General features: G+C 40.7%; 5 protein-coding genes across 8 annotated transcripts; 3 read left to right on the top strand and 2 right to left on the bottom strand.

The window, feature by feature from the left end:
• The first annotated feature begins 302 nt into the window (after positions 1 to 302).
• On the top strand, positions 303 to 166,305 carry LOC140269880 (AT-rich interactive domain-containing protein 1B-like). Of its 4 annotated transcripts, none has more exons than XM_072364891.1 (22): positions 303 to 1,814; positions 22,489 to 22,692; positions 41,184 to 41,339; positions 57,366 to 57,470; positions 114,521 to 114,821; positions 128,714 to 128,794; positions 132,096 to 132,275; positions 139,956 to 140,277; positions 141,180 to 141,326; positions 146,939 to 147,063; positions 148,363 to 148,466; positions 151,704 to 151,886; positions 152,415 to 152,630; positions 152,989 to 153,208; positions 156,988 to 157,129; positions 159,018 to 159,187; positions 159,962 to 160,094; positions 160,224 to 160,343; positions 160,474 to 160,549; positions 161,747 to 162,482; positions 162,756 to 162,886; positions 163,152 to 166,305. In XM_072364891.1, the coding sequence occupies exons 1-22, from the start codon at positions 591 to 593 to the stop codon at positions 164,961 to 164,963; spliced, it is 6,888 nt and encodes a 2,295-aa protein (XP_072220992.1). In that variant the 5' UTR covers positions 303 to 590; the 3' UTR covers positions 164,964 to 166,305. The 4 variants fall into 4 exon arrangements, with proteins under 4 accessions (XP_072220992.1, XP_072220991.1, XP_072220990.1 ...); XM_072364890.1 differs by having other exon boundaries at positions 41,181 to 41,339; positions 161,750 to 162,482; XM_072364889.1 differs by having other exon boundaries at positions 41,181 to 41,339.
• Positions 166,306 to 171,821: 5,516 nt separating this feature from the next.
• LOC140270747 (palmitoyltransferase ZDHHC14-like) lies at positions 171,822 to 220,137 on the top strand. The gene is made up of 10 exons (XM_072365945.1): positions 171,822 to 172,409; positions 172,989 to 173,277; positions 188,826 to 188,986; positions 201,940 to 202,092; positions 206,683 to 206,820; positions 209,868 to 209,916; positions 211,742 to 211,844; positions 212,226 to 212,335; positions 214,111 to 214,216; positions 218,093 to 220,137. The coding sequence occupies exons 2-10, from the start codon at positions 173,042 to 173,044 to the stop codon at positions 218,561 to 218,563; spliced, it is 1,527 nt and encodes a 508-aa protein (XP_072222046.1). The 5' UTR covers positions 171,822 to 172,409; positions 172,989 to 173,041; the 3' UTR covers positions 218,564 to 220,137.
• On the bottom strand, positions 219,835 to 224,857 carry lgals8b (galectin 8b). The gene is made up of 8 exons (XM_072365944.1): positions 224,775 to 224,857; positions 224,481 to 224,569; positions 222,541 to 222,751; positions 222,323 to 222,442; positions 222,218 to 222,244; positions 221,763 to 221,851; positions 221,033 to 221,198; positions 219,835 to 220,930 (listed from the first exon to the last, which is right to left on the bottom strand). The coding sequence occupies exons 1-8, from the start codon at positions 224,838 to 224,840 to the stop codon at positions 220,781 to 220,783; spliced, it is 918 nt and encodes a 305-aa protein (XP_072222045.1). The 5' UTR covers positions 224,841 to 224,857; the 3' UTR covers positions 219,835 to 220,780.
• Positions 224,858 to 230,486: 5,629 nt separating this feature from the next.
• Positions 230,487 to 231,333, top strand: LOC140270326 (interferon alpha-inducible protein 27-like protein 2A). Its single transcript, XM_072365460.1, has 4 exons — positions 230,487 to 230,559; positions 230,699 to 230,728; positions 230,841 to 231,002; positions 231,097 to 231,333. The coding sequence occupies exons 1-4, from the start codon at positions 230,550 to 230,552 to the stop codon at positions 231,177 to 231,179; spliced, it is 285 nt and encodes a 94-aa protein (XP_072221561.1). The 5' UTR covers positions 230,487 to 230,549; the 3' UTR covers positions 231,180 to 231,333.
• A 737-nt stretch (positions 231,334 to 232,070) lies between these two features.
• LOC140270620 (cytosolic 5'-nucleotidase 1A-like) lies at positions 232,071 to 234,930 on the bottom strand. Its single transcript, XM_072365818.1, has 6 exons — positions 234,703 to 234,930; positions 233,610 to 233,684; positions 233,278 to 233,398; positions 232,935 to 233,060; positions 232,623 to 232,804; positions 232,071 to 232,488 (listed from the first exon to the last, which is right to left on the bottom strand). The coding sequence occupies exons 1-6, from the start codon at positions 234,772 to 234,774 to the stop codon at positions 232,174 to 232,176; spliced, it is 891 nt and encodes a 296-aa protein (XP_072221919.1). The 5' UTR covers positions 234,775 to 234,930; the 3' UTR covers positions 232,071 to 232,173.
• Positions 234,931 to 243,793: the final 8,863 nt, after the last annotated feature.

The raw sequence follows: 243,793 nt of genomic DNA, 5'->3' as shown, positions 1-243,793 counted from the left end.
ATGTAAATAAGGGTTAAAATGGCATGTTTTTTCGAGACTGTGTGAGGTGCTATTAAAAGAGATCTAAACGTATTAATGTCAAAAGGGGTATTGCAACTCATATGTAACTATAATATGATATCACACTGTCTTTATTTATTGTAAATATAACACGCAAAGCAATCTAATTAGAGAGATAAAGATGCATGAGTGTGTAATGGCTCACTACTCCAGTCCGGATTTTACATGTGAGACGCGCTGGAGCCCTGGAGGTGGATAAGCTGGTAGAGCCCGCTCTCTCTCATGCCATGCTGGGCCACAAGGGCTCCGGGAGACGCTGCTACATATTACTGAGAAACGGGATGGAGGAGAGGCGGAGGGGGGAAGAAAAAAGTTTCGTTTAAACCTGGCAGAGAAACTTTCAACATGAAGCCTCACTAACGCACCATTTCACCACTACAGCAACACCAGCGCTAGGAAAAAAGATAGCTTTCTCATTGAATATATTTTTCACCACCCTGCTTGTGTTTTTCTTCCTCTCCTGTGTTATTTTCTGTAGGCAAGGCTGGTCGGGGCTTGCTGTCACTGCGCGCTGAGATGTTGGAGTGACCATGGCTGCGCAAGTGGCATCAGCTCCGACCAGAACTAATAATAAGAATAAGAAATTATCAGGCGGTTTGGGACCGGAGCTCAATTCGGGGAAATCCGGAGGAGGAGGGACCGTGCAGCGAACTGGACCGATGCTGGGTGCCGGCGATGGGACTCTGAATAATGTAGACCATCAGCGCCGAAACGAGCTCAGCATGGTCCATTCAACTTCCACGAGTCACAACGCCGCGGACGGCCACGACAAGGCTGGGAATAACCTCACGTCTGCGTCGGTGTCGAATTCAAACACTTCGTCGATGGAAACGGGTTTGATCGCCAACCACAAGCTGAAATGTGTGGGGAGCGGAGATCCCCCACAGTCTCATCCGCCGCAGCAGCCGCTGCCGCAATTCGGCCAGTTTGCGCCACATCAGCAGCGACAGATTCAAAGTAACAACACCGTTAACAACAACGGTCAGGTTCCCCGTGGGGACAGAAGTATGGAACACCAACACCACGGTGGCAAAGAGAACCTGTTGGGGGGGCAGGAGGAGTCACAGCAGCAACACATGCCAGGTAAAGGTGAGGGAGACCTCACCTGTAAACCCTCGGAGAGGATGATGGGTAGGTTTGAACACTCGAACTTGGGGCCACCAAGTAACAACTCCGAGTTTAACAACAACTATTATACTTCAAGGCCTTGTTATGATCAACATGGCGGACAGCAGCAACAAAGCAGTGGGATGGGGATAACGCACTCCTCGGCACATAACAGCATGGAGAACTCACACGAAGCAGGTTACCACAACAGTCAGTACAGCCAGTACTCAGCGTACCGGGCGGGCTACGGCGGCGGGGCCTACGGGATGATGGGCCCCTCTGGATGCCGGCAACCAGGGAACATGATGATGGGCAGCAACTCCTCAGCAAGCCATGGGAAGTCTCCCATGGGAGTTGCCTCGGGTGGCTTTCAGAGGTACCCGGGACAAAGTCAGCAGCAGCACCCCTCAGGGGCCACCCCGACCCTCAATCAGCTGCTGACATCCCCAAGCCCAATGATGCGGGGTTATGGAGGTGCCTATCAAGACTACAGCGGTCCCACGGCTCAGCAGCAAGCCAGCATGGGCCTGGGGAAAGACATGGGGCCCCAGTATGCAGCCAGCTCGGCCCACTGGGGAGGGCAGCAGAGAAACCATCCACTTTCAATGAACCCAGTCAACGGAGGGCAAGGCCTCGGCAGGACCCAGGTGAGTTTTGAAAACTTAAGTCAGGCGCTCAGGTGCGCAGTGGTGAACGTGATTTGATCAGCGCTGCAGTAAAATGTACCAGATGTCGCGCGTGTGGACCATAGATAGAGTGGCATGAGACGTAGTGTTGGCTGGAGTGTTGATGTTGAATATATGAAAGTTACATTTTTTAAAAATGGACTTGAATGTAGAATAAACGCCACTTCAGGTTGTGATTTATGACTGTCAGAGCTGCAGGCTCAATAGAGTCATGCAAGAGGAAAAGAAGGTAAACATGTATTTGTTTAAAAAGAGCTGTCTTTATTAGAACAAATGATAAGCATACATATTAAAGTGATTGATTATTTATTTAACCAAATGTACACGGCTCATGTTTCAGCAGTGTATTTGTTGCTTCATCCGTAGTTTTATCCGGCAGAAAAAGAACTCTTGGGTAGATTTACCTCTCTGCCGACGTGGTGTCGACACGTTGCGAAACGCCCTGTTATGAGGACATACTGTGTTTGCGCTGTACGTGGAACAAAGTGGAATATTCTTAAAGAAAAGGTCCATAAGTATTTGTAATAAACGCAGACGAACTGTGATTTTGAATATTTAGTTTGAGGCTGTTTTGAACTGTCAGTCGGGCACTGCGGCTGTTGAAAACTCGCCAGTCCGTCTCCGTGCGCTCCGTGTCTCGGTGCGCTTCGCTGCGCCTCGTTTATTCCCGTGCAGCTCTGTTCAGAATTTGAATAGTGGAGGTAAACTGGCTAAAAGCTCCGCGTGCTCCTGGCTCTAAGTTGACACCCAGTCTGCCATCTGATTGGCTCTCTGTGGCCCGCTGGGCAGACTGCATTCAGGAAAAAAAGGAATATTTTTGCAGGGATCTTTGGCCACGGCGCTGTAGTGATGCTGCATTCAGGAGTTATGGGAATAATCAGACTTACAGGCTGTCCAACGAAAAAAATAGACATTTTATGAAGGTTATCCTGTTCTTGATATTTTTTTTACACTGAACTGATATACAAAAGGCTGCAATGTCAAACTTATAAAAAGAAAATAGATAACTTCATGTGTTTAAGTGAAAAGCTAAATTAAATACACAATATTTCATGCATTGCTTGCATTTGTTTTTTTTAACCCATTTAAATTTTACATTAGATGTTTATGCAATATAATCAGTTTCCATTTAGAAATTAAAGTAAAGACTCGCTGTTTCAGATGTACTCCTACTCCCAATCACAGTTTTACACAGTTTTATCTCTGAAGGTTACTTTTGCAAATGGGGTTGAATGCCTTCACCATAGTTGAGGAAAGGATAGAAGTGAAACTACTTATTCAGGTATTCCTCTTGCTGTTTGGGGTACTGCCTTCAAGGATCCTTAGATGGCCCCCAAACTCTGTGCTGCAACATTTCTGATGTCAACAGCATGTAGACCAGCAGCTTGGGAGGGAGGAGCTGCCCGTTCAGAACTCTGGAGCAAACCATCACTGTGTTTCTCCAGAAGAGCCATTATTTTGCTGTTGTTTTTGTTGCACAAAATTATGCGCACTGCTGGATGGCACATCTGGACGACTGGAGGGCAAGGAGGTTGAGCGTGGCTTGTACTGTCTGCCTCTCGCTAAACAAAAGGAGTTCATTAGCCTACATTGTTTCAATCAAAGGCAATTTGTGTTGGATGCTGAGGAAATTAGGTGAATGTTTTAGCGTGGGAGGGTTTTGCTGTTGAATTGATTGTATCAAATTATGCTAAGATGGTCACTGAAAATATACAGTAATCTAAGTCCTTAGCACAATAATTATTAGTGTCTGTGTTATGATTTGTTGTTGAGTATTTAAATGCATCAAAAACTATTACTGTTGTCACTGAATCAAAGCATAGTTGTGTGAACTATTTTCATGCTTTTCATAGTCTGTTTTTTTAGGACTGATCATTTTAACAAACCAGTCCTGTACAACAATTAGTGCTATACTTCTATATCTTTTTCACACCTTTTCTCTTAAGGGGTAGATGCATGTGCTACTTTATTTTTTTCTTGACTCAAAATTTCAACAGCAGTATATTCACACTACAAAAGCCATATGTTTAATTCATATTTAGAGATACAGTGCTGCTCTCCTGTGTACTGACGGGTTGCGTGAAAAAGCCGAGCGGTGTAGTGCATAATACTGTCTCCAAATTGGCCCCGTGGTATGTCTGCGCTTCACTTTAGAATGCATTTGGTCAAAGCATCCCTCTGTCACCTGTTGGCACAGTTCCCCCTCTTTCAAATTCAATTTCCTTCCCCACTGCCTCTCGTCAGGAGCAAGCTGTGAGCGAAACAAGCGTACCTCATTTACACTGCTGTCCCCTTCACCACACTCACTTTTCCAGCCATTCACCACAATGAAGACACAAGCCTACTGCTGTGCATGTGTATTTTGTATGTGCATACCTCAGAGATGCCTGAGACATTTAAAAGCATGTGTAGAACCTGAATTTCCATGAAAAATGACCTTGTACTAATTTATAAAATCATGGTAAAAACTGAGCTATGTTCAGTGTCCAGTTTATGGCCTGCTGCCTAAATGATTGTCTTACATCTGAGCTGTTTCCCTCTCCTCATCATTCACCTATAGCTATGGTATACCAGTATATGTATAATATTAATAACTTACTTCAGCTTACATCATAAAATTAAACCTTTCATGTCTCATACGATACGTAACAAGTATCTGTCTGTTTTAAACTAATCAGAGCACACACAAAACAGTAAAAGTAATTAGTAGATAATAATGAGGGCTTAGTGAGTGAGAAATAGTGTTGCTCAGATGATTACAACAGCAACTCTTTTAAAATCTGACCCTAAGAAATGAAAACGAATGGATGTCTACAGTTTCCACTAATTTATCACTATTATGATCAATGTTTTGCTGTTGTTTTTACAGGTTTGAAATCAAAGCTCAGTCGCTCTACATATCAAAGACTATACCCAATCCCATCCTTGGTAATGTGCTTACCTTGAAATGATCCCTGCTTGCACTGCTCTACCGTACATACTGTTTACATTTCTCTCTTATGAATTATTAGTGTGATATGAACAAAGACTTTATAATGGGAGCAATGCATCAATGTCACTTTGTATTATGCGGCTATCTCAGGGAGCCTCGTGCATAGTGATGGGCCTGACTGTGGCTGCTGCAATTTAATTTATAGAGCATGTTCTGCATCAGACGGACGGCCTATGGGGTCCGGTCGGGAAATGGGCCCGAAGATCCGTGCATGCCTCACTTTATTTTTAGACATGCCATCAGATTTTCTGTTTGTGTGTGTCTCGTCTTGATTGTCTGTGCCAGAACGAACAGGCTGAAGCCCTTTAGTCAGCACTAAGCAGTCCAGCCCCGCCCTTCTCACAATGTTCCCCCCTCTCCCTTCCTTCTGCTCTCTGCCCCCTTCCGTCAGTCGTTTGTTCATGTTGTTTTGTTTACATCTCTGTCTTGGCCAGCCAGCGCCGATTAGCAACACCGGAGTGAAATTTTAATTTGCTCTGTTGTGTCCGATAAGAGCCTACGCAACATTTTTCATCTCCCACCGATGAAACAGGGAGTCTGTTTAGGTAATTGGCAGACCAGGGATAACCCAGGGATAACCCTGGTCTGCATGCACCTTCCACATATCACCAATTAATTCTGATTTTGAAAAACTATAGGAATTAGAAAACTCAAAATAACTGTCCAGTTGCATCACTGGATGTGAACGTGTATTATTAGCTGGCTCGTAAAATAATTGTTATTTTTATTTTTCCCTCTGCATTCATAACATCCGCTTAAGTCAAAGGTTGGTGTGTAAATGCCCTGAAGAGAGAATTTAATTACTCTGAGAGGGCGTTAATTTAGTGTCAGCTGTTTCTCAGTTGTCTTATCTGAACTGACGGTGTCAGGGGAGAGCAGAAAAATAGAAACCAAAGCAGTTTTGAGGAATAAAGTTCATTGTTCACATGAGAGAATTTGACTTTTTCACTTTGGTGAAACAGTCCAAGGTTTTTTGGATTTGATTTGATTGCTCAACCTTACTGTGGACCTAGAATTTATTACAAGTCTGGTTGCAGTCGGACACAGCTTTAGATTAATTGGCTTCACCTCGTCTGTGAACATTATAGATATGAAACCATTAAAGGCATGGGAAACTTTTGGAGTAGAAATGGTTGTTAGCTTTTTCAAATTAGCCAACTTAAATACAAAGGCCTTTAGGATTTGAATAGTGTTGAAATGTTTTTTTTCTCCATACATCATAATTTAGGACTTGGTGTCTGCCTTCCTTTGTGAGCAGAGAGAGACAGTAGGAAGACCAGGGTTGTGGAAATGTAGGCGATATTTGAAGTGAGTCACATGGAGGGCTGCTGACTTCTGAGGAATGGGCCTGGCCGACTTTACAGAGACAGAAAGAGAGAGATAGAGAATCAGTAAGTGAACTCTGGCAAATGTCAGCACAGTTAAAATCCTCTCCCTCTGGATCTCACCCCACTTTATCCTTGTGAACCAAGTGAGGAAAAAGAAGTATTTATGAGTTGTTGGCTTCAAACACTCACACAAATATATTTTTTCCCCCTATCTTAGTGTTTGTGTGTGTGAGTGGCGGGCATTGTGCCAGGGAGCGGTGCCCCTAACTTCTCGCAACCTCACCACCGCCCCCATCCCAACCTTCACAAATGCTAATTAGCCACGTGGAGCCCCTAAATAGAAGAAACCCCCTCTCTTCTCCATCTGTCCCAGAGGAGGGGGTGTGACTTACCTACTTTCTTTTTTTCTTCCTCTCAGATATATGGTAGATAACCGTATACTCACTAAACAGATGGTCCCCTATGCTGATTGCTTTCACTTTTGAAGCCGTTTCTTTTTTCTTCTTTGTGTTTTTTCTGTAAATACACTCTTTTATCTGCCTCTCTATCCCTGACTCTTAGTAGCTAGCTAGGTCTCTCAAGGGACCAGCTGTCAGTTCAGAGGTATTTAGACAGCAAGCACATCCTGTCCAATATTCAAACACAAAACTGAACAGATCTGTAGGCTATTGCTGAAACATTGCCCTACCTACATACCTACCTACACTTACTTTTTTTCCTCTCTGGCCAAAAGAAGACGCAATGGTGACACTAACCATAAATTCCTTCTGAAATGAGCAATTGATTATCAGTCCACCAGCTTTAAGATCCAAGTCTTCTTGTCTTTTCTCTGTATAATAGAACTAATGAACAAACAGTTCAGCTCAGCCTCATTTTTATACAGTTTTCCTTATAGCTTTTAGCTTGAATTTTGTCTTATTCCTAAAATACTATCAAACAATGAGGACCTTTTAAGTAAACTTAAAGCAGATTGCAGTTTGAGTATCTTTAAGATCCAAATTTCAGGTGTTTAGTTAATCCAACCCCATGTTTTATGTACGATTCAGAAAACATTCAGTGATTTCTGCTTTTAGTGTGATGCAAAACACTGAAGCCTATAATTGTGTGTGTTTAGCTTCATGTTTAAGTTCCATGCCGTCACCATCCTCTTATAAGCCTGTGAGAAAATCATCATCATCATTGCCATCATCTGTCACTTTACACATCAAAGCCTCTGCACTCCTCAGTGTTTCCGCCAGACTGTAGGCTCTACGCTCCAGTCACACATCTTGCTGTTTGGTTTAAGTTGATCCTAATCACTGCTGGCATGGTGGGACCATTTTGCTCAGCCAGGAAAAAAAAGCACCCACAAACCAAACACAACCGGCACGGTGCTGTGTCGTTTGTGAAGCACAGAGAGACAAAAATAGAAAAGATGGTACATGAACAATGCAACGAGTCTCTGTTAATCAGTTTTATCTGGATCTTTGGGTTCTCTCTTGTTCTCCCTGAGCCCCATATTCCTTTTTTGTCACGTCCACACTTGCATACATACATACATACATCCTTTAATAACATTAATAAAATGCATTACACTGGCCTTTATCCTGTCATTGGTAATCACAAGTAAATGCATAACCTAATTCTAATCCTAAAATCCAACATTAAACCTCAAACATTATTCAGAATTGTGGGGTCTAGCCTTTCTCTCCCTACAAAGCTGTTGGATTCACCTACGACCACTTGTCATGATATTTTTAGGAGAAATCTGGTCTGAAATATTCTTCAGCGAATGTGAAATAATCTTAAAACTTCCAACTACTTTCAGTCTAATTTAAGCTGTTAGTTATCAAGCATGTTTTCTTTTAAAAGTTCAAATCTGAGTTATTGACAGCAGTCTGTGTTGCTCAACAATTCCATTTACAAAACTGACCTCCAGTTCTCGAGGAATAGACAACCTGTGTAGACTTTTTTAACCTTCTACTTTTGTTATATCTCTCTGCAAATTTCTATGTTGTTTACATCTGCTTCCCCCTGTGATTATGATAAATTGTTCACTGCTACCTGACTGTTGCCTCTGGCTCAGCAGTCCGGAGAATATCTTTTAGTGTGTAATGCAGGATTATTTTCTGTTCTTGCAGTGTGTGCATGATTGAGATTAGTGAGAAGATCATGTGTGAAGCTTGTCATGCCACCAGATTTCAAAATCGGCTGGGATTTTATTGCTCCTGTTGCCTGACCCCAGGATTATATGTGCGCATCAGTCTTCTCTGCTGACTAGTGAACCATGTATTTTCTGTGGCCACAACATCTTCTTGTCATCCCTCACTTTTCCCACCAAACCCATTCCAAGTCCATTACAGCTAAGAGTATGTGTGTGTGGGAATATACTGGTAATTTATAGACACTGGTCACAAAAGGACACTTGTGGTCACTCCTGGCAGGATGCTACTTCATTTAGATCAATTTTATCTTAACAATTTAGGAGGCAACTGCTCACCACATCCTTTCCTGTGCAGAGACATATGCACATTGGACACACACATGCATATTTCACACTTCTCACTGGAGATACTGTATGTGGGATGAGAAATTGTGTTAGAAATTTGGTTTGGTGCAGTGGGTGTGGAATAGAGAACTTAGTCTTGGTATTTCTCCCTTATTTCTTATACCTCTGTGATATGGCCAGACTTGTGTTCAACATTCCAGCCACTCCTTTTGACAGAAACCGGATGAACTGGATTAGACATCGACAACACAAGTGAACTTCTGCAGTTGGAATGTCGTATTTCTTTAGGATGTTAATTCCTCCAAAGGATATCAATACGAATCGCAGGAGCAGATGTTTGCTGTGCACAGTTAATCTCCCTGTGCAACAGTGCTGGTGTGATTCTGTGCATGCACGCGTGTGCACCCCCCCTGCTCAATGAACATCCATAGTTACTGTTGGCTAAACATGCAAAGGTTACTGTAATGTCAGACACATGCCAGAGGGGAGTGTGGAATACCACATTAACATAATCCATCGAAGACTGTCCCATTTGCAAAGCATTGCTGTGCCGGGCCGATCATCGCAGCTCTGCAGGAGCACATGCTCATGCTTCCGCGACACTGCATGAGACTTAATGGGGGAACCACAACACAATGGAAGTTCTCTGATGGAAAGACCCAAAACAATTTCTAGTTGTCGGGCAGAGACCTGAATCTTGTATTGCTGACACACTATACAGATGTAAGATAATGTTTGATTGTTGTCAGATCTGACCTGCTGGCTGCCTGTGTGCATATGTCAACAGTCTGTGTTTTTCTGATGAGAAGTGAAGTCTTCATCCATATTCTCTGCAGTGTCAGTTAAAAAGTTTAAGCTTTCCTGAGCAATAGTTTCAAAGTATCCATAATTGTGAAGTTATTTACGTCAATCTTTCAAGCAGAAACTCACTTTCTTGTGGGATCTCCTCAGACATGAATACAAATCGGCTACTGATCTAATATTTAAAGCTGTAGGTGTTAATTATATGCTTTATGGTGGTTTAGGCTGCTCACACGTTGCCCTCTCTCCCACTGAGGCTGGAATCTGTGCCGACAGTCGGGGTGATTGTTTTGATAATTACATGTGCACAAGCCAGAAAGGAGGCTCTCAGTGTCTTTTGAAAAATGTCTTTTTATATTTAAAGCTCCGTTCGACTGCACTGCACTGATTCAGCATTGTTTTTAAGGATCTATTGTTTTCACTTGCATAATTCGTATTTTAATTAGTCTGTCTTTGGAAATTCCCTGCATGTGTTGTGGTTTTCATTGGGCGCTGCAGACTCCCACAGCTCAGAGGCATTTCTCAACTTCTTTTTTTACACATGGGCCACATTTTAAAGAGCCAAGTCATGTGTGGAAACTTCTGCAAATTCATTTTTTTCTCCTGTGTATTTTAAAGCGAACAACAGCCCCTCGTCTGTGCCCTGTTGTTCTGTCTCTTCTCTTTTTTCCCCTCAGCTGTTTCCAAGTCTCTGTCTTTTGGATGCTAGTTGTGGGTGACCTTGTCTGGTGACTACACTGCCTACTCATTAAGAAGTAAAGATAAATGGTTCCATTATAGCAGGGGGGAAAACGAGCTGGGCCAATTAGTGGTAATTAACAGTGGAGAAGGTGAAGCACTCTGGAGGGCACCCTGACCTGGACTCTGAAGGGGGCAGAGGGGAGCAGGGCGCATGAGTACGACGGAGATTTGGCTATAAAGTTGTGGAATTGTGCGTATTCGTACATGAACCTTTTTAGATTGGAGATGGTTTAATGTTTTAATGTGTATATATACAGTATTTAATGTAATGAGAGCAGGTTTACTGTGTGTATGTGAGTTTTAAGTGTAGTATTGGAGTTTGCGAGATGTTTGAGGTGTGTGTGTGTGTGTGTGTGTTCCACCTTTATTATAAGGCAAAACCATACATGTGCAGCTATACAAACTTTCCCACATTTGAACAATTCGAGGCGACAAGGTCAGTGGCCTGCTATACCTCTCTTTGACTTTTGACCCCTGATGTGATGTCACTTTCTCTCCTGCCGCCCTTTGGTGTGGCCAGGGACCTTGTTAGGTCTTAGAATAAAAAGCCCCCGAAATGCCAAGCCAATATACTGTGAGCGCTAATGAACATCGTGTGATCATTTTTGTTTTTAATTGGGTTTTTTTTTTGTGCTGATCTCTGCTGTTTTTCAGCATCTCACGACAAGGAGAAATTCAAGGTTGTTTGGTAAAAGACTTTCTGTGTGTGCTCTTCCTCTGCCTCCTTTTCCTCTTGTACTTGATTTACTCAACCCACCTACTTCCCGTTTTTCATTGGTTCTTGGTTGTCACAGGAGTGTAATCCTTTGGGTGTCACCAGTTGGGAGACTTACATGTGAGCTTGGTGGTGTTGGCAGGGTGTTTAAAAAGTAAACAGCCCTGTGTTCTTCTTGTCCCCAGCATGGACTTTCTGGTAAGTTAGTAAATCAGGATTCAGTATACCTGGAAACATGGTTGAATTTTTTTATTCTAACAGACATGTCAGAATTGGCAGTTACTGAAAGAGACGGAGGGAGAGAGCATTTGTAAAGGCTGAAGATTTTTTAAGGTATTTTGCCGAGTGCTGCCAAAGTGCTGCTTTCAGAGCCCTTGAAATTGCAATGCCTGGTAAATGGATGGTTTGAGGTGTATACAATGTATTAGAAGTCAATTGTGCATGGGAGGGCCTATTTTCCATATCACTAGTCGAACAAGTGTGTTTTTCTGTGTGTGTGTATCACAAAGGTAGAGATGCAGCAGCTACACACACACAGAATGTTCAGACTTTTCAAGTCACTGCTCTATCTATATTCCCCTGTTGCTTCAGCATCTCGAGGCTCTGTCAAGTGCAGGGTTGTCTGTATGCTTATGTTGGGGAGGGGTAGGGTGTTACACTGTGGGGGCGACGTATACAACAAAAGTTATTACCCATAATGGCCTTGTTCCCCACATCCCAGATATTCATTCCCTTTCCCTCCTCTGACATTTATTTTATGACTGCTTACATATCAAATATTTAAATAAACAGAATCGGGGCTTGGGCTGAGTTTTGCCCGGGGGTGACGGGTGGGAGTTGTGGCGGAGGGAGGAAAGGGATGGATGATGACATTCATTTCCGAAACGAGGAAGGAAAAAGAAAAAACACAGTGGGTTGGGATTGCTAGTGGGAGGAAAAGCAGCAGCAGCAGTGGAGACGAAGTGGGAGAAAAAATGCTTCGCTTGGCTCCAATCAAAGCGGATAGAGGAGGGCGACTTTTCTTTTTTTCTCTTCTTTTTTTGCTTACGCCTGGTGGCAGCATTGACAGGCCATTGTGCATGCGCACGTGTATGGGTGCATGAGTATTTATGCACGTGAGCACACTATTGTGGGGCTCATCTGTCAACGTTTCCTAGGGATGCAGGAGGATGTGGGAGAAGGCCCCTGTGGCTCATAAAAAGCAGTCCGCTGCACTGAAGCAATATCAGTTGCATGACAAGCGGCAAGGAGATCCGAGCACAATACAGAGTAACAAAGTGGGGGAAAGAAGAGAACATGAAAAGAAACAAAGTGTAACAGAACAAAGAGAGGGGACGGAAAAATAAAGGACAAAGACAGAGAGAGGAGGAGGTAGATTTATCTTCTCTTTCCTCAGCAGAGGAAAATATAGAGAGGGTGAGCAAAGACTAAAGGGGAGAGATTGAAGGGGATAAGGATAGGAAGTGAAAGGTATATAATGTGTGTGTGTATATATATATGTATGTTGAGAGACAGAGTGGCCAGTCTTAACGCTAGCTGGCGTCGGTGGGAGGCCCATTACTGTCAGGCTAATCTTGAAATAATTAATTGCGAAGTCGACGCTTTTTAAAGAGTATTGTAATTGAATCCTAAATTAGGCTTGGGAAAGGGGACGCGTCCTGCTTTGCTGCAAGTCTGTTCCCATTCTCCAGTCATATACACACACCCACACACACATCAGTGGGTCGAATGCGCAGGCATTCAGAAGGAAAAAAAGACAACAGGCGAAGGAAATGCTAATGAAATGCATATTTGGGGAGAAAGGGGTCATCTATAATTTAGTCGTGCTCTTTGAATGTGAATGATGTGTGTGCAAGTGCTGTGATTTATTTTTGTTGTGCAGAGGGATAATTCTGTCAGAGTAGGCTTTTATTCTTGTAAACAAATGTGTGGAAAAGAGCCGAATAAAAGTGGAGTAATAAAGTAAACAGAATGGTATGAATACATTTAGCTGGTGGCATGAATAATTTGTATACGGGACAGAGGGGTTTGATGAAAGAGAGATGACAGATATGAAAGCCGTTATATTGCCTGATGAAATTTTAGAGTTTCCTTCCAATTCACAGTTTTCTGGCACTTGTTTTCATTTTTATGCCTTTTTATACGCTCATGGATTAGAGTATGTGTTTATCTCTTCCTGTCACACACCCACAGAAGTAGGTAGAACACAGCCTTCGCAGACACATGCACACACCCAACATGCACCTTCTAACCCCTCATGACTGAGGCTCTACTTAAAACGAGCTGCTCAATGTGCTTTCACTTACACACGCTGCTGCCCACATTGCTCCTCATGCATGACCCCTGCTAAACTATAGGCTATAGAACTTTCTGGATCAAAGCTTTTGGAAAAGGGTCTGCCCTCCATAAATGTCGGCCCTGCTCCATAACTCTAGCTGGAACCCAGGAAGAAAGATGGCACAGGGTGCAGGGTCAGGGAGGTAGTTTAGCAAGTTAGTGATGGAAACTGAGCAGTCAACAGATGGGTTTTTAAAAAGTCAATGTACCCGGGTAACCTGCTGGAAAGTTTAAGCTTCAGTTAATTGTCATGATTGTCATGTTGTACATATAGATTACTTTTATGAGCAAAATTGTCCAAAAATGTCTTTAGATATTTGATTTTTTTCTATAATAGCCTCACAACTAGATAGAAATACTGAATTAAGCCTTGGAAGGATTGCAGCAAGTCAAATAATAACAGTCAGGAACCGGCCTAACCACTCTGCCAACATGTTGGTCCTTGCCGTTCACCCCGATGCACTTGGCAGTGCACTTAAGGCTCAGCTTTCTTATCACCTGCATTAAAAATGCTTTTTTAGAAATGAAATACAATGAAATTCTTTAGCTCTGGTGCAAGAATCTGGCTGCATCTGTATGACAAATCAAACATTCCTCATGCTGTTTTCCAAATGTTTGAAACCTATTCAACTCCTATTTGGCCCAGATCTGACAGCTATAAACTTGGCTCAGAACATCCCATTTTCTCCTGGCTGGCTGAGATGAATAACAGCAGAGAGGACAATATTGTGGTCTAGCTGAGCACGGCTGACTCTTCTGTCTCTGTGATCCCTCTATCAATAAGGAACACAGGCTTGTCAGAAGGCCTGCCAACTGTCTGGCTGTCCACGCCGCCTGCTCTCTGCACAACATCTGGACACAGATGGTACACACTGATCTCACACACACACACAGTACATGTTTTTCTGATTCTGGCAAACACTCACAGACATGCTGTGCATTTACAGTTGGTTAAAATACTGATTTCTCATGGTCTTAATCCACACACAAACATGCTTAGCTCACATTTGTTAGTGCTGTTATAGAGCAGGTAAACAGCCAGTGTCTTTCACAAATATAAACACATTGTTACATCTGAGTGCTGGCTGCATTACACAGATTTCACCATGTGTCCAACGCCTCTCCTGGGAAATACACACATTCCTTTACTGTGTCTGGCCTTTAATAAAAACCTGACCCTAAAAAGTCTGAGGTTCTATGTGTGAGACAATGATCAGGATAGTCACACTGGCCTGCTCTGATAACAATTCAGTATGTGATTATATTGTTTGAATGGCAAAATGTATTCAAAATTTAAACTGTGCTGGTTTTTTTTTATGCATTAGAAAATATGCGGTTGATAGAAACCCTTATAAATGATACCAGCATGTGCAGGAGATGTTCCTTGTTTTTTCAATATGATCATGCTGAAATATAATTAAGTCTATTTAACTGCAAATATCACTCAATTTTCTCAATCATATGTTATTCATATGGTCTGGCGCAGCCAGTCCACTATAAACATAGCTGCCCTGGGGCTTAGCAATAATGGAAGTAAATGGTGGAGTTCAGTGTGAGTCAGAGGTGTGTATGTGCAGCCAGACCATGCATCAGGGCTCCCACAAGCCTAGAGCCCCTCATTGATCGACCCAGCACCCCCACCTCATGTTCCCAGCCAACTTTGGTGATTGATTCCTAGTCATGGCTGAGGAGATGGGAGGCCTGGTCTGGGCTGACAGAGCCTGAGGCCTCCCAGAGGGTAACCTGGAGGGGCGATGGGGGGAGAGAAGCCTATTTACAGGGCCCCTAACCCAAGTCCAGAGGACCATTTCTGGAGAAGGCTTCACAGCAGGGTGGAGTGATAGAGACACACATTCATTACAGAAGAAAATTAAGGCCACATCTGCTGCTGTCTTGACTGCTATATAGAGCTGTGGGAAATAACAAGATGGTGGTGGGGGTGCTGGAGTGTGTCTATGAGAGTGTGTACAAGGTCAGAAGGTGAAGAGATATTGTGTGTTGCTGCTATCTTGGCATGCTATTACACATTTGTCATGGCCACGCACTCGCACATAATCACGCTGTTCTTGAAAGCAGGATTCAGTTTTCCAACTAAACTTACTATGTTTGAATCTGCTGTGTTCCTGTCCGCACTCAACATCGCCACTGCTGCGCTTCAACAGGCCTCTCCCCATTTCCGTTCATGGCAGTTGAGCCAAGGGGAAAAATTCATATGAAAATCAATTTTTTAAAAATTAACTTTGTAAATTTCCCGCTGAGCTATGAGGCGTGGGGGCCTTGTGTGTCGTTCCGAGTCCGATAATTAAATCAATTAGGTTCAAATTGTTTCGGGTGACTTTTAATGAGTATCTGATATCTGCCCGAGGAAGGAAGGTCAGGGGAACTGTTTGTTACTGGTGTTTTTGTTTTTAAGTGATGGATCACCTACAGGAGAAATATGGATGGTTCCACCCAGAGGGACTGGGCAGTACTCCAAAGCACACAGGCTGAATGTAAATCCTTGTTTTAGTAGGGGACCTCTTTAACTGCACCACAGGAGTGACCTAATTTGACAACTTCCTTTTCTTAGATAATGTAGAATTGCTGTTTGATAATATGAAAACTAAACATGTTTTCACTAGGGCCAAACAAATTCAAGGAGGAAATATGGAAAAGTGTTTAATAAGGGGGAGGGGGACTTATTGTGGTCTCACTTTAGATGCTTCCATATTCATAATTTACTCAGATCCCTTTTTTTCAATGGCTAGCCTCCCAGCCTGAGGACCTCGTTAAGCTTTGCCTTACAGGAAGACTAATGGATGGAGGAGAGAGCCCCCTCAGGACCCTTTAGCATAATTTCTGCTGGTCTGCTCGCTTAGTATTCGCTTATGTATTTTCACCCTACTCTGAGCACAATAGCATGAGAAACCATTGCTAATTCATAAACACACTTGGCAATAGATAGAACCTTGTTTAAAATGAGCTAAGCAGCAGAAAAGCAGTTTATCTCACAAACCAATACATTAGCAAAGGTGCTTGAAAAGGAAGAAATCTAGCCTGCATATTTAATGCCAGCATTTCCGCTTGGCACCGGTAGACGTGGGATGTAAAAGGGCAGCATATTTACTCTAAAAGCCTGGGCTCTCTCTTTAGGGCAAACAGAGTTATTGTTATTTTGCTTCCTCCTTCCCTGTTTTTCTCTTTCATTTGGTTGTATAACAGCATCCCTCTATGGGGTTCTGTGGGCTAGGAAAGTTTGAGAGGAGCACATTCCTCTCAGTTCACCGAAGCCCTTGGATGACATGAGCTTTTTCAGCGGCACTTGAACGCTATGACTGAGTGACAAAAAAAAAAACCTTCACATCAGTTGCAGATTATATGAAAATAGGCCAGAAGTTTATGTTCTAACTTGGACCTGTGCATGTTTGTCTGTTTTCATCCCCGAGTGCCTTCTTGTTATGCAGTGGAAATCTGAATGAATTCCATCTGGGAAAACTGCATTCAAGCAGGAGATTTGACTGCCAAATCTGCCGTGTGCAATCTTTCATAAATGCTTCCTTGACTGTTTGCATATGATTGCATTTTATTTGTTTTCATTCTTTAATGGCATGTCGCTTGCATGTCAGCCACATCTTGTTTTATCATTGGGATTTTCTCAATTTTTTTTCCTCCCCGACGCCTCTTTAGCAAAGGAAAAGGGTTCTGGTGACCCTGTGACCCCAATCTCACTTGAGACAGATGAAGCAGCTTCTCGCTGTCTCTTCTCTTCTCTTCCCTCCCCTTCCTTTCCTCTCCTCTCATCTCCTCTATCCCCTCCTCCCTTCTCTTAATGACGTCTTGGTGCTGGCCGTGACGAACCGAACACTCGGCAACTTTTCCTGATGCGTATGGGGGGAGGGGTGGAGGGGTATCTGAGCATATGTTTGTGTGTGGGTGTAAATATTGGTGTCAAACATAGAGGGCACGATCACCAGCTCCTACTACGATGCAGGAGAGCGAGCAATTATGTGCGTGGCGCCAAACACAAAAGCATGCTGGTCCACTGCATAACAACACCTTCTTATCTGGCTTCTCTTTGTCTGCCTTTCTTTCTCAACATACATGGTGTATGTAAACGTTTCTCCCACCTCCTCTAAAGCTGTCATTCCCTGCACCTCTCTACTCAGATAATGTCATGGTTCCCATTGCTACCCAGCCTTCATGCCTAGCTGCCTGCACCATCCAGGCAATATTGGGCTGAGGAAACGCAATTTGGCTCTTCCAAGCTCCCCGCGGACCAGCACCACTTTTCACACTGTCACTCGTTATGAGTCTTTTCACTAACAAGGCGTGCATGCTGAGATGTAGAATCAGATTGCATTTCAAGACATAACTCAAATGCCAACATGCACACAACTCACCTACCTCTCTACACCCTTGCATGATAAGTTGTGTTTTTAGGGTGATATAGATTTATAGGGAGGCTAAGTGTTGTGTTTTGTTGTCAGTCTTTAGCATTTAGTTGCTTGAATCCTGGCAGTGAAATGAAGTGATGCACTGATACTAATGAGTGATCTATTCCTCAAGGAGGCCAGGCAGGGAGGAGTTAACAGCGCCCTGCTCCTCTCCTCTCCGCTTGATGACATCAGTATTGTCTCTGCATCCATGAAATTAATTTTTCTAATCTTAGTCAGCAGGAGCGGGGGAATTTGCACACATTAATATGGAACTTGATCTATACTCGCCCACTACTGCAGTCTCTCTTCTCCTCTTTTTTCCCTCCCCCTCTCCTCTTCTCCCATCTTTTTTTCCGTTTTTGTCTGTGAGAGACAGTAGGCCCAAATGCACAGAGTTCCAAACCTGAAAGCTGGAGCTTTGTTCTGGAGGCCGAGGCATCGCCAGGCCCCTGCAGTACCAAAAGAAATGGAGAGTACTCTGCTGTATGGTGCGAATAAATAACATAAAAGACGAGGCTGATTGTCCCAGCAGACCAGCCGGCTCTGGCTGCAGCATGTTGAATCTCCAGAGGCACACACAACACAGAGGATAAAGAGGATCTGTTGACAATAATTATCCGTATTTGTTTCTCCTCACAAATAGACACAGGCTAAAATGGTTTCATTACACAGGAATTGAAGCTGGCACTCTGCAGAGGTCCATTTAAGAAAAAGAGAAGATAATCAATACTAAAAAGGCATCTTGAGGCCAATTTTCAAACATGATAATGTTTGATGTGTCTTTTAAAAGCTTGGCATTAATTTGCACCATGTGATTGCCAAATGGGTCTTTATGGCTGAAAATCTGAATCCACTGGAAGGGTTTGCATGTGTGCACTTTTTTTTTTTTTTTTTTTGACACGTCCTTAGGAGTATCCGTGCACACAAAGCTGTAGAGTGCAGATACTCACTGCATCCAACTGGCTATATAAAAAGCTTTTTCTATCCAACAGGAAAGAAATTGTTGCTCCAGACAGCATTAAAGCACCTGGTGATATATAGGATCAAAATAGTTCCCTGAATTGGTCTTTTGGGATTCAACCAATTTCTGAACTAGGTGTTTCTCAATAAAGCAGCTTGTAGCCTGTAAAGAACATATGAAGGAACATCTTTTATTGCATTGTTGTTTGTATAGACTCTAACATGATCCTCAAGTCAGAAAAACAGAGGACTTTAGTGGAAACATTACAGCCCTGAAGGCTGGAATCTGTAGCTCGCTGTACTGGTACAGCTAAGTGGTTAAACCTGTCTCTCTTACTTTTGCCTCTGTGTGTGGATTGTTAACATTTGAAATTTAGGACTTATGCAGGCAGGTGATGGTATGGTCATCTAGTGTCCAGGACAAGACAAGAGTCGCCACACCTGCTGGTTACCGTGTTTGTAGGTGTTCTGCTGCAGCACATGTATTCACCATGGCAGATAATTTAGCAGATTAAAATAAATAAAAAAAATAAAAGCTCTTCATTCAAAATGGAATTGGAATAATAACCATTTACCAATATCGTTTTATGTTTCTTTGATCCCAGTGTGTGTCTCATAATCCACATATCCGGGGCTTTTGTGTCGAGCGTTTTGTCTTTTTCTGATTAACAACTTAGCACATTAAAGCGAGAGGGAGTGAAATCATTTTCACAACATAAAAAATTCTGTCGATTGAGCTCAGAGAAGCAATTTAGTGGGTTTCACCCCACAGTAATTTCACCCATGTTCTGTTTTAATGGCTTTGTTTTGAAAAAAAAAAAAAATCAAGAGTCAGAACTCTGGAGAGGAGTTCATAAATTGAATTTTAAATTTAGGAGTTGATTTACTATTGTCCCCCATGCATCTCTTGGATTGAATGGCATGCCCAGATGAACAAAAATGAAAAACACATTTGAAGAAAATAAAGAAACAATTTCTGTTGATTCCCTCTAGTTTTTTTTAATCTGCTGTCCCACCCGGGACAAACACAAGTCACTCCGTGTTATATTCATCTTTTTTTTTTCCTAAATGTAGACATATCTCTGTGTTAAGGAAAAATAAAAGTTTTTCCTGTTAAGCAAAGGAATCGGCGGACATATCTCTAGAAAAAAAGACGCAGTGGGCTGACATCTCATTTTCTTGACAGGTGTTGATAATGCCATGTGTTGAAGATGCACCAATGTATCAGATATAATCTGATTGTGGGTGATATATTGACGAATTCCCTTTATGTGTGTGAGAAAAACCAGAGAGAGATGGTAGGAATAAGGTGAAATCAGTAAGAGACTTTAGGATAATCTGCTGCTAACATGTGCTTGCATGTGTGTGCATACATGTGTGTTTAATCCACTTTTCTGCTCCCAAAACTCCGAAGTTGTTTTCTGTGTTCAGTACCTTCGTAAGTGCAGCATTTAATGTTTTTTTTTTTTGCAAGCATGTGTGTATGCTTGACAGCTGCGGGAGTGAATTTACTTATGTTGCTCTCAGCGTTTTTTGGCAAGCGGAGGACCTCTTCAGATGAATTGGTGAACTGGATGTAGTTTGGAAAGAGCAAGGGGGTAATGTGTTTGTCCCATATCATGAGTGGCACAGTGCACTGGAAACTCAATATTGTAGCCGTTTTTTTTTTTATTTTACATCCAATTTCGCTTAGCACAGGTGTCCAGTTTGAGCAGGTCATGTGCTGCCCTTCACTCATCAGAAAAACACCATTATCGCTACATTAGAAACACATGATCAGCATTCATTTGAGCACATCAAGAGTATGCAAAACAAATTTCTCCTTTGATTTTCAGTTGGTGTAACTAATTTCCAATGCACTTAATGACTAATTCTATTTTAGTTGCGTTCTGAATTAAATTAATATGTTGTTCCTGTTCAGTCATGCTTTTCACTGTCTTATGAATACGAAGCAAAGACAAATACTGTGATGAGGTTTTCTCAACAGAAAAGATGCGCTGTGGTAAAAAAATTTGCTTCATCCATCACTATTTCATAAAAACACATTTTTCTGTAAGAAAAAATATAAATGACTTTTACTGACTGTAAATCATAAAAACATTATCCTCTAATGTGCTTTTCCTAAATGCTTACAATAATTTTGTCAGATAATAGTCAGTTTTCTCTTGTGGTCATGTAATTTCTTTTAGTTCTGTTCTGCTGATGACCTTAGTATCTGCAAACTTTTGAATAATTTACCTATTTGTAGTTTCATATGAGAAACAAAATGAAGTAATAAGCAGTAAGTGGCAGTTTGTGATTAGAATACTACCATGTATTAGCAGATGCACAATTAAATGTCAAAAAGGCATTTAAAATCCTTGTGTAGCAAATCTTTGACAGGATGAAACACCTGCCACACTCTCCACACTGTTGAATAACTTTAGACACTCAAGAGCAATCATCTCTCATTCACTAGCTATCTTACCCCTCATTTCTCTCCATCCGTATACTCTTTTTTTCTCTTTTCTCTCATTCTCTCACTGCTCTGTACTCTGTAAAATAGTCCAAACTACCCCAAGCACATGCCTTAATAGGCAAAACCTTTTGAAAGCTGGAGTGCCTTCGCTGTCCACACGTAACTTGCTGAATAAAGTGCTCCCTTCCCCTGACATGTCTTCTCGATATTAGCCTGGCAATATGAGGCAGCAGCAGCAATTTCTCCTCCACGCTAGACGAGGTGATATTGAGTTGGGGAGAAGAGAGGAAACTGAGGAGGGTGGTGGCGGAGGAGGAAGAGGGGGGCGGTTAGTTGGAAGATGAGAGAGGAGAAGTGAAAGTGTGTGTAAGAAGCAGCAGGAACAAAATGTCGTAAATCACTCATGATCCTACATGGCAGAGACAAAAAGGAGAAAGCATGAGAGGAGAGGGAGAAGAATGTCACTTTATCTGCCCAGCAGGGAGACAAACTATGGGTGACGGATTAGCATTAGCCTGATGCACTGTACTGGAATTTTCCAATGACTCACTGAGACCCCAAACAACCCCTGAAATGGTTCTGAAACACTTACTGTACAACGGAATAAATTGTTCTTGACACATTCCCTTTCTTCTATTTCGTGTTTTTTTTTTTTTCGTGTGTGTGTGTGTCTCTGTGCGTGTTTGTTCATATAAGATATCAGGTGTTTTGTTTGCGATCAGATGCTTGGTTGCCTTGAATTCCATCCTTGAATTCAAACTTGCAGTCTTGAAAGACATTGTCTTAAGTGTAATGTAAAGTCTGGATCAAACCAACCTTTTTTGATTGATATGGGAATAAATTTGAATGTTGTATCTAGTTCCACACTTTCTGCCAGTTTGCTATAAGCTCAGCAGCAACTGAAATAGGAGCGACATACAGTAATTATTGGCACAGTTGAGCTGTGGTTGTGGGAACAAGGCCAAGGGATTTTTATTGCCATTGCTTCACATCACGTTAAACAACATTTACGATACTTTTAAAAACCTTTTCAGACATTAAAACAAAGATATGAGCTTTGGTTTTTAATTAAATCATTTTTTATGGCACTCCTCCAACAAAGTTTGCTCCCAGTTGCGATCCAATAAACATTTTTGCTTACTTAATTCCATTTGTTGTTCATTTATTATCTGTAAACATTAATTTAAAGCTTCCATTTGTTGTGTAATTATAAAATAAATCAGTGGTGGTTCTGGTTTGGAGTAAGTGGAATTTAGTTTAGAGTTCCCACTTGGCAGAAGGTAGATAAAATCATTCAAATGCCTCTTAGCCAATCACTGTGATTGAATAATGCACTGTGATGAATGAATGAAATGAAAAATACTTGTAACAGATTGTTAATCTCGTTTCTATCTCTACAGGTGCCTACCATGGACTTCATGGCTATGAAGCGCTCACAGCTGTATGGCATGGCGAACAATCCCTACTCCACCCCCCAACAGCCAGGGGGCGGACCTTACCCCCCCAGCCAGCCATACACATCGCCTCCTCCACATCGATATCCAATGAGCATGCAGGGGAGGAGCCAAATGGGCATGGGTGGGATACAGTATCCTCAACAGCAGGTATGTCAGCAACCTAAGAGGCTTCAACTGTGAACGTGTGTGAGTGTCTCAGTGTGTGTTGTGAACCAGCCAAGAGCCCCCTCTCCAGAGCCATTCCCTATAACATTGCTAATATTAAAAGGGATGTAACAGTGGGACATTCACTTCACATTGTGAACGTTCTTCATTTTTTTTTTCCCTGAAGGCTTGGCATGTTCAATTTGAGATGCAGCCTAAAATACCAGGCAGCACATCTCACACCGTGGCATGTGGTGGTGTCAGTCCTGTTCATCACTCAGTTTCCGTTGTATTCCCTTTGGCACTAGATGAGTTAGATGCTGTGCATGTGTTAAGAGGTTCTTTCTTTACTCTTATTTACTTGATCATGCATTTCTATATACTTCTTCACATATGAATGTGAGTGTACGCATACTTTTTTATTTACTTATGAGTGTGTATGAAATGCTCTGTATTATTAAAAACAACAAAAACATGGAAGAGCTCTGTCAGCCTACGTCATATCACTTTGAAGCACAATAGTTCTGTGTTAGAGACAATAGTGCTTCTGTTTGCTTTATTAAATCTTATGTAAATCTCATTTGGGCTGGAAGGGTTTGCATGTGTGTGCTAGCACTGATGGCGATAAGAAGATAAAGTATGATTGATTGTGTGCATGATGTGTGTTTCTCATTGCTGAAAGATATGGAACTTATTGTCTGTGTATGTGTATGTGTTTGTGTGTGGATGACAATTAGCTTCATAAGTGTCGTTTGTGGTTAAACTGCAGTGTGAAAGGGAGTGCGGAGTATAGAACTCCCTGCTGTCATAGCTTGCTATATTTAGTCAGCCTGGTCTGTTGGTCTGAACTTGGACACCCCTCACAGGGCAACTGAGTTCCCCACAACAAGAAGAAAAGGAAAGGGAGAGAAACACATATGGACTGACCACAGATATGGATTGTTTTCTCTAAGATTGTATAAAACCGCACATATTTAGTAGCTGAAAAAAAATTTCACCAATGTGCTTTACATCATTATGTTTTTTTTTTTCAAAAAGCGGGTTTATGGAGAAAAAAAAATACAATTGGTTATACTGAGATGTCATTGTTTTCATTATGTGTTAAGTGAAACTTTCATGGTAAGCAGTTCTTTGTGGCTCAAGATCAGTTTTGTTAAAGGTGGTTTAGTGTTATCATGGTAGGTGAGTATACTGTTGTCCAAACACAGAGACGTAATTTCAGACCGTATTTCATTGCTGCAGGTCTGAAAACCTTCTGAAGCATTTTGTGATGACAACACACTCCCAAAATGATCATTACTGAGCTCAACGAGGGGTTTTGCATTATAAAATACACACAATGGGGAGCAAGCGGGGGTGTATATGTGAGGACATGCTGTGACTAAAAAGTAATACATGCACAGATGCACACATGCACAGAAAAATACATCCCTGGTACTATTTTGTGATGAAATCCTCTGGCGTATTACATAGGGGAGGCTGTGGTTAGGGTAGCAATCACTGCCTAGCGTTATGGAATGTAATTAGTTCAAATAGAATTAGTTGTTCACTCTGGCTATAGCCATGGGAACTGCACTTCTAAAGTTTCTAATTATCTAACTCTGGCTTTAAAAGCAGCACCACCACATTGCCTATCTGCAGCCAGTGAAATCTAGCTCACAGTAATGAGTTCGGAGGAGGAGGTTTAATTCCACACTCTCAGATGAGAGTAATGAGCCTCACCTACAGAAAAGCGGTCAGGGGTCTGATCGGGGAGGAGTGGAGAGGGCTCGGAAATGAAGGCTCCAAACGTGAACTGCAAAATGTACAGTGTATAAATCAATTGAAATTGTCAGTTAATTACATATCAAAAGAGGCATCAAATGCAGTTACTATGATCATGATTGCTGTTGTATCTTAAGGAAGAGCAATCAGCTACCTCCAGCATCTTTCTTCAGTCTAGATGTTGTGGATCTTCTCCAGGATCAGCTGCAAAGATCAGCATTGACTGCAGCTGCACCAGCAAGGGGGGTTGTGCATGATGTAAGGCACAGCACATACAATCCCCCATGATGCATCACACTTCAGGGCTGAGACCTCGGCTTGTCACAGGCAGGCATGCTGGGATGTTGCCAGGCAACATGACGTCAACAAAGGCATGCGTGTACTTCACATCTAAGTCTGCGATTTCCCTGGGACTGAACGACTGTATGTGTTTGTGTTCGTGTGTAGTGGTTTTTTCAGTGGAACAAAAGGTCTTCTTTGACTGCCTTTCATAACTATGATTAAATCCTGCTAAAAGTAAGCCTCACTCTTTTTTAAATAAGCTCTCCACAGTAATATTTCATCCACTGGAGTTATTGAATGTGTGTAGGGGCTCACCCCTGTCCTTTAGATAATACTCACATGGAGCGCTTCTGCAACTCAACTAGTAGAGAGTGCACCGTATGAACAGAGGTTGAGTCCTCGCCATATTAGGGTCGGGTTTGATTCTAACCTCAGGCCACTTACTTTGATACCCTAAACACCCCTTTCTGTTGCATTTGTGTCTTACTTATTTCCATAATGTCACATAATGTCCTCAATGTTCCTGTCTGCTAAAGATATTAGATTTATTTGAAATAAACACATTCTATGAAGTCTAAAAGTTATAAATGTAAAGTATACAAATCACACATACACACATATATGAATATGTGTATTTATGAATTAGTCTGTCCAAGGTCTTCTTTGTCTTGTTTTGTGTTTCATGAAGCGCTAAATCTTTTCAAATACTGAAAGACCTGGACTGCAGTTCAACCGCTACAGGACCTGAAATTTTTTTACTTTGAAGCCATGCTATATTAATAGATTCTGTATGTAGTTTAGCATTGAAATGTGCAAGGCCGCCCTGTGATGGACTAGCGACCTTTCCAGGGTATACCCTGCCTCTTGCACAATGACAGCTGGGCTACGCTCTAGCTCCCCATTGACCCTGACTTGGATTAAGGGTATAGAAAATGGATGGGTGGATTTGCAAGGCCTTCCCATAAAAAAAACTGTTGCCTGGATGAGAGCATACTTTGTTGTTCTAAACTCTATATGGAACATTTAGCATTGATGGTGCCTTTCTGTAAGTGTTGCTGAGTCCATGCAGTGATTTTCATGACAGAACCATTGATGTTATGTAGTATTGATGTGCTGTTGTCTGCACAGTTCTTCAATGTTTTTTTGCTGTTTGCTGAACCTCTTAATTCTGAGAGACCCTGCCTCGCTAAGGTGCTCTTTTTTTACCCATTCATGTTACTGACCTGTGGCCAGTTAGCCTAATTAGCTACATTGTGTTCCTCCAGCTGTTTCTTTTTTTGCTAATTCTTTTCTGTCCTTTGTTGCTTTCATTGCTTTCGTTGCTTTCCAACTTTTTTGAGACATTTTGCTGTCATCAAATGAGCTAATATTTTTCAGAAGATAGTGAAACATTTCATGTTTTCCATGTTCTGTTGTGAATGTTTTATTGATTTATGACGTGCAGATTATTGCACTTTTTTGTGTTTCATTGGTCATTATTGTTCATTTTACAAAGTGTCCCAATTTTTTGGGAGTTGGGGTTGTTCAAACAAAAAGGTACTGTTGGCATCAGGGTATTTGGGTTATAAAGATTAATCAGGTAGTTTTATTGTCTTCAAAAAATACCAGTTATACAGGGTATTGGCAGAAATATCTGAGATGTAACATACCCCCACCCAAAAAAAAACAAAAACACACATATACAAACAGAGTTATGTGCCGAAAACATAAAAGAGAAATGTTTTAATTAATCATTATTCTTCAGAGTAGGAAGACTATTAGAAGTGGTTGGCAGTGACTTTCTTCTACGTACTGTTTAGACACATATTTATAAAAGCCTATGCTGGAGAGATGAGAATCCATACAAACACAGCGACTGAATTATCATTTTAATCTGGCTTTTCACAGTGAAAAGGTTATTACTGTTTATGTAAACAAATTCTGTGTGTAGAACCCAGACACCAACACTGGCCAAGTTATTGCATCTTTGTGTTTTCTTTTTTTTTCTATTAAGACCCTATAGCCTATAAATGTTAGTATGTTGATTGTACATACAGTCAGACACGTTCTTAAAATTGCATTTCACTACCAACTAAATACTCCACTCACAGCATCTGCTCCTAATCCAGATATAGGTAACAGGTACAGAGATCAGTTTCACTGCTGATGCCTCAGACAGAAAAAACACAGCTTCTCCTACCCTTTTAGCCTCCAGCAAATAAGCCTAGAACTTGCATTAGGTGTTGTTGGTATGACATTGCGTGTGCATGCATGTTGAGAGGCAGGTTGAGTGTGTCAGAGAGGGTTAGAGACGGTGTGTGCATGTGAAACACTCCTAAGGGCTTTGTGTGTGTAGAATGATGGGAGCCAGAACAAATATATCAGCTGAAGAAAGAAGTACAGGAAGAGGAGAAAGTTGAAGGAGGAGGTGGGCATCTTGGGGATGACAGGCCACACGAGAAAAGCAGCTGTTTGGGAAGTGGAATCAAGTTGAAAATAACAAAAAAATAAATAAATAAATCCCAAAGAAAAACAGTTCAGCCAATTCTGAGCGTAATTTCCTGTGATGTCAAAGTTGGCAGACAGAGGAAAAGGAATTTGAAGGAAACATTAGCGTTTGATGTGAAAAGACGGGAGGGTTGATGGAGTGGGAGAAAGAGCAAGAGAAGAAAGATGTCCAGGGAAATAGTTGAGAGAGAAAGAGAAGAAAAGAGTGTGTATGTGTGAGTATGTGTGTGTGTATAGGAAGGTGAATGTGTCAACGAGTCAGGCAGAAACCATTACCAGCGTTGGATGTTTGTTCCTTACACGCTGGGCCAACTTAATAGAAGTGAAGCATTTAAAGTCAAGTGGAAATGTGGCTGACCCGCCTCTTGTTCAGTACACACAAAAACCACAACACAGCTTTACAAAACCTCTGTCCTTCATGGCTTTGTGTCGCTTTAATTAAGCCCCTTTTGTTTTTTCTTTAAGATGATTTCTCAGACATTCTCTTTATTCAATAGTAAACAGGAAAAAGAAGCATGAGAATGATGCATCTGTATCGTTTAAAATGCATGTCTGTATTCCTTTCAGCTGGGCGACAGCTGTGTACATTCCCAAACACTAAGCTTTCAAAGATGGCTCCTCTGTTTTTACTCAACATATGAAGCTGAAACCATGAACCTATGTGAAGCAGCTGCCAATTTGCTTTTAATTTCTTTTCAAAAATACTTGTAACCACTCGATGAAGTAGCTTTGGTTTATTTCAAAAGGCTCAGCCGCAGCAGTAATTAGATGGAAGAGTAATAAAAAAAATGAAAAACACAGGCCTGTTACAAACAAAGATTTTGGAAGTAATCAATTTGTGTGGCGAATGCTTTCATATTCTGTTTTGGCATTGATGATGACAAACATTTAGAAATCGAGAAATAGCTGATGATGGGATCTGTAACTAGCATTTTTTAAAGCAGACGTGGTAAAAGGTCAGTCATGTTAACTTAAACATGCACAGACAGCTGCAGCAACAATGGTGAAGCAAGTATTCTGAATTTTCCTCCACAGGTGCTTAATTAGATTGATAGAGATCTGGGCCAATCTGAACTAAGGGCATAACTACTGTTAGAATTGTTCATGGATTACAGCACTCCAGTCATGTACCATGTTATCTTCTAATAGTGTGCTGTATTCCTAATTCTTCCCCAATATACTAACAATAGAAGTCTTGTATGGATAGAGGAAGGAACAGAATGAGTCAACCTTTCCAACCTCAAGTCTATATCTATTACTTTAGTTCCATCGCCTTATCATTCTGTTTCATTATACAAATCTGCTTTTAAAAGGTAAAGGTACATGGTCCACATGTTGACACAGTTTTCAAGCCACTATCACAATCTGTCAGGCGCATTGGGCCTTTTGAATGGCAGACATTAGTAGAAAAAGCATGTTTTTTCTAACAACATTAACAGTGAATCTGTTCTCTTCCAGTTCTGTTCAGCTTCCCAAAGAGCTATTACAGTGTAACATCTGGCCACTGTGAACAACGTCAGCACTCTGAAACTGATGTAGCAAAATCAATTTTATATGTGATCGCGTCATAGACATTCAAAAATAATAAATTAGAGACAACCCCACAGTAAAGTTGTATTGTTTTCATATAGTGGAAATATTTTTGGTTTTTCCTTTACTTTGATTTTTACTGAATGAGAAACACTATATGATATACTTTACATTAGCACAAAGTATTTCTTTCATGTTTCCATTAAGACAAAAATCTGTAAAAGTCTTTGTCTGGCCACAATTTGTGGGCTATCACATTTAAGGAGTTAGATGGACAATTTATAACATCAATCGAGGCTGGGGTGGTGGTAAAGGGTGGGGGGAGTCCCCGACAGTGTGGAGAGTGAGGACCACTTGGAAGCACTTAGGGGCCCGGGTGCTGGGGGTTGTCTCTGGGGTTAATGCAGCCAGCACTGCTGGCTCTGACGGATGACTGGGAAGCCCCAATAAATCAGCTCTTCTGCCAGGAAAGATGGAGGGAGAGGAGGGATGGGGACTACAAAGGGGACCACTCCAGTCTCATCACGCCCCTCCCTTTTTGAAAGCCTCTTGAAATGACACAGGCTTGCTGTTCAGAATATACATCTTGTCATGCTGATGCACATGATGCACTTTCTTTCCTGTGCCCCCTCCACAACTCCAGACCTGCACTTCATGCCAATCCATGAGACGTAGTGCATTTTTATCTCACAATTAAAAAAAGACATTTGGACATGAGGGGGGATAAAGGGTGGGGAGCAAAAATAGTTGGGAGAACAGAACTGAAAGAAAGGAGGACAACGATATGGCAAGGCTAATTAATTAAGGGTTCCTCTTCGGTTGTAGAACAGATGAAGTTTCAGGATCAATTAATTAGCAAGCTAGCCTACGCACGTCAATGGCTCTAATAGCCTGCTCTCATTTGTAACTTTTATTACCCCACTGCTGTGTAGTGGCTCTCAGCCAATCAAATGTTGTTTGGAGGCTATGGTATGTGGCTATTAACTAGAAAGGGGAAAGAAAACCTCTCCCCAATGACAGACAGATTGAAGTGATGCTATCAATCAGTGTAAAATGTGTAAAGACTATATCTACAATATAACATGAAAAAGGCAAAACACTCAAAAGGATATTTATTAGTAAAGTGCTTGTTCATTCAGGAAATGCAAAGCATCTACATAATTTATAACGCATATGATCTGACCTGCTGGATTATTCTTGATACTAGTTACATTAGAAACCAAGCTGTCATGTATTTCTTCCTCTTGCATTAGTCGTAAGAGGTGAAACTTCCATCTCTCCTGCTTTGAAAGGTGAAGTATTGTTGAAATTTAATATAATTTTGTGTTCAGTTCAGGCAAGCGGTGTAAAACGTCACAAACGGAATGTTTTGAAAGATCTAGACTTGCCGCTTTGTGTGTGCAGTGCTCTATATGTGCTTATTCGTAAGATAAAAGAGTCGATAGATAAAAGCGAAGTGAAACGGAGGGAGAGAGGAAGAGGTTGAAAAGAAAGGAATGCTTTGCGTCCTTTCCGAGTTACAAAGGGATTAGTTACTGCTCTAATTGGCTCACCGAGAATCCATCTCAGTTTTCATTTAGATTAGGGATAGATTTTTACACAGGTCAAGTCTGCTCCGGCGTCTCGGCTTCTTCATTTCTACTTTAGAACGGAGAAGCGAGGAGATGTGATGCTCCATCAACATTTTAAAAAGGATCAGAGAAGGGATAGATTGGCATGATCAAGCTGTTACTTTGATTGAACCATTGAGTATTGCTTGCATTCATCCAGGTGTTAGACTGGTGTGAGAAGTGAGGATGAAGATAGGGCTTCTTTGTACAGGCTATAGTGTGATTTTGAATTTCTCTGCAGGAAGACTAATGAATATCACTGTGAACCTGCTTGAAAATCAATGAAAGTCTACACACGTGCCAAAAGAGGCAAACATTTACTTATTTTGTGGGTGTTAATCTCCTGAGTCAAATTAATGTGTAATATGACTCTTAGGATTTTGTGCTGCAAAGTTGCTCCACATGATGTAAATGAAAATTAAACAAGCACATGCAACAACAAAACCCACTACGAAATGTTGTAATTTGACAAATTCCTCGAAAACAATTAATCATAACATGTCATATACAGTATGTTCAGTCTGATTTAAAGACCTTTATGATGGAAAATTGTAAAGATTTTGTTGAATGCTGCATTTGTGGTGGCAGGTTACTTTCAGTGTTTCACAATGAGCTTGTCATAACTCAGACGTGTATTGTCCAATTTTCCTTAAACTTTACACATTCAATAAGATATCGTGTCAATACTCACTGCACCACTGGTAGTAACAACAGTCATTTGATGTTCATGCAGTTAACGTAAATTAACACAAAAAATGTACACAAAAACAGAATGTACACAAAAATAGAATGCAGTGATTTGTGCATTTCATAATTAAATATATAGAAAATATATCAAATGTTGATAGTGTGACATCTCACTATATCATTAAAAATCTTAGCTCATCGTGATTTTGGGTCAGGGCCATGTTTACCTCTGTGTAGCATTCTATCTTCTTTTAACAGTCTGTAAACCATCAAGACTGGTTGCTGGTCCTTTACGGGGAGGATTGTTGTCCCATTATGGTCTGATATATGATTCTAGCTGCTCAACATGATTTACTTTTCAAGTCTTTTGTTGAGACATGTCACTGCCATCAAGACAAGGTAATATTGTTTATGAAATAGTAAAATGTCTCACTTTCAACATTTGATACACAAGAAGCTGTAGCACACGAGGTGATGTGAAACCACTTTGTCTGATAACTGATTAGACTCTAGGTCTAAAAAGAACTAGATCCCAGCAAGAAAATCCCAAGGCTTCAGCATTGATATTGCCAGCGACACAACCTTGCATATGACCACTTCATCATGGACTCATTTCTGCAAGTTCATACTGTTTAGAGCAAAGTACTCCTTTTTATGTCAGTGTCTGATCCTTCCTAAAGTGTCATGGACAGCATATGCCTACCTGCTTTTAACCCTTTTAACCCTGCTATCATCACATTGCCAACACCGGATTCATCTGCAGCTCACTGAATATGTGTCAGTGTAGTTTACCAAAGCGGCGCCTCTACTGACAGCATACAAGCGCGAGAGCCTCACAGAAGGGGATGTAAAATTCAAGTATAATCTCATTAACGCATGGTGACCACTGTTGGTGGAAAAGCACATTTCAGCTGGAAGCCTCTCTCCTCTCCCTCCCTCCGTCTCCCAGTTTAGATATAATTGACATGACTCCTACACAACTTGAAGCCTGTCATTGCAGCACGAGGGGAAAAAGAGCGGAGCTGCCTTGTGCAGAATTGATTGATCTGAAAGATGTTTTAGGGCTGTCTTATGCTCATTTGTGATGTTTACCTGTGTCAAGAGCGCTCTTTCTCTGGTAATGATGATTATTTTCCATCTGTCAAGACTGAATATAGTTTATGTTAGTTTCCCCTATAAATGCGTTGTGTATAGGTGGAGAAATTCTTTGTTAAGACATTTTAGTTGATCAGTGATCCATATATCAGTCTCTGATACACTCCGGAAAAACTGCCTATAACTCCCTCAATAAAAACAGCTGAACCTTTTTCACTTCACCGCCCCCCCTCGCCCTCCTTATTCAGATCCATTTTTGACCCTTTCACTGAATCACATTTGCCTTTTCTCTGTGCTTATTTCTCAATTTCCCCTCTCTCCTCTGTCTTGCTTGGCCTCAGATTGGGGTCAGGAGTTTAGTAGGGGAAAAACATTTGGAGCCTGTGGCACGGCGCCCAGAGCCTCTCGCAAAAAAATAGAAAAGAATAAAAAAAATAAATCGCTGTTCACACACACATATTATGGAGAGCATTAACCTGCCCTGCTCTGTCTCTTCAAATTTCTCCATTATGACTCTGCCTGGAACAACAGAGCCGGTCGCAGTCAGTCAGCAATAAAACGCCTGCAACAAGCAGCTCATTTTTTGTTTCATCAATTGATGCAGACAGAAACTGAGAATTAGAGAAAGAGGGAAAAATAAAGACAGACAGACAGGGGGCAGAGAGCATCATTTGGCAGTCTTCAGAAAGAGATCCAAGATGAAAATGTAAAAAAACCACATCTGTGTGTCAGTCGATTATTAGGCTATCTACTCGCTTTTATTCGGCATCAGTGTGATTTGATGTTATCAAGAGGTCAGTATGTCACAATCGCTGACTAGACAGGCTTGTGTTTCCATTTGGAAATAAATAAAAAAAACTTCAGTGTATTAAGTGCACTGTGCTTCATACATTTAAAAATGTCAGCAATTTCATGTGCAGCCAAGATTTTGTTTATGCAGGTTTGGCTTCACACTGTCGGTCCACATTCAGGCTGCTAGCATGTCATTATTCAGAGTCCTCCATATCACTCCTCCTGTCTCTCACTCCTCCAAGGGCAGCTCATTCCCAAGGTGTCAAGGGCCTCCCGATGTATGAGAAGGCGAGAGGAGAGGGAAAAAGAGAGATGAAAGAGAGGTGCAGAGAGACGGAGAGCGCCGTCACCTTGGGGGAAGAGATACGAGAGCGATGACGAGAACGATGATGCATCCCCTCTTCCTTATGTTTAATCATGAGTCTGTAGATCTTTCTCTCCAGTGCTTCACATGTTATTATGGAACTCACATTTGTCTAGAAATCACGAGTGCTCTGTTTTTTGCTGTGACGCTTTGATCTTATCATGATACAGAGCTGAAGAAACCACTTGTAAACTTTATGTTATGTTAATGACCTTCTCCAGCAGCAGCAGCAGCACACTTGTCATGTGACTGGTGGTCGGTAAAATGTCAGTGATCAAAGCAGTGTCCAGGAATCCAATCATTTAAAGATGTTTAAATGAAGAAAATTAATGGAAAATTCCCACAAAACCTGCAGGAAAACCTGTGATTAATACATTTGTCTACATAACCAAAGTAAAGTATTCCAGCAGATTAAGGATGACATCATGCCGCCACTTGAAATCTTCATGTAGCGAGAACAAGGGTGGATGTCGAACCTGTACGTCATGACATAAGCTGCTTCTCTTTACTGACAAAGGGAAATAAGAGTGAAAAATATTGTGAAACTACAACATTGGTGTGGAGCAAAATAGCTATTATTACAATTTCTGCTATAAGATTGGGTTCAGCAGGAAACAACAAGTGCCACAGAATGCAACAACCACTTAAAAGGGAAGAGAAATCTCCAATATGAGACACCATCTCTACATCAATTATTGACAAAAACAACCTTAAGATGACATAAACAAGACATCTAAAGATCTACAGAGTTCTTATAAAAATGGTCAAAATGATAATTGGGGAAAAAATCATTTCTTATAATCATAAACAGACCTCTTATAAAAATTCTGTTTTTCTGCAGACTCGAGTACTTCCAGTTCATTAATAAGACAGCTCAAATGCTTGGTCACCATATAATATAATATAAGAATTTGTCAGATTTAAACGGTTCACACTTATAGCACCTTTTTAACCTTGTCCAGAGTCGACAAAGCATAGTACTTTCTTGAGGAAAACATGGGGATCGAACTGCTGACCTCCCAGTTAAAAGGTGACCACTCTAACGGCTGAGCCAGAGCCATCCCAGACATATCCTCATAAATAGATTAGAATAGATTTGGTCATTAAAAGTAAAACTATGTAGTTCTATCCCTATATTCATCCACACACCTGCCCTGTTGTGGTTTACTTTGTCAACATCTATAAGATTTTTCAAAGGTTTTCTTCCTTTGCTGTGTTCCTGTTATTTTTAATTTTACAGGCAGAATCTTTAAAGAATGATAGGTGAGACAGGGAGAAGAGTGGAGGTCAACTGAAAATGTTACTGTTGGATTATTTAAATGCCTCAACCACTTGCGGCAAAGAAGCTTTTGAGTAAAAGATAAAAAAAGGTTAGCCAAGTGCCACAGTTGTCAGAGTTATATTGATAGCGGTACACTTTTTCATTCTCTTGACTGACACATCTGTCAACACTGCCATTCCTGTCCTACCTTTTCCATTCTATGGTCCCTCCCTGAAATGTCCTTTGATCATCTGTTGTTAAGTTAGTTTTCTGATTTACTGAGCTACTGGGGAATGTAAATCTGAAAAAAACACCTTGTTTCATTTGTAGTCTTTTTGCAAACGTGATCCTTTTAATGTAGTCAGCTTTTGCATATTCACTTTTAGTCCTCCAGCAATATCAGTTATCCCAAATGACCATGAGTCTTCTAAAAAAGAAAGAGCACGTGACTGTCAGAGGGTCATAACTAAGCCTACTCTTACATGTGCTCGATTAAGTAATTTTGAGCATTGCAGAATGGTTAGAGATATGCTGAGGTACATTTATTTGCTATCTGAAAAAGGAAAGATGTGCAACCTGTCACAAGTTCACAATTACTTCTTAACCTTAAAGGATAGGAATAAATCAAAGGAGTTAAACAAAACTGAAATATGTCAATATTGGTACCCAGTGGCTTAACCCTTTAATGTCCTACTCTACCATTTGGTGGAGCACATTTTTCAGTAACTATGCTGTATCCTCAACCACTCAGTTTGGGTATGTAATGTTAAAATTAAGTACATTACACCATGATACTTTTACCATAAAGCATCAATGAAACCATTTGTGAAAAAAAACCTGGAATCTGACTGTTATTTCCCCAAGGAGGCAAACAAATGCATAGAAACATTTTCCCTTTTCTCTTTTCTCAAGGTTAATGCGGTAAAATTGATTATGTGATGCTATAGAACATGTGAATTTATGGTAACATGACATCATTGTATAGATCAGAGGTGTTTCAAACCATGGGCAGCTGTGAAGTTTTTCTGCCCAGCCAAAGATGTTGATAGACCTGCGTCTTACATGTTGATTAAAAAATTAGCGTTTTCAATCAATCCACTTGATTTTTGTCTCTTCTGGTGGTAGGCATTATTGTCTCTCAGTGATTTATGCAGGGGGAAATTGATTAATTTCCTAGTAAAAAAATATTAAATTAATAAGAATAACATTCCCTGGCTTTTCAATGACTATGACAACTGACATCAATAACCTTCTTAAGTTTAAATGGAAGTGATAAAGTATGTTTGTTAAGTGTAGAGATATGTGATCAAATAGCTAAAACTCATCTACTCATTCTACAGCACATTGCATGTCAGTACTTAAGCATTATTATGTAGTTAGAGACATGGCTAAAATGTATTACTTCAAACTGCCAGTACTTTTGCTGTCCTGGTCCTCCAATGGTACTTGATCAATCATTTGCTGATTCTGAGGAGTGGCATACCATCTACCTGTCTGTCTCCACCTCATGATTCCTGCTTTGTTTCTTTATTTATACATATTTCTTTCTTGCGTGAGAGTAAAATCAAATTTTGCCCTCCTTGCTATTTTACACCATCCCTATCCCTCCTCTTAAGTACATCCTCCTCACTATGCCTTTCCTGTGCTCTTGTCTGTTTCCCCCTTTACTTTCCACATATCTCTCTGTCTGCATCATTGTCTTTATCTCTCTCTCTGTCTTTATCATGTGAAACATCACTTTATCTTTCCCTGTAAGTATCTCAGTGAGTAACACCCGTCCTCTATCTCCCTTCTGCCTATCTCTCCATCTCTGTCTCTCTAAACATCTTCCTTACTGCAGCATCATGTTGTTTTATGTTATTTGTCTTCTGTTTCAGTCTTTCTTAGTTCAGCATACTTCCTATTGCTCATAACTGTTTCCTTTTCTAAAGCTGCTACTATTTACTGGGACCAACTCACACACCAGCACGTGAATGCTGATGTGTGTGTCAGTCAGGCCTGTCAGTGTGTGCATGTGAGTGCGTTTAAGGGGTCGGGGTGGTGGCACTGCTTAGCGCTCCGGTTGGCTGAACCCATCTGTCACTCAAAACTGGGCACCCTCTGGTCCTGGTCATCAGCCAGGCGTATCGGTACTTTGACAGAATTATGAAGATTTCTGTCTATTGCTCATTGGCCCAATTGAATTACAAGCGGTGCCTTGTTCCGTGCAAGGTTTTTTAACGGCTGATTTAAGGCACTCACACATGTGCACACACCCACACATTCACCACCACCTTGAATGAAGCTATAGCATGGCTATTTATTTCCAGCATTTGCAGAACAGGAAGTTATTGCTTGCCTTTTCATACAACTCTTGTTTTGATAGATTTTTGATTGAGTTATTCTCAGTGTTTGTGTCGTTGTATCTTAATATACCACCAAGGCTTTTGTTTTCATCACACTGTTTCTGCAGTTTATGGTGAATTATTTGCTTCACAGGATGTCTATTCTGCGTCATTTCTCCCTACAGCACTTCACATCTGTTGTCATTTCATTACAGACATTTATTTGACACTGTGCGCCTGCCAAGACACTCTGGATAAATCATACTGTTATTTAGTCTGCCTCCACACACCTGACTGAAAGAAAAAGGCAGAAAATGGTCTTATTTTCTCCTTCCAGCAGTTACTTTTATTGATGTAACCAGCAGCACAGCAAGTCTGTTTATCACTAAGCATATTTTCAGTCAAAGAGCATCAGGTTTCATTGAGTTGGTGTGTACTCAGCAGGTACAGTACATTCATGCAGTCTGCCCCAGCGATCAAACAGAAGCTGCATTTGAATAACTCTTTCTTCTCTCCCAAAACCACTTTGACAAGTTGCTACTTGTTAGACCTCCAGTCTGCCCGCTGTCTCTGTGCTTATTTGACTGAATCACTGGCTGGTGTTATTTGTTTCTCATTTTACATTTGTCTAGCTCACTTAATTCCCCAGCTTGCATATTTGTCACTCACTCCTCTTGAATACAGTCAAAACAGATGCTGTGCAGATTCTCCAGTCTATCTTACAGTTTATTTACTGAAATGAGTTGTTCTAATTTGAAAAGCATCTAGATCTGAGAGCTCTGTATTTAAGATAACCACACTGACCATTCTGAACAAGGGCTCAGTGACATAATAGTATTATGGTTAATGGGTGACCAGTAAATAAAGTGGATGACCACTTTTTCCTCATGTATAATCCAGCGCTTGTTCCCCTTCAAACAGCTTCAGTGGTTTTGCTTTTGTCGTATAAGAGGATGATGGATTACGTATTCTGAAAATTTTAAGTAAATGCACTTGATTCACCGTCTTGTGTTCATCATCCCATGTGGATGAAAAGGGTGAAAAGGATTAACTTCTTCTAGTGTTTCCATTGGTTTTATCAGCTTCACATATATTCATTGCAGCGTATGAAGAGGAGGAATCCAAATATGATGAGAGCCAGACCAGTCAACATGGGAGATGGTTTAGAAAAACATTAACTATATCTTCTTGCGACTTGATAGTTTATAACTGACTGAATTTGAGCTATCACGATACAGATCTTCACAACACGGTTATTGTCACCAAAAAGCATTCATAAAATTATATTATCATGATATCAGTAGAAAACTTGAAAAATATGTTACTATTTAACTATATAACTTTACTACTATATACATTTTTTATAAAAACATTTTTTTACAGTTTTTTGGCTCTTTTTCTTTCAGTAATTGAATTTCACTATAGAAATAACAAAGATATTTTGATTTTAACGGCTGAGATCAAATAGTAATATTTGTCATAAATATAGTGATATCAACACAATATTATTATTTCACTCTGTCTATACCAGTATATTGTGACATCCTTAGACAAAATCAACCATTGTTCCTCATTGCTAGAAAATAAATCATTAACACATCACCAACTTGTTCAGCATTACAAACAGACCTTTTTCCACTTTGGACATTTTGACCTGTCACAGCAGGAGAAGGTGTTACAGTAGTGATTACATTAATATTGGCTTTGTTCCATTTAAGGGTACCAGCAAGGTATGCCACTGAGCCAACATGCACAATAAACCCCCCCAGGAACAGTAAATGTATGCAGCCACCATCACTGCTACTAATGACAACTGTGCTTTTCATGCTATGACATACTAAAATTAAATGTGGTAGAGGTCTGTGGTAATCGGTATTATATGCATCTGGTAGATTTGCACCTCAGTGGCCCCAAATTGAATGAGTTATTGAATTATGCAAACTCCAGGATACAATTAGCTTGGCGCACAATTTTACCCATCCAGTCTTTTTTTACTTCAAGAGTAAAGGAAGCCAACAGCTGTGACTTTGGTGCGTTCAAACTTTTTCATTCTAGCCTGTTTGCTATCTGCATCCCGGGTGTATTTTCTATATATAACATCTCAACAACTCAAACTGGGATTTCTAAGGTCAACAAAGTCTAGTTTATTATGTGTCAATTAGATTTTTTATGCTAAATAAAAAAAAATTGCAAATGCAAAGATTTTTTTGAACCTTTTTTGTGAGTGTGTGTGATTATTTTTTTTTCTGTGTCTCTGCCTGTGTCAATCTATTTATCTGTCTATATGTTAGAATTTTCCCATTTCATCTGTCTGCCTGTTCATGTATTTGTCTGAAGACCCAGACAAATACTTGACAAAACCCACCCACGGTTGTCAGGTCTCAATCTCCATGGCGACCTAATCCGCATCAATCCCAGAACAGTGGTGTTCCAGTTGAGACCCAGTGTGTTACACCAGACTGTCATCACTGATCTCTGGATTGTGTTGCTGCAGTTTTATTGGAGTGGCTTTGATTCACATCTTATGGTGTGTGTGTGTGTGTGTGTGTGTGTGCGTGCGTGTGTGTGTAAGAGAGAGAATTAGCATTAGATTGTCTTTCTTACTTCAGTAAATCCCTTCACAGAGACAACTTGCATTAATTTAAGTGTTTTATAAAATCAAATACTATGTTGGTAATGGTGTGTGTGTGTGTGTGTGTATAAGTTTGTGTGTGTGTGTGTGTGTGTGTGTGTGTGTGTGTATAAGTTTGGCTGGTAGTAATGAATCCAGTAGTGCTGTTGGCATGAGCAAGGCCATCCTATTAACCTCTCTGCCAGCTAGACTGATCTCACCCTGTCTGTCCGTCTCATCGGCCTAATGACACACTCTTTTACTCAAAGCACAACACACAGACTCACACACAAACCTGTCCTTTCTAATCAAATTTCCATTGAAGTAAAAAGTATTCAACTCTGTCCAATCATCTCTATTCAGAGTTAAAAAGATTCTGCCAGCTTAGAGAGAATGTTTCTTTTCTCTACACCCACTCAAAAGAAGGTACTCTTCAAAACTGTTTCAAACGTATTAATCTCCACTAGTACTCTGCAGCCAGATCAGATTTCACTGTATTCTACATCAGCCATGAGTTTCATCATGCCTTTTATGTGTGGGTGTTTTGTCTCATAACTGTCACAGTAAAGCTTCAGCTCTGGCTGTGCACTCTTAACTGACAAGGCTGTTGTGCGGTAGTTATGTCAAGTCAGAGGCCCTCATAACACTATCATTTGAGATATAAATCACACTGAGATTGAGCTTTTTACTTTGCCAAGAAAGATTTAAGGCGGTATGTTAAAGTTTAGGACTTTGGTCAAAAGCTGGAATTGGACTTGACAAATGCCTCAAATTACAGCCTGTATGTGCGTTTCATGAGTTTGTGGCAGCGCTTTCACTGAATAAAAAAGACATGACATTATGGGGGGCAGAGAAAAAAGAAGAAATGTATTGTCGTATTGCCTCACCAGCAGTCTTAAATGTTGTTTAATAATCTGTACTTTGCTTTTGTGTGAGTGTGTATGTGTGTAGCTGTTCCTGGGTGAATAAGGAAACCCCAGCATCCATAGGAAATCCTCACGGCAGTGAGGAGCACCTGGCGCTGTCTGTAGTCATAACAAATGACAAGCAGGGATTAAGACTACATTTGTATTTGTGCCAGCTTGTTACACGCACTCCCTCTTTGCATTCTCTCTTATTACCACTTTGTAATGCAGCATTGCCACTTGGCATGACTTGGTCCTCATGAGTTAGTTTTTATAAATGCACTGCCTTGGAATGCTTCGGCTCATCCATGTGTCCCTCATTAAAGTTACAGCCAGGAACTGGTCTGCAATAATATCCAGCACACCTCATCCCATCTGTGAGCTGACCTAGACACAGATAATGTAGAGAGGAGGTTGCATTTGGCAAGTAAAAGGATGTAAAGTTCAGTGTATTCTGCAATGTGAGTTCATTAGGCAGAGGACCGCTGGGGGACGGATGTTGACCTGCTCTGAGCTAAATTAAGAGCCTCTAGCTGAGGGACAATCTTACAAGTTGGAAAATGATTCTGGGATAATTTCTGAGTGAGATGCTTTTACTTTTATTCTCACACCAAGGTCAGTCATCTAGCAGTTTTTGCATTGTATCACCTGTCACATAATATCATACTTATTGAACCTGCCATGCTCTCTGCATTGCTTTTAATTGAAAGTGAAACTCTTACAACAATAACCTTAATACTGTACCTCCCAAGTAATCATTGTGGTATTGATTGTTTCAGCAGGTGGCGCCGTATGGCCAGCAGGCAATGGGGGGCTACAGTCAGCAGCAGCAGCAGGGGGGGCAGCAGGGAACTCCTCCGTACTTCAGCCCCCCTCAGCAGACCCCTCCAGGCCCAAACCAGAGTCCCTACCTGCAGCCGCGACCACCACCACAACAGGTATTGGCACACACAGACCAGACCAGGAGACAGTATATGCTGCTGTTTCCTGTGAGGGAAACTGGACAAAATGTTTACCATAAACTTAGTAAATGATATTGAATACACCAGTTGGATGTCTGTGTGTGACTATCCGGTATGCCAAGTCAATTGGCATTACTCCTTCACTTTATTCACAAGAGGTATTCATTTGGATTCTCAGTCTACATATGCACAAAAGCTTGCACGACTATTCCTGATATGACATTACTTCTATTCATTGTGGACAGCCTACCTCTAAATGTTGCTACATGTCAAAACATAAACTTAACCAAAACACATTTTACACCTGACCCTAACCAGGACCTCAGAAATCATGTTTTGCCTTATTAGGACCAGGCTTCGATGCCTATGTGGACCACTGATCCTGATAGGGTTAAAACAAGGTACCCAAAAAGACTATACACACACTTTAGAAACAATAAATGTGTCTGCAGTACATTGTCACAGATAGGCCAGTCATAGTCTACATACATATTGAAAATTTTCATTGCTAAAATTCTCTGAACAACAAAGGGTCTGTACTGCAGATATGGATCGAGACGCGTTCTGCCAAGTTTCAGCGAGCGGTTCTGTAAAAGATTTCCATGAGTGGGATTCAAGCAGTTTTTTTGTTTTTTTTCGTTGAGTGAAGGCTGCCCATATGTTTTCCATCCACTCGGCAGCCAGAGGGATCTATCTGCCTGCATAGAGTGACTCTGGCTCATAGCCCTGTGCTGGATCATTACTGAGCAAAACAAAACGGAACAAGAGACAGAACAGGACCAGAAGGGGGGATTGCAACAGAACTGAACAGGAAAGGATAGATCAGATAGAACATGGCGGAAAGCAAAAGCTGGGATGAATATAATCAGGACTGGTCAGATGAGAAGAGTAGGGGTTCCCGTAGGCCTGCATGCAAGATCAGTATCATGGCTAGTAAAAAAAAAAGTTTTTTTCAGTTGATCAGTATTGTATAAACAAATGTACTGCAGCGTAAGGCAGTGGAGTAACAATGTAACAATGTAAAACTGCTTGCAGTAAATCTATCCTGAACTTAAGTATAATTTTTGACTTACTGTAGCAATTGAAAGGAATTTAAAGTTGCGTGCAAGTTCACATTTCTTTTCCTTCTATACTCCAAAGCAATTACTGGAAATTACTATTTATATTTAATTGAAATTTGACGTATTGATATTTACGCAAGCTTATGTAAAGCGTTAATAGTAACTAAGCCTGCTTTTTTAATTACCATTGATGGCAGATTGATCAGAAATTTGTTGCATATTGAAATCAGTGGAAATTTGGACACATGAAATCATTTATATTCTGATATTAATGCAGAAAAAAATTCCGTTTCAAAAGGTGGTTTTGTGGGTAATTGTGGTGACACTTGTTTTGGGAACCCAGTATGAATGATTAAAGGCTGGAAGCATGTAGTGCACAACCTGGCTGCAGCTCAGAAATGCATGTCAACAGAGGGGATTAGATGGGCCCAGGTTCCATATAACTGCTGTCTAAATGTTGTACAAGTGGAAATCTGCTCTTGAAAAGTTATGTCTCTGTCCCTCCTTGCTGCTGCAGATTTCATTACAACAGTAAAGAGTTATCAACTGCGAGAGTGCCTACTGTAAATACACACCGCAGGAGAACCATGTTTAATTTACAATCTGTTAACACGTTGTTTTTATACAGAGCAGTGCTGACCATAGTCTACTGCATATTGCAAGGACTCACACTGCTGGTGTTAGAAGTGTGCTTCGCTTGCGTGAAATATCTTGGGTTAAACTCAATGATTAAAAAAAAAGTGTGGAGTCAATTCTTCATCCCGATTGGTATTGTGGTTGGCAAATAATACTGTAGCACATTACCACACACATTTTCCTGGAGACATCTCTAAGTCAAAAACAAAGTGCTGTTAGAGGTATTGGTGAATCACTCATTCCTTGCGCTGTGAAAAAAGCATGTATTTATCTCCTTTTTTTAGATTTGGAAGACTTTTAAGTTAATAGTGCATTATTTTACCACTGCAAAAAAAGCCAGAAAAACACGGAGAAACAAACCCATGGGTCCGTTAAACTATCTGATATTTTAAGATATCCAATTGAAAAAAGGACCTTACTTGTATTTTTGCTTTCAACATATAATCCTGATAAAGAGCAGTCAGCCTTTGATGGTTGACATATTTATATTTATACAGACAAATCTTAAGTCCAGGACTGGACAGAACCCTAACCCTAACGCAAAAGAAAACCACACCACAAATTAAGATATTCTAAGTGAGACGTGCTACTTTGCCTTTGTAAAGGTCCTTTTTTTTTCTTATATGTAAAGGCAGATCTATGCAGTATGGGTAGCATTTAAAATAATATTTCTAAATATCCTTAATTTAGAATCTGCAAAAGCTGACACTATTTGGCAAAGGTTGAGTCACGTTTGCCAGGGTAGCTCTTCTGTGATTTACGGAGATTTAGTTAAAGTAAACTTTTAGACAAACCTACATGTTTAGCACATTCAGACATATAGCCACTCAAAAACCTGCTGTGAGCACAAAATAAGGTTGTCAAAAAAAAAAAGGTGGTCAGTCTTAGCATAATAATTTCCATACTGTTTCAGCCAACGTGGCTTTTGTCTCTCTCTGAAAAAGCCCTTGCTCTTGTTTCCTCACTTTATCATGCTCACAGACACAGACTGTGCAGCCTACTGAGCAAACATTATTCACTCTAACAAGGAGAGGCTGAGATCCATGGCCACATTGACATTTTGTGACAGTAATGGTGTGTTGTCATCATCGCTGATGATGTGGCAGCAATTGACCCATGCTGACATTTATAAACCAGGTAGTCATTCCAAAGCACTCTGATTGGCCAAATACTTGTTTCACCTGAGCTGATAGGTTCCAGATTGGTTGCTATGCCAACCTCTGTGGTGACCGGGGAGCTAGTTTCCCACTGTTTCACTCTGTAATGCATGCACAGTTCTTTAAGGTAAAATGTTTCAATCAACCCGCTCAATTGTTAAAGCCACATAAAAGCTCCAACACCTTCAGCAGCCTCTGCGTCAATGTTGCGTCCTGCTGTTTTTACTTATAATCAAGAAATGTGTTCTAGCTATATGGCATTTTATACCTCACCAACACAGCAGGCAATATGCAGACTCCTCCTGGTTTTTATATGTCACATTGTAGACTCAATGAATCCACTCTCTTTCAATAGGTAATTATTTCCTGGCTCCTATACTTTCACATTTGCATTACATTTTTACAGTGAAGCTTATTGTGGGAAATGAGCTCTAACAGGAAATGAACGAGTCCAGCTAAAGGACCAACTGACCAACTAGCAGTCACATTCATATGAAACTTAAAAGACTTGAAATGATGAAATATATAATTACTATCAGTACAGAGTCTTTGAAACAGAGGTGGGGTACGTGTGCTTTTCATTCACCAATACCAGTTCTGTTTTGTGTGTAAAGTCCAAGTTCAGGCTCCCACATTCATTCAGAAGTAATTACTGAAAATACACATTATTGATCATTAAAAACCATGACATTTTACACATGACAAAAACAAGCCTGTGCGGTGGCATTAAGACAAAGTTAATTGTTCATTGATTGAGTGTGAGAAGAATTTAGTGACGGAAATAAGCACAAGAGAAAATATCAGAATGAATTTGGATAACAAAGAAACTCGTCCCCTGTCTTTGATTTTGGATCCAAGATGTAAACATGTTTTGAATTCGAACTTACACAGTGCAGCTGGCCAAGATTAGAAAAAGATTTTGGTATGCTTTGAGCCTCCATGCTGTATTACTTTCATTTTTCTGTTCTAAGCGAGTGTGTTCCTCTCTATCAGTTTTTGTATGTGTGTTCGCTTGTGTCTGTGTGTACAATAATCAGGCGAGTGTGCTGCAGCAATTCTGAGCTGTGAAAAGGTCAAACAGTGACCTTTGTCTGTGATTCTGGGCTAAAATGAGACATGATGTGAGCCACACAGAATGGATTACACACACACATATACACACAATTCCAAACGTAAGTCAGATTAGGATGTCGTTGTGGTTTTGCCCCCTGTTTTTTGACCCTGCATTACTCTGAGATATCCAAGCTGAAAAGTTCTTTATTTTGCTCTTCCGGCACTCTCAGCAGTTCCTTCTCCCCTACTCCACTCCCATTAACCCTAGCCAGAGGACATCCTCCTGTTGATGGAACCATTCCAGCTGCCTTTGACACAGAATTTGCTCTCCAACCGAACGCTATTAGCTGGTTTTGTAACAAATCGGAGTGAAAATGCCGCCTTTCTTCGAGACTATTGCACTGCTGTGACCTCATCTGATTGCGTGGAGCAAAGCAGGCTAAAAAGGAATTTCTTAGACATCAAGGCTCATGGAGAAAATAAAAATATATAAAGAATAACATCTGAGAAGAAGTTATTAAAAAATGTGGGTGGTTTGCTGGTGGGATTTAAATTCCTTGTGTTTGAGAGAACTAGATATTTTTGAACTGATGACTGAGAGACAGTCTGCCATGTTGTTACATTTGAATACCTGGCTGTTGATGATCATCGTAGTTAATAATATAATTAAAACTATATATCCTGTGAAAACAAAATAACACAACAGAGTTGCTCTTTTCTCACACCCTGTAAATATTTTGACCCTTTTGGTGTGATCCAAATCACTTAAAAGGAGAAAAAAATGTCCTCTCTGTCTTTAAATTGCCCCATCTCACTTGAGCAGATGAAGTGCATTATATTGTGTTCCTGTCTAATACATTCTACCTCATAAAAGTGGAAATGAGAGTGCTATAATTTAAAGAATTTGGAGATAATGTTTTATGGCATGTTTGCTTTACGGGGTGGTATACAGCGGAGTGTGATGGGATAGACGTTGGAAAGAGAAAGGAGGTGAAATGCAACATTGGCCAACTGCCAAACTTAAACTCATAATAATATGAGAACATGGTTCTGGCTTTGATCAGCTTTTCTGTGGATCACACACCATTTAATTTTCACTGGGAAACAGTGTGCTTAATTGATGTTTATAGAGTAATAACATTTAACAGGATATAGCTGTGCCTTGTTTTAGTATTAATTCGACTGTATGGTGGATATACCCTGAACTGTATTTGGGTGAGTGGTAGAGTTGTCAGAAATTGACTACTAGTCTTTAAAAAAGTAAGTCAATCCTTGTGAGATTCACTCCCCATACTAAACTACCTATACACTCTTCTGTGTGAAACTGATCCCAATTGCTCTATTGACTTTTACTATTTCCTCTTCCTGTCTGAGAGTAGGCTCAGGGGACTGGTGCTTTGGCATAGATGAACTCTCAGCTGATTGGAGGAGACACGCTCACTTTACAGGGACCTGCATGGATGGAAGCTTATTCACTGAGCTTAGGTGCTGCTCAGCGATGCTCTTAAACACAACATACACATTTCCAACCAGTGTCAGCTCACAAGGAAAAAAATGGCTGCTCAGACCAAGCTTTAAATAACATGTAAATAACAGTCAGTTTAGTCTTTTGCCACAACGCTTTGCGAAGGACACGTCTCCAAAATAGTAGCAGATAGTAGCAGTAGGAGATTCTGTATGCGGATATAAAATAATGATGCTATTAGTTTTTAGACACATGAATTGTCTCGTGTAACGGAAATAAGTTTGACAAAACACTTCCCATGCTACACATAACGACTGTCTGGGAGATTTCACTTGTATAGTGTAATCTTCCTCAGCTGATCTTTGCCCAGTTGTTAAGAAACTGTAGACATCTATAAATGTTCTTTTTTAGATGGTGTTACACCTTTTCATTGACATTGAATCAAAAGTTAAGATTGAAAACCAGCCTTGACATAATTGACTATTGTTAATTTTCTTATTTCACTCATGCAACTATTTATATACTTGAAAATGTGAAATTACTGTTATTATTTTTCAAGGTCAACCACTGGTAAACGCTCAGTAAAAACTATAGGATGGTCCATAAGTTGGGCTCCACAATGTTCATTACTTCCAGTGTTATTTCTTATTTCCTGTCTGTCACCTCTCAGCCCCCAACCGGCTGCAGCAGCAGGCCCTTTTCCTCACCCTCCGCCACCCCCGCTTTTAATCACACCAGGTTAATTAAAAGGCCATGGTGCCTTTCTGCGCCTGCCCTTCTGGCTTTATTACCCCCTCGTCGTATACTTGCTCTGCTGCCTCAGCCGTCGTGGCCGTCCCTCCTCACGCACACACTTTCAATCACACGGAAATGGAAGCTCACCTTGGTGATGGCGAGGAGGTTGAGGGGGACGAAGTGGAGGAAATGAGAGACAGGAAGGACAGTGTGTGTGTGAGGAGACAGTCAATAGGACTTGGTGAGAGTTGAGGCGCAGGTGGGTGTGTGGGTGGAGCACCCAAAGTTCAATGTCATTAATTGGTCAGCATTTGAATATTAAGTGAAGAAGTCTGTTAATTAACGGGATAATAAAAGTGCTGCTGGCTGGAAGGGGGTGAACAGGGGGTGGGAGGGGGGTGAGGGAGGAGAGGCTGTGGAAACCGAGGGCATATGGCGAGATAGTGAGGAGGAGGCAGAGGCTGGGTGCGAGGTGATAAGAGGGAGAGAGACGTTCGTGGGTAAAGGTCTGGCAGTGGTAATTTGCGGAGAGCCGCGTTAATTGTCATAACCTTTTAAATGGCAGAGTTTATCGGAGTCCTCTAAATGTCCCTGCGTATCGCCACGGCAACCCTGGTCCTGCTGCACTCTGATTGGCCACTGCAGACGAGCACTTAAGCTTGATGAGTTTTCAGGCAAAAACTAAATGATGAAATTGAAAAATGGAAAAAAAAAAAAATCATATATGAACTGTACACAGTATGCCTGCTAATTTTTTGTTTGTGTGTGTGTGTGATGGCGTGTCTGCATGTGTTTGAGACAATGTTTTTAATTTAGCGTGTTTTTTACCTTCACATTGACTGACACTCGCTAATTGCTCGGCCAGAATCCGCCACTGTTTTGTTTCTCCCTTTTTTCTCTTTTCTGATTTATGTTTGTTTCTGTACAGCCGAGCTGCAATTCAAATGCAAATGAACGAGAACGAGAGAGGTGTTTTTTGGAACGGTTAGGACAATCATAATGGCTCAGGAAAAAAGGGGGCTGGTAGTTAGCGACGCAGCACCCTAGGGGCCTCATTTAGCTGCCATTTGTTAGGAAATGCCGCTACATTTGTTCCTGGATACAGACTTCACAAACAGAAAGAGAATATACCCAAAAAATGTCACAGTCAAAGTCAAGCTCGCCAACACATTGCTGTCATTCCCTACATGCTTTAGCAAAAGTCATGTGGGTGTGCATCAGTTTGGGTGGATGTTTTCTTTAATGGTGTGCCAAAGCAATTGAAGTGAATGGACGGATGGGGGTGGTGGTGACAGGAACTTGCAAAGAGTGTGTGAAGAGAAGATGGTACAAAGACGGGCTCTTATTTGATTAGCCTGTGTTGACGAATAGAAATGAAAGGCTGGCAATGGCATCTGCAACTAACACTGGTAGCTCCATCTGACATCATCCCTAAGGGAAGGCCTGTACACATACTTATGTGTGTGTGGGCTTGTGCGTGTTCATGTCTGCAAATGTGTTTGTGTGTTTCTCTTTATAAGGGCAAGGATGAACGCTTACTTGTGGCTGTGTGTGCACACAAGTACTGTGTGTGTGTGTGTGTGTTCTGTGTCGGAGCTCTGGTCCTCTCTTGTAGTCTCTTTGTGCTAAAGGTCAGGTGGATTGCTGAGATAGAATCCAATCTGAAGGACACAGCTCTAGAACAGGCCCTGCTACAAATGGACCTATTAAGATAGGTTGGATACACACACATACGGACACGGCTCGCTGTTTTATAGACATGAACATGTAGGCGTCCTCACATACAAAGCTTCGTATGTCCATTCTTTACCAGTTGATAATAGGCTGAAGCCTGGAGTGAATGCCAGTCATGTACATTGAGTGTCAGTGGCTAATGTAGGGATTTCTTTTTAAATACATTCAGAACATGCAGTATTTGCAATAATCAGAATGTAACTGCGATGTTTTACGATTGTTCTGAAATGGATCAAAACATGCAAGTGTCAAGAAAACATGAAAGGCAGGAACATGAGAACCAAACACTTGTTTTCACATTTTTCAGAATATGGTGTCGTTCACTCTCACTTCTGATTGTTGCATCAATTATGATTCAGTCGACCTGATTGGTGTGTGCATGTGTGCTTATCTGCACGTCTGAACAAACGTGTGTGTGAACGCAGGGTGTTGAATATGGATGTCCTCCCCCATTCCCCCTCCCTGATGTGTAGAGGCTTTTTATATGTCAATTATTTTTTTTCTTTTAACAGCTTTTTCCTTTGTTAACAGCTCAGCCGAATGAAAGTAAAAAAATGATCTTTTAGTTGTAATTACTGGCACAAAGTGGGGCATTTGCACTAAAACGGCATGGTGGTAACAAACTACATCACTTTTTACACTGTGTTTTGTTCCAAAGATTTACTCGGCACATATAATTCTGTTGGGTTATGTGACAGTACTTTTCACACAGACAGCAGAAGCTTTCTGTCTTTGATGTAAACTGTCACAAGGTGGAGGCCAAATGCACTGGCGTTCCTGAGGTATGTTTAATTAGGTAGTGTGCGTGTGTGTGTTCCACAAGTACGAGCCTCCCTTCTAAAGACATGCAATTAAGCTTAATTTTTAATGAATATTAATGACATTAGCATAAGATTTTGTGGAGATGTGCATCTGCCAAGGTGCAGGGGAAAAAGGGGGGGGGCTAATTCATTTTGTAGTCATGAGAGGAGCAGTGGGGACAGGGAGGGATGAGGGGAGAGGGATGAAGGTGGTAATGATGAAGAGAATCAGGGTGGAGGAAGGGATGAAGAGAAGAGAAGGTAAGATGAGGGATGATAAAGAAGGTGATACAAGAAAAGGAAACTTAAGCAAAAGATGTATCAGTGGTGTGAAGAATGAAGAGAAACCGTGAATGCTGAAGGAGGGACAGGGCCAGAAATTTAGGTAAATACGAAATAGAATTAGTATACAAGCACATTAGTATTCTTTTCTATAATATGCTTAATTAGACCTAAAAGAAAAGACGTACAGCAAAGATAAGAAGTTGATGGGAGACTTATTTGACTCTTATGATACAAACATAAATCTAAATCAAGTAGGGCACTTACTGCAGTGCACGTTTGTGACAACAACTCTGACATCGGCACACAATTTAAAAAAGCCAGAGTGCCAAGAGCAGGAAATAGCTGTGCTCAAAGGATTAAAATCGAATCATTTTAGGAATGGAAAATATATAATAAATTCAGTTTAAGCAAGCCACCTCTGTTACACATTGTTAGAAAAAGAGAGATCAAGACTTACGCCAGTCAAAATCAGCTTAACATCTCTGAATTTTTTTTCTGCTTTCTTTCTCTTGTGTCAAGTAGCGGCATCAAATGTGAGCTTGCTGTCATGACAGTTTCGCTGCTTTTTTATTGCAAGACAGGCAATCAAACAAGCAAAGCGAAGCAATGCTTCACCTGGATCTCTGTTTGAATGAAGAGTCAGAAAGTGTGAAAGGCAACCAACCCAAAAGACCCAGTACAATATTCTTAAATGAGGCGTGAGCCACAAAAAAGAAAGTGTAAAATTGAATCTGTCATGATTACTATTTATGGTACCACTGCAGCCTAGACTGCTAATGGACAACAATTTAGCTCTAGCACTTTTCTGAGAAAGAAAATATCCCCGTTGGCATAAACACTGCAGAGCACATAGACAACAATTAAGTTAAAAGCTGGACGTTATGGTACGTTTGAAAGCACATACGCTGAAGTTTTATATGAAGAGCATCTGTCTGTGTAGGACAGCTACATGTTTCTGCTTTCTGAACATTGCACACTATGACAGACTCCCACTCCTGAGTGGCTGGGATTAAGGTGGTGCTGCAATATTGATTTACTTCTGCATAAAGCCTCTCTGGCTCTATATATTACACCACATTCAGCAGTCATCTATTCAATCAAATCTAATATTACACTGCCTCTCCACACAGCTGTCTAATAGCATTTAACTCACAGTTTGATTCCTGCATTCCCACATGTACTTCAAACGCTTGCCTTCAATATCCTTCATTCGCTTCTACTATGCCAAGATGAAGTCTTTTCAAAAGCACAGTGGATGAATGAGCATGTCTATGTGTGTGCGCATGTGTGTGAAGACAGGATTAGCTATGGCCTTGGGCTTAAGGTATGGAGTGGAGTGTATTTTAGAGGCCTCTAAATTAGCTGGGAAATGGGATTTTGAGACAATGGACTGGAAAAAAGTCAAATGAAAGGATGCACTTGCAGCTCTCTTTTATTTGCTTCTGATGTTCTTTGGTTCTCACTGTTTTTAGTTTTTTCATCAGTCATCTTTTTTTCTCCTATGCAAAGCTTCCCTACTTCTGTTTCTTCTGCTTTGCTTCTTTTGTATCTCATCTTCTCTCATCTCTCTTTGCAACCCCTCCCTCATCTGACCCCCTCTGTTCATATAACAGTTGACTGTTGTGATGTAATAACATGAGTGTAAACAGTAGTATGAAGCTAACTTTAACCCGCTTAAAGCCAAAGTCCCCAAGAGCACACACACACACACACACACACACACACACACTCAGACTTGTGTCTGTGTAAATATTGCACTTGTGTCGACAGTCTCTCCTGTTCTCAGTTCACTGTGTGTGCATTTTTGTTTGTGAGCTGAGACTGTGCACATGTGCATCCACCCAGCAGAAAGCCATCCACGTACCTTCTACTTCTCCCCATTCTACAGTCCCCAGGCCTTTACTTACCTGTGGAGGTGTATTTGTGTCTAAGCTAAGTTGTGGTTTTCTGCTTCAAATGAAACATTTCCAACTATGTATTATAAGTCTGACGTTTGTCATCCATTCAGCCTCCCACCGCTGGGATGATATTTGATCTTGTGATTGAACCTCATTTGAGCATCACTGGGATCCTTCTATGGCTTGTAGCTGAAGTTTTCATCTTTGGGCCATATATTATTGGAATAACGAGCTGTTGTGGCATGATTTTTTTCATGTTTGATTTTTATGAATGACTGTTTTCATTGTTGATCTTCGTGTTTATAATGATAAATGAAAAATGTGTCATTCCTGAAGTCTAACTGCGCTTTAGCTCTCTTTTACATAAGAGACCTTAAAACGAATAAGCTATGCACTGCACTGTAACAGCAACAATACAATCCAGTTACTCAAAGCACATAGGCATACTAGAAGAGAAATAGCACAAACATGTTGGCCTTTTCATAAACAGTTAATGAGTTAATCGTTGTATTCCTTCACCAGCTGTGTGAAAACAACTGGAGAAAACTGACTAAAATGCCATCTTTCCACATGTGGTACACTATCTCATAGAACTGACTGAGTGGAGACTTTTTGAATTATGTCATGTTGTTGCATCTTTCTCCTCTGCTGTCTTTTCTGCCACATGCAGTTTTTGTTTAGAGAGCCTTAAAAGGCAAACAGATAAGTTTTCTGTTTATGTTCTTGTATTAGTTTCCAATAAAGGGCTGTTATCCTTAAGAAGGGTTACGTGAGTTATTAAATCATTGGTAGTGTAATGGTGGCATAAAAATGGACAGAGACAACTAAATTGTTAATCACAACAATTTGTTTGACAGATAATTGTCTCCTGGGTACTCTTTGATAAGGCCAAACTTAACAGAAGAAAATCAGCTTCTCAATTTATTTTATTTGTACATATCTATTCAAAATGTACAGTTATTATCTGTGAACAATGGAATTATAATTAGATTAACTGAATGCAAAATGGTAATTACCAGATATACAAATTTCCCATAACAACATGTGTCTTTTTGAGAACATCACCATATCAACATGTCAGTGAATTTGTGTTACTTCTGTTTACTTTTGCCATATTCCGCTTAAATTTACAAACTGAAAACATCTACAAGTGTTTTATAATTACCTCATCATTTTCAAGCTCAACCCTTACAAATTTTTAGAGCACTTTGCAACATTTTTGCATGTTGTTTTGATCCATCTGTTAGTAAAACCATGTGTGAAATTGTGGAAACGGGACATGAAATTCCATTTTTCTCCTGGAAATTTAATGTTGATGCTATGCAATCATTTCTATCTTTCAGCTGAGACGAGTGAAAAAAAAATAGAAATGGCATTGATTCAGCGATAAATGCACTGTAATAATAGGCATTGGAACATGTCAAAAGCAAACTGTTAATCATTTGGAGCATATTTAAGGATCTCACGGAGAATAATGCTGCAGGGTTTTCATCATGCTAAAGCCAGGAATTTATGCAGGAAATGGTCATAGACTATACACTATAAAACACTGAAAGTTACTATGACACAGCCAGACGCCATTTAATTGTTTGTATTTTCATGTTCTGTGTAAAAGCAGAAACTAGAAAGGTCGACCCTCCCTCCGAAAAAGTTTTAGACTCTTTGATTGGTCAGCTCCACTTGCCTGAGCAAGCCCCTCCCACTCTTATACATAAGCTCTGCGGAAATAGAGGGTTTGCAGCTATGTCATTGGTATAGACACCCTTGGAGTGCTTGAATTGATGAGTGGTAAATCAACATGGCTGCTTCCCCTATACGTGGGATTGGCATAATTACAAGGGAATATCATCTTTAATTAAAGACTGCTGGCCTTAACCAGGAACTCTGCGAACTTCCAAAGAGTCTGTGGACCACAGACATCAACATCTGTTCAGATATTGGGTATCCTAAAGATTACATGTACCTCATTTCTAACTCGTGAATTTTCACGAAACAAAGCCAGAAAGCATATAAAAGTCTTGATGTCTGGTCGCACGTCAAAGAGGGATTTGTCACTGAAATGAAGGCGAAGTCCCAAATTGATTTTCCACTTGTAGGCAGACAGGTTCGTACAAGCATCTTTTATTATATTCAAATCTTTGTCATGAGAACTGTAAGCATAAAATAAATTATAGTGTAGCATCAACTGTCATAAATTAGCACAGCTTTTCCTGGTACCCCCTTGAATTAACATTTTGTAAAACATTTGATTTGTAAACCTGGGGATCAGGATTACAAAGGCAGGAGGAGAATGATTTAACTCTCCATCAAAATGTCAGTAATAAACTTGGTTTGAACTTAAGACTTTAAGTCACTTACTGCACAGATTTCACCTTTTGAATAGTCCAACACATGTTTTTTTAATATTTGACTGGGATAGTGTAGTGGTATGATTGCCACCTTTTAGGAGGGAGACCTGGGTTCAAATGATGAAAGTTACTGCATGAAAGTTACTCCCTCCAGTAGGGGTCTTTAGGCAAGAACCCCTTAAGTCTACCTGTAAGTTGCTTTGGATAAAAGTGTCTGCCAAATGCATAAACATAACACACTGTACACAAATTATTCACTGCAAATTCACATTTCCAGATCTGAATTCCAATTGTCTGTGTGAATGGCAGGAATACATTTGGCTCTTTTTTTTCTTAACGTTTTAGAACTTTGTTAAAAGAAAACTTGACTACTTTCTGAATGTCTTCATATCGTGTGTTACACAAACAGCTTTTCACCATTTTAGATGTGTTTTCTGTATTTAACAGCCAAAGAGTCCAATCATTGAGCCGGGTGTCTTATTCCCACTCAAAGTGAGTATCACCCGTGTACAGTCACCTGTCTCATGATATCATGTGTATTTTGGACAAAATGTATGTCTGTTCTTTAATGCAGGCTCAATCATCGATATTGTTTTTCAGGAAATAACAAGCTCTAAAATACCAAATAGAATATTTGAACAGACGTTGGTGTATAGGTGACATACAACAAGATGTATAAAACTCTTCAATATATAGTTTGGATTCAAGGGGACATTAACATCATTGCAATGATAGTTGGATGAATTACATTACTTTTATGTGTTGTATAGCTATTAAAGCAGATTGAAAAATGTGTGCATATTCTGAAGAAATGTACTAAGGAGTCTACAGAGGTACTGATCATTCCTGCATCATTCGTACTCTGGATTCACAAATGATTACACAGTTAATAATAGATCATTTTTCAGATGATACATCTCCTGCTGTGAAGGATTATCTCCTGCTATAAAATGATATCACCTAGCTGACAGGAATATTGCCCACCTACTACGGTGTAATCACACAAGGGATAAGAAATCAAACTGTGGGGAGAAATGGATTTTGAAAAGTAAAAACCTGAAGACACCCAGTGTTTGTGTGTGTCACATAAACGTGTGGTTTTGTGTGTATGCGTGTTGTGTCTGGTCGTGTGTGAAAGCACTTGCGTGTGATCTCTCGCCGCGACTCGCTGATCAGTTATCACTAATCCCTCCACTCAGAGCTCTTTAACAAGTTGCTATTGTGCTGCCGACGCTTAACATGATGGAGGAACGACCTTCGTGCTGAATGAAAAGAGGAGGCAGAGGGAAGGAGGGAGAGATACATAGGGAGGGAGAGGGAGAGGGCAACACCTCCGACAATGGAGAGAAAATTGGTTTACACTAGATAGGCTTGTGATTACAGAGGGAAAGAAAATGACTTAGATTGAACAATAGGACTGAGTGTGTGTTTTGATGTGGGTTTGTATGTGAGTGTCTATGTTTCGAGGATTAGTGGGTGGTTAGGCCGGGATTTGGTTGAAATGAATTGGTGGGTACATGTTTGGATGATTTTTAGTCTGCATGTACTGTAATAATGTGTGTCTGTGTTTTTTTTTCTTTTCTTTTTTTTTCCATGCAGCATGCGCCTTTGTGTGGTAACATGATCTAACTGAGAATCTAGAAGTCTATTACCACCCTGTAAACCTAAGACACACTCAACAGTTCAATCCATTCCCTAATTTTAACACAATAATGAGGATGTTGTTATCATAGTAGCCTGTATTGTGGAAGATGCTTAAACTAATGTTTATGAATTCAGCCCAAAGATCCTGTTTTTTATATAAACACGTTAATTTCCAAATAAGAATCCAAAATTGTATAAGAGAGCTTCAGTAAATGTGGTATTTTACAGCTCTGAAGCATAACATTTTTGTACTTCACCTGTCCATAGATGTTTTGAAGTTAATCCAAAAACTTTTTGCTATTCATCAGCCATCATACCCAGCAAGCATAGAATATTCAACCACTGCTAGCCTGTGGTTCTCCCAAAGTTAGATTGATGAGAGACATTACCTACCATTGAGAGAGCATTCGCATAAGGTTATGTAACAAAAAAACCTGGCCTAAACATTAGGGGAACTAAAAACTCTAATGTTCTCTTAGAGTTGCATTGCATTCTTTGCATGAAGTTCTTCACGTAACAACAAGCAAATATTCCTCGAATGTTGCACAGAAGTTGACAGGTTTAGAGATTGGACAAGCAGCCTGAGTGTGCACACTGTGATGGCAACATGAAAATGACCTAACTTTTTAGAGAACCTAACTGTAAAAGTGTCATAAGTTTTTCCAAATTACAATGGAAATGTTCATACAGTCATGTGGGAATGTTCTACAAATGTTGTCCAAAGGTTTCCACATAATAGATGTTAGGAGAACATTTGAAGAATCCCAGGTGAGCCAAAGCATGCAACTAGGAAGGATATTTATGTTGGAAAAAATCCTTGTAGGTGAAACTTAAGAAAACCAAAAAAACTAAAAACTGACCGAAAATCCGAAAACCAAAGTTGCTGAATCATTTAGGCTGGGACATGATTATATTTCACTGTCACTGCCTTTTAGTTTTCTAAGATATTGGCAATATAATGTATGTATACAAAGCAAGAAAGACACAGTGTTCCACTTTTGTGCATTTGCGTAAAAAAATGGCAGATAAACAAAATTGAATTTCTTTTTTTATTGTTTTGTTTTGAGTCTTCTTCCAGCAAACATACATCTGAACCCAAATCAAACTGCATATAAACAAAAATGACTGCAAGCATGCTTGTATCTCCCTCTCATATGTTTTTTTTTTCCTGTGACTATCTTGTTAGGAGACCCAGCAAGAGAGCTACAGCATCAGAGGTCCTGCTCCAGGGAATTCTGGGAAAACCAACAACGAGGATGGCGTCTCCCATGACCGCCCTTCCAGTTTGCCGGTGAGTCATCATCTAAGAAGCACAAAACATGATGAATGATTAATTTGTTCAGCCCAATGCATAATGGAAACATTCATTATCACAGACTGGCTAAAATGCTTTTTATGTGTCCAAGAGTAACTAAATCACAACAGATACACAAACAGATACAGTCTAAGACCACAGATACACAGTCTGTTCTTCCAACACTCTATGTAACATAGTTCCATCTGACTGTTCAGTGTTCAGCTTTAAGCCGTTTTGTCCAATCAGATTCCTCTGCTCACCCTGTGACCCTCTTCTTTGTCTGACATCTCATGGGATTTGACTGCTCATTCCAGAGCTTATGCCTGTGTTTTGACTGATTTCCATGCCGAAGGCAGAAAGGCCACATGTATCATCCCGTGGTCTAAGCACCATACATTCACTCACAGATACACCCACATGCATAGAGAAGCATATGTAGAAACACAGACTTTCCTTCTACACACATACAAACCCTCACGCGCAGCCTCTTGGAGTTTGGTTGAGCTGAAAATCGTTAAGCAGCTTGACTGGAGGAGTAATTGAGAAGAGATGGTGTGACCAGACTGATCTACAGTATGAAGGTTGCTCTAGCTTTTTTTTGGCTCAACTAATCACTTTTTGCTCCATCATTTCTCTCCTAACAGCTTCTCAGCACTTTCAAGAAAAGAATAAATAGACATTTACAAATGGTCGCAAATATTGGCAGTGCTTGAGGTGCGTTTAATTTACCAGATACTTTGGAACAGTCCCAAGAAAAGCTAAATTAAGTGTGCAAGCTCCATTTCAGCCATAATATTCTCCACATTCTGGTGCTTTTAAAGTCTGTGTGTTCTGCTTGAGACACACTGGTGGTTGACTTTTCTCTCTGTGAAGTCAATGTGGAATTATCTGTCATTTGTCATAGGATTCCTATTCCTCGTCTTTGTCATGCGCACACATGTTGGCAGTCACATGCCCTTTCCTGTCTTTTCCCTCATAACATCCTAATAGTATGGCATCTTTTTTATCTTGGCATTTCTCCTTTTTCTTTCATTTTGATTCTCCCAGACTCTTTACCCATTCTTCCCTCTCCCCCTTCTTTCTCTCTAAAGTAGCATCATGAAAGCTCTTTCCCCTCCTGATGCTATAATGAGAAATGGCCTTGATGTATCAGTGTGTGAATCCGTAGTGAGGGAACAAGACAAGGCAAAGAGCCACTGTAGTCGCGGGGGCCGATCTATTTGAACCAGCACCACTATCACCCCATGTTCCCTCACCACTTTAATCCTGGCGTTTTACCCCTTGGGTTCTCCGTGTGTTTTCACATCCCATCCAAAGCGTGGGGCTCGCTGAGATCCTAATCGGCTACAAGTTTTGATGAGAGAGACAGAGAGATGGATAGATAGAAGGGGATAGAGAGAAGAATAGAGAAATTGCGCGGCATTTGCCAGCCTTTTCCAGCAAGCTGTCACAGTAGAGATGTAACCGTTTTTTTTTTCCTCCCCCTCTCTCTTTCTCAAACTCTTGCTGGCGTTTGATGTCAGATCTAAAGCCGCTGTCATCTTTTTTTCACCCTCTCTCTCTCTGTCAGGAGCAGGGGAGAGCGGGTCGGCAAAGTGTCATGTTGTTGTTTGGGGATGAGTCTGCTGTGTGATGTGGCGGGATTTTTGAAGAGAGACCAAAGGCAGAAGTGCTTTAGTATCGTATCATAAATGCAAGTCACAGTGCCCCTTGCCATCTTTTAAAATGTAATGTGCTGGAGATACAGAATGCCTTGCATTCCATCATATTTTTTTAATCAATTTTAATTCATTTAGATTACATTAAGACAAAGTAAGCACTTTATCTCAGTACTGATGAGTGAATGGTGTTTTTCTTGAATAGATTTTTGTTCATGCAGTTTATTTTGTCATTGGCTTCCTTTCTTCACACCAGCAGTCTCTCTGGTGTGCCAGTTTAAACTAATATTTGATTCAACCCATATGCATCAAAATTCCATTTTAAAGTTAATAAATAGAACTGCATCAGTACATGGACTCCTTCAGCAAATAAAATGTACCATAAACCAGTTTATGGCCCAGACTGCATTTAGAAATCGATAAAATCAGTGATCAGTAAGTCAGTAAAATGATTTTGCTGTGGAGCCTACACAGACTCGAAGTGCCACCAGTGCTACTGATCTTAGTGGAATCTGTACATTTACACAGCACATTAACCGGCCCGCCTGGTGAATGCCCAGCTTAGATCCAACAATGAATGCGGCATATATGCCCACTGTCATTATTTATTAACGTGTCCATTGACCAGCTCTGAAACCGTTAATACACCATTAAATTCAACATCTTAAAATTATTTGGATTTTATCTGGAAAGAAGAGAAATTTGACCAATGTCTGAAATATCAATTAAGTACAGCAGTAGCTTGAATACTAATGATTCACTGATCTCATTTGAAAGTAGCTAACCAATGCCAAATTAATAGTAAGGGCTTGTTTATGATTAGGAATGAACAATGATATCAACTATAAACAAATATTAAGTAAGGACTGCAACAGACCTAATCAAATTACATTTAATTGAACTGAATTGTTCTGTTTAAAAATGTGCCGTACCTGAATCATATCGTATCTAGACACAATATGATAAGATCATATCGTATCATATTGTATTTAGATATATATAAAAAATCGTCTTATAAGGGAGACATTCACAACCTTAAACATAATTGGGACATTGTCAGTCTCTTCATATTGGCTCCTGTCTTGTTAAGTGTGTTTCTCCAGTTTCACACAATTGTCAAATCAGGCCCCTGATCAAGAGCAAAGATCAACCTTTGAGAGGATGAAAAAATTGATGAAGTCCTTCTTGACAAATGTTCAACCTTATTTTTCGCTCTGCTAACTGTAAACCTGTTGCAAGCACTTCTGGTTTGATTTCATGTGGAAATCATTACATACACAATTTTGTATTCCCAGTCAAAGGTCATAACTTTGGACAAAATCTTATTGGATCATTTTTCCCATGTAATACATCAGAAATTGCTGCCTAGATTGCACAGGGACTTGATGGAATCGTGCTTTTCTCGGTTGAGTGGTGCCATTTTGAAAATTACTCTGATTTCCCCAGGATGTGTGCAATTGCAGGTCAATAAAAGGTAACATGTTGCTTGCTGGCATTGTGTCAGAGCTGGACTGCATGATTGGCACCGGCTGCCACATCGTCTGCTGCCTTGTTATTTCCAGCTGCGTGTGGCTGTGATGTGGGGAAAAAAAGAAGAGTTATAGTTCAGTCTTTTTCTCCTCTCTACATCACTCACAGCCCTTTGCATCTTTAGTCTTAAGTTGCCACATCAACTTGGTTCCTACAATGCCACATGAGGTGAAGAGGCAGGGTTTTCAGTTCCACTGCCCCCACCCCATTTCCTCCTCCAACCCACCGCCAACCCTGTTCCAGTCACTACATGTTCACTGCTCTTCTGCGTTCCCCTGACAGCCTGCCAAGCTGCCGCACAGCCTCCCATCCTCTGGGACATGGGAGAGGATGGCCAGCCATGTGGAAAGACAGAGTGAGAGCTGGGGGTGGGGAAGGTAAAGTGAGGTGAGGAAGCAGCTAGAGCAGGGGAGAGAAAGGGCGTGAAGCACTGAAGTGAAACGTGGTTATCTTTTTGTCACTTGTTCAGGGTGAGGGATGTTGAATTCAGGCTATGGGGCTCTGGCAGTGGTGTGTTATTCACACTAGTATAAGTGCGCACACACACATACGTATACACACCCACACTGACAAAATCCTTCTTGTATGTCTTTCAATGCTCATTTGCCCCTCCTTGACTTATTTTTCTTCAGACAAAAGGAAAAATTCAGAAACATAATCTATGTCTCTTCCCTCACTCCTGTCCACCTTGCCCTCCTCTGTTTTTCCAAGTGTGAGGTCATGAATGATTGACAGAGCACAGCTGGAGAGGCCCGCACCCCTCCCTTCTCCCCCCACCGCAACCACACACACAGCTCTCTTTGCGCGCAAACACCCATTCAGCCCATGCTTTGATGCACGTTCTGTCCTCTGCATGCAAGCCGTTTTCACACACCACGTATGTGTGTGTGTGTGCTCTATCAGAGCATGTCAGTCAGGCTGCTACAGTATGTGCTCTCACTCTGGCTCTCCCCACTGCTGTGTTTTATTTTAGAGTCCCCAGGCAGGCAGACAGGGCCAGCAGGCAGCACAGAGTAATGTCATCCAGCAGGGTTAGATTCAGCCTCCACATTAGTGCTCACAGGGGGGAGGCGAGGAGAAAAGGAGGCACTGGGAGTCAGGAGAGCGAAGAAATACAAGGGAGATGAAGAGTAAAGCAAAAGAGTGATAGAGGAGGGGAGGAAAGAGCAAAAGCAGAATGAAAAATGCATCTCAGAACATGTACATCAGAATTTGGTCTTGATAAATTATAAGTGATTAAGATACTGTAGATACAAATTATTCAACATATTTTCTGGAAAACCAGTGAGAATTTGCTGTACGAATGCCCCACTTCAATATTTTTACATGTATTTATGTGTTGAATTCCTAAAATATACATTAGCACTATGTAGGGGGCATGTGGGGAGGCAGAGAGACGCAGAGACGAGCTGTTCTCTGGACCCTGCTGCCTATTCTTAGAACAGACACCAGCACTGAAGGCCAGAGCAGCTCCCTGCCATTGCTGCCATAGCAGCTCTGAGAATAGGACAGTTACTCTTAAGCCAATTTCACATTCTGAGGTATAAGGGATGGTCATGGCCACACTCATTTTAAATCTTTCATTCTGAAATGTGTAGGAGTGATTGATTTAGAGTCACTGTATGTTTTGGTAGAACTTACTCAAGGTGCTTCACAGGATTTCATAGTATTTCTTAAACATATTGAGTTTTTGTATCATAGAACTATATAAATATACTGCTACACAATCATTATCTGTGTTTTCAGCTCTGTCCAGTTTCACTGTGGAACCAGATATCATGACACAGCAAGTCAGAGGACTCTGACTTCATCTAAAATGCAGACAGGCTATTTTTCAGCTTGTATGCCAACCTGTTTTCATTTGCTCCTCATGAATCATTTAGTTTGCTCACACAGTTTTATGTACATACATAGTTTTTTGATCCTCTAGAGGCGGGAACATGTGTTTTTGCCAGGGCTTACCATTTGTTCCCCTACAGCTTGAAAACACAGATGTGCGAGAAGTGGAATTGATCTATGGGGAAATTTCTTTCATCTTTACACACCATCAAAATCAGTTTAACCCAGAGAATTCAACAGTGTTGGTGTCTGAAATAAAATCTGATTCAAAATAAAATTTAGTTCTCCCTCAGCAGTTGTTTCAAGTTACTTGTAGCTACTTTATTAATCAAATCAGTAAAGGCTCGAGAAGAGTAGCCACATTGGTAGTTGCTTTAAATACATGCCTTTGAGGAAGCCTGTCGTGCTACAAATCCTGTTTGAAATTATCTACAGTGAGCCTAAACAGCCTAAAGTTCAAATCTCCACATTGTCAAGCATTGCTCAAGTGTCCTTTAGCCAGTCACTGAATCTCTACCAGCCCTTCTCAGCAGCTGCACTCCTCCCTTGCAGAGGAGAGACACACCAAAAGAGTTTCTTTCTTCATGAGAATCAATTGCCGGGTTTTAGTTGTAGCTTATGGCAAAATTTGATGGCTGCACACTGTTTTACCCATCAGGGACTATGTTGACCAGTGTAGGCTGTTAGAGCAAACTGGTAACACAAGGCTGAGCAGCAGTGGTACAGAAAGAAGGGTGAGAAGCTCCGCAGCTGCAGAGGAGGCCATGTTAACACCCAACCACCCTTGACAGGCTGGCTGAAGTCCTGCACAGCAGAGCAAAAACCTTTGTGTATTTGTGCAAACACTGCATCCAAGTATTCCTCTTACACATGCACCTACCCCCATGCTTACACATGCGTACACTCCCAGTGTGTACTGTATGATTTGAGAGTGAGAAGGATATGGAGAGGGATGAACTTGGTTAAGAAAACACCCATCCGGCTCCACTGGCGCCTCTTCACCAAGCTTTCTTACATAGGAGGAGAGACACTGGGGGAGATGGGGAAGGAGGAGGAGGAAGGCAATCAAAGACTGACCCTACAAGGAGAGAATCGTTCCTCCCCTGCACCTTTTTTTCAGTCCTTTGCCCATCATTTCCCCTCCTCTGGTTCGTGTCTTTTGTCAAAGCTTATTTCTTCTAATGGATTGGGAAGACTAGCTCAGATTCAGAACAACAGAGGACAGAGAACACTGCTGCACACAAACAAACCACTGGTTTGTATTTTAGTGAAGAACAGGATTCTTTATAAACACAGTGCCTGTTAGAGGGTAGATGCAGTCAGTTAATACTGACATGAATCTGTTGAGTTCACAGCAGGAAAAGCATCATTTTATGTTTATTAGAGTTTTCGGGGGATGCAGAAGGGATATTAACACTTCCCTAACTGCCCTCCCTGTTCCACAGACAGTTTAGTGTGACAGCAGAAACTGCTATATTGGCAAGTTGAATGTATATGATAAGTGAACTTACTTACTTATTGAGTCTACCATCTTGTGCTTTTCTTGAATTGTGAAGATCTCGACTGGACAACTCCTGGGTTCAATTTGTGTTTGATTTTCTTTGAATAAAAACACCCTTTTATAAAGATCTCAGAACCCTTAATAGATCTCAAATGCTTACATGATGTATAGATTTCATTTTCTCGCACTGTTAAAGCCTGTTACACCCTTCTGGCACTAAGCCCTCCATTATAAATGGTGATTTTCTGTTGCCACATTAATATTTAAATTAACTGTTAAAATGGTTTCCAATGTTATTGAGCCAATCTGAACTGAAGATTGGAAACATCTATTTCATATTCATTACTAGTTTTCATGAGGAAACTTTTTCCTGTCAAATGACATTTCAGTATATGAATCTGCAAGAATTTCTCCTCCTCTGGATAATGTGGACTGAAATTAATATTTGAAGCTGAGTGATAGTTTTTTTTTCCTTACACAAAGCACCTTTTTCAGCTTATTTTCACTGTTTTGGCTTCAACATTGGAAATGGAAGATTTTCTGAAAGTAGGAAAGGACAAGTAAAAGACAAGATCTCCATCTTCTTTACCTCTGTATCTTCTCCCCTTTCTTAGCTTCCTCTGTCACCCCCCTCTTTCTTTTTTTACTCCTTCCTGGGCCTCACTCACCCACATTTCTGCATTTTATATTTAAGTCAGATCCTGGATGCCTGAATTCACAGTCAGGGAGGAGGAGAGTAACAGAACAGAAAGAGAAGGATAGCGGGAGGAAGGAGCCATCAGAGGAGGAATGATCTGTCATCACCATGGCTCCCTCTGGCTGTTGGGAGGCTGAAATTACATCTGACTTTGGAGTCGAGGGCAGCAGCATCACCAGTGTTGCTATAGTGACGGAAAGTGTGTGTATGTGTATGTAAACTCCTTGGGAGGTTTATTATGCATGATCCACACTGTGACTCGTCCTGATGGCATTACAGTAGTGTTATTAATCTACTCTCAAAAGATATGTGTACTTTAAACACATCCCCACACAGCCACGAACATGGCTGTGAGTTCATGTTAAGAAGTGTACACACACACACACACACACATGCAACCCATTTCACAGCTGGATTCAAACTTCATGTCGTGCCTTTTAAAGATTAAGATAAAGTTTTTTCCTCTTATTATCTTTGAGAAGGTTTAGCTGGTTGCACACTGTGCTCACAGGCAAAGGCACACACAAAAACGCATTGAGGCACACACATGGTCATGCAGAGTCGTTCAGATTGCAGATAACAGTGTTTGTGTTGTGTTAGCTGCTAAAGCTCTTGTGACTTCTGGAATATTTATGGCTTTTGTTTAGACAGAATCTGTTTGAGTCAAGAAAAAGCATTCTTTGATAGATGAATAGAGAGATGGAGAGATAGCTGGATAAGTAGATAGATAGATAGATAGATAGATAGATAAAATAATGTTCGATTAATGCAGAGCCAGGCTCTTGCTGAGGGCCCTGCGCCAATCTGCATTTCCCTACAGTCAGGCTGCTATACATTTTTCATGAACGCTGAGCGAGAATTAGCAACGGATTGCTGCTGCAAATTGCTTCTCCTTGGTCGGGGGCCTATGAAGAGAGATAGGAAGTGGTAGAGAGAAGGGCAAGATTTAAAAAGGATGGGAATGATGCAGAGAGTGAAATAAAGGGGGGGGGGGGGGTATTGTAGTATTTCAAAGTCATCTTGTCTCTATATGATATCGGCCTATTTCATTTATAAACAATGTTTAACTACTGCAGTTAGTAAATAAACAACTGAACAACATACTAAATGTGGTAATAAAAAAGGTTTATTTATTGAAAATATGTGGTTTTCTTTTAGTTATTTTTTCTCATCTTCTGTATTTCCTCTCCTTGCTCTGTGCACCATATAATTCTGACCCCAATCTTATCCTGTTCCCTCCACTACAATATAGCCCACTTCTATTTTCCATTGATGGCCTTGGCTGCTGTCCTAGACCCTTTGTAACTGGCTGGTACACTGGCTGATTTACAGACCCTTCCTCACTGCCTCTTTAAAGACTTTTTCCAATCCTAGTTTGGGTTCCATGCGACGTCATCTCAGTTAACTTTCTGCTTCTCTCTTTTTTTAGCATACGGATAACTTCCGTATGCTTTTTTTAGTATTACTGGTATACACTGCTTGCAGTCCACTGTAACAACATTAATACTTCACAAGTTACAGGATTGACCCAGACATGTGTGCAGCTGTATTGGTGATGAAAAGAAACGTGTTTTTGAACAGGAGGAGAAGATATATATATTTGTGTGAATGTGTGTATGTGTGTGTTTGGGGCCTATGATTGCTGCTGTAATCTGCTCTCTGCTGCCAGCCACAGTTATTACAGTTGTCGATATGGTGCTCAGGGCTTTACAGACACAAGCAACAAGGCTCCGTCTGGATGCCCGCCAGTGTGTGTATGTGTGTGGGGGTGTGTCTGTGATCTTTGTTACACCCTTGTGTGTGCCAATGTGTGTGTGCACAGTCTTTTGCTCCCCGTGTGTGTAATTGATCTCTCGGCTCATGTCAAGGCCAGTTCAACTGTGTGTTAATTGCTTATGTTACAAAGTGTTAGTCCCAGCAGTATGTGTTTGATATCTAAGGTGTGGCTGTTTACTGCTGCGTGGATTTGGGTTAGTGCGTGTGTGGGCCCGCCTTTGCTGGGACAAGTTTATTATGATAGTTGATTGAAAATGGGAAATAGAGACATATGAAGGAGACGAATAAGCTATGAAACAGCACGGTTAGAGAAGAAGACAGCTTGGATGTTTGAAAAGTGTAGGAGAACGTAAGAAAAAGAATGGGGGGGGGTGAAAAATGGAGGTGGGGAGAAGAGCCTTTGACTGTAAGAAAGAGGGAAACGAAGAGGCACTGAAGTGTAGAGGATTTTTGTCCTCATGGCATTCTGATGCCTGTTGTTCAGTACTACTTCTTCTGTTTACTGTTCTGCCAGCCCATTACTGTCAGGGCTTGGCAGTGGGTTACAGTGGGACTGAAACAATGCCTGTGTAGCATTTGCTTTTGTAACAGTCATACATGCATAAGCACACACAAAAAGACACCCCTGTGGGGGTCACTGATGGCCCTTTTTTTCAGTCTCACTGCTCTTTTGGAAAAGTACAACCATCTGTCAGAGTTGGCCAAACGATTAAACAAATCCTCTTTCTCTCTGCGAGTGTGTGACAGGATATCAGCAACCTGTGACCTTCAAGAGGCATGAAAATTCACTCTGCCAACAATGTGTGCTTGTATGTGTTTAGGCTTTTGTTTTGCTGAAATAAAACCTTCATCTAGATGAATGTACCACAGTGGAAATTAAGAAACAATATCCCTTCTGTTCAGAGAAAACATCTTCTTTTAATGGATTTTTTATGAGCTCTAATTCTTGCAAATGTATTTGCATGTTCTGAGTAAGTTTTGGATTTTATAATTGATTCTTATTAAATTTTAATTAGTATTTCGCTATGGACTGAGAACATTTAAAATGTTTCAATTATTATATTATGTATTGAGTCCCTGGAGTCCATTTCATCTCTAAAATCCTGGTAAAAAACAGTGTCCATCTTACACAAATAATCATGAAAAACTGATAATGAAGCCCATTAGTAGTTTTTATTAAAACAGATTTGTACAAATGTTAATCTTAATATTTGAGAAATTTAATGTAAGAATGAGTGCTGCGATTTCTCCCATATGGCCTCCTGTGTACAAGAAGTTAAATGTGTATATGTACCAAGACAATCTTAGCACAATAAATGCAGTAGCAAATGGTAACAAAGATTATTTATCCAAGCACTGCCTTTGGCTTTGGAGGTATTTGTCCTTTTACATGAGTTATAACATCATATCTTACGATCTTACTACAGTTTTAGATGTTTGAGTCCACTCTGGATGAGCAGAAACTGGTTGTGAACACAATATTTGCCAAACAGCATCATCCGGGGTTGACAACTGAAGCCTGGAAATGGCATTCACCCCCGATAGTTGTCAGTGGTAGAAAAAAATAATGCTCAAAGTTCACAACCTGGCACAGGTAAATAAAGGGGAAAAAAATACATTTTAGGTCTCTTTTTCCCTATAGGTGGATTTTTTTTAATAAAGCACCCATTCAAACTCTATGAAGGGTAGGAGTTATAAATGTCAAAAGTCATGACAGCTTATACATACAGACCAGTGGTCTGCTACTCAGTAGATGGATTTTGGTACAAAGTCATCAGAGAGGTGTAAGTGCAAGTAGGGGCAGAAAACAGTGCTGATCCTGGTTTGTTAAGCAGATCTAAGCTCTAACACAGTTCTGCCAAAAAGGTTGGATGAGAACTGTTCAGTATTTCAAGGGGAATGACAGTCCCTTGCCAAGAGCAGGAGAAGACTGTGGACCCAGGACAGTGAAGTCTCTACAGTGCCGATTTGATGTCTCAAAATGCAAAATTGGGATCCTATATCATAAGTCTATATCTTTTGTAACTACTCAGAGAACATAATTGTATGCATAGTCATATGCACACAGATTTTCATTTGTATGAACACTGGGCTCCTCAGTGACAAGTATATCAGATTGTGTAATAATTCATTTGAAAATATCTTACCAGTGGTTGTCAGGAACAGTGTCAGGATATAGCAGTTTCTCAGCATATGTGATAATGAATTTAGTGACATAATCTGTGCCATTTAAACTAACAGTGTAATCAGTGCCAGACACTCTCCCCCAATAAACTAACTCTCACTCACTGTTTTTTATAGTATGTTTACAGTAGCTTTAATTTCTGTTCAATATGGCAGGTTGTAAAGTAGCCATGTTGTAAACATTTTTACTTATTGAACCCAGTGAATCTAACATTATCATCATGCTGCTCATTTTGTCAAATAAGGAGAAACATGACCAACATCAAAATTCAGATACAAAATCATTCAGAAATATTTATAAACATACATTTTCCACAAGTTTATGTCAAAACTCTGAACTATAAAACGGAATCTTATAACTTTATTTCTTTATTCAGTCAACAAGAATGACCCAATCATAACAATATATGTTTATTAAAGAAGTTTATAACATTCTTGTACTTCCAACAGTAGTAATGCCCTGTGGATGCGCATGAATCCAGTAATATCTGTACTCAAGAAATTAATGTATAAGCATGCATCGTTTCGAAGGTTCTCAGTCAGGGCCACAAACCAAGATGGCAACTGCCAAATGACAAATGTGAGATTTCAGAATGGTACAAACAAACCAGTGATGTAACAGTGGCTATGTCTGTATTTTATATGCAGGTTATTATAGTTCTGATGACATAGGAAAACTGGTGTACGGACCACGACTGCAAGCAGGTGTGGGTCCCTTCACCTAAAAATGTAACTTAACAACTCTCTATACATGTAGTTCTGTTTTGGGAGAATGGTCAGGTAAATATCTGACTTTAATGAGGCTTCAGCAAGTTAACTTGCTGGTCATTCATTTTCTCTGGCTGCTGTGGTGGTGGGCTCGAAGTGTACAGTGTGCCTTTTCTGATCAAAAACAGATAAAAGATTTTATAAAGTTTTGTAGCGCTTCATAGCATCAATTATTCCTGAACACAAAGTGCAGCGTTCTCACACCCAAACAAATACACACATCCTAATACACTCACTCTGAGTAAGTTTGAAAGTCTTGTGATAGCTTTGCATAGCATTTGGGCTAATGGCTTGCCGTGTGCTTCCTCCCAGGTCGGTGCATCCATTAGCAATCATATTACTGCCACATAATGGCTTATTGGTTGGTGGGAAAAAATTACTAAGAAGCCAGGATGAGGGTAGAGGGAGCGAGAGAGACAAAAGATGAAGAGAGAGCGAAAGAGATGAAGAAAGCCATCTCTAGCAGGGTCCCTGAATTGAGTTACAGCTGTTATGATTTGTCGTCTCTCAAGTCTTTTCCCCTATCTTCTTTTTCATTTCTTGTTTCCACCCCCTTCTCTTTCACCCTCCGGGCTCTGGGAGGTTTTTATCTTTCTAATGAGCCGTTGATTTCTTTTTTTTCTCTTATCATTACCTCATTCGTTCTGGATGGAAGGCAGTATTTGTCATTCTGTCAAGCCAATGTTTGCATCTGTGTGTCCGTGTGCACGGACTGTGGCATAGCTAAGTGCTGTAAAGTGTTTATGCCGTGGTTTTGGTTGGCGTTGGCGGTGAAGTGCATACTAGGATCAGAGTAGCTTGGCACAGTTGTCCTGATCGCCATGTTGTACTCCCCGCCTTATCTATATGCAGCACGGTGGGCGAATTGCACTTGACTTGATTGCTTTAATTGGCTGGACAGAGTTGCAGCACACACACACACAAACATTCACAGTAATAGCTGCTGTTGTGTTATTTTGTCCAGCAAATGTGGGACTCTGCACTGTTCAGTTAAACTTTGCATGAGTCATTCTGCTCCTACACAGTCAATATGCATACTCTGTAAACACACACACACTGCCATATACATATACAAACAGACAGTTTGGAGTAGAGGGAAGTTTAAAGGTGATCTTCTGTTATGAGCAAAATTCATAAATATGTATAAGACAAAACAGTGTGTGTGTTTGTGTACGTGCTTGCACTCACACAAGTGAAGTACCTAGTGTGTGTGTCAGTTACTGTATGAACATATTTCAGTGGCTGCTTGGAGGTAACTCAGCAAGCAAGTGCTTGCTGGCTTGGCTTGGGTAGCACATATGTATTTGTACATGTGTGTGTGTATGTTAAAACTAAGTGGAAATCAAATTCACCTTGAAGTGTCCTTCTCTCTCCCATCGCCACCCCCGTATTTTTGCCTTCGTCTTTGCTTTGAACACACTGCAGCTCTCAGTTCAAAGAGAAATGCCTACTTGTGCATGTGTGTGTGAGGGAAGAAGTGTGCGTGCCTGGGTGCTGGTGTGTGTTAGGAAAGGCAGCAGGGTTTGAGATGGAAAGAGGGAAGAGGAGAGAAAGGCCCACTGCTGCACTCTCCTTCCCTCATCAAAGAGCAGCCAGGCTTAGAGGAGCGCTCGTCCTTCTCCCATCACCCCGCATCCCAATTAAAAACAACCTGGGACAGAGGAGAAGGAGAAGGGTGGGAGTGAATGAGACAAGGTCGCCGAAGGAAAGCAAGGAGTGACAGAAGGAGAGGTGAATCGACTCAGGAAGGAGTAATCATGGTGATGTCAGAGACAAAAAAGCAAAGAACAGGCTTCATTTAAGCCTCAGTAACCTTTCACCTTCTTGTTCCTGCTCCCACAGAGGTGGGAAACTTTCAAGTGATCAGTTTTCCACAGGGGCAGGGGGGGGGACACTCATTGTCTCCCACTTTGAGCTAAAGTGGATCAATTTGGGTCTAGTGTTATTTTAGAGGTCTTTGTGAAGTGTATGTGCCTGAATCATGTGCTCCCATGGTATGGTTGGTCTTTATTATTCATTTTTTCTCAAACAGAGCGATGAAGGAGTATATTTCTTCATGTGCTTACGCATGTTATAAATTCAAACTTATGGTTGCGCACGTACAGACACAAACACACACAAATCTGTGCCAAGAGTTTGAAGAACTTCAGACCTAAAGGTCACTCACCGGAAGCAAATGACAGTTTGAGAATAGCGTTCAATATGTTATATTCACCGCTGGCGTTTGCACAGAATAATCAAACTTGATGAATGTCTCAGATGCTCCATGTTCGTCTCTGAGTTTCTGACAAGACCTGTACAAAGATTAAGGGAGTGAAGAAGGAAAGAAAGAAATTAAATAAAGGAAAATCAAGGAGAACTAGACCAGTGAAATGGAATATTTTGAAATCTTGGGAGGTAAAGATAAAAAAAAAAGCTTTACGGCGGGCTTGATATTTGGACTGTACGAGAGAAAATATTCACATCATCACCAGGCCAGATGGAGAGTGTGTGTTCCCCCATCTCTCTCCTTCTTACTTACTCCTCCTGGGTCCACAGATGCTGGTTTAAGATGAGGAAACAGCAGGGAAGGAGACAATAAAGGTCAACCTTTCTTTTTCTTCCCTTCTTTTCCTTGTTTTTTCCATCTCTGCAATGATTTTCACTCAAACTCCTTGGCCCACTTAATTCTGCCGCTGTTATGTGGAGAATGTTGGAGCTTCACAAGAGAATAAAGAAATAGATAGTAGGAAAGTCCTCAGTCTTTACACTGAAAGGTGTTGAGCTTCTTTTATTGTCTTTGCTTGCAATCAGAATGATTGAAGTTGGGTTTGAAGAAATGCTCTAAAATATTTTACACACTCGCTTGTTTTAACAAAATGCACACAAAAATCCACCCAAAATAAGATACAACTTTATGTATGTTATAACAGTGAACTATAATATGGTCATGTTGGTCACAAAAAAGTGTGTAAACCGAGCACCTTGTGCCAGCTTTACCTCTAATCATCGATTTCTTTTGTACTTTGAATCTTCCGTTTTCATCTCCCATCTTTCCTTTTTAGATGTTTTTACAATTTCTCCTTATCCTTCCATTTTCTCATTTTTATCTTTTTTCTTCACCCTGTTCTTTCCTTTTGACCTCATCACCTCTTATTTCCTGCCCCCTCCCTCCCTCCCTCCCTCTCCTCCTCCTCTTCTTTCTGACTCAAGAGGCTATAGTCTCCAAAAGGTCAGTCCTGGCTGACATTTGCTGTGGAACCTCATTGATTTCTCCTCTGCACATTGTGATTGGCTAGCCAGAGCTGCTTCCGTTTCCCACCAATCCCCTTTAACCAGGAAGCAAGGCAGCCCGCTGACCCCGAGGTCAACCATCTCCAAATAGCTTTTTCTGGAGTGCTGCATTTGTCTTTGCTCTACATTTCTCTCCTCTCTGCCTCCCTGCAGGCCGCAGGAGGAGGAAAGAGACAGGGATGGGCAGAAAGATAATTCTTGAAATGAAAGTTTAAAAAGCTTGTGGTTTTCATCCAGTAGTTGGTTGACTCCCAACAAAACTCGATGAGGCATCTGAGGGTGCTCTGATTTCTTGTATTTGACTCGGAAGTTCATTCTATGAGAATAATATCATGCTACAGGGACTTTGTTCTCTGCTATTATTCTGTATCTCTTCATACAGCCCTGGCTGGTAAAAACCCTCCCTGAAATAAATGTCAGAAATTGTCTGAAAACATTTTGTTTCAGCTTGCGATCTAGCTGAGAAACCATTCTCTGCACTGTCACCTGTAACTATGAATTTGATACCAAATAAACTTAGTCTTTTAATTGGCTTTGGTGAAAAGTCATCGCATTTGATGTTCTTCTCTTTTCAGCCCTTTTTGACTTAGAGTTTGTTATAGAACAGCTTTCTAAAACTTAAAATGCTGATTGAGTATTGCTGATGTCCTTTTAGCAGAGCTGACCCTTCAATTCAAACGCAGCACCGAGTGATAATGTTTCTCAGCAGCTGAGCTAAATGAAAGAGAGATATGTGTTTGGGCTGTACAATAGATTAAGCTTCTACTCTAACAATATATATCAATATATTCAGTGGTCTGTGTTTGTCAGATTGCTCTGATCTACTACAAGAAAACTAGTTGCTTTAAAAGGACTTAAAAGGTTTGTGTGGTGGTGTATCTTCTCTTCTGACAAACAACAGAGACAGTGTCCTCAGGTGAAGCAGAGATCACATTTTTCTCAATTTGGTAAAATTGTTCAGTTAAATTCTCGTGTGTATAAGACTGCCTGTTCAATAAGTTAAAATCTGCAGAAAAGTGGTATTCTCAGCTGCTTCCGTCCACCACTGCCATGTTTTAAACAACCACGGTGTGGTGGGCAGACTGATATGTTGTTGTGAGAAGACTTTGACTCCACAAAGGCTATTACATTATACCACACTTCATACACTAGCCAATCTTGTGCAAATGGCAATTATCACACACTCCCCATGGCTCTTTCCGTCATTTACACTGAGATGTCGAACGAAGAGTGAGGAAAATTAACAGAAAACTGACCACTGCTCGAATGACTGAGTGCCATCATTTTAACAGATTGATCAATCCATTAATGTTAAATATCACAAGTCTGAAATTATCCAGATTGTAATATGTAGCCACCTTTTTCTGGGCCCTAACAGATGTATATCTGCATGAACATTTTCAAAATTTAAACAGTTAAATCTCCCTTATTTACCAATAACCTGAAACAGTAAAATCACTGACAGTGAATAACTATGTAGTTTTTTGGGAAGCCTTTATGTTCTTGTAAATGTTATTTTTGTTATCACCTGCCCTAAAAGCTAATTTATGTTCACTTTTTGTACGTAAATAGGTAGGCGTCACTGCCCACATACTACCATGCATGCTTTACGTTAGCATGGTTGTTAGGCAATCCATGCACCAGACGTTGGTTCAAAGGTCACATCCGAGTTCCTTCGCTGCCTTTGGACTCTCACCAAATTCACATCCAGTCTCTTCCCAACTGTTCTTCAGGAGTTCTCTGTCCCTATGCCCAGGGGAGGTAACATCATAGATGTGTTTGTAGCCTCTCTTCAAAAAGCCATGTCTGTTTTTGTCTTGTTCTTGTGTTCCTTTTGCTGGTCACACATGAGCTATACTGCATAACACCATGATTTGCAGGGGTACTGTTCTGTTTGCTGTGTTTATGTAAGCATCAGCAAGGTCTCTGAAAACGTACCAAAATACATACAAAATTAACACACAGGATGAACAGAAGGCTCCGTCCGTATGCGTCCACCTATTTAACACTGAGCATAAATGAGCCCTAACAATGCTGCAGACCATGAATGCCCAGCAGCAAAACTCTCTCCCAGCAGAACAAAGTGACCCCAACAGGTAACACAACAAAGAGCCTAGGCCTCCAAACTCAGCAGGTCCCAATCAGACTGAGCGATCCCGATCTGGACTAAAAGGACCTGCTACCAGTCACAACAGGAGACAAGATATCTAATGTCCATAGCCCAATGAGGGAGAGCTGTGTTGGACACACAAAAAGGAAAGTCCTCACTTGCACATTGTGTAGACAGTTGGTGTTAATGTTCAGGCTCATTGGTGTATGATAAACTAGTGTCAGCTGTGCAGGAAGTCACTGGGAGAAACAGGAACGGAAAATTATTTTTTAGCTGTATGATCCGATTTTTTTATTAAAACTGATGTGATTTTTATATAACACAAATGAGTATAGTAAACCTCGACTGCTGTTTGCCTCTGTATCTGGTGGTGTTTTCTTCCTCCTGCAGCTCCCGGCTCTGCTTCCTCCTGCAGAAAACGGTGTCCTCGTGAGACAGCAGTGGCGGCGCTGTTAGAAAATGTCCGAACGCAACGGTGTAAACAAAGAGGCAGACATTGCTCGGTCTTTCTCTGTGAAGTGATAATGTGTTCCCCACACTGTTTTTGTTCTCATGCTAATGAAGTGGACCGCATCGGTAATCACTTTCAAACCCTCAGCCAGGAAAACAGTAGAAACGGCAAAACAAATGCTCAAACAAAAGGATGGTGTGCTGTTGTTGGTGTGTTTCTGCTGTGAGTGTGTGCAGGAGTGGACGGAGAAATAGAAGTGGATGCGTGTTTGAAGTGGGCTTGTGTGTGTTTCAGTTGGTGCATTTTCTGTATTTTAGCAAACCCACTAGTGCACTACCAACCACAAGGCTGGATGGAGCTGCAGGGGAAGGTCAATGGTCACTGGATTCTGTTGTTCGAGAAACTCAAATACATTGGAAAAGAGTCACTTGTAGATTAGATTAAACACGAAAATATATGAGATGAAAACTGTCCACCTCCATATCACTTCCATGTCTGACATCTTGTTTCCCTGTAGGCATTTCATGTCAGCTTTAAATCATCTTTAGTGTGAGAAGTGGCATATCTATGACAATCACCCTCAAAGACTTACTCAAATTGATCTTTTCCTAAATGCTCTGAGTGGCAGACGACAGCTGCAGATACATTCTCACCTTGTTTTATTTGGAGAAGTAAACCTAAAAAGTCTAGTCATAGCTGCAGAGTTGCTCAGCATCTGCTGTTATGGGCTGAAAAATGACTTCAACCTTTCCTTAAAATAATGCAATGTTTTCTGGATATATTAAACTGTGGCTGTCTTGTCTCATGACTGCTGTGTTTCTTGATTACGCATTGATCACAGGAAAGTTGTAAAAACAACATGGCTTGCCCATTCACCCTATATAACTCGTCATTAAAACAAGGAATTGAAGCTGTTTCCTGTGCGTCATGTAAATGCTGAGCATTTTAGTTGTAGAATTTGAGACGAAATCTCTGTTTAGCACAATATCTCATGCACCTTGTGAATATAATGAAAGATCTAGCTGCTTAAACAGGATTTAGCTATGAGGCCCATCTTAGCAAATGAAGGAAGGAATCTCAACTTTCATTTCCTGCTTGGTTTCTCTCAATATATTAACGGCTCCGTAGCTCCCCCTCTTTAACTCATTGTTTCTTTTTTTAAAAACCCGGTCGTATTCTCCTCTGGGCTGACAGACTTCAGGCTGTAAAGCTGAAATGCAGCCTCTTGAGAGCCATTTGTTTACTGAAGACCTTGGAAATTAGCATGTTTTATCGGGCAAAGTACAGTTAAAAAAATACACATTGTTGTGAAAGATTTTGATGCTTTAACACTTTAATATGAACCCATTCCTATATGTTCCTTATGTGCACATGTTTTTCCGTTTAGGCTTTGATCCGTGTTGGTTTTTTATGGATGTGAATATATGTCTGTGCACTGGTGTTCATCTTCCTGTGTGTGTGTCAGCTCTCTTTGTGAAAGACATTAGACCGCAGTAACAAGCTATTGATTGGACTGGGCTGGAGGCTGCAGCTGATTTCTCATGGAAACGCTGAAACAGGCAACAATACCCACATGCAGACATAGAGCAGTGAAAACAACAAAAAAACAACCCAGTAATAACAGGATAAAAACAACACACCAAACATTCCAAGATTTTTTTTTGCTGTTTTGTGGACATCTTTCAAGTATTTTGGCACCTCTCAGAAAGCTCTCTGGAAAATCAAGTTGTGTGTTATTATGATGCTTCTAAATTTCTCTTTCTTCCTCTGTGTGTTCAGCCATGTTGGTTACCACTGATCTTTACTATGTACTCATCTAAAGCATCACATCCTTGTTGTAGAGGACACTTTAAAAGAACCCCCTGCCCTTTAGCGTCACAGAGACTGTATGAAAACCGAAGTAAAAACATTTGATCAGCTCTGGTTTAGTGATTAGTTGTGAAAGAGCACAACAACAGACATTTATTTGTTATGAAATGTCACCCTGGAAAGATTTTTTAAGACATGGGCTCTACATTTTTACCTGTGGGTGCAGAAATAGAGGACCTGTTTACAAGGAAGTCAGCGGAGGTTTGTGAAATATTTACCAAGTTTTTATTAACATTTCTCCCCCAAAATAAAATACATTCAATTTGGAGTGCCTACAGAGACAAACACACAGTCATGACTTTCACTTTCTCTCTGTGTGTACACTCACTCACACACACACCTGATTTTGCTGCTGGCATGATGTTGGCGTCCCAGAGGTAATTAGAAGGAGGCTGTTGCTGGCTGTGCTACAACAGCTCAAATACCTCGACTGACTACTACACCTGTCTGCAGGGATAAACTGTGTACATGCAGGTGTGTTTGTGTGTGTTTGCCTAAAGATGTACTGTACATGACTATGTGTGAATCCTTGCTGATGACAGTAGGTGCTCATGTCCTTATGATGTGCGAATGTGTGAACCTTTTCAGTGATGATATGCTGGTGTATATGCAGCTGTGTGCATGTGTCGTCACCTGCCAGCACACAGTTGTTTTGACATCACTCTGATCTCAGAGATAAGCCTTAACAACAGGAGCATATATGATCATCTTCTCTCTGTAGCTCTGTCTCACACACACTGGCGTAGATGAAAGGCTAGATGTCTGGATTACAGAGAAGCTAACATGACAAGGCTGTTATCTGCTATGCTCTTTATGAATATCACTAGATGGTCTTTAGGATAGATAGCGCAGGCTTTGATGATAGTTGTGTTACTGGAATGACATTTTGGCAGTTGTGTACACTCAAACACTTCACAACATAATGCACCAGGCTCAAATACACACACATACACACATGCACAGTCACAAATGTAGGGATTTTCGTGCAAGCTGTCGTCTTCTCGTCTCTCACACATTTTTTGGAGAGCATGCTGCTACATCTCTTGCTCTTTTTCTTCGTCTGGCGCACAAACTCTTGCAGCTCATTGTTGTCTTGTGAGGCACGTTAAACCTACAAAGGGTAGTTGCTTCGACCTCTGCCTGCTATATTAAGCCTCATTGTCGATCTACTGAAAAAGTAAAAACATACCAACTGGAGGCTAAAATTAGCTCTTTAATTGGGATGATTTTTAGAGGGAAGTAATAAAGGGATTCAGAGGAAGCAATGAAAGAGGAAGAGAAAGCCTTTCCCCCCCTCACATACTGCATTTCATTTCAAATTGAGCTTTCTTCTCTCTGTTTATTTCTGATGGCTTTGTGCCACTGGACACATAGTAATAGGATTTTTACTACGTGTAAATTAACTTGGCCCACCTGGAGGGCCGATTCTGCTCTTTGACCACTCGCTGTTCAATTATATGTTTCTTTATTTTGATTTATTATTAAACACAGCCCAACCCAGAGCTTCCCTTCATGGGTAAATACAATTTTCTAAAAAGGCTTCTCTACTTCGCTTGGAGAAAAAAATGAAGAAAATACAAATTGTATTTACTTTTTATTTATCGCTGTTTTATTCTTGATTTTTTAAAAAGTCACATTTAAAAGCATAACGTTTTAGTAGCTCTGCACAGACTTAAGACAAGCTGTGCGGCCACATGCTGCTCTTTTTCTGACCCTGAAAAATGCTTTGCTTCTCAGTTTGCCATTCATGCTAGGTAGAGTGGAGCAAAGAGGGTAGAGGTGCAGATTGGAGTTTCATGCAAATGAGGTCATGAGAGGCAGCATGTGTGTAATTTGGTGAAAACAGTATGTTTTGCAATGCACTGAAAAGTGATGTCTGAGGATTAGGTTCATTTAAGTGCAATATCGCTTGCCTCATAATAAACTATGACTGAAAAGCTGCCGCACTTATTTCATCTGATGGCAAATACCACATCAGGCCTTCAGTGTAATTATGGTGAGGTTGCTAATACAGAAAACTGTACTGAGAATTAAATCCTACACTATTCTTACTTGTCATCTGTGTCATCCACAATCACTTTTTACATACAGTGTGTGCAAGGTCCAAAATTAACACCCAATAACTAAATTCAGTTACACTTTGGCTTTGGCAGATCAGCCAGGCTGGTGGTAAACATGAAACTATAGCACAATTAGAGTAAATTAGAATAAGTTGAATATTATTTGGTACTTTCTGCTCCACAGGGTTGTTTGAGCAGACACTGTGTTTTTAGAACAAGAAATATATTAAAATGCACAGATTGTGATTGTTATCCAAATAGTTGTAAATGTATCTATTTGTATGTATCTATTTAATGCAGTTCTAAATAATAGTTTGTATACTAAGAACTGAAAGTAATTACTTATAATGAAATTCTTCTCAGTTTACTTGCAATTGTCCAATGAGTGAAAAACTATATTTTCGAGTCAGAGTATGTAACTATGAAGGCATCAAAATGGATAAAACCATGCTTATGATGCACTGTGGTTGCTTTATGTTCAAGCAAGTTGCTGCTAAATAGCCACAGAAGCTCTTGTGTCTGTACATGGGATCAACTAATTAGTTATGATGAAAATGGATGCACACTTTTTATTCTTATTGTAATTATAAGATATGTTGTAATATCTAATTATAGTATATTTTATATCCAGACACACTTATAATATAGCTCATGGCTTGTTTTTTTTTTTTAAACCGGCTAAGTCAGGTTTGTGTCCCAGCGGTTTGCATGTGATGAGTGTGTCAGACTGTCTGATTCAGCATCCCTGTTTTAATCATATTATTTGTTTTTGTGCTTGGATATCTGTGTACATACACGAGGCCAAATCCATGAGGCTTTATGTTTGTATATGTGCTTGAAAAAAACATGAAAGCTGAGTTCCCTCCTTCAAAATGGGAGATCAACAACTTCTCCCAGATCAATTTGGAGAAGCAGAAAGCTAGAAAGAGAGGGATAGAGGGAGAGCAGCCACAGAGAGAAAACAAGAAAGAGGATGAAAAGGAGAGGAAAACTGCCAGGCTGTTTGCTCCCACCTGTCTTGACTTGAAAGAAGAAAGGGGGAGAAGACAAAGACGCCTGGGAAGACTTGAAAAGGGGAACAAAAAGTAGAGAAAGAGAGGAAGAGGGGGAGAGGAAAAGGAAGACAGCAGATATGTGAGTAGCCCCAAAAGGCACGTTGGTGTTTGAAGCTGAAGCGCTGGAACAGCATGGACTTCATAGAGAATCAGTCCCCGGGTAAACGACTGGAGTGGAAGGAGACGTTTGATACTGGGAGTGCTGGAAGGGAAGGATCGCTCATTAGATGCATCCGCCAGCACAGACACGCCAAACCACAGCTGCACTGCCTGTTATATCTAAGGGATTAGGATATATAAACAAGATAGAAATTTTTTTTTTTTAAATCCATTGGATAAGTAGATGGATAAATTCAGCTAATGCCTTGTCTTGTGTTTTGATACATTAAACTTTATTTTATAGTCCTTTTTAGGAATTATTCTTTTTAGCAGAGTAGTTAGAGCAGGCTTTGATATCTGCATGCAAATTTATGTTATGCATATAGATTTATATCTAAACTAATGCTTGTCTTTTTCTTAATACCACCCTTCTGTCTTTATGTTGTACAACTCCATATTTAGAGGATATGCTTAACAGTTGCATTGCTCTGCACCAAAAGAGCAAAAGTCTATCATAGCTTTCTTAGTTATGCTGTCCTCCACACATTCTTGTCAACACGCTACATGTACAATGACTCCAACCGTTTATTTAGGATGTCAAAATGAAGGCATTCCGAGTCCTGCCCGATGAGCATGAGGTGTGGAAGTGTATAAGGCAGGAACAATGACTGTTTGCACTATCCAAAGGCCATTGAGAGGTGTTACCAACAGCAATGACTGTAAAGCAAGACTGATGACTGGTTCAATACTGACAGGAAAAAGGTGGCTGGGAAGATAAATGCACACATGTTAGTGTTATAACAGTTTTCTTGTGTAAAGTCAATTGGAAATGGTGTCAGCAGGCAGGCCTCTATATTTTGAATATATGTATCTATATATCTATATCTATATATCTATATAGATATTTCAGTGTTTAATATGTATCTATATATCTATATAGATATATAGATACATATATATTCTGTTTTGTAATTCTATTTCTTCTGCGAAGCATACATTTGTTTGAGTTTCAGTTTTATCTTGACTGCCAAGTGTGTGTTTGCACCCTCCCCTCATAGCCTGCCACCTTTGCCTGCACATGCACTGACTTGCACAGTTCGTACTTCATATGTTGCTTGTCGTGCTCGTGTGTGCGTGTGTGTGTGTGTGCGCGCGCGCGTGTGCGTGTGCGTGTGTGTGTGTGTGTGTGTGCGCGCGTGTGTGTGTGTGTTTGACACTGACGTAGTGCGGGTGTGTAAGCATCCATTTGTTCTTCATCTCAGTATAAGCTCCTTGGGAAATGATCCATGAATCTAAAGACAAAAAGATTTGTCACTGTCAAAGTAGAGGCAGCACAGGCTCAGACATACACATATTTACTGTAATCAGCTTTATGAGAAGAAATGATGGTGATACAGAGTTTGCAGTATGCCGTGTTTATCCTTCTTAATGATGTTTGACCTCTACTTTTCAGTGGAAGATTTACATCTAGCTTCCAACATGCAGTCTTTCTTTCTCTTTCATCCCTTTGCTTCCTTGTTTGTCCCTCTCTGTCTATTTTAATTAAAGAACAAAGAATGAACCAAAATGTATCAGGTAATGTTCCAGCTGTCTTTACTGTTAGCTTTAATTCTGCATGGCTCAATGCTGGTGTGTATTTGTATTTTTCTTCTGTCTGAATCTGTGTGCTCATTCCGAAGTGAACACCATGCAAGTAATTCTGCTTACATTAACCTCAGCAAAACAGTTAACCTGTTAATGTGTAAAAATGTGTTTAGATGTGACAGTGGTCAGCTGAAAGTGTGTTTGCTTTTGCGTAAGAGAGGGCATTATGGAGGTTAATTTGTATATGAAGGCTTTTGTGTTAAGTGCTTCTATCTTGATGTGTGCGACTCAAGCCGACTATGCATTTTGGTTTAGCTGTGTAAACAGGCAGCTCCTCCGTCAGTCGTGCTCTGGCTGCATAATGAAAGACGCCGATCCACTGAGTTCCCTGCTGTGTTCAGACAGAGAGGCCAACACACTGCAGTGATACACAGCCCTAATTCCTTCACTCTGTCTCTCTCTGTTTTTGTCCTTTCTTCATTATCACATTTCTTTTCTTCTTCGTCTATTCCCATTTGTTTTTACCTCTCCGTCTTTGAATCCCAGCAATTTTTCACTCTTATCCCCTACTGATGCTCTAAATTGAATAATTGAAACTTCTCTTTAGTCTGATAATCTGCTTGAGTTGCCATTTCGTTTACAATCCATTATTCGGTTTGACATAGCTGATAATATACTAGATTTGAATGCTCAAAGAGGGCAAAATGATAGTGTTTATGCCCTTTTCTGTTTGGGAAAGTGTTTGGTTACCCTAACCAGTCAATCTGTTGCATCGCAAAAGCAGTGACTTTTTGCTTTCCAATTATTCAGGTGATGATTTGATGTATCTAAAGATGCATTTCAGTGTTTTGCATCTTCAAATCTCTGAGTAACCACACATAACTACTTTGTCATTCTACAAGTCCTCCAACTGAAATGGTCATTTTAAGTTCTTTGCTCATACCCCCAATGTAGTTCTTAATGGTGTCCTGTAAAATGCTGGTATTACAAGTGTTAGAAGTGAAAAATTACTCGTAAGCGTTTCCACATCAGAGGTCATGTAATTTTCAAGTCTTTCATTTAAGAATCCACAAAATCCTCATAAGGAGGAAGCAGGTGGGGGTGGATGGAGTTACTAAGCGCTGTGCTTTAAACAATTGGCCATTGTGTGATGTGAAAACTTATGTTCCATCAATAACATGACAAGATTTTACTAAAACACCTTTGTCACTTCCTGGTTGGGTTTAGGTATTAATATTACTTGGTAAGGGTAAGAAAACCATAATGGTTTCAGTCTAAAAATACATGTCTTGCAAAAAACAGCAGTATTTTGGTAATACAACTAATAAGAGGAACAATGAGCCTTTTTTGCTCAAATCTAACCAGAAGTCTGCAACTTTCCAACTATCCAGACTAATAAGCTATGAATGAATAAAGTGCTGTCAGTTTTGTCCTACAATTCTGTGAGGGATAGATTTATGAACTTAAGATCTATACTTGTATGGTTGTAAGGAATTGAACAAAGTTGTGGAAGACCTTGGAGGCAGCTGGAGCTTAAGAGGAACAGCCACTTCCAATGACATGGAGGACTCTGTATATTGTGACAAGCTGTAATTGCTATTTAAATACGCATATAAAATGCTTAATTCAAGCCTTGGCCTTTGTAGAAATATGTTGTATCACAGTAGCTGAGGCACACATGCATGTGCACCTATGGCAACTCTGAAACAACAGTGAACCCCCATATGGCAATTCCCAGTTCAATTCCTGGTAACATCACACTTTGACTCAGCCTAGTGTGCTGTGTCAGGACCTTTGTGAGTCAGAGAGCGATGCGCTACGTGCCCTTTATGTTGTTTTCAACAAGCATAGTTAATTTTGTGAAAGGGAACATTTTAAGGGTTCTTATATACAAAACAAATGTGAAGAACCATCAACAACTAGAGGTGCCCGGCTGGGTCTCCTTGCATGGCCAATGTCTCAACAAGCAAAATAGCATATGAACACACCAGAAAGACAACTTCCAACTGCTGTCCGGGATGTGCAGTCTACACCTGCACAAGAAGACTTGGCATTGCAGAGGAGGCGTTAGAAAAAATGTCATACACTGAAAGAAAAAAATGTAAACATCGTATGCTCTGTGTTTTTTAGTAATGTCAAACAGAGCAGATTTCTCTTGAGTCAAAAGAGAGGGACACGCACATTCACAAACACTCCAGAAATGCCTTACGGTCAGTTGCTGGCTTGGTCAATAAGGGCTCTAAGCCAAACCATGATCATTTCCTAACCATAACTAAGTATGTTTGTTACTGAAAACTATTCAGTCACTGAGTTATTATCCAAAATGAAAAAGTAATGGTCCCACATTGAACTTTCAGAGGACCAGAGCTGTTGAAAAAACCAGTTTGCTTGAGTCAGACGAGGAAACCACCACTGCTTCGTCCATCTGACATGGATTTTGTTGGTCATTTACTGGCAGCATAAATTATTGCTGCATCAAATGCATCATGACACCAACAACATAAAAAAAACATGTACATTTCTTATCCTGAGAGAGAGAATGGGTTTGTTGATTTTAAGTTTATCACCACTTATCTGACAAGATTCTAGGAAAAAAAAAGTGTCAAATAGTGGGTCGTCATTGCACAAATATACATGCTTATGTATCTCCCACATGGGAGATGTGGACAGCTGTTTGGAGGCCTGTATGTATAATGTATTGTATAATTATCTGCATTTTTACTTTGCTTTTTAAAACATCTGTCTCTTTTGTCTCTGCGCATCTCTTTGACCTGCCCTGCCACTCTTTTTTTTTGTCTTTCCTATCTCAACATCTCTTTCATTTCTGTTCTAATCTCTGTCAGTTTGTCTATCACCTTCTCTCTTTTACTTGGGATCTGATTGATCTCACTGTACAGCAACTTTAATTCATTACACTCAAGCCTTTTTTTCTCTCCATTTAACACTCATTATCTCTCTTCTTTCTCTGCCACATTGTGTCACTCACTCTCCAGAAGACAAGAGAAAAGCAGGTTGGAGGAAAATGAGAGGCAGGAGAAGAGAATCTGGCTGTAATAACTTTGTCCTTGCACTTAAAGAAGGCAAAATATTTAAATTACAGGGCAGTGAAGGAGGGAAACAGGCAGCTGGGTGGAAGAAATGACAAGATTGAAGAGAAAAAGAAAGAAGGAGAATAGCAATTGGGAGAATTATCAGATATATCTTTGGGGGAAAGCATTTTCCAAGACAAGAAAGAGGACCAGTTAAAAAAAAGTATCCATTTTCAAACGCAGAAGTGATTGTGGAGTTTTTACCTTCCGAAAAAAGAAAAGGAAAGAAATTAACTAATGCACAGGCAATGTTTTGTGTGTTAGAAAAGCTCCAAAAAGAGAGAGACTATGCTTTCATCTCTTTCTTTTTTTAGTGTGTCTGTGATCTCAACTCTGGAGGATTTCGTTTCAGCGCTTTTGAAATCATGTCCCTGTTCCCCTTTCTGCTTTGCTTCCTTCCTGTCGCTGTGTGTGCGTGCATGCATGTTACACGCCTGGCTAACGGAGGCAGCAACACAGATGTGCTGATAGTAATCCAGAGGCTAGCAGCGAAGCTCAGAGGGGCACACACACACACACACATACGCTCGGTGTGACAGAAGGGACACATTCCCCCTGGGAGACTGAAAAAGGACATGTTACTGAATCCCTCTGAGACACAACAAAGGAGCATACACTCATACAAACCCACAAAAACTGAATTTAGAGGAAAGTGTCAAAATGTATCTGTACAGAGTATCTCAAGAGGATGTGTAGAGGAGGTAGAAGAATTGACTGTTACATTCACTGTTGCCTTTGACCTCACTTGCGTTCAACCTCATTGACCTCCTGCTCTTCTTTTTCTTTTTTCCTGACGCAATCATGATGAAAATCACCCGAGTCCTTATCCATTTTAAATCCCCCCTTCTCCAATTCTAATTCACTTAGAGGGATAGATTGTTTATCATCCCATCAGAAGCTACAAAACCTCCTCCCCCTTCTATTCTTTACCTTTCTCTCCATCCCTCCCTCCCACCCTCCCTCCCTCGCTGCTCTCCATTTTCCTTTTTAATTTCTCACGAAGGCTTCTCGCCATCGTTCTGGGTAATTAAAATGAGAGCAGGGAGATTGAAAATAGAAGGAAGGGAGGTGTGGAGGGAGATGAGGGAAGAAACGGGGAGTTTGAGAGGCTTTGTGTCGGGGATAACAGGGGAAAAAAAGGCATGTATATGTCCGTACGTGCTGAGCTGAGGTAATGGTGGATGGGTTCTATCGCACTGTTGGCCTAAATTAGTGATCGTCATCAAAGCAGCCAGTCAATATGCCAGAGAATTTTCCCTCTCTCCTGCCCTTCCTCATGTTTATGCACTCATTATACAGTTTAAGTTCTTTGTATGTATTTGTTTATCATTCAATATATCCCTCCATTTCTCCATTTTCTTGGTAATAACACTAATTCTCTCCCCCTCTTTTTTTCGCTACATCATGTGCAAACACAGTCATTATAAGACTGTGAAATCTACTGTGAATCTCAAAAGCACTAATGATCCAACAACCACTTAAATAGAACACATTTCTCTATCTCTCACACTCTCTTACAGACACACACACACACACACGTCACCAGTGTTGGAAAACATTCCTGAGAATATATATAATTAAATACCCAAATGCCTGTTGTAATGCAGGCATGTAAAATTAATGAATTGCATGTTTTTACATGGGAATAATTATATGCAAATGCTATGGAATATACGAGTAATTATAGATATATCATAGTGCTGATCGCATTATAATTACGGCCTTCCTTTATGACTTTGTCGCCGTTGGTTGTGTCGCACCTTCATCACGTAGGTGAGTGATTTTCTTTATTTAGTTTATTGCTGCTTTTACATCCCTACAAGTCTATTAGGTTGATTAAAGCTCTCCAGAGAGTCAGTTTAGCACCTTTTATCATTTTAAACCTCACAGTTAGTACTGTGCAAAAGTCTCAAGCCACCTCTCATTTCTTTATCTGTTGCCAGGAAAACAGGACGTCGGTGCTGAAATTTATTGAAACGTGCATATCTGTTAAACTGTGTCTTTTTTGTAGATACAACTAAAGAGATTAGAACAATTTATGTGTCTTCAGCAGGCTTCTAGTAACAAAGTGACTGAAAATCACATTTAAAATTGGTTTGTAGCTAAGTTGTCTGTTATGTGTAGATACAACACTGGTTTATCCTTTTTTTTATGATCGAATGATTCATAGGTCAATGTTAAGTGATGAAACAAACAAATATCTTTCTCTGTAAATAGTCAGATACAAGGGCTGGCCTGAAGATGAGTAAAAAAAAAGCTGCTGATGTTAAACTAAAAAATGTACTAGCTTTAGAAAGCATGGAGAACTGTTGCTCAAGATTACATGATGAAAGAAATGAGGGGTGGCTTGAGACTTTTGCACAGTGTTGCATATTTGAAACATTATTAAGAAGGTTACGAATGTAATGCCCTCACTTTTCACTTTCTTGATCTCAGCTGGACAAACAGCATACCGGAGGAATTCTTCTACAGGTCACATACTATTCCTCATACACAAACAGAAAGACACAATTGAGTGGTCCACTTGAAGAAAAGAGTGACAACTAAAATAAACAAACCACAGGAGTATAGTGTTTCTTCAGTGTGAGTGAAAAGGGATGAGGTAACGATGGGGTCAGAAGAAAAATGAGAATTGAAGAAAGGGATAAAGAGAGTGATCCAGACAAGAGCCGGCTGTGTGGGTGAGGGTTCCTGTGGTTGCCACAGAGGAATGTGCTTTTTCACATGTTCTTCCTCCTTCTCTGCTTGTCCCTCTAAGGGGCCCGTAACAGGCCTTATCTGAGAGCTGCGCTTGGCTACTCATCTTTGACACACTGAATATTCGCCACGTGCTGCTACACACACACACACACACCAAGAGTTACTCAAGGGTGTGCGTCTCCACATCATTCACACCAAATGCCTAAATGCTTCCATCTCTGTGCTCTTCAAAGGCGTATGGTTGGATGGCACAGTGATTCGTCACCACAAAGGCATTGTGAGAATGTAAGAGTGGCTGCGAGGGACATTTGCGGGGGCTGCATTAGAGATAGGGCCATCAGGTGCCATTGTGGATTAAGAATGTGTTGGATTTTGGCCTCTTGAGGATGAGTGAGATGTGAGTGCACTTGTCTGTCAGAGAGACAGTTGATGTGACCTGATTTGATAAATTCTGATGACGCATTGAGCTGCACAGGAGTGCCATCAAAGCTACACTGTTATGTTGTGTATTCTATATATCATATTGCAAATAGGATGATGCTCATAGGGTATATGTGTTCATATGTTCAGCAGCAACACTGGATTACCTGTCATCCAAACCAAGCCCTTTGGCTACATTGGAGGAAGCTCCACTTATGTTTCAAACTGTTGTTTGTCATTTTAGTAACTCTGGAAAATTGAAGAAATTTTGTGTAACAATTTCAAGACAATGAAAAAATGGGGAACTATGCTTTGTTTCGACTCTTTCTTTTTGTTTATTTTTGTTGTAGCTGCACCTGAGCTGTGAAAGAGGCACTGTTAATAAAAATCAAGTTGAACATTTTCTTTTAGATATTGTTGAAGAATTATGGATCAACATATATATATATATATATATATATATATATATATATATATATATATATATATATATATATTTGAACATTCTGAGAATTATTTCAAAAGTGAAGTATGGGAAAAACATGTCTGTTTTGAGTACTGTTGCATCACTGACCTTGCCTTTTGGGCCATTCCCCATAGAGAGATCTTGCCCTAAACCCTTTCCCTCTCTCAAAATCAATGAGCTAATGGAGAATGCAGGACCAGCTGTAGCTGTGTGTAGATATGTGTGTGTATGTTTGGTAGGTATTAGTGTCTCAAAGCAAAGGCGAGCTATACTGGGTATTGCCCTGTAGTGAAAAGGGGGATTTAGGAAGTCTTAATAGCAGAATTTCTCAATTTCTCCCAAGTCTTTTTTCACTCTTTGAACTGTGAAAGAGCAAATAGCTAGCCTTAGCCTTAGCCCTTTACTACAGTGGAAGTCATCTAACAGGCCTCACACACATTCACAGAATAACACACATAACTGTTTTTTTTTTTGCTTTACAGTCAGCATGCTCCTGTGGTGGTGTGAAGAATTTATGATTTGGTGCTCCTCAGTGGGGTCTCTTCCTTTCATTGACAACACACACACACACACACACATTTGCTGACACCTTCTGAGGATTTACTGCGCTGTGTTAGATATTTGCTTTGTCCAACATAGGGATAATAATGCACAAGCTCTGGGAATATCTCTCTCCCATTTCTGGAATTGGCTCTATTGCTCTTTTTCACGAGAGCTGACACGTTATTTTGTCCTTCCTCCTTTCCTGTCACTCTCCGGCTGCCTCCTTGCTTCATCTCCCTCAGGCTAGTGGAGAAGTTTGGTGCCCTTTTCCTCCGTCTGGGGTCCTGGTTTAGGACAGAGAATCAGTCACAGTTACACATATTAGATTAGAGGAGAGTGGGAACCAAATTGTCCTCTCCTCCTCTACCTCATATCCTCCCCAGCCTCCTCTTCTCGTCTTCCCCTCCTCTGCTCCTTCCTCCTATTCCCAGAGGAGGTTAAGTGTCATTGTCCCCTGTTTTTATTTTATTATTTTCCTCCTTTGCCTGCATTACTCCATTTGCCTTTGTCCTTCGTCTTATCGGCATATTGCGTTTGCAAGGATGAAGACATTCAGAGAGGAAAAGCTTTTCACACATTCTGAATTCCTCTAAGGATGTATTCATAATCACAAACTAGCCCAACTTTTTAAAATTTATTTCCTTGCCTGCTTTCCTTTGTATGCCCAGTGTAACAGAATGTTAACTGCCTGACTTAATTAAAAAATTAGATGGTTTTGCTAGCTTTGTTTTCTGATATTGTTTTTATGTTTGGTTCAAATTTAGTTTCCAGATAGTACTAAAATGCCTACGTTTGCTTCTTTTTGTGTGTGCTACAGACTGATCTAAGTATTTATGGAGTTTTACTTCATCCATCCTGTCCTTCTGCCATTATTCTTCCATTTGCTAATGATCCCATCTCACCTGGGAAATGAGAAGCTTGACTTTTACCTTTAGATGGCTGTAACTGACACAAGGGCAGTGAGCAAGGATATTAACTTGGATAGATGTGCTTTTCCTTTGATTTACTGCCTGCTTTTTTTATATATATCTGGCTCACTTTTGTGTTGTACATCTATCATATTCACAGCACTTCCCTTGAAATTTTGTTTAGATTGAAGCCATATTTTAACCTAATAAACTATAAATATTAGAGATGAGAAAAGAGAGGGGAAAGTGTGTCCTCCAGATGATTCAGTGCTCCTTGTTCTCCACAAAGAAAGCTAATCCTTTCATTAACCCATCATAGGGATAAGAAGGGGGATCCCCTGCCCACCAAACCCACCCAGGTGAAGAACACCTGTTTCTTCCCTTTAATTTTCTGCAGGGCAAATTCAAACAGATTCTTCATTTTAGTAGAATAGAGCAGAACTGATACTGACTTGAATGTCCAACCATGTATTTGTCACACACATGCTAGTCACCGCCTACGAGTTTGTTTGTTTTTTTTAACCTCAGCTTAATGTCATTGCCCAGATTTAATATGAATCATGACAAAGAGACAACGAAAAAACCCTTCTACAGTGTGAATGCGTTCATTCAACTGGCAAGCAGGAGTGACATCAGAGAAACCTTTACAAAGGTGTAAATGAAATCCAGGAGGGCCAGGAGCGTTTGTAAGGCTCGTGACAAGCTATTCTTCAGATTCTCTGAGACATTGCTCTTGTTTTATTAAGAATTATATATCTGATTTTAATCTCAAACGCTTGAATCACTGCAATCCAGAAATGTTAAGATAAAAATAATGCATAACTGGTATGAGTTATTATCACAGTTTACCTTTCAGTTCAGGCTTGGTTTTAGACAGCATTATTTATGGTTTCAGTGACTTGTTCTACTATGGCAACCTATAGAATACAGTTATGTTATTAATCAATAGCTGATCCTCTTCAGCAGCTGAGTGAGGATCTTCATGGATGTCGCTGTCCAGTTGAGCGTTCTTGTTAAACTTCTCTGTTTAATCTGTGTTGATTATCATATCTATGAGTCTGACTGAACCACATCCATTTGCTTCGGAATTTTGTCTAGTTTTTATCGACCGATTCCTCACAGCAGTTTCTGAAGCTCGTCTTTTCTTTCTCTCCTTTATAAATTAAATTAAAGTTGCCCACAAATTAAATGATACATCTATCCTTATTTGGCACTTTTTGCTGGGACATTGATTATGCTAATAACTTGCACATGCAAATGTTCATTAACAGATATAGCTCATCAGATTGAAACAAGGGGTACGGATGAATAGTAATAGAAGAGCTCAAACAAAAGCGCCATAAAGATAAAGAAGGATGATGGGAGAAATTTGTATGGACTTAGGAAAAGATAACCGCACTGCATTGAGAATGGAACCACACTTACACAAAGCTGTGATGTTGGTCTGCAGCACTGAAACTACAGACGTTTAGCAAATATTCTCCTAAAAGGGCTTTAGATACTTTGTCTAATGCAATCTTATCACACAGAGACAATATCATATGTATCATATTAGTATGATATTAACATGATATCGAATGTTGATTTTAAATATAAATTTAACAGTTCAAAGGTAAAGTTTCTATTTATTTACAGGAATTCCAGTTTATATCACTGTATCAAAATAATTTTTTTCATAAAGGAGGCTCCAGAGTTTCCTATGCCAAAGTAAATTAAATGAATGAATCTGCTCATTGTTCTATTAAGATGTCTGGTATCTAATATGGCACTGCCGCCTTGTCATGATTCATGGCTGGAGCAGAGGCTGGGAAAGGACCCAGATGTAGGACTTACAGGACTTATTGGTCAAACTAACTAAAGGCACTGCCAAGACTGGGAAAGCATGGTACTAATTATCAACACTTAACAAGAAAACAAAACTCCAAGCAATGACGAGGATCTGGCGATGAACAAAGGAAACCAAGGAGTATTTATGCTGTGGGAGAAAAAGACTAACAAAAGGCAGGTGGTGGTGATTAGCTAAATGAATCCAGGTGTAAAATGAAAACTGTAAGTAAGCTTTACAGAAAACACAAGGGTCAGCCTCTCCAGAATGAATCAGGGAAGTAAGAAGAACTACAAAATGAACTACACCAGAACGAAAGAGAAATCACAACAGCAAAAAACAGAACCAAAAACACAGACCACAAACCTACTGTTTCTGAATTTGAATTCCCAATTGTTCAGTCCCTGTGTGGGGGAAGATAAAGCTGTCACTTTATGAGAACATTAGATGTGTAATCTACAGCTTGTGTGTTTCTGTTTCTCTGTTGTGTCTCGCTAAGATTCCGATTTTCCACAGCTGTCATGTAACCTAACGCAGTAGCGGCCAGAAATATATCAAGACAGAATTTTTGCTGTTTTTCCATCCAGGTAGTGTTTTTTTTCTCTCTACCTTGTGTAGTTCTAATTTGTTAAGATGAGGGCATAGATGTATCGTCTGAGGGCTGTCCTGAGGCAATGTGGGCTTTGGCTTGAGGATTTCTTTACACAGAGTTTTCTTCTTGCTGTTTCAAAGCTTTGTAGCGATAGGATTAGCAGGCGATTTGTGCTGAAAATGGACTTTGGTACTTCTTGTCTTTTGGATGTGAATTAGATGTGAATGTTGGCCTATTCCCAGTCTTTTTGTGTTATGATAATGCTCATATGGTTGTCAGTGTGTTGGACATTTTGATTCTTTTTTTTTATCCTATTTGTTTAATTTTGTGAGTGCATCAGACCATTTTTTGTTTGTTTGCAATTGGCTCAGTAAAACTCATGAGTCTGTTATGCCTTGGAACAGTTTTTTAAATGAATTACAAATTTCCATTTTCAAGGTGCTCATGTTTCATACTTAGAGCACATGTTTGATACTATTTACTCACGATCTAATCAGAGACAGGTTTTTTTTTTCTAAAGGAAACAACCAGGCCTTGAGCCATGGCAGGGGTCTCAAGAGAAACAAACACCATAAGAGGGATATGGCACCCCTTCCCACTACATACTGCGCTTCATTGATCACAACAAGATAGAGAAAAAGAGGGAGAAATAAGAGAGAGCAATATGAGTGGCCTAATTATGGGGTCTGATCGTTTACATCAAAGATAATGAAAGTCTTGGACAGTCTCCCAAATCTCTCTTGTGTATTTGCAACCATCTCTCCCCACTCCTTGCTTTTTCTCCCCTTTTCTTTTTAATTGCATCGAGTAAATTCCCTGAACCTCACTCTACTACCATCGTGCCAGCAGTGAAATGCCAATACTTGATTTTTTTTAGGAAAGAACTGAAAACAAAGTCATATTTCAGCATTTAGCCTTGCTATGAAAAGTGAACTTCTCAAATGCCCTTCCCTGGCCTAATGGGCCTAGAAATCATTCAGGCATGAACATTATGCTAATACTCGCTAAGCTCGCTCGCTCTGCCTCCTTTTGTGAGTGTCTGTCATTCTATTTAGCCTGATAAACAAGTCTGATTTTCAATTATCTCCATTCAGATGAGGCCTGCGGCATATTTTCTTTGAGAGGTCCGATTTGTGTGTACTTGTGTGTGCGTATTTCTAACTGACAGGAGAGTATCTCAGCTCTATCTGTCTCTTTCCAATTCATTCAGTTGTGCTGCTTGTGTCTGTGTAGGTGTCTACTAATATGTCTGAGGAGTTTTTTTGTATGCATACAAACCACCTGTGAGGATGCATCCTGGGCTTTACTTGCTATTTTTAAGGAGATGCTGTAAAGCTATTAGTGGTGCCTACTTTTTACCGCCCACTTATACCCATGGGGTTTCTCTCTTTGACACACTCACATGTATTAGGAGGACTACAAACCAACCAATAAACTGGTTATTGATCATGTGTCATTACTGTGAGTTGGTTAGACAGACAGTCTAGCCCAAACCGAACAGTTAGATAAGAGAAGGACAATTAAAGCAGAACATAATTCATCTTCCGTCCTTTCTCTTCTTCCTTCCCATTTCTAAGAACTTCTCTCTCATCTCCCCTCCTTTTCCTCCCCCTCCTTTCCCCCCTCCCTCCCTCTTTCTGTCCTCTATTTATGAATTCCCCTTGCTCTGCACGGCGGCCGATGGAGAAGTTTTTAGTATGCAGCCTCTCTCAAGGACAGAGTCTTGTTAGAAAGCCTATTGAGCTGTGGAGCAATAGCTCGCTGTAGCCTGGCTGTGGACTCAGTTCATCTCTCGTTCCCTGCATCCCTCCCTCCCTCTCATTAATGATGTATTAGTTTATTAGGCATTGGATATTGGGTCGGGGACCCTGCGACGGACTTCATCATGACGGCGCTGTATGGAGAGGAAACACAAGGCGGAGGAATAGGAATAGGGAGCCAGAGGTGCATACAGATGTACAGCCATCCACTCTCACACAACACATGCTACACACACACACTCAAATATAAAATAAACATGCTGAAACTTAATAACGCATGCACACTCTGCCAGTGTTCATGAACATGAACCGCTCACTCCTCTGATTTACTTAAGAGTGGTTGGATTAGTAACTGTGCTCATACTCCTGCTGATGGCGCTGTCAGTAGAAAACAATGCCCTCCATACACCGCAGCCCATTGGTCACCCTGGGACACAAGGTGATTTCCCATGATGCATTTGCTGTCTGTACAGTCTATCTGTCATGCAAAGTGATATATTTCAGATGCTGAGGAGCAGTGATTGTGGTTTTGTTGCATTTGTTGTTGAGTGCATTATGGAGGAGCTACTTGTATGATTTATACAGTAAAATATTGAATTGAGCCTTTAGTATCTCTTCCTTTGCCATTTTATTTTATTTTGGGTTTCCAGTCTCTTTTGGGCTATCCAAGTCTTTGTCCTCCAGCTATTCTCTTTAACTTTCAGATATTTTAGAGTTTACAGTAAACGGGCTTTTTAATGAAGCCCCCAGCAGTGTTTGAGTTGCAGTATCTCAGATTTCATCTTCTTTTGATTTCATTATGTTGCCCCTCGTGATTCTACCTGACTTTTTTTTACTGCATCTCACTTTATGTCTCCCTTCTTGTCCTCCATTTAATCTTTAGCCCTTCCTTTCTGTCTTTTTACAAACTTCCATTGTTGTTTTGATATATTTCATCTATATAGATGTTCATCTCCAGCTTTCTCATCCATCTCTCTCGTGGATGATTTTCTTTTTCTACTTGTCATTGTTAAAGTACTCACTTTTCTGCTGTGAGGATTGTATATATCTTCACTCTCACATAAATGTATGATATACAGAAACACACACACAGACACACACTATCACAGATGCATGTCTTGAAATCCAGCCAGTCCATCACATCTTACCATCTTTGCCCTGTGCTCTTTTTCTTTTACAGACATCCACATAACAAAAAATCAAACCTTATTATAACAACAAAACTTTTATTTTTTTTAGCTTTTTGATTGACAGCTATCAATCTGTCTATCCCTTCCGTGTCCGGGCCGGGTGAGGTTTCCCTCCCCAGAATACTTTTTTTCCCTCTCCTGGTGCACTATCATCCCTACAGCACTGTCTTCCCTTTCTTGGAGAAGAAGAGCCATATTTTAGAGCAAAATCGAAAGCTGTGCACTTAGAGTTTGTCTTTGGCCTTCATCTTGATGGCAAGAGACGAGAGATGCACTCAGTAAGTGAAGAGTGTTGACTGTGTGCCTGTGTTTGTGTATCCAGACAATGCTGAGCTGTTGCTAAAAGGGAGCATTTGTAGTTCACTGTAAATAGCACAGTTTGCAGTTATCTGTGACATCAAAAGACCTCCCTTTCACATCCCAAGCATCTGATTTTATCTTACTGCATGATAAAGTAATTCTAGTTTAACTAAATTCCCATCACATTTTTTCCTGGAGTAGATTGAGAAATAGCAGTATCCTTGTTGTGTAACAGGAAGGTCACAAGTCTGAATCCTGAAGAAATATGGGGGAGAAATAATTGAATAAAGCTCTACTTTCCCTTAACAAATACCTTTGCGCAAAGTCACTTTAAAGTGTTTGAATTATTCAAATTGTTGTATTACATTCTACAGATGAAAGATACACAAACACACAACATTCTTATAGCAAAGCAACTGTAGATAACATTGAAGCAAAGGATGAAGTCAAAGTTAAGCTATCTGAAAGAAATAAACTCTTGTCTTTATGACAAAGGCAACTGATGGCTACAAGAAATAACTTTATGTTTATTGAGTCAAGCAGTAAGAAATAGTGCCCTTAAAAATGCTGCTTTTAAATATTGTTTAAATACTGTCTTCACCACCTGCGGAATTCATTGTCACTGTATTTGGTTCAAGCATTGGACTCAGAGTCAGTGCTGTGATGGAAAGGATGTCCTAACAGGTGCAACACATGCAACAAAGTGTGAGGGAAATGTTAGTCATGGACAGCTTGCACAAATTCACGCAAACTACAGATTTGATTAGACACATAAGTGAAAACACCTGTGTGTGCAGTCTGGGTGGTTCCGTCCTTGAATTTGGATTAACCGGACCTATGAATTTGCATATTTTCTGTCTTAATAAGTATTTTTTTGTATTTTGACCTGTCGCAGGTAAAACACACAGGTGTAAATAATGAAGTTTACATAGGCTGTGTTCCATTTCAGACCTACTCTATCAATGTGATACTGCAATAGAACAGACGTGGGCAATGGTTTTTATAACAACTATCTCTTATTCTTTTTTAACTGTGACAGTGTTAGATATCTGCAGCAGAGTATGCATGCAGACTTTAGCTGTCACCCACTCCCTAGATAACTGCATCATAACATTTGGTTAACTTTATGCAAAAGGAAATTTTAGCTTTGTAGCTGCAGTGTGAAGTGTAAGTCAGTTGGTCAGTGAGTCAGGCCGAGTTTGAAAAGAGACATCCTGAGAAATGATGTGTTACTGTCGCTCATGGTGTTCACTGTTGCGGCTGCTGCTGTCAGCTCTTCTTTTTCACCTCCTCTGTCTGTCTCAGCACCTTTTTTTCTTTCCCTCTCCCTCCTTTCCCACCTCCCTCTCTCTGACATTCGTTCAAACGGAAATGTCATTCAACCCTTGTGCTACAATGTAATGTCTTCCCTTCTACCTCCTGCGTGGAGTGAGTGTTTTTTATGGCAGCATAGCTCATGTTTGCCAATGAGCCACCATTGCCCTGTGGTACACCACAGAGACACCTCACTGACAACGGATAAGGAAAGATAGAGAATTAGCACACATGCACTGATCCACTTTCACAAGCTATTAAAAATGCCACACACTCATATTAACACATCTTTAAAAGAATGTATTACATTGATAGATCCACTGTATAATATGTCAATGAGCCATTTATTCCACACACCAAAACATCAAGGTATGATCTGCTGTAAAGGAGCTTTGCACCAGTGCTGCTAAATTTGCACTCATGGTTCTCATCAACAGGCTCATGACAGGCTTTTCTTTGGAGAGGACAAATTGTAAATTACTTCTAGCACTAACATGACAGTTTTAATTTTAGAGAACCATTCTCCACCTCATCAGCTCTTGCTCTTGTTTTTCTCAGTTGACAAACTGGTCAGGGACTCGGAGTGGTAGTGTTGTGGTTTCTCTACCAGAATGCTGTGCCTTTTATTGTCACTTTACTCAATCCGTCTGTTTCTCTTTTTTTCAATAAGTACCTGGAGTGTGTCGTTCCCAAACCTCCCTCCAAATTTGCAATGAAAGCTGTGGGGGTCACTGATTCCTACGCATTTTCATAATCTTGTATACAGGGGCAGAGAGGGAGGGACAGAGACAGAATGAAAGTGTTAGGAGAGTTTCTTCTCTCTGTGTCATCTTTTTCTTTTATTTGTGAAGGTGCTGCTGTTTGCTGATGTTTTCTGTAACACTGACACAGAGTGTATATTTAGATTATGACATGTGAGGACACACTTTTGCATAGGATTGCTGCCTTAAACCAAAAGATTTAATGTGGGGGGTGGGGGGAGGGCAAAAAAATAGTGTCTGTTTTGTCACTGAGACAAAGAACATAAGAACAATTGCTGCTGTTTCAAACAACAAACCAAAAAGCAGAAATCACCTTTGTTCTCTCCACTGTTGTCATTTTGGTATTACATTTAGAACTTTGTTATGGTAAAGATACTTGGTTTTTTTTGCATCTGATGAATTTCAGCAATATAATGATAATAACAAAATAGGAACAAAATTGCTGAGTTTTAAAGGGTAAAAATGTGATATTTTTAAAAGGAATCTAGCAGCAAATATAGCTGCATTATACAGATATGGCGTCCTTACCAGAGAAATAGATCACATTTGCTCTGTGTGTGTTGTAATCCATGCTTCTCTGTTTTATGTTTATGTTTTATGGCTTGTGGTGTTTGTTTGTTCGTGTGTGTCTCCTGTGAGTTCCAAAGGAAGCAAACTCCAGCTTTTCTTCTGCCAAATAGACCACTGTCTTTGACTAAGAGGATATCTGCATTGCTCTGACTGTCACAAGAGAGCCCGAATTAGGTTTTGATTTCAGTTTTGGTTTTGGTTAAGTTTATTTGGTAAAGAAACATAACGAAAACTACAGTAATTTTCTATCACTGCTCATAATAATTGAATCACTCACTGAGGTAAACCGGTAAATCCAAGACTGTAGTGGAACCACTGAAAAGACTGATAATGGAGTTATCTGCAGGTTACATGTTGTGATCTGTTTGAGTTGAGATAGAGAAGTCTACTATTAATGATCCAACCTTTAATGGTCATAACATTTACCTCTTTGAATTTGACTAAACTCTCTTATTTATTCAGTTACGTGTGTTTCATTACTGCTGTTGTTTACTTGCATGGCCAGAGGTGGCAAATGATGAAGATCTCTAAATAAAGGGCAACCTCCTCACAGATCCCTGTGACTATGTATCATCCCTAATTCTTTGATTCCCTCACAGTCTCCACTTCTTTATGTCTCTGTTTCATTATCTTTGTCACGTTTTCTGTGCTGCTTTTTTCACCACCTTTTCACTTTCTCTCCTTTATCCTGCCCTACCCCCTCAGTTTCATCCATTCTCTTTCAATCTATATAGATCCTCACTATTGTGTCCTTCCCTGGGAGACCATGAAGGCAATAAATAAGAGCTGCAAGAGGGTCAGTCTGTGTAACCTGTGCAGGTGTGTGTGTGTGTGTGTGTGGGTGGGTGGGGTGGGGGGGCATGAAGCCCACTAAACAACTAAAGCTAGGTCCCTTTGAGCAGTCTTGAAGTGTAATTTAAAAATGGTCTTGTCCTTCACTTCATACATATCATGTATGAGGCAGTTTTAAGATGCATGGAGCACAAGACCATATGGTCCAAAAGGCCCATGTTTCCTAATTTTCCCATCTGACAAAAGCAAAAGGCAGAAATAACAGGACAGGTCTGAGCAGGTTTCATACGTTTCAGGGTCAAAAAATTAACTCAAGTCACAGAAGACTCATAAAATGTCAATGCAAGTAAAAACAGAGGAATAGAGAAAAATTGTCACACACCTGTTAGCCAATGCCATTCACGCTCTTTGTATTCAGCCTTCACAGCAGCCTTGGATTCCACTTAAAGTCTAAGTACTAAATCAGTAATGGTATGTAGAATTGGTATTCGCTTGACTGTGGAAAGGGGTTTGGGGAAAAACAGGCTGAGATTGAAAATGAATGTGAACTGCATGATAGTCTGCCTCCTTCCGCTCTCTCATTGTTCCGTATTCTCTCGCCTGCCTCCCCATGTCACTATCCCTCTTCCTCCTCTCTCTTTCCTTCCCTTGCTCTCTCCAGAGGGATTTGACTCTAACTGGCCTTGGCGCCCATAATGAAACCAAATCTATTTAAAGCCAAAAGCGATGCAAGTTTTAATTTCCTATTCCAGACTTAACCTTTTTGGCTGCGCTGCATTTTCACATCCACTTAATAACTTTTTACCCTCCACTCCCCCTCTTCTCCTCCTTCTTCTCTCCTTCATTCTCCCCATCACTCTCATTCTCTGTGGCTTCCTCTTCCCTATCCGCCCCCCACTACAACCCTCAACCCCCACCCCCCTCCCCCTCCCATTGCTCTCAGTGGCGAGGCACAGGCTGCCTCTTCAAGGGCAATATCTGTCAAATGATTCCCCTGTGAAATTAAGACAGAGGCCATGAGAGAGAAAAGTGGGGGGAAAGGGAAGGTGGGGGATGATCAGTAACAGGAAGAGCAAGGATGGTGTGTTTGCAAGCGTGAGCCAGGTGGAAGCCTTCCTCTTCTCTCTCCTCTCACCAAAATCAATCTCATCTGACAGGAAAAAATTAAAGCAGTTTAAAGATAGATCTGGCAGCAAGTCTCTTTGTCTTTTTTACATTAAAAATAAGAAACCATCTGGGAAATAAAAGACTTGGGGAACAAGGAAGAGAGACAAAAAAATGAAAGACTCCAGAAAAGGGAAATTATCTTTTGTCTTTTAATGACTATGGACATTACAAAGATGTCTTTTTTGTAATGATTTGTGAGTTTGTGTTATGCAAATCATTAGAAAGGAGGAACCCATCACCATATATAGATTTACTAACAGCAACATATTATGCCTGAAAAAAAAAAGCTATAATTAAATCTTGAACCCATGTTTCCCAAAGAGCAGTCTCTGATAGTATTTTAGAAATATTTTAACACTGCTGAAGCATGTAATCTATACATAAACCCATGTCCATGTTAACATATAATGTTATGATTGTCTTTCTTTGTTTTTTTTTATTTGATGGTTGTCATCATTGTGAATGTCTGCAGTTTGAATCACATTATAAAGCAGTCAGTAATGTTGCCTGATCCTGAACGCAACCCCTGCAATGCTCCCCTGAATTTGCTCTTCTGCGCTCACAGCAAGCACAGCGCCATCTCCTGTTAAACTCCATATCTACATCCAGGGAACAATGGTCCTCTCCTCCTTCTGCAGCTAAAAAACTCTCTCCTCACCTTAGCAACACAATTTGTGTGAAACCGGACGCTTTTCTCTCAGAGCTGTCAGAGGAAGTTGAAACTTTTTTTTCCCCTCCTGCTTTGCATTTATACACATAATAAATTGCTTACACCTAATTATTCAATATCTCAATTATCAGAGCTGATAGCCTTATGGCGCACCTCGAGAGCTTGAATTTACAGCCCTATTCTGCAAATGTCTAAAATGAAATTAACTTTTTACAAGGTGTCATCTGTGGCTTTTAAGTAGTGAAATTGAAGCCCCCTCCCCCTTCCCTCACACACACACATGCACATACATACACCTCATAATGAGAAGCCATTATTAGGCTGTGATTGGAGCCAGGGTGCTGATATTAAAAGTGGCAGGAGAGGCAATATCACCACAGTGTCTAATACCCTAGCAGATATGTCATATATTTTAAGACAGCTGCTCCGGTATTTATAATTAATAGCAATTTAGTCTTAACAAAAATTGGAAGACAGCTAGAGGGATCTTGTTCCATTAAGTGCAGATTCAGAATCAGTGTCAAAGTGACACTGTGCAGTTTTTGAGTGGGTGGCCCAGACTCTACAGAGATTATATAAATACCACAAAGCTCATATGGTTTTCTGTGTATTCTGCAAGTAAGTCATTTTCTTTGATTTAATGTAAAAATAAATGCAGTACAAACAAAAGAGAAATGAAGTTGGCCTCTAAAGACACATGAATAAAAACAATCTGTCTTTATTCTCCTGCCTCACAGTCATAAATCACTCCTTCCCAAATGACAGTCGTATACGCAGCATATCAGAGCGGCAAATGGCTCTATCTTATAATAGCAATGTAGCACATAGCAATATTATCTGGTGTGGAGTATTGTGGTGCATGTGTCTCAGCGCTGTGCCCTGGAGCACTAGCCAGATTACACTGGCCCAGCGACAGTCTTATAATAAGACTCGCCCATTAAATCATATCAGCACTGCTTTTTATAGGCCAACACCTCAGCTACGACACTATGAAACTGTCTATCACACAGAAATGTGTGTCAGAATCTGTGTGTGTGTGAGAAGCGGGATAGTGTGTGAGCAAAAGAGACAGTCTGGGAGGAGACGCATGTGTGTTTTACCAAACGTTGCTGGCGTTTGAGCTGCTCGCCGCAGCATCTGACAGCGTTTCATCTTCCGCTTTTATTATATCAGCCTCGCACTGCTGTCACCTCTGCTTTCCCTGCGCTTACATCACACACACACATCCGTGCACACACAGCCCAGCGACCATTGGCTCACAGGCTTCACGAGGACGTTCTGGTTGGTTAGCTGGCCTTTGTTCCAGACAGGGACAGGGCATGCAGGGTGACTTTCCTTCTCAAATTAGAGTGTGAATATGCAAAATGGATGGTTGTTATGAACTGGGAATCTAAATGTGTACATGTTGTCATTTTTATGGGTGGTGTTAATATGCATTCTGTAGACTTTACATGTTTCTGCAGGTGTTACAAGTTTGTGTGTTTTTTCTCTTTATCTTTATCTAGTTTCCCTATTATTGTATTTGGACAAAAACATGCAACACTCAAAATTACTGACCAGGTAAAATGCCGAGTTTTGACTTTCTAAGATAGACTGAAACAATTAGGGAAAAAGCCACATGTTATCTTTGCAAAATAGGTTAATGTTTAAAAAAATCCAATTATTTCAAATGTCCTGAGGGCCTCATGTGCGAATTTACCACTTTCCTAAACAACTTTTGAGGAAAATATTAAATTGAAAATGTAAAAGCATAATTCTCAGAAAGGAATATGATAATCTGTGGATTCCTGGCAGAGGTGAATGCTGCAAAAAAAAAAAAATGAAGCCAAAGCAGTGAGGTGTCAGGGTTGCTCTTCTGTAAGTTTATTAACTTTGTTGTCAGGACTAACCAAGATTCAGAGATTTAGATATGTGGTTTTGTTTTGACAAACTTCTCCTTGTTGCACACTGCACAAGCTGTAAATAGTTTTCTATCTGTAGTGACTGCAGCTTCCTAAGCAGAGCTGTCATGTCACATTTGTCATCTATGATGGATGACATCAATGTCGAGCAGTGAAGAGTTAAAGAAACAATCCCACAGAGGACACAGTAGAGCAGCTCAGATTCTTTTGGACAAAGCAGATTGACGTGTTTTTGTTCCTCACACTTTATTCGCTGCCTTCTGAGGAGCAGTTTCTGTATGGTTGCATGTTTGCCTGCTCGACTGTGGCAGTGCAACAGTGAAGTTAATTCAGAGGGTGTATATGCGTGTGTGCTTGTTCTTTTATTTCTGACAGCTTTGTGACTTCTTTCCTTATTGTCAAGTTTTAGATTTGCTTGTGTTGTCACTTTTCATGACATTTCTCCATGTCTCAGTGTGTTATATCTTCAAAATGTAGAATCCAGATTGTTCTGAAAATTACTGTTCAGTGCTTGCAACAAAGTGCCATTGGAGAGGCATTTTTGGAAATGTATTGTTTTGCAAATTATATCTGAGCGTACTCTTTAATTGTCTAAAATTGTTAAGATGCTGTTGGAATCTTATTAATATCTATCAGCTTTTGAAGCCATGTGGATTCCAGGCACGCACACACCCAAAAAAAAATCTATTGATGCATTTTCAGAACCCAGCTGACAAAATCAAATGATCCGCTCAGTGGGATTTAATTGAAATTGTAACTGTGCCGTGATTCACGCTCCTTTTCATGCTAATGCATCATTCCATACATTACACTTTCCTGTTGTTCATATGCATGTAAACCTACACTGTACATACAAATGTACTGACAAAATCACCTGATAGACGGGAAGAGTCGCATACATCGAAAGACAAACATCACTGCTGAGCCTGAAACATGCTGCAAATACAAAGCAATATAGTATACACACACAGACGGACAAGCAGAGCTGCTGACAGGCAGAGAAACACGCACAAGACACACACATCATCCCAAGGCCTCTCCACATCTCGGTTAATCCAAGCCGTCAGTCAGCGCTTCGGGGCCTGGATGCTGCCGTTTGATTGTAATTGCAAAACCTGAAGGCAGACAAGGGAGAGACCGGGATGTCGATAGACAGGTGGAGGGATGGAGGGATGGATTCCTCCTGCCTACCCACAAGCCTCTGCTCAGCACGCTGTGTGACTTTGTGTCAGCAGTTTGTCTTGTGCATAGCTAATGACGGCTTGACGGAGGGGCGGGCTCCAATCTGCAGCTGCTGCTGCTCTCGTTCGATCTCTTTCTCTCTATCCTCTGGTCTATAGCCGAATTCCCGACAAATGAGATTTTGCCTGAGGTAGATGGAAAGATGGTATGCTGAGCGAGGCCTATGTCTGCACGGTTGTCTGTTAAGAAATCCCTCAAGCTATAAAGGACCCAAAGGTTCTTCTCCTAACCTTCCTGCTCAGTCTTATAATAAGACTCGCCCATTCTACCCCCTTTTCTTTAGCCTCATCTCTCCCTTCACACAGTCTCTCTCCAGCTGTCTGTTAATTTAAGTCAGATGCTTTTTTTTCAATGAAGAAATGGGTGGAAGAAAAGGAAAGGAGAAAAAGGAGAAGAGAGGGATATCATGAAGGAAGCGTAGAGGGCAGGGGCAAACTGAGCAGCAAGAAATTAGAAGAAGGGAAAACAATGGGTGAAGTGGGCTTGAAATAAAAAGAAAAACAGCTTCTCCAATTAGGAAGAAGGTTTTTTTTTTGTTGTGTTGCTTTGGTCATGGTCAGTCAGTCACACTTGCTTTTGTTGAGTGTGTGATGAATTACACCCCTCCACTCTTTCTCCTCTGCCTTTGTTGTGGTGGAACTCCGGCCGTTTGTACCTCCTACAATATCTTGCGCTGTGTTTTCACCATGCCTGTTTACCAACCGGGGTTCTTTTGAACTGACAAAGAGAAATGGCTTTTTCAAGTCTCTTTGATGGTGAGCCCAATTTGTTTTCACCGCTAAAAAGTTTATTTGAACGCTCTGACATGTGGGCTGTCGTTGATGACGAGGCCTGTCCTGAAAGCGCTGCTACCCCCCTGTGTGATTGTTTGTATGAACATGTGTAACTTCTTGACCTGAAACAAGAATCATACTCTTTATTGTTCTGTTAGTCCCTCGACTACTTGTTTAATTGCATGCCAAAATCCTTCCTGATAGGGAATACATGAAATAAAATTGAGAAATGTAAGAATGATAACAAATGTATATAAAGGGCATTTTTCTTTAACAGCTCACTGCCGGAGGGTCAAAGGTCCAAAGGTGTTTTTACGCTTTTTAAAAGTGCTCAAATGTTCACACAAAGCTGTCAGTTGTTGGCAATTTTGCACAAATATTTGTCACAAATGTATATATTTAAAAAAATTGTTCAGATGGAACAATCAAATGCATATATTTTGCATTTTGAATACAATTAATAAACAAACAAATATCAAAATACAGTGTAGAGGAAAGGGAGGACTCACACAAATCTTTAATTTTCCTGATTTTTTGCATCCTCGAGTCAAATTTTAATTTTACAGCATCATATTCTGAATGTAGACAGATCACGACAAGATATATCTCAAAATTCCACCACTCCCCTTATTGATCAGCAGCTCAGGCTGATGGATTACCGTAGCAAACACACTGACAGCCTGAACGTCCAGTGGGGGGAAGAGTTTTGCCATGCAACGATCAAGCCAGACCTCCCCACCTCCCCCTCTCCCCCTGTTTTGATCAAAGTCATTTTGACAGTGATGCATAAGTCTCGGCAGCTCAGGGCAGGCTGGCTGGCAGGAAATGCCACAGATCCCCCGAGAGTAGAGGAATTGGGGATTAAACAGGGAAAGATACCCCCCCTAAAAAAGAGTAAAAAGGAAATCAATGTTTCCTCCCCCTGTGGACAGTGAGAGCTGCTTAAGGATGTTGCCACTGTTGTGTTTTTTTTTTTTTTTATCATTCCTCTCTTCAAAAGGGACTTTTTTTTGTTTGAGTTTCAATTGTTTTAAGTCTGCCCCTGGTCTGTAATAGACTGTCCAAGTCATATGTGCAGGTTAAATCATGGAAAATCATCTGTATCATTCCCTGTGCTGTCCTTACCTCCCTCCTTCCAATCTCTAACTTCCTCTCTCTTCTCTCTTTTCTCACTACTTCTATCAAGGAGAAGTGAATGGCATGCGTTTCATCTCTGCAAAGCTACTGTGAGGCTAAAACACCACAGAGGCAGAGCTGGCTAACATTGAACTGGATTGGGTAGAGTAAATACAAAGACGTGAGGGGAAAAAAAGCAGCTGGGGAGACACAAAAGGATGGAGCTACAGATGGGAACTAACCTTGCCTGAGTTTTTCTGATGTTCCCTCACACACATACACACTCAATTCCACCGCACCCATTACTGTCAACCACTCTTTCTACCTCTCTCAAGTCGTCCTTTCATTCTTCTTGTTCAGAGGACAGCACCAAAGCATCTGAGAAATGGGAGGTTACAGTGTATTAAAGGAAATGTTGTTTGACAAAAATGGTCATTCCCCTTTCAGCAGGAAGTACAGAGGCTGTGCAGATACTGCACTTCAAAGCTGCCCTGAAAACTTCCCATGAAACGACTCTGATTGTCTGCATCTAAAGGGGACAAGCGGGGGATTTTCTCCCTGGTGTCTCAGCATACTCTTTCTCCCATTGTTCTTGGCTGTTCTTAATGTTACGCTTTGTTGCTGTATGAAAGGAACAGAATATGAATTTAATAGCTCTCACAGAAGACTTGCAAGCAGGCAAAAAAACATGCAGCTCCTTGTCGTTTTCGAAGGAAGTCAATTTTGAGGCAAAGCTGGATTGCATGAGCTAAAAAATCTGCTACCTTTGACAAATCCATGAACGCAGTAGCTAGCATGAAAATAAAATGTATTATTGACATTGATGATCTTGAATTCTTGTATCCTGCTTACAAAGCAGCAAAGCAGAAAAGGATGTCATTATTCATGTTTTTGTAAATGGAAATAAATTAACATTTGAGAATGAATGGCATCTGAAATGAAACCTGTCACTCATGTATCACTTTTTATGCTATAAAAGTCCCTCGCTGGCCCATTTTGATTAAAGATATTGCATAGAAATAACATGCTGAAGTCAAACGGGCTGAGGTAGCCGGTACTTGCAAATTAGTGAAGAGGCAAGGATCGAGAACATTAGAGGGAACCAGGGAGAAGTTAGAGTGGTTGTTTGGACTCGTTGGTTTGAAGTGAGGAGTCTGCACTTGGGTGGACTATCTTCCTGTGACATACACACACACACACACATACATGCACCCAACCCCACACAAAACCTCCCCCCTCACTCCTCCAATGGCCCTGTCGGTGTGCCAGGGCGGGTGATTACCGACGCTCTCCCCCAATTATGGGCTGATTATTCCGCCGCGCTCTAATTGACTGGGGAGATATGCAAATGGCTGTCATTTGGGATGATAAAGGATGCGGGTGCTGGATGCCCCCTGCATTATTTAGCCTCGGCTGTACGCAGCGTGAAGGATGTGGCGTGCGCTTTAATTGCTGAGGAGAGAGAGGTTAAGCTGAACGAGCAGTTGAATTAGAAATGAGGAATTTGGGCCCTTTATTTATTTCTTTATTTTGCCCCTCTCTTGCCATCTCTCCCTCACACACACACTCTCTATGTCATGTGTTGTTTTTCAGCTCTCTCTTGGGTGAGAGGAGAGGTGAGGAGGGGGTGTGTGGATGGCAGGATGTCATGCTGGAATGCCATAAATAAAAACATTAGCGGAACCAATACGTGCAGAACAAATACACTGAGTGTGTGTGTGTGTTGGTGTGATTAGTCGGCATGTGCATTAAAAGCTAAAGTGTCAAGAACCTTTGTTTACTAATGAACGTTGGAAAGTTTCAACAGCTCAGACAATAAATGGACTCTGCCTTTTTACTCTATTTCGATAAATGTGCCAAGTTAAGTAAAAGCAAATTTAAATAAACCCTTCTAGCCAGAACGCAAACTTATGAGTGGAATTTATGGGCAGGTGGTTTGTGTCGTCTTTGACTTCACACTTCAGTGTTCAAAAAGGAGTCAATCTCCTGTTTATATAGCCACTTAAAAGATGATGCTGGCTGTTCAAATCACTTAACTGCCATTATTGTTGCAGGAAATTGGGAGGGGTGGGGGGGTGGGGGGTATTAAGTAAATAGGGCCCATTGGCTAAGCACTTCTAGCTGCCACATGCTTGGCATATTATCGGGGGAATCATAGTGAAACTGAACACTAATCCTTCTGGTTTGGAGACAAGCAGTGCCAGATCTGGAGCGTCTTTAACAGCTTAGGGGTAATAAGGCCTCAAATGTCCCTTTCAACGTGGTCCTCCCCATATCTGCACATTACGGGAGGCTTAAGAACCGGGGCAGTTATCGCTCAGGGAGCCTCCTGTCTTACAACACGCTATAATTACTAATGCGACAGAGTTGATGTTGGCATTATCACCAGATTGAGTGAATCCATTGGAATCGTGAGTCAGGTGTCAGCACAAATGTTTGACCCTTACGTCTGACTCCAGGACCACTCACAGGTTCTTTTCAGGTTGCTGCCTAGGAGTACACGAAGCGCTTTCTTTTCTTTTTATCGAGACGCAGCGGTATGAACAAGAGATTGTGTTGACTTTGTTTAATGTGCAAAAGCAGAATTCAAAAGAAAAGCACATTTGGTTTTCAGTGCTGCTGTTGCTTCGCTTTGCACAACTTTAGCAGTTGGTTCTTAGACAGCTTTTATTCCAAAACGCGAAAACAAAGGGGCTGTTTTTAACAGTGTTGTCTTCCAAATAGCACAGACTTTCTCATCACAAACTCTTGTCCATTCAAACCAACACACTGTTATGTGGTGCTTCCTATAGACACTACCAACATGTGGTTTTATTTCTGTATGCATTATAAACAGTATTTTTCAGAATCAGGCTTGAAGAAAGAGAGTGGGCTGCATGCAACAATAGCTCTTTCCTCCAGATTTTTTGCCTTTGTATGTATTTGGAGGACATGTCATACAGTACAACCTAGTTTCTTTTAGTCATACTGAATTCATAGGGTGCTTCTAGTGTCTGCAGTGTGGAGCTAGAATGGCAGCATGATTTTAGTCAATATTCAGGTTTACACTCTGACCGGCTCTTATTGCAGGGTTTTGTAATGTAGTCTCTCTTGTGTTGTGTTTCTCAGTGATCAACTCAAGCTTTTAGACTTAAATGAATAACAGTTGGAAACTTTAGGCACTTGAGACCGAAACATTCATCCTTGAAACTTACTGTACACTGCAAAGGGTCATGGGTTGGTGCTCTAACATACTTGATAGCCTGTTGGGTGCTTGGGTTTTTGGCAACCCTGAAGCATACCAAATACCTCTTCGTTTGCAAAGAGAACTCCTGCTTGTCTCTGCAGTCTGCCTTGTTCCTCTTCACTTCTAAGACCCTCCAGAGATGCCAGAGTCTCTGTCTAGCAAACACACACTCCATCAACATGCGTTTTCACATGAAACTGACGCTAAATGAAAAATATTAAAACAGTTGTATGAAAAACTGGGCACATTTTGATCAACACGTTATTGTAAGAATATTCACCACCATAATCAGTTCTTATCACCATCATTAAATCATTCCAGCCCTGGTCGACATTCTAGCTGATTGACATCAAAGAAGGAAATTATGATGAGGGCGTCATGTGAAATCCTCCTCACAAAGTCTCTGCTCCTTCTCATTTCTCCTCCTTTTTCTGTGCTTGATAGAGCTTACTGAAGGGTATTACAGTCGGTGCCCTGCATGGGGCATTGCATTAAAACTCTCCTTAAAACACACAGACAGACATTTTATTTGAGTCTGTAAGTCTATTTAGATTCATTTGGCATTTCATTTGGATTTTGTCTCAATTGTCAGTTTGTCGTAGAATTTAGAGAAAAATATCTTTGTGTAATAGCATTTCCTCTTAGTCTCCAGCGCACCATAAAGATTGAAAGTACAGCGGCCAGAGCCCATAAATGAGTGCAGCGCTGCCACAAGAAGACCAGTCCCTCAGGCCTACAAACGATAGCTATTGGAGTTAATTACAGTTTGCATCATTATATTTACCCAGAGAAGAGAAACAGAGAATAAAACTGTCCTCTGAGCTCACTGAGGTGTTATTTCTGTAAATAATGTGTACACCATTAAAAGAAGTGGAGTTCAGCCTGAGCTGTGTGTAACATCATAATGAATTTTCCCCTTGAACAGCTGAAACAGGGGTCCTTTATCTAAACATGTAGACATGCAGATTTTTTTCATAAATGTATGCTAATTTCTTATCAAGAATGTTGTATGTCTACTAAAAAAAAGTTTTGAACACTCAAATCAATCTGCTGTTAGAAGATACATTAACTTTACAGTTCTTGTCATTAAAAAGGTCATATGCACACACACACACATATAGAGTGTATAAAATACAAGTAGTGGTTGGTTTAAAAATGTTCAAAACATTAAAGTGCATTGATTCTAAGGAGATTTTGGTCCAAGAGACTGAAATAAAAAGCGATATTTCCAACTTCAGATCTAACTAGTGGAACACAAGGTAAAAATCTGGTTAACAGAATTATTCTGATCAAATCCATCAATGTATTGGGGCAAGTCTGAAAGATAACATGGTAATTACATTGCAACCTTAAGCAATTTAAATCAAAACCAGTATAATTTAAAACACCCAAAAAGTTTGCTGACTTGACACCTAAAACAACAAATGCACCCTGAGGTTCAAGCAGGCCCTGCTTCACAAAATTGCTGGGGTCAAGCAGGAATATGTGGTGTTAAAAGTCCATTGCTCAAGTCCTTAGAAATAAGAAATAATTGAATCCTTAACTCTCTGATACTATTTAAGTGTAATGAGAACCAGCTGCTTTGGACCAACTGTAATCAGGAACAAAGTGTGTTGAATTATCTTAAGTATGAATACTGCTTGAGAACTGCAATAATGGAGCAAATTTTTCACCTCAGGTGAAAATATCTGGACTGAACAACTAGCTTGGTTAACATCTAGGTTTTTGCATTTTAGTTCAGTTCCAGTTTTAAGACATGAGATAAAGAAAAAACAGTATATATTATTTGTACAGTCCTATCCGGTATGATAGAATCCTGTTCTTACTGCACAAAAAAAGTGGCATCTAAACAAAGCAATACAATCTTATCCATAAGCAGAACAAGTCCCCATTAACACAGTTGACAACTTGCAATTATTTCTAGTAAAAGGATTCAGTCAATCTTTATTATATCAGAAGCCCAGCTTTGAGTCTCTATGGCCAAAACTATCTCAAGATTTTTTTAGTGAAATTTCTTTTTTTGTTAACATTTTATGTCAGTAATAGGATACAGTACACCACACTATGCAGAGTTACATTCCTAAATGGATTAGATATTTTGAATGATGTTAAAGAATACAAGTTTTGATTGTTTGCAGCTTTAAGGGAGGTTGTTTTAGAGTGCAACCCCTCACAGTGCTCAGTTGCTGTATTTGCATTTGTGTTTCAGGCCCTTGTTAGCTGGCTAACCATCTGGTGCAGAGCCCTCAGCCATGCCTCTGACTGGGGCAGTCAGAGAGAGAGACAAAATAGGCACTTGATGTGTGAGAGAGTGTATGAAAAAGAGAAAGGAATGGAAGAAAGACAGAATTAGCAAGTTTCTCCTTTTTCTTTCTCTTCCTGTTGCCCATAGGAAGCTGCAATCTTTGGCTCCTCCCTGTCTAGACAGAGAACCACTTCTCCACTCACAATCTCTCACACACACACTCTCAGTGCCTTCTACCATAGCAACTTTGATTAATTCCCAGTGTGTGGTGAGAGGAGACAACATCAGCACCATGGTCAGGGGAAAAGACCCACATTCTGCTAGATTTGACAGCTCCCTGCTTCACACTGATGCCTCGTACCCTGCTGGGATGTGTGTATATGTGTGCCGGTCAGTAGTATGAGTGAGAAATGGGATCAGGACTGTGTCTCTGTGTGTGTGGGGGGGGCATCATCTGTCCCCTTGGCTGCATCAGTGCTCAAGCATGTCTTGCTGTGACAGCACAGCAGCCTGTGTTCCTGTCACACACACACACAGAAGAGCACTAAACGAGGGTGCAGACAGGCGCCAACACCAGCGAGGTGAAGGGTCACGAGCAACTGCCTCTCCAATGTTGTGTAAAATGTGTAGACGGCCCATTATCTGTGTATACGTGACTGTGTGTGTGGGGGTGTGGGTGTCTTGTGTTGGGTGGGGGGCATCTCAAAGTAACTGGTTATTATCACCTCAATATTTTTCTTATTATGACAATTACATGCTCCAGGAGCGAATTAAGTGATACAGGACGCCGAGCGGGAGTGGTTGACAGCTATTTGGAGACTCAATGCACAGAGCAATTTGCAGCCCCGAGCCAAACAAATTGGATTTGGGCCACTTTGGATGAGGGCACCAGATTGTTGGGCGTTTGGATCCTGAGATCTGCGTGCCTGCCTCACTGGTTAGCTGGCTTTGATTCTTCACACGTGACTATATATCAGGCAGTAACCCATGCACAGTGGTTTGTGGCCACTAACAGGTATTAATTGGAATCAAAGAAGGATGCATATGTTGATAACGTATCGTGCTGTAATGTTTGTGGGGTATTTACAACTGACAGCCTGTGGCATTGAGCTTTCCCACCTTTCCATGTTAAGAAGCGCTGCTACTTTTAAGTCTTGGACCACACAGCTGTGCTCAAGTGTGTGTATAATCCAAATGAGCCTAACTGCCTCTAAACAAATTACTGGTACACATTTTCCCACCCCTAAACTGCCACTGGAAAAGCTGGCAACAGTACCCAATTAGGTGAAATGCAATTATTCCCATCCATTCACACAATTAGCCTGTAGGTTAACAACCTAGCTAAACATCCGACTAGCTCCCAGTGTTTTGGAAAAGCCATGGCGACACTGACTCATGGTAACCCTTCCATGTCAAATAGCATGCTCCCGAGGCAGCCGGTCTGTCGAAAAATAACATTCAGCCCTATTGGTGGAAGCAGCGCATGACATCACTCAGCTCAGAGCACTGGGTGACATTATTGGCTGAGACAGGGAGTGGTACCATGGGTGAGGAAGACAACGAGAAACAGAGAGAGGAAAGAAAGTGCTCCATGTGCTTAGTGGAGCGAAGGTAGATAATGCCAGGCGACAGACTGGCAGGCTAGCAGAGCGGGTGGGCACTCACAGCAGCATGATGGAAAACAAAGGCTTTATGTGTCACAGTCGAGATCACATTAACCAAAACAAGCAGGCATGGACAGACTGCCACACTGGCTTGGTTGTCTGTTCCACCAGCTAAGCCAGGCACGACGGATGGAAAGAGATAGGAGACGCCTGTCTCCCTTTTTATGTGATATTGGATTATGCTTGTGTGATAGGGAAAGTATTTGCTCTGACATAGAAGTAACACTATGTCAGAGCTGTTGGAGTTTTGGCCAATATTTGCTCAAGTAATGCTTGTATGTTTAGACTGAATCCTTGCGAATGAGAATTTTCATTTTATTCAAATCTCCTGTCCACTGAGGCATAAAAAATAATATTATTCATGTGGGTTGGAGCCACTTCAAAGTAAATTGAGTAACATAGTGCCTCAGTATTTCAGCACCATTGCAAACATATTATAACAAATATGCAACAAGGATTCTTTAGGTAGAGAGCGGGGTTCATTTCCAATTTTTACCTCATGGTAAAATCTGTGTGACACAGACAGACAAATATCTTTGGTGACAGTGATGGTTGCTTAGGGCTCAGGTGGGAAAGAATCTGAGAGTCAACAGGCCTGTTATAGCAGGCAGGATCAGCTGGCAAACACCTGTAACTCTTCCCTTTCTTCCCCAAGCGGTCACCAACCAGAAAACTGGGGTCACTTACAGGTGACTTCCCTCCAAAATCAAGTACAGCTGAGGCTCAGCCAGTGTTCTGTGAATGTGTGATTTGTGGTTGGTGGGCAGCCAATCGCATTTAATCTCATCACTTCACATCTGGTCTACTATTTGCTTCCATCACTGCTGTCTTACTTTCTCCCGTGCTCCACACTTTTATGTAGTCAGTAGTCTGTCAGCAATATTATAGGGGATTCCCTGGAATCATTTTAGAAAGGGGAGTACCTACTAAGTGCGCATACACATAAACACACAGTCCTCTGTTCACCACAGGGAAAGGAAATTGTAATATGAACTCACCCTTGGTCTGAATAAAAGCCCATTATAATTCATTTTTACCACAGCAGCCTGTGTAGTGGTTTCTTCTGTGGGATGTTTGTGCTCTAAAAGCACATTCACCACTGTCACTCAGGCTAGAGAGATATTTTCTCAGGGATATAGTGGGTCAAAGATACGTCAGCTCTTATTTCTACCTTCGTAATTTTTTATCTTTGACAACAATATTTGCAGTGGTCCTGCTTCATGATAACATAATGTACACTGGGAGAATTATGTGCTTACTTGAGCTTAAATTTAAATTTCCCACCTGCTGCATGTCAGCTCTCATCAAATGCTTGGATGAGCTTCATAAATACTCACTCTGAGTCTTCTGTTCCAGGATCTGTCTGGCTCTATTGATGACCTCCCCACTGGGACAGAGGCTGGTCTTGGCTCTGCCGTCGGCGCTGGCGGATCGTCCAGCAGCAATAGTAGCAGCCAAGGGGAGCAGGGAGGTACGAGTAACCAGGGACAGTCCCCCTTTTCCCCTCACACCTCCCCTCACCTCCCCAGCCAGAGAAGCGGACCCTCTCCCTCCCCTGTGGGTTCCCCTGCAGGCTCCACTCAGTCCCAGCAGTCCAGATCAGGCTCAGGACCCATCTCTCCTGCCAGCGGACCTTCTGCCAACACCACTGCGCCAGGTAGGGTTGCCATTAGAGCCTCTAAAATATGTGTGCACATGCATCTTGTTAATCTGATTTCAACATGATAAAGAGGTGCAACTTTGAGCATGATAATTGTATTAGGTGAATCACTAACAAACAAAACTATCACTGACAAGATGTGCCAAGATATGAAACATTATGCTACATTTTACACCGCCTGCTACCATGTTGGATTCCCTGAGAATTTTTTAAAACTGACTGACAGCTGTCATGCAAATTTAAAGTAGGACAATCAACCAACAAGATGCTTCTGGAAAGCTAATTTGAAACGTACCCCAGTCTGTGAAGTCATGTAAGATGTATTGGCTTTGACAACTGATGGAAATACCTGCTGTGATATCATTGACTGGGCTGTGGCCGGCATCAGTTTTTTCCACCAGATTTTAGCCGTAATACTATTTTGTTCAATAGCGAGCTGGTTTTGTTCTTGTTCACGCACCAGTTCTATTTGGGAACCTTAGAAAAACAACTTTGTTCCAAACTCCAGTCAGATGGGTGGAGGCCTGCCCTCTCCTGCTATCATTGTTGTCATGATGCCCTTTTAGATCCAACTGGTAACCAATAATTATGTTCCAACCCAACAACAACTTTTTTCCTTATCAGGATTCAACTTGTTCTCTAGATTTTTTGCGGTTCAAAAATTACACTTGGAGTATCTTTATGCCAGTACCATCAGTGCTCTTGTTGCCTCTGTAAGCCTATCACAGTTATCACACCCACATTTCTTCTTGACCTTTACATTCATGTCTATGTTTTCATTTGTTTTTAAATATGTGCATTTAAAGAGGATTTTAAAAAGGTCATGTAGAAATCTGACCTCAATGTAGACTATCATTAGATACACATTTCCACAAATAAAAACATAACAAGCTTTAAATGTAGTGTGTTTGACTTTGCAGGAGAAGCTTCTATAAACAAAGCTTCATCTTTATCAGTGTCTTAATTTAATTGCAAGTAACGCTGTTGAGTGTCACATTAGCAGTCCAGATCTTTAAAGGTAACATCTTTGATGCCAGACACTAAAGATCAATAGGATAAAAGTTCAAATTAAGACTATTTTTTTTTGTTTTGTTTTGCATTGCTAATTTCTGTTTAGATATGCAAATTTGATATAAGGTCAAAAATGTCGACATTTGCATGCATTTCCTGAACAGAAATCTGAATACTGGATAAAGCCACGTTCAAGGTTCTTATATATTATTATATTTTCTTAACATAAAACATCTTAACCGAGGGACTCTGGATGTCTCTATTTATCTCTTCACAAATTAGAAAATACCGCCAACAGCAAGAAAAACATGCATTTTTGCTACGTTTTTTTAGATGAAATGTTTTACATATCAGGTTGTAAATGAGATATAAACAAATCTCTGAAAAAAGCCTTAAGAACAGTAGATTTATAAAACTTGAATGACAGCGATGCTGCAGTGTTATGAAAAAAACAAAACTTAGGAGGGATGCTGAGTCACACACAGACAGTATTGTCTGTAAAATAAACTCATCAAATGTGTATTTTTCAAAATCTTTTTTTCAATTATCTGAAGAAAGACATGTCAAGGTAGCAAAATAACTCAAAATCTCAAGATTTACCAGTTCGTGAAAAACAGTACTTTTGCCCGCTGTTTCAAACCTTGATATTGTCCCTTTTTCCCTCATCTTCCACTCCAACTGGATAATCCATCCAGATTAATTTCCATTTTGACAGTTTGCTCAGAGGATGAAGATGAGAAGACACTGCAGCAGAAGACCAAATGATATCCATCCTTCATGTCTAAACTTTGATATCTCTGACCCATTAGAAATCATAATTCAGACAGCTGAAGAACATAACAGCAAAAGTCAGAGCACTTTATGGTACATGTCTCATTCATGTCTTTTTGGCTGCATTGAAAAGATTTGTTAAGTCTTTGATCACAGCATTGTGAAGACTTCCACCTACATTTAAATAGAGTCTTGTCTCCCAACTACCTTTGAATCGCACTGACGTTAAAGTCCACTTTCCATTTCCTTTTTGGTCTGAGTGTTAATGGATTGAGACTGACTGATAATACAGGAACTCTGGTAAGATTTGTAACCCTGTCTAAGATACGGAAGGCCAAACAAGAATATTAGACAACTCTCAATATGTTTGTATGTCTCTTGAGGCCACAGAGCACATAACCGTTTAGGTAAACCTTGGGCCTCATAAACTAATGAGGATTTTATTTACCAGAAACACTTTTGTACGTGTGCATGTGTGTGGCCTCCATGTCATCTTGCCACCTCTCTTCATGAGTGAGTGGCTGACCGACCCATCAGCACGTCTCAGGCCTGCCAGTCACTCTGACGAGGCGGGGCAAAGTGTCTCTTGTGAGATCCCGATTTCAACTCCTCCTCCTCGCCCTCTTTTCCTCTCAGCCGCTTACTGGAGTGATTGACGCTAATGAAAAACTGGGACAGGGGTTTTTCAGGCGCTCGTGCCAAGATTCATGACGAGAATCTGGAATGAGGTGGCAAAGATGGGAGGCGAAACCGATCGCTGGGACGTGATTAATAAGAAAATATTTAAAAATATTCACCATGCCAAATAAATGGTGATAAAGCATGGAGCAGTGAGTAACATCTGGCATGTTTTAGAGACTATACTACAATCAGTTTGAATTAGATCAAGGAGCAGCCAGCTTTAGAGAGACACAGGAGAACTAATGTGGTTAGCATACATCTGATTACTAACGCTCCACTGTGTAACACTTCATCACAAGTTAGGACACTTTAGTTAATGTTGTCGCTTTACTTCAGTACCAGTCATTGAGGAGTGAAAAGAGTTTGTAAGCTGTATTGTGTTTTTTCCTGCTACTGTTGCCTCTGCAGTCATAAAAAAAAACTCTTATTTTTTTAATAAGTTGTGTACAGTGAACAAAATCAGACAAACATTGATAATCTATTTAATTAGTGTGAGGAACTCATCTGCAGTTATTTGAGTTCCAGTCAAGCAACAGTCAAAACACAACATTTCTGTGCTGTATTCTGCTCTATTAAGGCTGCTGTCAGTGGTGAAATTGGATTTGCAGGCTTTTCTGAAATGGATTCTGCTCTTCAGCCGCTGTCAAAATCTGTTGTTTGCAATGACATTTTAGGTAGTTTGATTTTTTTTTTACCCTATTTGACTAAAATATACAATAACTGTGCTGCAAATGTCACCACATGTTCTGTGGATAGTTTGGGCAACCATTGCCATACACACAAATAATGTTCAACATCATTTTTACCTGCTATGGCATTACATGAATGTATCTTAAGTGTATGCATGAGTATTGTTGTATATTTGCAAGATTTTGCACAAAAGCCTTCAAGTTAAATTATGCAAACAGGCGAAGTTACATTACTGTGTAAAGGTCTTCATTTCTTCACTTTTTGCCTCCGAGGAGTCAGAATTTCTCATTCGTTTCTCATTTGTTCAGGCTTTCTGAAGGCCTTTCAAAATTGTTGCTTTTTCACTTATTTCACTTATTTTCAGTCCAGTCCTTGTACCAGACCATTTTCAGAGGTATGTGTTTGTTTGTTAAGCCACTTAACACTGATGTATGTATCATTATAGTATAAAAAGGCAACTAACTTAAGGGATGAACCAGTCTTGAGTCTACACATAAAAGACCACTTAGACAGAACTAATCTTTAACTGTATCTCTAGCACCACTGATACAGATGTTTGTCACAAAGACACATAATTTGTTCCATTGTCTTTAGTTGTATCTTTGAAAAAACTTAAGATTACATAGTTTGATAGACACATAGTATGTCTATACCAACATGATGATTCTGAAAGAGCTATTAGCTGAAAACTCAGCATATCTCAGCATGGTGTGCACTTTGTACTTAAAACTTTTGAGGAAACTCGACAAGTGGATGACAAAAGAAGATGTGGCAGGCCTAAAATATTAACTACAGCAGATGAATAGCTTCTGAAAGAGATGTCTTTGAGAAATAGAAAATAATTTAACCAAGCCCGAACAAAGGACCTGAGAGATGCATCTGGACCTTCAGTGGATCCATCTACTGTTGGCCCAAGCCTCACCAGAAATGGTCTCCATGGAAGGGTGGCTGTCAAGAAGTCCTTCTCAAGGAAGGGAAACAGGGAGAAAAGGTTGAGCTATGCCAAATGACACAATAAGTGGACTGAAAATCAGTGGCAACAGGTCTTATGGAGGGTCAATCTTCCTCAGAGCCCGGACCTCAGTATTAAAGCAGTGTGGGATTGTCTTGATGGAGAACGTAACAAAAGGCAGCCGACATCCAAAGAAGAGCTTTGGGATGTCCTTCAAGAAGCCTGGAGAACTATTCCTGAAGGCTACTTAAATAAATGACAGGGAATATTGTCTAAGAGGGTTCAGGCTGTGTTGAAGAACAAAGGTGGAAAAAAAACTAATATTGAATTTCATGTTCGTTGGAATTTTTTTCCCCATATACACTGTATTTCCATTTATATTGTAACATTTTCAATAAATCTCTGCACCTATTCCCTGCTTTCCTGGCAACCAATCACTGAAGGTTTAGATGTAAGAGAAGGGAATGTCATCCCAAGCTTTCTGTACGTGTGTGCTCACATACATATGTATATGTTTGTGTGTTAGTCTGCCACCAGTCAGGCTCACGCAGTGGAGTGATGCGACATGTCACATGGATGAGCACACACGTTCCCCTTGACAGCGGTCAGAGGAGAGCAATTTCATTATGTCATCTTTTCACCTGGCTGTCAAACAAATGTGCGGGCACACACATTCTCACAGATACACACACCAGAAGGCGGGGGAAGCATACAGAGCAGCAAGAAAGAACACATATACCTGTAACAATTTTATTTCATGGTTTGACACTTCACATATATTTTGTCTCTATAAACTAACGCTGCATGTATGGTCACATGGATGAGTGACAGTGTTGTCAATGTGTGTGTGAAAGAGAGAGTGTAAGAAAGAGTCAGACAGTGAGAGTGTTAAAGAGGGGTGTACTGACAGATTGCCAGCCTATCATACACCTATACACTTGCACAAATCTATCTTGTCGGAGCACCACAGCAAGCCTGTGGTTCCCTCGTCTCCTCGCTGCTCCTCCTCATCCTCCTCTCTCTCTCTCCCTCTTTCTGTCTCTCCATGAAGCAAATCCAATACACTGTAACATTATCCGGGCCTCGCCTTGCTATTTGGATTCTCTCCCGGAGCCAAAAAGGCACACACAGGGCCAAATTGATTTTCCTGTTGTGCTAGATTTGTGACAGTTGAGCAGAAATCACATTGCTCAACCGCCAGCGCCCCCCCCATCCTCCACCTTGTATGTGCACACACACACAAAAAGATGCGCAAACTTCCTTTCTCCCAGTGTCTCCAAAGCAATTCAGAGCATCCTCAGAATATTTTCCTCCTTCCATGAGACATGAGGGCCAACGCAAGCAGACATTTCTCTCTCATTCAGATGCATGGTGTCCTGGAGTGGTGTGAAAGCTTCCATCAGTGGCTGTGAGCTGTGGGAGAGAGGAGAGGTCATTTAGTGGAAGTGCAGAAAAAAGGAGCCCTGGAAAAGTTCACCGTTAAGTTGACACCAGCATCTAGATGATTATTCAAATACACGAGTTCTAAAACTTTGCATTTCCTGTATGTTTCTGGTCTGAGATTACAGTGTTTGTTGTTTGGTTTGAGTGTGTACATGTGCTGGTTTGACAAGTTGTCTCCAGGTACAGCCTGTCAGGGTGCTGTCTCTTTCTGTCAGCCTTAGCAGGACTGTCACTTCCCCAAAAATGAGTGGAAGACATATCCATTACCAGGCTGAACCTGATACATATTACATCAAACTTCCCGCAAACACAGCACAGAAACTCGGCTGTCATCAGCTTGAAGCACTGTTTCTGATAGCAGGGAGATGATAAGACTGTGCTGGGGAAAATCCCTCAACAAATTTCAGCACTCACTAAATTTGCTGCAAGAAATTGCTGTCCTTCACATCCACAGCTCTGAGCTATTCCCTTTTCAGCAGAAATCTCTCTTCCACGCCCACACAGCCCCCAGTCTTTGCCAGTTCCCAAATTCAATTAACATTTGTGTCCAACTGTAGAATCACAGGCAGAAATTGCTTTCAAAACGATGTTTTCCTACTTAACATGTGATAAAACAGATCAGTTTACTAATCTAGACATTCAAAAGGAAGCCCAGATACCTAAATTCACTTCATTTTTTTCAGTTTGCCTTCTGATGTGGTAGACATTAAAGCATGACTTGGACATGATTTAAGCATTTTTCAGTTTAAACATGCACCGACATATTCATAAACATCCATGAACTCTCCATATTAACTGGTTTCAGCAGCGAGGCTGCATAAATTGCCACTTCTTGCAATGCTGAAAGACTAACTGTTGTTTACTTTGTACAAGGTCCAGGCATTCATTTCTCAGTACCCATTCATTCTAACGTTGTTCAGTTCACTGAAAACGCAAAGGTTTTCATGCACACTGCTGGATCTAAAAGTTGTGGAAGTTCTCTGGGACGCAAGCTGAGGCTTCACAGTCACCTGAAGATATTTAAGGTGAGCTTAGTCATAGTCTTAGTCATTGATTTAGGCTCTGTAACATTCTGCTCTGACAATTTGTGGCAAATGTGGCCAAACTCAAGAAGGGAATATTATAAGCATGTTGTTAAATCAAATCAAATTCAATGAAACTCAATTTTGTCAAAACAGCCGACAATTTTAAACCCTCAGGAAACAAACAGTAACTTTATGCACCTATCATTATGGTAATCATGTTGTTTGTTCTCATTATCCTGAGTTACACAAAGTCCACACACTATACTGAAATTCAATTTCAGATCTGTTATTGGGTATATTTTCACCTCTCTGTGTTGACAGATTTGTGCCTGTGTGTCTACCTGCCTTTGAAGGCCAAACTGCAGTATTTTACCTTGTGTAGCCACTAATTGACACAGAGCACATCCTCACTCCTCCACATCCCAGCTTGATCGCTCTACTGCTGTAGATCACAAATACTTCCCTCTCTATCTGTTTTTCCTCACTATTTTTCTCTTTCTCACCAAAGTCCTTGGAGGTCCAGTTAACAGTGCCTGCCTGCTCTTCCCTCCTCCTCTATCGTCTTCTCCATCTTCCATTTATCACTGCTGCTCCAAGTTTTTTATTTTCTTCTCAGAAGGTGATAGGAGCTTGCAGGCAAGCGCTCGGGAGAGTTTAAGCTGTTTGTCTGCGGTTCGCTTCAAGAGCTTCCGGGGCCTTTAAAAGGACAGGGAGGTCAGGGCGAGTGGAAGACAGAGAAGGTTGTCCAGTTCGGTAGCTAAAGGGTCCTTAAACGAATCTCGCCCGAACACTTTTATGTTTACTCTCCTTTGCAACATCACCCAACTTAACATGTGGACTGCACTCAGTTTTTATATTAAAAAAAAGGAAAGAAAACATTTCCATTTCTGTTATGGTAATGAGACCCACAAACAAAAAAATACAAGTTCAATGGTGCTACTCCTCTTCAACTCTGAGGCCAAAGTTCAAGCATAGATGCCCAGAAGGAACAGAAGACTTTCTTAAAGGAGGCCATTTTGAAAACAATGTCAGTAAATGACTTCCTCGACAACAGAGAAAACACATTTTTATCTCCAAAAGAAAACGCCACAGGGATGCTCAACTAAAACTTGATTTTTTTTCCTCTGCTTCTGGTGAAAGTTAGTACAAGAAAACAGCAGCAGAGTGTGGGGGTAATGTTTAGTTGGGTGTGTGGAACTGGGCGAGTTCCTTGTCACACCACTCCCTAAGAGGCTGCTTGGTGGGAACACTGCCTCTGGCTGTCCCCGTCTCCTTCTCTTTCTCTCATTATTTTTATCATGCTCGCTTTCTCTTATGTTTCCTCTTGTGTCTCACGTTCCCTCGTCCCCACCCTCTCCTTCCCATCTCTGTTTGTCTCTGCTTTCTTCGCTCAGAGCGTTGCTGCGGTACAGGCCTCCCACCGAGGAACAAGGCTGAATTTTCCATCCCCATCTCTGCCTCTGTGCCTCCCTCTCATTTCCCCACATCTCTCCTCCAGCTCTTTTTCTCTACTTGTGTCCTCCTTTTTGTGTTCTCCCTCCCAAGCACACATCACCACCCACACCACCATCCACCCAACTCTTTTCCCCTTTTCCCACTTTCCTCGAACTTGCTTCCTCTTGATGGCTGCTCGTGTTTGAAGTGAAACAGCAAAATGCCCTCCCCGCAGGCATTATATTCACAAAGCACACCGCCGACCAAAATAGGGGGTGAGAACAAGGCACCTGCTTGCTGCGTTAGCCATTTAGAGAAATCCCATTCCAACTCTGTCCGACTGGAAAACCCTAACCGGAGCACAGCGTGCAATTATTTTCCCTCCCCAACACCTATTTACTTGCTTTCTCTTGCTCCATCACTCCCTCTCTTTCTGTTTTAGCTTAAGCTGCAGTTTTGCTTTACTTACAGTTGCTACTCAGCGTTGGAAGTAATGAGGATCTTGGGAGAGCGCTTGTTTTGCGAGCCACTGCAGGCCTGTGTTCATCCCCCACAGGGAGAGTTAACTGGCATTAGCCCCCAGCTTGGAGAGGCATTGACTTGCACCCATTGAGATCTAAACCACCGTTATTGTAGCCTGCTGTTTATCTGCCTCTTCCCCCTAAAGACATGGCAAATAGGGGGTATTACCTTGGCGTGTGTTTGTTGGGTGGTGCAGGTGTGAGCACATTTATAGCCTAAGGGTTGTATTAGGAGATGGTGCTGAAGCAGCCCTTTCTCTGTCTTCTATGCCAGTTTATTAGTCCTCACTGTACTTACCTCAATTTATCCAAAATGGCCCTCACTGCTACAGGGGGTCTGTTTTTTTGAGAAACGCTTGGAAAGTTTGTGTAAGTGTGAGTGAGTGAGTGTGTGTGTACATGCGTGTGTGTTCATGCAAGCAAGCAAATACATTACTCTGTCTTTATGTAAACATATATCTGCATACTTTTGCAAGCGTGTACACACACGGCAGCTAACTCACTCGCGTACCATTTCAATAAGTCTTTTTTCACTGAATATCTGACTGGCTTTTTCTCCATCAATGTCACTCGCACAGACACGCACACACACAGTAGCTCCCGAGCTCCATATTTCTGGGGCCCTGAAACAAAATAGAAATATGGCCACAAGTGTTCTCCCTCGGCTTTGAACTTAACCAGCATTTGCGTTTGAAACCATGATGAAAAAAATCTTCAAAGACCACACTCCCTCTCTTCAAAGGAGACTCGGGGTTACCTCAACAGTCCTTGTGGAAGGGAAATTTAATGTGTGTATTGGGTTTTTAGCGAGGAGCATTATCTCCAAAAAATGCAATGAACTTTCATTACTTTCAGCCCTGCCGCCTTGTGTCGTAAGAAAAGAGTCAAAATTGGAGGTGTTTGCTAAATGGCTTTTTACAAAGAGGAAGTAACAGTTATTTGAATCTTCAGCTGCATTCTGCAAAGCATCACCCTTGACAATGCCTTATAGTTTTCATGCAGCATGTTTTTACTCAACCTCCATTAACTGGACAAACCTCACAGGTCAGTGTTAAGGACAAACTTTTCAACCATTGCGGTCAGACCTCTTAGAGATGAAAACATCTAATTATGAAACACTATTTAACTGTGATGAATTAAAAGAAAATGCACTCCGTATCATTGATCTCCAATGTCTTAAATTAAAGATATATATATAAACATGTATTTTTATAAACATGAGTAACAGGGCTTGTTTGTAATCAGACTTGTTTTGTTCACTTTTTAGTTGTTAATGTGCATGTGCGGAGCTGGCTTTTCATAAAGGTGTAAATTACTGACAGGAAAAAGAGGCAGGGTGATGGAGAGCAGGACAACAATATATTTGAACACCACTGATTGTTACTGGTGCTAATTGTAGTGAAACACCTGTGGGAACACCAGTATGATCAGCAAAACATGCAAAAAGAGGAACAATTAGATAAAAAAACACATTCAATGACACACATTTATTAGTCAAAGTTATCTAAAACAATACAGAATGTGGAAATACATGTATATATTTGTATTTAAGAGCACTAAAATTCCTGGTTAAAAAAAAAAAAAAACATTTACAGCTGTAACATTTAAACATAAAAAATAAGGATGAGAGAAGAGCGAAACATGCCCAAAAATAGCAATGGGAGCTGAATGTTTGATGCAAAATGCCAGAAAATACCTGATACACACTACAGACTATGTGTATTCTAAGAGCAACTCATGCCTGATTCTGTGAAGTGGCATTTAAATATAAAGACAGCCTGTACAGAAAGTTTATTATGACTTCAATGAGTTTTATTAATTGTGGAGCAATAGTTGCAATCATACAATGTGCTGGGGAAAGAGGGGACTTCACCCAATGATTTGATAACTTTTAGCAGCAATAACTTGTAGTAATAGTTTTCTATATGACGTTTTCAGTCTCTCACATCTTTATAGCTATGCTGCATGAGGTTTGCAGCCGTTTGCTTATGCACGGCTCTCTTAAGGTCTCACCACAACATTTCAGTCAAAATGAGATCTGAACTGAGATAGTGCCACTACAACGTCTTGTTTCTTTTCTTTCTCAGGCATTCTGTGTTAGATTTGCTGGAGTGTTTGGGATCAATGTCCTGTTGCACGACCCAGTTTCAGCCAAGCTTTTAGCTGTCAGAAAGATGGCCTCACATTTGACTCTAGAATAAGTTGGTATACAGCGGAGTTTGTGGTTGATTCAATAATGTGTCCTGCGGCTGCAAAACAAGCCAAAATCATCAGCTTCCGCCACCTTGGGGTGAGTTTGCTGGGATATCCACTCCTGGAAAGATAGACAACAATCTTGAACATTTTCCACTAGTGAATCATCTTTCTTTCTTCAGAATGATGGACTCCTTTAACCTTATAACCCTTCTCAAATTGAAGGCTAGCAACAGTTGCTACTCTAAGATCATTGCTGATATCTTTCCCTCTTTTTTTATCTTGTGTTCTGTTACATTAAACTTTTGAATTGAAGAGTGTAACAGAGACCACCAAAATGTATTTCCTTTTCTCCACTTCTCCTGTTAGTGGTGAATCATTTGTGGTGCAGATAGCCTTTGTTGCTAAATGTTGTTAATATGGTAACAGTTTTTGATGTTGGAGAGTAATAATAGCATGACTTTTGTAAGTGTGCACATTTCTGCATCACAGTTTGAGTTGAGGATCTGCATCTGCCCCTGCATGGTGGAACCATTTCCATATAATTTATTTGTTTTACATATTTATTCATGGCTAGTAAAGACAATCTTTCTGCGGGCAAGAGAGGTATACAGTCAGTTCCTGCTGACATTTAGCTCTCCCTTCTCTCCTCTTTCTCGGCAGCATATGAAGAAGAAATGCACGTCAGAGATCCTGCCTATGAATTATTAATAGTGTGGATTAAAAGTGCCAGGACTCACTGTGGAGCTTGTTTGTTTTATTTGGACGTAATTATTTAATGGCACCTTGTTAAAAATTATAGAGAGGAGACAAGAGGATTGAGGCAAAGGAGGAGGGGAAGATATGAAAATGCAAGAAGAGGCTTTGTTTGACAGTAATTGGCAGTGCAATAATTTCAAAGTGTGCAAAGTTTCCTTATTCAATGGCAAAAAAGAAGGGAGAAGGAAGGAGGCTCAACTACACTAATATATCTACTTTTTAGTTTCTTTTTTCAGGTTGGTCCTCAGATGAGGTTTTTTTTCATTCCTTCCTTTTATTTCTTTGTCTCTCACACACAACTTTGCTGTAATTTCATCACTGGTGACAGTTTACATGAGTTTGTGAGGGGAGTGGGGCATAGAGTGCATTGTTCTTCATGCCTGCCTCAACATTGGCAACACCCACAGACACACAGTACAAACTACTGCCACTACCATCGAAGCAAATAGAGTCTGACAGCAGAGCGGGTGCCAGGCACATATCCCTGAACACACGCACTTACACTCACACAGAGGCTAGCCTTTAACGTAGGGTCGATTTCCATAGTTTAAGGGTTCAGCAAACTGCTGCTGGCATCCTTTATCCTCTCTACCTCCCCATCTGAACCTGTGTTGCAGCTAATTCTATCCCTGTGGCAACAAGTAGCCTTGACCCCTTACAACAAGCTTAAGGCTTCTTCAGTCAGACACACAAACACGTGCTACTTTAACACTGCAACAGAGCCCAGATACACTGGTACCAGAGCAGAACACATGAGAATGCACACATATATGGAGTGTATATATGTGATACTAAAGCCATCGCACATAATAACCTATTTTACTCTCAACTTACAGGTACTTTTAGTATTGAATACAGAGCTATAATTTGTAATGGAGTATTACATTTACTTATTTCTTCCACTGCTGGTAGAGGCGCACATAAAAACCCATAGCCAGTGTTTCTTGTGTTATCTCAGAGTTGCTTCAGCGTTTGCATACTAATGTTTCTCACTCCCTCCCGCAACACAGTGACAGACTAACTAATCGAATATTCTCTCTTTGAAGCAGCGCCGCTGGATCTATTCAAGTGTGAGGCGGGGGGTCTGTGTGTGTGTGAGTGTGTGGATGTTTCAGTACATATCTTATGTGCCTCTGTGCTCTTATGTGTGCATCCTTGTGTGCTTTGGTGTGTTTATTTACACTTGTTTGTGCAATTACTTTTACGTCTGTGTATGCTACGTATTGCGTGCTGGAGTGTGAGGAGGCGGTGGGTGGATGGAAATGTTGTTTATGCATTTTTATGCAAAGCAATTATGTTGACTTAATTGGGTTTGTTTATGTGGAGAGTGTGTCACCTCCAGTCATGTATTACTGCTGGCGTGGACACATAACACACACACACACAACGCACTTCTCAAAATAGCACGTATTCTACTGAGTAATTGAATAATGTGAATTGTTTCCTCTATAGTACCAGGCTTTATATTTGTCAAGTTTTGAGATCACTGTGGCAACATAATGGTGTTATTATTATAGTGCTATAACTGTACTTCATAAAAATAACATTAGCCACATATTTCTGTTTTTTATCAAGGCAAGTCCAACTTTATACTGTATTTACTGAACATATATATTCCCCTGATGTCTGGGCTTGCTGCTTTTCATTTAAGTTTGATCTCATTATATTGAACAGTGAAATGTCCACCTTAGCAATAAGCATTTACAAGCAGATCAGTCTGAAATCCTCACGTCCTTTCCTCTCCTCGTTGTCTCCTGTCTGAATCCAAAGATAAAAGGTTAATTTGCCATCTCGCTCCTTCCTCCAGGCCAAATCAATCCACCATAGTCTCCGTCTGCCATTGTCCTAATCAGACCCTCAACTCACTATTGGATTTCAATGGAACAGGCACAGCCCAAAGACCCGCACAGCCACCTAATCAATTATCCTGAAATGGCTCAGGCTTTCTCTAGGGGGTCACTCTGGTTTTAATGCTTACACAAGGAAGTAGCATCAGGTCCGATGACTTGCTATGTCCTCTGGAAGTGCGTTTGTTGTTTCGCTAATTTGCAACCACAAACAAGTTTACATTATGTTTGTCTGTTAAGGCTGAATTTGGCATTAAACCCTCTAAGCAAAGCCTTTGTGTCTGTTGTCAGTGAAATTACAGGAAACTTACTGAACCAAGCTACTTTTGTGCCACTGAAAGAAATGCAGAGAGAGAAAAATAAAAGTGGTTGTTTACATCAGTTTGTGTAGTTTTCTTCAGTTTTCTATCAAAGCAGATTGAAAACATATAAATTTATTTTCAGGTGACCTCACTTTCAAACAAATGATTTAATGTGACAGCTTTCCTTTCAGGGATCGGATCATATCCACAGAGTTCATGTCACATGAATCTTCAAACACTGACTTCATGTTGCTCTGCAGGTTCAACCCCTCAGAGCTCTGGAAATGGACCAGATGGAGCCCACCCGCCGATCACACGCTCGCCAATGGCTCAGGAGAGAGGTGAGTCTATGTATATGTGAGTGATGACCAGAGGCAAGCTTTTTGTTTCTTGGCAGGGAATCGGGAAGATGGAATGTTCACAAGGAAAAGTCAATGTGTGTGTTCATGCAAAGCTATTTTTTTGGTTAAAACTTACTTGCACACCATGTCCTCACAGGACCCAGCTCGTACACGACACTGCACGAAAATAGTGTCAGAAATTCTGTTTTTCAAAAATCCACACTGTCCATTATCGACTCAAAACAAGACTCAAATGGAAAAAGTTTGTTTCTTTGCATAAAACACCACTGAAGATTACAGAGCATAGCAAAGATAAAACAGAAATTGCATGTTGGCAAAGTTCAGAGAATAGCAGTGGCTGTCATGGAAATTATTTTCAGTCTGAATGAGGTCTGTCAGTGCAAGACTTTAGATACACTGATGTAGACAAATTATTTGACGTTACTGACTCAATAAAACCAGTTCCGCAAGAACCGCACTGCTTTACAATGGTACGCCAGTAAACTTTATCCTTTGAAATCAGCTCGATCGTTTGATAGTTGCACTTTAGTTGGGTACAAACAAAAACAGACAAAAGGGCTGAGCATTATGTTTCATCCTTTATCTTTTTTTTTTTACATTTTTTCTATTTCTTTATATGTATATTAATGATGTTCAGCATCTAAAATATTACATTTCCTGTATTTGCAAGATGAGAAGTATATATTTTTGGTTTGGGGAATGATTTTAATGTGATTACAGATAGTGTGGTAAGGGAAATTAATAAAAAAGGTGATTTAATGATATCAAATAATTTTCAAATTGGAATACGGTAAAACCGATGACTCATTTACAATGGTTATAGATGGCATGTTAGTTGAAAAATGTTTTGAAGTAGCATTTTAAAGTGTTACTCTAAATCATAGTCTCATGTGGTAACCTTGCAGTATTATATATAGTATAGTATAGTATAAAGTGTTGCAGTATTGAATAAAAGTAAGAATGTCTTTCAGCACCTCGGATTCCATATTTCACTTGCATAGAGGTGAGGGCCAACACACACACAACAAATACTAAACCTTTGTTTTTCTTACAAAAGAAAGTGGTTCAACTTTTGGACAAGGTGTATGCAAGAAATCACAGCAGCATATTTTACAGCATATTTTATAAGTATTTTATAAGTATTTTATAAGTCTCTATAACGTTTTTGTTTGGTAAGAATGTGACACGTTCATTCAATTTCTCCAAGACATTGTTCAGATTATGTTTGGCCACAACTTGTTGCCTAAAGCTTGTTGCATGAATGCTATCCCACAAGCCAAAGACTCTGGCCAAACTGGCAGTTTTATCTATCAATTATGACTTCTTCTCGAATGTTACTAAAAACAGCAGAATTGCTTGTTTGAAAAAAAATAATCTGCATTCATACAACACTGCAAAAAGCATAAAAGACTGTAAAGTAACCTCAGTGAAAATCCATGGCTGTGATGGTCACTCACTGTCACTCAGCAAAGAGCAGCTATCATCACACTGAGACAGAGGGGCAGAGGGAGGCACAGTGAAAGGTTATTTCCCAACACGATGAAATCAAGTAGGAGATTTAATGCTGCTCTCTAATGCTTGTAAACCTCGAGCTCCCCCCAACCCTATACAGGAAAGCACAGGGTGGTTAACAGGGTTGGCTGTTGTTTTCTGCTGGGTTTTTTTCTTGGGTTGTTTTGGCAAGGATTACCCCCCCTTCCTCCTCTACACATGCGCCCCACTTTGCACAAGTGCTGGCCTCCCTAAGAGCCTCTCTCCACTCTTCATTTCCATAAATCCACTGAATGCCCCCCACACCCACCACCACCACTACTTTCTCTGCTTTGCTGTCTGCCTGTTGTTGTCCGACTGAGAGCTTCATTCACTTTGCCAGAAAGAGAGAAAGGTTTGTGTTTCTGTGTGTGTGTGGAGAGGGAACGAAGCTCAGAGAGAAAAAAAATCCTTGAATGTGTTATTTGCTTTTAGCACTGTCTGCACAATGTTCCTCTCCCCATCCATTTTCCAGGCAATTTAAAGTGCGGTATTACACACTGTATTTTTTTCTCCTCCTCGCCCAGAATCCCCTTACCCTAATGGAAGCAAAACATTACAATAATGTCCTCGCTCCTTAAACCCGGCACTCGCAGCCTAAGCACTTTCAGGCCCCAATCGCTCTTTCCCTCCCACACACTGCCTTGCTTTCTGTCTTGGCCTTCATTCTCTTTGCCGCGGATGCAAACACACACGTGCAGAGCTTTTATTGCTCCCTTTCTTTACCCCCCCTCGCACACAAACACTCAGAAACACAAATATGTGCAAGCGTGAATGTGCACATCCATATAGCGAAGAGCATTTTAAAACTTGTGCCTCCCTCCCCTTTCCTCACAGTTTCTCCGACTCTCTGAGCAGAAACAAGGAATTACACAAGTGTCAGCTTGCACTTTCCATCGTTATCCTAAACCCCAGACTCACTAAAGAGTTGGTCTGTGCGTGCTCATTCAACAAAGCAGATAACTATCAAAGTTTACAGTCGAGCAGACCCAATCCATTTACACCTAATCTGCAACAGTGAACTCACACACACACTTTTCCACAGCCTCTCTTTTCCCTCAATGGCTGTCCAGCGACCTTTCCCCATTTGTGGTGGATTGGGAGACCTTTCTGTGGGTTTTAAGGACGAGCGGCGCAGCTTGAAAGAGCGAAGCCCAGGCGAGGATCGCTCCAAATGTCAATTTGAATGGTTCAGGCAAGTTTGGACCTGAGAGGTTTTGACACGTCTATTGATAGAGCGGTTTAGAATAACACAGTAGCCATGGTCAAATCACTGGCTTTTCTGTGGAGAGCAGAGCACATGTCTTAACTCAAGCGTTCCCACTCTTTTAAAACCACACTCGGCTTTTGCAGCTATGTACATATTTGAAGCCATGTCTGTACTTGACCTGTTGTTTTGTCAGTGATAACATTCACTGAATGTTCTCTGTGTGTTTTTATTTGTGCTGAGGGTTCCTTTTACATGTCATCTTGTATGCTTTAGTTAACACTCATTTCATGCTATATTACTCACCAAAGTGTATCCATGAGTAATAAGAGCTCATGCTGAGGCAAAAAAATCGGGGCTGAAGGTTCTTCCTACGTGAAAAAGTTAGATAAATATACCTGTTTGTTGCTTCAAGAATTGGCCTTGCATCGTGCCGCAGTCAGCATCTGATTTCACAGAGTAGCCACAGTCACTACTGGAGATCTCTGAGTTTAAGCAAATAGAAAGTTAACATTGTCTTTTATGTCTGTTTGTGTGTTTTAGGGTTTATGTCCAACATGCAGAGGAACCAGTCTGGTTCCCAGTTTGCCTCCCCACAGTCCGGGACTCCCATGTCCCCTCACCCATCCCCTGGGGGCCCATTGTATCCTGGTATGGGTCCTTACTCCCAGAGTGGCCCCACAGGTCCTTATGGACCGCAAGGACCCCAGTATGGACATCAAGGTTAGAGCCTGTTTTCCCAGATGTACACTGTGGTGTAAATCAATGCTGACTATAGTACAATGACAGTTAAAGGAAGAGAAAGTTCTGAGAAGCACTGATTAGGAGTGTTTCATATGAGAGGAGCAACATAAATAATAACCTGAATGTTAACATGCTTGAAAACATGGATTACAGCTCAGTTACAATAGTTTTCCAGTGTTTAATGTACAGTATTTGTAAATGTTGCTGTGATCTGGCTTTGTCACTCTCATATTATTTTTTTACTCCTTTTTTTAAATGATTTTAACAAATCATATATTCATTTGAAGTATCACATTAGTCTTTTGGCTGTTTTCAGGTCAGGAATTACTCTTTTATCCTCTGAGTGGTGATTTTCAGCCATGTGCTATCTCTTAATTACATAACCACAGTCCATTATGTGAAACAGGTTGTAGAATTTCAGTTCTAATATGAAAAGGATTTTGTATCATAATCTCTCTATTTTTTCTAAAATTATAGCAACTTGTCTACACAAAGTAACAGATTTAGCTGCAAATTATTTTGAATTTAATCTTTACTGAAGCATTTGAATGTGTATATAATCTTCTTAAGCCCAATGTGCTGATCTGTTTCCATGTTTAATACATGTTGTCTAACCAAAAGCTATATAAGCATGTATTTTGTTGCTCTTATTAGAAATAAAAAGTATTGCAACATAAAACAGATAACAACTCCTGTGAGTTCAACAGTGCTACAGTTTAAGAAACTTCACTGATAAAAAGAAATGTGAGAAGTGGATTTCCCAGAAATTTTAACTCCCCAGAAAGATCACAATGAATCATTAATAATAAAAATCTCCTCCCCTATGTTCACTTCAATCTGACATCACATCACGCGGACCAGCTTCGACTTACTGACCAGTCATGTTGGGAAGATGAGTGGCATCCACTCAGTGGGATTATAGTGGAATTTAGCCTCAGATGGGAAGAGCCACATTTGTCATTTTGTAAGACTTTTGTCCCCCCTCTCATAGTCACTCTGGGCCCTGACAGCAGTGTCACTGGTGTCAAAGTGAGGTTGATGATTAGGAATACAAAAGGGCTCATTTTGAAAGACATTTCCATTCTCCGTTTTTATCTCACTCTACTTTCCTTCCATCTAAAAACTCTCTGGTACAGTTTTCTCTCAGCATATGTGGTGGGGCTCACTGTGGGCATTAAAAACCAATGTGACTCTGAATATTCATGAGATACTTGAACCCTGGATAGACCTCTTGGCCCTCCTCATGATATGATTATGAGGTAGTTCCAGAGTGACAAGGCTGACTGACATGTCAGGGGGTTTGGTCACTGACTAATGATCTTCATATCTCTTGAAATGTTTGGATATTAGCCACAAAGAAAAGGGACTGAAGTTATACAGTTTTTCATTTTTTTCACAAGTTTCAGAATGATGTTTGCTGATGTTTGGTGTTTCGCTATACCTATATCGACAGTAACCACAAAATTAAGAAATATCAATTCCACCCTGACTCTAGTATTGTGACAATCTAACTAATAATTCAGAATAGCAGCTTTCTCACACTTCTTGATACTTGAAATCAGTATGAAAAATAAGGACTTCTGTTGTAGTTTTGTTCTAATAATACTTGTTGTATTGAAATTCGATGATCTACTATGTGTATTTTCTGAGTTGTTTAAAACAAGATGCTCGCAAAAATTCTAAATTTCCTCTCCTCATCACACTCTTGGGGAGTAGTGGAAGCTTTTTGTTGCAGAAAACATACATGCATAAGACTACAAATAGTACTAGAAGTAATTTCACAGTTTTGCACTCTTTATATAAATTATCATTTTTTATGAATTTCCTTCTTCTAAGTGTTATCAGTGCAGTAACAATGTGTCTGTCTGCTCTTAAATAATAATTTGAATATTTCCCTTTCATCAGTAGTCTTTTATTCAGTTTTTCACTGAATATAGATTTATTTGATGAGCCTTTCATAAAACCAGCCACATCAACCATCAGTTATGGCTTTTTCTGATAGTCTAAAGAAAAAAAAGCAGCCACATTTCATGAAATTTAGGGGGGAAAAAGTCTGGATCATTCTCTATAATTAAGCATTCTCCGCCCGCTTGTTTTTACCAACATGCAACTCCCAGCCATCCAACAAACATTGACATCTGCTGTTGTACTTCGTTTTCTGCCTTTGGCGACAGATCAGGCGAAACATTGCGGTATTTCTTTGCTGAATGCGTGTTTTAATGTGTCACCTTGATAAATGCGCCCATCCGCACGTGTGTTTTCCCAAATTTGCGGCCTCTCTCTCACATTTGTTAATGTTGATTAATAGCCTTAATGCATTTGGTATTTGGTCTCCCTTCTCCTCCCACTCTTATCTCTTAATATGACTTTGGCTGGGCTGACAGCCCAGTAAGCAAAGAGAAATAGAGAAATTAAGTAAGCAGAGAGAGCGACAGTGAGGCGGTCTACCCTGGAAGGAGCTCTGGAGGCAGATGAGCGTGAAATCTCAGTTGGATGACGGGAGCGTTGTTCCCATCAGAAACGGAGCAGTTCAGTCCCGCTGTCTCCTCATCACACTCATAAAGTGTACATTCTTTTTGTGTAATCTTGTTAAAAAAATAACATGCTTACAACTGACTCCCTTCTGTACTGCATCAGCACTGTTGAATATTTTCACAGTGCTTGAGTGGCTGCATTTGTCAAGAAACCCAAAAATACTGTATTTACCCATGTCACCTACACAAAGAAGTTAGACACATACACTCACCATAGCGGACACTCTAATCTGTTACCCTCTGTCACCTCAACCGTGGCCTCTGATTGCTGTTATTCACTTTCCACCTTATGTAACACATTTGTTGGCAGCTAGTCAGGAAATAGTGCTTTAAAACAAATGCAGTTAAGGAGATTGTTGTGGTAAGAAAATGTATGCAATTTTGCAATTCCAGAAGCTGTAAGCTAGTAAGTCTTCAAACAACATGATAACTACTTTTTAAGAGTAGTAATAAGTATTCCTCAAGGTAAGAAGTAGATTTATGCTGTTCATGTCATAGTCTTACATTAAAGGATTCATTGCAAGTCTTCCATAGATCTGAATCAGGAATGTATGCTTGCGCATGTCTATTTTTGGCAAGAGTTGAGCCAAGTTCTGCCCTTCAATTCAGTGTTGTTGTTGTCTTTACCTTGTTATAAAGTCCATTTTAGTTCTAATCTTCAGGATTCACAGGGACTCCATGACATAGCCAGCGCCAGGTCAATAGCCTGTGTGGGGTGAACAGGCCAGACAGCTGCTGGTCATTGTTCTTAATGACAGCTCCATCTGCTTCCCTTCCCTCTCCCTAGTGCACGAACAAATTAGCCTGCACAGAAACTCACTCCAAGTCCCTGAACTCTGCACTGCCGTTTTTCTTGGCTTGCCTGTGCTGGGAGAGCTTTAGCTTGTGTTTCTTTGTGTAGTCTGTGATATAACATTTTCAGCAATGGCATACACAACAAGGCTCTTTGTAGCTCAACAAGGAATAAAAAAAGTTCTATGATTCTGTAACGTAAAAGGCTTTTATCAGTTGTAAACAACTACAGTACAGCTTGTGAAATCAACTATATAAGCTTTGTGAGACTGCAGGAGGATATGGCCCTTTTACAAACAATACTTAGATATTCTGTAGTTGTTTCCAGAGATTTTTGATTAGATCAGTCTGTGTTTTTTTGCAGATTGAGCTCACCAAAGCTTTGTCACTCCTCTGTTTTCTCACCATCTTAATGAGAGCTCTCGCAGAGAGAAGACTGCTCAGTGATTCCAAAAAAATATTTAAGCTGCTAAATGTTTACGGCTGTCCTTTGAAAGCCCTCTTCATTCAAAGTTACACTGATCTCTCATGGTTTGTGTTGATATCAGGCTCTTCTTAGGAATCAAATGACTCCAACAGCTGTTTTCAAGACACGCACTTGGACATGGGTCAGAGCCAGCATGTTGAGAACAGTGGACCCATAGTCAGACAGGGGAGGAGGATATTATGCCATTACAGGAAAGAGGTTTGGAGCCTGTCTCAGCTCTGCTGTCTCTCCCACTCATTGCATAGCTCCCTCCACCACATACCCCCTCAAGGGGGTTCAGCACTCTGCTGGTAATGACCATGCTTCAGACAGGACTTTTAAGCCATGGTGCCTTGCCGGAGCCACAATGTAATTCGGCCCCCCCAAAAAAAGAAAAACCGATGACTCAAGCCAGTGCCTAGGGGAGGGAGTGGAGTCCATGGAGGAAATTGACAGTGTGTGGAGCTCAGCAGCCCCAAGGCGCACCCCAGCCCTGCTAAGGCTCAGAAACCCTGGCGGGGAAGGTGATGAGATAGCTGGGAGAGAATGTGGGGGCCTCAGGCAAGAAAAACTATCTATCCCAGCAAGTCATAATGAAGAGTGAGTTTTAAAGTAAGTGAAGAAACCCTTGTTGTGTAAATGATGTGTATTGAACTGCCACCTCTCCAACTGAAACCATCTTTCTCCAACTAAAGTCACCAAAAAGAAAACAAATAAAGATGTTATTATTCATTTCTTTTATTCATGTTCAGCCACATGTGGAAGCAGACAGCCTGCACCCTCTCCTGTCCTTGGCAGCTCAAGCATGTAGCCGTGTAATCTGCGTTCCACTCCTTATTGATGGAGTTCATAAGTCCGGAGGGCGCATTGCTGCACCATCATACCTAACTCTACTGTAGACAGGAGAGTGACTGCTCCGGCTGTTAGTGCTGGATGGTCCAGTCTGCTGAGGAAGCAGTAGACGGTAATCTTCTCGGTCACACTCCAGCTCACTCCAGCTCTCCCCCAGGACTGAAGGGATTAAACCCGACGCAGGATATAGCGTCCACCAAATGCGTGACCGTGCCGGAAATTTCCATGTAATTGTGAACGAAGCACCGTGAGCTCTTCTTTTCCATCTCCTCCCTTCCATCACACTATAAATATCACCAAGACTCCCCAAAGGCACCAAATGTCATGAAGCAGGCAAGAAACCAAGACTGTACTACAAGGACACAAGAAGGTGCGAATAAGAAATTACATCCTCCTTGTCCTCTTTTCCGTGTATCCCTCCCTGATTAGTTTAAAGGAGTACACACTTCTGTGCATACAGGTAAATGCTAACACGTGCAGCTAACACTGCATATTAGCTTATACTTCAAAGACTTCTTGAACATCAGTAGAAATCAGAAGTCTTCACATGAGGTCAATGCCGTGTAAGATTGACAACAAAGATTAACAACTTCATACTCCTTTCTAGACAGAACTTAAAGTCATCCAAATCTGGAGGCATTTTTAAGATGAAACATATCCTCATTTAAGCTTTTTGAATATATATTTGTAATATAATTTTCCCCTTTTTTCTCCTAAATTTTACCCCAGAAAAGATCCAACTTCCTCATCTGATGTAATCTAATAGTACCTCCAAAGTCATTAAAACTCTTACGAAAATACCTTGGAGTTTGAGGCTGAGTCCTCAGTCATTTTACAAAGTAGGTTAGAATTCTTTTTGTCCTTGTAGAAGCACTCTAGCACAGCACCAATCTTTCAGTAAGTGAATCGTTCTTGTCAGAACAAGACTCATTGGAAAGCTTTGCATTAACACTGTCCCACTGCTATTCTGTCTGTCCCTCCACCAAGGCAATCATAGCCCACAACCACAGCACTTTGAATGGTAGTGCATCAACACTGATAAGTTCTCTCAACCCCGCCCGCTTATTTGAGGACAAATATTTCAGCCTCATCTGTGAGACTTGGCTTAGCATTTCACCACCAGCAAGAAAACTTCAATGTACACTCTTGGAGAATTGCAGACACCCACTCGCACTTTTGGGGCTTTTTAAAAAAGAAATGCAGATTATCCAAGTGGGACTGTATGATATAAACAACTCCCCGGGAGGTGTGCTGGAGCCTTGGTCAGTGGCCAAAAACCACATAGTGTCCGCCCAGGCTATTGAGAATGCATGGCAGACAGCCATGGGTCTCAACAGCTGTCCAAAGAGGGCTGGGAGAGGTCTTTGACTGGGGCCTTGTTCATCCGCAGCAGCCCATCCAGCTGAGCTGAGAGCACAGAGGCTACAAGGCAACTTTCCCAGGATTTTCCACGACGTTGCAGGCAGTCACTTATGAATAGTCGAAATATGGAAATGTGTCATTCAGTGGTTATAAGGTCTCCAAAGTATTTTATTTGCATTCACAGAGTGGAGCAGATACACACCCATGCACACGTATACAGTGCACCCTACATATCCTCCTGTGTTCGTTAGCAGACATCCTTTCTTCCTGAACGCTTCCCTATTATAGCCCAAAACCCTTGACAGGTGTCAGCTGTACTCAGCTCACCAACTCTCCAAAGCCTCCCCAGAAATAATCCGCTTCTTTTTTTCCCCATCTCCCACAGTAGATCTCATCACAATGTCTGGACAAATTCAAGCAGAGTTACTGACTTTTATGGGAAAGACTTTTATTTTCATTCAATATAAATCCTATCTTTGGGGTTTCAGGGGGGTGGGATTTTTTCCCCACACCATATCTGTCTTGTCCTTCTCTGTTTCCGTCCCCACCCTCTGCTGCTTCTCTGTCTCTTTTGAGCTCACAGGCTTATGTCATGTGGAAAGTGTCTTCACTGAAGAAGCTCGAGGACACTGGGAAGCCATTTCCATTTTCAGAATCGTTTTTCTTCCCCCCCGTGTGGAATATTGTCATTTAACTTTCCCTCGTTTGAGCATACAGAAAAGCCTTCAGGTTTTAAAGGGACTTGATCCCCTTTTCCAGACATATTCTCAAGGGATTAAGCAGTGAGGCTCAACTAAAGCACCCTTAATCAAATCAAAATAAATAGCCCCCTTTACAATAGTAGATGCCACATTTTCCATCTCTATTTTGCAGGGGATTTGTCCCAAGAAGGGAATCTCGCGGTGGAAAAGGCTCAGTACTTGCAAAAGGAATATGATGTCATGTGCTCTTTGTGCAGGGATGTGCACAGCAGTCATGTGCATAGTAGGTGTCTTCTACTATGCCTGGATGTATGTACATGTTGTCTTTGACAGCATGGTGATTCTCTTTCAGCTTGAATTGCAGTTGGAGTCGAGCCGGGCTTTTAAGCCAAAATGGAAGGGTTTAAGTGTGCCTTAGGATAGCTTCTGGCATCATGGTCATGTGGCACTCCAGGGCAGCAAGAAAGCATTTACTGCAGATTAGAGCTCCTCTCAAGTGTTTCACAAAGTCAGCCCTAAGCTCTGCAATTGTTCCCAGGGCTATCCAGCAACCTGCAGCTGTGAAAAATGCAATCAGAAACACACCCTAAATGTTTTTTCCCTCCATCCACTGTATTTTGTAGAGGTCATGAATGAGAATTTTGTCCTGTTCTTGACATTTTTGCTCATTCCTCACCTGTCACGGTATTATTTTCTAGAAGGATGAAATTGCTGTGTATGTCATTGTTGTAGGTATAACTGTATAAGCTGACAAGCACTTTCCATTTCACTTAAATGAGGGGTTTTATAAAACCAGTCTGCGACAACAGCATTGCACATAAGTCGTTCTGTCTTTCTTAAAAACAAGGAAAGTTAAGTGTCTAAATAACAACAAACTATGTATTATCTTTGAAGTGACACTGTCAGTGTAATATGTACATTTCAAGTTGATTCACTTGTCATCTCTTTTTAGGTAACTACCCTCGGCCCTCTAACTACAGTGGAACAGCCAGCACGAGCTACAGTGGCCCGGGCCCCGGCATGACTAACAGTCTTGGGATGAACGCTACCAGCCCAATGCACGGTCAGGGGCCTGGGCAGTCCATACCTGGAGGGCGCAGCCACAGCTCAGGCAGCCAGAACAGAGTGTATCCGTCCATGGGTCCCAGTTCACCCGGCATGCCCCAGCCGGCTGGGCCAGGGATGGGTCCTCCATCTTTGGGTAATTCGAACCGGAAGGCCCAGGAGGTTGCAGCAGCTAGCATGGCAGCATCTGCCAACTCAGTTCACAACAGGTAAGAGCAGCGCAATCACTCAGGAGGTATAAATTCTTTGGTAAGTTTGATGTATTTTTAGAGATCAGCATATCTCTCTGCCTCATCCTGTGTGGTTCCTAAACAAAGTTTACTTATGTACTATATATGTATGTGCATATGAGCTAATTATTCTCTTACAAAAACAACAAGAATGCTGTCATAACAGAAATCGCCCACTCATAATTTGTGGTAGAATTAGGGCTCATAATAATCTCTATCTACATCACCGTCTGCAGAGAGACTGTTTAAATCTGCAGAGTTTGCTCTCAGGGCTTCCTCTCTTTTGTGAGCTGTTATGAACTACATTTATTTTCACACGTCTCAGAAGGTGTCTGACATTTTGATGTCCGACTTTCCACACTAAGAGCCATTTGTTGCAGAAAGACAGATTTTGGCTTGTGAGAAGCCAGTGTGGTATGAATACAGTATTGTGAAATACAGTATTGTCAAAACATGAAAGAAGAAAAAAACAAACCTCAGTCTTAACTGTGAAAACACCAGGGGGGGCAGCATTTTGATGCTGTAGCACTCTATGAGTTAAGGCTTATTATGTTTCCATCAGGGTTGTAGCTTTGACTGTTTGAGTGTTTGTGGTGCTGGAGATGGGGGGCTGTGGTGAAATTGTGTGGGCAGTAAACTTTTGCTGAACCCTGCCAGGGGAACTTGTGAAAACATGGCTGTCGCCTGAGAGGAAGGATGAGTTTCTCCACTTCCTCATATTGGTGCGTGTTTTTCATAACAATGTATCATGGGAGCAGTCTCACCAGCAATCTGCAGGCTGAAGTGGCGGATTAACATTTGTCAACGCTTTCCCATTTCTGTCAACTCATGAGTCAGACTATGAGCCAGTTGTGATATTTCAGATGAAATTTCTCCTTTAGGCTACGTCCTTATGCCAGGTCACCAGCCTACATGCAGCCCACTTCCACCCACTGGTCCCACCCTCCTTCCACCCGTCCACCACCTTCACCTCCACTCAGACCACACCATCCTCCCATCCTGCCACCCTCACATTCACAGCAACATAGGTAGGTCCCCCACTCTCACCGCTGTGCATCTGTTATGTTTTCATGTGAATGTTGTCGTGTTATATGACTAAACTTAGCTGCAATTTTTGCCGCTGAACAGAACTATCGTGATCATGAAGCACTCCCCTCACAGAAAAACGGGGGAGTCATCATTGTATCTATTGTAATAGCAATCACTGTAGTCATCAGTGACATAAGAGGCTTCTCTTAGTCACTGTAATGGCAGTGTTAGTGTGACACACACTCATAGATTCAGATTGCTGTTGGCTCTGGGACACAACAGTGTGTGCCGGTGAGGCTTGAAGGGTGCCTGACTGTATGTGTGATTAATTATGTTCGTCAGGGGGTCCAGTGCTGTACACACACCTACACACACACTGTCAGCACACGCAGCGATGCAAATGTTTGACGAGTCATTAAGAGATGGCTGTGCTGTCAATAAGAAGTGGCAAGACATGATCCCCACTGCTGGGACCAATCAGCCTGCCTGTCAGTCTCTCCTCACATCCTCACATTCACCAAGACACCAGAGAGGTGTTGCTGGAGGAGAAGTCTTGCTCTCTCCCATTCTTATGCTGTTTACAAATCTGGATTAAAAGTCATTCATTTTGATTCTGTTCCTTTTGTTTGGTGTTTTATGATTTATATTCCTTGGCATTAAACAGTCAGTAACATGTTACTTTTACTTCAACTTCACTGCAATCAAATTGGAAGCAAAAAGTCTAGTTTACTTATGGCTTTTTCTTTTGATTTTCAGTTTGAAATGTGTGTTTTTCTTCTCTTTTCTTCTGGCTGCATGCAAACTTTTCCAGTTAAATACTGTTTTATTCAAACCAATGCACCAGAGAAGAAAACAAGCACATGCAAAAAAATTTTAATAGAACAGAAGACTTATAGAAGCTGGCTTGTATAAAAAATGTGCTCACTAGATGAAACAATTGGATGCCAAAGCAAATCAGTGTTTGCAAACTTGAATAAGTTATCTTACTCTTTCCACCTTCTTTATTTAGTTTACAAAAGTAGGAATTAGTCTTCTGGCAGGCAAACTAATTTGACGGATATGTTTTCAGGATAGTCTGTCTGAGAGTATCTGCCTGTCTCACCCTCACTGCCTCGTCCGCTGTCGCTCATTCTCCCCCTTTCATCCCTGCCTGTCTGCTTCTCCTTTTCTCCTCCCACCTGTTTCACTCTTTTTACCAACTCTCCCAACTATATCGCATTCTTCGTCTCCATTTAGCTCTGTTATCCTACCCAGGCTGTTTTATCTCTCTCAGCCTTTCTTCCTTCCAATTTGCTTTTTGTTCTTCGCTGTCTCCAACACAGCCTTGTTATGTTTTTCTTCCTCAGATCCCACTTTAGTACATCTGAGGGAGATCAGGAGAAAATTGGCCTCCGAAAAACCTGCAGTTAAAGGCTTCAGCGCTCCAGTGCAACATTGTGATTCATTCAGACTTAGTTCTTCTCTGTCTGAGAAACAACTTGTTAGTCGTAGCGCATGTGTCTAGTTTCACTCTTTGATGAATCCACCCTGTCTGCCGCAACCGCCCGCTACCAACCTTCCAAATCAGGCTTAGTTAGTTAGTAGCGAAGTCATGGGCTGGTCTCTGCTTCTTTTCCCTCTTTTTATTTCACACGTCCCTTTCTGTTCATCCCCACCAATAACCCTCCACATTTCTGCCTCTCATCCCCCATCTCCATCCTCTCCTGACTCACACACACACTTGTAGACACACTCCGACTTCATTACACTAACTGAAAAGAATTCCAAATGAACAGAGGAGGGCCACTTCTGGCATCCCATGACTCCAGGCGTGGGTCGAGATTAAATCTTCATTAGGTGTGGTGTATGGAGTGTTTTTTGTTTTGTTTTTTTTTACCTACTGACTTTCTCCCCCACAAGAGGACTTGAATCAGGAACAAATGTCCCACTTTTATTGGTTAATCAGTTTGATGCGGTTGAGGGGGAAGAGTGCTGGACCAGAGAGTGGGGGGGGGGGGGGGGGGGGGGGGGGCATACAAAAGAGGTCCTGGTGCTTATTTTTGTAACAAAGAAACATCTCTTCAGTCTCTTCATCACTTCAGTGTCTTAGTGATATAAGTGAAATTGTAAGTATTTTTTTAATCCATGTAACCTGTCAAGTTGGCAATATGGCCAATTTTCTGAAACATCCGTCATAAAAAAGCTACCTTTGGGATAATCAGCTCCTAGTAGTTGTTGTTATATGTTCAAACAACAAAAGCAATGTTAATGTAGAGGAAGTTGTAAGTTTATCTGGAGGAAAGGTGAATCACAAGTTTTTTGGAGGCTGGAGATTGATGTCAGGGGATTATTTTTTTCTAATCTTTTTTGGAAAAGAGAAGAGAACACAAAGTATTAAAGGTATAAGCTTTTCTTGGCAGCAGCTTCTGAAGATAGAATTGGCTTTTCAAATGACTTTCCAGCGCTGCCGGCGACACTCTACAGAAAGTTCCTGGAGCTATAGGAACAGGCGAGCTGTCGTAAAAATAAGCACTTAGTTGAAGAAGAGCAAAGCTCAGAAAAAAAGAGCCATAAATAAAAAGGAAATTGAAGGGAGAAAAATGTTGGATGAGGGAGGAAGAGCGGAGAGGAGAGTGCTCCCAGGCAAATCCTCGCCAAATAATTCATTTCTGACCTCCTTAGTAAGTAAATTTGCTAAATAAATAAGAGCAGCGCTTGAATGTCAAGAATGGGAGATGCTGCCTGTGGCGCTTTGTCGCTCGCAGTCTTGGCAGTGCTGCGGAGCGCTCTGCTTTCATTAGATGGGCAAAATAAATGGCTTCTGCTCCATCCATCCATCCTGAGCTGTTTGATGTTTGGAAGGAGGGGAGGGGGAAGTAGCTTTTCTCTGGATTTAATATGTTAAAAGCTGTCCTTTTATTTTTTGTGCTAGGTTTATTCTGGTCTATTCTCAGTGCTGTGAGTTTGTGTGTGTGTCAGAGAGAGTGAGCGTGGTGAGTTGAGTCAGGACTTTGGAGGAGCAACGAGCCCAAGCTGCCCTGAGAACAGATTGGGTCCATATATAATTCATAGCCTCCAGCCGATCCACTCCATCCTTCCATCCAGCAGCCGCTCGCTGGCTCTTTTTTCTCTTACTTTCCTCTGCACACACTTAAACACGCACCAATCAGAGGGATCGATAGGGAGTGCCTCTCAGCCGTCACACGGTCCTGCAGTGCCAGCTCTTCAGCTGTCTCGTCCAGTTAGCAGCACTGGGAGGCATCGGCACGGCCTGTCACCACGAATGAAGGACAAAGCCGCTGCCACTTCGAGAGAGAAACCGTCAGCTGGTTGGCTGGCACCTCGTAACCATGGCATCCCCTTGGCAACGGCACCCACCCCACGCGCGAACACAAGGACACGCTCAAACACACTTCAACACACATATTTGAAAGTGGCCTTCTCTGATGCCCTTCACACATGTGGACTGAATAGCAAAACGAGAGACATTGCTGTCTGGGTTTGTGTGAGTGTGTAAATATTTGTGTGGAATTGGGGGAAAGGAAAGAGGCAAAAGAACAGTATGAGAAAACATTTAGATAAAATAGTCAACAAGGGTAAAATGAAATGTTTTTTTATTTAGGCTGGGAAGACCAAACTAAACAATCTATACCAAATCTGAATTTTCTTGAATTTTTACATTTAACTTAGACCATTCTTCTACAGAGCACTTTTTCTTTATTGTTCCTCCTCAGGCTACTCCTAGACAACAAACTGAGAGTGAACTGGCCTCTTGGCGTTTCTATATTTCTTACTGTGTGTGTTAGAGTGTCTGTTCCTTCAGCACAGTCTCCTGGAACAGCAATTACCTCCAGCTCTGGGGCAGCGAGCTGCAAATACGCCCCCCATTGGTCCACCAGGGACTCATACATGCACTACTCAAGCTTCCTCTTGCCTTATTTTCCCCCAACCTTCCCTCTTCTTTTCTTCTTCACCATCCATTTCCATCCTCTTTCCCTTCTCCTTTATCTCTCACTTTCTCTCTCTGCGGCAACAGGATACTCTTCTTTTTCTCCGCTGGCACAAAGGTGCCCAAGAGCAAGATGAATGTGCTGTGCCATCCCCCTCCTCATCCCCTCCACCCCCCAGCTCTGATAGCAGCACATGCATATATTAAGTGTGATTAAACGCTGTGCGGTGCTTCCATCAAGTGCTTTCTAATGGGCTTTTTTATGACATGAATTAGTCATAATGGGAGAGCGCCACAGTCGAAAACCACCAACCACTGTTGTTGTTGTTGATTTGTTTTTTCTCAGCATTCACATGAGAGCTTGTACTTATATTGCTCAAGGTGGGGAAGGGTCATCTTTACAGGATAGATGAGTGAAGGTATTCAGCATCTCTAAACTTATTTTTCCTGATTGGTTCTCTCTGTCAACGGTCTGGGAGTTTCTTTGCAGAATAGCTGTTTTTCTCGCTTGAAAAGGTGCAACAATCAAAAGGTGAATTTATTTCTGTGTCTTGACTCACACGCAGCTTTTTAGGGAACACGTAGGCAGCAAACGAAGAAGTCCATATACCCCCCATTATAGGGAAATTGGGCCAGATAAGCATGGATTTGGTGTGCTTGTTTCTTTGCCATGGAGCTCCCCTGTGCACCACGGCCCCCATAGAGGGATTACATATGTATCATCAGCCGTGCTCTATGACTAATTACATCTGTGAGATGAGATTATGGGGGGGGGGGCTTACCAAGCCAAACCCTCCTCTCAGGCAATGTGTATCGGTTCCAACAGGAGGTATTACATTATGTGTCTGTTTGAGTATGTGAAAGAGAGAAAGATGCCACTTAGGAGAGAACTGACTGACATGTAAATCCGGATAGGATTTTTCTTTGCGTCAACTCTACATCTTGCGTCAGACACACCCCCTTGTATCCTGTCTGCTTTACATCCCTAAATTCTCCATTTACTACTGTTTTGACGTTCTCATTTCTCTGCCTTTTCCTCCTTGAGTTTTCAGATATCGTCTCTTCTCACAGTACATCTTTTTGACTTGGTTGTCCAGGAGATAATCTTGAATCAACAGGAGAAAGACCAAATTGTCCCAAACCAGGTGTTCCCTTTCAGCTCCTGTGTCACTCCCTTGGCCTGCCTTGCATACAATGCTAGACACTGCCAGCAGTCGCACAAACACACACACACATGGACAGATAGTGTTCAGCAGGTTGCAGATAAGCCCCCTGATGTCACTTGTGATGTGACCAACACCATGTGATCAGCCGCCTGAGATAGAGAGGGGAGTCTGAGTGAGGGGAGATGAGCAGCATTGATTTCCGCTGTCACCATGGAAACAAATAATATGATCCTCTCCATAAGTACACCTTAATTAGTTAAATTATGACTTGTGGGATAAGGAGATGGGGGGGGTTGGAGAGAGAAAAAAAAATAAAAATTTTCTCTCTTCTTCATACTCATCCTCGCTCATTCGGAAGAGTTGTTTGTTTGATCAATACATGTCTTTTTCATAGGACTTTCAGATATACATGCTGTTCAGTTTTTCCTTTGCAGTAAAATGTATTTAACTGCTCTTCGCAGTAGCTGTGTTTATGTGTACTTGATCTGCTAATGTTTTTCTCCTCTGTGTGTTGTAGGCAAGGCAACTACCAAGCCCCTGGCATCAGCCAAGTGAGCACTGTCCCCTATAACCAGCCGACAGGCAACAATAGTTCAGCCACAAGCAACGCACAAGGTCCAGGCTACAATATGCCACCTTCAGGTATCTAACTAAAGCCAACTAGTGGGAGTTATTTATTGTTCTGTGTTGTCTAGATGTTGGTTGGATTTTACCTGCAAGCAAGTGGAAGAGATTTTCATTGATATAAATTCTGATACCTGACAAGTAGAAACATTTGGGTGAATTGTCCCAATTGCCGCTCAGTTAAGCCCATTTATACAATTTTCTAAAGCCCACTTCAGAGTAAATATTCAAGAATTACAACCTCAATTGCAGCTAGCTTGGTAAATGTTAGACAATACACTGTCCCACTCAAGATAACCAAGAAATCACAAGGTTGCTGGTTACATTCTCTATCATTTAACTTTTATTTATTTGTTGTATGAGTTTGTCTGTCTGTCTGCAGCATTGTTGCTAAATGCATATCAAAGAAAACTTTAGCTCCCAAAAAGAGATATGGCTTTGATTTGAAACCAAACTGCAGGACAATTAGAAAACAATTAGAGCGCTAATGTTCCTCAAAACTTATCTAGTTTTCCAGTGAGCTAAATACCAAACATAATTAGTTTTCCCATAGTGCTCTAGCACACAAGTACAGAGAAACAAAGAGGGATCTTTCTATTAATAAGAATACAGCTGATACTATGAAAAGGAATCTTAGGGATCTAATGTCATCTTCTAAAAGAAGCCTAACAAAGCCACGTAGGATGTTGTCCGCAAGCATCTCTTGAATGTTAACCTTTCATCCCATGACCTTTTTGAAAATGTGAAAACATGGATGTTTCAACCAAAGTGAGGATGTGCAGCTAGCAGGGTTCAGAGGGTATGCTGTCTTGCATTTATTAAAGTTTTATCTCACTCTTGCTTCATCTTCCTAAAGAAGCAGCCTTTTTCATATTTTCTTTCTCACTGTACTATTTGAGATGAGAAGCCTTGAGAGTGTAAAAAGGAAGAATGTTACATTTCAACTGCAACATCTGACGTTATATAAAGATTGTCAAGCAGCTTTCAGCTCACACAAGAAAATTCACCTTTCTTCAAGGGAGTTATAACAAATTGAGTCGAACACAATACGAAGAAATGACGAGTACTTGTCTGCATTATCCTGTGGTGAAAGCTTAGCTATTGTGAATTTTCTCTTTTTCTGATACAAAAATTCATAAACCTGTGTTCAGGTTCAACAATGGTTCACCCAAGACAATGTAGGTTGTTGTTATAAAAGAACGAAACTCACCTGTTCTCTAACTGCATGTTTTTGACATGTATTGTGAGCTTTTGTGAAAAGTTGGCATGTATATCTTTTAGTGAATGTTTGCTCATTCCTCTTCATTCCCGTTGAAGGGGCCGTTGGACTGTCGGGAGATGGCATAATGAGTCCAGATGGTAAACCGAAAATGGATGTCAAAGAAGATAGCGGCCCAAACAACGAGCCACACAAGCCAAAGGTAATTCCTTAACTACGTTCCTCCTCCTATTTTTCTTTGTAGTTCTCTCCCTCTTTCGTTCTTTTTGTATGGTTTTGTTTTATTATCTAAATGAAGCAAACCAAATCTGATCAGCATATGCTGTCTCAGCACAGTGGGCTCTTTCTCTGTTGTTCTCGCACCATATCTAATGATTTGTTTAACATTTACCATTCCTAATGTTTTCCTCGCCTTGTTTTTGCCCGCAGCACTCTCTTCTTGCTGATGTTTTGGCAGCTCGAGCTGCAATAAAGAGAGAAACACATAAAGAAATAGAGGGCTTGGCATCTGCAGTACACACATGTACAAACATGCATTTAAACAACACAGGGATACCAAGCATATGCACACACACACAAATGTGCACACATGTCTCAATACACAGTGCTGACTTCTCATTTTGACCTACAATAGCAGCTCGGCTTGGTTCGGCTCAGCAACAACAAAACTCTGCTCTTTGCTCTTTTTCTACCCCCTCCCCTTGTTTTTGCCTAACAACCCCTCTTCAACACGTGCACACACATACACACACTTCAATCACAACCACTGCACGTCTTTTCCCTCCAAATCCCTGTCTTTTCTTTTGCTGATTATGGTAGTAGGGCCTTTTGAATTATTTAAGGCAGCCCAAGCAGCCAGAAAGAGATGATCTGTCTGCCGAGGGAGAGTTAAAGATTCAGGAAGAGAGACGGGAAAGAGAGGGGCAGACAGATAAGGTTTTGCTGACATGAGCATTCTGAACACAGACCAGAAGCACTTGTCAAGCTGTTGTTCCCTCTTACTCAGTCTCTTTCACATGCACTCACACACATGCATGTGCGCTAACATGGCTGAATACACAAAGTGGAGTTTGATCTGCATCTATGTTATATATATCACCCAGACAAATACATACACAACATATACAGTATGTGCAATAGCACGCAGTCACAGCTATGCACAATATACATTTCACACTAAAGTACGGTACTTACATTTAGTGCACATCTGCATCATGTGTATTATTGAAAACTTTCTCAACGCAGCTAAACATTAAGGAAAGCCAGAAAAGGCGCTGTGCTTTTAGGAAGCTGTGTTTTGTACCATGTTATATAAGTCCATCTTTAAGAATTAGAAAATAAGTCATGTGAAAGTATTACCAGAAAATAGTTTTTAAAGTATTACTTAAAAATGTGCTTTGATGTCAGTAACATTCATTTTGTGTAACCTTTGAAAAGCATTATACTGTAAATCATACACTGCTTTTCCAAAACAAAACGAAAAGTCACACGCTCTGTTTTGTTGTAGAAAGTTTAGCTTTGATTACGGCACGCATTCATCATAAAATCATTTCATAAAGCTTATGCAGTGTCACAACATTCACTTCCACCCAGAGTTGGAAGAGTTTTCACTGAGTTCTTGTATTGATGATGAGAGAGTCCAAAGATTCTTAATCTGATTAAGGTCTGAACTGTAGTGGCCAATCCATGTGTGGCATTTTAATCAGGAAAAAAATCATTTTTGGGGTCACCTAATGTTTCTGGATCTGGACCTGAGCAACTGAAGCAACCCCAGATCACAAATCTGCCCCAACACGTTTGTACAGTAGGAGCAAGGCAAGATGGATGCAGCGCACTTCATCCACTGCTCTCCTTACCTGAATGCATCCATCACTCTGAAACTGCATAACCTATTTCCATTGCTCCAGAGTCCAATCTGTGTGCTCGCTAGCCAAGTAAAGCCTTTTTTTTTTCAATTAGCCTAACAGAAAAGTGGTTTTCTTAAGGAATAACAGATGTTTTAGTCCAGTTACCTCAACTTGTGTTTGCATTCTGCCTTTGGAAATGCCCATAGATTCGCTATTAAACAGTCCTGTGAGTTCTACTATTGATTTTCCTCGATTTGATTTTACCAAACGTGTAAGTGGTCTCCAGTCACGATCATTCAAGATTTTCTTCCAAACACTTCTTTTTTTTTCAAAGATGATGGCTCACTCTTATTCTTCAAGGTTTTAATGATGCATCAGACAGTTCTTAACCCAGGTTTGATACTAGTAATCTCTTTAGATGTTTTGTTTGCCTGGAGCAGACCAATAATTTTAACCCATCAGAAACAGCGTAACATTTTTTCCACAACCACTGGATAAGTCTTCCAGCACGGTTGTTTAAGGAATGAGAAGCTCCTCACTGCAGCACTTATTGTTAAATAAATTTTTGTGAGATGATACATTTTAATAACTGCTGTACTTTTCCAGTGGGAGGTTCATCTATTTCCTAAGTTTAATTCAGGTGGTGACTGCTTTTGGCTCGACTCTGCATTCTTTAATCCGTATTACTGATATTGCTACTTTCTGAAAAGTTAGGACTAGATATAAACAAAGCTGGAAGCTATGTTTTGCATATCAGTTAAAGCCTATATCAAGTTGAAGCTGTACAAAGGAGACATATGAAATTATGAGAATGCTCATTTTGAACATTTTGAATTTGACATCAACAATGTTTTTTTTTAGAAGTAAAAAACACCACTGTGTTCAAATCATTTATTTTTAAGAGTAAGATGTTTCTAATTCCTACTTGATATGGAATATCAGCTTCTCAATAGTTAAGGCCCTCGTCTCAAATGTTTTCTTTTGGTGACAGGTCTGGAGGACAAGCACGCCACTTTAGTACTCAGACTCCTTTTCAAATGGAGCTATTCTGTTGTAGACTGTGCAGAAAGTGCTTTGATATTGTTTTACTTTTCTTTGAAAAAAAACACTACTAGATGGCAGCATATGTTACTCAAAAATCTGTGTACATCATTCAGCTTCAGTGGTGCTTTCACACATATACAAGTTCCGCAGCTCTATACCATCACAGATGCAGGGTTCGGATGGGCCAGAAAAGGTGGTTGAGTTTCTGTATCATCTTTATTAAGCCTTTTTCTTTGCATGGTAAATTGCACTCCTTTGCATTTTTAGGTTAAGGAATTCTTAAATCTCTGCTCTTAGTTTTTTTACTATAAATGTGTTGCATCAAATTTTTTTCTTTTTTTTCCCGGTTTTAATTTCAGCATTTGGTTTGAATAATTTGTGAATTATAGCATTCTGTACATTTGATAAGTTCACAATAGAACACAGAACATGTTTCATAAGCTGGTTTTATTTTTTTAGACTCAATCTGAAATGTAACCCAGTCAATTGGTGCAGTGGAGTAAAAAAAGGACAATATTTCCCCTGAAATGTTATTTATCTCTCTCCAGCCGCTTCAGGACAGCTACATGAACAATAACAGCAGCAGTGTGTCCCAGCCAGCCACTCCAGGCGGTACACTGCCTGTGCCCTCCCCACTCTCCCCCAGCCCTGCCAGCCTGTCCTCCTACCACGGTGACGACAGCGACAGCATCAGCAGCCCTCCTTGGCCTCTCAAGTCCCCCTCCAGTCCGGTAAGAACTAGAAACCATGTTTGTTTGACAGAAATTACTAATAATGTTTCTGTGTACAATATTTAGATGCAAATATCAAAACAAGCCACTTAAATGGTTTTCCATTTGCTCTCAAGAGGTGTTTATTTTTGCTTGGTCATTCAGCCACAAAGGGACCACTCCAGAATGTGTAAATAAGGGATGAATCTTTAATGATGACTGGGTGAGCAGGTTTTGTGTCGGAAAACAGCAACAGGAAAATATACAGAACACTTTATATGGTCTAATGGAATATATTTTGTATGAATTAACCATATTAGCCTGTAAATTTGTTTAAATCATATGTCCAAACAGCGTTATTGTGCATATATACATAATAGCATACAGTTTTATTATGAGCACAGCAACAACAATGTAATGCAATATATTGTATATAATAAATGTATGTATTGTATAAAATCTCACTCAAACACTAAGTCCCATTTTAAGTCCCATTTTAAGAAGAATGTGTTTCTGCTCTTCTTATTTTCTGTCTTCGTCCTTCACCAGAAAGTCAACCCCAACTCCTCCTCCCTCAGTGGTGAGCGAATCACACGACTGTATGAGCTGGGTGCAGAGCCAGAGAGACGAGCTTGGGTGGAGCGATATCTGACCTTCATGGAGGACCGGGGCACACCTGTTGCTCAACTCCCAGCTGTAGGCAAGAAGCCACTGGACCTCTGGAAGCTCTATATGGCTGTTCGGGAGATAGGAGGCCTCGCCATGGTAACACATAGGAAACAGGATTAAAATTGGGGTGATGGGATAATGTAGGAGATAAAAGATATATAACAGACTTTATGAGAGTGTTTTGTGGAGAACTCCTGGCTCACATGTGGTCCTCCATTTATCCCTCAAACTTAAAAAAATCTGAATGAATCACTTTAAACCTTGGAGGAACATTGTTTTCTAAAATATGACTGAGTGTAGAAGCAATATTCCCACATGCTGTCCACCATTGTCCAGGATACTTTACCTCTTAAAGAGAGTAAATAAGCAAACAAAAAGAACCTGAAATGTAATTGTTATCAGTGTGACTTGTTTTCCCATTATTTGATTCTCACACTCCCTTTAAACTACCTAGGTTAACAAGAACAAGAAGTGGCGGGAGCTGTCCTCCACCCTGAACGTTGGGACGTCCAGCAGCTCTGCAAGCACACTGAAGAAGCAGTACATCCAGTATCTGTTTGCTTATGAGTGTAAGATGGAGAGGGGAGAGGAGCCTCCAGCAGACAGCAACAGTGGCAGCAGCACTGCTGGAGGGGACAACAGGAAGCAGGTCAAGATCCAGCCGCCCTCACCTGGTAAATCCTGATAACAGAGTGATACACTCTCTCCCATCTGTCAGCCGCCAAACAACAGGTGCTGTTGATCAAACTAGATTTGATCTATGATCCTTGCAGCTGTGTCAAAAATCTCCCAGTGAGTAAAGGTGTTGCATTTCCATCCTGGGAGACTGCCAGAAATCTTAGTAAAAATGTTACATCTGCAGATTAATTTTTGTCAGAGCTAGTAGGTATGGCATTATATTTATTAATCTATTTAAGATGTAAATAGCAGAAGATTACATCCTGGATGTACGAAGACTACTTAAAACCCAAGAGAAATTAGTGAAAATTATGAATGTTTTGATGAGGTTATTTGTAGTTTAATGGAGGTGAATTGTGATTTGATCACCTCTTGTACCTCCAACGGGAGACTAGCCTTTATTTGATTACAGCATGTTAGAAGGTTAAGTTATATTGTTCAGGTGCACTACCACAGCACATAGGGCACTTTTTGTTTGTTTGTTACCTGTTCACACCATGTGTCCCTGAGCACAATTATGAAGTGAGAGCGAGTTGGTGCGAAAAGAGAGGTAAGGTCACTTCTCTAATTTGCAGCGGAGATGAGAAAAGTGACCCTTACTTTTAAATAGGACACCAGAGCTCTTCACCTGCCTGAGATACTGCAGATTGCTTTTTTTCTGCAGCATGGAAAAGAGCATCTGCCTTCTTTTGCATTTACACTTACTCATACATAAAGTGCTTGTGGCCACATATACATAAACACATTTAAATGAATTCATGTTCAATCTGTCTCTCAACACTATAATTCCTATTTCAGCCTCTTCTCACTGATTCCAAGGGAGCTCGACAGCTAGATTTCACAACAACTATGTCCACCATAGTATACATTATCGCAGATAGTGTTTGTATCCTGACAGTTGAAAAAGTTAACATTTGCCATGTTTGGTTTGCCTTTTGGATGATGCAGCTAAAGCTAAACACTTGATGCAAGCACCATGACCAACATATTTTCGATTATGCCACTAAAACCATCATGAGCCCTCAGGAGACTTGGTGGATGTCTGTCGCTCTTGTCTTTTCGATGTGCCCTGCACCATCGGGCTCGTTTTTTTGTTTTTTTCAGCTTTTTGGCTGTTCAACTCAGTATCTGAACTCTGCGGTTTTTAATTTTTAATGCATGAAGCTTAAATGTTTAAATGTACAAAATAATCAATAACTTGTTAGTTTTAGTTGAATTACAGGTTTTTTAGCAGTCAAAACACATTAAAACATAAATATGCTGAACATATATGACCAGTAGAACTGTCTTTACAAGGTTTTCTACAAATGCAACTCATACAAGCTATCAGACGAACCTCAATTATCTTTTTTTTCCGAAGGCAAGCTGTGTGTGGTTTACAGACCAACTTTACGGATCGTCTTTGTCTTAGCGTGCATATGTGTAAACCACAGCAGGTCTCGTCCTTAAAGGAATTGAAAAATTGGCAGCCTCTGAACCCGACACTCTTAAGACACATTCAACATATTGTAGCTTGATTTGATTTGTCATGGTCTTGAAGGCCTGAAGTAATGCACTGTGATTATGCATTTCGTTCGACTTTCACCGGCGCTGCAGAATAACCTCAAGTCACATGATATTAAAGCATCACAGGAGCAAGACGGCAGCTGTCAAGCAAGTCAGGTGTTCCAGTTGCTCTCCTTCAGTTGCGCTGATCTGTGACAATATAACTGTCATGGCTGAATCCTTCACCAACATGAAGGATCTGCTTTTTTGTCTTTGTCCAATATCTAATGCTTAAATAGTATTTATAACAAGAAGGGAGACTGCATTTACATCATTACTTTTGATGGATTATTTTAATAGACATATTTAAGCTTTGTTTTTTCTTTGTTACCATACTTACATATTCCAGTTGTAAAATTTTAGGAGAAAATTTGATTAAGAAAAGTCAGCAACACAAGTTCACAAGCTCGAGAAAAAAATCTGATCCAGTTCCTTTTTGTACCTCTATGTTGATCTTCTCCCTGCAAAAACTGCAAACTGCCCTCCTGACACCCTGCCAGCCTATATATAGACTGACAACCTAATGATGTCACTGAGGGAGCCTGTCCAGCGGGCCAATGGGGGTGGCGGGCAGGAAGAGTGTGTGTGTTTATGTGGTGCTGTTGGTGGGGAGTGCAGAGTGATTAATGAGGACTGGAATGTAGAACGTAAACAAACCCGACCTCGCCGTCACCTTTCATTCACAAAACCAGCTCGGCTGACTGCCCCCACCCCCCCCCTTTTTAACCACTACCACCACTCTGGATTATGTCACCCGCTGACACACATGCAGGCTTCCATGTGCACACACATCAAACGTCAGCCTCACGCCTATTACTCGCACACACATTTTTCCCCCTCCTCTGGCATTTTTTTTTCTCCTTCGAAATGTGGAGCAGAGGGCACTTAAGTTCACGCTCCTCTCCACCTTCATACCTCCACTCAGTGTTACAGATCTGTCTGACTTCCAGCCAGCTCTTGAAGAATAGCAAGCTTTTTAACCTTGGCTAACCTCGCTGTTGTTTGCACTTCTCTACGTGTGCATATTCATTTGGTCTGACGTTGGGATATCCCAGGATGTGAAAAATCCCTAAGGCTCACTGAACCGTCTTTGCCCTCTCTCCACCTCTGCTCATCATCATGGTACACCATCTACTCCTGTCTGTCTCTCTTTCTTTCTCTCTGTCTCCTGTGATGTAGAGGCAGGGGGTATCATTGAATAATTCAGAATTAACATGAATTTTTAAAGCTTAAGTCTTACGGGGGCTTTTTTCTGAGGAAATGTGTGGTGTAGGGAAAAAGGCCGCTGAGGCTCTCTCAGGGAAAAGCTTCTCACGCTAAATGCTCATTAGGATACTTTCATATTCTCTCACTGTCTTTGTCATCTTTTAGCTGGAACAGTCCACATTTCTCATTCATTCTGGGAATTTATTTCCCTTGGTTTAATCTGGTTGGGTGTTCTTTGTATGCAAGGCTCTTGTATCTCTCCACTCCTATAATTTCCCAGTCATGTGAACTGAGAAACACCCAGAAACATGGTGTCATAACAAAAGAGCACGCTAACCCAGTTTCAACCCCAGACAGATTCACAATTTCAACAAACGTTTTTTTATTGTTTGTTTGTTTTTTCTCTGGGAGGCTTTTGACAGCACAAGCCTTTCCAAGCTCTTCACTCATTTTTAGGCCACGTTTTCTGGAATATCAACTTGTGCATCTTTTGATTTCACCCTCTTTGTGCATGTGCACACAAATTTTCTTACATGTGCCCTCATGATTAGCCCACTGCATGAACTTCTCATCAAGTCTATGGCATACCAAAAAAAAAAGAAGAAAAAAAGCCAGCTAAACCATCTTCAAACAGCTTCCAAATTAAGAGCTGCGTGGGCAATTTCCTCTGAGAGAAATACTTCCCTACTCCCCACTGTTCCCTCTCCTTCTTCCTCCTCTTCCTCCACTGGCCCTTCTTCAACCGTCCCTCTGTTCACATTTTCTCTGCCCTCGTGTTTTGTGTTTGCTCGGGCTCAGTTCTCATGTTGGGCATCACTGTGAGTGCTTTGGACTTAAGCCCATGGTTATCTCCCAAATACAGCACCTCACTGTGGTGAAATCCTACTTTGGCCTCCCTAACTCAAACCAGCTTCAACATCACAGCAGAGGATGTTGGGGAGCCCTACGGTTTGAATGTGTAACACTTTAGCGAAAAGTCAGTGACTCATCCAGATTTAGGCATAACACCTCTTCTCTCTCGCAGCTAATTCAGGCGGCTCTCTCCAAGGCCCACAGACACCCCAGTCGTCTGGCAGCAGCTCTACAGCAGAAGCAGCGGGCGACCTGAAACCTCCCACACCTGCCACCACCCCACTGGGACAGGTCACACCACTGCCTCCCAACAGGTACCACACAGACACTTCTGATTCTGCTGCTTTACTGGTACTACTGTTAACTGTCACTTCCTCTACCAATTCAGCCACTTAAGCATTATTGTCACTTCATTAGCTGGCATTAGTTTTTTTTTAAAAACAAGTCGTCTCTGTGTAAATAACAGTGTCACTCAATACGAATAGTGTAAAGAAAAATTTAGTGAATAGATGTATAAACATAAAATATTAAACATTTCATTAAAAAAGACAACTATAGTTTAGTGAAGCAAAATTAAAAAAGCTTAAAGGCAAAGATCTTTTTGTAAGGATGTCTATGTTTAGGTGAATTCAGATAAGCGGGATTTTCTGGGTTTTTTTCTTTTCTTTTTTTTTTAAACTTCTTCCTCGTCTTCCTCCTTCATCTCCGCTGATTTTAATTATAAACCATGACAGCTGTGTTTGCAGAGCCTGGCAGGGGAGTAAAAGCCCTTTGTTTGCTTTCTTTGTGATATAATGTGAGAAGTAATATTCATGTCTAACAAGTGTAGTTTAACCACTGCAATGCCATATTTGGAGTATATTTGGAGTATCAGCGTTGGTAAGACACTTGCAAACCACAACTAAGTATAGTATTTAGTTAAATTTAGTTAAGTATTGGGAGAATTTCTGTTTCGTTTTGCTTTGTACTTTTACTCTACTCTATTTTAAGATGCATGTTTTTTCATTTTGCTGATGCATGTAAGAAATTAGTAAATTAATACACATTTATTCACTACTTGGCCAAAATGTTTCACACTATGTGACTATGTCACCAATATCTTGTATTTATGATGGCGAAGTCGGATGCTGCGTAAAGTATTCTCCTGCACATCCCAAATATCCTCAGTGGGGTCATGGTCTGGACTCTGTGGTGGCCAATCCATGGGTGAAAATGACGCTGCATGATGGGTGCAGCACTTTATCCGCCACTCTTCTTGCTGTGATGCCACCATCTCTCTGAACAACTTAAACTAGGACTCATCAGACTACATGACCTTTTTCCATTGCTCCAGAGTTCAGTCTTTAAGATCTGTAGCAAGTCTTTTTTCATCCAGCCTCACTGAGAGGTGGTTTTCTTAAGGCTGTCTCAGCGTTTTAGTCCCAGTACCTTTAGCTGACTTCACATTGTATGAGTTAAAAGGTTCTCACTGTCACTATTAAACATTGCTGTGAGCTCTACTGTTGATTTTCTTCGATTTGAAAACAACAAAGTAAAAAGTCTAAATTGTCTCCAATCACAATCATGCAACAGTTTCTTCCGATTACACATTTCTTCCTCAAAGATGATGGTTCACCACTATCCTTCCAGGTTTTAATGACTGGACAGTTGGGCAGTTATTAACCAGTTTTAGTAGTTTCAGCTATCACCCTAGTTGTTTGATGCAGAGCAATGATTTGACCCTTCTGAAACAGAGTAACACCTTTTCCACAACCACAGGATTTGTCTTCCTACTTGGTAGCTTGAAAGAATACTGCAGGAGAGTACAATGTACATTTATTTAAGGTTTTAACAGTAACTCATTAATTCCTGGCATTAATAGTGTTTATTGACTCATCTGGTGTTGCATTTTTTTACCTCTTTGCAGTTACTTTTAAGATCAAGGTTTTGCAAGTGCAGATTGTAATCTATTGTTTGTTGTGAATTTAACTACCCAGCAGTCATTAGATTTTACTACTACTCCAGCATCTTTGTATTTCATATCAAGATGAATTATTCAAACACTAAAATCACAACATAAAATTGTTCTTTTCCCCAAAAGTAAAAGCAAAATATTCAAAATATAAATCCCACCCATAACATTACACCCATGATTTCAGTATGTTTAGTCCATGGTGTGCACCTCCCTCACACTACTTCCTCTTCTTTTCCTCGTTTGTCCAGGAGCAGCGTGAGCATACAGGACCCCTTCTCAGAGGTGAGCGACCCAGCCTTTCAGAAGCGGGCTACCCCCCTCCCCCCCTCAGCTTCCTACCAGCAGGGCCTCGGCGTGCCTGACATGATGATGAGGATGCAGTACGAGGCCAAGGACCCCTTTGCCGGGATGAGAAAAAGTGAGTGAGGCACCTGCTGTGACACCTCTCCACCAAAAAGTCCATTTGTAAACTTGTTTTCCCAATTTCAGATTTTTTTTTCTTTGCGACATACATTAGGTTTTTTGAGCAAGACACAATGAGAAAACATTTTAAACATCTGTTATTTTCTATTCAACAAACTTGCATGAATCAAGATATAAATTTGGCTCTTTCTCAAAAAGCCATTTTTCTGTCATCGGTCTCATTGGTCTAATTCACTGTCAAGTCACCATGTCGTCCCAGATTGGAACAGATGTGTGTTTTTTTACCACTAGAACCATGAAAGGAGATGAGAACTGTTTGTTACACCACACATCCCTTTATCAAACACACACCAGCCCATCTCATCTTCTTGTAGCTTAGCCTTTGTCTCATCCTTACATCGCTCATCCTTTTCATCCTCCTTGTTTTCAATCTTTCATCCTTTCCACCCCGCTGAGACGCACCTGTTTCGACCAAGTCATGCAGTTTAGTTTTCAGTACAAACAGTAGTTTTGAAAAGAATGGCGGTTCCTCTGATGACTTTAGAGAATGGAGTCTGAATGAATAATATGGTGGATGGTTGCTGCATAATAACACTAACATCCTCAAACAATAGGTCTAATCACAGAGAGTGGTGAATATTCATAGAGGAATGCTGCCACCTGCTGGTATTCTGATAATAAAGGGCACATTTAAGACTGTGTATTATTTTCCACACTAGTATGTGGTATTTTGAGATGCATTCAGCGTTTTTGCTTTCCTGTTCCACAGTGGCAGGAGCTGATCCCTATATACCAAGCCAGATGCCCAGTGCTAACATGCAGGATATGTATGGTCGGCCCCCATCTTCCCTGAGCATGAACCAAAGGTCACAGTATCCATATGGGCCAGGTTACGACCGGAGGTATGAAAACACTTAGAGATAGTGATGAATATTAAATAATTTGTCATCTCTACTTAGTATTGACCAATGAGTGTATGAAATAAGTCATGTCAGTGAAGCATGAAGAGCACTGTCCTGTTTAATCTCCAGACCAGACCATATGATGGGGATGGAGGGGACCATGGGCCCCCCTGGGAGTCAAAACAACTTGGGTCCTTCCAACAGTGAAGGCAGCATGTACTCCCCCAGCAGATACCCTTCTCAGCAGAGGTCAGCACTCTCACATGTGCATGTGTGTGTGTTTGCGAAAAAGTCTAAAATAGAATCCGTCTCAATGAGGGTCTGCTGGCAGCCAGTCTGTGAGTCATGCCCCCTTTCTGCTTTCTTTTCTTTATTTCAGACATGAGGGCTATAGTCAGCAGTATCCCAGCATGCCATATGGGATGCATCCATCTGGGATGTACCCACAGCAACAGGTGAGAAGCAGCTCATCTGTTTGTACTCAGTGCTGTTAACCTCAGCTTCAAGATGGAAATCTTATAAATCATCTGTTTTCAAGCCTCTTAACCTGTTATGTTGTATTGACTGAACCTTGCATAAGACATTTTCAGCAAGACGTTACACTATTAAGGCAAATCTCAGAGTTCATCCAAAAGATCATACAACCTTGACTCCAAAAATGTTGTGCTGAGTAAAATGTAAATAAAAACAAAAAGAATTCATTTGCAAATCATAGATATCAATAATGTATTTTACAGTAAAATACAGAAATCATTTCAAATGTTAACAGTGAGAGAATGTATTATTTCATGACAAAAATGAGCCGGTGACATTCTCCTTAGATTAATTGTTTGCTCTATAAAAATGTCATGGATGGTGAGAAATCAAAATGCGTGCGCTGTAACGTTCTATTAAAATAGCTAAAATTTTCCTGTTAGCTGACTAATGTTTCAATTGTTAGGGATGATTGTGGGCTGAAACCAATGTTAGAAAAAGTAATATGGCCAATACCGGTTGTTTTGCCATTTTTTTCTTCCTTTATAATCAATGAAACAATATAACATACATCATAAAAAAATAACTGAACAGTGTCTCAGCCCTTACTATCTTTGAACATGCACAAATCCTTTCAGACAAAGGTATTAACCAACCTTTATTGTAACCTTTCACATCAGAAAAATCCTTTTCAGTACTTGATTGACCAAACACAAACGTTCATGTGACAAATAAATTGCCTGTTATTGAATAAGGCTGCCACCTATTGGACGCTTTCTGAACCTGCAGCTGCAGGCTCGTCCTGTCAGTTTCAGGACAAAGTCAATGCAACTTCAGATAAGCATCTGGTGCTGCCATCGGTTTATGTAATCCTTTTTGCCAATAGGTTGATTGCTGTCAACAAGCTGAATATTGGTGGATGGGGATGTTAAGTCGATATATAAATCGTTGTTTTTAAAAAGTTTTTCTTATGCATTATAGATACAGTCCTAATTTGCAAAGTCAGTAGTAACCACAGCTATCAGATAAATATAGTGAAGTTAGAAATACCAATATTGCTGTCGAGATGTCGTGGTACAGTAGGAGAAGGAAGAAACACAACAAGAAAAGACTGTAAAGTTTACCTCTTGGGTAAATGTAAAGTACTGCGACATGCTAAAAGTAATGCTTTGTCCCAGCAGGGCTACAAACGGCCAATGGATGGAATGTATGGCCCTCCCCCCAAAAGACATGAGAGCGACATGTACGCCATGCAGTACACCAACCAGCAATCGGACATATATAACCATTATGGAGGTGGGTACTCGGGCCCTGAACATAGACCGATCCAGGGACAGTTCCCCTATCCCTACCACCGCGACCGTATGGCTCCTTCTGGCCAAAGCCAGCACAGTATGATGGGTGGTCCCACCCCTAATCACACTGCTGATGGGCCCAACATGTGGCCTTCAAGAACAGATCTCGGCTATCCCTACCCCAACAGACAGGGGCCGCCGTCACAAATGCCCCCATATGGCTCTATTTGCAGAGATGACATGGACGGTCGGCCCGGACAGGAGCAGTGGCACCGCCAGTCTCCCTATCTGTCATCATTAGGTGGAATCCCACCTATGTCTTCACGCCAGCCATCATCATATTCCAACTCCCCATCCATGGCCAACCATCTGCCCAGAGCACCCAGCCCAGGGGCCTTCCAGCGCTCCATGGACTCTCGAATGTCCCCCAGCAAAATACCGTTCATGTCACCTATGAAGATGCCTAAGCCTGGGATGGCCATGATGGGCTCACAGAGCAGTGGACCCATTGGTCAGTTTCCTCCTAACCTGAGGAGGGACCTTAATTACCCACCGGGGTCGGTGGAAGCCATCATGCCGATTCTTAAGCCTCGACGCAAGCTCACCTCCAAGGACAGTGGTACGATAGACCATCACTTTACTAATTGTATTAATTAATTGAGAATTAAGATGCATTGCATATTGTTAAAATCTAGTTGTGCATTTAGCTGGCAAGCTTAAGCTTGGAAATATTTTATCACATAAATGAGCACCATGTTAACTGTTTTCCAGATAGCACCAACCAACATGAAGTCAATTTTATGAAAGAAATTATCAACTTTGTTAAGTGTCCCTTTTATGAGTTTATCTGATCACTGTTTTTTTAACAAACTTCCCACTGTTTCATCCCAAGGAACGCCTGAGGCCTGGCGCGTGATGATGTCTCTGAAGTCTGGCCTGCTGGCTGAGAGCACGTGGGCTTTAGACACCATCAACATCCTGCTGTATGACGACAACACTGTGGCTTCCTTTAACCTGTCCCAGGTAAAATCAGTCTGATCTCTCAATCTCACCAATGTCTGATAAAGCAGATAAAGCCTACCAAATCTAGATCAGAACAATTATGTCATTATGACTTTTATCTGTCAGATTTGGGATATCATAACAAGTAACTGGAATTTTTACATATCCTGTCGTGTTGTTATTCTTGGTTTACATTCACTATTGGGAATTACATAACAACAAATGTTTGGGGTGTTTTTTTTCTCAAAAAGGTGGTGCTGATTATATTTTACCTTTGTTTGACCAGTTGCCTGGATTCCTTGAGCTCATTGTGGAGTACTTCCGCCGCTGCCTGATTGAGATCTTTGGCATCTTGGAAGAATTTGAGGTGGGGACTATGGCTCTGAAAAGCCTTGATGATCCTGATTCTACCCACGAAGAAGGGCTCACCCCAGACCAGGAAACAAACTCTACTGCATTAACTGGACCTGAATCTTCCCTGGCAGCAGAGACTCAGATGGATCAAACAGGAGACACCAAGGAGGAATCTCCACCTGTCACTGTAGAGCCAGGAGAGGAGCACAAGGAGAAGGAGGATTCAGATGTGAACATGAAAAAAGACAACAGTGAAGAAGAAAAAGAAAGAAAAGAAGGGGCGGTAGAGGGGGGGAAAGAAAGTAAAAAGGAGTGTGTAGATAAGCCACCTGCAGATTTAGAACCTAAGCCCAAACAAGCCAGCAAATATGATAAACTCCCCATCAGGATTGTGCACAAAGAGGAGCTGATTGAAGACATGACCGAGCACTTAGGTTATGTCACTGAGTTTGCTAGTGGGCTGCTGCACTGGCAGGCAGGTGGAGGCGACTCCACCGCACACATTCAAACACACTTTGAAACACGGCACGAACCCCCTCCCAGGGCAGATGAAAACAAAATGAACGACAACAAACAGGAAAGGAAGGCAGATGACAAAAATGAGCAGCCCTTGAAACATATCACTGCAACTATTGATGATGTTTTGTGTGCCAGGGTTGACGCCCTCTCCTATGCGCACCCTGCACGCTCCCTGCCATCGTACCCCTTCAGGGTGCATCCGGATGGGAAAAGGGACCACATCACCCTGCTGGAGGACGAGCCCCACTGCTTGGACGAGGCTCCACTCTGCACAACCTCTGCCTGGCAGGACTCACTGTCCAAGCGGTGCCTCTGCGTGTCCAACATCGTCCGCAGTTTGTCCTTTATCCCTGGAAACGATTTGGACATGTCACGCCACGCTGCTCTGGTTCTTCTTCTGGGCAGGCTGCTCCTGCTGCACCACCTGCACCCGGAGCGGAACCGGTCATCCCCGAGCTACCAGAGAGACGAGCAGCAGGAACGGGGGCTGTCGAGTAGAAAAGAGGAGTGGTGGTGGGAGTGTCTGAGTCTGCTCAGAGAGAATGCCATGGTCACGCTTGCAAACATCGCAGGCCACTTGGATCTCTCCCCCTACCCAGACACTATCTGCCTCCCCATCCTGGATGGCCTTCTCCACTGGATGGTTTGCCCATCGGCCGAAGCCCAGGACCCCTTTCCTTCAGCCGCACCCCACTCCCAGCTCACTCCACAGAGGCTGGTGTTGGAGTGCCTCTGCAAGCTGAGTATCCAGGACGGCAACGTGGACCTCCTGCTGGCCACGCCGCCTTTCAGCAGACAGGAGAAACTCTTCACGGTCTTGGTGCGCTATGTGGGTCAGAGGAAGGCGCAGGTGTACAGAGAAATGGCAGTGGCTGTCCTCTCCAACCTGGCCCAGGGAGACCCCACAGCAGCACGAGCCATCGCCATGCAAAAGGGCAGTGTGGCTAATTTGGTAGGCTTCTTGGAAGATGGTGTCACCATGGCACAGTACCAGCAAAACCCTCACAGCTTGCTGCACATGGGACACCCTCCTATGGATCCACCGAGTATAAATATGATGTGCAGAGCAGCCAAAGGCCTGTTGGCTATGGCTAAAGTGGAGGAGAACAAGACAGAATTTGTACTGTATGAAAGCAGATTATTAGACATCTCCATTTCCTCGGTGCTCAACGCGGGAGTTGTTGCCATCATTTGCCAAGTTCTGTTTCACTTAGGGAAATTATGACAGGAGGAGAGGCAGGACTGGCACGGCAGACACTGAGGCTAACAAGATATCTTTTACTTTCTATTTTTATTTATCAAAATGACAGAAAATGTTTGTGTTTTTTTAAAAGAAATATCCACATAAACAAAATATCTATATATGTATAGCGTCTGGACCCTGTTAAAAAAAATGGGTTTGAGATTTGAAAGCTCATTTTAATATAAATATTTAATACCTGCTGGTGTTGGATTGTTTTGTTTGATATTTTGTTTGTTTTTGTTATTGTTTGTTTACTTTTTCAGCCAAAGCTGCCACCAGATTTTGGTGCTGAATTGCGTGGTTCCTTTTGAGTCAATGAGATGTTTTTCAGTTTTATAAATGCCAATATGCTCATCAACATTTTGTTAATGGAGAGTATTTATTTAAAATGTGACACTGTACAGTACTTTGAAGTTTTTTTGCCAACATTTGTGGGAGGGTCAAAAAAAAAGGAAGAAAAAGAAGAAAAAGAACACTGACTTTTTAAATTGAAATGTATATGTCTCGTCGCTGGAAGATAAATTGTGCAATAGGACCAGAGCAAGTAGTCCCTTTTGAAAACAGGAGGATGTGAATTTTCAGACACCTGCAGTGTGTGCTTCAGGCCACAAGGAGGCAGCATTGTACCAGCCAATCAACAAAAAACAAGCGCATCAAAAGAAGTTTATGAATCATAGCCTCAATGACTCTCACAAACAGACTTTGTGTTTCCAGAACATTTATGTTATGTCTGTATTTTTTCATCACTGTGTATATAAACTTTTGTGCAATGGACGCACATGATTCTTTCAGTCCCTATCAAGCATAGCAGGAGATGGGGCGTTCTGATTATTATAAGAAATGCTTTTATTGTTGGTAAAATTTGGTATTGTTATTATACATATTTTGTTAATGGGGTCAAATATTTGAACATGGCAGATGTACCTGATGTTTCAATGTAAAAATTCCTGTATGCATTGTATAATAGCTGAGAAAACAATCGCTTTGGTAATCAAATGTGGAAGTGCCAGGGTGAGAGGATGAATAAGGTTACATGAGAAAACTGAAAATATTTCTGTTTGTTACTGTCCTCCATTCATGTCAATGGACATATTTTTGAATTTGCATAACACGCTAAAAGAAATATGTGAAAAGAACCTGTTCTGAAAGCTCAATGTAAAATTTGCCTTTTTTCGTATGACTCCGTGTCTTTTATTCCGTATACACATTTATACTCTGTGCTGCACATGTCACAAATAAATGTACGATGAACATCGTTAAACACTGGAGACGTTGCATTATGTCCAGACAATCTTAGGCCAATAAAACAAACATCAACTGCTTACCTGGGCTGTCTTTTGTTGATTTCATTGATGACAGTTTCATCAGAACAAGGACTGGCTTTTCCGGCCTCAAAGTGTTATTGGACTGAAATGTAAGAGTCATGAGGATGCGTGACAAGACAAACCGATTGTGTTCTGTGAGACAGATTGTTTTGTTCGAGTATGACAACCCAGAGGTCTATAATGCCCTTTGAAAATGTTACGTCTAGAAGTTACCCTCAAAGAGAACACATTTGATGAAGGATTTCAGTCATTTAAAGAGCATGGTAATAAGTCCTGTCTGGGAACATGAAATAGAGGTTGTTTGACTGATAGCTTATTCTCTCGCTGATTTAAGGAGGAACTCTTCGTGTGTGATGCATTGCAAAACCTGGCATTACTCCTTTTCAGCTACAATGTGAAACTGGGTCATGTTTGAGAGTTTCTCACACTCATTAGTGAAAGGAAACCTTGAAGGCATTTATTGCACCGTTAGAGATTTTTACAGCGATGAAATTCTGCGGTCTCCATGGTAACAGTTTGTTTCTTGCTGTCCTGATTTGCATAAATGTTATTGTTTTAATACGTTCCGTCTCACAAATTTAGCACACTGATCATTTCAAGCCAAGGAAGATGTTCTGCTGCATTTTGGGTGACTTTGTTTTATTGACTGCAAACTAACTGGACATCACCTGAATGTTGATCCTTTCTGTTAATGAACTGAACTTTGTGTAAGGTAGATGCATCATTTCTGATTACACTTTTTGGAGACCAACAATGGCAAAGAAGAGCAGTACTCTTTCTTCCTCCTGTTTAGGCAGGCTCTTCTCCAGTTCTTTGGAGATGAAGTTGGCAGATTTCAAATGAAATGCTAACTCATTTGGCCAAACCCATTTACTGATCACTTGGGATGATGTTTTCATGCTGCTGTCTCGGTCACAGCTGCATCATTTTTATTGCTGTTCTCATGCAGCCCAACATAAAACAGTTGGTATCCTTTTTGCAACAATCCAAGTAAAGTGAACATAACATTCATCCAGTGCCATCCCAAAGGAGGACTTAAGTATGAGTAGATAAGTAAAAGAAAAAAAATGCAACACAAGGAAAATCTGAGGGCTACTTGGCTGCTAATTCTTGTCAAACAAAGACTGCATCAACCATGATAGCCTTATTCTAGAAAATAACATGGAACCTTCTCCTTTTTAGATAGTTTCTGCTCGTGAGAATAAGGACCTTGATTTAACAAAACAGAAGATATTTTTGTTACTGTTAATCTTGTTTTGTGTTTCTCCTGCATTTATTTACAGCGTTTCATGCTAAATGCACAGATTTTGGCTTTGGTGTCTTATTGTTTCTGCCACTCTCTTATCATCTGCAGTCCTGATTCATCCATGTCTGTGTACAAAGGAACATGTTCAATATATAAATCCATCTTTTTTTACTTAGTTTTGATTGAAAACCCCACTTTGTATTTGACAATTACAACGGCAGCTTCATGTACAACTCGAGAAGGACAGCAACTAGTCCCGTGTTAGATTTCTCAGTATCAAATCAAAAGTAATGCTATTATCATAAATGTTTGGCACATTTTTTTATATTATATTTTGACATTTTTCTTATGATTAAATATCCAATCTATAGTTTATTATAATTATTAGAATGTTTCTTATTGCAGATGGCTGCTTGCCCATGAAGGCTCAAAGATTTATCTTTTATTGAAGCTATGCAAATGCTGCTTTTAGAAAAATTGGTCTTATCGACTCACTTATACTTCAGTATCAGACTAAATCATTTTTTTAAAACATTTTTTTAATAAACAGACTCTTTTTTTTAGGAATTGTTGCTTCCTCAACTTGGAAAGTCTATCTCATTCCCTCCTGATGCGAGGCGAAATGCATGCATCATATCCAACCCTGTTTTAAACTGCCTTTCATGATAGCATTCCAGTGGTTGACAACACAGGCAATAAGCTGTCTGATCACTGGCTGAACTGTAAACCATGATTGTTAGCTGGGTCACTTGGCTGCAGAAATCGTGGAAATACAAAATCACTCATCGTCCTCTTAACAAAATTTTACTGTCACCTTCAAACAAGTCACAGCATGCTTGAGAGGTGGTTAACAGTTTGATTGATTTCTAACTAAAAGCAGCTCTGTGAAGAATAAAATGACAGATGTGCTTTTGGAAATCTCCCTTGGCATCCTAACTATAGCTGAGTTGCCGTAACATGTCTGAACAATTGTAAAGTATATTCTATCATTTAAAGTTTGATGTGAAAATGAGTTGCAGGACTTTTTAGGTGATGGAGGGTGAGTTTCGTGTGGGCAGCCAACCGCAGGAGAAAACCTCCCACACTCCCATTCCCTCTAAAAAGCTGAGTCATCGAGCTCTGACAGGATGGTTGTGGCGACAGTGAGGAGGATGGGTCCATCATTGGCTACAACTGGCCTCGGTTACTCTGCCGTGCTGCCTCTCGTTGCTAAAGTAGGAAGATGAATGAGGATTGAATGAATACAAAAGAGACTGAGCTAGTCTTTTCAGTGTTTTAGCAGTGATTCGAACTATGAGTTCATCTGGGTGTATATTAGCCTCTTGATTTCCCTACGCTCTGTCATCCGGCCCAGCTTTAAAGAAACGATACTGGCTGGAAGAGGACTAAAATGATGTGATTGATGTTGTACTCGGACTCAAAGGACCTATCATATTCACATATTTTCCTACGCAAACACAGCTTTAACCATATGTCATCATGCTGCTAAATGAGCCCACTACACAGGAATCTGTCTGGGGGGCTTGTAGACCATTATCAACAATTGAAAACATAACACCCTACGTCTCGCCCAGTGACCGCTGGTATAGGCTCCAGCCCCCCCGCGACCCGACTGACGGATTAAGCGGGTATAGACAATGGATGGATGGATGGATGGATGGAAACATAACATACTAGGAGTTACATGTTCCACACCTGTTCAGTAGAGGCAGCTACACGCTGGGTTCTTCGTACAGATGTACAACATGTCCACTTCCTGAGAGACTGTTGGCTACCTTTATGTATGAATTAATGTTGTTTCTTATGTGTGACTCATCCGATAAACAAGTTCAACGTGCCTGAATACAAATCCAACTTTCACACAACAAACGGAAGAAGATTAAAGTAGAGTGAGAATACATGTTTTCTCTCTTTGCATGCGGTAGATTCTTGACAATTTAGCCTTGTGTTGAATGAAAAGGAGCCAAACTTCTTTGTAGAGAGAGGAAAATTGCCCGACTGTGGGAGTGAATGAGCCAAATCGCCTGGGTGACTTCAGAGCAATATGAGTAGGTGTGCATGTGTGTCTGTGCATGTGTAGGTGCTAAGAAGAGGACAGATGACAGAGAAACTGTAGGCTGATGATACAATCATCAGCACCATTGGAGCTGAACAGGAAATTGCTTCACTGGTGAACTTGAGTTGGCAGTCAAGCAGGGCACGAGCTGTGTGGCAGCCATGCTGCACATTTGTTTTCAATAGAAAGGGTTCATTTGACAGACAGTGTCTCCATTTATTGAATGATTTACTGTCAGTAAATGTTTTATTTGTCTTCAGTCAATCTCTTTCAAAACCATGTTGATTCATTCAGTAACCATCCTTCCTGTTAAATTTCTGGGCAGAGGAATTCACTGAGGAGGGAAAAGAGGAAAGTTAGCGGGGCTCATACTTAGAGAAAGTTACTGGAGCACATCTACACCCAGAATCATCAAAATTTTACTTACATTTCTCATATTTTTAGAGGAACTTTTTGGAGATAGTTAAAGAGTTGCAGTAAATGTTCTTCCTTTTATTGCAGTATCACAGTTGTCCATTTACATATCAGTCACAATCATATACAATGTTTGTTTTTGCACATCTCACAAGAAAGTAACTTCCCAATGACAAGCTGTAAACCGAAGCAAACCCTGTGTTACTGTCGTTTTTAATTAACGCTTCGATATAAAACTAACTCCCAGAGGAGCAGCCAGCAATAACATGAAGGTGAAACATTACACTGTATTGTGCAGGCTGTGTTTGACCAGAGTTTTTCCATCAGGACTGTCCTAAGTAATTAGGCTAGTTTATCATTCTTAATGAGACAATAGGCGTCAACCACACTCGGATGGACAGGGAATAAATTCCCAGATATTTTGCAGTCAGGTAAAATTGTTTCATCTCACCTATTTCTTGTCCCGTGAATTGTTGGTGTCAGTGTTAGCATCTCAAAGTGAGATGTTATGGTTGGTAAATGCGTGGTTCTGTTAAGAAAATGTGGGCTTTGCCCACTGTTGTAGCCTCAGTCGCAGCATCCTCAATGGAAATTGGTGTGTAAACCCAGGTGTTGTGTTCCCTTTAATGCCACACCGAGCTGGAGCTGATACATACCCGAGATTACCAGAGACATTTGACACCGGACTGATAGGCAGTTAAACACTTTCACACAGCACTCGAGAGCCATTTGTAAGCAGCTGTTAGTAGGACTTTTTGACCAGTGTAAAAATAGCAATAAACTTCTACGCAATTTGACTTCTTCATGTAATCAGAGGAGTCTCTCACTGCTCCAGACACTTCTGCAATGGTTCACTTGTATTACACAGAAAAGGCAGAAAATTGTTTATGAGATGCATTCATTTGTAAATATTCTATTTTTATTTACAATTAGAGATGGTAACTGTCCAGAAAACATGCTATTTAAGATGTTCATTTTGTATATATGTCAGAGATTTAGGTATATGAGTTCATGGGCCATTAAAAATGTAATAATAAGATGGTTAAGAAATTATTAAATGGATAAAAGTCTTGTCTAAAATATGTTTTGTTAATAATGTGTACGTAAGGTTTTGTTTAGTGTCAGCATAGTGGGTCACATGACAAAAGTTTAGTTCAGAACGTGACTTGTGGCATTATGTGTTCGATCCACCATGGATGTGGAGGAAGGACTCACATCTCCAGCGTTATCTTGTTCTGCCTGCTGTCCAGAAGGCACACGTGTAACTGTCCGTTATTGTTTTATGTTATTCTTTCCTAGACAATTTAACACATCTTTTTGTGATTTAATTTGATTCATTTTGTGCATGTGTTTTCGAGACTGTCACAATGTTGGACACTAGCACGAGGCTTAAAAAGATGGATCATTTTTAACCTGAATGTCTTATATTTCTGTAGTTTTGACAGTGTCAGCTGAAGAGAGAAATGAGGGACCTAATGACCAAGACATCTGTATGGTGCAGAACTGTTATTTCATGCAGCTACACTACAGTACAGCCATACCATAGTGTGCTTAAAGTCCATTTCAGCATTTAGATCTTCCATGACAAAGGAAATTGTTCTTGTTTGTTAGCCTAAATTAAAGTAAAACTGGGGTTGAGAGCCTGGCTCATATTGGATTTATTCTCCTTTGCTGGAGTAACTCATGTTGGGGTTCAGTCTGGAGTAAAATCCAACCGGGGTCACCCCAGGCTCCTCTTTAGGCGCTGGTAGTTTTTAAAAAATAATAATTCTTTAAATTCCCATTCAACGCACCTTTGAAGATCCCCAGATCCAACTTTGGGAACCCCTTTACGAGCTCTTCTCTCTCCGCACCTTCACGACTTCAGCTACAGCCTCGGTTTGAAGGGGGAGGAGCAGGCGGAGGCTCAGCTTTGCTCCCATGTTGATGTTTGCTGTTTGCGAGGGTGGCAGCACTGTGTGTGGACAAGGGGGAACCGAGGGCTGCCGAGTGGCCTGCCAGGACGCTCTATTTTGGAAAGCTGCAACTTTTCCAGATAATCTTGCTAAATGGTGATGATTTTTTACCACGACTCGCCGACGAATGCTATGAAACACTTGGCCATATGGCTGTAAGGTCCTACTTGGCTCGTGTTGTGCGCAAAGACTCGTCTCTGTGATCGACGGCCAGTCAGGATGCTGGAGCTCGCCTGAGAGCTCCCCGACGTGTGTGCTCTTTCTCTGGATTTCCCCTTTTTTAAACCAAGTTCATCCTCAGCGACGAGACAATTCACTCATGTGTCCATGCGTAAACTCCTAAACATGGTCTTCTTTGCTTTGGCTCGTAACAAACCTGGGTAACGACAGGAGCGGCTACGTGACAACACCCCGACACGACACTCTCCGTCGGTAAGGCTGCGCTCCAACTCGGTTCAGCGGGCAGAGCAGACAAACGCAGCCGGGATGTGACGCCTTGCTGCCTGTAAGGATACGTGGTTGACAGCGCAGCCGAGGACTAGGCAGAAACCGTCTTCGTAGCACCACTTGAGTGGGAGAGTTAAAAGTAAAACAGCCTTTTCAGTGTTTTTACTTATGTGAGGGAAGTAAGGAGACAGAAAACCCTTAATTGCACAAGTTGGCCAACGTACTAACACTAACTTACATTTATCACGTCAACTTGCTAGCCACGTTAGCTTGTTAGCACTTGTACTTTTTATATTTTGTTCTCTTGTGCTAACAAAGGCGCTGCTATTAAGCTATATATACGATTTGCTAGTGAAGTTGGCCAGCTAACCACATGTTATTAATTGTTTTATTGATTGTAAGTTGCTAAACAAGACCCTAAAACCTTACACTTGTGCATTGTGAGCGTTATCTGAGGTATAATTAATAGCAGGAAGTTGGCGTGACACTTCTCGAACTTTTTTCCCCACCTACACACCTAAAGTTGTGAGCCTCTGCGCTAAACTTAGCCTGTTTCTTCCACAGAGGCTGGCCTGCCCCTGGATTTATTCAGCTCTGGGAATTTTATTCAGCAATAGATGCATCTCGGGGAGTCCATGAGAGAGTGCGAATACAGTCAAATAAGCACTCGCAGCTCCACACCAATGGAGACCCCTTACAAGAAAAGAACCCCAAAGAAGAGGAAGTGGGAGGCCTTCCCAGGTCGGAATAAATTTTACTGTGGTGGGAGGATTATGATGGCCAAGCAAACGGGGGTTTTCTACCTCACCCTTGTCCTCATTCTTGTGACCTGTGGACTTTTCTTCACCTTTGAGTAAGTATTGTTGAGAGATTGATCGGTCCCTGCACACGAGCAGTTCACTTGTACAAGCTGACACTGTTGATCAGGGATTTAATTTCACAAGCTCAGATGTCAGAGGAAGATTTTAGACACAGATTACTTATGTCACAAGCGTGACCCTGGAGTAGGTGTATCTCCCTTGATCTCTTCAGGGTCAGGGAGATGTCAGTGAAAACTGGTTGGTGATTTAAAATAATGTTCCTTTAATAGAGGCCGTGTATTTCAACATCAACTCTCAATTTAAGTTGTTTAATGGCTCCGAGTTAAGTTATTCTCTGGAAAGGTGTGTGCTTAAATATGGAATCGCCACATTAGGAGGATGTTCATGTAGTTGTTTTATGGTAAAGGAAAAGGCATGGAATTGCTTAATAATGGGGGAGAAAATGTGAAATACTTTTGTAATTTGCATTTCTAAACCAAATACCTGCAAGTCAGAGTATGCAAATTAGTTTGCAGTTTAGAGAGCGTCTTCCTAGATGTTAAGGAGCTGAATGACAGATAACATGTCCCAAACAAGACAGCTGTCAGTTGAAACAGAAGAAGGGTTCCTTCAAGAAGGTCATTTAACCCTGAGTGTGAGAAACGATGTGGGTTGTTCCCAGTTAGCTGTGTCTAAAATGTGAAGCATGCACAAATAGAATGGGAAGGTCTTAAAAGGGAAACTTAAGGGTGGTTCAGGAAGACGTTGAAGTATCGGGACTGAAACTTAAAGCACTTTGCCTTGAAAATAGAAAATGCACAACAAAATTAAAAATAAAACATTTACTCTAGAAACCGAAGTCAGTGTTTGTGACGCCACTGTAAGATACTGACTGAAGAAAACATCCAAACATAAACCTTCTCTCTATCCTAAATGGAAGAAAACAAGGTTACAGTTGGCTGACGAGAAGCAGACTGTGGATGATTGGATGAAAGTGATATTCTGTGATGAATCAGTCTCCACTGAGTAAAGAAATTATGATGGATTTCCACAGTCAGTAAGCACGTCTACATGATACTAGGAAAAAAAGAAAAGGATTGTTGTGTAAGTCACTTTTAAAATGCACGTAAACGCGGTAGTTCACCCAAAACTGTTCGAAATGTAGCTTCTCTAAACCAGACCAACACACCCAGACACTTAAATGGGCCAAGATGCTCCGCACATGTTCCAGAGTTTTGTCTTTTTGCATCTTTTTTTAAAAAAACAGTAAAGAATAAGTGTGTATCAATCCAGTAAAGCTGCTCTCATTGATTTGTGTCAACTCACAGTCGCTTAAAGCATTCCCAGGCTGTCGCTCTGCTCGAATAAATCCTGATTCATCCTGTACATGCACGTAGATCACCTCCCGCAGAGAAAGTTGGTCTTTTCCCACAGCTGTCAGCATTGCAGTATTGGACATACTTCAGTCAATAGCTTGATTCCCTTCCTGTCCATGTATACAGAGATAAGAACAGTGGTCCGATTACATGGACAGGTTGAGCTTTGCATGGCAGGTAAATGACCGAGAGAGATAGCAGTCGTTACCTCTACAGTAAAAGCTCTGTAAACTTTGAAACTTAGACAGTTTTCTCATTCTAATGAACAGAAGTGTATTTTTTTTTTCAGGATGATTATACATACATACTTATTTTTATCTTAGGTTGAGTTAAATTTGATGGTGGAAAGTGAAAGAAATCATCCATGACAAGGCTCTATCTTTTGAGATTTGCTTTTATTCAAAGGCAGAATATTCAGCTGTTAGCTGAAATAGTTTAGTCATAATCTGTGTGGGTTTTTTTCCCTTATAAGATAAAACATGTGAATGGACATTCACTTTATTTATAGGTTATACGTGCCCTTGCAGTATGTTTTAAGTCAAAAAGGTGGTTGGGTTTAGGTTTAGGGTCGGAGTATTATTATATAAACACGAATTTAAACTTGAATGCCATTTGGATACTTATCTTAGAATAGGCTTTGTGTGGCAGTTAGTCTTCTCATACTTAGGTGCTATACAATTTATGATTTTGTTCAAACTTTTACTGAAAATCGTCATCATAACCAGGTCAATTAAGCCATTTTCTTTCTTGACACAACAGCATATGGAATAGACCTTATAATGTCTGTTTGAGTTAATCACAGTCTGAGTATCATCAAAAGTGCCACCTGTCTCTCTCCTGCTGCTAGGACGTCCAGTAATCATCAACAGGGTGTTCTCGTCTCGCCTTAACTTCCTCCACATCCCAGATGTGCTTAATCTGCCCTCTGTGATTGAGCTGCACAATGCTGCATGTGGACATTGACCTGAGTGCTGCCATCACTGTAGTGTACCACAGCACATCATGCATTCTGTCTCACATCGTTAGCTCATCGCTGTGTCATCTATCATCTCAGAAACCCCCATCTATACTCTACTAGATAAGAGTCCTGCTCTGTCATGAGATTTGTTGTTCAGCTGGACAGTCTTTATCAGGGTGAAGTGTTTCACTGCCAGAGAATGCTTAATAGACAAAATATCTACTGTGGTTTATGTCTGCTGCACAGTATCTGTATTAGGAAGAGAGTCCGTGCTTGCTGATGTACACGTGCCACTTCATTAGGTACCCATTTCAAGGGATGCTTTGTTTTGTTTTTGAGTTTTTCTCTTAGTTTGTGACAATGTTGCACTGATTTATCGCATTATATGCCACTTCTGGTGTATCTGTATTCTAAGGTTAAATTTAAGAAACAATGGGTAGAGCGGACTGTCCGCTACTGGGAATCTCGATTGGAAATTTGAGTTTTTCCAGTCTGCATGCCAAAGTGTCCACTGGCAGGACACAAATCCTTGAATTTCCCTCTGAAGGGTGGTGTATAGGTAGAATTGAAAGAAAGTGGAAAGTGGAGGGGGGTAATATAAATAGATTGTTATGGCATGTAGAGTGTTTGGCTCTTCATTTTGAGTTGCTCATAGATAAGAAAAACACACTATATCTATCCTATCCTATCTATTGCAGACACAAAGTGAGCTCTGAGTAAACTTTTGATTTTTGTCTTCATTTGAATTCTCCAAACCTTTTTCCTGTCAGAATTCCTATAAATGCTATTTTTACTTCAAAACTAGCATTTTTAAACAAGTTTTTTCCAAAACAAGCAAAATAAAGCCTCTCCCAAGCAGGTTTGTCATCAGTGCTGTGAGGACTAAAACTTCCAGCTCTGTTATACCTTTACTCCCTGAGGAAAGGCGTGTCACTGCAACAACATAAGAGATGGCACTACCCTGTATCCTGCAGGCTGTGTGTCTGATAATCATGGCAGAGAATTGGCTTCCAGCTGTCTTGACGACAGCTCAAAGGGGAAGAAAAGAAAGATCAATCTTGTCATTTTGTTTTGTTTGCAAGCTGTTGTGTTCAGTTCCTGAGCCTCCTTGTGAGTCATGACAGTCGGTAAACGTGTGTTTCTGTAAAGAAAAGGTGTCGCACCAACTGCAGCATCCACAGAGAAGATGAATATGTATACTCTGATGTTGTGTTGATAACTGTCTGCAGCCCTCATGTGGGTAGTCAGAGGTCAGTTTAATGGATAAAATGATTAAAGGATTGCTTCTTGTGGAGCTACACCTCGCTGTATTTCTCTCATGTTCTTCTCCACCACCACCACCGGCCTGTTTGTATGCCCTGTGCGAAGTCCTTCAGACGTAATGCTGCACATCCCATCAGCAGTGACCTCTGGACCACTTTGTCTTTCAATACATTGTAACTTCAGCAGAGAGATAAAGACACAACCCATGACCAAAGGGCAGCCTGCTGGAGTGATGGCACTGCATGCTCAAACATCCAACTTCTTAATTATGAAACGGTTGATAAGAGTGAGAGGCTGAGTTGCTGCAGCATCCATTTAAAGCTGGATGTTCCTCAGCACCCACATGGAGGATGCCAGATGCTTCCTGATGATACCTCGCCCCCCTCGGATACCTTCATTTCCTACACTGTGACCACTCTGTGTACTGTCTTGTTTGTTGTGACTACAGAGGGACATTTCTCAACATCGTGCAACCACAAAGCCACTTTTCAGCTAAGCATTGTCCGCCCTATTCAACTGGCCATTCCCCCAGGCTGGCTGAGTACTCCTGACTTTCCTCACTGTCCCCCTCCCCACCCTTCTCCCATCAGCTGAAAGGAGACATTTATTGGACAGGACGATAGTCAGCAGACCTGCACATTGGCTTCTGTTTTCATTAACTGTAATGTGTTTCGATTAGTCGTGTTTTTCTAACTGCCTTCACCGGTTGTCAGCATAGTGCAATGCTGCCTTGCGCAGTTTGTAGACTTTGGTGGATCACATTTGTTTGAATGTGTTCTGGGGTCCCGGAAGAGTCAGCAGATGGCAAGTGTTTAGGCATGGGGACATGTACAGTAAACTCATCACAGATCTTGCTGTATCCTCATGTTCTTGTTTTCTTTGTCTATGTCTGAGGGGTGCTCAGCCATGCACAATAAACCCTGTTAGTGACCGGCAGACTTTAGTCTGTTTATTATTCTGTTGCTGGCTCCCCCCAGACGCCCATGTCGGTTGTTGTTGCACGTGTTGCTTTCTCTCCCTTATATCTCATAAAGGTTAACTGAGGCAGATGTTTGAAGGAATGTTCTGAAGCACAGTTGTTGATTGAGAGACAATGAATCATGTTGCCATAAAGATACTTTAAAGTGTACAAAGACATAAGATGTAATGCAACAGTCACTATATACAGTTTAGGGGGGTGTTGAATTTGAAATGTCAAGGGTCCAGCAAGCAAACTTAGCCAGTTGATATGCAATACCAAGGCTTAAGCCACTTTTTCATTTAAAAATGATATTTTTTAGTACTTATTTAACATTCCATGTGTGCCCTTTGAAGCATGAAAAAGAGAAAAAGTTAAGATGTGGTGGTTGTTTGGCATCGCCTGCAATTGAGCTGTCAATGCTGCTGTGTTACAAATATGTTGTTGTTGTGACAGCTCAAATATCTGAGGGTCAGGATAAAATGTCATTCTTCAGGTGCACACAACCTGAAACTGTGGCAAGCCTGTTGGACACTGCTGTGGTTTAAGAGAGTAAAAAGTTTCCTGACAATCAAAAGACAGCTTTCAGATCATGATACTTTGCCATTTCTTGTTTTAACTTCATGATAAAGAATGGTCATGATTATCACAATAGAAAAAAAGTCATTGTATTGTTAGTCAGACCAAAACCAGACTTGATACAATATCTAGTTTCTCAAAGTCTAGCTACTATAAATACAGCTGAATTACAGATAAAGCTACTCTCATTTATTACTCTCATATTTTTATGTGTTAAAAGTGTCAGAATTGTGACCCATTAAGACTACATGTCAGCTCACGGTCACTTGAAGCATTTCCAGACTGTCGCTCTGCTCTAATAAAATCACCATTCAAGTAACTAAAAGTCAACATCTGTGAGGTGAATTCTGATATCCCTACATGTATGATGATCTCTCTCAGAGGAGGTTGAAAGCAGCAGAATGTCTGTAGTGTCTTGAGCCTGATTCTTCTCTCATGCATGAATGCTGGGACGAGGATGGTGGCCCAGTTAAACTGCCACGTCGAGCTGTTGCTCAGCTCAACTTTGCATGGAACTGTACAGCACTTCAGAGCAGTAGAATTATTGGATAAGTCTCCATGATAAATGAAGGGCTTCCAATAAAGCTTGTGATGGATGATCTGTATCAGCTGATTTTGCATCCCACAATCTGTGTTCAGCATGATTTCTTAAAACCGTACAACTGCGAAACCATGCAACAGCATCTGTTTTAGTTAGTTTATCTGGTACCTTGATGACTGATTGGATGTTTTAATTCAGCCAAATTTCATCAGTACTGACTGCAAATGGTCCTGCTAGCAGTTTTTAAGAAGCAGTGCAGTTAATTGCAACATAACAAAAAGGGTGTCAGCTGCATAAAGCACTCAGAAAAGTCACTATGAAGTCAGTCATTTTTGTTGGAGAGACTTACTGTCAGAAAACTGAACCATTTTCTTTGGAAGGTCTTGATTCACAGTGATTACGTTATGAATGCCATCATATGGAGGGATTTGTGAGCAAAATCATCACAGAGGAGCGTGAGCATCTCGGAGGCAGAAAGCTGTGCTTATCCCTGTTTGGCACAGCCAAGCTCCTTAGCAGAGATGACAAGGATTTTTACTGACTTGACCAACTGGCAAAAAAAGATAGATGGAAGTTGTTCAATATTTGGAAGGGAGTGCAGCTCTTTGCTAAGAGCAGGAAGAGATCTCCAAAGGCAGGAAAGTCTCTGCAGCATCTACTTTGTGACTCAAAATGCAAAACTCTGTTTCTGTGTCATGAGAATTGATCTCTTGTAACCACACAGAGAACGTAGTTATATGCTTCTGAACATTTGTACGCTCTCCTTCATATGACCACCGGGCTTCTCAGTGACGCATATATCAGGAAACACAATTACTCCCTTGGAAATGTTTTACCATGCATTACATATTTCATAACTGATTGATTGATTATATTTGGTGTGATCAGTGCCAGCCACTGTCCGAAACTAAGCTACTGTAGCTGTCGCTTTTCTCTTGTACAGAATGTTTTAGGGAGCTGTAACTTCTGTTAAAAGTGTCAGGCTGTAAAGTAAACTTGGAATATTTTTACTCGTTGAACCCAGTGAAATTACCATTACGAACATGGTGCTGATATTGTCAAGGGAGGAGAGCAGAAACACAAGCAACTTCAAAAAGCCATCCATCAATCCATTTTCTATACCTGCTTAATCCACTTTAGGGTCACGGGGGGGGACACCAACCTAACATGCATCTTTTTGGACGGTGGGAGGAAGAGGTAGTACCCGGAGAGAACCCCCGCATACACAGGGAGAACATTCAAACTCCACACAGAAAGGCCCCAGCTGGGAATCGAACCTGGAACGCACTTCAAAAATCAGATAATATAGATAAGGATCATTCGGCTCACAGTTGATATAATCCAGACATGGATCCAGTCATGTATGAAAGCACAAAAACCCCACCTGTACTTTTATGACCTGTGGGTCAAAGTAAAAAGAGCATAATGTGCTCCAGCATTCTCCTGAATGAGACCCTCTAAGAAAGGCTGGTTTGTAAGCAGCAGTGGCCATTCCCTGCAGCTCAGATGCTTTGGAGCTTATTGAAAAGAAACCTGCCTTGATATTGTAATTGCACAATACCACTTAAAGCAAAAGTTATAATTTTTGTCTTTTGATAAAGTGGCCTGTTAAGAACATTGTAAAGGGACAAGTACCCTGAGGCGTAGCTCTTTTGTCGTGGTCATCTCTTCCTTTGACTAGAGGGAAACTTTGAAACAGCATGAAAGAAAACTCATTTAATGAATACCCCAGGCACTGTGTGACTGCTTATTCACAGAACACAATAGCACCAAAGACCCCTTGGCAATCCTGCAGTGAAATACGTGAAATCGGGGCTTTTTCTGTTTTGTACATTGTTACTTTTCAACAACACTCTGGGTGAAATGTGAATATTTGCTGGATGCTGGACCAACATAATAAGTCAGCTGTTATAGTGTGGTAAAACAAACTGTTGCGAAACAGTTTTTGTACACATAATTTGAACAGTCACTCCCATGTTAGACCAAATCATGAAAGCATTCTTCTTAAGCAAACTTACGTGCATTGCTTCTCTAGATTTAGTCTTGCTGTCTCACACAGGGTTAAATAAAACAAACAGAAGATTTTACACATAACCACAAAGAGGTAAATGAATGCACTCGTGCAAAAGACCACACAATCAGAACATGATAAAACATCTTTAATTAGGTAAATACAATCACAGATGAACAAGCCGTTAGATATTGCCGTGAGATAGTGCCATTTATTTAACAAAAGCTAAGCCAAAATGGAGATCCTGTTGGTTAAAAACTAAATCCAGTCAATGATTTGTAGAACCAGCTTAAGCAGCAGTCATTTTCTGTCTGACGTTATCAGTCGCTCACATCATTATGAAGGAATTTTGGGCATTTCTTCTTTACAACGTTGCGTCAGTTCATTGAGGTTCGCAGTATTTGTTTATGCACAGCTCTCATAAGAGCATTTCATCAGGTTGATGTCTGGACCATTGAAAAACCTGAACTCTTTTCATTCTGCTGCATTCTTGCTGCTGTGCTTGGCCTCATTATCCGGTAACAAGAACCAATTTCAGCCAAGTTTTAGCTGTCAGACAGGTGACCCCACATTTAACACTAGAATACTTTAGGAGGAGTTTATGGTTGACTCAATGACTGCAAGGTTTCCAGGTCGTTCGGCTGCAAAACAAGCCCACATCATCAGCCCTCCGCCGCCGTGCCTGACAGTTTGTGCTGATATGTAGAGTTTGGTTTTCTCCAGACATGCTGTTGTGCTTTATGACCAAACATCTTTACTTTGGTCTTGTCTGTTCAAAGGACATGTTCCAGAAGTCTTGTGGTTTGTTCAGATGTAACTTTACACACCTAAGCTGTGCTGCCATGTTCTTTTCAGAGAGAAGAGGCTTTCTTCTGGCAACCCTTCGAAACAAACCGAACTCGTTTGTTTTCTGATCGTACTGGCATGAACTTTAGCATTCATCGTGCTAGCTGAGGTCTTTGAAGTCGTAGATGTAGCTCCTTGGTTTTTTTGTAATTTCACTGAGCATCACATGGTCTGACCTTGGGATGAACTTGCTGGGAAATCCACTCTTGGGAAGACTGTTTTCCACATGTGGATAACTTTCTCAGTGTAGAATGATTGACTGCAAATAGTTTCACAATGGCCTTATAACCCTTCTCAGATTGATGAACAGCAACAACTGCTTCTATAAGATCATTGCTCATGTCTTTTCTCCTTAACATTGTGTTAACACACATCTACATCTTCTAGACCAACAAACAGCCAAACTTCAGATTTTTGTAGAGGTGCTTAAAGTTGCTGATGATCAATTAATCAAGTGCATCAAGTCTCTTAGTTCCTACGAAATACGTGTTGTTGTTCATCTGAGGTTGCATTTGCCTCATTTTAAGACCTGGTAAGGTCCAGATGATTTTTCATTATGTCCCGATAAGTAAAAGCTTAGAATGGAAAGAGGATGTCCTTTGTTTTCCATATGAATGCATGATAATCTTATTGTTCTACATTACACTGTAAGCCATTTTGCAGGAGGTAAACAAGGACAATGGACAGTCCTACTTGACTATGTAACTGTGTGTAAATGTCAGATTGCTGGATATAGATCATTCTTGTGGAGAATACGTTTTGTATGTAACTTTGTCAGAAACTTCGCTGTCACCTTGGAGCTTTGTAGTGGAAATAATTTCCAACTGTTTGATTTTTATGTGATTCTTCTCCCTGACTGGCTTCAAGCCTTTAATCAGCCCTGCACCGTCTGTTTGTCACACAGCTTTTTTGAACTACTTCCACTCCCTGCTGCTGAGGTAATTGGGTTCATGGCATATGTTGAAAGTTTAGACTTCAAGATTTTGAGGGTTCTCAAAAGCATGAATGACGAATGTTGCATTGTGCACTTATTGATGTGTGTGAAATGTTGCAGGAGCTTATGATTCCATGAAGCAATCTGTCCAACCATGTCATGTACAGTTGTTTCGCTGACAAATGACTTGGCCTACAGCTAAGAGGAAGTTCATATTCTGCTTTTGCTTGCCATTAAAAGCAATTAAAATGTAATAAAGGCTTTGTTTCTATATACCCAGCTGAGTAATGAGACTTAAAACAGAAATAGCACAAAACCAAGTGTTTAAAATGTATTTCTTACACAACATTAAGCACATTTTAAACACATTCACATGCTTGTTGCTGCGTTAGAGTTGAAAATATCTCTTGTCACGCAATCCTAGAGGAAAGCTGCAGGTCCAGATATCGATTATGTTTCTCTCTGTTTTTAATAGGTCACAAGATATTGATTTAAAGGTTTTGTGACCGAAGTATGATATGAGGGGTTTGTTTATGTCAAGTGATGCTGAAAGGACAGCCTGTGAACGGGGCTGATTGAACCAAGTGTCACAAGCTTGTTTTCTGTAGTGTCACATCAAGCTGAGATGAAAGTCCCTCAAGCTTAACTCCCAGCTGAGTTTTGAAAAACCGGTTGACATCAAAAGAAGATTTAATAGGAAATGTGATAATGCTAATCTGGATTGGGTTATTGTTGAGATTTGTGCCCCCTTTGAGAGGCGAACGAGCACATCGACCTCAAAAAGCCTTCACTTTTACTATTCTGTGAGCAGAATGTGGATATGAATGTTTCCCATTATCAAAGTTTCTGAATAATTTAGCTCAAATCACAAACTAACTGCTGGGTCAGACAAATAGTCTTTTTGTTTGTTTATAACTGAGTGAAATGACCCAGGAGGGTCTAGCTAGCAGGCACAATAAGAGCAAGTTAAATTCTCTCAGTGCTTCGTGAAGGCGCTCCTTTTCTCCTTTTCTCATTCCCTCATGCAAATGATGCACCGGATCATCCTTTATGAAGGGAAAGGTGACGATGCTGGACCACATACCCTTGCTCCAGTGACATCTAATTTTTTTTCAATCAGAAGGGCAGTCTGTGCAACCCTTCTTAATTTAACACCAATATTTACTTTTCATTTCTTTCCTTTCTTTTGGAGTACCGGCATTGGTAATGACACGGTAGTTTGAGTGGATGGTCCACATAAAACAACATGGAAGACTCACAGGGTAAATGATCTACAGCGCCTTTTGTAGTTAGCAATGTTGTTATATTAATGTACACCTACACTTTACTGTTTTACACAGAGATGCACGCCATCCCTTGTGGTTATTCTTTGGTGGTACTGCCTTGTTTTTCTGTGTACTGGACAGGAATGCTCCCTGGGCAGTTTGATGTAGTTGAGCATATATGCAGGAGTGATTCAATGCCAAACCACCTCATCCGGGTGTGTTATGCAGGCTTTGAAAGCTTCAGTTTCATACTGTTTCGTTCAGACTAATATGGTTTAATGTATTTTAAAAGTTCAGTTTTGTTTGGATTAACACAATAATTCTTTCTTTTGTCATGTAAACATACTGATTAAGGTGAGAGTAGATGAGACTTTTTTTATTGTCTACTGAAGTAAATAATGCTGCCAGCAAAAATGCCTGGGATTAACTGGTGCAATGGGATTTGAATAATTTTGTTTGCAACTGACCCCAGCCTCACAGGATAAGGGCTTCTCCTCCTCATAAACCCCACTTTAATCCAAGCTCGTAGCTGTCCTCATTTCTAAACAATAACACCATTTCTGTCTGTGTTTTATTGTGCTGAACTGCAAATGCAGCAGTCAATTCTGATTTCATCTCTGAGTTAGCTTAATGTTCTGAGTGTTGTCTTGTTTTTTGCTGTTAGATGTATTAGGTGCTTTTATTTGTATTTTAATTCTGAATTGTAAGAAATAGCTTATTTCTGCATTTGACACTTGAACTCTGGTTCATGTGAGGAAGGATAAGTTTAAAAAGACTCTTACTTGTAGTGAAACGTACCTGCTGCTGTGAATCCATCATTAGGCGAGCTTGACCGAGTATTCGTCAAGCACCTTACTGAAGCATTTTAAGATTAATGGTTCAAGAGAATTCTTGGGTGACACACACTTAAATATATAACACTTTGTAGAAACTGTGGTTAGTTTTTAAAAGCTCTGGTTGTAGTTTGTATTTCACCAAAAGGAAATGCTATGGAACGTTTAAAAGTTAACATGGATACTAAAGCCAAGTGATCTGCGACTACATGATTTTTTTTTTTTGCCAGAATTAACCTCAAACTCGTCTTTACCAAAAAGTTTCAGTGTTCTCTTGAGTCCATCATGATATTGCGTGCTGAAAATCTCAATAAGCCATTTGTGTTCTTGCCAGTCTTTAACCAAATTCTGTTCAGTTTCCTGAGCAGACGGTAGTTTCTTCGTCATCCTCCCGGTCATGTTTTTTGTATGTCTCATTAACTGTAGAACCTCGCCACCTCCGGCCCAGCTGACTGCCTCAGAATATCAAACCTGTCTGATATTTGGTCACCGAGGGGGACTTTTCAACAAGCTTTACAAATCATCTCTTTGAAGTGTTGACACATAGCGATCGTTGGCCGCTGATCGAACTCGGATTTGCCTCAGAGCTCGGCCACTTTTCTCAAACCCATTACATTTTTCTGCAATGTGAAATTCAAGCTTAAGATCGTGTAGTTTGGACTCAGCTTAAGTGCAGGACAACTGAAATCTATAGATGGCCTATGTCTCTCTGAATTGTGAGTGGAGAAGTGCTTACCTTTGGTAGAAAGCGTTAGAGGGATTCCCTGAAGGTACATAGGGATCTCCTCCTAGAAATAACCTCGATGGCTTTTTTTTTTTCTGTTTCAAATTGCTCCACTAATAGGGATGTAATTATGTAATGACCATCTGGAGGCTGGAGGACAACTTAAAATAAAGCCCCAACAAATGCTGCATCTCAGTCTAGTTTTGATGTTTTTATTATGCCTCTCATCATATTTGAATATATTGTCGATCCTATAGGATAAAACAGGATAAATTGAGGTGCAGCAGTCTTTGTGATTAAGAACAGACGTGAAAGGGTGCTGTCGGCTCTGACACATCATACTCATAATCGGCTCATCGGTCGTGTTTGTCCTGGCTGTTAGCCCTGATCCCAGCCTTCTTCTGTGGTGTAAATCATTATTGGCATTATTTCTGGTTTGTGGCCTACAGTAATTCAGTCGCCTTTGTCAAACCAAAAAAAAAAAAAAAAAAGCCAGTTTGTTGACACGTTGTGGATTGTAACAAATGTCACCGCGCTCTCTCTTTTTTGTTGAATGTCTGTTTCTTTTTAGTTTTATTTTCTTTATCTTCCTTGGAGGCTCCGGCTCACTCATGTGGCTGTTTCCAGGGAAACCACATTCCTTTTCGAAATGTACCATGTCTGACATTGGAAACTGTCCGTCTCCATGGCAACATAGCCTCTAAAGTCTTAGTAAATAATAAGATTTGGTGTGAAGCAAATACAAATGAAGATGTAGCTTTTTTTTTTATTTCATTTTTTCACATTTGCTCTTTGGAGTCTTGAACAGAAAAGGGGAGTAGCTGAAATTTTTTACTGCTCATCTTTGCCGACGGATGAAGATTTATTTTGGGGACATTTTCTTCAGGGGGAACTATAACTTGGCATGTTGCTGCTTATCTGAAGCACATCCTCATATATGCCTATTGATTAATGTCGAGAGGCAGGCTTGATGTTGGATTTGTCCTCTTTCTCTACTGGCTTTGGTGTTTAATCTCTGTCTGGTTTTTACTGACCTGTCACTTTATATCACACATGACTGCCTTTTCATTATGTTCCCGATGTCAGACACATTGAGACATGGCTCTTAGAGGACAGAGGCAGTGTTTGGTGCCATTTTCTCATAAGTCTTGCAGTCTCCATCAGACTTCGCCAGTTTTGAAATATGATTATGTTTTCACTGGAAGAGAGTTCAAATCCTTATTTTAAAGCTGTTTCTGTTTTTTTTTTTTTTTTTTAAAAAGGCAGCATGCTCACACGGTTCAGTGCTTTTCTCTTTCTTTGTGAATTTGAGATGAAATCTTGGATTCAGGTTAATTAACAGAGATATAGCACCCTCAAGTCTGGCAAGCTTTTCACTTCTGTAGTGATTTCCTCACTAAGACCAGATAGAATAGGAAGATGAAAAGATGCTCAGTAATGTCATCAGACTTTAAATATGTCTGCGTTCCTGGGGCTCATCAAGACAGCCAGTCTCAAAACTGTGGTTTTAGCCTTCTAGAAATGTCTCATTCTTTTAAGCTTTTCTTTTTGTTCACGCTAATATATTCAGACATGTTGGCTAGTCAGAAAGTAAGACCTCTCTATTTAAAGTGTTTTAAAAGATGTGCAATCTTACTGACAGTATTGTTTGATTCTTTAGCCAATGGCTTGGTTGGATGTGTTTATAATGTGAATCTACATTTCTGACACCTCCAGACAAGAAAGAAAGGAGTAAGCTCTTTTCCTGCGTGATTGGAGTTGTCATCTCTTTTCCAGTGTTTCTTAAGGAGTTGTCCTCTCAGTGCAGCCTTAATGGCCTGAAATCTGCTGGTGTTCTTTGTTATGTTTCCACTCTATCAGTCAAAGAAAACTAATGGTTTTTAAATGTCTGTTCTAGCTTTTCTTACGGTACAACTAGATGGTAACTGGTACACTTTGATATACAAGAAGACTATTCTGATCTACATTTATAAATATAATGCAATTGGCTATGGTATGTAAGTTAGTTGTGATCAGATATATAGAAGATTAGAGGCATAAAGATGGGCTGCAAAACTGTTCTATTCAGAAATCTGGATGGGTTTTTTTTTTGTCACCATCTGCACAGCTAGAAAGTTCAAGACTGTTAGAAAGCACTGAAGGATGTAAAATGGAAGCTCTTTTACCAAATGGGTAACATCAGTTATGAATAAGAGTCATTGTACCAATCCACTGACCTTGGGCAAGTTTTTACCTGGAGAGCTGAGGTTGCTGAACAGCATTGTCCAGCCTGCAGTGATGTCCTGGACAGTCCAGTGCTTTTTGCTTAGTTCAGTGTCACTCCAGATGTAGATATCAGCAGGACCGCCCAGTTTCCAGCCAGACAAGTTGTCACATTTAAAGTGTTGTGCAATTATTTCATGTGTTAAACCGGTTGGTAAGAAGTGTGTTTTTGTTTTTTTTAAGCACCTCAGACTGGGGTAGTTGCAGTGTGTTCACACTGTATGTTGGCTGACCTTTATCGTTATCTTTAACAGTAATAGTTAAAGCTCCTGGTTAAAAAAAAAAAAAAACATTCAGTCCAGCTGCTGTCATTGGCAGAACCCAACATGACGAGCCTAAATATAGTTTGGCTTGTTTCATCAGAATAACTGGTGTTGGCACAGATAGACGGATGTTCCTGCCCTCCTAAGGTGCCGCCATCTGAAGGCCGGTGAGGTGGCATAATACTGATGTAGTGTCCATTGGGACCCATACAACATGTTACAAGAATAAAACAGTGTTTTTAAAGAAGCTGTATGGTTTCACATTTATGTCAATTTATCTGAATTTCAGTGGTAAATCCATAAATCTGTTTTCATCATTTTTATCATCATCATTTGACAAAACTGTTTCATACAAATGTATAAAAAAGTCTTTAAAAAGCCATGGAAAGTCTTGTCGTGAACCTTCACTCACTCACAGCATTTTTTTCCTTTGCTGACCATTAATCCAATCCAAAAGACCACAGACTCACAGATTTAGCCCTGTGAGACTAAATGTAATTTGCGTAATAACCTTCCCTCTGCTGCTGAATGTGTTAGTGAATTATGTGAAATTTTCTAATTAGAACAAATAGGGGACTGACCTGTCAAGTCAAGTGTGTGTCTGGTAAGGCGTTATCTCCACTTGCTTATCAGAGGGTTGAAATATATCAGAGTACAGAGGCTCCTGCTCCCAACCTTCAGCTTTTCTCCTGTAGCCTCTGAGCATCCACAGTGAGACAGAACCAGACATTTCTTGTTGCGCTGTCACTTGTTTATCTTTTTCTCATCACCTCTTTTTGTCCTTCCAGTTGTCCGTTCCTGGCGCTGCAGCTCACCCCAGTCATCCCAGTCATAGGAGGTGTGTTGTTTATGTTTGTACTCGGAACCCTTCTGAGAACCAGCTTCAGTGACCCTGGGGTACTGCCCAGGGCCACCCCAGATGAGGCAGCTGACCTGGAGAGGCAAATAGGTAAAAAAATCACTTACACCTAAACTGACTTCATGACAGCTGATGAGAATGAAAACCTGTTATTTAACTGCCTGCACACTTTTTAGCTGTTTTGGTGTCACAAAAGTGTTGAGTACAGCAGAGTGATCCCTGTATGTCTTTTTGGAGAAAATGATTGCTATAGAGAGCTACTTTCTGGGCCGAGTTTATCTATGAAGTCTAAGAAATGGAGACCTCGCTTCCATCTGCTTTAAAGACACCATCAGGCATCTCTGCCTTAAGCTGAGATGAAGCATTCATGCTACTTAAACCAAATGGCCTTTATCTGTTTATTTCATGCAGCTTCTCAAAGATCCTCTCCTCCCCATTTGATGTATTACTTGGTCATAAATTGATAAGTTTTCAATCTAATTTGTGACGTTTAAGGTAAAACTGTTGGTGCTTTAGGAGCCACTTCATATGGAAGAACTGAATTACCAGCAGCACCATGAGTCAGAACCAGCTGGGAATGATTTGTGTGATCTGCTCTTGAATCTCATTTTCACAAACATTTTTCTACATCCTATTATTTCACATGCATGATGCCGTGCCCCAGACTGAGTTTGCAAGCAATTTCATGTCACAGTGCTGCAACAACAAAATGGAAAGGCTGTTGCCACTGTGGACAAGTCTTATCATGATGTAAGGGGCGCTTGGGAGGCAAGTTAAACAAGTGAAACCAAACAAATGTATTCTGACACAACTGGTTGCCATGTGCCAGTCATACAGAATGATTGGTATTATTATACTGCTGCAGAAACATTCCTTCACGCCAAGGTGGCACCATTAATAAAAGCAGCGGTCCGTCTGCTCCTTGCCTTTTCATTCTTGGATTAAAGAGTCTGAAAACAGTTTTTTTTGCCCTTCATTTATTTAAACCGGACTTACTTTTGTAGACGTTTATCTGTAGCACAGTAAAATTACACCCTCTGAGGACCCCCACAAGTCAGTCATCCAGTAATCTTGCATTGTCAGCGACATGGGAAGGAGATGTATCTTATATCTCCTCTTCTCCATCAGTTTCTGCTGTCTGGATTCTCCCTGCCTCTGCATCCCCTGTGCTGTTGCTAAAAGGATTATCACATCTTAACTCAAAAGTTTAGCTGTCTAAACCCTATTTTAAAAAAGCTTCTTTTAACTTTTGGTCCATTGTGTATGGGATATGAAGCTTCGATATCCCTGCCGTAGTTCTTTTCTGAGCTTTAGGCCATTAAGGCCTCATTAAACAAACTCCGGACTGGTTTAATTAATCTCATTATGAGACTTGAAAGCCTTTGGAAAAAAGAAAAAGGTCCAGTACAGAGAGCGTGGAGCAGTGGGCTGGGACGGCACTGTGTAAAAATACCGTGTTATACTGCCATACTTCTTTTCACAGGATAAACACGTTTCAGAGGATAAACAAATTAATGGGTGAAAGTCTAATGTTGACCCAAATCCCCACCCCAACCCCCAAAACTGTCTTCGGTTATTTACATCTCCGAGCGTCGCTGTTGGCTGTTGAAATTGTAATCTCCTTATGAATGATTGTTGTTTTTTGGTCTGTATCTGTATCTGAACCTGAACAAGCACAGGTTTGTGCTTTTAACATCTGGATCTCATTCCTACAGTTAAAAATACTTACCTCCCAGTTCAGTTGGTGAATGTTGGGTTGCAAGAACACAGCTTCACATTGGAGTCAGCCACAGCCGGGCGATAAGGACTGAAAATATTATCCTTGCATTTCAAGGCTCTGTGTTTTGTCCTATAGTCGGCTGAATTTCAGTTTGAAATTAAAAGCTTTGTGAGATGTGAAGCTCTTTTATTACTGTGTGTATGTAACACAGCATCCAGCTACATGATTTAGAATATGTAGAGATGTACTGGTTTTTACAGTGTTTTCACATTTTTGGCTGATTGCAGATAAAGATTTATGGACATATTTTCATTCACTTAACTGCTGAGAGTATCAAGTGTATCCTGTCTGCAGTAAATCTAATATGGTATTGCAAACATTCCTATTGTGATCACCCACAGGGAGATTCAGATATAAAGGTGTGGTGCTTTTAAAACATCTGCATTTCCCTGGAAAAATACTTCAAGACACATGTATAACGTGTCATATTTATTCAAAAGTGTAAACTTAATCCAACAGACCTGGATGATCATCTCCCCGGAATCGATCCTGAAAATAGCAACAACCAGGACATGTATGACTTCACCCATCTGCCAGCGTTTAATTTGGGTCGATGTAGATATTGTTATTGGATTGCTTGCACCCTGAGCTGTAAACACAGAATTTAGAAGCAATTTTGTATGATCCTATATCTTATGAAGCATTAGGTGGAAGTAAGAATCTATGTGTTTGTTTCATAGTGACAATAACAACACAGGTGAGAACGATTAAAATGTTATCAGCTGGAGAGCTACATGAGACGGTCGAGCAGTTTAAAACGTATTGCAAAGAAAGGAATGCTGTGTGTTTGAGTGTATGAGTTTGCTGACTCATAAACTTGCACAAACAAACTCTGTGAAGCTGAAGTGGGTCCATCTGAGGGATCAACCCATCAGTCTGATGAAGACAGTGAAATAGCAATAAACTTCAGTACGCCCAACCACGTTTAACCGTGTCGCATTTAATTATTTGGAAAACTGAGCTTAAGCGAACGTCCGACTCGAGAATCAATGCAGTGTTTGTGCAGCTCACTGAAAGCGACACTGATGGATCAGTCGAGTCACTAAAGTCAACATGCAACTAAGCACAATAATATTTGTTACAGCTTAATGATAATACTAGCTAATAATGATGATGATGATAAGTCCTGTTTATCAAAGATATTTTATACCTCTTAAGCTGTCAGTTTTAACTCCATGATATTGAAAATGTATTTTCCAAGGTATCGGTATTAAACTTGAAATTCTAGTATCGTAACAACCCTAAAATTCAGAAGATTTATTCCATTAAGCTTGTTTTATGTCTACAAGTGTTGCAGGTCCCTCTGGCCTGTTCCTCAAACACCTACATCCGGTTCCTTCCTGCCATCTGACTGCTTTTACTGCCATTATCGGTCCCTTTATCTTTTATTCTAAAGAAGTAATAGCTGTAATGACAGCAGGAACATACACACTTACACATGCACGCACACACATACACACAAAAGCCAACAAATAAAGAGACGCACAAATACTTCTCAGCTATAATTGTTCAATTTAAGTCCCTGAGAGGCAAAGATCACAGCCTTTTCCCACAGTTAATGAAATGCTTGAAAAGCTTCTGCAGGACTCTGCTGTTTAAGCAAAGGTTTTCAGTTCGTCCTTATAAAGTCCAAGTCGTTTTACAGCTACACTTCATGTTATTTTGCTGTAAGAAGTAATGGTTTATGGAAATCATGGACAAGAAAAGTCTGAGCATCCAGCATTGTTATCTATTTATTTATCCATCTGATGGATTCCACTCAATGCAGATCCCAAAAGATCCACCACTACGATGTGCGCCTATCTGTTAACACGTTTGAATGTAGTTCAGACTTGCCGGTTAAAAAATGGTGAGTAAATGTTACTGGAGTCCATCTTGTAGGATTGCTGTCTCATATTATTATGGAAAAGCACCAAGTTTGCCGTTCAGACGCAACACGGACATGTTTAGTTGCTGTTAGATTGATAGAAAGCAGTGCATGCCTGAAGTAGAGCATAGTGTCTTTGCTGAGATGTTACCATTCCAACGCTGCCTTTCTCCTCTCCTTTTTTTTTTCTTTAATTGCTTTGTCCAGATGCAGGCAGTGCTGTTTGACAATTTAATACACAACACATTCGTAGCACATCTGCTATCCATTCACTTGATCATCCAAACCCAACCCAAATCCCTCCTCCTCTTCCCTCTTTGTTACTTTGTCTTGAAGCAGACATTGAAAGTGCAGTGATCAGTTTGAAAGTGATTTTATTTTCTGCTATCATATTAATACTTCTCTTTGGGTTCATATGCAAATGCATGCTCCTCTTCTTCTTCCTCTCCTACTTAAAACATGAGTCATTCCCAGTTACTTTTTCCATCCTCAGACTGAGACAGCTCTCATTCATTTTTATTCACAGTTGCTTTTTTTAGCCAGTGTGTCTTTATGTAACAGACAGCGATAATAACAAAGCAGGTTTAGTTTGCATGGGTAACTTTTCACATGTCAGCACTCTGTCATGTATAATGTAATGTCTCATCTCTTATTTGATGCTCAGCTTTTGCTGACTGGGTTCAGCTCAATAAACCTACATATCTGTTAAATAGCATGTTTCATAGATAAGACTTATCAAATAGAAACTATCAGGATATCCCAACTGGAGCACATGACAAACTATTTACTATATACACTCTGAGTTTTGGGTCTGCCGTGTGCACATTTAAAATGTGTTGTATTAATGCATATTGTGCTCTTCATCACCTAATGCTCTGTCCACCGGTGGACCAGCAGCCTCATAAATAGTTTGAAATGTTTTCAAGGCAAAGTGCTACAAGGCTCAGATTCAATACACACCTTATTGATCTGTTGGCTGAACCGTGGAGGACCTAATGTCTGTACAGTATGAAACATGAAGGGCTCTCACATTCCCTGTATCCCAGAAGGGAAGACTGATGCCCAGATTTCTACTGCCATTTTCAGGAGCAGATATCTCTGCTGTCTGTCAGCTTTTCGGCTTCAGGTTAGAGTGAGGGGCCTGAAATTGAGTCTATAGAAATATAGTTTAAAATCAAACATGTTAAAAGTGTATGAGACGTAATGCTGTGTGTGTGCGTGTGTGTGTGTGTGTGTGTGTGTGTCAGATCCTCACCATCTTGTCACTGGTTTCTAATTCAGCAAAAGAAACGTGTGCACATATAAAGGATGGGAAGAAAGAGTGTGGAGACCAAGAAGGTAGCACCGCATGTTGTTTATCTCTGCTTGAAATCAAAACAAGAGTTGATTTCTCATCGCTGTGCAGCATTTGATGTCTGTGCGTGTCTGCCTGCCTGCCCAATATGTCAGGACTAGACAGGCTGGCATCATTTCAGCTCCCACTTGCCAAATCCAAAAGACTCTGAAGCAGTAATCAGAGTGAAAGATGGTCAGAACTGCTTGTTTCGTTCTTTCCACCTAATATGATCCAAGAACACTTTTTCTCCCCCTGAAACAAACAGCCACACTCTGGGTTTGTGGAGGAAATGGACTTTGGGAGGCTTTGAGCTTGAAGTGTAGAAGGAAGAATGGGTATATAAGAATAGGAGGCTATAACATTTGTGCTTTCCATTTCTGGGTTATTTCATGTGGGATATTTCTCCACATGGAGCCACCTACTCATGCAACAGAAATAATCAAGATCTCAGTAAGAATTTGTTTTTGAAAAGAAAATCTTCACTAACAGAGTGTAGATTGATGGGAAAACAGCACAGTAGCGGGTGTGAAAAGTGAAACATTTTGAATGCATAGTCTTTTCCCAATAAAACATTTCTGCTGACATCTTTTGTTTGAGCAGCCTTCGCAAGCAGTCTTGGAAGAAATTTATTTCAGGTGCCAAACTCAAGTACACATCCCATTACCAGAGACACAAAGAGACCAGCTCAAGCCACTCTCTAAAAGGGGAGCCAATTTAATCACATTAGATACAGCTTGCTTTCCCTGTAGCAGTCAGACACTCGCTCAAACATGCTCGTTGCAATTTAACACCTTGTAGGTCAGCTTATCTTTAGCTGAATTCAAACTTGAGAATGCACATTGGCTGAAGTAGAGCTCATAAAGACGTTTTTTAACATCGTAAGAGGGTTACTGCTTAGTTTTCCATCATGGCGTTTGTAAATGCTTTGCACTGCACCGTTGAACATAAAAAGCTCTCAATAATTTAATCATCATGGATAATACTGTCGACAGAGCTCTATTGATTGTGACCTACTCCTGACCGCCAACTCTAGATATTAAATTAGAGAAATAAATCAGCCAGAGTTTATCAGCGACTCTGTGATGTGATCTAGAGATACCCTCATGTCAGTGCCACAGTTTGCCATCTGAATGACAGTGTGCGATGTTTGTTCCCCATCTGTCATCCTTTGAGCTGATACCCTCTTATTTTAGCTCTGTGTAGCCTTGGTTGCGTTTATCTTTGATTTCATCATTATTGGCTGAAAAGACTCTATTACAACTTGATTTAACTTCTAATTGTGTTAGTCTGACTTAAACCAGACTTTGGAAATACAAGTAAACATGCTTGTGAAACTGAAACCTTGTGAAATCTAGCTTCTCAGACCCCAGACTGGGGTTAGGGTTTATCTCACTCCTGCATTTATACACTCAACTAGACTCAATGTGCCAAACGAGCTTCCACACATGTTAAAAATGTCCATCTTTTTGCATCATATGGTTGTAATAGTAAAGTCTAAGTGTATATTGATACAACTGAATTACTAATAAAGCTTTTCATTAGAGGGCTTAACGCATCAGAAATCAGCTTATTCAGACTATCTGTCAGTGTGTGGTAAATCAGCTCCATACTGCTCTTTTGCTGTAAAAACATCCTGTTTTTTGTTTTTTAAATTGCAGCTCCACCTGAGAAATTCCTTGTTCTACTATCTTCACTTACATTTACGATGATCTCACTGAGAAAGTTTGAAGCCGCAGAATGTGTGGAACATTTGTTTTTCATACAGTCTACAGCATTGAACCTACCTCAACCAATAACTGGATTCCCCTCCCGTGCTTTTGTACTGCAACAAGGACGGAGCTCCAGTTAAAGTTCTGAACAGATGATACAAAAGTGTGCAGACAGCAAAACTGGAATGAGCATAATTTATGAGCTTGGCAGAGCAAACTTAATCTTGTGTTTGTCTGTATTCAGCCAGCAGTGTTTTATTTATCATGGAGAACTAAATTTGTCATTATGAGGGGCTGCTTGTGTTCCACAAGTGTAAAACTATATCTTTAAGTGATGCCTCATATGTGTGGCATCTGCTTGAAAAACCTCTAAAATCAGTTACTGTATTATGTAACGTAGACACAGATGTATCCATATGCTTAAAGGAGGCGGAAATAACCGAGTTTTCTATTTGCTCTCCCTGTTGTTGGATCGACAGTTACATAGACGTGACATAAAAGAAGATAAAAAAGCATTTTAGTGAAAGGCAGAGCTGCTGGGGACGGCGACAGAGGAATACATAAGAATAGAGCTGTTCCAGAGCAGAAATAACAAACTCCTTGAGAAAGAATTAAATCCAGCCTGGATTGAAGCATATTGCTGTCTTATTTTTTTCCATCTGTTATGCATTCTCTCTGTCACTTTTAGGCCAAGAATATGATGGAGATGATGGCTACATGAGGTATCCTGCATTCATCTTGAGTGAATGTCCAACATCTTTGATTTTTTTAGCCTTAAATATCATCTCCAACACCACAGCTGTCCCTACCCTAAAGTAAAAACTAACCTCCTTTATTGTCTCCCATTTTCATTTTTTACATCCTTCAAATCTAGAATTTCTGCACAGCCTGAGTTTGCTGGTGTGCTCCTTTGTTAAATCCTCCATAACAGACGTTGTACACTTGTGATTGATCATGTTATCAGTGGCTCTGACACGGCAGCTGCTTGCTCCATTCTCAGCCTTACCCACACACCTATTTTGTCTCTTATAAACCTCCATTTGATTCAGTTGAAACATGCATTAAGTCCACAAGCAGACAATTTATACAGATTTTCTGAATTTACTATTAACATAAATAATAATGTTTGCTTGATTGTTCTGTCATGCCTTCGGGGGATTGAATTGAAGAGAAGTCTTGTTGTCGTTTTTAATTGGCATAATTTGAATGTGAAATTTGGATTTTAATTGGTTTTCTTTTATTGGATTATGATTGGATTACATTGAATTGGATTATGAAATGGACTGGATCTTTGAAGTGGCTTCAGATGAAATTTGTTGTGATTTCCCCTGTATAAATCAAACTGAATGGAAGGGAAATTGAGTGCCTTCTCGTCTTTCGGCGATCTCATGCAGCTTTGTATCCAGTTAAATGTCCACATTGAACCAGCTGTAGTTCTCTTGTAGCCCTGACTGTGCGTTCTTCCACTCTGTCGTCCTCATGTCAGACAGATTCCACTTCCCTGAAGCTAAATTACTGAACTGAGTCTTCTTTTTCTTGGTTCAGGCCTTTCCCCCTAGAGACAATCATTGTAGTGAACAGAATACAGTCACTGATGGACTCTAGTGTTGGGATATACTGTGAGATTGGGATGTAAATTGTTATTTGTCTTTGGGTGCATGGTAACTGCTGGTTATGTAGGGCTAATCTTTCATATTAAGTTGGATATATAGGCCACACTCTACACTTAACAGAGTCTGTTCAAAATTGGAGCAACGTGTTCAAAAATGAGTAAATAAATTGAATCTTTTGGCAAGTCCCACTCACCTTGTGTTAACCATGGTTAAGCACATAAAAGATGTTTGGCCTTCATTAACTCTACAGATTTGTGTGCTGTGTTGTCATCTCAACAAAGCAAATGAAAACGAATTAGCACTTCAAACAGACATAATAAAGCCCCTTGGAAAAGCAATAGATTTCTTTAAAGCAATAGGTTGAAAGGCTTCCCTCAAGCTTTACGATGTGCAAAATATTTATCAGTATTTCATCGCCCCGGGCCTGAGTGTCTTAATGTTTTTCTGTTGCTATTCAGTCACTTAAAAGGTGCAAAGCAACTTACAAGTGAGGATCTATTTAAAGGACGGAGACAAGTCAAAGAAGTGCGTGCCAGAGCATAGAACGATTCTTCTAAATATGCACCTCAATAGGCCTCCTATCAAATGAAATCCATGATCTTCCCATTTATTTGGTGTTCTCATGTATTTTTACTTTAGATTTTTCACTCAACTTTATAGTGTTTGTTTGGAATTAATAAAGTACTCAGTTCAATCTAAATGCCTTGAACCTTTAAAGTATGATGTGACTACCTTTTAGCTACATTTCAAAATCCGACTCTCTCTCATATATGAAACGCTTTCCAGTGACGGTGTCTGTGTGACCCACCTTAGTACTGCACATACGGTGTGATACCTTTAAAGTGCACAAATCTGATACAGCAATTTTTCAACTTAACTTTACGAAAGGAATTCTTCACCTGGACTTTAATTTGGCCACAGCTACAAAACTCTGCGTTCTCTATCATCAAACACAGCAGTAGATCCTCATCTCTGAGAGCGGCTACAGATTTGGTGATTATCTGTGCTGTCACACGGTTTAAAACACCCCATTCGTTCTTGACTGATGAGTCGGGTTGGCTGTGTTCCTTGAGTGTGCAGACATTTGGTCAGGATGAAAACCGCTAACGATGTACTTAATTTAGCCGTATTACCACAATGAAACCGTTTTACGGGGAAGATTTCACACACTTTGTGTTTCAGTCTTCCTCCGCTACGTCACCCAAAACATCCCAGTAATGTCAGGATGTTTTTTCATCCTTTGCCGTTGCTGCTTCTTCTTTCTTGGTGTTTTGCAACAGTTTAACGTGACATTATAACACTTACTTCATGTAAGAAGTAAGGCAACAGCACTCACTGCCTCGTGGTGCAAGACACTCAGCGCCTCACCATTCAATTCGATAATGATTCAAAGGGCTTGTAAAAGGATTATTGATGCTGCCTGCCAATCATCTGTCATGAAGTCCGTATACGGTGATGAAAGATTCTGTAGCACACATGTTGGAGCTATTCTATCTGCACTCTGAAATAATACCATGACCTCAGTTTTGGTCTGTGTGGGGATCGCTGTGTAAATCAAATATTTTCCAGTTGGGACATTTTACCTTGACTCCAAAGTGCACAACATGATGCTAAAGACCATGTTCAGAGGTTGAATATGGACGCATATCTTTGGCAGTAAAAGCAACTAAACACACTTTGTAAAACCATCTTCGCATACTGTGAGCTGAAAAGCTAAAAGTACACCGTCTTGAGTGTTTAGACAGGACATTTTTATTCTTTTTCCACTTTTTCTAGCTGCATGATTGTGCTTCTTTTGAATTGTGTCTCCACTATCACTTTGAGATAAGTCCTTCTTCTTGTTGGTGATCATCATCGTTTTCTGGCCTCAGCTCTCGTCCACACAGCAGGATAGTAATTAGCCTCCCCTTATATCTCACTGTGCACAGTTTGGCTGACATTGAACCCTTATTTAACTTTGTATGTGTGAGGAGGTACGCTGTGTGTGCTGTTACATCACTCCCCGGTCCACCTGGCCGTGTTTTCTAGCTTTAAGCTCTTAGACCAGGCCTATCTCTCTGGGGGATCTCCCTGTAGACACTGATGTAAGGCTAAGCTTTGCCTGACAAGATGGCTAAGTGCACAAATGGCTTTGCAGAGCAGAAAAGCTACTTTGACACCCCCACTTTCACACTACTTAACTGCAGGCATCTGTGATTCAATGTATTGAATGTGGATGGTCTGTTCAAAATGTTCTGTATTTAAAGCCGGGCTATCGATACTCTGTTGTTTTTGTACAGAAAAGAAGAGGGTGATCCCGGTAGGTTTATAAAAAATTTCACTTTTAGAATTGCTAGCTGAATTCTAAAATAATTGGCCTTCTTTTGACTTTATCCATTCGGACTGGTGTTGAAAGCTTTACCCTTGAGTAAGACCGGCATTTGCAATATTTTTATGCCATTGAAATTAAACTTTCCCATTTATTCTACATCAGAAGGGTCCGAGTAACAGAAGATATTCTGACCTGGAAACGAGCATTTGATTAAGATTCTTGTTTCTGGCCTTGTAGTCACACCAGACAAGAAGGAATTTAGATTAGGTTAGGTATTTTTAATCTTTCATATTATCTGCACATTAGGAAGTTAAATCGGCTGCATATAAACCTTTTTTGTTGGAACCTGATTCGATTGTCAAGCGTTATTATTGATGTAAAACTGTCAGAAGTGATGGCTTTGCAGCCAGTTAAAGCCTTCTGTTGCTGTTCTTGCCAAATTAGAAACAACATAGCTATCAAAATGCCATGTGTTTCCGAAACCGAAATGGAGCTGGAGAGCTGGCATGAACATTTTTTCACCTCAGCTGCCTGTGATTACTGTCTGTATGATATGACCTATATATGTCAGAATGTATCTTTCCTACCTGCCAGCATTATTTTTGCGAGGTCTCAGAAAACGCCTGAAAGAGTTGTTTTTTTTTTTTATCTAATGCTTCAGAAGCACTCTTTATTTCACACGACAGGAGCTCATTTTATTGTAGATTTCACAGGGCCATGATAACCTCACATCTCCTGTTGGTTTAACTCTGCGGTAGCTAAATTGTCCTCCAAATTGCTCTCAACTCCCCTCATTTGTTGTCCTCGTCTATGTCGTCCTCTGTGAGTGTAGAGGAACAGAATCAGTATGGAGGAGAGAGCTCTGTAGGCACTGATCACAACAGGGACAAATTCAATAGATGAGAACTCGCTGGCTGCGTTTCCTCTGCTCTCCTTTAGAAATGTCAAACACCCACGCAAGCCTCACAGTCCGTAACCCCCCTTGCTTGCACACACATGTACCACTGTGTTGGCAATGCTACAGGCTTCTACATGATCTCAAAATGATCTTCCTACACATGCTATCTCCTACTCTCAGCGTGTGTGAGAGTGCTCAAAGCAAGCAGAGCAATGATAGGATACAGACTCTACCTACATGGCTTGAAAATCACTATCATTGCTCTCATCCTTACCGTTTAGCCTGTCATCACAGCCTTCTTACTCCACCAAAAGCCATTCAGAGCTGCTTGCAACCATTTTTCTTTTCCTTTTGATTTTAGTGTTGAGTGCATATTACATTCCACATGCCTGAACTAGGTTGATGCAGACTTCATTTTGTTCTGAAAAGATGGGGCCCCTAGCTTTAGGATGGAAACACAGACACTTTGTTCTGGTTGTTTAATCTAACCCACTTGTCAAGAATCTTTATTGAAGGTTTTTAATGTCTGAGACGGGGGGGGCTTCACCTCAAACAAGACTTGGGGGGGGGGGGGGGGCCTCTTAACTTCCTCTTAGCTTGCATGCAGAGTTTTACTCAATTCCTAGGTGCGTAAAGGTTTAAAGTTGTGTTATTTGATCCCTCAGACACTCCGCAAGTCAGACAAGACTTACAGATACAGACTGTGCCGGATGTACAAAGATAAGAAAAAATTTGTCTGACACATTTATTCGTTTTAGACTCTGGAATATTGAATTAACAATAAAAGTCCCACAAACATAATTGTTCCTTTTAACCAGATCACTTAAGTTGAAGCTGTTCTACATACCCTCTTGTATCATATTCTTTGACTTTGATTGACCGAGCTGGGCAGGATTACCTGCTTTGAAAACTTATTTTCAAAACTTCTGCTTTGAAAACTTCTTTTCAAGTAGTTTTCCTCCATTTAAACATCTACGTAATTGTTTATATTAAAGGTTGTATAGCACAGTTTAACATGTAAGACTTCTCTTGCATTGTATTCTCGTAACAAAAAGTTATAAAACAACATTCAGTATTTTCACAGGATGAGGTAAGAAACTGCTGCTAAGTCTTCTGGTACGGCCACAGATGCACTGAATCTCGACGGCACAGTCAGCTCCTTGATTTTGTTGACATTGAGCAGCGGATTATCCTGTGCACCACACTGCGTGGCTGTTGATTTTTCCCTCAATATGGAGTCTAATCATAGTTTGTATGTCATCTGCAAACTTCACAGTAGGGTCCTCCTCATGTCTAGTTATGCCACGGGTATGCAGAGTAAGGGGCTGAGCACACAACCCTGCGGTGCTCCTACACAGAAAACAGATAACATATCCAATCTTATCTTAGTATGCACATCCAGTTTCAACAGTGGTGCCTCTTGCACATTGTAGGATATTGGGGCTCTAAAACTATATAGTTTCTTTTCTTTCTTTTTTTTTTCTTCACCTTTTGTCTTTTTTTACATCTCTGTTTTGTTGTTTTTTAAGATGTTGCCAATGGCAGCACCGGCTACAGGCCCCCTCCCAGGACTAAAGAGGTGGTCATCAACGGACAGACAGTCAAACTGAAGTATTGCTTCACGTGCAAGATCTTCAGACCGCCACGTGCCTCCCACTGCAGCCTCTGTGACAACTGTGTGGGTGAGTTGGGATGTTTTAAAGAAATGAGTTTGTATTGGTCTGGTAACCAGAGTTTATCATCAACATCTGGTTGATCCTTGTGCAAATTCACTTAAGACAAACACACAATATGCTGTGCACAGACGCACACACACACACACACAAACACAATGCATATAACTCAAAAAAACTCAAGGCTTATTCTGTTTGTAAGAAAACGAGCCAGGCTAAATATTTAGATGTGATGCAGTACATTCAGTACACACCGGATCCTTGGAGTTATTAGCATTCATACAAAGAAATGGGGAGAAAAGGGTTGAAGAGCACAGCAAGTCGGTTACTAAAAGACTGAAACAGGGATTCAGAAACCACTGTGTCTCTGCCTTTGTCATCCTGGTTTTTGGGGCTTCTTACACATGCCTGTGTCTCTGTCAGAAGTAGATTTGTCTGACAGTCTTTCAACATGGATGAAGAAGTAGTAAACCCAAGGAAAGAGATGAGGAGGTGGTAATCGGACACAGCAGATGTGCACCAGCAGGAACGGAGACGGAGGCTATCAAAAAGATGGAAGACCAGACATTTTGACGAACAGGCAAATGCATGTTATTACAAACAGGTGGATTTTGTTTGCATTTTGAGTGGATGTTCAAATTCTGAAATGGAACCGGTGAGGCTCACATGCCTCAAAAAACACAAGATAAAGAAACAAAGTGGCGCTTTTACACCAGTACACACACAGGTGATTCTTTAAGGGCTTTTCCAGACAAACCCGGTCAAAAAGCATTTGGGTTCTTTCTATTTATGTTTGAACACCATGTTTAGATCATATTTGTGAAATGCAAGTCACAGATGGAAGGGAAATGAAAAACTGACACATAGTTGGACTCTCCATCCTGCAGGTGGGTGGAAGTGTTAAGCTGCTGATGAATGTGAGTCGTAAATGATTTCTCTTTCATAAGAATACTTTCCAGCCAAGCTACTGGACCCCACCCAACACTGAAATGATCTACGACCCATTTCCAGCAAAAATATGACAAAATGAACAAAAATGAAATTCACTTATTTGAAAATCATTTAAACTATAAATTAAATTGACAATAGTCAGAAAACGTAATGATTTGCTCATTTATAATTTGTTGTCAGAAACATATTTTTTTTTAGAAAAGTTGGGAATAGTGGTGCAACGCTGAAAAGAAACCCCTCCATGTGCATTCCTTAGCTGTTGAGGTTATTTGTTCACATGTAAGTAAACTGATTCAGTCCAAAAAGAGCATCTCAGAAAACGGACAACAAAATTACTAACAAATTTGCTAATTTGTTTCATCAACTGCAGTACAAAATATCTGTAAAGGGATTACATGGATAGAAAAAACTAATTATCGCGTTAGCCTGACAGAAATTGTACAAAATTGAGTTTCTCCAAACCAGACTCTCTCTGAATCACTCTGAATTTACTCAAGCTGCTCCACATATGCTCCAAAGTTTCATCTTTTTGTAAAAACAGCAGAATATTAGTGTATATTAGTACACTGAGAAGATCACCATTCGAGTAACTTAAAGCCTACATCTGTGCAGGTCACAGTGATCTCCTGCAGAGGAAGTTGGAAGCTGCACAATGAGCAGCAACACAAGATCTCACCCAGACCACATCTCAGCATTATACACTTTGTTTCACAACTCAGTTCCCCTCCCGCACATATGTACTGTGACAAGGGCAGTTGAGCTGTAACTGTCGCTCAACTCAACTGTGCATGTAACTGTGCAGATTTGGAGAATCCAGATAAATCTCTGTTCGGGTCAATTGTGACAGCAAACATTGAGTGGTTGTGGTTTTCAGGCCCTCTGGTTACACTGCAGTAAAAGCAGACACTGTTTAGCGGTGGAAGAGCTCATCTCCAAGAACCGCTGTCCGTTAATGCAAAGATAAAAGAGACCCCAAACTGTTGAGTAAGACTGGGAAAACATTTCAGTTTCTCTGTTCAAGAAACTGTAACATTTGACTTCAGTATTTATCTCCATTTGAAATCAATCAGCGATTTGATGAATTGAAAACCGCTGCATGCTTTGACCGTATTTTACACAGCATTCAAACAGGGTTTTCAGTTTAAAGTATGGCTTCTGCATATTTAATGGTGAAAATGAACAGTAACTGGATGACATTTGCACTTGAACCAGAAACGGGGATCACGTTGGCATTGAAAATAAATAAATGGCTTGACTGTTTTCCTGTTTTTCTCTCTGCCTGTGGTGCTTTAAGAGCCAGGGGAATAACATGCTCTAAAATAAGTAGGAAGTCCGAATGGGTCGGCCTCCCCTGGTGGCTGTGGAGGGTAGGAATATGGAGTCACTTCCTTTTCATAAAGACTTTTATCCCCTTGAGTGATGGAAGAAACTTATGAGCACACAGAATTATGACACACAGACCACTTCCTTTGTTGCTATCATGTTCTGTTTTTTTCTTTCTTTATGGTTTACACAGTAGAATAAGATCGTCTGAGTGTCTGGGTTTTAAATCCGGCTGTAAATAATCATGACTATTGGAGCAGAGGGTTTGGGAGTCAGTTATTGGTTTTAAGAGTAATTTACTTTTTTCTTTTTTTATGTGCATGGTTTGAGGACATTAGATGAAGCTGTAGTGATCCCCTTGGGGTAGTTATGTTGTTATGCATGCAGAAATTAAATGAAATGCATCAAAGGGATATTGACACATAAATAAGAATATATTAGATTATTATGAAACAGTGCGAGCTGCATTTCAATGTTTCGGTTCATTCACCATCAGAGGGATAATGCCACTGAGCTCGCAGCTGCCACACTCTCTGTTAGAACTTTTTTTTCTGCTTCATGAAGTTTAAAGTTGTTATTGATAAACATTTAAACAGAATGAATTTATTCTTGTAAATTAGAAGTACTCACTTAAAGTTTGCATGTCATATCATGGGAGAAAAAGTGCATGAATTTATTATTAAATGTATGTTCTCCTCTTGTGAGTGAGAGTGGTAGAAGCCAGTCTTTGTGGTGATCAGATCTGACTAGTAGTAGCTATCTGCTCCCTCCGGCTTCCAGACACATTTCAATCAGGCATTGATTAGTGGAGACAAAAGCAGGTCATTTCACCTCACTAAGCTAATAATGGCTCTGATTAATTAGTTAGGTAGACGCCACTGTGCACAGCCAGTACTTCACACTCCGAGATTAGACTGTGGTGCTGATGCTGATTAAATGACAACACCTCCTCTCTCAGAGCAATCAGCAAACTGATAGGTATGATGGATCTGTTTCAACTGATTCATTTAAGAACTTTTTGGGTCAACATGTCACTTTTTTTGGGACATACAGGGAATGGACGTGATGTCATCAGACACCTGACTGCATTCGGGTTATTCCCACTTTTTGCCACTCAGTGGCTCAATGGTGGTGGACTGTTTGACTGACTGGAAAATGCAGAGCACGCTTCTAAGATGGTGAAAAGCTCTTGTGCAGATTCAGAAAGAAGTAGTTTTGTCTTTTTACAAAACTGAGCTGGAATGGAATTCAGGCTCAGAAAAGTGAATTTGGTACGTTAGATTTCTGAGTAAAAATCATTATTGTACACCGATATCACAGGGTAAATGCTTATTAGAAATCACGATAAAGGTGCAAGAAGAAGAAGTGTGCCCCAAAACCATTTAAAGGTCTCACAACTCTCACCCCATATAACATGGGCTGCACAGTGGATTCTGTCATACCAGAATGAAACTTTAGCGTTTCCCACTGAAACACTCAGTGTGAAACACTGCACAGACTGCGGTCAAGTTGTCAACCAGGATATTGAAGTGGGATTCCCCTCTGTGCTCGAGCGTAGAGAGAAGCAGTGCTCTCAAGCTCTTAAGGTGTGTCTGGATAGAACAGGGACATGAATATCCTCTATGTACTGCAATATTTCACAGATTTGAAAGAAATTAGCTTCAGTGTGCTACATGGTTCAGTTACACTGAATTAAGATGGTTAACTTCAGTCAGCCTTAACATACTTGGAAAAGCCCAATCTTTCTAAACTCCCTGGAAGCTGTTTTAGGACACAGTTCACTTTCCTACAACTCTTTGCTTTCCCAGGCCACTTATCAGACTTTACCAAACATTCTCAGATTGAGGCCCTAATGGCGCCACTTTGTGTTGATCCATCAAAGTGCTTGTTTGACCATCGCAGTCTTTACACAGTGAAAGTTATTCAGCCTGAGACAGACAAGTCTGCCTGTGTTTGCTAGTTTTTATAAATAGCATTTACACTATGTGAAACATTTTAATAATGTTGTGACAAGATCCAGAGGGAGACTTCCCTTTCCCCTAAATTCCCACCATTCTCAGTTTGACTCCGAAGTAACTGGGTTATGTTTTTTAACATCATCCTTCTGTTTAATTCAACTCAATGGAACCTGGCAAGGCTTTTATCAAATAAATCTCTGACAATGTTACTTAACCATTAATCCTCTGGGGTTGTTTTTACAAATGAATGACAAAAGTCCTCCGACAGGGGAAACATCACTCAAGCAGTAAAATGGTGGCGAGAAATAAAAGACTTGTGGTTGTGTGTCTCAGCCAAACTAACTTCTTTCTCTTTGTGTCTTCCCAGAGCGTTTTGACCACCATTGTCCCTGGGTGGGGAACTGCGTGGGAAGGAGAAACTACCGTTTCTTCTACATGTTCATCCTCTCGCTGTCCTTCCTCACCATCTTCATCTTCGCCTTTGTCATCACGCACATCATATTACGTAAGTAGCTGAGGGAGAAAGGCCGTGTGCTCCCAGGCATGGCACAGACACACACTCCTTCTGGCTGTGTTCTTGGTGTGTATTGAGCCAGCAGGTTGTAAGTGGGTGGTGTGAAAGGCTGCAGCGTTCTGGCTCGTTACCATCCTTCCTGCTGGGAGCAGGCAGCGGGCCGTTCGGCTCACTGTCTTTGTGCGTTTGCATGTTTAACTGATAGTCGGGTGGATCAGTGTTACTCTGGGGACAGAAATATGGGTCACCATTAATGAATAATACTGTTAGTTATTCTATTTCCCTTGATTGTTGAACACTTTCCTTTATTAGATTATTGGTCCAATTTAGATAAAAATGCCTCTTGTAAACACCTCCGTCAGATCAGACTGATCCAATCCGACTCAAATCAGGTCAAGAGAGTTAGTGCGGACCGTTTTTATAATCTGGTTTATAATCTGATCAACAGGAAAATGTCAGATGACAGGAGGGAGGTAGCAAAACAAAACTGGTTTGTGATGGACACGTTTTTCGTTGAGACCTTAGAAAAGTTTGGGGCTGTTGAACATCTTGATGTCATTTTTGACCGCTGTCCATTCCTGTTCATTACATTCAGTGAGGACATCTCACTCCTGCCAGTCCTTGCTTCAGACTTTCATCCACAGAGTCCTGGTCTGCTCCTGGAAGTGGCTGAACTGAGCTGTAAATCTACACTTTTCTCACTTTTATCTGTTTATTTGCAAACTGCAGTAAAAGCCAACCTGTGTCTCGTTGAGTTTGCGGTTTCATTCGAAGGAGCTGCAGAAAGTCTCCATTGTTGTCAGCCTCTTCTACTAAAAGTGTAGAATTTTATCAATAAAGTTCTGCAGATGGTCAGGAACGCGGTGGCTCGTCTGGTCTTCAATCATTCTAAAAGAGCACTCGTCACCCCTCTGTTCGTTGAGTTCCACTGGCTGCCCTTAACCACCTGCATCAAATTCAAGTCACTGATGTTAGCCTACAAAAGTGTTTGATTGAACGCCTCCCATCTACTTGAATGCTCTCGCAAAGGCTTATGTCACGACTCGGTCACTCACGGTCGTCAAAAGGATAGTCGCCTGGCAGTACCTACACCACGCTCAAGACAATCCAAACTCTTTTCATGTGTCGTCCCGCTATGGTGGAATGACCTACCGAGCTCTACAAGAACAGTCCCTGTCTATCTTCAAGAAACTCTTGAAGACCCAGCTCTTCAGAGAGCATCTCCTATCCTAGCACTTACCCTGTAGCTTACTTGTCTGTTCCGGTAGCACCTTCCTCCGCTACTGCACGTCTATTTCTGTACTTCCCTCTATGCCTGGCCTGCACTCTTTCTCTACACAGTCACCTCTGACAGAGCATGACTAGTGGTTTCCTTCTATGTAGCTTATTGTTAGCTTTGATGTTAGCTGTAATGTTGTATCCTCGTTTGTAAGTTGCTTTTGGATAAAAGCAAACAAAAATACATATTTCCCTTTTTTTGTTATATTTTCCATAGAGTAGGCGGCAGGCTCACATTTCACATGTCAAAAAAGTTTAATTCAGATTAAATATAAGCACTCAACTTCTTTCCATCTCTAATCAGAGTTTCAATCAGACTGAAGGCAAAAATATTTGCTCTGTAAACATAGCTAATGTTGTGTTGGGTGCAGATTTGTTCAAATTATCTCATTCAGTTTGAATTCACTGTTCATTCTTGAAATAGAGTGCAGGAGTGATGAAACCTGCTTGAAAATACCCCAAATCATGGGTAGTTGTGGTCCTCCATTTGATTTTAGAGTAGCAGTTAAATGTGTTCATGTTTTACCAGCAGCTACAGAGATATCTCCTAAAGCCACTTCTACCCTTTGTCTTTCATCTAACTCTGGCCTCCCACTGTTTGGAAGTTGATGTGGAATCCAATAAGGTGTGCACCCTCAGGCTTGCTCAGGTCATCTTGTTGTCACGAAGGGGTACGGTAAAGCAGAAAGGAATCCACCTTCTGAGTTTCATGAGCAGTGCTCTCAGTAACTGAGGGCATGTCAGCACGCACTGACTGACAGATCTCAGGTCAGTTCAGCTGAAGTACGCAGGGGCAAACAGAGTTCCTTTCTAAAAGAAGCAAACTACGTAGATGTCAAATCCCAATTTTTCAGTGTTTCAGAAACGTTGGTTTTTTTCAGTAGGTACGCAGCCCTCGAACCTTGGTGATGTGCTGCTGCCATTGCTGGTGTGTTGCAGGATCTGCTGTGGTGCTGCATTTCAGCTTCACGCCTCACAAATTTAATCCAGTTGTTCTTTTTTTTTCATATTTTTCTCTGTAGTTAAAGCAAACGGCCCAAGTTCTGCAAACTCTGGCATCCAGGAAAGATGCATTTCCGTGATAAAGGCAGAACTTTTACCCAACTAGTTGCTAGTTCGAGGCTAATGCATCGTAGTAGGCCTATTTCTAAAGTTCGAGTATTAGGGGTGGGGTCAGCCTCACGCAATCCCTCTGTGTCACAGATTGATGAAAACTGATGAAAAACACTTTCACAGTCCAAACCTACAAATCAGTAAAACAGTTGTCTGCTATTTTATGTGTTTAGAGTAACTCGTCTCTGAATTTACTTTATTCAGACTTTACATCGGTTCACTGAGGTGAACACATGCTGGTAAGCCCTCCAAAGGACAACAAACCTTCAGTAGCTTTGTCTCTAGCTACATTCAAATGTTGAGGTAACGCAAAAGCTTGCCCTTGGTAGAGAAGTCAGAATCATGTAATATATCTGTCACTTATAGGCTCCGTAGACACTAGGATTCACAGTCGGTTCACGGTTTTATAATTAAAATATTTTCTTTTGTAATGGTGGGTTTTGGTGCAGCATCGATGTGATAAACCAAGGTAGATCTCGTGCTTGGAGAGGACACACTCCAACGTAAGCTTTAAAGGGGACCCAACAGTGGACAGGAGTGAGTGTGTAGTGCTCGGTGTCTGATATGCACCATCATATGAGATGGTGTGCGTCTAATGTTGAAAACCTTGTAGTGGTCAAATGAAAACGGTCTTTGTCTTTCCACAGGCTCACATCGAAATGGGTTCCTCAACGCTCTCAAAGACAGCCCTGCCAGATATCCTTTACTGAACCCTGAGTGGTGTTTACCGTTGAATATGTGCGTTTTTACCTATGCTTCCTTCTCTGAAAGTGGTCAATGAAAACAACTAACTTTCCATTTCACAAATAGTTACAGTGTGCATAAGAGGAGATGGAAACACTTTTTGCAGATGAGTAATGTTTAACTCGCATGACTGGTCATGTGAAGTTACTTTTACTTCCACGGTAGAAGCTTACTGACATGAAAGAATTGTTCGCTATCCTGATCCTAAAGGCCTCTCTCTTCTGTTGTATAAACCCAAACACCCCCTTCTCGCAGCATCTAACCTGCTTTTAATTGCACTTCTGTACTTGTTCTCCTCATACTCAGTCACTTAGATAGATTTGTATTGATTAAGCACTCTGTGAATAGGCCAGTGTTTCTTACTGCACTGAAGCTTAAATGTTGTTTTCTCATTTGTCACTTTGGATGAAAATGTCGGCTAAATGACTCAATGTAAATGTTTTGTTTGTGCCGTCCTCTTCGTGACCACTTCACCTTCTTTATTTTCACACATTTATTTTCTTATTACTCCTATTCAAAGCGACTGTCAGTTGATACCGCTCTTGATCCAACTTTGTCCTGTCCCTTTGGAGATGTCATGTGAGTGAGATCTGATCTGATGGATGGCAAGTGTACCTGAACCCTTCAAGCTGTAGTTGGTACAAATAGGTAGTTGGTACATTGTGGGATAGCACGTTGTGTCAGCACAACACCAGAGATAATCACTTGGACTGTTTTATTCTGTCATTGCAGAAAAGTTTGGTTTCAGACCTTCAACCTCAGCTCGTTGTACATCATGGAGGTTATGATTTAAATTGTGCCTGCTGCAGGCTGTTTCATGGACTGTTCAGCAGAGGAAGCTGAGCCTGACTTAGGTTTTATCTTTTAATCAAAAAGAACCACAAAACACTGACTATTTATGGCAGCCTATAAAGAGAGGTGCTTTAAAATATTTTGATGTCTTTCTTACTTTACTGATACATCAGATACAGGTTCAGAATTAAAATGGATCAACCCCTAATTCTCAGCCACAAAATAAAATTAGACTTATTTGCACGCTTTTTTTTTTTTTTTTTTTTTTTTTGCCCCCATCATCTCCGTGCCTGAGTGAGATAACTTTCTCTGGCAGGGAAACGCGTGCCAAGCCAAGCTGATAACGTCTGTGTCCTACAGGACTTTAATAAAGGAGAGCTGCAGTCGATAGTATCGTAGCGGTCTTTTGTACTAGAAGAGTGATGCCATGTTTTGTCCTTGCTAGAAAAAGATTTAGAGAGTGGAAACGGGGGAGTGAGATTAGTGAGTTGATTTTTCAAGTACAACAGAGTGGCTGGTGGTCTTTGAGTATGCCCTTGGGCACCTCTCTGAGGCACTAAATGGTGAATTAGTTTCTTCTGAGTATTTGTGTCATTTTAAAAGCAATACCCTCCTTTTAGAGATGTATCCTAAGATGTTGTACACGTGTGAGTTGTCAGTGTAGTTAGTTTTTATAAAATTAAAAGGAATAATCTTTTTTGTATTTATGTGGACCAGAGTAAATGAGCAGTGTTCTGCAGCCCTGGCCAAATGAACTAGTAACTAGGAAGTATTGGCAAGCGAAGGACAGCCCTCAGGCAGTAGGTTAATATGCTAGCTGCTGCAACAGCATTTTTCTGTCCGTGCAGACTCCATATTGGCCTGTTATGTGTGTGTATTCGTTTCCATAAGGCCTTTCACACAGTAATGTCTGTTCCTCTGAATGTAAAAATGGATCAAAATGAAAACCAAGGCAGAGAATCATTCCTTAACCTAATGGTGTCACTGTGCTGGAGGTGGTGGTGTGTTTCTTCTCTGTCTGGTCCATAGTGGGCCTCTCAGGCTTCCATACCTACCTGATCAGCTCCAACCAGACCACCAATGAAGATGTAAGTATGAACATAGAAAACCTTATCCCTGATTTTTCCATCCTCCTTTTCATATTTGACCATTTAAAGTAGTGTTTCTTTCAGGGTTGAAGCAGATCTGGGATAAATGGTTAAATATAAATGATTAGTTCATCCTGTATATTGATATAGATTCATATTTTACAACTTTGGCATGAAACACCTTACCATGTAATAGATGCTACAGGGAAAGAGGAGTCTGTTGATGTCCTCTTATGTGGTGCTGATAGCGCCACGGTCATGGGTTTAATCCCCACACGGGCCAGTAAGAGTTTTAGCTCCAGTATTGCTACAAACAGCAGAGTCTTGCCAGTTTAGAGGTGACACTAAGGGTGATTTTGAATTTTATGTCTTCTCCTCCAGATAAAAGGCTCGTGGTCTTCTAAAAGAGGGAAGGACAACTATAACCCATACAGCTATGGCAATATATTCACAAACTGCTGTGCAGCACTTTGTGGACCCCTCCCACCGAGGTATGACACTTATATAGGATATTTACACATTCCTAGACACCCAGATAATGACACATAAGCCCTGTCACTCACTGTGCTGAGAAAAACCTCTCCAGTATCTCTCTTTCTCTCTCCTCTCATTATAATTTTCAATTTGTCCAAAGCCAAAATAGAACTGTTAGTCAAGACTATGTTTGATGTGAGGAGCTCTTTGAAATGAGCCCGCCTGCAGCGTTTTTCTAAACATAGCTAAGACACTGAAAGAGTGTTAAGAATTTCAGGCCCATTTTAACCAAATCTAAGATCAAAGTTGGCTTGATATATTAGATTTCATCCTTTTTCTGCTCGTGCACAGGCCAGCTGTCACAGCTACATTCTCATGACTTTAAATGTCAGTAAACATTCCCCTTTAGTTTCTCTCCGTTTTGCCCAACAGCCCTCAGTTTTCATCATGGAAACTGTTGTTGTCCCTCTCCCTCTCCTGGTCTGAAATGAGTGCCCACTGAACAGACACTTGAATCTTTAAACTTTTGAGATACAATCATGAAGCTGACTTCAAGATGTCACAAATATCATACCTTCTGAAGCTCACAGCATGTGCCACTTTGCCTTTTGCTTTGCACTTACCTGTAAAGTCCAAACAGAAAGGATCTCTCGTTTACCACATACAGTGTCTGTGCCCTCTCAAGCTCTTCAATATGTATCCATATATGTCCACACATTTATGCAAAGCAAGAAGAGCCATGATGAAGGCTTTTGGTATTTTTTGTATTATGGCGTTTGGCTGTACTGTGCAGTGGCCATTACAAGCCATAAATCTTCAGTAATGATTCCAGTGGGGGGTGAGGAGAACCCTCAGTGCACAGGTGGCTGCCATCTGGACATTTGTGCGTGTTTGTGGCCACAGGCACTGCACAGCTGGATCCACCAGTAATAAAGAGATGTTTCACTTCATCCACAAGTCCATGCAAGCAACGCTGCCTCTCATATTCACAAGCGCACACAGACAACAGCTTTGTGCATTTTCATTACCATCTGGGACCTTTACTCATATTTTCGAATGCATCAAATGCATGTGGTCATGCTTGCTTCCTCTAACTGAATCTGCAGACTTTCAGTTGATTAGCAGCAACACAGACTGCTGCTGTAGTCTCCTGGAGTTTATTTCTGCCATTCTCAGAAAGCATTTCTTTCCCGTTTCCAGCTCAGACCTGCTGGAGCTCACAGTCAATACCCTGGTTAATGATTACCCCGTTTAACACCTCAGCTGGCTCTGTGTGTGTGTGTGGTAGAGGTTGCTCAGTATCTGATCAACCTCTCTCGGCTGATAAATAGCCAGTGTCGCTGTATGCGGTCCATGAGCTCTCACATGTGCATATGCATACCAGAGTTCAGCACGTTGTTGTCTAACCAGCTGCGTCAGGGCTCTGCAGCAACGATGGGACAGAAACAATGATTCACTCCGCTGCTCCTCTGCAGGGCCGCTGTGATTTATTACCAAGTTGTGATTTTATGGGTCTATTTGAATGTATGAGAGGATATCTCCTTCATGGTCAAGATTTGAATAAAGCAGTTTAAAGTATTCACAGTGTGGTAACACTGACCCACAAGGTCGTTTGAACCTTTGGAACTGTGTCCACCAACAGTAAGACTGACTTAACCTGGATGAATATGTTAACTTGTTGTCAAAATCTAAATGTTGATATCAGTTTGGTTGCTTTATATTTTTGTATTTCTTGCATTTGCTATGTAATGTTTATGAATCAGCCTGCAGAATAATTTCTTTCTCTTATTAGTCTCATTGACAGACGGGGCTTTATCCAAACAGACACACCTCAACTGGCACCACCAACCAACGGCATCACGACGTACGGTGCCACCCAGTCCCAGCAAAGCCACATGGTAAGACTCTGACCTGACGCTTCACTCCGGGACAAGTTCTTTGAATTAAAAAAGCAGAATTGAGTCGGTATGTGGTGAGTATGTGGTGAAGATGTTCCTGCTGTGGTTTTCAGTTACTTTACACTAATAGAATAGAACTAATAGAAAATTATTTGTAGATGCACTTTTAAATGAATGATCACTGGCAGCCCTAATCTCCTCTAAGACTCCTTTTGCTCTGTCTCACAGTAAATGACAAACAACTGGGCAAACATCTGCACATGTTGTGTCTTATGAATCCTTTTGGATTATAAAACACCTAATCTTGGATTAATGGATAACTATTAAAGATGAAAACTGTTTCAAAGAGCACTTCAGAGACACTGAATCCAACTCAGCTTTTAGGAATCCGCTGGTGCTGAGTGGCTTTGCTGCAGTGCTGTTTGACCGAGTGTCACCCTGAGCCATAATGTGGCTCCGGCGGGGCCCCGCAGCGTCAAAGCATCTTTCTCAGCAGGCTGTCTCACAGAGTGAATTTCCAGATGTTGTAACAGAAAGTCAGCTGGAACGAACTAAAGCAAATGATTTCAGTTTGAGGAATAGCATCTCTGGACATTGTGGCACATGTTGCTTTGTGTGTGGTTGTTCATGATTAAAGTGGTGAACTGTAGCTTTTGTTTTAAAAACTTGCCCTGGGCAACTTAGATCTGAGTAAAACCAAGGGGAAGTCAGCCTTTTTGAATCAAGCTTCACTTTTAAGTTTTCCGCACCTTATACAATAGCAAGCTGCACACATTTGTGCTGCTGTCGATCTGGAAATGTAAATCCGGTTCATCAGGAGGAATGAAACTCATGTTTTCAGTTGTGCATCCGTCATGTTATGCTACCTGTAAATGAAGTCAGCAAAAGGAAGTAAGAGTCCTTTGAGGTGGCATCGTAGCTTGGGTTGAGGGATTTTTATTTGCTTGTCATCAAGATGTGTAGCAGGAAATGTTTTTGTGTCACAGTGCACTTAAACAAAGAGAGAAAGAGTGCAAAGAAACCACAAAGGGTTGATTTATATTCCGTCTCATGATCTGAATGTACAGTAAAATGTTCTGTGTTGTGAAGCCGTGTCTCAGTCTGGGAGAGAATAGTCGGTGCTGTGAAAACGCCACACTGACCTCAGTATCCCTCTGACGCCTTAACTGAAGCAACCAGTCCTCTGTTGTTCAGTGTTTACCTCACACATTACATGCTAGATTTAAACTCTTCTCACACAGCTCCTACACATCTGCCACTGGTGCCCTCCCTGAGTCCAACAGTCATCTCCTTGTTCTCACCCAAACTCGACCTCGTCCTGCCTATTCTCACCAAGATGACAAACATAAATGTCATCTGTCTAAATGTCCTGAATGAAGCGGCTGTAATGGGCCGAAAGCCCGAGGAACATTCCCCTACGTTAAGCAGGGAATAACCTGTCATCTGTTTGCTGTAGCTGTCACTATTCACAGCTTGAGTTGTCCTATTGTATCGGCTGCTGGACGATTATTTGCACAAAGTCAGCGGTGTGCTTAATGTCCATTTGTTTTGGTAGAAAAGTAACTGTACTTGCATTGTGCTGTAAAGCAGGGAGGCTCCACAGTTAAGATATTCAACTTTTTTACATGCTCAATAGTCATTCAGATGGATGTGAACAGAATGCATTGAGCTTAAGCATAATGATTTTTTTTGCACAGTTCTGTCACACAACATGGAGAAATGTCAGAACATGTAAAGAAATGGTGTCTCCGGTTGACTTGTGTCCGTCTCACACTAAGCCTGCCATCTTCAGCACACTGTTGCATTTGAGATGTTTTCCAGTTGTTTGGCAATAAAAGCTCTGCTCCCCTGTGATGTGTTTTGTCTGTGATGCGGCTTAAATCGACGGCCGGTATGCAGGAGCCTTTTAAGCTGTTGCCATGGTAACAGTGTGCGATATGAAGTCACGTTACACCTTGATAAGAAGCCCTCCGTTCTGGATTTGACCTGGTGGGGGGATAAGCACTGCTTTGTCAGGCGGTCGTCATCATTTCCCTCAGTGAAAGGGTCAGCTCACTGCAGGTGTGGAGATGCTTGGTAAAAGTAGAGAGTATAAGGGTATAACAGCAATTTCATTTTGGGATGTAACACTGAAGACATTATTATGATCATAGGGAATCCAAGCAGGGCATGTTGATAATAGTTGATAATTAGATTAGAGTATTAATCACAAAGAATACATAAATGACAGATTAAATGATGGACCAATCAGGGCTTACATCTTGTTGTTGGTTGCAGTCTGGCTTGATTTTGCTCCTCTCCGTCATGGTGTATGCAGTACAAACATAACCCCAGTCATTTTGAATTTGATGAAGTCAAAACTGCCTTCGTGGTTAGATGACTGAGATTTGGTGAAAAAGTCTGTTTGGGTTCCAGCTGTGTGTTACACAGTTAGCATTCAGCCTTGTAAATATTTCTATGTTAGTCCTTACTTCCTTCCGCTTCCTCTCACACCCGGAGTTCAGCGTGATCACCATTTCCTTGTTGATCATTGCATAGCGAGCGATTTGAGACTGATCACCCACACCCCCTCATTCAGTTTCACCGCCCTTCCCTCAGCTACACGACTGTTGGTTTCATTCTCCCACGATGCTCACCTTGATTTTTTTCTTTTTCTGGAACCGTTCTCATTTAGTCAGACCTCTTGTTTGCTCATTTCAACATATTGTGAATCAAAATAAGTAGTCGTTCCATTTTTTTTCTCACTCAGGCCAGATCAGCAAAGCGTACAACTAAAATATAAATGGAAACTTAAATTCCATTATAAAATAAAGGGGCAAAGACTCTCATGCCTGCGGTGTCGCCCGACTGAACCCGCGCTGCATCACTGCTGTCCTGATAAAATCTCTGAACTTATTCTTCTTTGTTCTGCTGTGGATTGTGTCAGTGTAGCTCCGATGGTTTAAAAAGCACGAGGGGTCCACGAAGTTGAGAACAGAATGAAGTTATCCATGTTTATTTCATATCCATCACTTTCTGTGCCATCTCGTAACTCTCACTCAGTTCAACCTGCTGTAAAGGTGATAAGATGAGTGCGTGCAGCTCTGATATGAGCAGTGATAAAACTAATTACTGCACCTTCTCTGTTGTCAAAGGTAGCTCAACTTCTGTTTAAGTCACATCTCTAATCTTCTTTTTAGGTCAGTGAGATTGAGACAGAAAGGTGAGATGTCAAGGCCAAATTTTTGTTCTTCTTGTCAGTCAGACTTTGAGTTCTGTGGGGTTAAAGGGAGATATCAAAATACTCTTCTTACTTCCTAATATGGCCTCTTCATTCCTGTTACCTTTGTACAACTTCTGATCTTTCATCTGTAAGTGGTCTTAAAACACGATTGCTCTGTGGCGATAAAAGGCTGATTGGGTCTGAGCTCATCTCCTTGTAGCTCATGTATGGAATTGTGGCTCGCCTGTCCTAACCCAGTTACCCTGCTCCAGTTTTAGACATGCGATTTCCATTCTAAAGCAACGTAACAGAGATCAATAGGCCATGAAGCCGTGACTTAATAGCTTTGTTTTTAGCTCTCTATTGACTTCAGCCGTGTTTCTAATGGAGGGGATACACAACTTGGTGCGGATTCTGTGCGTCTCTGTGTTCTCACAAGGGTACTAACATCTACTTGTCTTTTTCTCCCTCTTATCCAATCACCTGCTCCTTCTGTTATCTTCACACGTTTCCCCGAGTCTGTGTTCTTTCATTTTTCCTGTCCTCCATCTAATTTTCAATGCTTGCTCTCCTCAATTTTCGTCCTTTCCCTCCGATACCTTGTCTCTTGCTTTTCCGTCCTCATCCCCTCCCCTGCTCTCACCTTTCTCCTGCTTCCTGGTGCTTTCTCTCAGTGTGACCAAGACCAGTGCATTCAGAGCACCAAATTCGTTTTACAGGCCGCCGCCACGCCCCTACTCCAGCAGCAGAGCAGCGAGCCAGTCATCATGACCACCTCCCCCGAAAATGGAGCGCCTCTACCCGGCCGCACCTCCCTCACCCTGGGTGGTCCGTGCACCTCGCTTCCCCTTGGCCAGCCCACCCCTCCGACATCCACCCCCAGCCTCAGCTGCCACGAGCCTATAGACATGCTGCCAATCCACGGACACAGCCACACGCACAACCACAGTCACCCCCTCCAGGAACAAGTGGCCCACCACCACTTTCTCACCCCAGAGGAAGTGCCCTCGCCTCCGGGCATGCTTCACTGCGGCAGCCCCCTGGGTCACAGCCACACAGTGCAGGCCGGTTTCTACAACCCAGCCAGCCAAGACTCACTACACGAGGACTCTGTCAGAGGATTGGTGAAGCTCAGCTCTGTCTGACCGTGGGACCTCACTAACCACCGTACCCCCTTCTGAAGACGTAAAACTCTCGTGTCACTTTTGGATCAGCTGACTCCCCCCTGAGTTACAAGCTCCAGCTGCTAGAAACTGCGTGGAAATGAACTGAAATGAAACCAGTTGTCCTCAGCCATTGTGTTGCCAAACCTGTCTGACTTCCAGGTGTGTGTATGACAGCTCAGACAAATATTTCTCTTCTGTTCTTGTTTTTTTTTGTAATACTTCAAGGGAAGAAGAATCAATTTGCTTTTGGAAATTGAGAAAGTGGAGCGTGCCTTTTTAATGTGGCACATTTCTCTGTTAGCCATTTTGAGCAAAAAATGAACAGTTTTGACAGTTCACGACACTTGGTCAGAAGGCTGGAGTCTGACTGTTTTGTTAAAGACATGAGCCTATTTGCCTGTTGCTGATTGGACCATGTCTTCTGCCTTTTTTTTTTTTTTTTCATGGGAGACTCACAACAGTGCAATGGCTGTTTTCATGTTGCATATCATCTTGCTTTTTCTATGTTAAAAAAAGATACTGTTGTACTGTACCATGGTTATTACAACTCTTAAAAATTATATTTCCTGTGGACATTAATAAAACAGCAACTTTTTATCAAATTTCAGCGCATTCATATTGAAGGATTAATGCATTGAAGTTTATCTTATGACCACTGCCTCTGGTCACCGAATTCAACTGGGACCGATAGAAAACAAGCCTGTCTGATGAATGTTTTTGAACACTTGAGGACGCACAAACAAGGTTAAGACTTCTCTTTAAGCAGTGTAGTGTCTCATTCACCCCGACTGATGTGACCTCAGACTTTACAGTGAGATGCGCTAAAAGAAGCACACCATTATTTTTCCAGTAATTTCCATTGAAAGTTTGGTGGTGGAAGCCCCCTTTAATGCTCTTCTGCCACCTTGTGGTTGAGCAGAAGTACTGCAGCTAACAGTGCGGCTTTATGCTATATTGAATTTTGCCAAAATAATGAGACATGAGTTAGTCAAGGACAGACCCGACTTGGCTTAGAGTTGAGATAAATATATGTGATGTGAAAGGAATTGGCTTAAAGAGGGTCTTAAGTAGATTAACAACAATAGAATTCACCTCACCTTGACAGTGTTTTTTGGCTACAAGATGAAAGCATGTTTTTTTTGTTTTTTTTCACTGGATTTGCTGGTTTACAGCCTCTTGTGCTGCACTTGAGTGATGGAAAAAAAAAGTAGTTTTAAAGGAAACCAACTTAATAAAGAATGAATTCAAAATTATATCAGTAACACATTTAATCATCATTAAATAATATGTCACAAAGGATATTTCAGTACATTTTTACAACAGAAAATGCAATAAAGAGAATCTAGATTTCTTTATCTTTTCATTTTTAACTGTCATGATTTCTAATGGTGTTAGAGAGCAATAAGGTACAAGGGGGTTACAGAGATCCTGAAGGTTTCACAAAGATGCAAACTGTTATTGTGTTGGGTTCCAGAAAGATTCACCCTGGACTTAAATGTGCTCGAGTCCTGCTGCACTGTTACATGGCGAATTAATTCAAGAGACTTGGGACATTCAAAACTCAACAACAGGCTGAGAAAAATAAATAAATAAATACTGTGGCTGTGTAAGAAAAGCTTAAGATGAAAGTTTCAGACCCACTGCTAACATATGGGTACATTTGTGTTGTAAAAATGAGAAATGCTTCAATTCTTTTAGCTGTACAGGAAATAATTCTGTCTCGGGCATTGCTCCAAAAACAACAGAACATGTCCGTTTCATTCATTGTCTGATTTTTACTGACTTTCTTATAATTTACATATAAGCAAAGCCAGTGCTTAATATTAACATATATGCCCTGTTTTACCTATACAGGCTGCACCACAGCAGAAATGCACTAAACACAGTATCGGAAATGACCCTAACTTGAAGCCATGGTGGCTCACAGCCTGTTGCTTCCTGTCATGCGTCAGCCCTCTTTTTAGGGCTGAAAAGATAAATCATTTCATCCATGGGAGGACCCATCTGAGGTCTTTGGTCAGGGACAGAGTTAGAATAGCTGCAATAGTGCAGCGCTAACCTGACCTGAAATTCAAACCTGCAGTCAGCACAGCTTCTTCAGTGTTCAGCATCCACCATCTGGGTTGTTATAGCTAAGCTAATTTAGCACATGACAACAGTGTCTGTACCGGTGATTTCCCTCCAGTTAACCAGCAGTCACCACAGTTTCACATCAGTGAGCTCCAGGTCTCCCATGATCTCCACCTGGTCGATGCTGCTCAAGTCCTGCACCCGATGCCTGAATTCAAACAGGTGTGAGCCGTTCACTGCCAGCTTGAACTGATGGGGCTGACAGAGGAGGAGAATCTGAGAGGGGGAGAAAAAAAAAAGAAATACTCAAGACCTGCGAACCAATCCAGATCACACGACTGAAAGTATGACACCTTGATGGCTGCAAGTGGTTCCTACCTCGAAGTATTCGCCTGGTGAGAAGGGAAAGAAGGGCAGCTCCCGCTCCTCCTGACCCCAGGACTCACTCAGGTACGAGTTCCTGATGAACACGCCGGACTTCATGCGGGGACTCAGATGGAGAGCGATGTTCTCTGTCTTGCTGTTGCAGAGGTTCACTGTAAAACTGGATTCGAGGTACATAAAAAAACAGAAATGCTTGTAGTGCCATTTAAAGCCCAGATTTTAAAGGACGCTTCTCAAAAATCATTTACGTGAACATGGAGACGGTGGATTAAAGGAAAAACCAACAGAAAGGGCCACCTCAGTGGATCTGAGGATCCGTGCAGCTGGGGTGGAGCACCATCCTACAAAAAGATATTTTCTAATTGGTATTTTGATAAATATGCTGAAGACATCAGTCGAAAATTTCAATTGAGTTCAGATCTGCTGATACTGAAAGCCAACAGAAATGTTCCTACTCATTAAGCAGTTCAGTGGTCATTTTTGTCCTGCAGAGGGAGGCATTGTAAACTTGGAAGACACCATTCCCATCAGTGTAGGAATGTTTCATATCAGGTTAAAGGGAAGAAGGTCTCAGATTCGTAGTGACTCTTCCCTGCCTGTAAAGTGCCCACTCTCAGTATAAGAGCCACCGTCCAGGTTTTTCCTTTAATTACTCTTCCATTTGCAGATTTTATCTTATTCAGTTCTTGTAGATGAGGGTCAGTTTCATCAGTTATCACTTTACCTGTGTGGATACAAGCTGACCTGTCCTTTAATTGTGATGTGCTGTCCTGGACCCAGTCCTTTAAGTATGCTGCCTTTGTAAGGGAGGCTCTGGAACAACAAATAACTGTTAATACGCTTCTTTTTCCCCACAGATAATCATCTCGTATTATTTGAGCTTGTATGACAGTAGCTTTGAGCAGTATTTTATATGGTGTAAATAAGGGGATTGATCCAAAATGGGCAGATTTCATATTATTATTGCTTAGTGACTATTGTGTTAGCAGAAAAAATTAAATGTAACAAGCTGTAAAAACTTCAATTTAGAAGATCTGAATGCAACATGTTGAACAACCAGCCTGCAGTGCACAAGCTAATAAACATTTACTACACGTGATCCAATTTTATTAGCACCTCAAGACACTAGAAACATCTAAGCAGCAGTTTTATGAGGATGGAGAGGGAAGACAGACTCACCAAGTCACCTGATTCTGAATATATTGCCTAAGAGAGAACAGACATATTTGGAAATGATTCGAGAGACATTAAAATGAAGAAAACAGATGATGGGAAGGTACCTACTGAGTTTGGGATGTAGCCAATAGCGTGGACCCTGACTTTCCCAGAAATAGAAAATGTGTCGACCCTGTTAAGAGGGATTCTGTGCTTGTATTCCAGCAGATGAGCACCATTTACTGCCACCTACAGGTGAAGGTAACCCAATTATTCACCATAACAATTAAGTTTCTAAGCCTTACATGCTCCACAGGCTTTCTGATGTTGATGATGGGTTAACTTACCTTAAAGACATCTTCGAGCACCAGGATGATGGTCTCGAAGGGGGCCCCTCGTTTGTAGGGCAGCTGGTGGAGCGTCTCCTCTTTGCCCCAGTTCTCCTGCAGCAGGGAGTTACACACCACACAGGGTGAGCCTTTGAAGCGAGGGCTGAAGTGGAGGGCGACGTCAGAGCGTGGCTTGGTGCTGCAGCCACTCGACAGGTCAACCTGAAACCTGCAGAGAGGACACACACACACACACACAGGCTGGATTACTGCACTGGAACCCAGACCCACTGAGAACCACAGCTCCAAGTTCACTGCATGTTACAGGATTTTGATAATTCGATTAACTGTAGGTTTGTTGGGGTGTAAGCGCCACTCGTCAAATCCCATGCATGACCATAATCATTTCTTATCTTATGCTCCTTCCTTGTATAGAGACAACCCATTGTTGTTAAAGAGTTGAGACTTTTATCATTTCAGTTTAGCTAAATCAACAGGGTCCCTATAAACTGCTCTGAGGGTCCACCTCCAGCTGAAGTCAAAGACATGGCAGACTACTGAGAGAGTCAGGAGGCTCCCAGTCTTATCCTCGCAATAGAAGACTGAATCGAGAAACAAATTGATCTCAGAGCTAGACTGGGATGCAAAAATGACTTAAATGTGACACAAAACAATCAAAATTAAATGCAAACAACACAAAAAGATTTAAAAACTATCAAAAAATAACCACATAGACAGGCAAAATGACCACAAAATGCAAGTTGTTGGCTGTTTTAGCTGGGCTAATCTTTATTTTTAAATCAAGAATTTGCATTATACTGAAACAACTATGATGGACGGATTATTTTGGATTGAACTTGATCAAAATTGGATTGAATTAGATTTGTTTCTTTTTTTCTCTTATTCAAAGTGCCTTGAGATAAAACATTAATTTAAACATGAAACAAAACATCTAACATGACATATAAAGTGTGAAACAAAAGGAGCAGAAACACAAGACGGCCACAGAGTTATTTAAAATTGTAAAAATTAAACATGTAATATTAAAAGTGTCACACAAAGGAGATGAACAATCACCAAAACGTGTGATACAGATGGATCTCAGGCATAGACAGTTAACAAAAAGATTCCTAAGTGACCAAAATATCACAAAAAAAGGGGGAAAAAATCTAAATTGAATGCTCATGAGATAAAGTCACTATGAAGACATGCAAAATTACCAACTACAGACACAAAACAATTGAGTAATTTAAAGATATTACGTCTGCAATTCTATAATCCAATCTTATGCCTTAGAAATGAAAACTACATTTAGTCTTGAATCAAAATGACCGTGGAGCCACGGAACTGCTAAAAGATTAGATATGATACACAAAATGAGAGATGGAAAGCCACCAACACAAAAAGGCAAATACAAAAACAACCAGTATGAGACATAAAAGCACTGTGAAGATGTGTAGAGTTGTAATTTTAAAAAAAACCAGGGTCAGCGGTTGCCTCTTTCGGTCTGCTTATCCTGCTCCTTTTCTGGGACAAGTGAGGCGGCTTTTACACGTCTGTGACCAGTGTTGTAATCATAGGTGAGCGAAAATCCATCCAAACTAATACCATGATAGATTCCATGTCTTTGAATCGATTTTGTCTGCACAAGATTGACAGTTTGGAAACTCAGTGTCTTTAATAACCCATGGTGACATCTTGTCTGTGGTCAGATATTGCTCCAGTGTCCACAGCGGTGGGTGCACTGAGGGGGGAGTTGGTTATTTCAATTCATCAGTTTATTATGCTTAATTAACTTGAAACGGAAGTGAGAACTTCACACATGCTACTTTCTACTTGTTTTTTTCGTGTGTGTTTGAGGGTGAGCGTGAAGAGGAGTGTTTCATATGTTTTCTCAGATTATAACTCGGTGAGGTGGGACCTCCTCTGTTTGTTTATCTCATCTCTTAAAATGTTACCTGTCAGCATCTGGGGGCACAGTGCCCTGGATGATGATGATCTCCCCTGGGTGCAGGCCTCCAGGTATGGGTCCAGTGTATGGGATCACCTGAGGCGGACAGGTGATGTTAAAAGTACTGCAGACGAGCAAGACTGCTGAATAAAGTCAGAGGCCCCCTGCTGGCTCTGGATCACTGTGCAGACTGTGTGAGCTCTGTTTTAGCTGCATTAGAAACTACATGTGATTATACGGAGCACTGTATGATACCAACAGAGAGGGCTGATGCAGATACCAATAAGAATAAGCCTCTTACCGGATTCAGAACAGTGTGTTTCGCATTCGCCACTGACATCGGGCTCCTGGTGTCAGACTGCGACATGCAGCCGCGGGCGGAAGGTGACGGATAGTCTGTGGTTTCTGCGGCAAAACAACCGGTTTGTTGCTCTGCAGCGTTATACGGGGATCATGGCAGTGTGCATCTTCTCTCCATCAAGCTCGCAACAAGTTGCGCATGCGCAAATCCTACCATGTGATCAGGTCTACTGAGCCAACAACAAAAAGCCTGTTATCTCACGGTAAGATGTAATGTTAGTGATAAATGCTGCTTCGTTTGAATAAAACTGCAGGTAAAATGCTAATTGTTGTTTTAAAAATCTAAATTTGACTTTTATTTTTAGAAATTGTACTTACTGAGCAACGTCAACCGCTATTGGGCTGTTACGTATGCTGCATTCGCAGGCAACTGGGAGATCAACATTTAAAGTCTCCAACATAAAAGCAAAAAAGAAAAAGGACACCAAGGAGGGTTTTTTATAAGTCGGCAACCCATTTAAGGCTTCTCTGAACTATAACCTGCGGATCTGGATTAAAAGGGCAGCGTAAATTGCAAATGATCTTAAATGACCTAAGATATATTAGACAAAGTACACTGGGTGTTTTATCTGATCTATCTTTTAATCTAAGATAACTACATAGCTATTGTCGAGCGATTGATGTTGCTAAGCAACCAACCAAACTTGATTTTACACCGGAAATCGAAACGTTAAACGTTATTTCGAGTTTGTTTTCTGTTTGCGACGTACTTTGAACGCAGCAGTACGCAGTTTCGTTTCTTTGTAAATAGCACGCAGCAATAGAAGTCTCACAAACGTCATCGCCTCAGTGACAAATTCGTCGATCACCAGGAAAAAATGGGCCCTAGTAAGTTTAGCAGTATATTTCCCTAATGTTTTTGATTAAGCTGTGTTTCGGCTGACTCTTTATGTGGGTTGCTGTGTTTCAGGAACAGTTGCTGCCATCACAGCAGGAGCAGGTAAGATTTCGTGATGTGCGTTCCCCCTTTTTCACACCTCTGCTATTTTGATTTTGTGTTGTGAACAAGACCAAAACCACATGCATTATCATTTTCACCCCTCCCTCAAAAGCAACGTGGGTTTTTGGTGAGAAAAGATATTTTGCTTATTAGTTTCCTCCTCCTGTCTTCTTCAGATGAGGCTGTGGTGAGCAGCTGGTAAACAAACAAAATATCCAAAGAGGCAGGTCCTTAGCCCACCATCTTCTTCTACTTGTAGACCTGCCCGTGGATCTTTCACAGACCACCACAGCAGCAAGTCTGTCATTACTACTATGTGCCTACCAGAAACACATAGCAGTGGAAGACGTGATTCTGTACATGCTGCATCGGGCATATGCTTATCTGGATGTGCCTGGTTCATATGTGAGAATCATGTTCTTTGACTTCTCCAGGGCCTTCAACACCATACGGCCTCCCATACTGAAAAATAAACTTCTAGGTATGGGTGTGGCCCCCTCCCTGACATCATGGATTATAGACTATCTGACTGCCAGACCACAGTATGTCAGGGTGGGGAGATGTGTTTCTGGAACACTGGAATGCAGTATTGGGGCTCCACAGGGTACTGTTTTGGCTCCTTTTCTTTTCACCCTGTTCACATCGGACTTCAGGTACAACTCAGAGTCCTGCCACATACAGAAGTATTCTGATGATACGGCTGTTGTGGCATGTGTGCGCAGTGGACAGGAAAAGGAGTTCAGGGACCTTGTGGAGTTCCTCTATGGCTGGACCAAAAATAACTGTTTGCTCCTAAACACTACCAAAACCAAAGAGCTGGTGGTGGACTTCAGCAGATCTAAAACTCCATACCAGTCAGTCTGCATTGATGGAGGGGAGATAGAGACTGTTCAGACCTGCAAATACCTGCGGGTGGTGCTGGAGTGGTCTGCCAACATAGAAGCAGTGTACAGGAGGGACCAGAGCCATCTCTTCTTCCTGAGACAGCTCAGGTCCTTCAATGTCTGCAGTGATATGATATGCATGTTTTATCACACTATCATTGAGAGTGCACTGTTCTATGCTGTTTTCTGCTGGGGGAGTTGCACTACAGACAAAAACTGTAGCGCCTGGACAAACTTGTTGTAGGCAGAAGGCTAGACCCTCTCAGTGCTGTGGTGGAGCAACGGATGAGGAGGAAATTATATTCCATTTGGATAATAGTAGATGTCCTCTCCACAGCAGCCTGGCAGGACATAGGAGCAGCTGCAGTGAGAGGCTCATCTCACTGCGCTACAGGACTGAGAAGTTCAGGAGGTCCTTTGTCCCCACAGCCATAAGGCTTTTTAACAGTGGCTGCTGACATGTTTCTCTCAAATTTATTTATTTAGTCATTGGTTTTGTAGTGATTAGTAGTAGTATTGTTGTTGTTGTCTAATATACAATTATTGTAAATATTTATAATTTTTCATTTGTAGCAGGTGCAAATGACAAACAAGCTCATGTACGCAGAGATGGTGTATATTACAGTGTCATTGAATGTCAATCACTTGTGGCTCCTTCGTTTTGAGATGATCTGTCGAACACAGGGGATTCCTTAGATTCACACACAGTAATATCAGGAGTCAACCAAACACTGTGGTTAGTCTGATGTTTAACGCACATTAATGTCAAACATTTCTCATCCTGTTCATTAGCCACAGGGGTGGCAGCAGTGGCCCTGGCCCCTGTTGCTCTGGGAGCCGCTGGGTTCACCTCAGCTGGGATAGCAGCCGGCTCCTATGCCGCGGGCATGATGTCCACTGCAGCTGTTGCTAATGGAGGAGGAGTGGCAGCTGGAAGTGTGGTGGCTCTTCTGCAGTCTGCAGGTATTTGGATTTGATTGTGGTTTTAAAGGTTCAAATCTTCACTTACTCAGCACTGCTGTATACACTGAGTAAGCACTTTGTCAGGAATACCAAATTATTTGTGCAGTTATTTGGTTCCTGCAGAGAAACGTGAGAAACTTCAGTTGTTCACGTCCAACATTTACATTAAGAGGAAACTTTGGTAAGACTATTGTAGTGCATTATGAAAACTGTCACGTTACATACTTTCTGCTAAATCAGCATGAATGTGAAGGTGCTTCATGCCACGTTGCATGCTGGGACAGGAGTGCCATCTCGTAAGGATTGCCTTCCCGTCACCTCTGTCTGTTCATTTTTGTTTTGTGTGACTGAAAACAAACAGATCTAATGGATAAGGGAAGACATGGAGGAAGGAATAGGTGAGAGAAGGTGGACTTTACTGGGAGTAATTGAATCCTGCTGCTAAATGCAAGATCCGCTACTTAATAAGCCAGAATTGTGCCGAATCTGCAGTAATGACATGATACAATCTTGTCAACTTTGACCAAAATCTCACAAGATTATTTATATTTGGAAAAGAACTGAGGCTGTTTTAAGAGGAAGTGGTGCCTGCAAGGTATTCCTAATAAAGTGTTTATATATTCTTTTGACCTGAATGAAGCCATACTACAAGGTGGTATTAATGAGTTAGCTGGGCAACTAATCCTCTAACCAGACTAGATCTCCATAGTAGTTTTTGCTTGGATTTCAAGTTTAACTATAATAATGTTGATTCAGTGACATCTTTTTCAGTGACTATTTAGAATTTATTCAACATTTCCATGTCTTGAAAATGTTGTGGATTTTCTCCAGGTGCTGCTGGTCTGTCGACGGGGGGCTCTGCACTTGTGGCCAGCATTGCAGCAAGCGTCGGAGGTGGTGTTGCAGCCGCTGCATCATGGCTGACGAGACTTCTGCGCAAAAAATGATGGAAAAGGAAGACCTTCTAAATCGTTATGAATTATCTTATCGGCATCTCTGTATTCTCAGACATTTGTGTTTGCTGATTTGGCTGACCTCATATACGATATAATATATGATCTGCTACAATGCATCACTTAAAGAAGACACTGAAAATAAACTGAAATGGCCCATAATCGGTCTGATTAATTGGTTGTCTTCTAATTTGTTTGATAAATCTTCAATTTGTGAAAGTTTTTTTGTGTTCATACTCGATGTGCTGTATGCACATGACTGAATAAGCAAACCAATCTAAATTCATTATTTAATTCATTATTTAAGTATTTGAAGTCGGCGTTTAGTTTGCTCAACTTGGAAGATCATTTCAACATTTTCAGATACAAGAATACATATATGGAGAGGTGAGTGATAGAAATGCTAAACCTCTAATGAAACAGATGCTGATTTGGTATACCTTATAATGATCACAGAATTCATCAATTAAAACACTACAAATGCATAAAGTGTCTGCTGTTGTTTTATTATATTCCTATTTTGAATGACAGTCCTGACAATGAAAGAATGGAGTGACCTGTATAAATATTCATAGGTCGAGTTTCACAGCACAAAGTCAATTGACTGAAACACTAAATGTAAACCATCTGGCATGTGGGCCACATCAAAGAGACTGGCAGTGTTCAGACAAGCTGCTTTATTCAAACTAAATCGGTATGAAGTTTATTCAAAATTTACAGTGAGCCCCAGCTTTAGAAGAGGGGTAATTGTCCCCCACAAACATCGGCAGGCATACTTTTCAATCTTACCTTCACTGGTGTGATTAATTAAGACAGCTGGGACAATGATGCAAATTGATACAACATGACAAATGGATATGAGGTCTGTACTGACAGCTAAATCTCAACAAACTATGCAACAACCTATGTAATGTCACTCAGAGAGGCCTGACGTTTCTTTGAAAAGAAAGACTTTCTCTCCCTTTCTTTAACTGCTCTAAACTTAAAAAATGTGTCTATGCTTGAGTTTCTCTCTGGAAAAAAGAAAAAGTCAATGCTCTTATTGAGTTTACATTCAATTATGTTCATATAAAATTACTTTCTGCAGGACATTTTAGTACACCTTAAATGCCAGTTATAGTGATAGAGAGAAGTGGTTTTGTATGTACAAGAACATAATCTGAACATTTCAAGCATTTTATGTTACAAAATCATGAATCTGTTTACCTGCACTGGTTCTAGGTTGTGCAACATCAACTTGTGCATGAGTGGCAGGCGTCTCTTCTTTGAAATGCTTTTAAAAAGTTGTGTTTTTGCCACCTGCACAGCAAAAGGCAGGGGAAGCTGTAATCACAGATCCACAGAATGGACAGTACATCTGCAAAAGGTATGGGAGACTGTGATAAGAAGGCCTTTTGATGTACTATTAAAACAGGTGTTTTATATCAATCTCTAATCATCTTGTCTTACTAATCAGGCTAATCTACATGTAAATGTGCAGCGTTGTACAGTGATATAAACATAATATAGAAAAAGTCACATTACCGTTCCCGCTGTATTTTCATGCACTGTTGTGGTTCAGTCAGCTGTTCTGTCTCTCTCCATCCCGTGTGTCTGTTACGCTCAGAGCGCCCCCTGCAGGTTTAGAGCACGTTGGTTTTACGTTTGCAGATTGTTTCTCTCTTTGCAGCACGTTTTTTTTGCAGCACTTTTTTGTCATTTGAAACCACTTTCCTCGTTTTGTACCTCGTTTAGACTTGTGTTCGAGTTTGTGATTTTGCATCGTTTCTGTACTTGAAGCTGTTTTCTCGAGCTGAGACGTATTGAGCAGTTGTCGTGTAACTACCATCATCTGACAGTGGAGGGCAGTGGAGGGGAGAGTCAGAATTTCTTTGACTAAGTTTCGTTTCTGAGGAAATGAAACAGCTTAACCCCACCCTGGTCCTATATAAAACGCAATCTGATCTTTGGGGCCACATTCCAGGGGAAGAGAAGCCATGGGACTCTGTGAGTAAAGATGTGCTTTTGACAGCATCACTTAAATCTAACTTTTATCTTCTGTGTTTTGCTATCACAGAAAATGTTTTTGATGATGTCTGCTGACCTGCTGTGAGATGTTGATTTTTTATTCTGTGTTTGGTTTCAGTGACTTTTATTGCTGTTGCTGCAGGGGCAGGTAAGACCCCACAACATTCCCTATAAATATGAAGATATTAACATGCACGATCTATTGTAAAATTTCAGAATTATTTCATGCAGTTAACAAGTTTAATCTGTGATCATATCAGGAGGAGCAGTGATCTCTGCTCCTATAGTGCTGGGGGCAGTGGGTTTCACCTCAGCTGGGATAGCAGCTGGCTCCTATGCTGCAGGCATGATGTCATCTGCAGCTATTGCTAATGGTGGAGGGGTGGCAGCTGGAAGTTTGGTGGCTGTTCTGCAGTCAGCAGGTACTTATTGAGTAAGCACAAAAAATACAATGTTAAGTTTTCTCTTTGTCTCAATTTGACTCAATGATAACCCATGTGTGTTATTTCCCTGCAGGTATGGCCGGTCTCTCAGGGACTGTCACTGCGGCCGTGGCCAGTGCTGGAGGAACGGCAGGACTCCTGGCTGCTCTCATCTGAGACCAAGATCGTGAAGGAATAATACATAAAGGATGATTGTTTCCCCTTTAGGAGAATTTGAAGGAAGTGCCATCAGTGAAGCAAACTTCACTGAAATCATTAACCAAGCAATGTTGTCAAATGAAGTATAGCAAATAAAGGCTTTTGACAAGTGTTTACTGGTTGCTTTTCTCTGTAAAACTAACAAAAGCAAGAGTTAACTCAGCTGTAGAATAGCTGTTTTTACATTTATCATAATTAATAGATCTATTATGCACTGACTCTTACTGTGTCTCACAGAACCTTCTGGGTTGGTCGCCAGTTGTTTATCAAATCTAACTCTGTTCTGAGTCATTTAACTCTTAAAAACAACAACAAAGTGCAGATGTAACAGAACTGACCCACAGCTGAGTCATAGATTGATCATTTGATCGTGAATTGATCCCTCCCATGACTTTTAGCACTATCCAGCATGTTTGTGACTGTAGACTAATTTCTTGCCTTTGCAAATGTTGCATTTGTTTTCATATGAAATAAAACTGAATTTTCTTTAAACAACAAAATGATAATTTCACGGTTAGTCATATTGATGAGTTTTTCATATCATTTTACACAAGATGTGTAAATTCACAGTCTATATCTATAATTCTGTTTTGCTTTTATTTTTACGGAGGGGGTCAAAGAACATGATTCTCACATATGAACCAGGCACATCCAGATAAGCATATGCCCGATGCAGCATGTACAGACTCGTGTCGTCCACTCATATGTGTTTCTGGTAGGCACATAGTAATAATGAGAGACTTGCTGCTGTGGTGGTCTGTGAAATAACAGGCTCAGCAACTGTTCTCTTTTGCGAAAAAAAAATGTTTTTTTTATTATTCAGCAATGACAAAAATTAAACAACAGACGTGTATATGCTTTTATTACATATATCTTGTTTGATGGGAACATTTCTTTTCTGGTTTACATGTATTTGTCACTTATATTCAGATGTTGACTCCCATAATTAACATCAGGCATGATCAGGCACCAGGCATGCAAATGTGCCAACCGCTAATGCTGCATTGATATGATTCATCCGGTCATCAAAGAAAATGTGAGGTCTGATTTTCTCCAGGGTGGGACCTTTCTCAGTCCCACATAAAAACACAGCCTCATCAGTCTCCAGGTCCCATGTACACAGAGTGTTCAGGGCTCGGTACCCAGCACAGCCTGTACCGCGAGATGTCACCAGGTAGGTGCGAATGGGGAAGATTCCTTCTATTTTTTTATCACGTAACTTCCTCTGGAGCCTCTGTAAAACCTCCAAGAATCCTTTCAATGGTCCCTGAAGACAGAACAGAGAGGAGTAGAAATTAATTTAGTTTCAAACAGAATATTAAGAAAAATTCCATTTTAATAGCCTTTATTATCTAGATAGCTGACAGATTGAGTGATAATTGTATTTGTTCTTATTTGTACCTCATTCATTGGATTGTCAACGTTGTCTTTTTCATGTTTAAAGAACGCTTCTAATCCGTCCTTAAAAAAAAGCTCTGACTCGTTAGAAAAGAGCACGGCATCACCATCAAAAGCAACACGCAGCTGAGTCTCTGACACTCCCTCCATCGTCTCTGGAATGAACACAGCAGCTGCTGCTATACCTGACAAAGACACATGAAACCAAACAGACTTTTCTCTTAAAGTGCTGTATAGTAGTTGTGAATAAGTTTACATTAGAGCTTCTAGTGTGTATAATAACAGTTTGTCTAATTGATATTTGATAATCTTTACCATTGTTCAAGGCTTCTCCAGCCTTTGACTTTTCAGCTGACAGGTACAGCAGGGTGTTGTTTTCCCGTAGTTCACCAATAAAATCCCTCCCACCCACAGGCAGTGGAATTATCAGGTCATCCAGCTCTGCAGACAGTAAAAGGGAATCAGATGAAGATTTCACATGAAAGAGTTACATTTAAAGTTACATTAAATTCATGCCTTACTGGTAGACAAAGATCAACAAAGAGTAAGCTCAAACAAGGTAAAACATACTGGGGAAACTAGTTTTCTGCTCGTCACATACATGCGTTTGAATCCTTGTAAATGTGCAGCGAATATCTTTTGTTTGTCAGTGTCTCACCATTTTCGCTGATGGTTGTCATGAGCGAGTCTGGTAAGTTGTCACTGGTGAGTAGGACTCTAAAGAGCTCTTTACTCTCAGGATAATTCTGTCTCAGTGCATCATTCACCATCTTCAGAGCCTGAGATCGCAACAAAAATCATAGAATTAAAAAAATATATATGTATATTAATGATTGCACTGAGGAGGAAATGTATGTGTGTTTCAGTGTTCATGTTCATTTTCTCTCCTTTTAAAAGTATTGAACACTTTACATGCTAGTGGGTGTTAAAATGTGTCAGAATTTGTGCATATGTTTTAGCTCAGCTTCTTTTGTCCTTGTGTTTTCTCACCTTGACAAAGCTGATCACAGGGTCTTGGAAGATGTTGGCAGATATTGCAATGGTGATGGGATTCTCTGGTTCCCACTGCAGGATGAGAAAATAAAGGTTTTTCAAAACATTCCCACAATTTAAACGTGCTTACTTGTGTATGTATACTTGATGATACACATTTAATCTTCAAATGTTAGAAGTGTTTTTCTGTGTATTCTATAGGCTTCGCTCTGCACCAACCTGTAATCCTACATGTGGTCTTCTGTGTTGCATGACTATGGCTGGGTATCCAGTCAGCTGATGTATGAGCTTTGATGATGAAACATCAAAAAGAATTTAAATAAATTTCTTCCCTTGCATATTGATTCCTGTTGTTTGTCTTTATTTTCCATTTTATGCGTAATTGCCTCTCACTGTTACTGTTTTTAGACAATTTGATATTGTTTATTTATCTAAATATAATATTTTTCAATAAAATAACTTTTTAATGTAATACATTTTTAATATCTATATTTCTGAGTATAATGGAGCCGTCACGTTTTGCGTTTTGTTTTGTTATGTGTTCAGGTTCTTGGTTTATTGTCTTGTCATGCTTTTCCCCTGTCTCTTAGTTTCACTCAAGTCACCTGTTTCTGTTCCACAGCTGCATCTCATCACCAATCTGCTCCCCACAGTATTCAGTTTCCAGGTTGACTCACAGTCATTGCGAAAGTCGCTCCTTACCTTCATGTTCATGCAATGTTTGTTCAGTCTTGTCAGGTCAGGTCAGGTCAGGTTTTTGCCCCATAGTCTTGTCTTGTTTGTTTAATTAGTTCATAGTCTTGTTTATTTATCCATGGTCTCGTTTTGTCTAGTCTTGTTTAGTTCATTTTTCACAGTTAAGTTATGATATCTGGCTCAGCCGTGTCCTTGGTTCTTACCTTGTGCCTTTTTTATTTGTAAATAAATCTTAGTTTTTTTAAGTCCGCATCTGGGTCCTCCCTTCTCGCACCAAGAACCGTGAAAGGAGCTTTTATAAGTCAACATAGTTTTGAAGTTATACATCTAACACAATATGTTTCTAAAACAGAATATGTCAATGATTATAATAACTGATCATGCTAAAACTCACTTTCTTTTGTTTCTTTGGTGTTGCAGAATATTCTCCTCTGTTTCCTGGCTCGACCTTTCCAGAGCTCGCCATTTCTACAAGTCAACTCACTGTTTACCTCTAAGTTCACAAAGTGAATTTTCAATCAATAGCAGCCAAAGCTTAAATCGACTGTGTATTTTTTTAATGTGCTGAAAGACTATTTATGCCCTGGGCGATTTGCATTTTCTCTGACGTCAAAGGGTAGATCAGAAGTAATAAGGGCATCAAGGTATTTTACTCCTCCCTGACAGCCTTGTTTGAAGTGGTGGCACTGCTGTGCTGGGTGTGTCTGCAAAGCAGTCAAACAAGGAAGTGTTGGTTACATAGTTTACAGATTGTGGGTGGGGTTTTTTTTGGCACTTACATTTTTCACCTGTTTAGATCCTAGTTATTGCAGTGGAAACAGGGCGGATGAGGAAATGTTCTCAGACTAGTATCAGCTCATCATTTCATAACTTTTAACTAGCTCAGATAACGATAAGTAAATTTGTTCTGTTAAACTTGTTCTGCCTGTTTCTCAGGTGTACACTATCTGAGTTTGACAATAGAGCAGCTTAATCTGGGAGGAAATGGAAGGGCTGTTATGTGGGCTGGTCAACTTGTAATCCCATGTTTTTTTGCTGCATGACTGTGACTGCATCTTCAGTCAGCTGATATATGAGCTATGATGATTAAGCATTAAAGAACTTGAAAGACATCTCTTGCCTAACAAAAGGAAGCAATGTTCTGAATGCAGATTTGGGTGAGAGACATCTTTGTTTATTCTTAGCTGCAAGACATCATGATTCACTTTCACTGGGTGCAGGCCCAACCACATAAACCCCCCAAAACTAACAAAAAAAAACTTTTATCCACATAATGTTTTCACCACTTTTGCTGATCCACACATACTGGCTGGAAAGTATTGAGCCCTTACGGTGATATCGGTGGGAAGAACATCATTCCACTGCCACATTTTACTGTCATGCAAAAAAGGATGATGTTTGTTTGTTTGCCTCATCAGTCTCCAGGTCCCATGTACGCAGAGTTTTCAGTGCTCAGTACCCAGCACAGCCTATACTGCGAGATGTCACCAGGTAGGTGCAAATGGGCAAGATTTCTTTATCATTTTTTTTTTTTATCATGTAACTTCTGGAGCCTCTGTAAAACCCTCAAGAATCCTTTCAATGGTCCCTGAAGACAGAACAGAGAGGAGTAGAAATTGATTTTAGGTCAAACAGAAACAGTTTATTTCAAGAATGCTTCCACCATAAATCATGCAATATTTTGCCCAAGCATGTCATCAATGGTGCTCTTTAGTAAGGCCTACTTCTCTCTTTGTCTTCAAGTTGACAGACAAAAGCTTCAAGTTGTCAAAATAATAAAGTGTTACAGATTGTACATTTTGGATCAGCTGAAAGACTTGAGATAGACTAACTGACAGATTTTTTTTCATATCTTCAATACCTCAAATATAATTGTTATGCAACATAGTGCTTAAAGCCTAAAGTTGTAATATTTGCTGTGAAAACACTTACCACTTTCTGCTCTGTTGTATGAAAGTCAAAAACCACAGTGGTGGTCAACATAAGTCAGTCATGCACAACTGAATTGAAATAGAGGGCTGAGGCAGGCTACCCTGCATGCAGATCCATTTAAATCACAAAAATAAAAGTGATCTTTATGTAAAAGTCTTCCTGCCATCCTGTCGCTGTCTGGGCAGCTGTATCAGGTGTTGAACTCTCTGCTTTTTTGTCCATCAATCTTTATACTTTCATTCTCTCTTGATTCTCTTAAAGCCCTAATTCAGCATATTAAAACTATCCCTGTTACAACAGCAGCCGCAGCAACAGACTAGATGCATATATTATTTAAAACTTCATAAACTTCACCAAATGATTTAGAACTATAGGACACAATCACAAAAGAGAAAAGTACACTACAGGGCTTTTATTGCGTTGCTATAACCACAGCACAGTCACAAGACATAGGTACTGTGAGTCATTTATACATACATAGGTTCCTTACAAAGCGTTGTGTTCACACAATATCTTTCAAGAGAATAGCACCTAAAAACAGCTGTTGGCACTCCCTGAGTGTCACCAGGTGAGGAGTTGCATCCTCATGCTTGTGGTTTGAGGACCTGTTTCTCTTTAACTGAAATGAAACCTGCAGTCTTCACAGAAACTCTAAAACATGGACAACACAAAGTTGTGGTGAGATGGAAAATGAAAGATGTCAGATATTACATATAAGCTGCACCTTCCACATTAAAAAGTCATCAAATTTAAATTGTGCTTACTTCTTGAACTACAGTGTTTGAGTTACAGTGTTTAGATTTGTTGTGTATATTCATGCTGGTTAGAAAAAGCCAGTGATAGTTTTCCTCATGTTTCTGTCATCCCTTAACTCCTCAGACATACCACTTCCTCATCTGCTAAGTATCATTAGGAACATATGTCACATTTTTATTTTTCTACTTTGTGATATGGTGAAAACATGTGGAAAATAAGCATATAATCTACTGACCTGAATAGATTACTATGACTTTTATGAATTTTCCCACGTACATCTTTGCTTCAAGAGTAATACAAATTTTGCCCAAACAAATTGTTGCTGTGTGCAAGCAAACACACTCTCGGCAAACACAATCAAAGGAACATTTGCAAACTCTTGAGGTCAAGTTTTGTTTAACAAGGAGTTGATTGAGTTACTTAGTAAAAGACACAATACAGCATATAAAAGAAGGCATCTTTAGATATCGGTTTAAGGACACCTCAGATATAGATTTGATTTATAACTACTGCTCACATTTCCATAAAGCTTCTCAGGTGTGTCCCAGTCTTATATAAAATAAACTGTTTCAATGTCTTATCCTTGTATGACTCAAAAGAGATTGTAGGCTCAGTGGAACTTGATGTTTTTCCCTCCAGCATAGGTAATGTGTGCCCATCTTCTTACTCATCAGTGAGTTGAATTCAGTTATTTGCACATGTAAAGAAAACGCTGACCTCAGTTGTTTATGATAAGTTTTTGTAAACAGTAAGATGGTTGACACATTGCCATGAAAATGCCTTAAAAATTGTTTGTACAATTTAATTGAGGCTGTCAGTTAACAATTATTCAGCAACGAGTAGCTGTTAATTTTTCAAGCAGCTCTATTTCAGATTCCATCAACTGCATATCAAATCACCCTCTTCTTTTTACCTGTTACTTCTCATGTTATATTCTTTATTGTATTGGATCTGACACATTGTTAGAAAAATTATATAGTTATACTATGAGAAAAGCTGCAAGAATAAGAGTTTCTGTGATGGGGGAGGCCTCCTCCTGTCTTTTGGTTCTCATAATACTATGTAGCAAGCAAACATTGTGTGGCCAGCAAACATAAACAATATAAATAGTAATAGTACCATTTTGTTAGTCAGACAACTCTGAGCCAGCTTCCTGACAGGTTGTGCTGCCTTTCTCTTTCTTGCAAGAAATAAATGTTTTGTGTTAATCGTATCCAGCGACTCTGAGCCTAATTTTGAGAGAATTTTTCTGACATAATGGTCCTTTGAGCCGGATCCTAAAAATCCTTTCCACCTCCCAGGATCGGAGCTGGAACCGTGCACGGGGGAGTCCAGGACTCCTAACTGAAGTCCTCTCAGCAGAGTTTCTGATAGAGGCTGGCTGTCACTGGCTGGGGGAAAGGTGACAACTTCGTTGTTGGACTTAACTGTGGATTTATGGTAAGGAACCCTTTGTGTTACCATTGTTGGCGAGAAATAGTGTGATTATTAAGGAAACAAACCCAATATTAGGGGAAAATTTGTGATTATTTAACTAACAATTGTTAGAACCAAGAGGCCTTTAACTAAGTAGGGGCATTGCTATTTTCCAAAAAAAAAGTTAATAACGATAAGTAAACTTGTTCTGTTAAACTTGTTCTGCCTGTTTCTCAGGTGTACACTATCTGAGTTTGACAATAGAGCAGCTTAACCTGGGAGGAAATGGAAGGGATGTTATGTGGGCTGGTCAACTTGTAATCCCATGTTTTTTTGCTGCATGACTGTGACTGCATCTTCAGTCAGCTGATATATGAGCTATGATGATTAAGCATTAAAGAACTTGAAAGACATCTCTTGCCTAACAAAAGGAAGCAATGTTCTGAATGCAGATTTGGGTGAGAGACATCTTTGTTTATTCTTAGCTGCAAGACATCATGATTGACTTTCACTGGGTGCAGGCCCAACCACATAAACCCACCAAAACTAACAAAAAAAAACTTTTATCCACATAATGTTTTCACCACTTTTGCTGATCCACACATATTGGCTGGAAAGTATTGAGCCCTTACGGTGATATCGGTGGGAAGAACATCATTCCACTGCCACATTTTACTGTCATGCAAAAAAGGATGATGTTTGTTTGTTTGCCTCATCAGTCTCCAGGTCCCATGTACGCAGAGTTTTCAGTGCTCAGTACCCAGCACAGCCTATACTGCGAGATGTCACCAGGTAGGTGCAAATGGGCAAGATTTCTTTATCATTTTTTTTTTTTTATCATGTAACTTCTGGAGCCTCTGTAAAACCCTCAAGAATCCTTTCAATGGTCCCTGAAGACAGAACAGAGAGGAGTAGAAATTGATTTTAGGTCAAACAGAAACAGTTTATTTCAAGAATGCTTCCACCATAAATCATGCAATATTTTGCCCAAGCATGTCATCAATGGTGCTCTTTAGTAAGGCCTACTTCTCTCTTTGTCTTCAAGTTGACAGACAAAAGCTTCAAGTTGTCAAAATAATAAAGTGTTACAGATTGTACATTTTGGATCAGCTGAAAGACTTGAGATAGACTAACTGACAGATTTTTTTTCATATCTTCAATACCTCAAATATAATTGTTATGCAACATAGTGCTTAAAGCCTAAAGTTGTAATATTTGCTGTGAAAACACTTACCACTTTCTGCTCTGTTGTATGAAAGTCAAAAACCACAGTGGTGGTCAACATAAGTCAGTCATGCACAACTGAATTGAAATAGAGGGCTGAGGCAGGCTACCCTGCATGCAGATCCATTTAAATCACAAAAATAAAAGTGATCTTTATGTAAAAGTCTTCCTGCCATCCTGTCGCTGTCTGGGCAGCTGTATCAGGTGTTGAACTCTCTGCTTTTTTGTCCATCAATCTTTATACTTTCATTCTCTCTTGATTCTCTTAAAGCCCTAATTCAGCATATCAAAACTATCCCTGTTACAACAGCAGCCGCAGCAACAGACTAGATGCATATATTATTTAAAACTTCATAAACTTCACCAAATGATTTAGAACTATAGGACACAATCACAAAAGAGAAAAGTACACTACAGGGCTTTTATTGCGTTGCTATAACCACAGCACAGTCACAAGACATAGGTACTGTGAGCCATTTATACATACATAGGTTCCTTACAAAGCGTTGTGTTCACACAATATCTTTCAAGAGAATAGCACCTAAAAACAGCTGTTGGCACTCCCTGAGTGTCACCAGGTGAGGAGTTGCATCCTCATGCTTGTGGTTTGAGGACCTGTTTCTCTTTAACTGAAATGAAACCTGCAGTCTTCACAGAAACTCTAAAACATGGACAACACAAAGTTGTGGTGAGATGGAAAATGAAAGATGTCAGATATTACATATAAGCTGCACCTTCCACATTAAAAAGTCATCAAATTTAAATTGTGCTTACTTCTTGAACTACAGTGTTTGAGTTACAGTGTTTAGATTTGTTGTGTATATTCATGCTGGTTAGAAAAAGCCAGTGATAGTTTTCCTCATGTTTCTGTCATCCCTTAACTCCTCAGACATACCACTTCCTCATCTGCTAAGTATCATTAGGAACATATGTCACATTTTTATTTTTCTACTTTGTGATATGGTGAAAACATGTGGAAAATAAGCATATAATCTACTGACCTGAATAGATTACTATGACTTTTATGAATTTTCCCACGTACATCTTTGCTTCAAGAGTAATACAAATTTTGCCCAAACAAATTGTTGCTGTGTGCAAGCAAACACACTCTTGGCAAACACAATCAAAGGAACATTTGCAAACTCTTGAGGTCAAGTTTTGTTTAACAAGGAGTTGATTGAGTTACTTAGTAAAAGACACAATACAGCATATAAAAGAAGGCATCTTTAGATATCGGTTTAAGGACACCTCAGATATAGATTTGATTTATAACTACTGCTCACATTTCCATAAAGCTTCTCAGGTGTGTCCCAGTCTTATATAAGATAAACTGTTTCAATGTCTTGTCCTTGTATGACTCAAAAGAGATTGTAGGCTCAGTGGAACTTGATGTTTTTCCCTCCAGCATAGGTAATGTGTGCCCATCTTCTTACTCATCAGTGAGTTGAATTCAGTTATTTGCACATGTAAAGAAAACGCTGACCTCAGTTGTTTATGATAAGTTTTTGTAAACAGTAAGATGGTTGACACATTGCCATGAAAATGCCTTAAAAATTGTTTGTACAATTTAATTGAGGCTGTCAGTTAACAATTATTCAGCAACGAGTAGCTGTTAATTTTTCAAGCAGCTCTATTTCAGATTCCATCAACTGCATATCAAATCACCCTCTTCTTTTTACCTGTTACTTCTCATGTTATATTCTTTATTGTATTGGATCTGACACATTGTTAAAAAAATTATATAGTTATACTATGAGAAAAGCTGCAAGAATAAGAGTTTCTGTGATGGGGGAGGCCTCCTCCTGTCTTTTGGTTCTCATAATACTATGTAGCAAGCAAAATGGTTTTGACTGTCTGAACTCGTCTTCCCATAACCTTAAATGGCTCGTAATGCCTTTTCCCATAACATTGTGTGGCCAGCAAACATAAACAATATAAATAGTAATAGTACCATTTTGTTAGTCAGACAACTCTGAGCCAGCTTCCTGACAGGTTGTGCTGCCTTTCTCTTTCTTGCAAGAAATAAATGTTTTGTGTTAATCGTATCCAGCGACTCTGAGCCTAATTTTGAGAGAATTTTTCTGACATAATGGTCCTTTGAGCCGGATCCTAAAAATCCTTTCCACCTCCCAGGATCGGAGCTGGAACCGTGCACGGGGGAGTCCAGGACTCCTAACTGAAGTCCTCTCAGCAGAGTTTCTGATAGAGGCTGGCTGTCACTGGCTGGGGGAAAGGTGACAACTTCGTTGTTGGACTTAACTGTGGATTTATGGTAAGGAACCCTTTGTGTTACCATTGTTGGCGAGAAATAGTGTGATTATTAAGGAAACAAACCCAATATTAGGGGAAAATTTGTGATTATTTAACTAACAATTGTTAGAACCAAGAGGCCTTTAACTAAGTAGGGGCATTGCTATTTTCCTAAAAAAAAGTTAATATTTCAAGTGCAGCTTTGTATCAGGTAGAAGCCTTTAACTAGGAACTGAGTGGTGGTTGTGTTGGATTAACCCATAATAAAAGCAGTCAGTAAGGGTGAGTGAGTCTATAGTCTGTATGAGAGAAGACTATCAGGGTGTAGCCAAGCCTTTAACTGGGAACTGAGTAGTGGTGTTGGATTAACCAATGATAACATAATAAAAGCAGTCAGTAAAGGTGAGTCAGTCCATAGTCTGTGTGAGAAGACTACAGGAATAAATAACTCTGCGCCGTGCATTAGAAACGGAATCTTTCTTAAGAGAGTTTGCGATGGGAGATCGCAAGAATTAAATCCATCTTTGTTTGTTTCTTTGTTTCTTTGCTGCAGTGTTATATTTGCTATGTATGTATAAAGAGGGAAAGAGCTGCTGGTGTGTTGATGTTACTGATGGTGACGACAGAAGTAATGTTTCACTGACTAATGGAGTTGAAGTGAACATTAGAGTTTGGTTGTTGCTTGTGACATAACGACAGAAGTAGTGTTTCATTCACCTGTACTCAGATTAATTGATTAGCTGCAAGAGGACAGTATGGGCAATACCTGTTTTAAAGCTAACCGGGAGTTAAGTGGGAGTGCTAAAATCATGTTTAAAAAAAAACAAACCAGATGATATTAAATACTTAGACAGATGAGAAAATAAATTTGGGTTTGAGGGAGATTTGAACATGGTAACATTGCCCAATCCTAGAGAAGGGGAAGACAAAAGTAATGTACAAAGTAAATCTAGTTAAAAACACAAGGTTTAAAACTCGACATTTGTACAGGTTTGTGTATTAAGATTTAACAGCTCTCTTAAAGAGTTAAAGTTCAGAAGATCTCAGATAAATTTCAAATCTTTACTCCTTTTCACAGGAAAAACTGTCTGAGCAAAAGATGTTTTACAACCTGAGATTTTTATCATTTCCATATCAAACCTGCCATTCTTAGGCAAAGTCCTAGAAGAAGTTGTATACTAACAGCTTTCTGACTTTTTCCTGTCTAACAATGCTTTTGATACTTTCCTCTCACAGTCTTGATTTTATGGGTTTAACTGAGAGATGAAACGACAAGACCGAGAGTATCGAGGGTCTTTGTGCCATATTCAGGGCCAATATACCCACTCACAAGACAAAACATTTAGTTTTTTCCTTAATTCGAGCATGTGTCATTTAAAATGGAGATAAAATGATCTTAAATACTTTGTATCACCGCAGAATGATTTTATTGATGATTTTACTGAATTTCTTTAAATTGTGTGCACAGCTGTTGACTGTTCAGTCATAACAGGGGATTTGAAGGTGTACATAGATATAGCCCATAATAAGCAAGCTAAAGAGCTCACTGCTTTCCTTGAAATGTTTGGTCTAACTTAGCGTGTGACTGAACTCTGTGTCCCTGTAACTTACTGGGAAGATATTTATTCCGTTTATTGAAGCTAGGAATAGTTCCAGAAGAAAAAGGGTTAACTGTAGTTCGAATGAAGTCCGCTCAAACAATGATTCAACATGACGCGAGACCACCTTCATACTGGTATAGTTTGGATCTTGTCTCTACAGGCTCCAGCTCAATCACGCTTCCTCTCCGTAAGAAGGCAAAAGAACACGTCTCAGGAGAGCTCACCCTCAGGTCACCACATGAATTACACTGCGCTATGTATTACAAATACGCTCAAGGGCCTGACACAAACATATGAGGAACGTTT

This window comes from Leuresthes tenuis, unplaced genomic scaffold (assembly GCF_036924035.1).
Source record: "Leuresthes tenuis unplaced genomic scaffold, fLeuTen1.0.hap1 SCAF_15, whole genome shotgun sequence".
In the NCBI taxonomy this organism is placed as follows: domain Eukaryota; kingdom Metazoa; phylum Chordata; class Actinopteri; order Atheriniformes; family Atherinopsidae; genus Leuresthes; species Leuresthes tenuis.
This window is presented reverse-complemented; position numbering and strand designations above follow the sequence as displayed.

Excerpts from the sequence above, each read along its gene's own strand:
- LOC140269880 (XM_072364889.1), top strand. The coding sequence starts at position 591 with ATGGCTGCGCAAGTGGCATCAGCTCCGACCAGAACTAATAATAAGAAT. Across the intron at positions 159,188-159,961 it reads CTTTGCCGGGATGAGAAAAA|TGGCAGGAGCTGATCCCTAT; the intron begins GTGAGTGAGGCA and ends CCTGTTCCACAG. Across the intron at positions 160,550-161,746 it reads GGATGTACCCACAGCAACAG|CAGGGCTACAAACGGCCAAT; the intron begins GTGAGAAGCAGC and ends GCTTTGTCCCAG.
- LOC140270747 (XM_072365945.1), top strand. The coding sequence starts at position 173,042 with ATGCATCTCGGGGAGTCCATGAGAGAGTGCGAATACAGTCAAATAAGC. Across the intron at positions 202,093-206,682 it reads CCTCTGTGACAACTGTGTGG|AGCGTTTTGACCACCATTGT; the intron begins GTGAGTTGGGAT and ends GTGTCTTCCCAG. Across the intron at positions 214,217-218,092 it reads AGTCCCAGCAAAGCCACATG|TGTGACCAAGACCAGTGCAT; the intron begins GTAAGACTCTGA and ends GCTTTCTCTCAG.
- lgals8b (XM_072365944.1), bottom strand. The coding sequence starts at position 224,840 with ATGTCGCAGTCTGACACCAGGAGCCCGATGTCAGTGGCGAATGCGAAA. Across the intron at positions 222,245-222,322 it reads TTGGCTACATCCCAAACTCA|GCAATATATTCAGAATCAGG; the intron begins GTAGGTACCTTC and ends GTTCTCTCTTAG. Across the intron at positions 221,852-222,217 it reads ATTCAGAATCAGGTGACTTG|AGCCTCCCTTACAAAGGCAG; the intron begins GTGAGTCTGTCT and ends TTGTTGTTCCAG.
- LOC140270326 (XM_072365460.1), top strand. Across the intron at positions 230,729-230,840 it reads TGCTGTTGCTGCAGGGGCAG|GAGGAGCAGTGATCTCTGCT; the intron begins GTAAGACCCCAC and ends TGATCATATCAG. Across the intron at positions 231,003-231,096 it reads GGCTGTTCTGCAGTCAGCAG|GTATGGCCGGTCTCTCAGGG; the intron begins GTACTTATTGAG and ends ATTTCCCTGCAG.
- LOC140270620 (XM_072365818.1), bottom strand. The coding sequence starts at position 234,774 with ATGGCGAGCTCTGGAAAGGTCGAGCCAGGAAACAGAGGAGAATATTCT. Across the intron at positions 233,061-233,277 it reads GACAACCATCAGCGAAAATG|AGCTGGATGACCTGATAATT; the intron begins GTGAGACACTGA and ends TACTGTCTGCAG. Across the intron at positions 232,805-232,934 it reads TGGAGAAGCCTTGAACAATG|GTATAGCAGCAGCTGCTGTG; the intron begins GTAAAGATTATC and ends TGTCTTTGTCAG.